The following is a 288,358-nucleotide window of genomic DNA, read 5'->3' as shown; positions in this document are numbered from 1 at the left end:
CTCAGTTGGTCCACTTTTCACAGAAGCATCAAATGACACGTCAAAATACAATTTTTAATATGAACATGCTCGAAGCTTGAAGCAGAAATTCTGGGTTATCTGTTATCTGACTGGGATTTTAGGTTTTGTAAAGCCAGCTAACATGAAGAAAGCAAGGCTGTGTTAAACCTGCTTTGTAGCGCAACCCTCAGATGTCCGAATCAACATTTCTTAGTATTTAGTTCATTTTTCAGCAAAGTTCCAGCTGACATTGTAAGGCAGTGTTTAAGCATTCCACAGTGAATTGCACTGCCCCTATTAATATGCAGGTTCAACAGTTTGGAAAAAAGTGCGATTAGCCATTAGAGAAAGAGTTTCACTGTGAATACACTGCTCGAATTAGCAGCACAACAATCTCAAGTTTAAATCAAGTTTAAACAAATATTAGCAAAAAAATCACCAGCAGTACCAAACATCTTGGGTGAAATATTGTGCGCATACCTGAACACTCGAACACACACACACACACAGATGGTGAATTATTAATATATACACCCTGAATCGCATACGTTGTTGGATTCATCAGTGATGTGAAGACCCAGTAGACTTCCATCTGTGCTGCAGCCTGATGCTTTTACATGTTGCAGGAAAGTCTAAACTCTGGATCTGGAAAAGTCCTCACTCTTTCTTCACTGGGACGCTGATGATCACAGTGCTATGGCAGTCCATGCCCTGGAACACTCACCGAGATATAATTTTGTCCTCATGAGAAAATGTTATCACACATTATCATATACTGTCAATTAACTTTAAATTAGGCTTATCATCAATTAATTTAGCTGCTAACTAACGCAAACAATTCACAACCACAGTCATTTACTTTGTAAAATAAGGTTTCCAGAGCTGCACCAGACTGACTTGTAGCATCCTCCTTCAAGCTTTTGTCCTCTTGATCGTTCTTAATAGGAGTGTCGTTGTCCTTTGCTTTCAAGTTTTCCCCTAGCAAAAAGCCCGTAATTACGTGTATGACTGCTGTGTCGATAAGATTACTGTCTTTATCTAGGAGGAACAAAAATATACCAGCAGTTAGTTTTGCGGGGAAATTATTTTATTTATTAGTGGATTGTGCACGGCTCACCGTAAAACTAGAACAAACCCGTTTTCAGATTATTTAATAAGAGCAACCTGGAGTCACATCTTTTACTTTGTTGTTTGTATTTTTTCTCAGCCAGCAACAATGGGAAAACATTAATGACTGAGGGTGCTGAAGAATGATTTCATTAAAACAGAGACATGTGCGCACACACAAATGCACCGCCACTGTGTCCTCAAAACCTGAGAGACATCGCACATGAAAGGTGCTCGACATCAGAGGGAGTCAAATTGGCCTTGGCTGGGAGGATTGGTCCAATCAACCTCCAACCGTATAATTAGTAATTAGATTGGGATTAGAGTCAACTCTGAGTGGTGGAGCGTGGCCAATTCAAATCAGCATATGAAATGTGATTAAATTAATAAGAGAAAAATTGAAATATTAATGTCCTCTTTTTCCTCTGGGTCTCAGTTTGATTGGTTTGAACTTTGGTTAATTATGGACTCACGTAGAGTAAAAACATTGTGGACTATTTCTTATTAAAGTTTGTTTTAGTGCTGCAAATTAACATACCCTCAAAATTCAACATCCAAATAGGCCCATGCGCTAATCGTGTTTTAATTAAAAATGACACCACAAAACACAAAGCAGTCGATGACAATGCAAAAATATTATTTTGACTTTTATGGATTGTCATTTAGTTGTGTTTATCATTGGTTTGTTTGTGTGATAAAGGGGCACACACATCCTGAATGTGACTCTTCGGTTTTTCTTTTCTGGTCCTTTCTGTGTCTCTTTCTGCTCGTGTGTGTTACATGCAGGGCCAGATTTGTCAGCACGCTTTGAATATCAAGGGGAAATCTTTTGTTAAGAAAGGTTAATAACATAAAAAATTGCAATACACAAACAAATAAATACCAAGCTCACTTATCTGAAAAGAATATGAAGTTGCCCAACCAGTTCAAAAACCCATCTCAAGCACAAGAAAATCTCTCACCAGCTGATTATTTGGAGGAAGCAGCACAGTGAAACTGGAGCCCCTGAGGGTCTGTCCTTCCTTGAGACTGTCTAACTGGCCTTACCTTGAATGTTCGCACTTCAGTTTCCTGAAGTTTTTTTTTCTTCCTGAGTGGAGGAGGTCAGGGTAGATTTCATGGTCTAACAGCCGTGGAAATAGGAGTCGGTGGCGCTGCGCAAATAGACGTGGCGATTTGGATTTAAGTAGCTGCAGATAATTTACAATCAGCTCCTTTTCACTCCTCCGGTAACAATTGTGTCAAGAGAGTGACCATTTGTGTCAAAAGTTTCCTGCATGATTAGTGCTTAGGCATTAAAAGGATTAATTCTTAACAATAAGCCTGTCATTATGATCTGGATTTTTTAAAAAGATTTAATAAGCATGGCGATCAAAAGGGTTCTTAGGGAAGGGTGACAACCATTCATTTAGTACGGACCTCCTTACCTATTAAGATCTCATTTAAAATTTGTCCGAATTCCATTATTTAAACTTACACTGTTCACTTTAGTGTGCCAAGGACAAATGCATTTGAGACAGTTTCTTTGGGAACTTCGAAGATGTATCCTCAATTTTCCAGAGTAAAGAGGTTTACTAATTCATCCCATGACTCGCAGATTCATTATATATGGATGTAAACCTGTGTGAAGCGTTGTGGCATGAGTTTTTGAGCATGTATAAAAGATTTCACTCCAACAAGCCATGTAAGAAGGCAAGATGTTAAATATTGAAGAGGCAGCAAAGCTCTGGTGCAGGTGTTTTGTGTTGTTTTATCTTGTGTTGCATTGTAGTAATAGGGAAACGCCAGGTGTGTTTTACAGAAATCTATCATCTTTAATACTTTCATGTTAGGATAGGCAAATAGGAAAAGAAGGAGAGAGAGAGCAATGGTGGCAAACAGAGAGAGACTGAGACGATTCCATGTTGTGAAAATGTGCGAGTAATTGTTTTCCCTGTTTGTCTCCTCTGGTTGGCATCTGGACAAGCTTCCTCACCCAGGATACCTACATTACCTGGCTAACCTCCAACCACAAACAACTCAAATAAAATTTAGAAAACAAAGAGGAGCTTTTATCATGTTTTAAATTACTGGATTTTAAAATTCATTACTTTAGTGTCTTTTTTCAGCAATCTCATCAGTGTCATTTGCAAAAAAAAAAAAATATCAGTCACATGGCAGGAACTTAAAGTGGACGCGGTCAAGACGAGCATCACAGTGGAGATGAAACATCACTTAAGTGCCTTTGAGTGTGTTTTGGTTGTCGGAGCCAGAAAGCAGTTTCACATACTAATCATTTACTTTCAAACACAACCATCTCTAGGGTTTAAAGAGAATGGACCCAAAAAGAGAAAATATCCCATAAGCGACAGTCTGGCCAGAGGAGAATCGCCAGACTGCTTCTAGCTGATGGGAAGTGAAAAGTAACAGGTATAATCACTGGTTACAACCAAAGGATGTAGAAGAGCATCTTTGAATACAAAACACACTGAACATTAAATAATCTCACCAATACTGGATAATAGAAGATTGGAAAAGCATTACTTGGTCTGATGAGTCTCGAATCTTCTGGTGCAACATTCGGATGGTAAGGTCAGAATTTAGTGCGAACAGCATGAAAGCAGGGATCCATCCTCTCTTGTTTCAACAGTTCAAGCTGCTGGTGGTGTAATCATGAGGGGGAAAGGCTCTTGCCACATTTTATTTAAACATGAGGGCATACCTGAGAATTGTTGCTGACCGTGTCCATAGCCTAACATCTTCCGATTGCATGCTTTAGGCAGGATAGCACACAAAAGCCAAATAATCTCAAGCTGGTTTCTTTAACGTGACAGTCAGTTCACTGTACTCAAATGGCCTCTAAGGTCACCAGCTCTCAGTCCAATGGAGCACCCAACCTTTGGGTGTGGTGAAATGGGAGCTTCAGCTCCTGGATGTGCTGCCAACAAATCTGCAGCAACTGTGTGATGCTATCATGTCGCTGTGGACCAAAATCTGTGAAGAACGTTTCCAACTGTTTCTCAGTTTGCAACGTAGAAGTTAATAATATGCAATATGTAATAAACCTATAACGACTAGAGGGACCTTTTCTTAATTCATCATGTCTAATTTTGATGCTTTAGATATGTCTTGCCAAAAACACTTCTTGATGCATTCTTAGTCCAAGCACATTTTTTATTCATGTTTAAAGATGGCCATTATGTAAAATCATTATCATTTTTTTTTTCCACAAAATTGTGACTTTCAAATTCAAATGCAATGAGCTTTTCCCCCAAAACACTTATTTCCATCAGGCACTCATCAGTTATTCAAAACAACAACAGAAAAAAGTACTTTATGATTTTTCTTTTTAAACATATGAAATTTCAGTGCTTTCGGTGGCTTGATCACAATATCAGAAGATGCATGTCATTTTCATTTAAAAAGATAAGAGCATTTTTGCCGGCCCGTTTTACACTACATTTATTGAAAGAGAATGATTCTTGGCAGAGGCATCTATTATGTTTTATTAATAGATGCATGTACTAAAGAAGGAGGGGTAGAAAAACTCGCGCGCACCGCTTGTGGGACGTGATCACTCAGTGCATTAAAATGTATGATACAAGGGAGCTAGTGAGACGGTTTTCTGTGTGGAGAAAAAGATGAATAAATATTGAAACATCTTTATAAAATATTAACGACAACACAAACAATGTAAGTAACTAAGGGATTTAGGAGTGGCCAAAGAGTCCAGTGGGGATAAATTTTCAAGTGCAGCAAAGAGTACGCAGTCTTTTAGACTTTTTTACTGAGCGGGAATAGAAGCAATTTTCTGAAGCATCTCAGACGAACTGCTTCGCAGCATGAGAAAATAAATATTTCTTTGAGATCACAGGTTTCCCCTCAGAGAGGCCCGTGTCTTTAATGCATCACTGGGAGACAGGGGGGAGGTGGGGGAAAAAAAGCAGTTGTGTATAAAATATGATGACTCCTGGGATGTTTGATTTATGATGGGTGCAGCTTTTTGATGCAATATTTACCTAAAAGAGTGCTTGTAAGAAGAGGGACTTTTTTTCCTGATGGACAGCTAGCGTGGTTATCAATGGTCTCATTGTTGAATCGATAAAGTTTCCATCTGTGTCCTGGATTTGCTTTGTTATCCTGTCACTTGCCATTGTAGTTAATATGCAGTGTGTGTGTTTGTGTGTGTGTGTGTATGTCTTAAGATGGTGCAGCTCCTTGCTCCCTGAAAAATAAATACCAAAGATTTTTAAATGTAGCATCTGTCCAAGTTCCTGTTATCAAGTTTGCACTGTTTGTGGCATCAGTTTGGGCAAATTTCTTCACAGCCATTTGGTTAAACTTTAAATTTCCAGTAATGCGTTTTTTCTCCCCTCGTGCTGATTTGCAACTAGCTCATGAAAATACACATAATATGTAAAAGAAACAGAAGACAGTGGTGTAAAAAACAAACTCACTGCTGAGCAAATAACTTATCAATAAACAGGCTGTGTTGCTGAAGATTGCCTCAAAAATGTTAAAGTGAAATAAAAAAATCTTAGCCATACACTCTGCGGCTGACTGCCATGTACTTTCGATGTTTTATTCAACCTGTTATTAGTGGTGCGTCAGTACTTTCTCTACTCAGAACATCCGTTTTCATATTTTTTTACTTCTGCAATTTGATGGCAGCGTAGTGCTTTGTGAACACGAGAGAGAGAGTCTGTCAAAAAAAAAAAAACACACTTTTTCTTATATGTATACATTATATATGTATATAGTTGTACAATGGTGGACCCTCATTACACACGGCCAAAGTTTCTGGTAATGAAGTTAGTGAATGTACAAGTAAAAGGAACAAAACTCATGCTTCAGACTTCTCTAAAAGTTCCACTTCAATCATTTTTTGCTACTCTTGGCTCTGCCAAGAGTCTGGTTATCCTTATTGTGGTTATTTCAGTCACACAGTTCTGGCACAGCATCCCACCCATGATGGACAAACAATCATAACAAAGGCTTACAGAGAGATATCCATAAAGGGAGAGGCAAAAAAGTTGCCTATTTTTACACAGTGCATTAACTCCGGGATTAGGGTTAGGCTGAGTTTATGGTAAACTTTGATAGAGTAAATTGTGACTCATGCAAAGCTACTCTAGCAGAATAAACAGTGGAGCTTAGGATAAGAGCAATAGTTAACCTTTGAGTTCAGTTTAAATCTATATGTGGATGTGCAGACAAACCCCGGCAGCTCTTTCTGTGCTAATGGAATTTATTTTCATCAACATATATTGACATGGACATACGCTCTGGTTGAAAATGTTGAAAAATATGCTGTTTTTAACTTGGCTTAATGAATTTAAAAAGTAACTGAAAGAAGTGGAGTTCCTAATAAGATCTCCAATTAGTCTGAATGTATGCTGAAGAGACTTTGATCGTAGCATTCCTCAGGCCTCTGGAATGAAAAGTTGAATATTTCACATCATAAGCTCAGTCACAAAAAAATCTATTCCACTCTTAAAGCAATTTGCTCATTGCCCATTTCTTTGTCGCTGGCAGCTGGTCAGTACAGGACATCCAGGGCACTCACTGAGTAGGTAAATCTCCTGTATGATAAACCACAGCATACTTTTTTCCCATCACTTGTCATTTCAAAGACCTCATAGTACCTTCTCTCCCCAATAGAGCACTCTGCTCTCAGGTGGTTTACATGTGGTTCCTATGGATATTTAAAAGTAGAATGGGACAGCCTTCAGCTATCAGGCCCCCTCTTCAGTGGAACCAGCTTCCAGTTTGGATTCAGGAGACAGACACTATCTCTACTTTTAAGATTAGGCTTAAAACTTTCCTTTTTGATAAAGCGTGTAGTTAGTGCTATAACCCTAAGCCATCCTTTAGTTATGCTCCAATAGGCCTAGGCTGCTGGGGGCTTCCAATGATGCAGTGGGTGTTTCTAAGTGGTTTAGACACCACTATGGACTTAATCATTTATAAATAATAGCAAAGAAATGTAGCTTTCCTCCTCTCAGTGGAGGTGTGCATTTAATTGGCATTCTTTCGGCATCTATCATTGTAATTAGATAAAGTGGAAGGTAAATAAGATCACACTGTCCTATTAAGCAATATTGGTGTCTTCAAAATTCTTTAACATGGGCATATGTTGAAAAATGGTGCAGGAAGGCATTATGGAAACACAAAATTCAGAATGAAAACTGTTTCACGCATAAAAGACAAACGCACGCAAGACAACACACAACCCCCGCTCGCCCAGGTCACGTGTCCTTGTCCTGTCTCATTCCTTTCTGCCACCACAGTGAGAATTTTTTTATTCTCTACCAATCAAGCCTCCCTACAACCACCCCTGTGCCATTTAAGTACCAGGCCCTCAGGTGGGAGCCTGAGGGATGGAAAAGAAACGTGTCTGCGCGTCTCACGCGTAGGAGTCCACAGCTGCATGCCACGTCTGCTTCCCCTGCCTGTAGACATGCTGCCATTCATCGCCTCATTACCATGGAGGAGAGGAGGAGAGGATGGGTGAAGGTAGGCTGCACAGACTGTAATCAGCTCCCTGTTGCTGTTTTTCACGCACTGCATATCACATTTGAGATTCTGCATGCTCCATAGCCTCCAATAATAAAAGTTACCATAAGCTGACAAGTAAAACCAAAAAAACACGAGTGTTGTGAATCACAAAGTTTGAATAGGCAGGTAATGGAGATTCTGCCGATCTTTTATTAATGTGTTATTACAGTCAGCACTAAATATCTGTTACAGTATAACAAAATCATTGACATTCACTCTGATATGTTATGTAAGCTGTTCATGAAGAGAAAACACTTTTTCTACAGTCTGTACTGGTTATAATTATATTTAACCAGGCAGGCCACTCGGGATAACATTAGTTAACAGGAGGTAGCATAAGAATAATGCAGGCGTCAAAAAAACATCCCTATTTTAATTATGAGTTATCAAAGCAAGACACACACAACATTCGAAGCCATTTTGTTTATCAGTGACAGGATTTTGTTTAAATACAGTGTCTTAGATGGGTGTCAAAGCATACCAGCTTAGCAAATAATGTAACAAGATGGATTTTCATATCGTGGCGCCTCCTGTGTTTCAGCTCTATTTAAAGTTTGGCCATAAATTAAGCAGTAATGCATTATTCATGGCACCACTTCTACACTCTCCTGAGGGAGGAGGCTGGGGTGTTGTGCAAAGTGGGGATCTCTCTTCTCTCTCTCTCTCTCTCTCTTCCTCTCGTTCGTTTTCCGTGCCGCTCTCTCTCCTTGACAGCTGTCTACATTATCTCGCTAATGGTCTGAATCAATGAGTTGCTCTTACACTCGCACATGTCAAAGCCACAGAGCCGTACAGGTCTTTGACACAAAGTTAGCAGCAAATTAATGGTCTCTATGTAATGTGAAATTCAAACAAGCCGAACATTATTGTGGTCAAAACACATTTGATTGGATTTAAATGCTAGGAATCTCTCAACATTTGTTTTCCTTTTATTGTACTCGCGTTGGTTACGGATGCCAGTGGTAACGTAGCACCCTCCATTCAGGCAGCGTAACAAAGAAGTCATATTTCAAATTCATAGGACACTTCTCCCTAATTTACTTGCAAACTGAAGCAGGCTGCAAAACCAATTTGCTCTCAGACTCCTCGTTTTGCACAGCCACGTCCAACCAAGTGTGAGTGATAAACACAGAAATGAAAGGAGGCACGGTATAGAAAGAAAGATACAATATAAAGCGAAAATCGCAACGGTTTTCTCAGTGAGCACTGGAGAGCCAAATGTTGTAAATGCAGAGTTGTGAATGTAGCATGGTGTTCCTCTCAGTGGGTGAGAGGTGGATAGTGGACAGCACCAGGCTGCTTACTTGGGTCTACCATTGCTGAAAGGAGGGGGGGGCAAAAGTGTTGACAGCAATTTCACCACAGGGTAGGCACGCACACAGGGTGCCCCAGGTGCCCTGGCCTATACACAGTGTCTGATTGCAGTAAATTGTGGTGCTGTTTTTAGTACACAAACAAAACTTGCTCTGTGTGTGCGTTTGTGGAGAACGAAGGAGGGGCAGAGGAGCCTAATGGTGCACGTTAAAAGCTTAATGTGCATAATGCTAAGTTTCTAGTACATTTCTGAGTTAGTAAATACCGCCGGTAATGTGTGTTATTGTTGCTAAAATACTTTGAGATTTGAATGAGGTTGTCGGTACTGTGGGTGTGGTTTGAAATCTAAACTAAGAGAACATAATTGGTCCATACTGCAATATTCAGATATGTGGGAAATTTGAGGAGAAAGACAGAGCCACGTGCAGCTTCAGTTTCTTCATAAAAAACGAATCAAAATTCACTCCTTTGCTACAATCAAACTCTCTGCCTTTTAATCAGACCACAGCCTTTCACCAAAAACTATGACAACTTTAAAAAGTGATTACAGAAATGCATTGTGGGGAGGAGAAATGATGAAGCATGGCCGGTCTAATAAGCTGCGACATCTCATCTGAGATTCCCACTCCGTCTAAAAGTGCACTTACTTTCCAGAGAGAGAGTATTCTCGTCCTATCTCATCCATCTCGCTTATGCAAATGACTGTCTTAATTTGGTTAGGGCGTAGAGTCATGTGGGAGATAGAAGAAAGTACAATCTTGTTTACATTAATGGGTGATGTTTTCAGCCCGGTTAACCAATTCAGAGGCTCATTTAGTCATGCTGAAAGCAGGAGTGAGAAGACTAATAGAGCACGTTTGACCACAATCAAAAAAGCAACTTGTTTTTCAAAATTAAAGAGTCAAGCTCTAAACAGACATCTAAACAGCCCTACAATGTTTGAATTTTCATTTACCTATGTTGTATATGTTTTCCAACTGTGAAGAAGTAAAGTAGAAATCGTCCATTCTAAGCAATGAGCAAAAAAGATCAATAACAGTCTGTAACGTCGCTGTCTTCGCAGCTCGTTAAATGTCTTCCGTCACGTCTCACGTGCAGTATATGTGGCACAATGTGACCCCACTGCACAGATAACCATTGAGGTGTGAACAATTTCTCCACAGAAAGTAACAATAAATGTCTTTTGAGAACAAAGAGCTGAGGCATAACAATTACAGCTGTCACTGACCCTCCTGTGATAACCACACAGAGTAAGAGAGCACAGGAGAATAATTACAGCCAGCTGTATCCCAGCCAGTTTGCAGAGAATGTCCACTCCCTGTGATACATCAGTCTAATTTCTCTTGCTTTTTCTCAAACTTTTATAGAAAAAAGGGAGGGGGGAAAGTAGATGATTGATTTTGCCTTTTTTCACCGGCTCTAACACCACCTCTGGTCAAGGATAGGTGCCAGTCATTTTTCCATGTGATGCTATAATAACATGCTTTATAATAAAGCAACATACAGAGATAATTATGTTTGCCAGTCTTTTATAGATGAACATCATTCACACAGATCAAATTTGTGAGCTATGTATCAAATCATCTATCAAATGATGCTTCATCCAGTGAAATCCCAGAAAGCTGATACTGTTCATCTAGACGTTGCTTTTTCAATGGGAGAAAACGATGCTGATTAAATGATTTTTAAAATTCTTTGAAAAGCTAAAAATATAAATAAATATATTTAATATTCATGTTTCTATATTAAAGTAAACAGTGGAACATTGTGCAGATTTTCTGGGATTTCTTGGATTTCCTGTCACGTAAAAAGACTTTTTGTGATCACATGAAAAATTAAACATAACTTTATGCTTTAATAGCTAATAAGTGCAATTTGGCTAATAAATCAAATAATGACAACATTTTAAATCCTTTGTTTTAACATAGTTTGGTGCTTGTCTTTAGAACAGGTAGAATCCAGGCTTTCCAGGAAGTCCACTTCCTATTCCTCAATGCAGAAACTGCACAAGTTAAAACTGAAGTTCAAAATGAAAGTAAGCAAACTGAACATAAATGCCAATGGGCAATTATTATCCTTCCAGTGCCTGTGCAAGTCCTAACCTTTAACGCCACCACGACGCACCAACTCTCCCGTCCTCTCTCTGCAGCAATTTCCTTCGCCACTAGAGCCTGAGAGTAGAGTCACACCAGCACGCTCCACTGGGTCCTGTGAAAGGATGCCCAGTTGGTGTGAAAGGCTGCCTGAGGGTCCCAGTGCACATGTGTGTGGGTATGTGAGTGTGTGGGCAGGTAAGTGGACAGCCACTTTATTGGCTTGTAGTAATGCCAGCTTACTCGTGCACTCTGATGGGTGTGACATTCACCTCGCACGCCGCTGTGGCCATTCACTCATTCGCTCTCAAACAGCCACATGTTCAGTCAACCGTACAGAGGAAAACTCTTGGTTTGTGCTTCTCTCACAAATATTTAGATACTTTTGCAGACAAATACACATGCATGCGGGGTTTTTTTTTTTTAAATTCTTTACTTAGACTTGAGGACTTAATTTGCAGAATTAGGGTTAGGGTTATGTATTATGTATTTTAAACTGGTGGCAGCAGAGGGGGCACACTGATGCCAGGACTTCCACCTTCAATCCAAACAGTCTGTGAAAAAGAAAAGATATCTGGACATGAATATGCAGAACCGGCTGGCCATAAACCTGATTTTTGGTACTGGAAGCGTTCTGCTTTCTGTGCTCCTAGTTGCAATGCCTGTCAGATTGGAGCAGGCTTTTACTGCATGCAGGTAAGAGCAAAAGAAGCACCGCATTTTCTTAAATCCTTTTCTAAAGATTTAAAAACTAGAAACACTGGCTATTATCAAATACAAGTTTAAGTTTTTATTCAGTTTTTAACTTTGATTGATCAAAGGACACGACTGGAAGTCTGGGCTTAAATGTCAGCTGTCTCCACAGAGAGCTCGTAAATACTGACTGATCCTCAGAGGATCAGTCAGTATTTAGGGATAAATTTCCAAACTAGTGAACTATAAATGCAAGTTTTTAGTGTTAACAAGAGCAATGATATGCAACATGATGTGATAAATACAGCAAATGTAGTTTATGTACAATGTATGTTAATGTAGTAAAGCTCCAGTACTATACATACTTAGACACTGGTAGCTAACCATTACATCCCAAAATGTTAAACTTTGTTGTCTGCCAAAAAATGGGAAATTTTAGGCTAGTGGGTTGAATGTGATGTGTGCCTTATGTACAGTTTTCAAAAACTAACTCGAGGTACACACTTACACTTACACTCACACTGTACAGCACATGACGTGTGCCCACACACACACAAACACACACACAGAGAATCCCACCTTGCTGAACTTCTCGGTAAGTCATATTCTGATGCTGTGCTGTGTGTCATTTTAGCAGCCTAGAGGCAACGGCTGAACTCTTCTGATTCGATATGCAAAGAAAATACTTTTGGCAGAAAGAGCTGCAGTTTGGGACCAAGGTGTTGTTCAGTCTTATTCCTCACACAGACATATTCTTGTTATGCCTTCAGATTTCCTTCAAGCGTGCTGCTTTGGGCCATCAATGTACATATGAGCTGAAATTCATTCCTTGAAATTCCTCTTGGTTTCACCTCCCGCGGATGTTAAAATGCAAATGAGCAAAAGTTAGAGGAAATAAAGTGATAACGTGAAAAGCCAGAGATGATGGATAGTTGCTTTCATTAAAAAGTAAGTGTGATGGAGCCCTTTGACCAAGCTATTTCAACACATCAGTCATTATTGAGGGCTCATTTGTCAATTTTACATCAACACACGCTAACTGTTTTCTCGCTTCTCTATGTGTTGTATCAGCCCACGCAGCTCCTCGTAGCCTCGCAGTGTCTCTGTGTGAGCATTGGAGCCATCTGTTGGGGTAAACGTGTTGTCAGAAACAGCGAAAGTGAGATGACAGGGAAAAGACGCTCACCCCGAGGCACTTCCTCTGTCATCACTCCAAGAATCCCACTGTGCAGACCATGAACATTAACTTCCCAAAGCACTCTGGGTAATCACTTTCTGCCTCGCACTAGCCAAAACAAAGATTGCAGGGGATTTTCTGATGCACACAGTTGGCACATGGAGCAGGAACTGACAGTGAATGAACACTTCATTCAAGAATGTTTTATATAAACAGCAAGTGTTGAAAATCGGGGAGATGTGAAAAAGACAAAGCGACTTAATTTGGGGAGAGATCAGCATGGCAGATCTTTTGTTGATGCTCATGCTAATGAATGCTTACAATGAAACCATACCAAGCTCTAGTAAGTATTTACGTCCCTGCGGGGCGATATTTGACATCAAAAGGCAATCTGTAGCTCAATGCTAAGTGAGTGTATCAATGCTCTAATCCACTCAAAGTTTATTTTTCTTTTCTGATATAAAAACCAGCAGTATTGAATCATCTGCCACGGTACAGAACTGATGTATGAGTAAACTGACAGGCGGCTGCTGAGGGGATAAACAGGTAGAGAGACAGGAAAGAAAGACACCCTAACAAAGAGATTCACACACACACACACATCCAGCTCATTCAGCAGCACTGGCCAATTTATTTTCTTCAAACTCCACCTGGACGTGAGACAAATAGAGTCATCTGCTGGCCAGTGAGGTGACTATAATTTGTTTGCCTGCACGACTGTAATATTCGGTTTCTCTCCAGGTTAAAACGCAATTACTTCCTAGCAAACACGACTCGGCTAAATCGGCCACAAGGCCCAGTCCAGCCATCTGTTGCTTTCTTGTATCAGGATGTAAGCATGGCTGGAAAAAAGTGTCCCAATAAGACGTTCCACAGACGAGATTATCGGCCCTCGTCTAATGCATGTATACGCGTTTGTATGTCAGCAAACAACCACAAAGCATACAAAGCTCATAAACATGCCTGCCAAAATGTATGCACATACCAAACGCACACACAAGCGGACAAGCATACACATGCAGAGCAAAGCCTCGTGATTTAAAGTCTGCAATCTGGTAGAAAAAGGGAGCAGCTTAGATTTGCTTTCTGTGATAAGACTCGATACATATGGAATGTGTTTTTTCCAAACTCGGCTGGGTGCCCAATCACCTGAAAGTGTCTTCTCTTCAGTTTTTGCTTGTGCAAAACTGTGAACTTCAGCCGGAGAAATAACTTTCGAGCACCGATCTTCCACATCCACAAGAGCCTCTTGCGTCTGCCGATTGCCCTGCTTTCAGTTATTTTGTGTTCACACACCTCCAAAAAAGGCTCCAACATTTTTTTTCTATCATATCATTGAGGGGAAATTGAATTTTAAAGATGAGCACTGCGGTGTTGCTCAAATTAACCTTAACTGCTACGACCGAGAAGCTAAAAACATAATTTGTTCATTAGATTTGCAGTGTTGTTTTTAACGCCAAGAATCGGGAGAGAAACACCAGTGGGATGTTGTTAGGTTTTGTTATACATTTGGCACAGACATAAAGAGTCCTCACACTAACAGCAATCAGCCCCAGCACTTCCAGCCCTTTGTGTGTATAAACCAAGGCAAGAAATGGCCCCTTTCTCATCCCAAATTACACCTTCTTTGGGTGCAGCCCATAAAGAAATTAAATAAATACAATATGCAAAACCATGCCTAAGCTAATTAGCAGCAGGCTCCCTCACAATGAATGAAGAATACAATTAATCAGTGTGTGTGTGTGTGTGTGTGTGTGTGTGTGTGTGTGTGTGTGTGTGTGTGTGTGTGTTTAGGGGGTTGCCGATGAACATATTACTGATGCTCCCTTTGGTTTGGCCCTGCTAATCTTCAGCCCCATGTTTTTATTTGACAACATTGTTCTGTAAAATGTACATGCTCACAGTTTTGCATACACATAAAAAGAGGCAGTGTGGGTTTATTTTAAATGCCATTCTTACAATAGATAATGCATTAGGGAAAGTCTGCTATTTTTAATCGCATTTCCATCCCCCTCCCGACCCTGGTGGAGTAACATACCACTACTGTACGAGACAAGTCTGTTTGTTTTCACATCAATTTTTCAGCTCAGTTCAGTCGCAGCGTGTCCGCAGTTGGACCCTCACCAGATGCAAATCACAATGTAATGATGTGGGCCTATTAATAGATTAGATACAGTCTTGTCTGCTGCAATTTATTAAACATGATTACACATCTTGGCAGCAGTTCCAGCTCTGCTAACCAACCCTGGAATGAAACTTCACACAGTTTGAATCAATTAAGTCATCAGTTTGATTGTGTTTGTTTTTTTTTTTTGTTACAGATCTTTAATTAAAAGTCTTTGTTAATTTATAGAAAGCCCCAAAATAGCCAAGTCTCGTATTGTAGTTGTCACTGCACATGGCAGTAGCGTCTTTCATTGTTAAATGGTAAGAAAAAAATGCTGCTCAAGAAGTCATTCAAAATAAATATTAGCATAAGGCAATATTTTCAAAATCATTTAAAGAGCTTAATTACAAATATACACATGTTCGAATCTTAGTTATACCAATCAATTTTAGAAAAGGAAATTAAAAAGTAATACATCTCAAATCATGACGTTGCCAAAACTAATGCTGTCTGCTGGTAGTCCAAGTCTGGAAACTGACAGTGCATATGAACTGCATCAAAGCTTTCTGCAGTGGCAAAGTGCCACCCGTAACAAAGAGAGCCTTATGGCTAGGCCTGATCTAACATACAGCACCCCCCACCCTCCGAGCTGACCCCTGTCGGCCATCAGCACATCAGAGCAGAGGCAGACAGTGGACAGTGGAAATGCTGGACCTCATCTCACCTCTCAAAGAGCTTTGTGACCCTGTTGCTCCCAGCTGCATTCACGCCGCCTGACACCAAGTTCAAAGTAATTTCTTCTCAGTGTGTGTGTGTGTGTGTGTGTGTGTGTGTGTGTGTATGTGTGTGTGTGTGTGTGTGTGTGTGTGTTTGAGTCTGCTGTGTATGTGTAGGGTGAGAAGAGAGAGTAAATTAGGGGGTTTGCTCAGACTGTTGTGTTTGTGTGCTCATGGGGTTGTGTTCTTGTGCAATATCTGTGCACAAAAGCATGTTTTGAAAGACACACTGAAATACATATGCACCTATACAGTATATGTGTTTGTAAGTGTGTGTTATTATTACAGCCTCTGTTTAGCTGAGCCGAACAGCTGTCACAACAGTCTGGTCTCAGGCCAATCCTGCTCTTCTGAAAGGAAAATAGAAATATTGTCCTTTACAGCAAATCTGCTGCAGAAGAATGATATTTTACATATGCAGCGTACACTTGTTAAAAGGTTCGAGGACATTAATTTCTTCCTTTTTTGTAATCAAGTCAGCGTGACATGAACATTGCTCAGTTTTTTTTTAAATAAAGAAGTGCTTTTCAAAGAAAGTGAGAAAAAAATAACTTCCATATCTCCTTTTAGATTTGGGTTTCTTATCAGGAAAAAAACAAACGCCTTTCCCGTGTTGTGCGAGACAAGCCAGAGATAGAAGTGAAAGAAAACGAGTGGATGAGCAGATGTAGGTTGATGCACCTCAAAGGACTCGTCTTAACCCCATTCTCCCCCCGCCATTTATTTCAGCACAAAGACATTTTCTTCTGTCTACAAGACCCATTTAACACATGAGTGGCAGCGAGCTCGCGAGGGGGTGAAGGTTCATAAAATTGATGTACCTCAACATCAGCTGACCTTTGTCAGACTCTTCTGGCTGCTGATGCTTTCTCTGATACACGCAGCGAGTTTCCTCCAGCTCAACTGATTTTTCTTTTTTTTTTTTGGATCTAACATCATCGCTAATGCAGTTCAATTAAAGTCTCCCCATAAAGTGCCCCAATGAGAACCCATTTTGTGCATTCAAGAATTTTTCAGAGGTAACTGATCATATGTTTAAGGGGAGTAAGGCATCAGTTTCATAGCAGGAAAATCTGTATGGAGGTGTTTTCAAAGTGGATGCATTTCACAATGTAGATGAAGGCAAAGAGGCAGTCAAAAAAAAAGAAAACGGAGACACTATAAAAGCTTTGAAAAGCACTTCCAAAAGAATGCCAGGGTTAAATAATACTTGTCAGTATTGAGCAAGAGTAGAAAACGAAGATATATCGTCGAATCAATGCTGACAATGCCGAACACGATGGAATGAGATACTATTTCAGATAAAGTGCTGATTTCTGATTTCTGATCTCTGCAGTGCTTAGTCGGGGCACATTTTTGACACTTCCTACCAAAAGTATTAACTAACTGAAGCTAAAGCACCTCAGCTACAGTAGTACAGTTTGTATAAAAGATTTTATCGCATTTTCTTTCTTGTGTATTTCTGTCATTCTATTTTTTGATGCACGAATGCTTTTATTTGCCTTAAAAGTCAAATTTATTTAATTATTAACCCAGATTACTAGTTTCATTTAGAAACAACGGTAAACAAGATTAATTGCACTGACTGTCACCTTGAGTTGAATCATTTTCCTTTTGCCTATAATTCATTAAAGATGTAACTTAAGCGTGAGCTCATGCGAAAACTTTGACTGGAGCTGGAACTCACTAAATGTTTTAATGAATTGAAACAAAAACGAGCCAGCGGAGCGAGGACACGCTATCAACTACTGACTCGCCTGGCATTCTTTCACAGCCCACAATAAAACCCGAGACCTTCCATGTCATTGCCATGAAACTAAAGCTTTAATTTGTCATTGTGTGCAGTGCCAGAAAAACATGCCAGCCAAGGAAATAAATAAGACACAAATGAGTTCCTCTAAAAAGAGCCATGGCGTATAGAAGTGAGCAGAAGCAATTGACAAAACGGTTCTTAATAGGCTTTTCGACGGGGCTGACTGAAATGACGGCTAAATTTCTGCTACCACATCAATTAGTAAAACTTTTCTTTCTCTTGCCCTCTTTCAGCTCTGAAAAGGCTATGAAATTGCCACCGCCCGGCACAAAAAGAAAAGCCTTTTATTACGCTTGCCTTTCAAACAGGCTGTCGACAAAACAAGTTTTCTGCCTGCAGTAGTGAGCTATTTGGGACCTGAGAGGGAGGAAGACACAGCAGTCACAGCATTTTTCTGAAACAGCTTGAATTAAGCGTGGCAGCATTTGCATCAATGTGTCTTTTCCCCATATGGTGCTCTGAAGATAACCCATGAACCTACTTCCATCTGCAGAAGTCACACTGATAAGTTTTCTTTCTAATCAACCAGATGATTACATCACTTGCCATTGATGTGCGACTGAAATGTTAAACTTGTGTTTCGATTCAAACGCTTTAATTTAGTGCTGGTTTACTTATTCACGAGCAGTGTTGTGGAGTTTATAACACTCTGATATTGTTGCCTCACTGGTGCAGAATCTCTCATTTTAACCTCTGCTTCAGCATCCAGGCCATCCAGCACAGCTCTGGTTAATGCTAAAACAGGTGAAGCGGACATGTGTCCCACAGGCTTTGTGCCCTTGTGCCTCTCTATCACCGCCAGCTCAAAGACGGCAGAGAGCGCTGATGACATTAGACTACTGGGGCCACGACCAGCTGGCCACCAGCTCCGAGTGGCCCTCCCAGCCCCAGGACAAGCATGAAAGGGCCCCTCAGTCCTCCAGGGAGTGCTTAGAGTCTTGTCAAGCATTGTGGCCCTAATGGTCCCCCACAGCCACACTCAGTATTCATAGCTGGCCATTATACTCAAGCGAATCCAATCGCTTTGCCACGCCTGTTGGAGTCAAGAGGGAACGTTGCCTCCTGTTGAAACTATGGCACTGGGCAGAGCTCTCTCCCTCTCTCTCTCTCTCTCTCGGACATTGGTTTAGTTCACTCTGCGTCCTTCACCTCTTCTCTACTTCCTTTCTAATTTCAGAGCTCTTTTGTTTCCTGACTTCTCCCCCTGCCTTCTCTTTCTCTGCGGTCAGCTGCTGGACTGTATGGGGTTGACAGGACCCTCCAGGCTCACCAGTAGTCGCCACCTGTCCAGCTTCGAGAAGATGAAAGGTCAGACAAAGACACAGCAGACATCCATAAGTCTGGAAGGGAAAATAAGATCCTAAGAGGTTGCTCTGAGCGCCGAGCTAAATTGATTTTTCACACCATTTTTTCCTTTTTTTACAAGCTAGGGATCAGCTGTTTTGTATGTAAATTATGATTTGCATTGTTTTGTTTTGTTTTGTTTTATTTCTTTGTTTGTTTTTTGCATGACAGAAATGACACAGAGCCGAACGAGAGCAGTAACAGGATGCAACTATGTCGAGAGCTGTAAACTTTCATTGAGGCTGATTAAAAGCTCACAGCAGCATACATAACTAATTCCTTCCCAGGATCACACGCACCGCAACGCGTAGCTAACCCCTAATGTGCAGCAGTTCTTTAGTGTACAAACCACAAATCTTCAGTCTCAAAGTCACCCTATCAAAGCTGTTATCAGCCGAGCTGGGAGGCACTTTGATGTCCCAACTGTCTCTCAGGTGCACACGGGCCAATTAGTGTGAGTTCTCTTTGTGTAGAGGTTGTACACAAGTGACCTGATGCTTGATGTCACTGGGAGTTCAAAGGGCTGACAGAGTCAAAGAAAATCCCCGTGGGGCCTACATGAGTGAGAGTACAGCCTCTGCTATGCAAACACAGCAACTCCCCATCCCCCATCCCCCTCCCAAAGCCCCGGAGCTCCAGGCAGGGGAACAATATCACGTCGAGCCGGTGAATTTCTAATGCAGAAAGGAGGAGACATGTGCACGCACACACACCCTCACGAACACCAGAACACAAGCATTAAAGTACACACACCTACCTAAAAGACACACGCACACACAGAGATGAGGAGAAGACTTGGAGATTAATTCAGGTTTGTGTGCAGGGAGGCAGGTAAAGAGTGGATTGAAAGAGAGTTGAGAAAGATTTTGTCCATAGGGAGGAACGATAGGAGAGTCAGAAATACAGTTTGAAAAGTTGGGTAACTCATATCGATTGAACACATGGCTTCAGAGAGGGGAAACTTTTTATTATCTGTCTGTAGTGCGCCTTGTAGAACTGTGCTGCAGTAAAAGTCATTTAAGGCAGGAAATGTCCTAAATATCCTGAGTTCATAAAACTCGGAAGCTTTAGTTAGAAAGATTTGATCTATAACAAAGACCAAGGAGAACAGTTTATCTCATGAAACACCAGCAGACCTGCTAAATGGGTAACCATTAAAACAAAAATCCCTCTTCTGGGTGAGGACCCTGATTTTCAAAGAATCATCGCTGTTATTTCTGATTGTATTATTTTTTATTTTCTTCAGATTGTTGTCATGTGGGACTGCAGGCAATAAAGGTTCAAGAGTCTTCTTCGAGTTCTTTCTACTATTGCAGTCTCTGGGTTATATTCAAAACCAAAGTGGCTAATGAAAACTGTATTAGACTTTATAGACTGTATAGACTGTGCTTGCACAGTATAAGGGAAACACACTGGCCCGCCCAACCAGAGCTGATGATCTGATAGATCCAATGGGAAAATGTGGTGAAAATCCTCAATATTACAGAACAATATGACACAGTGATGCTAATATTATATTAGTGTGATATGGAATCATTCTTTCAAATCTTTTTAAGGAATCACATTAAGGCTTCTTTCTTTTTCTTTGAAGGAAGCTTTCTTAAATATGGCAAAATAGCTCTTGTGTTATGATTAGCATCGTTATGCTGCCTCGGGCTTGGCTTAAGACTTTGGGTTGTAAACAGAAACACTGCCTCTGAGCCCTGGATGCTTTCATATATAGATGCTTTAAACAGGCAGGGGAGGCCTAATCGCCTTTGCCTACACCCCAAAGCAGCTAAACTGTAAGTGGGTAAAGGTTCCAGTTTGTGTTAACTGTGGCTGTTCTATTCAGATGGCTTTTAGATCCACCAAGTGTCAGATCAAATGGTGATTGTTGGGACTGTTGAAACTGTTAATGGACAAAACTTCAGAACCACTAACTTGACCACTGGGACATCTGTTTTTCGGATCGTTCTGTCTTTTTTGAGTCCATCAGTTTTGATTATTTTACTTTCACACAGCGAAAAAGGTCAAGTGAGGCAAAGACCTAAAGGATTCTCACTAACTGCTTAGTGTGTTGAAACACTTCATTTGATTGCGTTTGCAGAAATCAGTAACAGAAGTGGGTGTTATTAAATCAAAATTGCTAGCACTTGCCCTCACATGCTGTTCAGATCAAATTTCACAATTTTGCTATTTGACAACAGTAAAAATAAAAAGCCCTAAATTTTATTTTATTAGTTTGAAATTTGAGGACTCTTCTTAAAATGACCCAAAATACACAAAAAATGATTGATTCTTTTTTTCATATATTATACTGTTGTACATGTGCTAAATTTTGTCACTGTGGTTGCTCTCGGTTTTATTTAACTTGTATGTATTCGGATGTTTTTTAGATCCATCAAGTGTCAGTCTCACTTGGACTCGATCAAATTCTTAAAACTGTGAAACCGTACATGCCATGTCTGTGTGTATTTTTTATGAGATACTAGTGACAGAGTTCGGGAGGACTGTCTGTGTTCCTGTAACATTTGTTCAGGTTCCCAAGTGCAGAGACATGCACCTGCTTGTCTTTGAAGGGTCGTGGGACAATCTTGAAATACCGAAATAGTAAAATAGCACAAGCGTGATCTTCTATGTTGCACATGAGGAACAAACGTCATACAGAGATTAATGAATGTGTTGACAAAGACATGAGATGTGTCATGGTCTGTGTGAGCAGCTGGGTGTGGCCTATATGGATCCCTGCCTCCTGTACCATCCTCTCACCCGGGCAGCGCACCTGGAGTTAATTCATGGCAATCAATGGAGGGTATTTATAGTCAGCTTGACCATCGCCTCACTGCCAGTTTGTCAACCCACCTAAGTTGGTAACAGGCTTGCTCTCTAGCTTGAGATCCAAGTTCTTGTATGCTTACCTTGTCTTTTTTGCTCCTAGCTCCACTGGCCCACTACGCCACGAGACCACCACTAAGATTCAGGTCACAAACCCTCACAGGATTTTCAGCCACACTCCAGGGAGTATCACCAACCGCACTAACCTGCCTGCCCTTCTGCCATCACCACCCACGCGGGTCCTGGAATACTCAGGTCAGACCTTCTTAACACTCCTCTGCCAGTCACTCGGACCTCCGCTTCCCCCTCCAAGCCTCAGCCTCCTCCTGCCCAAGTAAGCCACTCCATCTCAGTATCCACGACAACCTCTGGCCCAATCCATGCACCCACTAACACCACCTCTCTCTCTTTCTCTAGTGCTCCCGGCGAGCACCACGCCACCAGTCACCGCTTATGTCATGTACCTCGGGCTACCACTCTACAATTCTCTAACTAGTATTATATTGTTTATCGAGATACGCCAAGGTTCTAGGTTTTGTTTCTCCTTGTCAATCCTGTGTCATTGTAAATAAAAGCTTCTTTGGTTCAACAGTTCTGCCTCCTCACTTCTATCCCGCACTTGAGTCCAGTTCTGATACAGACCTCTGCCCCCCTTGACAGAGATGTATGTGAGGTAAACAGAGTGTTTGAAGTGGACAGAATAAAGACTACTTATGCATTCTAAATAGATCTGTAATTCAAAATTTCATATAAATACTTAGTATGAGGGAATCCTTGGCCCAGGTCAAAACTGACCCAATAACATAGTGTGAACATAAGAAAATTGAGCAGTATGTGAGGGTAAATAAGGAAGGGTTAATAAAAAGATTGGTCAGCCGATGGGTTATTTGGTAACAAAGAGCTGCATACAGTGACATACTAGTATGTAGTAGGAGTACCTAAAGGAAATTCATTAGTTATTGTTTTTCAAAACATACAAAAATAAAATTACAATGGCTTAAAGACTGTATTTCAGCAAATACAGCCCCTCTTTTTGTCTCCACATGGACTGTCAATATGCAACCAAACCTGGTCAGATGTGATTGGTCAGTAGAACTCAGCCTACAAATAGATTGCATATGTAAACCAAAAAGCCTCTGATATCACAGATATAAAGTAAACCTTCACAGAGATTCTTGGTAGTTAATTATACATGTGTTGTTGTGTGAACAAAAGCATTTCATCTGCCTCAAAAAATATATACTGCTCAATTTTTCACCTACGTTGAGGTGCAGCCAAGTTAGTTTTCTTATGAGACATCAAGCTGTACTCTTGTTTATATCCCTCATCCAACCAAAACAAGTGTACATGTATGCGTCTACGTGCACATTTTTAGAGGGTTGTAGCAATCCCAGTACCGAAAATACTGAAATCGGAGTGCCAACAACACACCCAAAGACAGGAACACACAGACTCACTCTCAAGCAGGATGTGAAAACAAACAAACACACATACTAACAGAGACACACTTCATGTTCCCTCTCAGTAGTATGGATAGGAAGTTGCCCCCCTGTAGCATTACCTGCAGCCAAGTCAGAGGGCACCATTAAAATTCAACATGCTTTCGCGAGCCCCCCCATGACCCAGGAAATGTTTAGCATTCTGCTCACACACTAAACACCAACAGCTAGAGCTCACACAAAACCTCCACATCTTCTAGCTTGCTCTCTGAACAGAAAAATATTGTGAATTCCAGTCTAAGTGCATTTGTTTAATATAAAAAGAGATATTTTTGCTGTTAGCTAAAGGAATTTGTATTGTGCTAAGGGAAAAAAAAATCTTTCTGTTTACATCTGTCTCTTTCTCATCTTTTCCTTCGGAGGTTCAAGGACGTTGCACTCCGTGACAGCACGGAGAAAAACTACCACGCCATGCCTCAACATTTTTTTCTCCTGTTATTAAGTGTCCTATTTCATAAAACATTTCTCTACCTTCTGCAATGAAGCGAGGGAAATAAATAACAAGGCAGGAAAAGCATGTGGGGGGAAGTGACACAAAGGTTTACAGCAATTGTTGTGATTCCCCAGAGACTGAAGGAAGAAGAAGAAAACACTGGAGCTAGAGAAGGAGCCGGACAGAGCTGAGGAGAGACAGGTTAGCCAAACCAGGCGGCGTACAGAGTGCAAGGGGGCTTGAGCTGATTATGTGAATAAGTTTGATTTGAATTTAAATTATGTTAATACAGAAAATATGAATAAACCACAAAAATGTAAAGGCTTTTTTGTTGTTTTGGAGACAGAGTTTAGGAAAAACTGATTTTAAAAAATACTTAATGGATAACTTGGATTTTATGTAGTAATCCCAGCCCAGCTAAGCCAGATGCTAACTGTTTATGTGATTAGACAGCTTGGCCAGATTAGCTTCCTGACTCTGAATTTTAACCTCCTGGATGTTGAAAAAACCGTGGTTACCATTACACAAGGCCAATGTTAACTCAGGTGTTTAAAAGAGAGACTTTACAGCTCACTGTTGGTGACGAGGTCGAAGAAATGTTCGTGTCTCTAAAACAACCAAAAATTGAACTTTGTGTTTGCTCAGCTGATTTTCCTCTGGTCATCCTGTTAGCAAACATCTTTTGGGGCATTTTATTGAAGCTGCTTCAAACTGCATACAGTTCCTGCAAATATGCAAACTGCTTTGCAACCCAGTCTCATTTGTTTTGTTGCATTTCTGACTCCAACCTTTATGTTTTTTGACAACGAGTCACTGCCCCAACGAGTGGCTGCTCCTCTTGTGTTGTGCCTTTGTGTGGAACAATGGGTAGGTCCCAGAACAGAGTCATGCAGCCAAATATAAAATTACCGCAGAAGGAATAATGATACTAAAAATCTTTAAAGTGGTCATAAAATACTTGAAAGTCACAAATCACAAAAAGAAGTTGTGCATTTTAATCATGTTAAGGTACTGTAATTATTTCCGGCATGTAAAAACTATTAAAACTCACCTGTGGTAGAGCAGAAATGAGAAGGAAGTAAGAGCAATAAGTGCATAGGTAACAAAGGAAAACCATAGTGGAGGAGAGAACACACCGAGATAACTCCCTGCTGCAAACAATTAAGGAACTTAATGTCCATTTACCAGCAAAGAAATAGAACATTTGAAGGGCTATTATGTGAGAAATCAATGACCTCGATGATGAAAAAAAATGTCACACGAATAAATCACTGCAGTTTATTTGCCTTGTGTTTTCTGCTAACAGGAAATACCTGTAAAATATCCTGACATAAGTGACACAGATGTAGCTCAATGTATCAGAGAAGATGCTTTTCTCACAGCTTTCCTGTGTGTGTGTTTATTTCTAGAAAAAATTGTAAATTTTGCTCCATATTTAAATTATTTTTCTTTTTTAACTGTTTTTGGATGTCTCCTCAATTACATGTTGTTTTGACAGTTTCTTTACATACACGTGTATGTGCAGGTGTAGATTTCACTCTCTTTAAAATATTTATTTCTGCCCATAACTGGAAATGTATTTGATTCTTAGTAAACACACATTCATATCTCTGCAGCTATTTATCGAGGGTGCCAAGCAGATGCAGCATTGCAAAGAATTCATTCTGTCTGGCAGGAAAAAAGGAGGGAGAGGAGGCACTCATGAAGATTTCAGCAGACCTCTGTATCTTTGAAATAGTTCTTTTCAAAAGCAGCATAGCATGTATCCATACATATTTCATCTCTATTGCTCTGTGCATGCTCAGAGAGGCAATGGGAATTATTTATGTGGTCCAAGAAGAGAGGGAGATAAAGGAAAAGGGAGAGAAAGAGAGGAAGAAGGAGACAGACAGGTCCGACACCATTCAAAAGAAACCTCATCGCACGTTACGCGGGGCAGAAGCCAAAGAGATACGTGCTCAACTAATTAAACATCTAAATGAAGTCATTAAGTCTGTGGCCTTTTTTATCCAACTGCCTCTGGTTAAAAATAATTAAATCTCCCCTAAGTTGCGCTCTGGTGCTCTCTCTCTCTTTGCTTCTTTAGCCTCCACACCTTTCTGCAGCTTTGTTTCGTAATACAACTAAAAAGACGTTGGCAACGAGCCCAAAAACACACTGCTGCATGCTGCTCACCTCATACTGCGGGCGATTTGCGTGCCATGCTGGCACTCGTATAAACAATCACGCGGTTTGATGCTGCGTGGTCTTTACTCAGCTCAGGGAGACGCTCTTGCAGGCCACTCACGATGTGTCATTAAAAAGTGCACAGGCCAGCTCTGGGAGAGGTGGTGGAGAGGATTCATTTAATCGTGCGCCGGGTTTGCATGTGCTTTGGATGTTTGTTGAGTCCTTGTATGTGTGTTGTGTGGCGAATGCGTGCATCATCTGCTGACTTCTACGTGACTTGTCAAACCTGTGACTCTGCAACGGTGGTTCTGGATGGGGAGAGAATAGCATAGCATAGCATAAATATATATGTTTATCCGTTTCTTTCATTCCCGTTTCACCTGGCCTCATTATAGCCCGATGCATCTATTCTCTGCATCACAATAATCTCCATAGTTTCCATGTTTTGCTTAGAAGTCCAGCTGAACTAATTATTTCTTCTTCATACAGTTTTTTTAAAGTCAAATAAATATTCTGAAGTGGGAATCGACTCGCTGAAGGATGTTCAATTTGCCAATACCAAAGAGCCGAATCACTGCGCGCCTCACAGCCATGACATTAACTTACTGAGTGGTAGAGAATGAGACAAAAGGATAAGGATGTGTGTCTTAAGTGGGTGGGTGGGGGTAGGTGGTGGTGGTGGGGGGAGGCATATTTGTCAATTAGTATGCAAATTCATGCGGGTGCCTCCCTCAGATATCCAATCAGGCTGTCATCTCAGCAGGGGGTGTGATTATGAAGTCCCTATGAAGTGTGGCTCTTGGGCTGCTATGCAAAATAAAGGACAGGGGCAAGCCAGAGACAGGCTTACACACTGTTTGGATGACCGCTCATTGTTTGGGGGTTCACATCAGAGATGAGCGTGCATGTGTAATCTTTGTATCATGACTGATGCAACCTATGTACATGCTTTGAACTTAACCAATTTGAAGATTTGTCTTTGCTTTAAAGTCTCTTGAAAAGCATGCACCGTTTAAAGGCGTTATTGTTTACCTTGAATGAAGCACCTTCTTAAATTCCATTCATATGCACGAACACGCTCGAAAATACACCCTTTTCTTTACTATATAAGAAAAAAGGAGCTGCAGCATCTTTCTTTCTTCGACCTTCTCTTTATCACTTCCTCCTCCTCTCCATTTCTTCTTTTGTCACTGTGTATCACTTTGCCTTGAATCATTTGTGGGCATACCTGCATCAGATGTACACACTTCCTGCGTGTTTGTGCGTGCATCACGGCTGTCACCGCTCACTCTGCCTGTCAATGTGGGGGGAAATGGCTTGTGAGAGATTAAAGCTTTGTCTTGTCATAATGAAAGGTTAGAGCTGCACAGAGATCTGAGTCCAATGAAATGAGAGGGACAATACAGACAGAGAGACAGGCTGAGGGGAGAGAGAGAGGGAGAAAAGGAAGAAATAACAGGGGCGGTGGAAAATGAAGATCAGAGGCACTCAAGCATCACCCTGGTGGAGTCTCGCCATTTTTCTCCATGAAGTCAATCAGGCGAACGACAGACTGCCACTGACAAATGTTGCCTCAGAGTTCTCTTTCTCTGTCTTTTCCCCTCTGCCGTTGTTAAACCCACAGATGAAGACGCGAAAACTGCTATCCAGCTAACTCAACTGGATAGATGGGCAGAAATGGCAATTACAGAAAGAAAATAAAGTCCATGTCCACAGAGCAGGGAGCTTTCACCTGTTTTAATCGTGTCCTTCAGAGCATCTTTATATTTTGAAATTAATGTAAAATATTTTATCTTTAAATTCTTTTAATATGCACCTCACCTGCTTGCATGTTATGTTATGTTATGTTATGTTATGCATTTTTTGGCATTCTTTATCACTCTGCCAATTTATTATGTGAACCCTCTAATAGTATACCACAGCTCCCCCTAGTGGAAGGGACAGATCCAGTCAACCATGAAGAAGACTGGCTCTTTTCCTGAGTTACCCAACAACTGACTGTAATAATGCTGATCACCTTTACTTTTTTAAAGTGTGAATCAGCAATTCTATAATTGTATAATTGATTTTCTTTTTGTTTCCTTTTTGTTTTAATTCAATATTATATGTTTCAAAAAGTTGCAAAGCTTAGCTGCAAACAACATGAATCATGAGGGCTTGTGATTACAAAATAGTTGACTTTTATGAGCATGCTCATGAGTGCTATCCACGCTTCTCAGCTTTGACTGTGACAGTGTTAACAGCAGTACCCTTCACTCACAAAGTGGTGTACACAAGCTTTTCAAGGGCTAGAGTGGCAAATCCAAAAAGGGCACCTCTTCTTTGCACGTGGTTCAGTTTTGCCCTGAGGGGTGACACCAAAGTGGTGCTTGAGCTGACTTTTGGGACAAGCAGAAGGGCACTTCAACTGATCAGAGGGACACTTGGATAAACAGGGGCAAGAGGGATGGATAACCAGAGAGAGAGGAGTCTCCCTGTGACACTCAGCCAGCCCTTCCACTGTGACATGGGGGCAAATCAAAGAGCAGCAGCAGGGCACAGTTATTTTCAGTTTTAATAAACATTTTTGAAAATAGATATAGACACTCTGATGATTTGTGCCAAAAGTGACGGCTAGAGTCTACTTCACACATTACTGTTACACACACAGCATTTTTTTTCCCATTATGTGTCTACTGTTATGGGGAAATGTTTGTGTGATGGCAGCCTTGACTGCAATGTATGACTTATTGTGCTTTCATATATATATATGAATTTAAGGTTGTTGTATTTTTAAACCTTTGACCTTGTGTAGCACATGTTTTCAGAGTCACTAAAGGTCTAAAGGATACAGACTTCTCCTTCCATCATAAGCTGTTAGAAAGGAAATTTAAGATTCAAGAACAGCTGAAGGGCAAAATGCCATTCATCATCTTTCCACAATAGCCAGAAGATGATATCCCCGACAGTGCCTGAGACTAAGACCAGTGTTGGGGAGGTTACTTTTAAAATGTATTCCATTACAGAATACAGAATACATGCCCCAAAATGTATTCTGTAACGTATTCCGTTACGTTACTCAATGAGAGTAACGTATTCTGAATACTTTGGATTACTTAATATATTATCATGCTGTTTACAACTACATGAATGTACTATTGCTGTGATTTATTACTGTTACTGAAGGTCCGCGGCTCCGAACCGTAGTAAAGGGACCTCTGGCTAATACGTCGGGTTCCATGTCGGGCTCGTAGCCGAAAACTAGCTTTACTTTGTTGTGTGGGTCAACTTTGCTTGCGAGAGACGTTGAAAGGCTGCTCCAACGGAACTTATTGAAAACACAACACAGTCGAGTCTTAATAGCTTACTTACACCTGGGCTCGTCGGGCACTCTTCTTGGCTGCAGTGGTTATTATTATATTTACATGCTTCCAGCTCCCGTTTTTGCTCGACAATAACTCGTGCTTTTCCTTTTTCTCCCTCTCACAGACACATAACGGGTATGGCAGTCCATTCTCCCTGCAGCACGGACTACACTGCCCATGATGCTACATTCTTTAGAGCTATACCTGTAGCATTCTGCCTGTTAGCTTAGCACAACAACAACAACAAAAAGGCCTCTCTCACCCAGGAAACACGCAGAGAGAGAGCGTTACCCTGTAACCATGGCAACCGCAACGTTGCCACCTGGAACAACAGAACGTAGCTGTCAAACAAAACCAAAACAGGCCTGACCCGCGACAATATCAAACAGGAAAGTACCGCCATGTAATCCATTTATTTCAACAAAGTAACTGTATTCTGAATACCACCTTTTTAAACGGTAACTGTAACGGAATACAGTTACTCATATTTTGTATTTTAAATACGTAACGGCGGTACATGTATTCCGTTACTCCCCAACACTGACTAAGACACATACATACATGTACATGCATGCACGCACAAACTCGTGTAAGCATGCATACATGTATACACATCTACAGACTACCACCGGTCTTCCACAGAGGAGAAGAGAAACAATGTGTCCCAGAAAAGCCGAAAAGATACCTCATGTCCCAAAATGCCTCAGGCTCTGTACCAAGAAGTGAGCATTTCCAGACCTCTGGCTGGATCCTGCTGTGCTTCTGGGCACTCGGTACCCAAAACAAGGCTGTTGCAAACACAAACAAATGAACTGTGGCAACTGAATTACACACAAGTGACTAATTTCGTCCCCTTTGCTCAGTTCATTTGGATTAAAATCAACTGGAATCAAAGAGCGTCATTCAGTGTGAAAATATGTTTATCTTGTCAGTGCATGCCACTAAAACCTATGGGTCACTTTAAAAGCAGGTATTAAAGCCCCTTTCCACCCAGTTAAAAATCTTTGTTTTGGGTGTAGAAAGCAGCATTTGAGACATCCTCTTGCTGCCATTACTCCTTCAAGTGTTTTTTTTTCCTTTTCCTTTTATTCTTAGTGCAAATTGGCCTTCACAGTGTCAGTTTAGCAACACGGGAACCCAAACAAGCTTGTATAATGCATTGGCCACCACTGGCACCGTGGCTAGCTTGTGCAGCTAAAAAGAGAAAAAGCTGGCTGTTGTCTCTTCTATTCTGCTCTGCACTGGCATTACTATTTTACAAGCAAGTAGGCTCATTACAGAACCATATGCTTGGTAACGATGAAAGCTGTGGGTGCATCCCTTGTATAAGCTGGGATGCTTAAATTATTAAATACACCGCCGAGGTTTGATTCAGATGTGGCAGGCAGCCCAGTTCTCTCCTACACACACACTCACACAAACACACAGAAATGAATAAAGGCACAGGGAAAAACTTCAAACACCTTTCCTGTGCATTTAGTGTAATGAACAATGCCTTAATTGAGATTGGCTAATTACCCAATTTCAAGATAATTAATATGATCCTAATTAGCATATGTAAATGGGACGTTGCATAATTGAGAATCCCTGTTTTGAATTAGATGGCTCTAAAGTGAACCCGCATGTGAAAAGGTACAAAGCAGCTATTAAGAGTTTGATGCCGCATTAAAACAGGCCATCATTCAACGTGCACTGATGAAATGCTCAGCTTCACGCAGATGTTCAGAAACATTATGGAATGTCGTTGATTATTGTTGATATGTTTTTGGGACATTGCTAATTAGAAGTCATTGCCTACTTATCACTTTTGTGCCACTACTTAAGCAGGAATGAAAACAATCTTGGAGCTGGAAATTGGCGTTCATGTGCAAAACTGGCGGCGTGCACATTCAGCACCGAGCTCATCTGCGCCCTTGGAGCTTTGTCAGCAGAAGCGTTCCTGCAGCCAAGACGTTCTCAGCAAGATCCTATAGTTATTATTACGGAAAATGCATATTTGGCTGCGCGCGTTGCTAATCAATTAATGCAAATGCTGCTAGTTAAAAATGAACATTCTTGTCAGTGTCTTCACATGTGTGAAATATTGACAAACTGCCATCCTGTGCCTGCTATTAAAGGATATTGCACACAAATAGGTGAGGCATGTTTGAAGCTCTGTCTCCCTCAAAGGCTACGAAAACAGTGAAGCTGTACACGTGTTTAATCTACTTAGTCCGATACATAAGGCATGCTTTTTATTTATAATTTTGTTACGTTTTATGTATCATTAGGTTATTCATTAAAAGTGCTTGTTTGTTTAGTATACGTGCAAAAGTCTCACATGCAGCGAGGAAAAGCTGATGCAGCTTTGTCTTCCTACAGTTTGGGCCTGATGTCGCCTAACGACGTGGGTTGTCTGACCCCTCAGTGGTGGAATGACATGTTGTCCTTGGTGTGAGATAATATTGATCTGGTAGCAAGTGGCAGTTGACTGAGCAGGCCTGGGGGGCGAGCAGTAATGGGAGGGCCAGAGGGTGTAAGGGGGCAACCGAGCACCTGGCTCACCCAGCTGGTAGAGAGGCTCCTTAGGCATACAGAGGACCCTGGCTGGCTGGCCCGCTGGCTGGCTGGCTGACACCCACGCTAAGCCACACACACAAACACATACACACATATAGACAGATAATACACATAGCACAGACAGAAATGCACATACTCCTTTCTTCTGTCTATCTCTCTCTGGCTCTCAGTCACTCATACACTCCAGGCCCTGTCCAGACTTGTGGCATCAGTGCTGTCAGGACACAGGCCTCCACGTTGGATTCAATCAGCAGCATTGTCAGTCAATGGCACTTGTGCACACATGCACACAGAGACACAAAGACACACGCACGCTAACATACACACTCAGGCAGCGGCTGCTTTCCGCCTTGGCAGAAGGGGAGCATGTTGTCCTTCCAGTGTGATTTCCTCCTTTTCCCTCCCGCCTGCCATCTCTGTTCCCTCTGCCCTGTCAGCTTTGCCCCTCTCCTTGTCAGCGGCCATATGGCTACCCCCCTCGCCCCTCTGTGTGATCCCCTAGACTCCTTCCCCATGCCTCATCCCCCTGTTGGATCTTCACTGACAGCTCTAAATGCACCACTCACCCTCAAGATCATTGGACTTACAAAGCAGGAACAACACTATAACCGCTGAAAGCATTCAGTTTGTTCAGGTTTACAGATGATCCAGAGGTTTTCTTCATTGATATTCTTCTGCTAAACATATGTTAAATCAAGATTTTGGCCACTGTTTTGTAGATAATGACAAATACTGAATAAGAGCTGAATGATGTTAGATTAACTAAAGCTACCAGGAACATTGACCAAAGAATATCCTCTGTTGTCTGCTGCTAGCATCAACCTCTTTAGGACTTGTTGGGTCTCTCTGGGACTCATTTTCACAGGGAGCTGTGGGTGAATGTCTCTGTGTAAGATGGAAAATCAAACTGTGATGGAATGCCATAGCCCACACCATAATAAACACTGTGACAGGGTCTTTCTGAACGCTCACACGGTTGTGGGACAGAGAAAGAGACAGACGAAGAGCAGCAGGGACTGCCAGTGTCACTGCTGCCGGCCAACAGATCTGCCATCAAGTCTAGGGGCTGTAAAAATGTGATTGCTAAAGGCTAATGTCAAACATTATGTTGAGCTGTCATCTGCTATTAGAGTGGATTATTGCCACCGTCTTGACTCCAAGAAGGACCCAGTGAAAGGAAAGGATAGCAAAGAAATGATGGGAGAGCATGATGGAGAGCACACAAAAGGTCCTCCTGACAGCAAAATAGTCAAAGAGTGGAGAGCAAAATACATTTTTTATGTCTAGATGTCCTTCAGACATTCAAAATGTCTAAACAATGAGGAAGTTTCATGCAACCCAAGTGGTGACAGGCTGAAGACTGCAGCACATAAACTTTAAACTGCAGTGATCAGCGCTCATGGCTGAAGGCACTGCGCTCTTAATAACTGTCATAGTCTATCAGACCAAGACTGAGTGATTGCTGGTAACAAGATCCTTAAGTCCTAATAGCCTCCAACTAGTCTCAGCCCTCAATGAAGTTGAAAATGTAATTTGAGAAAAAATTTGAAATGTGGAGGTTACAATTGGTTTTTCAAGACAAACCGCCACGGTCGCTTTACCCTCTGAGTTAGTGAAGTCGTACCTCAGTCACACAAAAAGAGTTTCATTGTACAAAATGAAATGGCTGTTACTGGACAGATGGACAGGGTTATCCATAGTTCCAGTCTCGTGCAATAAAGAGAATTTATGTTGCATCACAAGACGGCCAATTAATTTGTTTCATTAAATCGTCAACACAAGGCATTTTGGTGAGGGTCAACAACTATAAGCTCCACATTTCAACTTTTTTCTTGAAATTTTGAAATTTTATTCTCAAATTGATCAATGATATTTATTTTCTTAATATGGGCCTGATGCTCCTTCATCGATAGAATATATCATTTTCAATTTGTTACCTTTACCTTTGGTACCTCAATTACTGTAAAACTGTTAAGCAGTTATGATAAGCTTTCACTTAAAATTTCCAGGGAAACCACTACCTATCCTACTTTTGTGCTTAGACTTGATTTATGCTGTGTAATATTGTTGTGTCACCACTATTGCACTACAGTGCTGCTGCTGTCGCCATGTAGCAATAGATTGACACTTTGAATTAAGCAGTCTGTCATCAATAGCAGCTCATTGGAAAAGAAGGATAGGAATCTGCCTCCATTTCATTTGCAAAACTAAATTCTACCACCTACAACTCTGTTCAGTATTTTTTTAATATAAATCTCATCATAATATCATAATAGTATAACATAGATATTATTATTGCAAATGTCCTTGAAATATTGTGATGTAATTCATATCGCCCAACCCTAATGCACATCCAGGATGTTAATCTCCTGTTCTGCGACATCCCCAAGGTGCTGTAGAGGTCATATGGGTACAGACAACTCAATGTCATGTTCAAGAAACCAGTTTGAGATAATCTGTGACATGACACATTATCCTGCTCTCTATTCCAATATCAGAAGATGGTTACACTGTGGTCATAAAGGGAAGGATATGGTCAGCAGCAGTGCTCATGTAGTCTGTGGTTTTTAAATGATGTTAAATTGGTAGCTATGAATGTACCGATTATTGATGCAAAACACAGGCCTGTATGCACTGCTGTTACATCAGTGTTAACTAAGTTATTATTTTTTCAACCTTGAAGCTCCTTGAGGAGAAATAAAAGGGGAGCGCTGCATGTTAAGGAGTGCGATTTAACGATTTACATATATTAGATAGGTTACGTGAATCTTTCCTTCAATTTCATCAACGATGCAAAACTGCGCAAGTGGAGCCAATTACACGACCTAATTTGAAAAATCTATCATCCTTGAAATAGTCTTTAATGTAGCCATATAGTTCGATCGATTGCGGTGAAACCCTAAGAAGAACAAGTTTTAATTGAATCCCGTTTACTGTTCTGATGATCGTCTTAAAGTTGCCAGCAAAGCACTTCTCTTCCTTCATGACCAGCTGCCCGTACGTCATTATCGCCATCACATTCCAGGAGCAGCTAATACATAAAAAGTAAATCTACTAAAGGTCTAGTTCTTGAAGTTAATCAGCTATGTTCACTGTGCTCAGGAGGGCCAAGCCCAAAGGGATTTTAGGGGCACTAAATCTGGCATGGTGCTGGAACAAAATGAAGCCGGAGCATCAATCACATCAGCATACACACATGTGACTGTACACATATACACACAGCCTGGAGGGAGGAAAATGGGAAGCTTCAAGCCGGAGAAGTAATGATTATTAATAATGGCAGCTGCCCATTAGGACAGTAAAGCAAGTCGTGTACACACATGCAACACAAACCCCAGTACGCACAAATACATACATGTAGCACCCTGTCATCTGTCAAATCACATTTGATTATCTTGACATACGCGCACACATACACACTTTCATGTTGTTGACATCTGCAACTTGGTGTGCACAGACAGAGAGGAGCTCAAAGGCATCACGGAGTGTACTGTGGAGTCTTCCACCCCAACTGTTTCTGATAGGTATGTTAATGGGTCACATATGTGTGTGACAAATGAACTTTGAAGTGACACAAACAAACGATAACACGGATGATGGTGGAGGTGTAGACCGTCATCGTAACTGATAGCATGTCTGTCATTGTATGTGTTTGCGTCACTGTTGTACATAATCTGTAACAAGGAAGCAGCTGGCTCCAACTAATTTCTAGACTGAAATATTAATATCGAAAGACCTTTTTTTAAAAAAAAAAAAAAAAGTTTAATATAAAAGCAAATGGTTTGTGTACAGCAATAAAACTCCAATCTTTTCTATACTTTTTGCCACTCAGTATATAAAAAAGAGGCATTTCTTGTTCATCTGGTACTTCAGCTCTCATAAGCTCATAAGCATGAGCTCATAAATGTCACGGATAAAATACACAATTGATCGAGTTGACTGCGTGGTTGATGTAATGTCCAGCCTGGGAGGTTTAAGTATTTTACAACACTGAGGTGTGAACAAAGAACGTAGAGTTGGAAGTGCAGTGTTTCAGTGCTGTAGCACATCTGAATAATGTTCCCCGTACAGTGAGCTATAAAAACCAGTGGCTATATCTTAAAAGCGCGCTCACACGATTTATGCATTATTGGTTTATACTGTATAGATGGCTGCACATTCTCAATTGCTGCATTGCTTTGTTGCTGAGAAGAAAAACTGCCTACAGTGCATATGTTGTAATAGTATGTTGCAATCTCGTCTAAAAACAGAATTCAATTAACGTAAAACCCGTTTCAGTCTCACGTGCTAACTAATAAAGCTGCACAAACGTATCCTTGATATACCTTTTGGTGCTGTTTTTGTACACTAAACTCAGCTTTTCCATTAATAACTAATGAACTGTGCACAGCTACACTAACTCCTTGCTACAGCACATTTGCATACAGCAAGCCATGCATAGCAGGCACAGTTTCCTTCCCCTGCTTTGTCGAGTGTAGTCGTGTGTGCCTTCAAGCTCATTAACTGGAACAATAGCCATGCTGGCGAATACAACAAATGACTGCAGGATTTACTGTGAAACAATTAAATATTCTGAAGCAACGTACCCCTTGTAAAGCAAAGACACACATCTTGTATCTAAGTTGAACTTGAACATGAACACAGTATTATAGCCCTCACTAAGATCATATGATCTATGCGGGGAAATCAATCAATGATCTTCAGTCTGGTTTTCCTACAAGTTGAATGAGCTTGCCATATTTTTAAACTTCTTCCTGCAGCAAGCACATAATTTTACACACTCATCAGAAAAAAAAGCCCAACTTTTTCTATTCAACCAAACTTGAATCCAAGAGCTCCATCAAAGATAGCACTTGGAGCAAGGCTTAAGGCTATTCTATCGGTTTCACAACGCCTAGCACTTTCCCATTGAACAGAAGCTGCTCTGAGATAAAGCCTGTTAAATATTGTGTTATATCACATCTCACTGGGTTTGAATTATAGATGATTTTCTTGACGGCCAAAAGGTTCAGTTCCGTCTTTGAGTCTGATATCATCAAACAAAAAAGCTCTGAAATAAAAGAAGATGAACGGGAAATAAAGAGGGCTGCAGAAAGAATGTCTCCCACACCATTTGTCCTCAGTGTGACTGCATTTGTTCTTTTGTCATCCTGTGGGTATGAGGGAGTGATGTTCCCTGTAGACAGCTGATACTGACCTTGTACAAGGAAATCAGACTTGGAGAGAGAGAGAGTACAGAGAGCGCAGGTGAACGAAAGAGAGACAGTGACAGAAGAAGGGAATAAATATGTGTGTGTGTGTGTGTTTGTTTGTGTGTCTGCAGATGTGTACAGTAGGTGCCTGTTTGCCTGTCTTGTCTGTGACAAGCGTCTGGTATGACTGTAACTCTGTGTATATGTGTGATGGGAACTTGCCGCGTTTGTGTGTACGGTCCTCCGTGCCTGTGCGTGTATGTGTGAATGTGAGACAGAAATGAAAGGCAGGAGTCCCATCTGTTGTGGTGTAATGACTGTGCTATTTGGAGGCAGGAAAGGTTTGGTGTGGGAGCAGCTGGTACCTCGCCCGGTGACCTTTTAGCATTCCTCCTCTCACCATCTGACAGATGTGTCAACTCGATTATTTCAAAAGGCCCTGAATAAATAAGCGATTGTGAGAGAGCGCCGCCTGCTAACCCAAAGAGTCGCCCAAACGTAGTCTCCACACACACGTAGGTACAAGCGGATGCAACGAGAAATATGCCCACGAGCACGCAAACACACGTGCAAAGGCAAACGGTCAACACCAGCACATGCACAGCAAACAGCACAATCAAATTTGCCTCGGCTGAACAAAGTAAATGATCACAGAGGTGAGGGGGACGCGTCACCCCTGTTGTTGCATCGCTTGTTTCCTACTTCGCTCGCTCTCCTCCCCGCTCCCTTTCTTTTCCTATCATCCGCTAAATAGCTGTTGAGTCGCTGGTATGAGGCTTGGTAAAAGGGGTACAATGGGGGTGAATTGAATGCCATTGTGGTTCAGGTGCCCTTGGAGCACCGCTATTAGCTGACTATGGGTGGAGGAAGGGGGGGGGGTAGGGCTGGGTGGTGGGGAGCCTCAGGTGTTGCTGGGAGGCTGCCGATGGACTCTCATTCCCTGGTGGAACCACCAGCGGACGGAAGGGAATGGGAGTCTGTTGTGCATACCGCATGTGTGTGTGCGTGTGTGTGAGTGTGTATCTCAGTGTGTATAAAGGGGCGGGGGGCTAATTGACTCACTGAGTGATTGGGGGACTGTGAAGAGGCGACCGCAATCAGACCTGCCCTGATAGAGTTTGATGCCTCCCTAAATAGTTTTCAAATGGAGGAGCAGGTGCTGTTTTTCCAAAGCAATCCCCACTGCCCGCGTGTATAAGAGAGGAGAGCGTGTGCGGTCTTGGTTGTGTGTTCGAGCGTGTCAGTACATGTGCACCAGAAAGACTGTATCCAGGTAATTGTGTGGGGTTTTGTGTCATTATGACTATTTTTTTATTAGACTAATAGGAGAGAGAGAGCGATCACAATTTGTACAATATGTGCATTGTTCCATTTATCTATTTCGTCTGCACTGAGGTTGCCCCTACTTTTATATCTGACATCACACGTTTCACACTTCAGAATATCAAAAACAGACTGAATGAAAAGACAGAGCTCCAAATGCACAAAAAGGTAAAAGATGACAAAAGAAACCGAATTTATGTGAGGGAGCGGTGAGAGAATACAAAGGAGGGGATAAATCCCACAAGGGAGCCTGGGTTACCTCAGAATTCAATTTTGGCGGGTAAAATTGGAGAAAAGCCCTTCATTTTGTCTACTCCTCTGTGTTAAGAATGACTTGTGCTGAAAATCCTCTAATGCTCTTGTGCCAAGCCCCAGGGATTTTAACCGGCCTTGGACCATCCATCTCTCAGCAAGTGTGAAATGGCCTACATCAAATCATGTCCAGTCCTCTTGATTTCACCCAGTGGATCCAAACTTGTTTGGGCTGGTTATTGGGATGTCATGCTTTGAGATGTGTAAAGGCAGACGTGGCACAGTCCATTCTCTCCCTGTTTTATTGCCTTGTTTTACATCAACTCCATATGACATGCTTTGAATAACCCACCAAGTGCTTAGGAAAATGGATTATTCAGACAGAATTTATAACACTTCTGGCACGGGAGTAAAGACATGTGGGAGTGCTCGAAACATATGCAACAGAAAACTGACGAGAATGGATTTGCATTTTTTAAAAAGCCAGTTTGTAGCTTTTTTTTCCATCAGTCCAAACTAATATCAACACAGCTTAGCACGGATGCAGAATTAACACTGGGGCTTTTGCCTGCTGGGTCAAGACCACGCACAAAATCTGTGGTCGTTCCTGGACTCCTGTCTCTGTGCCTCTGTCAGCACAGCAAGTACTCCCCATCTATCATCTCCATTGATCTACAATAATGACAGATGGTCGTTATGGGTGGGGAAGACAGATTGCCTTCAGCACAGCGTGGCTTCACAGGCAGGTTTAGGCAGCACAGACTGTGTGTGTGTCTGTGTGCGTGCACACTTATGTATGTACACTCGATGCACTGGAATATCTGATATCTTATTTTGTCTTATAAACAAAGGCTTAAGTCCATTTGCTTAGCACAGAAACTTTAACCATCCAGGGAGGAGCTGTTGCTCCATAATAAATTAATGTTTAATATGCCACAGAAGTTGAAGAAAATATCATCAAACGTAAGCATCCTCCACAAATTTCTATAATAATGCACACGTGCAGGTATTTCTTTGCATGTCATTCCTATTAGTATCTAAAATGTTTACTGAATTATCAACAGCGAACATCTGTCAGAGTTGGGGGGTGAAAAAAAGGAATTCTGTGTTTTTTAGACACCTAAAATCCCATTAGAGAATCTGGGTCACTAACCCATTCACTCATGTAATGCGCCCAGACACTATCCAGATGCGTAGCATGTGGAAGGAAACAGGGATGCTTACTTTCCCCTATGATGTTTAGCTGAATTGTTGCATATTATGCATTTTGTATGGGGAAGCAGAGACAGATGCATCTTTACTACTGTTTCATGAGCAGTGTGAGTGTTACGATTGACTTTTTTCTTTCGTTCTTTGGACTTAACCTTTCCTCAAAACACTGGCAGCTCTGACAAATTCTCAAATTCTGATCTTCACTGTCAAAATTCGATAACTGAATCAAGACACAAGATTTGCAAAATATGAATTTGTTTTAATTTTTTAATAATTATAATGACAAAAATATGTGTAATTAATGTTTATAACCAAGCAGGAATTAATTCCAGTTATCTATATTTATTTTTTCAATCACAATAAATAATAGAATACCCTTGTTTATGTAATTTGCTAAGTAATTACACACATTTATTTGCAATTTGTTATGACAAATTTGACATGGTTTTAATTGGGTGATTAATCTGTCAATCATCTTAAGTGATTTTGTTGCTGTTGCTAACACTAAAAGTTGCAATTCAAAATTTCTTGCTTTGTCTAAAAGATGTAAGTAACTAAAATAGATTTTATTTTATGTTATTATTTATTATCACCCCAAGACCTTTTGGAAAGGCCAACCTTCTGAGCACGCTCCAGGAACGCAGCAAGACCTTAGTAGTGAGGTCGGAGACCGAGGGCACATACCGAAGAGAAAGGGAGATTTTGTTTTTGTAGTGTAGTAGTATTGCTGCAGATTTAAGTCATTTACCTATATTGTTCCTAATCAAGGGCCTTTCCTATGAATATTTAAGCATTCGATGGTGTTCGTAGTGTGATACAGACTTTACGGTTCGTGATAATTAATGATGACACTTTACTCTGTTGTTGTGTTTAAAAGCTTTCGTTTCTGCTGAAAATAAAGCTCCTAAAAATAAGTCATCATCTCCAGTGTTTGATACAAACACAACATCTGTATAATCTGAGACTCCACCTGTATAATCAGACGCCACCTACAATGGATCATCCTGAGGTAATCCATGAGCTCCATGTCTTCTCGGATGCCTCTGAGAAAGCTTAAAGGTCTGTAGCGTACCTGCGCTTACTAGATCTTACTGGCCATGTACACCTCTCCTTCTTCCTAGCAAGATCCTGAGTTGCCCTACGGAAACAACATGCCTTGAACTCTGCCACTTCAATGTACTTGTGGATAGCAAAGTGGCAGAGATTCAGGAACTGACAAACCTGAAGGCATGGTGATATGTTGATTCCACCAGAAACCCTGCTGATGACCTCATACAAGCAAAGACTCTGAAAGTTTTACTTGGAGCCAGCCACTGGACACAGGGTCCACACTTTCTCGTACAGCATGAATGGTCATCCAGCCCATCTGAGCCAGTCTGCAATTATGAGGTAAAGCTAAAGAAATCCACTTTTTGTGGAAGGATAACATCACTAGCTCCTGGCACAAACGGAAGCAAGTACAACAGTTGGCAGGAATTAGAAGAAGCAATAGCTAAGGAACTTCATGAGGCAGAAGATCTGACTGGTCAACCTCGAGGTAGTACCTATAAAGAGGCAGATTTTGAGGCAATGAGGAGGGTCCAGATGGATAGTTTTCAAGAGGATTATTGGAATTTTAAGCATTTAAAGACTGGCCAACCAGTTCAGTGTGCAAGCCAATTACTGTGCCTGAGTTTGACAACTCCAGTATGCTTATCCATGTTGTAGGTTAAGACACAGTGAAGATCCTGACCTTGATACATTGCACACTATTGTCCTGGATCCCAACCACCAGAACACTAGACTCCTCATAAAGGACTATGACTTCTGGCTTTATCACTCTGGACCAGTGTTGGGTAAGTTACTTTAAAATAGTAACTTAGTTACATTACTAGTTACTTCTATCAAAAGTAACTCAGTTACTTCAAGTTACTCGTTACTTTCAAAGTAACTAGTTACTAGGGAAAGTAACTAGTTACTAGTTACTAACTCAGAATTCTCTTGTTAATGTGTTGCTTCCATAACTTTGCCAGTCTTCTAGCTTGCTTACTTGCCACAAGTGCACTGTGCCACCTACCAATAGAAAGGAAAAGATAATGTGCATATTTCCACGAGAGAATGCCATGATTCTAGCCTACGTCACAGCGTCATGTGTGCCTTTTACATCCAACACAAAAACTGCAGTCGTGGTGCTTTGATTGTACTCAGAACTCGGAAATTCTGCCTTCTGAATAGGAAGATGTAGGTAACACCAGACTGCAGATGAGCTGCATACAGAGCTGGACTGGGACAGAAAATTGGCACGGGCATTTTGACTTGAGACTGACCCGCCATTATAGGAAAAATCATAAAGCCTTTGAATGAAAACAAACGCTGTTGTGACAGTGATGTTCACTGTTTTGATGGTATATATGCACCAATCTATCAATCGTTTGTTGTAAGATTCAGATAATTATTTTTTAAAAGCTAGACATTTTAAATGAGAATAAGAAAGAAAAGTATTTCCTTGTGCCCCCCTCTCCCTGTTAATGCCCTACCTGGCCCCCCTGGCAAAACTTTGCTAGACCCGCCCCTGCACAGTTACCAGCTGTTAGCTACTTAGAAAAGGATCCTGGGGTTATTTGTCTCTCAGAAACAGTTCATAACTTCCCTTCAACTCATTCATGTCACCTAAAAGGTAAACCTGTTTCTCCATCACCTGTTCAGCTCTGATGATTCAGTAAGGACATCTCCTGGTTTCATCTTCATGTTTCCCTCTCACCAGATAACCAAACCGACATCATGACCAGCAGCTTTTTTGCAGCTGTGGCTCCAGCAAACATCAGCTGATACTAGAAATTAATATTAAATAAATTCTAACAACGGCTGCTCAAGCTTAAACGTGCTGCTGTTGTTTAGCGCGACATCGGCTGGTTTCCTCTTTCTGGCGCAAAGTGGGCGATAAACAAACAAGAGAGCCGATCAGCTGATCATTGATCAGTTTTCATGATTGAAGTAGAAACAGGAGAGGGAGGGGAATGAAAGAAGAAGAGGCAGCTGTGCAGCAAAGACAAAGAATAACTCCAGCTTTGTGTCTTTTTCATTGTAGCTGAATTACGGGACAAACTGTTCCTTTTCGCCTCAATAAGAAACGCGTAATATTTTCTCTGAATACCAGACGGGACGGTTGGCAACTCTAATAACTTATGAACAAAATAAAGTTCAACATCATTAACTTCATAGCACCCACCCAGCTGTATAGAAACTCCGTCATGCTAGCTAGTACGCAGTACGGAAAAAGTCAGAATAACGAAAATAAACTCCACCTAAACTTGGTTTATATCTGACCCAGATAGACTGCAGGTCATAACTTCTTACCTGAAGTTCAGTTCACACTTGGACCGGCGGCCGCCTCGGGTCTCTTTTCCTTCTGCGTCCCCTTTCCCTCATCCACCTGCTGCCTCCACCACTTGCTAATGTTACAGAATCTGTGGAAGCTCCACGATAGCCACCACACGAAGTAACGAGTATCTAAATCCCAGTAACGACTAACGCGTTCCTGATTTTGGCATAATAACTAGTTACCGTGCTCGTTACCACAATAATAACGTAGTTACTGTAACGCGTTACTTAATAACGCGTTAGTCCCAACACTGCTCTGGACCAATAGTGCCTAGCCCTAGAAAAGTCCTAAGGACTGTCCAAATTGAAACTGAGGCCATCCTGAATTCCAAACCACTATGATATGTCTCAGCAGACTTTGCAGACCATGATCCTGTGACACCCAATTCCTTGGTGATGGGGCGACCAGATGGCTCACTACCCCAAGTTGTGCATCCCAAATCTCCTGAGCAAAAGAAGATGGAGACAATTACAGGTGCTTGCTGACAGATTCTGGGCAGCCTTTATAAAAATCTACTTGCTTGGACTGCAAACCGGGGGAAAGTGGAAAAATTCCTTACCAGACATCAAAGTCAGGATGGCAGTGATACTGGTTGACCCTCAGTTACCTCGGTCTTTATGGAAGATTGGTAAAGTGACCAAGATATTTCCAGGGCCTGATTGACAGGTCAGAACAACTGAGGTACAGATAAACAACCGCATGTATACAAGACCTTTCACCACTTAATAGTGCTCCCAGAGATGACAGATCAAGAATACAACAGCAGGACATATTGTAAGTCTGCCTTTCTAATGAGCAAATTTGGAACCGAATTTGGGGACGGCTGTGTTGGAAAGACCAACCTTCTGAGCATGCTCCAGGCATGCAGCAACAGCTTATTAGTGAGGTCAGATGTTGAGGGCGAATGCCACTTATCAGTTCTATATTGTGTGTAAAAATCGTAGCTAGCTCGATGACCCGTTTTTGGAGGGAGCATGTAGTGGCATGTCAATCCCACTATTGGCCTGTGTAGCCACTAGACTGCTGGATTATATTTGAATACAAATGCCCTAATTATTATAGGGCCGGGCAATTTGGTTTAAAGATAATCCTGTAAAAAAGTACTGATTTAAGAACTGTTGACAGCTGTTTAAGTAACTTAGGATCTAATATAGTCATATTTATCTGTATATTATTTTTGTTAATGTGAGTTTTACTTTCTTGTTCATTCACTCACAGTCTCATTCCTACTGTTGTTATGGTGCTATGTTACTATTATGGAGCATGAATACATCCTCAGAATGCATTTTGGTGGGCTGCTGTGTTTTCTACCTGACAAGACAGGAAGACACCCTATAGGTGGTGGTGGAGGGGGTGCTGTTGTTGTTGTTGTTTATTTTTGTTTTTTCCCTTGTCATTTTTAAAAATAGCATGAATTTTTTTCTACTCTTGCATCATGACTACTGGACATTGTTTTAAAAAGCAGTCGTAGGACATTGGCTGTTGTAGTGTAAATATTAACTGAATAAAAACAGTACAGCAACGAAGTACCATTGCACAAGCTCAGATACTGCTGAAGGCACAGTTGTTCATTAGAAGTTTATTTGTTCGAAGGAGTCTTTATCTACACCTTATCACAGAGGCAATTAAAACAGTGTTGTGTTTCAGGTCACACAACTGCCGAACTTCTTCTTCTGTTTATTAACTGCAAACCTTAACAGTCGTTCTATCTACAGCTCAGTATGATTTATTCATAAGTCTATGGATCTGCATAGAGCCGTGTCTGTGTAGCAGTCGAGCTTGAAGAGGTCGATAAGTGGTCGATGAGTATTGTGCTTATAGGGGGATTATTCATCATTCTTTTGACTGTTCATCCACCATTATGTCAGTGGACATCAATACTGGACTTAAGTTACCATTCTTATTGCAGTGAAGACGGTATGTGAGTTGTCATTATTTTGGTAGTTATTTGATACATTAGCAGGTTTTTTCTGGTCACAAGGTTGGCCAAATCAATAACTCTGTCCTATGGGAACATAGAGGGGTCCGTACAAAGGAAACCACATTCATATTTAAGTTCAAATATCAGTCGAGATGTCATTTAATGTAACACACCTCAGGGATTCGCAAATTATAGTTCATCATTTACGCGAATGGAAGCCTGATCAATCATGTGTCTAATATTAAAAACGTATTACAAAACATGGGTGCAGGGATTACGATCTGGGAGAGTACTTATTTACAAGATCTTCTTTGAAATGCTTTTTAATGCTTTTTATTGTTCTTTTGGTCTTTTAATACTGGAAAGGAAGAAATTCTTATTATATCAGGAGGAACCTGATACAAAGTTCAATGATAGAAGCAAAGCTTGTGCTTTATTTAACTTAACTAACAGCTGGATTTAGGTTTGTTAAAATGGGACCTAGTTATGTTAACCTTGCTGTTGAGTACGGCAAGAATAACATCTATAATTTAAAATAGTTATTGGAGGCATGGTGGGGTTTAAATCGCAGCACTGTCCCATTCCAAACTATTGTGAACTTAAAAGCCTCTACCCTCACTATGTCCCAAAGGTCTCAGCAGCGAGTGGGGGGCTCTGTGGGTCTGGCACCAGCTCCATGATTTAGATGAGCCCATAAAAATTCTAAATGGAGATGGGAGGCTAGTTGCTTAATTGACCTTTATTGGGATTTCTGCTTCATTTGAAGACTGGATATTAAATTAACATGATAATTCAGGCCCAACGTGTTAATGCCACTATTGACCCCCCTCCTCACCCTCCACATTTTAATATCACCCTGTAACTTTTATGGCTTCCATTGATTTAACGCTGCTTTTTATTAACTGGCTTTAATTTTCCATATTGGCACACACTCACACAAAGAAGGTTTTATTCCAGTTGAGCGGTGCACTGTTACAGGAGCGAAGCTTTATGGGGCCATTTCTATTAAAAAACCTCCTCTATTCTTACTGTGACATATATAAGCTGTAACATGGAGATGAGATCTTATATGTATAGGAAGTGGGACAGTAGCTGTAAAGCTCACGGCTTTCAGTGGAACAGTTCAATTATTATATTGTGACAAAGTGTTTTACATAAACATCGCCAGGATTATGGTGCATAATAAAATTATTATTCATAAGCCATAAATTACCAGTTTCATTGTGTAGTTAAAAAAATAACACCAGCTAATACTAGCACTATATATATATATATATATATATATATATATAAAATATTAGCTTTTTTTCTGTAACGAATGGTATCAAGGGACCCAAATCCACAGGGGTATGGTGAAAACATTTACTGAGTTGATTTGATATTAAACTTTAAATAACATAGCCAATCATTACTACCTTATACACCCAATCATCACTCTAAATGACAAAGGTCAAAGCCTCTGCTCAAATTCAGATAGATAGAGAGATGGATGAAGAATTTGGTTGGCTTTAATGGAGGAAGCAGAGAGAGCGCTACTGTCCCCTTGTGGCAACAATGTGAACTTTGTAAAGCTGATGTCAGATTGTCAGCATCTACAGGCAGGTAGGGTTTTTAAAAAAGTGTGGAAAATGATACTTCGGAATAGTGTTGGTCAAAAACTGTCATAGCGGCGATGATGGGAATCCTGCTGATGTCTGATTCGTTTGCCGAGGCAGCACTCGAGTTTGAGGCAGAACAACACTGGAACGCCGTCCACACATTCCATCTGAGATTGTTGCAGCCTGTGCGTGAGTGTTCAAATGAGCACAAGCTAGTTTATTACATGCACCGATCCTACAAATAATGCTCCCTAATATAACAGCGCTACTCGTAATCCTGAAGGCTGAACTGCTTAATTTAACTTGAAACAGTTTCATCAAAGTAAGTCATTCAGCTGGTATGGGGTATTTTGGAGAATGCTGTGTTTGGTGCTGTTAACATGTGTTCTGATTATTTTGTTCAACCCAAGCAAAAATGATGGAATAATGTCCTTCTTGGATGATCCAGTAAAAGACTGTGTGTGTGTGTGTGTGTGTGTGTGTGTGTGTGTGTGTGTGTGTGTGTGTGTGTGTGTGTACGATAGTGTTTAAGAGCCAGAGAGAGTGAGAGAGCACTTAAACTAGAGATGGGACAACGCTACACAAATACACACCAGGCAAATAGGGACACACACTGCCAGTCTCACAAAAAGCCAATAACGCACCAGCACATTAGAGGCGAATTGCTTCCCGTATGCAGCCCCTTTTCCCCTCTCCTAAGTGGATGCATTATCATTTTGTCTGTCGCAAAAAAAAAAAAAAAGAGAGGAGCCAAAGAATATGAATATGCGTTTACATCTGTCTTCCATTAATATGCATGCCTGAATCCACATCTCAACACAAAGCCAATTTTCTGGCCATCTGTGGGATGGCTGGTGGAGGTAATGAATATTCTTTATGAATATGTTTTATTTTGCATGGTGGCGATACATCATGAGCATGCCGTTATCTCTGCCTGCTCTCTCTCTGTCCCTCTTGCTCATTCTCTGCCTCTCTGAGGTGCTGGGAACCTTCACTGCTCAACTTGATGAGTTTAATTAGACTGTAAAGAGGAGGGATGGATGGATGGATTGCTGGACAGATGGAGGAAAGGCTGGATGGAGGAAGTGAAAAAAATATCTTTTACTGCACAGACTCCCTCTCTCTCTCTCTTTCTCTAATCGGAGCCTTAATAAGCCACACACCTGCTCTGAATGGTGATGCTGGAGAGAGAAATACGGTTGAAGCTAATAGCTATCATGACTTCTGCAATAACTAGTCTGCACTCCTGATGTTCATTTAATTACCAAAGTAAGTTATGACTGAGATACACCTCACTGAATACTCATTGTCTTTGTTAGGATTTCTGTTTGGTTGTGCACAAAAAAGTTTCCTTCAAAACTTTCTCAGATTTTGGAGGCTGTGGGTTTGATATAAATATTGAATTATTGAATACTTCTGGTACATACACTATTTTAGGTCCCTTTCTGGCTTATTACTCTTGTAGCTCCTTATAATAACCGATTTGTTAAACTGCCCTTAACATTACTTTAGCATTTTTTTCCATAGTACTGACAATGGGTGTCAATGTAAACATATCACCACAAACCACTGTCCTAACTACGAGAACTACCCAACATCTTTCTTTAAGTATTTAAGGATGTAGACGTCTTTGCTGTGTTTGTCTTATCCTACAGATGGGTATTCTTTATAGACAGAAGTGCCTATAAAGAAGCATGCTTTATTATTGTTTGTTAATCTGTAAAAATGTAAATAATATAGTGGTTACAACTGTAGGGGAGAGCGGGGTAAGTTGCCACACTTTTCACACTGACTAACTTTTACTGAGCACCATACATCACAACGTAATAAATGTTTCACCAAATGAAAGAAGGAAGTCTCAGGCACATATGATGTATTCATTACATTTTCATAGCTTATCTCATTACGGAGTTGTAGACTGTTGAATGGAGAATGTGCACTTGTGACAATTTGCCCCATCAGCAGGTAAGTTGTCACACTAGATTATCTTAAAATAAGAACACAAATACTTAATTGTGATTATTGATTTTAATTGTTAAATTCAAACCAAAACTGGAAATTTGAACAATTATGCCAAGAGAATTTGAAAAAAAACAACAATTATTTCAATCCAATACACATTTTAATCAAAACATTAAGTAGAAAGAAAACTTTAGTTTGAACTTTAAACTCAAATGTTCTCTGGCTTGCACATAAATCCATCATAACTGAATGGAATGCTGCAAATAACTTGTTTTACTTAACATGTTTATCCTCTGAACAAAACAGATGCCCTATTTCTGATTAATCAGACTCAACTTCAGAGTCACAATTCTGGCACACATAAATTGCCTGGCCTGAGGTGCAAGCATCATGGGCCCATTTGTTGCATTTTACGCATTTTACCCAGGTCTCTTTTGGACGACTGTTTGAAAATGGCTCCACACAGACAAGGCAGAAGCACTCTTCATCATCTGGCATGATGGCTCTTGAATTATTTTTCTTCTTTTATCTGCGTTGTTCTTCATAGGTCCAGATGTTTTCCCCCCTCGCGTCCCTCTCTTTTGAAACAGCTTTTTGCTAGATTCAGTCTTATTCTTTTCTTTTTCTAGTTGCTGCTTCACTGGCGTGTCGGTTAGAATTGCTGATTTGCGTCGTTTTCTTCCTTTGCTGGATGGTTTTCGGCGGCCAGCTTTTGGATATGGCCGGATGTCCTCTGGAGTTGGTAGTCCACTGTCAGTAATTGCAGTGCTGGGTAAGGGTGAGCTCGTGATAGAGATGGTGCTGGAGCTTGGCAGTGCAGAGGTAGTGCTGGGGCCTGGCAGGTCAGAGTTGGTGCTGGGGCCTGGCAGTGCAGAGTTGGTGCTGGGGCCTGGCAGGGCAGGGTCCGGAATAGGGCGATCTGTGACGTAGGATGGTGCAAACTCGGCTTCCAGAAATACATTTCTGTTGTAAGGTTGAATCCCAGCCACCCTAAAACCAGCCTGAATGTTCAATGGGGTTGCAGCCAGAGGATATGCAATTGCCACAATCCCAGGAATGTCATAAATAGACATTGTCTTCCCAGGGTTGTTCCTCATCCAGGCATCACACGTGCTGTTGATGTGCCTCTTTAGTGGCCCGTAGACAGACCTGTCTAATGGTTGGAGCCGATGTGAGCAGTGGGGTGGGAATGACAGCATGATTATGCCATTTTCTTTGGCATAATTGAGTCCATCAATGGACAGATGAGACTCGTGGTTGTCCAAAAGGAGTAAACAGGGCTTCTCCTTTGAACACTTTGTATGTTCATTGAAATGTTGCAGGAAGTCAACAAAGTGTGTGTCTTTCATCCATCCAGAGGAATTTGCCCCTCCTTTGCTTCCGGGTGGCCCGTTGATCAGGAAATGGTCACGGAAGTGGACACGCGGGAAAATAAAGTATGGAGGTAAACTATTCGCTATGGCTGAGACAGCACAGGCCAGTGTGACAAGGGTTCCCCTTTCAGCAGAGGTCAATGACCCTACTTGTTTGAATCCACGTCTGGCCAACACTTTGTCTGGTTTATGTACAGTGGTGACCCCAGTTTCATCAACATTCCAAATGTCTCCTGGTCCAAACTCATATTTGCATAACACTTTCAGTTGTTGCATAACAGTTGTCAAAGAAAGCATTGACATTCTCTCTGTTGAAGCTACTTGCCCTGGCAAGGCTAGTTGCTTCTGGCTTTCTCAGTGACAATGTTGTATGCCGCTTTAAAAAGCCTGTAAACCACTCTTTGCTGGCCTTTTCTTTTTTCTGCCCACAAAGGCACAAACTTCAGTTCGTGTGCCACAGCAAACTGGTAGGCAAGCTTTCTGACCTCACTTGGTGACAGACCAAAATAAATGTCAGCTGACCTAGTAATATACTCAACAAGCTGCTTTTCCAAATCAGGGGAAAAAATCTTCCTTGGCGTTGTATAACCAACCATTGTTGTTGGCATGGCTGTCTGACTTTCAGTTTCTTCTCTGGTAATCTTTTGACAATACCGAGTTAGAGTACGGTAATTTATGTCAAAATCCTTTGCTGTACTTCTGATTGATTTGTTCTGCATCTTTACCTGCCTGACTGCCTTTAACATAATGTCAGGTGGTGTTCTGCCACGCTCTGTCTTTCGTTGATAATTTCGAACCATCTTCCTTTCTTCCTTCCTTCCTTAATTCCTGCCTCTCCTTCCTTTCTTCAAAAACCTTATTACAAATACAAATGAATTACAATATCACAATTTTTTGGAGCATTTATTTGTACTGGGGCAAGTTGTCACATGTGACGACTTGCCCCAAAGTTAATGAGACAACTTGCCCCAAACTGACATTTATGCTAATTTTGGCTAAATGTCAGGGTTAGCTCAACATAGCACATCAGCTGAAGTATCAAAAGACACGTTAATGTCTCCTCTATTCTGTGTAAAATAATAATTTGTAACATCTATACCTAACAAAGTTGTACTGAAGAAAATGTAAAGTGATTTATTTTTCCTTTTAGGTCAAAAAAATTAAAAAGATGTGCTCACCTCAGATTAGAGTAGTCTTGACCACATGTGAACAGGAGGTTGACTATAGAAGAAGAAGTCACACAAAGTGGCTATTTCATTTTTGAGATAGAGCCTCTAGTGTTGGAGTTATGAACAGTGTGACAACTTACCCGTGTGACAACTTACCCCGCTCTCCCCTACTATGATTACTAGGAGCAGCGATAACTGACATACCAGTGCAGTACCTTGTATTTTTAAATGCTAACCCAACACTGTTTTTGATACTAATTGGGCACGTAGATTTTTAGCACACCCAGTTAAGAAATAAGGATAGGGAGGTAGAGTGTAGAATATATCAGCCTGTAGGCACCTTTATACGTCGCATCGATGATTTAGACATCAGTGACAGTATTACTGTAGCCTGCATGTCTCTGGGGCCTTGGCACAGTCCATTGGCTGGTAGTGTCCTTTAATGATTTATGATTGAACTTAGCCCGTGAACTCCCCAGAGGATCCCCGAGAGCGAGAGGCACAGGGAGTGACCAGTTTTATGGCAGGACTGGGAATCAATTATGCTAATGGAGGCTAATGAATGCACTTGAGGGAACTGCTCCCGCACTCAAGGGCCATTTTTTTTCATTTGCATATTGATGGCAGAAGGACAGTGGCCACTTTCATCCGGCTCTGATGAAGGACTGCTGAAATGGTTCTGCGTGTGTTCCCTTTACTCTTCCTTGGTTCTCTTTTCTCTGACCGTTTGCTCTCTTTAATAAAAATGGTTTAGGACTACACAATCGTTTCCCCCACAACACAGAAATACACACAACACACAACTGTGCTCTCAACCAAGCCTCTCCCGTCTTTTTCAGTAGTCTGAAGTCATTTTCAATTAGGGCCATTTTGTGGTCAGTCACTGATGAGTCCTGGAAGTGCTCCAGTTTTGCCCCAGTGGACCCTGATAGACACCGTATACAGTAGTTTAACATGCATTAAGTCATCTGTTTGCAAAGATAGACATCTGGCTATACTCTCTCTCACTCCACTAAAATGCATTAAGGTAAATAACGCCGGACCATGAGCGAAATCACTATGTCTGATGCATCTCAGTCGAGTAAAGAAGGCAATGAATATGAAATGTGTTATGAATAAGTTATGCGGTTGCGCTGACCCAGCAAAAAAGGACTGGTTGTGAAATTAAGGCTTTTTCAATATGCAGAAGTGTTGGCTTCCTTATTCACTGAGATAACGAAAGTGAGCTGTTAATTAACTGTTTAAAGGAATAGTTTGCAATTGCCAAATTCTCTTATTGGTTTTTTAAGCCAAGAATTGGAGATGAGAAGGGCCGTACCATTCTCGTGTGTTTGTTAAACAGCACAGTGTGGATGTTTTTTCCTATAGCTCCTGAAAAGCTTCAAAATGTGGCTGATGTACACAATAAATTTCTCATTAAAAAAGGTCCTCATTTGAAAACTAGTATCAAAGTAAAACCCTCACAACTTGTCATTGCAACTCTTGTGTTTTTACATGGTTTAATTAAAGGAGCACATGTTGTGTTAATTCACATCATAAAAAACAAAGTGAACATTTTCCCCACTAAAGCTTCATGTAGTATTTTTCCATTCAACGAGAACGCAAAAAGGTAAATCTTTTAAAATGCTTTATGCATTGCGTTAGAGGCAGTTTAAGTTTACTGTTGTCATCTTCCAAAAACAACATCTTGATTGCTGGCTAACAGAGCTTTGATGCTCTTTCAGCTTTACAGCTATCATACAGGAGAACAGTGCAGTGAGTCAAGTGCAAGTATAAATAGTTATGTTCATGCTACAATTTATATTATAGTTTATATTTATAATATAATATGTTTATAGTTCAAACAACTAATGACCAGTTCAATTCCATTTCAACAGAAAACCACAACAATCAAACTATCCCTTTAAGGAAGCACTTGGCAACAGTGGGAAGGAAAAACTCTAGCCATCACCCGCGACCTGTTGGCGGTAAATGGAGGGAGACTGGATGTAAGACACGCTGCAGAAAAGAGCCGGTGTTTTAAATATAAATCTGGTTTAAAATTGGTCAGCCAACCCACAAACAAAAGTTAATGATGACCTTCCTTTAGCAGCCTGTCAACATAGTCCTGTACCGTGGGAACCCTGAACATAAGTGCTCAGGAGATGTGACTAAATAACATCCAGTAATAAAAAACAGTGGGTATTTATTTTCAATCTACTTCAAGAAAGGACAGAAAAACACTTTATTAACAGAGTCGTGGACTATTACACCTGAGGAAGATAAAGTTTTGGGCTGACAAATAACTGAAACTTCCATGAGTGATGCTATCACTCTGTGGAATAGGCAGAGGCAGACAGGCAGTGTTGGAGGCTCCCACTAATTTGATCTGGTGACATTTTCTTCTCCAGCTCCTCAGGGGGAAAAGAGCAGCAGAGACAGAGCGAGGGAGTTAGAAATGGAGGTGCTTGGAGAGAGAGTAAGAGAGCGATAAAGAGGGAGAGAGGGAGCGAGAGAGTGATGGCGAAGGAGACACTAATGAACACAGACAACAAAGACCCTAACCTGAGCTCCAAGCCCCTGGAGACACAGAGAGGTTTTTCATTGGGTCAATAAAAGCACTGGACCGTGTCTGCGTTGGCTTGCCCTTCAAGCACCCGCTTAACTACTGAGGGAGACTTTTGTTCAAGGTTGCAGGAGTTAAAGGGAGTATCACTGAATTTCATATCTGAAAATTGCAGACAGTGTTGATCATAGTCTGTTGTGTGCAGAAAGATCTGCGACATCTTGTTTGAGTGAAACCAAAGCGCACAGGGGATGTGTTACAGTCACTATGTCACTAGATTTTAATTCAAAGCTATGGTTCTGCTGTAATAAAGTTTAGTTAGATGCAAAATCTCAATCAAACAAGGCAATCATATACTGATAAATACAGAACCTCTGATTTGTTTTTTTAAATTTAGACTCACTCAAAGGGAGCTTTTAATTGCATCAGAGAATAAATCAATTCTTAATTTAAGGACTATCTCAAAGTTAAACAATAAATAACTGACACCAAGGTATATGAAGAAAGGATGACTGTATTTCCCACTGGATATTTCAGAGTTAATTTCTGCAAGAGAGCAGCGCGGTGTCCCTTTGCCAAATTGGAGGAACGTGGCAGTTAGAGGAAGGAGAGAGAGGTTAGCCAAAATCAGCATGATGAGTTATTGACTCTTGGCTAGTAATTTCATTTTATGCACCAAGTGGCATACAAGATATCACACTGTTCATAATCCTCAGCGTCCCTGAACACACACGCGTGCCTCCCACTGACTCCTTCTTGTTATTAAAGGGGAATCTAAAGCCGTATGTCTTCCTCCAGTGTTGGAGGAGAGCCTCGAGTCTGGTGTCTTCACACCAGGACTCACACCTGAAGGGAAAGTGCAAACATGCACACGCACATGCACAAAAACACTGGGGGATATATACTTAGTTGCCCTACGAAGTCCCCCCACGTCTGACATATGTCACTCCCAATCTGTTCAGCAGGCCACACATATCTCTAGTGGGGTACTGGCACAGCGGCACAGAGGGCTGCAGAGGGAAAAGGCTGGGCAGAGGGAAAAACAGAAAGAGCTGAAGACTGAACAAGAGGGCACAGGGGGACGGAGACAGCAAGAAAGTGAGAAGAGAGCATGAAAGAGGCAGAGAGAGCTGCTGCTAGTGGTTGCCACCCTTTCCGTGCTAATTGGTAGTCTGGAAACAACACCATCTGTTCTTTAAGAAAGTCAGATGCACAATATAAAAATATGCCACCACTCCTGAATACATTTACAAGCAGCCAAGGCAAATAACTCAACAGCCCCGGGCTTCTTTCAACACAAAGATCCTGTAGGACACAAGCTAGACAGGCATCTGTTATACTTGTTATAATGTTTAGGGATGTTAAATCTAGTCCTGGGTTCCTGCCAGGGAGTGCTGAATAATGTAAATATATGATGGTGGAGATAGATTGAGAAGAGGTCGGCAGAATATTTTTTATGTATGAAGTAGGAAAGGAGAAGGAATAATTCAGAGTCCACCTGTAACCATGCAGATTGCCATTTGCATCCTAGGAAAAGGCACAAATGGAAGTGGGGTGCCATCATGTGGATGAGTAATGCAGTTACACTTAAAAGAAGGAGAAGAAATGCTGCTTTATGTGTACCACCTAATTATCAAATAATAAAGAGAGGAAAAAAGTGGCTGTAGATGTAGACTACCAACACTTCAGAAGTGATATTCATAAAATGAGATCTGACTTTCATCTGAATATAGTTATGGGCTAATGCTTGAATTATGCTTCAGCAACAAATCTACATCTTAACGTATGACGTTAACTGAAACTTCTTTTAACCCTACACCATAACCTTCTACATAACCTGATGTGCACTTCTCGAGAACTGTAACTACACATCTCGACAACGGAGTGACTTGAACGGTGTGGAAGGTTGTAGTGTGGGGAAAAAAGGAGTTTGGTTACGATGTAAGTTCAGACATGTTTTCCCCCAGAAGTCTAAATCAAGCTTAAGCGGATAAAATAATCACCTATAATTTTTATGCCTTTGTTTCGCACAGCGCTCATGGTGAAAATGAAACAACTCTTCAAATTAATAAGTCCAGATCCTCCTGCAATTAGCAGTTTATAGACTTGTACAGGAATTATTCCTACAATCAAGTCTGAACCGAACAGTCTTCTTTAGGTCACGCCACAGCAGTGCATCAGCTGCCCTTCCAAGGACTTCTTGACACAGTTTTGAGTTTGTTGTTCAGACCCTGAGGTGGCCAGTCGATCCAGATCATGGTGCTTTTCAATGCTGCTTTGCATTTCAATGCTGCTTTGCATTTTGGGTTAAATATTTAAATAGAGCTTTTAGCACATTGTTGGTATTTCTGAAGGTGTTTTCTTTGAATCTCTGGTTCACATCACGAAATCTTGATGACATGCATGATGTGGGTCCAGAAATCTGAAGTCCTTGGCGTTTCGCTGAGTTGATTGAGTGCACCTTTTCCAATCTCATCTTCGTACCCAAAACAGCTGACTGCATAGCTTTGTAGAAAATTAATTAACATAGATGTTCACAAACCGGGACTGTGTACAGAAAAGGTACATGTGTGGTTTAACCTGGTTGTGTTTATTGATGACTGTGACCTTACGTGACATTCAGACCACATTATATGAGAAATAAATCCTAGTGAGTCAAACTTCTTGATCCAGTGGAATTACAAAGATTATTGCTGAACAAGCCAAAAAAACTCCACAGCTCCCCTTAATGTCCACATCCACACACCTAGTAACAATCACACTGATTCACACTAATCACTCTCACACACAACAGTTGGAATTATAGGAATGGATAAACATGGGGGGGGGGGGGGGGGGGGGTCCTGATGATAGTGAAACAAGCTTGCTGATGCTGTTCAATGTTCAAAAATAATCCTTATATGTGGGAGTAAAAGCAATGCTAATGCTCTTTTTTTTACTGCACAAAAGAAATGGGTTTAAATGTTCATTAGACCGATTTAAAAAAAAATAATCCAGATGCTAGAAACCATCAATCTTAGAATGGGAAGGTTCTATGAGATGCATTTAACAAAAAAATTAATCTATACCAACATCAGCTGTATTGGGGAGGATAAACTGGGTTCTCTTGGGATTCCAGGCACACAGCTCAATGCAATGACCGCGTTTTACATCTCCAATCTGTTACAGTGGGATCTCCCCTGCTTCAATCCCATGGATGATTAAGCGTGATAATTAAGGTTTTTGGACATTTTCCACAGAGGAGCAGACGTGGCAGCTGGTGACATTCATGCATTCCCACACACAGAGGAGGGAATTACAATGAGGCCTCCATTCATTTCAGTGATCACAAAGTCTGCTCTTGGCACCAGTTCAAAAATAGTCAAGCTGTTGTTGAAAATGACTATTTGTGGCCCTTTTTGTTGCAATGTACCTTAATCTATTTGGGAAACCGATGGAGAGCAGCCAAATGTTTGGATTTTAGAGGAAGGAATTTGGCACTGTTAACACAAAGAAAAGAAATACTATTATTGCAATACTATTAATATTTGTAATAGTACAGCACAATATTACATATATTAATGAGATTGAAAAGCTGCTTTTTGTTAGCACCAGTCCATGTTGCTGTATGAGAACGCGGGGAATAAATTACCAAGCATACACAAACATTAGGTTTTCAAGTTCATCAAAACTATGTGAAAAATACTAAAGTGAAACAGGTGGATATTTTAAAAAGTCATGGTTATGATGACAAGGTATTCATACAAAAAAGGCATCATTGTTGTTTTAATAAGAGGCCTTTGTCTCAGTTAGACACTGCATTATACAGATATGTGTTATGTATTATGTATTATACAGTCTTGAAGCATTCAAACCTTATGAGTCAGAGACAGCAGAATTTAGGCTGTGTAAGAAAGGTGCATTATAATAAATAAATAAATAAATAAATACCCTCTGATATCTGGTTCAAAAAAAGACTGACACTGAGAACACTTAAGGAAATCCTTTCCTGCTGTTCTTTATAAAACACAACTCCCTACATCAACTCCCTTTTTTATGACAGGCGAACACACATGTCAGGATGCAGCACACATTTCCGCGTCATTCCTTTGTGCTGTTGTTTCTTAATCTAGTATAATAGTGTAATTATTATTGGTTAATGTTATTTGCACTGCTGTTTACTAAAATGTCTTTTTTGTACAATATTATTTTTCAGTAACTTTTTTTCATCATTTTATCAGTTTTGTATATAGAATTTTGCGCCATCTCACATTATAATCGTGTGTGTCTATGGTACTTTTAACAGTGTTGCCTCTGTTTGTCTGTTTGTCTGTTTGTCTATCTATCTATCTATCTATCTATCTATCTATCTATCTATCTATCTATCTATCTATCTATCTATCTATGTCATCCCTGTAATAGATAGAGTAGATTATTACATTAGACATTATTGCATACCTGTCCATCTTCCGTCATCTTGAGAAGCTGTAGCTGTAAAGAAAAAGCAACTTTTTCTGTGGCTTCAAAGAAAAGGAAAGAAATAAAAAAGAGAGACAAAGATGGAGCGCTTACAGCTATAACGACTCCATCTCCCAGGATTCCTTTTTGCACTCCTAAAGCGGAAACGCTGGAGGGACTCCATGGAAACGGCCCACTGGCGTGCTTGCCTGATAGAAAAGAGCGTTCATTGATAGCTAGCTAACGTAAAATCAGAGATTCTATCAACACGGATCTACCCGAACATATTTCACACCGTGTGCCTGCAATGATGATGAGCCGTACGCCTGACGCGAGCGCGAGGTAAGAAAGATCCCACCCATCAAACACATCCCGTGTTATTTAGTGGGGAGAGTTAACGTTAGCATTAACAAAATAATCGGACGTACTGTGTATGCATAAAGGTAGGCTAGCAGTTAACTAGTTAACCTGTGTCGTCACGCTTCTCATCGATAAACTGCACTCATAACGAGTTATTTGTTCGTCGGTTAAGCCATAGTTAGTGATGCTATATAGCTGTAGAGTCACTATTCACTGAACGGGCATGTGTTTATAATAATAATAAAACAGCGCACTTACTAGTTTAGCTGTTTTATTGCATGCAGCTGGTCGAGTGACCGTATAACCAAAGAGTAATGGAGCGAAGGATAACAAGCCAGGATGCATCGCATCTACAGGATGTTTTGTATGGATTGCTACTTGCATTTAGATGAAACAGCAATAAGTAATTTTCACAGGCCTTGTGCAAAATAGACGTTTATCGTTTTCCCTACTCAAATATATGAAACCGTTTATAAAATTATGTTTCATTACTGCTGTTGACGTTCTCCTTTATCCTTTCCAGGGATAACCAGACAAGGAGGATCCAAGAGAACATCACCAATGTGGAGAAACATTTTGGACAGATGTGCCAACTCTTTGCTGCCTATGTCAGTAAGACAGCCAAGGTACGAGACAAGGCAGACCTTCTGGTCCGGGAAATTAGCCTGTATGCAGACACCGAAACACCAAGCCTTAAGAGGGGGATGAAGCAGTATGCTGACCATCTGGCCAAGATTCAAGATTATCGTCAAGCTCAGGTGGACCTCCTTGAATCCTTACCTTCAATCATTATTTCGTGTTCATATCCATAATTTAAATATTGGGTAGAAGAGAAACTAATGCAGAGCTGGTCTTGCAGGTGGAACGACTTGAATCTAAAATCATAGAGCCATTAAAAAGCTATGGAGCTGTAGTGAAACGGAAAAGGGTAAGTTTTACTGCAGCCTGCTGCCATGTTGACACTGATTTGAACCACACATCCATCCAATCAGGTGCGCTGGAGCCTATTCCAGGTGTCATAAAGCAGGATTTGGAGTACAACCTGGACAGGTAATCAGGTTGTCACAGGGTCAACAGGGATTTTAGTGAATTTTTTTCAGTGCCTTGTTGTGACTTTTTCTGTCAGATATTTTTGTGTTAAAATCCAAAATTTTACACACAAATTCATAACTAAATTTGTGAAATTTTGCAATGGTGTCGCTAAATGAATAATTCAATTCAATTTTATTTATATAGCACCAAATCACAACAACAGTCGCCTCAAGGTGCTTTATATTGTACAGTAGATCCTAAAATAATAGATACAGAGAAAAACCTAACAATCTTATGACCCCCTATGAGCATGCACTTTGGCAACAGTGGGAAGGAAAAACTCCCTTTTAACAGGAAGAAACCTCCAGCAGAACCAGGCTCAGGGAGGGGCAGCCATCTGCTGCGACCAATTGGGGTGAGAGAAGGAAGACAGGATAAAGACATGCTGTGGAAGAGAGACTAAGAGAAGAGGGAGAACAGAGATTAATAGCAGGTACGATTCAATGCAGAGAGGTCTATTAACACATAGTGAGTGAGAAAGGTGACTGGAAAGGAAAAACTTTCCAGTCACCTTGCATCATGGGAGTCCCCCAGCAGCCTACATCTATTGCAGCATAACTAAGGGAGGATTCAGGGTCACCTGGTCCAGCCCTAACTATATGCTTTAGCAAAAAGGAATGTTTTAAGCCTAATCTTAAAAGTAGAGATAGTGTCTGTCTCCCGAATCCAAAAGGGAAGCTGGTTCCACAGAAGAGGGGCCTGAAAACTGAAGGCTCTCCCTCCCATTCTACTTTTAAATACTCTAGGAACAACAAGTAGGCCTGGATGAAGGAGCCTAGGGGGCAGTGAGGGATGCAGAGCAATTTGCTGTTGGTGTCATTACTATGGCAAAGGCACATGAGGGCAGTATTGTCTTAATGATAACATATCGCTACCTGTACAAGCCACTTTGACCCATTGCCAGCACTCTTCTCTGCTAACCACTAAGTATATCAAGAAGACATCCTGTGGTATTTCACAGACGCCGCACTACTGTCCAAATTGTCTTAAGTAAATGTTTGCCTTGTTTGGCTTTTGTGTGTGTGTGTGTGTGTGTGTGTGTGTGTGTGTGTGTGTGTGTGTGTGTGTGTGTGTGTGTGTGTGTGTGTGTGTGTGTGTCTGCTCTTGCATGCATTCATTCATTTTAATTTTAAAAAAAATGTGTCCTCTCCTTCAATATGTTTAACGGCTAAAGTCACAGAGCAATTAAAAACCTATGCTTGACAGTACAGTTAAAGATAAACCAAAAACTTGCACAACAGGATCTACTGGAGATCCTGATCCTCACTGATGCACACCAAATTCTTATATGTTAAGTCATGTTTAGCAAACTGTGCATTACATGCTACCACTATTAATTCTTTTGATAACTTCTGGGAATTTGTGTATCTATGCAGGAGGATCTGAAGACTACTCAGAGTGCCAGAGACAGAGAAGCCAAACAGATGGCTCAGCTCGAGAGGACCAGGCAGAGAAACCCCTCAGACAGGCAGATCATTGTATCCTTGACTTGTTTCTCTTGAGTTCTTTAAATCTTTCTCTGATACCAGATTGACAAAAAGGCTTCAGTGTTACAACAGCCATCTGTATAAATAATCAAACGAATGCCTGCTAATATCAATTCAATTCTTCGTTAGTTATAGACATCTACTTAGAGCTGTTTGAAATGTTTGTTGTGCCAAGTTTGGACAGTTTAAGCTTATATTTCTTAAGTTTCCTTGACTGAGCTTTCAGTCTCAGGTGCGTCCCATGTAATATGTGTTTTCATCAGTGGTAATGTATGAATAGAAATATGAAAAACATTCCAGAAACAAACTCACAAGCACAGTGTAAATTCTTTACAAGAGCTTAAAGCAGTTGGACACTGCACCTGACTTATATTAGTCTGTTATGTTTTGAGTTGAGTTTTATATGTATATATATTATTTTTGCCGTTAGGCTGAGAGTGAACTCCAGAGAGCCACCATGGATGCCACACGGACCACGAAGCAGCTCGAGGAGACCATCGATGAGTTTGAGAGGCAGAAGATCCAAGACATCAAGGTTTACTTTCTGTGCACCTCAGATTATTAAGTACTGGCTTCAAACTTGCATTAAAGCATTCACACTTGAGAATTTTAAAGAAAACATATTTAATTAGTAAAAAGTTGGAACCGTTAAAATGCAATAGGAATGAGTAACTTATAAGAAAGACCGAATGACAACGGACCCGACCTCTATGTAGTACAGCTAATGTTATTTTAAACTATAAATAATAAACCTAAATACATACGTTTACAGTTTAAACAACTGAATTATGAAAAAATATGATTTTGAGCTGTGTTTAACACGGTCGCTAATAGAGGAAAGGAAGCAACATTCAACATTTTGTTACAGGTCAGATACTTAAATCCTTATATTAAATTCAGTTATGATAGCTTTTAATTGTAAACATAGAAATTAGGATGGGAATGATTGAACGGGCAAGCAGTACTTGGCTACAGAGTAACAAATGGCCACATCTGCCGTTCACAGCAACTACTTGCAGACTTTTATGTCGATCGTGGTTCTTTGGACGTAGCATGGAAATATCTGGAAAGATTTCCCTGTTGCAACCATGTTTCACCCTCAGTTAATGGTGTAGAATTGTAGAGGCGTGCCACTGGTGTGTATGTATGTGTATGTGTAACATACGTATGAACGAGCAATCATTGCATTTGATTTACGAGCGTTAAAAACTGACGTACGTTCATGAACCGATCTCGATCATGAAGTTTTTATACATAATTTTTTCATTTATTTTTGTGTGTTTTTATATTTAAGTGCACAGAAAAAGTGCACATTTTATTTAAAGTAAATATTTTAATAAATGACCATATATATAGTACAAATCTTGGTTTAATTAATATTGAACTAGTGTTGTATCATTATGGGATGATGATGATGATGATGACAGTTTGGTTTGGATAACTCTGGTGAAAGGAAGATTATTATAATTATTGCTGTCTGCAGTAATTTATATTTCAAAGATTTGCTTTGACTTTGTAACCATGCCTACATGACCTAACATGCACATACAGCCCAACATGCACAAGAACAATGTCAGAGGTGGGGAAAAGCAGAAGTAACAGTCGTGCAGGGCCTGTTGCAATATGGCTAGCATGTGTGCGGCGACTTTGGACAACCAAACAGCCCTACGTAGCATTTACTGTGATATGTAGAAAGATATCAGCTGATTTTGTGGACTGTCTGGACTGATCCTGTGCTCTGTCTGCTGTCACAGTGCACTGGTCTGTCTGGTCCATATTGAAATATTCAGTATTTGATATTCGTGTCTTCTCTGACTGTAGAAAATCTTTTGTGAGTTTGTGACAGTGGAAATGTCATTCCACGCCAAGGCTTTGGAGGTGTACACCCTGGCCTACCAAAGCATTCAAAGTGTGGACGAGGAGGAGGACTTGGAGGTAAGTTGATGCTCTGCTCAACAGTGGCCTTGGCCTTAGCCAAATGGACATACTGAGGTTAAAAATGTACATAAATGCATATACATCGTCAGGTTATTTTAATACATCGGTAATAACACGGTCTTATGCACCCATCTTTCTTTGAGTCATTGCTCGTACATGCACACACCCTTTAATTTACGTCAGCGTTTGAAGTAACCTGCATTGAATTCTACACAATTCATTCAGTCATGCTAACTGGGTTGCTTGTGTTTACAATTTAATGAGAGGTTTGCTGTACTATTTTTAAGAGAGAAAGCACGTCCTGAAAAAACAAAGGATCAGTGATGTTCGTCGAGCAACGTTCCTCCTGCAGTTGCCCTTGTGTTATTTTCCTCCACCCCTCGCTATCTCATCTGTGTGTTTTTGCACTGAATCATTTGCCTTCCATTCATATGGAAGCAAAACTCCTCATCGAGACAAGGCTGTTTTTCAGTGACTCATAGTACAAAGCATGGGAGATTGAATCATCTGAAACGGGCACAATGACAGGCATGTAGATAATCCTGATCGAGAACCATGGCTGAATTTGTTTTCTACACACTGAAAGCCACTGGGGTGGTTTCAGCAGTAGTTTGTTGTGTTTGCTATGAAAATAATAGTTTTGGAGCTGGTTTAAGGATATGTGTGACATTAACAGACTGTCATTGCTGTCGGTGACTTTTGTTGTAGAGTATTTTTACTTTCTCTATCTGTTTGTGTGTTTTTATCCGAGTCCCTGCTTTTAATGCATCTGTAAATAAAATACCCTGAATTTAACCTATATGACCTTATTGTACTGTTTGCTATGCCCCGTGGGCTTGCGTACAGGTGCTGCTTTCATTCAGTTTTGTCTCTATAGAAAAGTACCTCTTTTCAGCCCCTCTTACTGTCTCTGGCAGGTGTTCAGGAGTTCTCTCCACCCCCCCGACTACCAGTCACGCTTAGACATAGTGCGAGCTAATTCCAAAACTTCCCTCGATCGGACCGGGTCCTTCCTGCACTCAACAGGGACATTACAGGTAAGATACAGTCAGTGATTAAAAGCTCCAATACAGAGACAAGAATTCCCCAACAGGTGTCTGTAATGCTATTCCTTTTCACCTTTGGCTTTGAGTGTTGCACAAGTTTCATTGCGATGATAAAATTCAAAATTCCCTTCTTCCTGTTGTGAGCTCAGAAGTCTTTCTCATACCAATAGTGCTTGATAACAGTGAGTCTTATCAGTAGTTGCAATGATCATGCGTGGAATCACCCTGGCCATCAATCGGTGTTGTTTTTTTGTTACCCATGACATTGCATCCAAGGAACATCATGCATTTCCTCCTGCATTCAGTTTTACCCCAGGATCTTAACAGTGACACCGCACTGTTTTGTGATTTTATTTTATTTTTTATATATATAGTTGCATTCTAGACTACAATTTCTCACTAATTGACAAAAGAGAATTTTATATTTTTAATTAACTGTTTTCCGTGGGTCTCATGGAGTCTGTTGAAATGTAGTGTCTACACTGTAGACTCTACAGTATCTACAGATGCCCATATTGGAACTTGCAGATACAGATTGCTGTACGCAGCTGTCACTAGAATATGCCTCAGATATGTGTTGCGTCACATCTTGAGATCATACTTTGGCTTCGCTGATTAGGTTTGATTTTTATCTGAGAGAAATTGCAATCACTGCTAAACAGAAACGACATTTGCAGTCAGGAAAAAGAGAGGATTTACGACCCTGTTTGCATTAAGGATGAAGCCAGAATGGAAAGTTGAAAGTAGAGCATGTTATTGCACATGGAGAAAGTGTCCTCATTCTTACATGAATACCGTTCACACAATAAGGAAGGTACTTTTGCTTCCTGGAGCCAGACTTTCTTATAATTTTTACAGTGGTCTTGAGCAGTAGTTCTCCAGACTTTATGGTTTTGATGTTTTTTATTTGGACATTGGCTACTTTTTCACTCATTTGCAGTGCAATGTGGATTTTTTTTAAAGGCATCCAACATTAAGAAAAGAGCTTTGAATGTCCTTCAAGAAGCCTGAAGAACTATTCCTGAAAACTACTTAAAGGCATAAAGGCATACAAAAAAGTTAGAATAAAGATGCCAGATATTGACTTTCAAGCTTGTTAAAACTGTACAAATTCTGTTTTTGATTTATGTAAAAGGTAAAGACACAGGGAAGTGTTGGCACGTTTAAAAACAATCGTACATTTGCACATATATGAAAATATGTGTGTACATATATCTATGTTTGCTTATGTTTCATCTATGTAAGCAAATTACAAAGAAATAATGGGTAACCCAAAACTTACACAGTACTGTATAAATACATAAGTCAACCCTCATGAGAAGTTAATGTGAGGAATGTGGTCTCAGCGCACTTTGCGGTGTGTTTACACCTACCCTTCATTGTTTCTACTAATAACCGCGACTGAAGAAACAAAACAAAAAAAAATGATTCCTTGGAAGTTGAGCTTAATGATTACCTGCCAAGCTTTTTAGTTGCATTGACTGTTTATTTGTTGTCACAGCAACAAAGAGCTGGTAGTCGTCAGACGAGAAAAGAGGAGGAGGAGGAAGAGGAGGATGAAGATGAATCTGAAGAGGATGTTGACGAGGATGAAGACGACACAGATGATGAAAATTAAATACTCAAATTGTTTGGTTTTGATTTTATGATAACAGAAAGATCAAAAGGCAATTTATAAATAAAAAGCAGCCTCATTGCCAAAACCACATCACACATCTGCTCTGAGCAGTATTGCAGTGGTAGTGTTGTAGCGCCGTGATGCTTTGTAAGAGATCTACAATTTGTAATCCAGGCTCCTGTTGTCTTAGCTAGACTTTTATATAACACAGAATAAAATGTGCATTATTGGTCGCTTGCATTTAAGAATAAAAATATATTTTTATGCTTTGCATTGTTTCGGTGAATCAGTTTTTCTATAATAAGCGTACCCTCGCTCCCTCTGCATAAAAATGTCGACAGAGAGGTTGATTGTTATTTTAGAAATTGTTTGGCGAGTGAATCAGTCTAAGTGACAGTAGTTACGTGACGACTGCAGTTAAAAGTGACTCATCTCTTCCACAGACATGCAAAAATGGTAGAAATGAGTTCGGGAACATTTTGCACTGCACTGCACTGTCTGTGTTCATCTGAAAAAAAAAAACCTCTGTGTATGTGCATTATGTGTAATTTGAGATGTGCCTCTCTGTATATGGCACTTCATGAAGCCAATTATGTGCATGTGGGTTACATTATGTGTTGTCTGCCACTGTGTCGGCTGATGGCCGTCCTGCATGAGTCACTCAACACATTTTATGTTCCTCATCTGCCAGTGTCATGATGAATTCTTTTCTGCCTTTGGTTTTATGCACACAAACACATATCGTACATCTGTACCATTCTCTGTTCAACACACATGATATGTGCACACTTTGACACTTTCTTTTTTTTTAATAAGTACAAGGGCGACCAAAAGCAACAGCAACACTTATTTTCTCGGCGACGGAGATAAAAGCTGCGTAGGTGGCGTGTCATGAGCTCTCCGCGTAACAGCACCCTAATGCATATAAAGGTTAATGTGAGTGGCATTGCAAACATGGCCACGCTAACAACGCACTCACGTACCAGTTCAACTTCGGTGTACTGTGGATCTGAATGGCCTGCGTTGCATGAGTCATCGTCTATAAAATGTGTGTTTGTGTGAGGGAGTGAGTCAGAAAGCTTTTCCAATCGCAGATAAACCTAAAGGCTCCACTCCCTGATCGCAGCATAAGAAGGGACAAGGATTTGTGCGAGAAAAGAGCCTGAAAGGAACATGAGGAGTCATGCGCTTTAAGCAGAAAAACAGGGTCTGGCCATTTTCGGTCTAGAGTCAAAGGTACACAAGTAGGCAAGAGTTGGTTATGAGTCACTATCTTAAAACAAAGGTTGAATAACAAACACGGCGAGCAATTCAAACAAGATGCAAAGAGAAAGGAGGAGGGCTGTGGGGTGAAAGAAGGACAGTTGAAAGAGGTCAGTCACACCTCCTGGTCCTTATTGACTCTGACTCATTGCCCCTCAGCACCGAGCCACAGCTATCAAATTTAACACCCACATCACATGTCAATTGCTGCATGGCTCATTGCAGTTACTTTCACATTCTGCGTCTTTCGTTTGAGCTTCATGTCAAAGTTCCCAGAAACCTTCCCATGTTCCACAGGTATTTCTTGTTTCAGCATCAAATTGTTACACATTCGTCAGATGTTTGCCATACTCAACATTAATTTCATTCTTTCAGTGTGCACAAAAAAAAATGATCAATCAAAGAAAAAAATTATTGAAAAAATCCTGCTTCTTCCAATTTTTGAAAAAGCTGAGCCACTCCTAAACACCACTAGAGGGTGATGTTTAAAAGTTTTGTTACCTGCGCTGTTCACCTCAGAAAACTGATATGGAGACACTGTGTTCTTTTTGAGCTTGTGGGTAGCTGTGGTGTATGGATTTAGCTTCAGGCATCACATATGCATTTCTTAGCCTGCAAAGCCTAGCTTTTAGCATTCATACAACATTTTACAGCATGTATTACTTAACTGTGTCCCAACACTGTCAATGACTCAATCATTCTGGCCTCCACCTTGTTTGGGATTAACAGGTTTTGCAAAAAATAATAAAAGGCCGATCCTCGATGGAGTCTACCAGTGCATTTATACGTAATGTGATTTAGTCTTTCTAGCATGCACTGACATTAAAAACAACCACAAAACAGGTGGGAATTCACTTTTTCACCTCAGAAGGCTAACACAGTTTGACAGCTGAGCTGCAACCCTTTCTGAATTTTCCTTTTCCTGAAGCTTTGCACGTTCAGGAATGTGCAAATGTACACAGCGTATAGGGGAAAGATTCATGGGTCAAATCTAATAGAGTCAGTATTTATGGCGCAGAAGTCTAGGGCTGCGTCTCCTATAGATCAAGCGCACAAAGAGCTAAGGATTCCCTCCTCTCTCCTTCTGACTCATCTGCAGTCATCCCCAGTGATGAGTGTGCCTCGCTCTGTCAGTGCTCGAGTGTATTTGAAGTGCAAAAGCCACAAAAGTGAGTGCTTTATTTGTGTATGTGCCAACATAGCTCCGAGATCTCAATTGTGTCGCAATATTTTAATAGAGCAGGTAATTTACATGTCTGTGTCTCGTGTGTGTGCGAGCATCTATAGAAGTGCATGTAAATGCACACGAATGTGTGCTGCACAGCCCTACAGTACAGTTGTTTAGAATATTAAATACAGTGCCGTGCTGGCGGCTGCTATAAAATCAAGAGGCAGCATAGCCGAAGTGTGACTCACACACTGACTCACTGACAGCACTGCCATGGCGTGTGTATGTCTCGGTGCATGTGTGTGTATGTGTGAGAAAGAGTGCGTCTCACACTAAGTGGTTTCTCTGGCAGACCTGCTGTGTGTTGCTGCTGTTCGAAGAAGTCTAAATCTTGCCACATTTGCTGGATCTCACACCAGCATGCAATGCTGTGTGTCTATATTTGTTTTGGTTTTTCTATAAGAGAATATTTGTTACATGTAGAAAAGTCAGAGGATCCACAAACTATACTGAGTACCAGTAAATTCAGCCTTCGCACGGGCATTGCGAGTTAATTCACTGAAAACAGCCATGCAGAGAGAGGTAAACTCGCTCAAGTGTTTATGATCCACAACATTTACAATTTGTTTATTCTCATTTAGGCCCAATCAGAGCTGAGTTAGATAACCCAGTGGAATAGATTCAGGTACACACCTGGGGACAAAGGGGACAAACTTACTGAAGAACTAAAAAAGTGCATAAATGCCAAGAGATGAATAATTTATCTATATTAATACAGGAGGAAGCTCGTGTTTGTGAAAAGGCTGTCATGATAGGTTTTAAGACTTGTTTGCAGAGAAAAATTGCACGAGCTGCAATGATTATTATTCTCAGTTGTGTTAATTAGGGTTCCACTGACTCAAACGTGACAGGTATTTTTGTTCATCAGATAAAAAAAAGCAAAGCACATAGATTTCTCTTAAATGAGGAAATAGACTCGTTGCTATTAGTGCACACTGACTGAATATGCTTACAAGTGTAGTCGACCCCCCTAAAAAGGCTCCTGAGGAGACCAGAAAACCTTGAAAAGTCCTTCCAGTTATTTTTCACCTGTGATGCACCGCTTGTGTTTGAAAAACTTTTTAAAAATGTAATTTAAAGGAACTTTTTGTGCTTATTGAATCCCCCTCCCCCCACAGCTACATAGATTTGTTGTGCCTTTTTATGTATCTAAGCAAGTTTTCATGGGAAACAGGAGCACTGTATGCGTGCTTTCAGTCATGTCGTGTTTCCACTGTGAGACCAGACTTCAAGGTGCTCCCAAATGCCTTGTTTACATGTATACAGAAGGAGCTCATCCTCCTATTTCCCTGATTTATACACCAACATGAAAGGCAGTGAACTTGTTGTCAAGGGCAGTAACTCATAACAGTTATTGTACAGTATCTGCCGCGTATTCCGGGATTGCAGGTAAAACTCTAAATCACTGTGCTCAACACGAGGGGTATAGTAATGTAAGCTTCTGTTGGTATGTGTCAACTCTGGTGCAGAATATTATTTGACGGCAATAAAGTCAGCGTGACTTCTCGTTTGCTTTCAGATGCCTGATAGCAGCGTCATTTGGTTATTCCCGCTATGCATTGTTTGCAAAAGAATAAGGGGGAAGTGGGAAACCTGGTATTTATGTCCATGTGAGTGCGTTTTTTTCTATAGACCAAACAAAAAGTAAAATGTACGAAAAAGGCCAACCATGCTTGCGGAAAGGATTGCTTATCCTGTTAAGAGTTTGATTTAAACTGAGATTAGAAGATTTAAGGTTACTTTCCAAGTAAATATTAGACATGGAATTAATTAAGTCTAATATTAAATATTCTTTGATATACAGTGCAACAATAGAAAGATGTGGTGAAACGAAGTGCCTTAGATACGAGTGCATAACACAGCTGTTAAGTCATGTTTGCTAAACGGCTTCAGATACTCGCGTGTATCTGCTGGACCTGATATCCAGGTTTGGCTTCTTACTCTACCTACTAATCTATTTAACCCTGTAGCTGTGTAGATGTTGAAATCATCCGCTTTTAAAGGAAGAGAAAAAACGGGAAATTAATAAGCACACTGTACACAATGTAGAAAAACTGCATTCTATGCTGATGTGTTACTGGGAACTGCTGCTAACATCTTGGTGCCAAATACCACATGGCCCTTCAAAGGTCTTTTAGAGGTCACACTAAAAGACCACCATGGTAGGCAATGGTGGTCTTTGTTTATGGTCATTATTGTTATTTGTTTCTCGTTTTGCGCTAAGGTCTAAAATTCCCCAGAATAATGAAGAATTTGGTCAACAATCAAAATTTGAAAGATGCAAACCACAATCACATTTCCTGCACCCTCCTTATATAAGCATGGGACTCATACAGGTCGTAAACATGAACAAAGTTATCAGGCTTATTTTGCCTAGTAGCAAAAACTGTCACCTATGGATAAACTTTGTCACATTAAATAAAAAATGTGGATTATCAGTATATATTTTGTAAGACAGATAAGAAATTTAGTAAAGAGTAAAATGATCAGAAGCAATGGATGTTACTTTGACTTACAATGACAGAAGTGAGCAACTTCTTTCTCTACAGTTTATGCACTGCACAGGCTGCTTTTTCCAGGCACAGCAGCAAGGCAGACCTTGACATGGCTCTGCATAAGAGCTTTAGCCTTGGCGTGTAGCGCTGTGTGTAGGTCTGTGTGTGCATTCAAAATTCTCTGTGTCTGCCTTGTTGTTCTGTCCCGTGCCTATCATCAGCCAGCAGCCTCATATCTGTGGATCCTTGTAAGCCATTTTACTGTTTCTATGTCATAAGTTGCATTTTGCATTTACACCAAGAAGCAAACCTGATACAAAAATGCCAATGGGTCAAGATGAAAATCATGATAGCATCCATCTTTACAGGCTTTAAGCAGCCAAACTGTTTAAGTGAAGAACTGCGGGTGTGTATATGTCACATGGTCCATCCAGCATCAGATTTTTTATAAAGTGTATAGCTAGCTACACTGGCTGCTTACAGCTTAGAAAGCCAGTTATCCATCTTTCATGCTTATTTAGTGTGCTACGGTTCACTTATTACATGAAATTAGCCCAAGGTATGGTGATGGACAGATGGTTCACAAGGCTGACTTGCCAAAATGTTTCTGTCAAAAATTTCTAAGTCAGGCAATTCCCTCAAAGATTCCGCATATATTTTAGTCACACCTGGATAAAGTCCCAAATGATTATTTTAGATTTAGCTCAAAATTATACCTCGTTACATGTATGACAATGGCTTAGCCCAATACTTTTTTCCATATAGTATAATCAATACTATATTTGCACAACTAAAATAAAATGTTGCTATTTGTGTCTAGAAGGAGGTGGAACTATCTTGCAAGCTTCCTGTGGGTTAATTCTAATTGACCAATTGCAATTCTAATATAGTGGGATTAATAGAGGTGAAAAGACTCTCTGTAGATGGCTGGTTTCTGTATATCAGACCAGCTTCTGAAAGAAAAACTAAGAATACAAAGCACTACAGAAACTCCAAACGATATATAACATTAGTGTTGTTGTATTTTTCCCTCTTTTTAAACAGGGCTTGAACCTGGCACACTTTTCAAGTCTCACGTACGGTATAATTTGCAAGAATGTGTGAAGTGGCTAAACGTGCACAGAGCGTCATAAGGAGTGGAAAAATATTAGTCTACATTGCTCAACAAAGACAGCTTTCTCCTTCCACATTTTAAAAAATCTGAACACAGCGTTTCCCCTTAATGCTCGTGCTGCCCATGCCCCCGCCCTCTCACTCTCCCTAAGTAGAAAAGTAAAGTGAAACTAAAGACAGAATGTGACATGAGAAGCTGTCAGGCCTAGCTCGGGTCAACAGCAGGGGGTCAAAGCTACAGAGTCATTGAGAGAAGTGTTAAGCGTCTCTCAGGGACACTTTGTTACATGACATCATGGTGAAAAGGGAGGATGAGCTGTTTGCATGTTTGCGCATACATTTACAATTTTTACAAGGGTGAGAAGAGTCCATCAGGCAAGCTAGTCCGTCCTCGTGTAGACTTTACTGACCTCCTCACGATCCTTCGCTGATTATTACACAACATGTCAAAACAGAGACAGGAAGCCAGCTACAGCAGTGCAACCTGTCTTTTAAAAACAGTCAAATAGAAAATGCAGCAGCAGCATCACACAATAAGAAAGAGAGGAGAAGTCACGCACAGACTCTCAGACCCAAGAGGACATTTATAGAAGAAAAAAAATGTGTGAACATATAAACAAATGCTTTCACCTACACACACACACACATATAAATAGAGACACAAAAGTGGCTATGAAACAGCCTGGGAACAGCTAGTCCACTAATGAGGTCTATCCCATGAGGATTTAGTACAGCACAGAGGAATGCAGGCTCATGACTGACCTGCCCTGTCACACACACACACACACACACACACACACACACACACACACACACACACACACTCAGATGGAGGAACTTTACTGTCCGAGAGCTACCCTCTTACACATGAATGAGAAGTGGTAAAGGGTATCCAAGACTAGGGTACTTATAATCTGGTTGGTAGTGTGCTGGAAACAAACATAACAAGCACACTGGGGAATTTGACACTAATTTGAGACGAGAGCAGCGCGGGCAGGGAAAAAAGGGGGGAACGGGCTAAGAAAACAGAATGAGAAGAGAGAATAAATAAACAAGGGCACAGACGGGTCAGAGAGACACAGAGAGAGGGACACTGAGTTATGAGGATATGAATCTCAGAGTTTTATTTGCACTTAACATTTGTTCTCAGGACTGGCTCGTGATGTGGATGTGAGAGCCAAAATGAGTGAATTTACTAGAACAGATCTGGTGTCTGAAGCAGACAGACCCCCATCACTGGTGGCCCGCTGACGATGCCTGCTGCTAGCTGAGAGACAGACAGCATGGCTGTCCATCTCCGTCAGAACTCTCTCACATAACAAACCAATGTGTTCTCCACTAGTGAAAGTACAACTTTGAGATAAATAACTTTATAAACTAAGTTTGTTTTGAACAAGCGTTACAGTATATGAACCGTGTGGCATAAAAGCAAACAATCTCTACTGTGTTCAAATTATGCTGAAGAAACTCTGATGCTCTGATAAAAAAAAAATTAAATAAAAACATTCATCTGAAACGCTAAGATCAACTTTAATGGATTTACAATTTAAGATGTTTGCGCCACACTACAAAATTATTGTGCCTTCTCTTACAATAAACAATGAGCTGCTCCCCAAAATTTATGATAATTTGAGCATTTCATGATAACTAGTAATGATAATCAGCACAGGCATTATTTTTAGGTTTGGATATGTAGCCTGTGCCTTTGTTTATTCTCACATGATAAGATACGTCTTTTCACACCTTCCCGGCCCATGTTTGCTGCGATAATGACGAACGGGATGAGAACGTTTTGTTCTCCCAACACTTGTCGCTCATTTGTTCATTGTTTACACTTCAACAATTAATGCGGATATTTTTTAGAGCTTGTGAGACGATAGTAAAAGATCTTGAGAATGCATTTCAACTTACTTTTTGCACTCCACACGGGCTGTTTATGTGCACCTGGCAAAAGCCCACTCGAACGAGATGGGTCAATGCTGCTCAGACTACCAGTATCAAAAATTATACCCTTTGCTTCTGAATTTCAAATTAAAATAGTTACAGTAATGTGTTACTGTAATCAGATCACATTTTTCAGTAATGGAGTAATGTAAGGCATTCCTGTGCCAAATTCAACAATCACATTAGAGTTACATTTATGTCCTTGCTTGCATTACGAAATTCTTAGATTATCTGCTTTATGGGTGGATAGAAAGGCAAGAAAAAACATACCTTTGTCTTCCTGCACACTTGTGTTCCTGAGCAGGGAGGAGAAAAATGCTGGACCGGTCAACAACATTTGAGGAGTGGAATGGTTACTGGTTGGTTATCAGTTAACTGTGATCTGCAGTTAATTATTTAACTTAGCTCATTAATATCAGAAGAAATTAAATTATTAAAAAAGAAGAAATCAAATGACAAATCAAAATGTTGTAGGTTGAAGCTACAGCTTATGTAACACCTCCCCCTGAAACATAAAAAAACACTTAAGTATGAATGAACTGCATCTTTAACATCTGGCTTAAATATAGAATCACGACTGAAGAAGAAAGAAAAGATAGACATGAAAGCCGTGTCCAGGACAGAAAGAACTGCATTTTACTGCTACCACAACATCATCTTTGTAAGCATCTGCACAGTCAGCAGGCTAACAAAATTAGCCAAGAACCCAGAGTGATGTTAAAGCTGAAGGTATGCAGAACCCAGTCCAGTAGCCAGAATTGGATCTTCAAGAGGTAACAAAGGCAATGATGATCAGTCATGTGTGTACTCATTAAGATTTGTGTTAGTGTGTAAATTTAAGTTGTTAACTGGTAATTATGTAGCAATCCATTTCTGGCCATGTTACAGAGTAATGCACAAGTAATGTAGCCTAATGACTAGGTTAACAAAATATTTTCTCCAGGGAATAATTAAGGAATATAATGCAATTTACAGGGCACGACAAAAAGAATCATCCAGTTTCAAAGTGTTTTTATTCCTCAGCCGTTCGTTAGAAAGAGGGGATTTGTTCGTTTTACAGGGTCCTGGTAAGTAGCATAATTACACTAGTGGCTGCAGTGACTTTGAACATGCTCACAAAGTATGAGATATGTTGTGCGTCCAGAAGGGGAAACATATATTGAGCAGCATGTTTTAAAATTTACCACAAGTTTGTATGTCTGTTACTTTAAAGAAATATAGCTTTTTGAAAGTGGATGATTCTATCACTACTTTGTGATACATTGTGTGAAACATTACGTTTATTAAGTAAAGACCCAAACACAGATGATAAAATATTAAATAGCAATAGTAATATGCAGAAAACATAGTTTCCTATTTTTCATTATGGACATCTTAGTTCCACATGTTGTGACAGACAACGCTTTCTATTTAATGCTAAAGATAAAGTACTTTCTGCATAGCAGTGACCTGAATTTTGTGGGTATTCTGACAGATTTTGACCTGATAACAATGTTTAAGGATGGAAGAGTTTATAATCGCCATGAAAGAAACTTGACTATGTTTAATGTCATGAAAATCCTTTTAATACTTCACAAATTTCTCTTACAACCACAAATGGTTATCTTGCAGTGCCTATAGGGGATATTTCAAAGGAATGACCAAAGTCATTATGATTCATCACAGGCTCATGAGCTGTCTCCACAGTGGCAATACATCCAGCAGACATGTTTTACTGTGGAAGTTATATTTCTTGAGAGAAGGCTCTCTGATTACTGTTCAAATATTTTTTCAACACCAAAAGGATCTCAACAAAGTCACTAATGGATTCATTCTATAGTCACCATAATTTCCTTTTTAAATGGAATTAAAATGCAACAGCTATTGAGAAATCTTAGTGTAAACTCAAGCTGTGGCCAATGAGACCAACTCTATAACTGAGCTGTGGAGTTGCATTACGAGTGTGTGTCTGTCCAGTGCAATGGTCTGGTTATTGTTCATTATTACAGGTTTCATTAATGCTATATAGCATTGTTCGTGTGCTGACAGTACCCTAGAAATGACTGCATTTTACTAATGTGTACACATCCCCTGAAATAAACACTGGGCCACTGCTAATCGTCCATGTGTCAGCCATGCGTAATACCATGTCACAGCCCCCATGCATCCTGAATGCCTTCCAGGTCTTTGTTTTGGAAAATGTGGCAGAGGTTGCCATGGAGTCTGTGTTTGATCTTTTGTAATTAACCGAGTCCATTGATTGCACAACGCTTTGCCCTGGCTCATCTCCGTCAGCGGGCAGCCCCGGATATCTTGTTGAACACCACAATAACCACCGTTTATGCAGTCACCTACCCGCAGTGATTTGCCCTTACATGGCCTAACAGCGACGAAAGGAGCACAGGAAGTGGAGGGGAGGTAGGGAAATAAGGATAATTTGAGTATTTAGCAAAACTGAGGTTTACTGTTTAAGACATATTTTGATTCCGAGCTTTGTTAAGTGATTACTGTTGATTACTCTGGTGATTACTTTGTTTGTGATGGTGCAAGTTGTTACAAACCACATATTGACTCACAGTCAATCATTCAATTTTAAGATGATAAAAATAAATAAATTCTTTTATTAAAAAAAACTTGTTTTGTTTCTGCTTTTTTGGTTTGTTTGTTTTTGGGGAGGGTGGCTGGCTTGCTGCTAATTTGACCTGCTTGTCATCAACCAAACTATAGACCTGCTATTATACATTCAAAATGAAAACCTTACACTAAACTGCACATACAGGTGTTGAATTACTGAGGATTTGTCATTATGGTTTTGTCCCCTTGTAGATATGACTCAAATTCCTCTGAAAGGCAGTCACTATATCCACAGTTTCATGCTGAGGAAGCTCTAAAAGGTGACCACATCCCTCTGTTGGTTATTGTCCCTCAGTGGTTCAGTCACTGTGTCATGATGAATGTCTGTCACACAGGCTGGTTTCAGTCAATTAGCCCAGCCTCACAACCCCAGAAGTGGCAATCTTGTGCTCACATCGCCCATCAGGGCCGACCTTCACATGAGGGACTGAGCTTCACCGCACTATGGGCAAGCCCTGGGGTGGGGAAACTGCCTACTCTGGCCAGGGACAGGACAGTGTGAGAGGTAAAAGGATGGATACGAGGATGAGCTTGTAATTACTAGAGAAAGCACTGATTTTGTTTTGTTTTTTGGACCTTAAAAATGTGTGAAATTAAAGGCAGTAGCTAAATTAGATTCTTTACCTGTTTTAGTACTACACATGATGTTGTTTTGTTATGTTTGTTTGCTCATTTGTTTGGGTTTTTTTGCTAATTTTATCTGACTGACGTGAGAAGAGTCTTTTTTCTTCATGAACATGATCTTATGATCTTAATCGGGTAATTGTCTCCAGGGGATTTCCAGTGAAATGAATTTCTCCTTTTCCTGGGCTTGGTCTTTGAAAGTGTTTGCAGAATGGCGCAATAACCCCACAGCCGAGTTTATATCATAACCACAATTAATGCCATTACATGGAACCTGATGTAGACATGCTAGACTTCATGATTTGTGTCTGGACTTTCCCAAAGCTGCGGTGAAAACAAACTTTTTATTTCTTGCTTAGTAATCCTAGGTCACTGAGGGTATATCCCTTGAAGCGAAAAGTAGGAGTGGCTCAATGAATCTGAAGGCTGGAAATAAAATATGTAACAGCAGACCACCCATCATAAAGCCACGGTACAAAAATGAAAAATTCACCAGATTTTTACCAATTCACATTTCAGGATGAACTGCGGTTTATATGCTGGAGGAGATTGTTGTGATCTATAAGCCAAATAATGCTAAGATCATGCAGTGTTATACAGTTTACAAGCTTTGACGATCATTAAGCAGGGGCGTGTTATGAAACTAAGGGCTGCTTGTGTTAGAGTCCACTAAAAGCATTGGAATATGTGCGAGCAGCCTCGCTGCAGTAAAATGAGGTGTTTCTAATTTGAGGGCAGTTAAATTGAACTAAATGGAAAAGCAATTCTGAAATGCAGTAAATTGCCTTGCATGAATTTCCAAAAACTGTTTACTGCATTTTTCTCTGTGCGAGAGTGTGTGTGAAGTTTTAAAGCGCTGGCTGCTGCACAGTTGTGCAACTGCGGCCCATTTGCCCAAAGCAAATAGCAACATTCTAAGAAAGAGGAAAGGGGGGTTGTGCATTGCAAATGTTCTTTTTTTTGCATGTTTTTCCTTTCCATTTTCCACTAATGTCATTTGCGTTTAATCTGCAGGGTTTGCACAATTTTCTGTTTCACTTGACATTGAGCAACACATTGATAAAGATCACAAACAGTTGTGGTACTCCTTTCAAAAATACCTCCCTGAAATGCGCAAGGGCCTGGATCTGAATCATGTGTAGTGCCTTTTTAATAGCGTTTTAATCATAGTGTACAGTGACAGTCTATCAGCGGTTCTCGAGATTTTTTGAAGAGGTCATCTGGTTTGCACAAATGCATTACTAAATAGGTGTTGGCTCAACTTGTAAGAGCCTGTAAGTCTGCTTGCATTCCTGCATAACCACGGTTTGCTGGTGAAAGTTTAATGTGGTGTACTCACTGAATGGAAACTAATCCAAATGCCATTTGATAAAATATTGTGCAAAATATCGACCTGTACACAATAATACGTAATGCACTGAAAATGAAATGAACTTGAATCTATAAAAAGGAACCTTAAAGCAGTCCATCTAGATGTAGGTATAAATCTAAATTAGATTGGCTTCATCCGTCAGTAAAAATGAACCTCAAAACAACAGGAAAGCGGAACACCTGTGTTGAAAGTCAAATATGAAGAATGATGAAACAGATGTTTCAGCAACAAGGTAACCCTGTCAACACTGAACTAACCAATACCATTTGTGTATACATGTGTGTTTGTGTGCCCTTGTGGAGGGGTAATATCCGCTCTGCCTTCCTGGTAAACCTTTGTTTACTGTCAGCTCCGCAGTCAGAGCGATTTTACCAGAAGTCTAAAGCCACAGGAGGAGGTGCACAAATGGGATCACCAGTAGGGGAACTACTGAGGCTCTGATTTCAGATCACTTTTTCAATTTCCACTCCTGATGTAAAAAAAAACAAAACAAAAAAAAACATACTGCAAGTTTATTTAGTTCGAGACGTGACTTTTTTTGCCCTGTGCCACTGTAACTGAGTCGTTTCACCAATGGGAATCCTGTGTTTACTGACCACACAAACAGCACTCAGTGCCTGGTACCAAGATTGCTTACAGTCACTAAGCATACATATGTCAGCCTATTAGTCAGTGCACTTCCCCATGTGGTGGCATACGGATGTCTGCTCCTCCCAATATCAGGATGTTAAGTCAGTCATCTGTTCAGTGGTTCTCCTCTGCCCAGTCTAATGCTGGTGGAAAATCATCCTGTTTTACTGTCACATGTTCTTAATTGCTGTCCTGTGGCAACAAATATGGGCAGCTTCAAGGGGGAATGAGTGCAGAAATGAGAAATGGTGGTTTGGCAGTGTAATTATAGAATCTGACTGCTGTTTTTTCTGAGCGCCTTGCACGAGATAAGACTCGTGAACAGTATTTTATGAGGAATCCTTTTATGTTTCTTTTATTCTCCCAGCTGCAGATATCACACACTGCTGTGCAAAAGTCTTGAGCCACACCTTGCTTTTTAAAATATTTTTTCTTCAAATCTTATTTTTTGGTTTATTAAGCCACTTAACACTCACCTATGAATTGATCATAACAAAAAATAACACCTTACTCAAAGGGCTGAACGACTGTTGTCTGTATTCAGGCACTTTGCTGCTAGATGCATGTTGCAAAAACTTTCCATTTCTGTAGTTGAATCTGTGAAAAATGGAAAAGATCACACAGTTTGACAGCCAGTAGATTCTATTTTTGCACAGATAAGGGGATTCCCCATGCAATATTAGCTGAAAACCTGATGTGTAGTGAGTTCTTCAAAAAAGGGAGGGAACTGAGCATAAAAGAAGAAGCAATAACTATCTATAGCAGATGAACATTATCTGGAAGTCATGTCCTTAAGAAATAGAAAAGAAATTCCAGCAAAGACCTGACACCGCATTTTAGAGATGTATCTGGCTCTTCGGCTGATCCAGCTACTGTATACTGAAACCTCATCAGAATTGGTCTCAGTGGGAGACTTACTGTCAATAAGCCATTCTTATGGAAGTGAAACATGGAGAAATGCCAAATTACCTAAGAACTGGACTCCGTGGACAACATGTCTTTTCGGGAGTGATTGTCATGGCTACTGGACGGACTCACGCGCAGACAGTTCTTTCTTAGAAAACAAAAGGAGATTTATTTACAACAGGGATCACCTCAGTGCTATATATATGTACAGTGAGTTGGGAGGGGGGTCCAGGGCTCCAGGGAGAGAAGGGGGGGGGGGGAGGATCCACACACACGCTTCCTCTTCCACACAGTCACCGCCACAGCTCCTCCGCACACACGCACTCCTCTTCAGCCGCACTCGCTCCAAAACTCCACACACGCTGCCACCGTGATTTGGTCCAGAAGAGGGATATCTACACACAAAAGTTAACGTTAGTTCCACAGCAAAATACATGCAGGGGATTCTTTTGATAATGCCGAGAGCACGAACTCAGCAGGTTCAACGTTTCCAGCGGTGAGCTGCTCTGTGCCACTGCCTTAAATAGCAGCTTGGGAAATCAGCCAGATCAACAGCAGGTGGACACAATCACACAGGTGCGTGGGCCAAGAGCGAGAGCCCGTAACGAGCTCCACTCAGGCAGACAGGAGGAGGAGAGACAAAGAAAACAAAAACAAAAACGAACAACAACAACAAAACCTGTAGCCAGCGTGAGCCAACCAGAGAGACACGGGGACCGTGACAGTGATGAATCCAAATTTCCATCCAGCGGGCTGGAGCCTATCCTAGCTGTCCTAGCTGTCCTAACTTTCACAGACCTGGACAAGTCACCAATTTCTTCCAATTTCAACACTGAAAAAGTGTGAGATCATGATGATAGAGAACAGAACAAAGGACAGCCAACATCCAAAGAAGAGCTTTGGATGTCCTTCAGGAAGACTGAAGAACTATTCCTAAATCCTGTGCTGAAGAAACTGCAAGAAAGCATGTCTAATAGAGTTCATGCTGTGCTGCAAGAAAAGGGTGGTTATTTCAGCCTCATCAGTGTACAAACTGTTTTTGCCTTCATTGCTAGATCTCACTGTGCTTCTTTCCCATTAGCAAAATATAAAATACCATAAAATAAGGGGTGACTCAAAACTTTTGCCCAGTAATTTTAAGAATCTACAAGAATCTAAATCATTATTATGTTAAAAAAAAATGTTGAGCCTGCTCAGGAATGCCATTATTCAGTCATGTTTTGTGGCAACGCAGTGAAGAGGCGGGTGGTTGTGCATATTTAGGCACATATCTGTATGCCTCTAATTGTTTACAATATGACCTTTTCTTGACTTTAATAAACTGCCTCCACTTTCATGGTATGCTAATTGCAAGTAGCTCATCTCAACTCTGCGTTGCCCACCACATTTTCAGTTTATCAACATATGATGCAACATGTTTCATATGTACTCCATTCCAACACCAAAACCCAAGGTCGCATTTTAATTGGCTGCAGTGTAGCTCTGATACTCTCATGTTCCTAGTAATGATGGGTTTCCGAGCTGAGCGAATTTGTAACCACCCTCTTGTCACTTGAGTCATCGCGCCCTGTGCAGTCCTTTGTCTGCTAGCCTGTACAAGGCATAACCAACAGACAGCAGAGCTTTTGAAATGCAGCAAATTTGAAATGTAAAAATGTTCCCTTTTTTTGTGTTTGATTAATGCCGCAGACCACACACTGTGTGGGGGAGCTGTGGAATTTTTTTTTTTCCCTTAATAAGCACGTTTCAGGTCAAAACAGGCTGTTTTCTTTTCATACATATTCATGTTGCAGTGTCTGTGAAAACAGGCATGTCTGAATCATCATAGCACATCACAAGGCAAATGTGTGTGGATGGTTACTTCAAAGTGAATGTCATTTACTTCCCAACAGAAAATCACTGAAAATTATATTCATTATCTGACTCTAACAAGCTTTCGGTTTTCCAGTTCTTCATTACACTGCTGTGTGAAATCATTCCTTTTGGTTTTTTTATGCACAGTTCAAACAAATCTGTAGCTCGAAACTTTTTCAGAACAGACACTTCATTGTCCACGTAGCTGAGTTAAAACTTCCCCATGAATAAAACAAGGTTTAGTCATAAATTCATGCATTTCAACAATAAGAGCGTCTGCTGTGCGCACAGACTGAGGCACGCCATAGAGAGAACGTTTTTTATCTTTCTCCAGCAATGCTTCTGCCATGACTCTTGGACAATAAAGGAAGCACTGGAAAGTACACACATTACACATTCCACTTTCACTTTGAGATATCTTATCTTGACAAATGTCTTTACAAACATGTTTCTGACTGCTCAAGCCTATATTAGGCATTGAATGCTGTCCTGTATACAGCAGATGAGACAAAGACACCAATCTTAAATACCTGGTACGCCACATTAAACAACAGATTAACACAGATGACCCACAGAACTGCTGAGTTATCACTGCAGGAGCTTCAAGACTTCTACAGAGTCCACATGTTAAAGCTTTCCTGACTGTAATATTTGTCTCATTCTCACCGCAATCCCTGCTGTTTTTGGATTAACTGTATTTTTCACTTTTTAAGTAGCAGTATAACTGTTGTCAAAATGTTTCTCTCGGTTATTTGTAGAGTGCTGTGTTGATGTTACATTAGATAACACCAGTCAGGAACTGAGGAAGAATATATATAGAGAGGGAGAGACAAATTTGGGTCCACTGTGTCTTAACATACACTGATACTTTAAATTCAGCTGTTTTCAGTCATATTGCCACAGGTGAGTAAATTCATCATCTAGCCATGCAGTCTAACTTTACAAACAATGCTGTAAATGATGTAAATGGAGTGTGGTGCTGTAATTCGGTTTGTCAAATTTCTTCCCTCCCTTAGAATCCACAATCAGCTGTAAGTGGTGGTGCTGCAAAGTGGAAGTGTTCAGGAGCCACAGCAAGTCGCCCACGAAGTGGCAGACTACACAAAGTTACAGAACAGGGTCACCCGTGCTGCATTTTTAGTATTTTATTTGTTTATACAGCAGAGATGACACACAGTAATATTTAAACAAAATACAGCTGATGAAATATGCATGGGGCTTCTAGCCACAGCTAATTAGCAGATCTGAGGTGCAGTGTGTAAAAGTCACCACTGCATAATAACCCAATAACTTCTGGACCTCCTCTGGCATTAACACCAGGACAAAAACTTTTCACTGGAGCTTCACGACGTGGGTTTCCGTGGCTGAACAGCTCCCATGGGTGTAATGTGTAGGTGGCCCAGTACTTTTCTTTATGAATAGGTTTCAGGCAAAGAGTAGGTGACCTGCTCTACATCATGACAAGTCACAGTCAGCCTCCTTTGTTAGGTCCTTTCATGTACATATAGGTAAAATCTTCTGAAGTCAGAAGACTTTCCAGTGCACCAACATGTGTCAAAATAATAAAATGAAACCATCTGCTTTGGTCTATAATTGGCATTCCTCATGTACAAATAAAGAAACACCAAAGATGAATAATTAAAATAAGGAACAGCTGCAATGATTATAATCATCACCAGTTGTTATTCCCCTTTTAAAGTATAGCACAACATATTTGCTTGTATAATAATATAATCAAATATACCATTTGTAGTTGATTTAACATTCATGACTAAGTTTAAATATGCACTTTTAATATCTGTATATAAATATATTTCCTATACAAAGGTCTCTAACTTCACCCCCAAAAAACCTTACACCGTTTAAATGTGATCTCTTTTTGTATCTTTGCATCACTTACACTGCTCCTGCTGTTTGTAGGAAGCTCCCTGAAAGTCCCAATATGCAGTCCCACATGCATGTGTGCAAGTCTTCAATTTTAGGTATGAGGACACAGTCATGGGAAGACAAATTCTTAGTAAATAGCTCAGGTGATGAGGGACGATAGAGCTGGGTTGGTGAACACGCATTTTCAGTGCACTGTGAGTGTACAGTGGCACATGCTGACACTCAGGTTCTTTTCACCACATGTATTCCCTCAGACTTATTATACAGGATATTGTAGTGGAACCCCACAGTGGCAGTCTGAACCTCTGTGCTCCGGTCACATTCCAGACATAATCTGTCACCATTGGCTTTGAACAGCTTCAGCTTTTTCTACTCGAAGCTGCTGTTTGGTCTCTGAGTCGTAGCTGAACACTTCACTTCTTGACACCGGTGATGATTTGTGGCACGTTGGGTAAGTTTGACACAGACGTCAGTGTTTGCTCGGTGTGGACGTTTGAGGCCTGTGGTAAAAACGCAATGCCAGCACTTCCATGACCTCTGTCTCCAGAGGTGACCTTGGAGGGCTTAGGGACCAAATTTAAATAACATAACTAATTTAGTTTTTGTTTTTGTGGCTGGAGTTACAGAACTTAAGAGTTGCGCAGCGTCTTCTCTCTTTTTTTGGCAGTTTAAAACAACTGTCAGACTAGTAACATATCACTGACCATCCAGTTTTAATAAATTGAGTGAAAAATTACTGTACATATTTATTGTAACATAAAACTGCTGTGCTGCTGACTCTGGAGGCAGATGTGTGCATCTGATCTGTGGCTGCATGGAACATTACATCCCATCAATCATTTAGTGATGTAAACATCCCCTGAGCATAACACATTTCCAAATGCCCTTCACAGAACGAGCTAACGGAAGGAGGAGAGACAAGAGAGAATAAATGCAGGAGGAAGAGAGAAGACAGATGATAACCAGAGGACGGTCAAGAGATGGAGTGAAAAACAGAGAGACATTGAGTCAGAATTAAATATCCTGACTGAGGAGTGTACAGGGATTTGCCGAGTATCCTGCTCTCCCCGTGAGAGGATTTGTTTGGGCTGGACAGGATACATGAGGGTACATCTGGACAGATTCAGCTCAGATCTCACTTCCCGTGTTGTGTGGGATTGTGGGTCATTTCCTTTAGGGACAGTTGATTTCCAAACTTCATCATGAGTCACTGTATGTGGCTGTAAATGTATAAGCTGATTTGTTATTTTCTAAGCGTATAAAACCTTGAGCATCCTAATAGTCATTAGTAATATAATTGAGCTCAGTAAATTAATTACTCTTATCTGCTCAAACACAGCAGTAAAACAATCATGCAGGTTATACATTGTCATAGTGAAGACTATATCACCAAACTGTCCATAACAGTGATACGCTTGAGGCCTAGATTTGATTTTCTGTTTATTAAGTGATTATTGAAAGTGTTCCAAGTGTAGCCTAGTAAAATGAACTGATTCACAAAATTGTTATTTTTGTAAGTTTAATGGTCTAATATTGAGCTTTATTGAGCTTTTATAACTGCATGATGTGACCATTGAAAGACGACCTGTCCAGGATGTAAAGCGCCTTTTACAGGTATTACTTGTGTAATTACTTGTGTTTTATTATTATTTGTGACGTTGTGCTGTCAACATTCAGACCTGTGTTACAGGCATTTTTTAACCACTTGTAGGTGCGGATTTACCTTTCAACTAGATCGCCATCGAAATGCTAGGTGCAATTCCATTAATGGCCACTTGATGCTGGCGAGTGAGTCCCCAGTAACTTCAAGACCCAACCTCAGCTGCCATATTAATAGATTCACTGAATGGTACAAAACAAAAGTTTTGGTCTCTTTAGCTAATTATATCCTTCATTACAACTGTACAGAGGCTAAATGTTTTTATACTCCAGGCATTTTCATTTTATTGAGGCTTAAAGTCACCCCTGTGTGTGAACACAGCAGCTGTAGCCGGGCGTTGTCTGCCAGACCTCACCTTGGACTGGGCCTCTTGATCTTGTAAGTGCTCTTCGTGCTTTTTGTAGCATTTTAATTACATTTGTAATACAGCTCAGTGAAGCTCTAGCATTTTATTCATCTGTTGCTAAGCACTAATTGGACAGGTGATTCCCAAAAGAAAAAAAAAGAATATAAATAAACAACTTGAGGTAGCCAACAATGAAGCTTCAAAATGCGGCTTCACAATCTAATGGCTATGTCAACGTTGTTAAGTCCATCTTTTATGTACAGTCTATGATCAACACTTCAGACTGGCAGCCAAGTAAAGAATATAATTCACATAGTTCAAAATCAGGTGTGCTGACTTCCTTTTGACCTCTAAAACTGGTTTAAAAAACAAGGGCCTGTTTACACTCACATCGCACAGGTTGCAAACATCCTAACTCTTTACCGTTGACTAATTTAGAATGGCGAAACACAAAACACAGTAACATTGTTGCAATGACAGCTGGATGTCATCATAACAACGTTGTTGAAATCAAATAAGATACAAAATGTAGACAACTGGAAATATAGTTTAAAACCCTCCAGGCGCCATCGTAGTTCTTTGTTTATTTATTTTATTGTGAAAAGAATTTATTGTGTGCGTTACATAAATCCATAACGTTGTCGAGGGAGCTTCACTATATGACTGCTGTTTGAGTCTGAGTTGACTTGCACAGGACTGGACACGTCAAAGTGCTTGTAAAACTTGAGAGAATGAGGTGAGCGTTACACGAGCTGTGCCTGTGGAGGTAAGATCAGACGATCATGGTGGTCCATTTTACAATCGGTGTCATTCTTTTATCACAAGTTTTGAGCAGGCAAGAAGGCGTTACATATCTTTTCTCGTATATTTATGTCTGAAGCACCTGGAAATTACAAGAAGAATGTAGTTTGTCCTTTAGTGTTTTGTTCCTTCTCCTCAGTCCGGCTGTTTCCAGTTACCTTTCAACCGGTGAATAATATTTACGCCTGAAAAAGACGAGGATAACTTTCCATCTCCGACAATGTTCCAGGAGCATCTGGCTTGTGTTAGAGGAACTTCATTGTGTGTGCATGTGTGTGTGTGTGTGTTGAGAATGATAATCCTAAGAGAAGTGTATTGTTTCACTGTCTGCCTTCTCCCACAGGGGAAGTCAGCTGCAGTGAGTTGCACATGCATACAAACCACAAACTATCCCAACCAAAATAGCAGAGAAACACCACATTTACACACACAATGGACCTCCCCAGTCTGTGTACTGTACGTGTAGGAAGGAGATTCTTGCTGTGCTTCCCCTTTTTTCATGAATTCATATTCACAACCACACACATACGGAGCATTCAATGGAAAATTTGTCATTGATACATGCAGCATGCCACTACAGTCTGTGTGAATGTGTATATTTTTCCTGCTTGTACCAGGAAGTTGGCCCTGATCTTCCCCTCATCGGGTCAGTGAACCTTTTGTGTTTTAAACCCAAGCACTGACTATGAGTCACCTCATAGTATCACATTTATGAGTGAGTAAGGATTCTTGTTGATATCATTCAAACAAACAGAAAGTTTAGTGATGCCGCTGACCTGAACTTCATGACGTGTTTTTAACTGCTTTCTGTAACAAGTGATATTTTCATTGACCTCTGACTATTAAAAAAGCAACAAATCAAGGTTACATTTCTAAGGTCATAATAAGACCTTGAAAATGGCATGATGTTGCATGTGAATATGCAGAATCGGTAGGAAAGGAGCTTTCCGGGTTTTGTTTGTGGTATATTTGGTACTATTGACACAATTATTTTGTGCAAGCATTGGTTACACACAATCAGTCCATGACAGGATGTATACTAGTAAAACTAAGTTGAAGTTTTAGGTGCCTACTAGCATTTTCAAATGTGTTGCGTCTCTAAATGGGTGAAAAATGAACCTAAGTGCCTGAAGCCTGCGTTCTATTTAATGGCCAGTAGGAGGCAACAGCACAGACACACACAAAAAAGTTTGATTGTGTGGAAATCTATGAGAAAATGATCTTTTGATTTCCTTGATCTGTGACCTCAGTAAACACTTCCCTGAGAAGTTTATGTTACCAGATGAAGGTGTCAAGTCTTATTCATGATAAAATGATGCTTGTTTGTTTTTTTCTTAAATTAAGCTCCAAAAGCAGGAAAATGTGGGAAAACTTTGAGGGGCCTGCTTTTTAATTAACAAGTTGCATATATGTGAGTACGCAGCTTTTTTTCATTCAGATCCACCTGTCATCTTTCCAGCTGTTTCAAAACACCAAGGTGGCAATGGTAAAAATGGTAGTCAATCGGTAATCTACCAGTAGGTACCGACTCTGGAGCAGGAAGTCCTCAACCAAATATCTCCTGAAGTAGCCCTAAAATATAGGCCCCTGCCCCAAAGACTAAGACAGCACACTAGACGCTCCCAAGCTTTTACAATACTAGTTAAAATTACAGGAGCTAGCAGGTTAATTAGTTTTAAAAAAGAGAAAAATAAGGGAGGCTTTTTATCTCTTTTCTCTGCTTTGTGCTTTAAGTTGACGAGCTGCTGGAGACATCTTCATATTTACTGCACAAACACGAGGATGGTATGTTATTTTACACAGATAACTCCCGGGCGAATAGATGACTAAACCTGTTTCCAGAGATGCCACAATGTTGTTTTAAGCATCTTGAAAGATTCCTTAGAACACAGTTCAAGTGAACATTCATTTACAAGCTGAAAAAAAAAATATTGATTTCATTCCAGCATTTTTCCCTTTGGGTTTTTTTGTTTGTTTGTTTTTTGTGCATGTGTGTAATCATCTCTTGTTCTTTCCAGTGATGGCATGGAAACCTGTCATAGCCATTGCTTCTAAGTAACTGTTATTGTGAAGAAGCTCAGACAGCATGATGAACATCAGCCCACCAAAGAAATCTTCTGCTGTTCATTGCTGCTTCAGATTATCAGCCCTGAAGGACTGCTAACACTGTCTACCCTCTGGATTTGTAAGGAGTAATTAGCATTGATAAATATTCATCGCAGATGTGAAATGATTTGTTTCATAATCTTCTTTGAGCTGTTTGATTTTATTTGATTAAATGGTTAGCTTGAGTGATAGCTTCAGCAGAATTTGAGCAGCTAGGTGAAGAGATCCCCGAGAAGCAGCTCTCTTTCCCTCCACCTTCTCTCCACGCCATGAAAACTTCACCCTTTATTTCCAGGCAAACCTCCATGCAGGTTTGAGCTGTTCTCTTAGATATACAGCCAGGCGCGGTAAAGAATAATAACATGTCAAAGACGCTCACACCACCACAGACCACAGAAAATGGAACACGCCTCAGGGTGGATAAACGCTTCAAGATTTCTCGCACTTCTCTTGAATTTAATAAGTGCCCCAAACCCCCTGCCTACTGCTCAGGATCAGAGGACAAAAAGAGGAGAGAAAGAAAACAGTACTGAGACACTATTTTCATGTTGACCTTGCTAGAAGATAGCAGTACAGTTTTGTTATTTCAGCTACTATGAAATATATCCCATGGCTGCTTGACACCGATGTAAAAACTTAAATTGCATTTGTGGGGTTTTTGTTTGATTTTTTGTTCCTGGTGAATCTTCTGGGACATGGAAAGTAAAAAGAAAGATTTGCTCAGATGGAAAATCACACAGTTGTTTGTGCTGATGTTGATTAGAAAATCAATTCCCAGGAATTCCCAGCCCAGCAGAACTAATATGGCTTTAATCTATTGCTTGGTGTACTACAGGGATTACAGTGGTGCTGCAGGACCAGGATTTAGTCTTGAAGTTATGTGCATGTCAATTTGCAAATGCATCACAGGAATGTGGTAGCTGCTTATTGCCAGTAAATACCTTCACTTACCTGAAGTAATTATATAATGCAGGTACAGTGATCTTAAAAAGAGCTTTTGGTTTTATTTTAAATTAAATTTTAAGACAAGATTCTTGTACCCCTTCTTTTCTTGCAGCTGTTGGCTTACTTTGTGATCTGTTAAAATAACTTTTGCTAAACCCTCACAAATCTCTTGTTCAGTTTGTTACACCGCTGCTCAACCAGGATTTAAAAGGACCAGATCAACCTAACCCCTTCAGAATTCACCCTGAGGGAAAATGACATAACACTAAACACTGAGGGAAAATCAACACTAAACACTGAGTCACAGCCTGGTAACTTGCCTAACACCTAAGCCCTGTCTCAACACTGCGGCGCAAACAAGCACAGCTCCTCTTCAGCTCGCTGAGCCACGAATAGAACATTTCTGTCCTAATTTGCGCGATGGCCCTGTCACGACTACATTCACCGAGTGCCCCATGCAGCCTGTTTTTGTTGCAAGCTTGAAAGGCAAAAATGAACTCGTGAACCAAACACCAGTATCAGAAATGGGACACTTGCTGTTTCGAAGCACTAAAGCCCAAAATTGGTTTTGCACTCTCACTGATGCACAGACTGAAGCACATTTTCAGACTGCAGTGCAAAGTAGTTGCAGATCCCATTCACAACATACTGTTTATTTCTGTAGTATTCTTTCTAGCTCGCACGACACGCACAAACCTCGGGGCTGTTAAAGCGGCAAGGCATGACAGATCACGCTGCCTCTCCATTATTACGTCGTGTTACGATTAATAATGTATGTTTCCTGACACCTTAATTACCTCCGCCCACACCCTATACACACACACGCACAAACACACACACACGCACACACCAACCTTCAGTCAGCACGGGCTCTGTTAACATTAACGCGCACGCTCTTTCCCTGTGAAGCGAGCACATCAACAGCACCCATGATGAACAGTGGATGAGCTGCCTGAAGTATCTGCAGCTGTCTGTCCCTGAACACACACTGCAGGACATGCTGCTCACTCGGCTGTCACGCATCCATAGTGATCCCATCACACTGACTCAGTGCTCAGTGCAATGAAGACAAAACCTGTTTCCTGCAGGTCTAACTGACTGGGTTAAATTTGGTGCAGTGAATCACCATTCAACAGAACCTGTATGACTATAATCTCAATGGGGCCTCTTGACCTAGAGGCTGAGATCTGTAGAAAAAGGTTATGTCATGGAAATGTGTACGATGTTGGCATTTAACCAGTCTGACACGCTTCAGTTTAGAGAGTTGAAAGAAAACTTTGTTAATTCTGCATTAATTGCATTTAAAATTGTAGTGATGACTCAGTTCCTGGAGCTCTGTATTAAGGTTGAGTCTTAATTTTTCCTGTTCCTGGTTTTACATCATGAAAATATGAAGAGCCATCAGCCTAAGAGGCGATCATATCAGACTGGATTGTGCTTTCATCCTTCAACAATTTTGTAGCCTTTACTTCCACAGTGTTAGATCATGGTTTTGTCCTGGAGACCAGTTACTCACTGGTTGAGTATTTCTTCATTAGTTGGCAGGTGGCTGCTTTCAGTTGCTAGGTAAAAACTGTTCACAAAGAGAAAGCTGTGGTGTCTGTCAGATTGCGCCATGGTCCAACTTTGGTATGCTGACTTGCTTGCAAACACCAACTAACTAATACTGGAGCAGTAGTGAAACTGTGAACACTGTCAGCCATCTGCTAACAACAGCCAGCAACCACTGAGCAACCAGTGAGATCATATATACTATTCCCTAGCAACCAAATGCAGCTAGGGGTTCGCCAACAGGTCTCTCGGCATGTGTAACTGAGGCCTTTTGCCTGTTTTCATGTTTTTGCAATAGATAGATAGATAGATAGATAGATAGATAGATAGATAGATAGATAGATAGATAGATAGATAGATAGATAGATAGATAGATAGATAGATAGATAGATAGATAGATAGATAGATAGATAGATAGATAGATAGATAGATAGATAGATAGATAGATAATGATGTAAAATGTCATAATATACAAATTCATTCACCTCTCAAGTATAGGGAGTTGTCCATACCCAGGGGCACAAGAACCATACTCCTCTCTCTTCTGTTCTTACATACCATCCATTTTATGTCATTCATTCATACATAGAACAGCATGTTCTACCCAGACAATTTAACCTCACCTGGATCTACTAAACTGACCCTTTATGTAGTGATTTTCTGCTAGAGAAATCTTGATTTGCATGCAGTAGACTAAAGAACCCTAAAAACCAGCTCAATTGACTCTGTTTTATCCCCCCCCCCCCCCCGCCCCCATTCTGTGTTCACTTCAATTCAGTTCAGTCCAATTAATTTTATCTATCTAGTGCCAAATCACAACAACATACACCTCAATGTGCTTTATATTGTAAAGCAAAAACCATACAATAATACAGAAAAAACCCATCATATGACCTTCTATGAACAAGCGACAGTGGGAAGGAAAAACTCCCAGGAAGAAACCTCCAGCTGAACCAGGCCCTGGGAGGGAAATCCCAGAGCCAGCATCTCCAACCGGTCGCACCAGACGTCTGCTGTGACTGGTTAGGGGTGAGGGCAGGGAGACAGGACAAAGCACGCTGTGGAAGAGAGCCAGAGATTAATAGTAACTAATGATTAAATGCAGAGAGGTGCAGTATAACTATGGGAGCATTCAGGGTCACCTGGCCCAGCCTTAGCTGTAGTTAGTTTTAAGCCTAATCCTAAAAATAGCAAGAGTGTCTGTCTATGTCAAAGGAGCTTGCAAAGAAAAGCGTCTGGACTTCTTTAAGTTGCTTGAAGATGTTCCTCTAATTGCCGATTGCGATTAGAGGATCATCAGGGGGTCCTTTTGTCCCTCTGTGGGGGGAAACTCCCACTAGGTTTAAATCTGGGACTCCCAACCATTTGACCTCAGAACTGAAGAAGCTTCTCGGATGAGAGGTGAAACGTCTTCAAGCAACTTAAAGAAGTCCAGACGCTTTTCTTTGCAAGCTCCTTTGACTACGATGACCTGGATGACTGAGAACCTTCACAGACATAGTGTCTGTCTATGTAATCCAAACAGCAGGGAGCTGGTTCCACAGAAGAGGGGCCTGAAAGCTGAAGGCTCTGCCTCCCATTTTACTGTTAAATACCCTACAGGTAAACCAGCTGCCGGTGAGCAAAGTGCTCCACTGGGAGGATGTGGTACTATGAGGTCTTTAAGATAAGATGGGGCCTTATTTAAGACCATGTATGTGAGGACAAGGATTATAAATTTGATTCTGGACTTAACAAGATCCAAAGTGTTGTAAGTTTGGAGTCATCCCACTAGAGTGCAAATTTCTAGGGAGGTTATCCACATTGCTAAAGTGTGTGGGCTGATGGATATCTAAAGCGGAGATTATTTCAGACTATTTAATTCAATTCAATTCAATTTTATTTATATAGCACCAAATCACAACAAAAGTCACCTCAAGGCGCTTCATAGATACAGAAAAAACCCCAACAATCATATGACCCCCTATGAGCAAGCACTTTGGCAACAGTGGGAAGGAAAAACTCCCTTTTAACGGGAAGAAACCTCCGGCAGAACCAGGCTCAGGGAGGGGCGGCCGTCTGCTGCGACCGGTTGGGGTGAGAGAGAAGGAAGACAGGATAAAAGACATGCTGTGGAAGAGAGACAGAGGTTAATAACAGATATGATTCAATGCAGGGAGGTCTATTAACACATAGTGAGTGAGAAAGGTGACTGGAAAGGAAAAACTCAATGCATCATGGGAATCCCTGGCAGCCTACGTCTATTGCAGCATAACTAAGGATAATCCAAACTGTAAGCTGGTTCCACAGAAGAGGGGCCTGAAAACTGAAGGCTCTCCCTCCCATTCTACTTTTAAATACTCTAGGAACAACAAGTAGGCCTGCAGAGCAAGAGCAAAGTGCTCTAATAGGGTGATATGGTACTACAAGATCATTAAGATAAGATGGGGCCAGATTATTTAAGACCTTGTATGTGAGGAGCAGGATTTTGAATTCAATTCTGGATTTAACAGGAAGCCAATGAAGGGAAGCCAAAACAGGAGAAATATGCTCTCTCTTTCTAGTCCCTGTCAGTACTCTTGCTGCAGCATTTTGGATTAGCTGAAGGCTTTTCAGGGAGTTTTTTGGACATCCTGATAATAATGAATTGCAGTAGTCCAGCCTGGAAGTAATAAATGCATGAACTAGTTTTTCAGCGTCACTCTGAGACAGGATATTTCTAACTTTAGAGATATTGCGCAAATGGAAGAACGCAGTCTTACATATTTGTTTAATATGTGCGTTGAAGGACATATCCTGGTCAAAAATGACTCCAAGGTTCCTCACAGTGTTACTGGGGGCCAAGGTAATGCCATCCAGAGTAAGAATCTGGTTATATTTCTAAGATTTTCAGCGCCGAGTACAATAACCTCAGTTTTATCTGAGTCTGCTGCATAAAGTTACATAAAGTCTGCTGACTTTATGCAAGTCCGCAGAGTCTATTTTTGAGAGCCATGGTTCACATCAGGAATAGCAAACTCCAAATGTCCATTTTCTGTCTGCGTTTTTTATGAACATGAACATAAATATAACCAACACCTCCAATCCTGTGTCACTGGCTAGATGAAAATCTCTGACAGTTGCCAGGCTTTTTTTCCTTCTCCTCTTCCTCCTCCTTCTGCTCCTTTATGACTGTTTGAATCATGCGTTCAATATAGAGAAGAAACATAAAAAGGGAATGCTTTCATTCATCGTGTTATTTATAAATATAGATGAACGACTGACCATGAAATGCTGAAATCGCTGAGGAGCCTCAGATGCTCATGATAATATTTTAGCCTGGCTGACTGCATGGTGCACTCCTTAAGTGTACTGTTCACCTTATCTGATATGTAACCGGTAGTGCTACCAAGAAAAAAACAAAACACATGGTTTGTAAACTGTTGCAGACTACTGTCCGCTGGTCACTTTTCATTTTCTGCAGCTTGAGTACATATATACATGAATATGTGTACGTGTGTTATATATTAGCAGAATTTTGCTGTACACATACGAAGAATAATGTCTACACCTCTTCTTCCACCTCTGTAATAAAAGCCTAATTTGCAGCCTGCACATGCAAGTTTAAAAAAAAGACTTTATAAGACATTTTATAATTTACAGTAACAACAATATTAAGTAATAACATTTTGGCGCTTCCACATTTGGTTATTTGAGTGAGCAGATCAGGTCTCGTGCAAGTTCTGAATGAACTGTTTCAGGCTTTGTTCCGGATGTTTCTTGAGATTTAATTTGCCCCAGTTGGCTCTACAATCTCCCCTTAATTAGCAAGCTGTACCGCCACAATTCACTGGGGACGCCTATGGATCCATTCCTTTGAAAGACTCGAGTGCCAGTTTCACTAGCATCATGTGTACTCCTTTATGATGACATTCTGCCATTGAAACTCAAATACAAACTTCATGAATGTTAACCCACATTTTCAACATCCTTTAAAACTGATGAAATGCCAAGAAACGCGGGGCCTAATTTTCAGCAGCCACACAGTCTGCAGTTAATGGAGCAATGCTCGGCTTTCATCTCTCTCCCGTGAGTTGTAGCGCAATCATATCATTAAAGGCTCTGCGTTAGGTAATTTGTGGAGTGACAGGTTGTTGTAGCCTGCTGAATGGTAAGTGCGTTTGTATACTCCCAGACACTTTTGTCTTTTCCTCCTGAATGGTAAGCGCGTATGCGTACACACAAACAAACACTTTTGTCTCTCCCTCCTGCTCCTCGCTTCCTCTTTCTCCCGTTGGCCTGGCCCTCGTACAAGCAGTGTGTTCCAATGCATGGGAAATAATTGGCCATCCCTTTCATCATAGGATTATAAGAATAAATCTCCTTTTGGAGCAGAGAAGTGCTAACAGTCATTGAAATCCTGTTACATGGGGTATTATCCTGCAATTAATTGCTTTTTCCAAACGCTAAGCTCCTCTCTCCCCCTCGTGTTCACACACTTTGATAAATTCACCACTGGTTGACTCACTCTGGAAAGAGGTTTGGGGTTAAGGGACTTGTAGAGGGGATTGCTAACAAATACAAATCTTTTTTTTTTTTCTGTAAATCTGTCTCACTCGTTCACTTGAAGTGTCATTAATGATGATCCAGCCTCTTATGTTTTGGCTGGAGGATGTGCTTTGCACCCTCGGTTATTGAAATGAAAAGAGACTTGAGGATTTGCTCGCTTATGAATATAATTTTGTGCAGGTATGTTAAAAGCGAGCTCCGTTTTTGAACAAAAGCCACGGCTTATCTTTCATCACGCCGCACAGAGGAGATTAGTGAGGGTTGACACTTTCATGTGCCATCTTCTGAGGTGGTGTTTGTAAAAGAATATTTTTAACACGGCCGATTTAATAAATCAAAGCGAGTGACACCATGGGGGAAAGGGTACGAGTGGGAACACTAAGGAAGGACAAGTGAAGAAAATAAGAGGCATTTACATGTTTTTAGCTACAGTCTCTATGGTCTACCAGTGGGGCAGGCCACCTCAATCGTTGATGCAACCATAAAAAAAATCTTAATGGCTCTGCTGATCCCCTTAACTTTTCTCACCTCAGTCAATCACAGTGTAAAGCCGCTGTGACTTTATGGTAACACAGAGGCCAAAGGTCAAAGCAACTGGAGTGATAATTTTGACTGATCTGTAATCGGTCGCTTCTACTTCCCTACCTCTTTTTCCTTTTTCCTCAACTGAGCGGACAAATGATGCGATTCACTTCTTGTTTCCTTTCGCTGTGTTTTCTCATTCCACTGACAGTGACATCATGGACTCGGCCTGTCTGAGCAAAGGCTACTTGTGCAACCTCAATGATGGGCCGGTGACAGTATGGTGACATATGTGTTTTGCGGCTACAGCACACACACACACATGCATACACAACTGTCATTCACTTCCCATTAACAACAGGAAACCCCTTGAGTCATCCTGGAGTGGAACTCTGAGAGTAAGACGAGCTATTTCAGTGAAATCATGTGTTGAAGAGTGACTGATAAACACAGAGTTGTGAAATTTTTGTTCTTGGGACCTGAAGGGAAGTGAGCTGGTCTTTTCAAATGAAATTCTGCTGATGTAGGGCTGAAGGGGGGTGCCTGATACATGTGAGTTTTCCAGTTAAATTGCATTATTGCACCAAAAAAGGATAACTGCGCTGTTTCGCTTTGAATTTAGTGGGTTACAGTGGGTGAACGTAATTCCCATTTTCTCACACAGTGCACTTCTTTCATCTTCAAAGTCATTTTAGCCTCTTATGTGTAAGATCTTAGGATGTTTAAGCTATTTTGTGTTTGTCTTGTGTGCTTATTAGTGCTGCTTATATAGTCACAATAGAAATTAATCAGCTAGTTACACCAGCCTGCTTTCAACTAGAAGCATGTGTTTATTGTGTTAGTAGAGGCTGGGTTACAAAGTTACTCATAAGGATTTTTAAACACCAATGCATGAGTTATCTTCTCAACCAGGTGAACTAGTTAATGGAAAAGGCTCAGAGGCCAATTAGCTGGTTAATAAACTTAATTAATTAAAAAAATTAATTAAAAATAATCCAAGAAAATCACTCAGTACCTGAACCATACAAGGCAGAATGGATTAATGTTTCAGGTTGTTCACTCCTACTTCTGACTCTACCATCTGCATGTTGCATTGGACCAGGTAATGCATTTCCAATCTTCTGTTGTCCACTTTAGGTGAGCCTGTGTGAATTATAGGCTGGTCATTTTCTTCTGACCTCTGATATTAACAAGACATTTTCATTCAGAGAACAGCTGCTTAGTGGCCTTTTTCGTACCATTCCCTGTAAACCCTAGAGTTGGCTGTGTGGGAAAATCCCAGTAGTTCAGCAGTTTTTGAAATACCCAGGCACCAGCAATCTCACTTATACTCACTTTCTTCCTCATTCTGGTGCTCAGCTTGAACTTCATCAGGTTGTCTTGACCGTGTCTGAATACTTAAATGAATTGAGTTACTGCCAAGTGATTGGCTGATTAGATATTTTCATTAACGAGCAGCTGCCAAGGTGTACCTAATTAAGTGGCAGGTCAGTGTACATATAGAATATAAATATATTTCACTGCATTCAAAAGCTACAAAGTTGTTGGGGTTTTTTGTCCAAAAGGCTTCACACATCCTCAGTCACATCAAGAACATCTTTACGATTACAAATTGATCAGCAGTCAAGACAAGAGCCTATAGTGGGCCATGATTCGGTCCACAGGCCATATGTTGATAAGTGATGGCCTACATGGTCACCAGATCTCAAACTGGTTAAACCAGAAAAAACTGTAGACCAACCATGCTATAGCTAGTGTATCTACCCATCATGAGCCTGTGTGAATTATAGGCTGGTCATTTTCTTCTGACCATTTACCATGGTAACAATGGTAATGACAGGCTCTTAATATTATAAAATATACAAAGAAAAAACATTTAAAGGAACTTCCTGCCTTCTGAACCACAATAAAGATGACAAAGCATGTAGGTTTGCTTTGCCAATCATTCATTTACAAGAACTGTCAGCCACAAAAGACATATTAACATTAGATAGCACTTCGTGTGAACGCTCTGTGGACAGCAGATGAAGGATTTAATTTTTCAGCTTAACTTTACAGCTTCTCAGAAGACCTTTGGGGAAGTCTTTGTGCTGAGTATGTGCAAATATGACACCTCCCCTCTGTGAGAACAAATGTTTTCAATCACAGGGGAACAATGTGTAGGGGTGTGTTCCAATGTAAAAACAATTAATGCTAGAAAACCTGAGGTGAAAATATTGTAAAAATTAAAAGGATGCATGAAACCTAACCTGGGATTGAATAGCACAAATATCTGTGCTGCCAAGGAGCCAGTGAGTCTAAGCTAACCTACCATGTCTCAGCCCAAAAGATCAAAGAAAACGTGATGGACAGATTGGGATAACTAACAAGGACGGCAGAAATGTTTGGCCAGACTACAGTCTGGAGTCCTTCCACGTGAAACAATCTCCATCTCAGCTCCTGGTTTGATTGATTGTCCTTGAGGTCAGTCTAGGTTGTAAAAATATAGAGCATATTCAGTAGGAATGATTATTGCGGATTGATGGCTAATTTTGGTTGGGACCTCAACACTCGAGTTCATGCAGTTCGCAATCTGGGAGCTTATGTGAGAATATACACTAGAAAAAAGGAGTACTGCATGCTTTTAGACCATTTTTTGTTGTTTTAGAGGCAGAATTTTTATCTTGACAGGATAGAAAGGCAATATTTTTTATTATAAGCATGCAGTTTAAAATCCATTGGCCCACTTCTATCTCCCACACTCTAATTCAGCATTCATAGCAAACTGTCAGCTGGCCAGAGAAACAATGGTAATGGCAGACAACCAGACAGTTGGAGAAAACAAATTCTACTTTGCAAATGTCATAAAAGAAAACAGGCTGCGTGATACCAACAGTGGAAATGATGGGCTTGTGAAAAGACTCATATAATGTCCCTACTTCCTTCTGCTTCTTCCAGATTTACAAGAATAGGATCCAAGTTCAGCTGTAATTATACTTAACTGATATCATGAAGTTTGTGAAGCTGTTACTTTGATCAGCTTTCCTTTGCTGCAGAAGATTTTTTGGGGGGGAGGAGTTTAAGATTTGCGGTGCAGTCACTAAAATCATTTGACTAATACTTAACAATGATAATAATTTTAACAATGTTAGCAAATAAATGCATACTACCAACAACAGATGTAAAAAAAAAAATTAAAAATTAAAAGTGAAAGTTTCACATTTGGGTCAGTTTGAGTCTCAAAATGTCAAACTTTACAGTTGAAATAAACATGCTGGGAAAAAAAAGGTTTGGGGCTTTACACTAGATAAATATGCATAGAAGATTCAAAATATTTTTAAATCGTAAAGCTTTGCAAAAAGCGGTGTATCACTTTTTAAGGGGGTGCTTATCCAGTCACTAGCTGTTTGCTAGCCTGCTAGCTTGACTGATCTGGAGCTCCCATTTTTTCACTGTCGGGATGCTTTTGGAGCAGTTTTCATGCAATTAACTGAAAAGGATGTGAGTAGTTTTGTGTCAAGTTTAGTAACAATGCTTCGGTGAATGTTCAGTCGAAGTTTGTTTGTTTCTCTGCAATGCATGAATGGACTCTACGGGTGCACCTGGCTAACCAAGTATGTGTTTGCTTGTCAGACATGGCCAAACATGCTCACATCTGTCTCCAAAAAAAACTAATAAAAAAGATTAATGCTAAATTACTTAACTGAACTCAACAAACGTGCGATAACGGGATAATTTCTGTGGTGTTACCATCAAGATAGCTAACAGATGTTTCTCCATCAATTGCATGAAGTCAGGTTATGTCAATAGACGCTAGCATTCACTGGTGCAGTCGGTAACACACAGCGCAGAGGTTCTTCATTCAGATCCTGGCTGCGGGGCCTTTCTGTGTGGAGTTTGCATGCCGTCCTTGTGTTAGTGTAGGTTACCTCCGGGTATTCTGGTTTCCTCCCACAGTCCGGAGAAATACATGTTAGGTCAACTGGTGATTCTAATTTGGCTATAGATGCGAGTAAAGTGCAGTGTGTAACTCTTTTTTGGGTCAAAAAAAGAAAGAAAAAACAGTTCTAAATAAAAATAAATCTTTAATCTTTTTTTTTTAACATATTACAAAACTAAACTAAACTTAAAAAAAACACACATGAAAGAAGCATTCTCACTGTTTAGTCATCATGTTTAACACAGAAACTGATAACATGTGGAAGATTTAACAGTTTTTTTTAATTATTATAAAGCATCTAAAGTATCAACAGAAAGAGGTAGCCTAAAGCAGGCTGAGCTGGTTCTGGTGACTAAACATCTAACTTGAGTTACTGTCTCACATCTGCAGCTCTGTTAATTGCATGTGTCTGTGTACGTTGGTAAAACTGAGCATGAATGAAAAGTAACCCACAGTGATGCCTGGATGTCAGCCAGATCAGACTTGAACTATTCTCAGAGCAGATCAATTCCCACTCTCTTTATTGCTGCCAGTGGTGAGTGACTCAGCTAATTATAACAAGGAAGATCATGCCCTGAATACTGTTTTCACTTCTAGCTCACTGGCTACTCAGTAACACTCCTACTCAGGCACCGTATACATGCACATACCCACACACACCATCAGGCACACACTGGCTGACCGGCTATATATACTGCTACAACCTGCTGTTCGGCAATAAAATCTATATTGTGTAGTTCACAGCCCACATATCTTGATGTGACTTTGCGTGATGTGATTCCAGCGTGAACTCTCAGTTACACTGATACAAAATGTGACCTTACATGCGCACACAACCTTTCTTTAATCACAGCCAACAAAAATAAGTCCGCTTTTCCAGTATCCTCCTAAACACCGTGTCACGCACAAACAGACTCCAAACACACATAATCACTTTGATGTCAGATAACAATAAACCTTCAGTACCTCTGCCTCCCATTCCCACAGTGACTGCTCATCCTGTTTGTTCGACATCTTAAAAAAAGAAAGAGGGAAGGCAGAGAGAGAGGAAACCTGCTCAGCATCATGACAAAGACACTTGCTCACAGAGACACGCATGCATCAATCAGTTGAGTGAGTCACCTTTTTCGTAGGACGACCACTGCGCAAAGAAAGAATGCAAGGCCTAAAAATAACAGGCATCATTCCTATGGAATCTGCAGCTCATCCATGTTTGGACAGCCTGCAGAAACAGATTTGCATGACCTTTTTGAATCAAGCTGTGCCCAACCGCTGTGACCCGGTTAAGTGTGTGACATGTTGTGGAAGGAACCGTGTTAGAGATGTGAAAAGAAACGACTGGGAACGGCCTGCTTCTGATTGGCAGGATTGGCCGCACTAAAGAGGTTTGACGGTGCACACAGGCCAGCTGGTGCTCTGTGTTTTCAGTGAATGCTCAGTGAGCCTCTGCTGCAGCCACTGTGCTCATTCAACATAAAGCAGTGGAAAAAGAGAACTCTTGCGCAACACGCACATGGTCATGCGTGTGTACACACCCCGACAAACGCACACAAACATGCACATTTATAATTGCCCAACACGACTCGTCTCAGCGCTCATCACAGGAATGTTTTTCAAACTATATCCTGCACTTCACCCTTGAATTCTTGACGGTCCATCGTTCGCTTGATTTTTTTTTTTTCAATATCATTGCATAATTCTCATAAAGGATTGCACAGCATTTGGCTCCTTTGGTAGGGGTGCTTGATGTACAAGTGGTTTCACCTTAGCCCGGCTGCTATGATGTTGTTTACAGAGCCAAGCTGGCATATTTTTCTGTGAGTTCTTATAGCCCAACAAAACTACAGCTTTACGGGGGTGAGTTATATCCACAGACCCAGCATGGGAAAATATCATGGTGTTGTTAAAGCCAGAGTTCAAGCTAGCACACTGAAGCTTTTTGTATGGGCTGGTTCACACCTGAAGCCCAGCGTTTAGAGAGCAAACAGTTCCGGTGCCACGCAGAGGTCTGTGGAGAAAATGTTACAACTGGCAGTAAAGGGCAATAAGAGCCGAACACTAAGGAACAACTGAGTCAGACAAGGTACTTCAAGGATTGTTAATTATTGCCTAAAACATGTGCATGCTTGATGAGGCAGCTGATAAGTAACAGATGATTTCTTCACTCCTCTCATCAGCTCCTCAAGTTCCTTTGGTATCAGCAAAAAAAAAAACTCTTATGGGGGAATTTGAAGATTCATGACACACTGGTTAGGAAAAATAAATAAATAATGTTTGAAGCATATGCTCACGCAGTCGTCTGAGAAAGCTAATACAGTGGGTAGTGTCATCAGAGCCGCGCTGAGCAGGATTGCTCAATGGTTGTGTCACCAGGAGGCTGGACTGGTCGGGCGGAGTGTTTGAGCTCAGAGCTCAACATCACTGGAGCTCACGCACTCTCAGCCACTCTTTGAGTGTGAGGCGGTCTCTCTTTCTCTCTGTGTCCTCTCTCTTTTTTCTCTCTCTCTTCTCTCTCTCTAACAAACACTGACTCTGGGCTATGAGGGATCGGATTTTTTTTCCTCTCACCAAAAGTACACAGACCTCAGAAGCCACGAGCACTCATTCTACAGAAGGACGTCGATTTGGATTATTACCAAAAATCCGCTGAAGTTTCTTTTATGTGTCACCAGTGCTGAGTCTTCTACGGAGAAATGGAGAGCACAGTTTGTAGCTTATTTTAACCGTCAAAGGGAGCATCTAAAAGCAGACGGAACGGACCTCGCTTCTTTTTTTTTCTTTTTCTTTTTTTTGCTTTCATGGTGAATCGGCCTATCAGGATGAACTTGCAGTGGAGCAGCCGGGCACCTTGCATCCGCGCGGGGAGACTCGCGCACAAGCGGCTTGATTCAGACGATCAGCCGCCGGCCAAATGCGCCCGGCTGAGCGCCGAGGCTGGGGACACGCAGGGACTCCTCGGCACCTCTCCCGGATCCCCGGTCAGCCCCGGCTTAACCCCTGTCCCACCGACTCACCAGGGACCGTCCAGCATAGGATCGTATCTACTTCTACCTCTGGCGGACCGGGAATGCATGCACAGCGCGATGAACACCGATACTGGCAATGAGCTACTGTGTAAGGTATGCGCAATCCAGTCATTGTGCAATTTCTTTGAATGAAGGATGTTTCAAGACATCCCATTGCCCAATACCCTGTCTGACATGTCATCCGTGTTTGGCTGACTTTTTCACCAGATGTCATTCTCACGCGAAATGTGTCACGATTTCCGTAATAAAAGTCTGACTTCATTGTATTTTTTTTTTTTATTATTTTTTTAAATGTCTGAACCTGATAAGGCTCCTTTCATTTTTACACGTCGTGAAAGAGCAGCCAAACCCTGGGTTGCCTGTTTTGTATTGTGGAAATTCAGCCTATCATACTGAAGCCCACCAATCCTTGGCACCGGTGCTTCGCACTGTGTCTGTCAACTGGGCTCATTTGCATACACGTCACCGCAGTACGCCACGCTGTGACACACAAAAATGCAAACATGTGAGGCAAAAAAGGCTCTCGTGATAAGGATCTTTCCCGATAAGGACAGGGTCCTCCACTGTTCCAGATCCCTGTTTATTTTGCATGATAGACCTGCAGGCGTTTGGCTTTGTTGATTAATAAAGTTAATCGCTTCACGCTTTGATGATTCATTTGTCACGCGCTTGCAAAAGCAATGTATTGAGCTGGAATCAAAGCATATCCCAAGCCTTTTTTATGTCGCTGCCAAATTTTCATGGTTGTTTACTTAGATTATCATTAAGAACACACTGACCTATTGCCTCGTCCTCCTCACACTCACTCTCTCTCTTCTCCTCCTTACCCATCTTTCTAATTTCCATCCTGCATCCCCCCTTTTCCTCCCATCTTTCTTCCAGGTCTTTGATATGGGGGTATACCAGGAAAAGATCAGAGCCTATGGTATTCTACCAGCACACAAGAATGTGGCCGGCATCAGGGACATCATCCTCGGTGAGCGCAAGGCCTACGTGTTCCTGGATAAAGACTTTGGGGACATGCACACTTTGGTAAAGAGCTGTCGCCGACTAGACGAGGGACATGCCTGCAGGCTCTTCCGTCAGGTGGCCCTGGCCGTAGCCCACTGCCACCAGGCAGGCATTGTGCTGGGTGACCTGAAATTACGCAAGTTTGTCTTCACTGATGACAAAAGGTGAGGATTTAAAGTCCTGCTGCAGCGTCTGATTCACCTGTCACGATTCTCAAATTGCTCTCAGTCCTTAACACTGATCTCAGCTATACAGATTTATTTGAATGCTCTCAAACGTCTAGTGTAGTGGCACATGCCAGTGAGAACACAGAGCGAAGACAGCAGCAGCTGATACACACACAGGCCATGTGTGCAGATATCAATGTGGGCACAGATAGAGTAGGAGGTTCTGTACTTGTGGAGGCAGACTGCTTAGCTTCCCAGATTTTCGCCCTCTCTGTCTGTCTCCCTATTTCACTCTCGATGTGTCTCTTTGTATGCAGTGTTGTGTGTTTGTTTTGCATGCTTGTGCACAGGCAAGCATGTGTGAATGTGGTGGGTGGTAGTTTGGCAAAGCTGCGAGACGAGGCTGCTGAATGAGAAAATCATACCTTCTGTGGTCTATATCTTAGAATGCATTTATTACTCATCATTTATTAATAAATTACATCATAGCAATGCTGCAGGATAACTGGCGTGTCCAGCAAGATTTCATTCACTTACATCCATGAAGTAGTATGCTTTGAACCTGCTCCCACACACACACACACCTACACACACACATCTAAATGCCTGCATCTCCCAGTGCCAGATATAGTTCAGGAAGATACACAAAATCCATGCTTGCAAAACTGTTTGTCGCCTCTTTGCCCTTGCGTCACTCTCTTTTCTGTAAGCGTCCACTGATCCCCTCCACCCCCCCAATCCGGCTCTCCAAAGGGCCTTTTTCATGGAGACTTTTGAACAGTAACATTCTTCAGTCATGACCTCTGGGTTAGCTGGGTTACAGTCGATGAATGAGAGCAGACAGCCAGTGAGAGAAGTTGAAGTTAGTTGCGTCCCTCTGATAGCTATATGGCTGCAGAGCGATGAGTCACTGTGTATATGGGCAGAGGGGAAGAGGGGAGGGAGGGGGGTGTTGCACAGCTTTTTTCTTTTTTTCTTTGTGCGTGTGCATGTGTCCGTCCATGCATGTTCGCGCATTCAGAGCTGTAAAGCTGTGGTCCATTGCGAGTTCAAGTGGCTTGTTGCTGGCAATTCAGTATTTTGTCAGCGGAGCGACGGCACTGCAACATTAATGTTGGTAGGCTGACCTGCTCGACCCGTGAAGATGTGTGGTGACGGCATCTTTTTTTTCTCATGCAGACTTCTCTGTGCACTTTTTGTGGTAACATTTCAAAGCGCCACTACAAAAAAAAAAAAAAAAACTAAAAAGCATCCTGTCGTGACTTTAAAAAAAAAACCTGCAGGCTTTGCTGATAACACTAAACGGCTCTGTGACATAATGGAATTTGGCGGTATTCGTTTCCAGAAAATCAGCTTTGTTCACCCTGAGATCACCTCTTTTGCTCTTTTGTCCAAACACAGACAGACAACAACTTAAGACTCACTGAGCTCTTACGATTCTGCATGACCTCATATATTCCGTCATCCATTCCTCCAAAATTCACAATCAGGCATCTTTCAAACCCCAGCGCACAAGCCGTGATGCAATGTCCTGGCCAACAATGCAGCGGCCGAGCCAGCGACAGAGAAAGTCACAACATTTTGACAAATGCTAGCTGCATTCGCACACACACTCGCACACACACACACAGACATACACAGTGCAGTTGGGAGAGCCAGTTTAGGAAAGGTGACTAGCACTCTGAAGCATGCAGAGCTTCACAGTCAGGCCAGCCTTCCCGTGCGTCACTGATGTGGCAACAGCCATTTGAGGGTAATTATGGGATGGCTGGCGCCGCAAGTGTGGGACCCAGGTGCAGATAGCCTCAGCTCGAGAAAGAGAGAGAGAGCGAGAGAGAGAGGAGGAGGAGGAGGAGAGGAGATATGTACTCTCAACAGTAGGATGAGTCATTCTCTCCACCCCTCTAACTCTCTCTGTTCTGTTTCCTTTTCTGTATCCATCTCCTTTCTCCTCTCCTGACATATCTCCTCCACTATCTCGCTGTTTAAATATCATTTGCTTTTCCGTCTTGGTCCTTCTGGCTGTCACTCTTTTCATCCTGTCTCCGTGGCTTTTTCTTTGTCTGCAGTCAGTCCATCTGACATCTCAAGTGTCTCACTGGGGCGAACCCCCGAGACTGAGATACAACAGAACTCTTTATGTGCGCTTCACTTGATGAAATCCCCTCCAGTCATTATACACAAATTAAATTAGAACTAAAAACAGTCTGTATCTGCTGCTGTAAAAAAGAAAAAAAAAAGTAGAAAAATGCATTTTCCCATTTCCATGGGCAATTTTTTTGCCCATGGAAATGGCAAAAGTTTCCCATCAAATGTTCTATCTTTGCGCAAGAGAGTTTCAGTGGTGAGTACCTCATCCTGAAAAAAAATGTGCTCTCACAGTCTTAGTTGCTCTGCTGCAGGACTAAATGTACGTCCTGTCATTAACTTGGCTAAATATAGCATTGTGTGTGTGAGAGTAAAGGAGGAGGAGGGGGGGTGTTGGTGTAGTGTATTTATGTGTGTTTATATGACTATGTGAGTGCCAGGAAGTCATTGGAAATTTGCTTAGGCAGCTCTGCTTCTTAAACGGGAATCACAGTGGCGCACTTGGGTCGTAGTAAGTTCACTTCTGTGTGTGTGTAAAACTGTCTGTCCATCTGTCTGTTGCACAGATTAGAGCTAGAGGAAGGAAACACACTGTACTTATCCTGCTTTACAGTAAAATTAAAGCCCTCTCTTGTGGTTATTTGGCTCAAACATACATATATTGACATTTTGTGCCATTGAAGTCCATTCCAGATATCTTGACCTTTGTTTTTACTTGCTTTACAGGACGCAGGTGAGACTAGAAAGCCTTGAGGACTGCCGCGTCCTGGAAGACCCCAAGGATGACTCTATGTCAGACACCCACGGCTGCCCTGCCTACGTCAGCCCAGAGATCCTCAGCGGTTCCACGCCTTACTCCGGCAAGATGGCCGACATGTGGAGCCTCGGGGTCATGCTGTACACCATGCTGGTTGGCCGCTACCCCTTCCACGACCCGGACCCGGCCACACTTTTTTCCAAAATTCGCAGAGGCCAGTGCTGTTTGCCTGAAGGTTTGTCTCCCAAGGCCAAGTGTCTGCTCCAGAGCCTGCTGAGGAAAGAACCCTCTGAGAGACTCACAGCAACTGAGCTGCTCGCTCACCCGTGGTTCCACGTGCCGCCATCGTCCCGGGAAGCGGCGCTGGGTGACCAGGAAGTAAGCTCGGCCGAACAAACGGTGCCATCCTTTGATGCGGAAGAGGACGACGACCTCTTCTGCTGACGGATTCGATTTGAGTCTGACTGAGGGACCAAAATAAACTATGAGGGATTCATTGTTGTTTTGTTTTTGTTTTTTTGTTGTTGTTTTTTACATTGGCACTTTTTAGAAACCCATTTGTGTACTGTTGTGTGTACATACACCCTCAAGCTTTCTACAAAATCTTACTGTACTGTATTTTGTTGTCGTATACATGTTACTCGCTAAGGGCATTGTTCACAATGATCACTCATTGTGTTTCTGTATGTGTGATTTGGAAATTATTTGGTGCTAGAAGAATTAACCATGACAGAAATAAGCCAGATCGTGTTTTTTAAAAAAAAAATCTCCACAGGCTTCTCCGAGCGTGTCACGGGAATTTAATACCCAGTCGGAGAGAAGTCACTGATGTTTGTTCTCAGCGTGAACTCATGAGGCTACATAAAGCATTAGCTGAATCTTGAGCGGGAGGCGAGGAGACCAGGATGTTGTTCCTCTCACTCTCTGACCAGACTGCAGGCTTCACCAGCTGACTCACCGATCAGCTCGAGGACCGCCAAGCACGAGCTTGACGTCTTGAAGCAGACAGTGACATAAAGTGAGAAAGATGGATAGCAGAGGACTGATGTGTCATCCTCAGCGGGACACTACAAAGGTGTCTCACTGCCAATCTGGCACTGTCTCTGCGAATGGAGCGCATTTACAAATTTCACACCACGCACAGAAGGTTGAGACAGGCAGGGTGTTACTGGTGTAAGACTGGCAGAAAAATGGTAAGAGCTCGTCACACACACACGATGCTGACACACAGTCCTTGTTAATGGCTAACAGAGAAAAGTACATCTCGGTCATTTTATCATTTAGAACTGTTAAGACTGTTTAACATTTATGGCACAAGCTCAAAGCTGAATATCTTGCCTAAAGGTTGAATCTGAACACAAATATGAGCATCAGTCCATCCAGCATGTCTGAAATCTGCATATGTGCAATTGCCATCAGCTAAAACCCAACACTAATGCTTCTGGTTTACCTACCTAAATGCTGGGAGCAACTCTGGTTTTAAACACTTGGCCACATGAATCGGCAGCATCAGAGATTACTGAATAATTCCTGAACCCGATGGCATCAGTGGGATTTCAATCAAAGACAAAAAAGGGAAAACAACCACCGATGCAATCAAAAAAAAAAATCTGCATTTGTTCATGAAATGTGCCAAATATGCACTTAAATTAGAAACCGACGCATTGCAGAAAAATGAAGACTTTCCCAGCTGAGCAGTCGAGCCTGTTTTGTTCATTTCTGTCGGAACATTATGTGAACCTGTTTTGCTTTAACAAAAGCCGAGTTGTGTGCTGAGTGTTGTGCCCGTATCACTGTGTTTCATAAACTGAATGACTCTGAATCAGTCGCAGTCAGGCGATATTTGATGTTGGTTGTCTGTTGATGACTCAACACTTGAGCGTGTCTGCAGAGAATGGTGATGACCTTGGCTGGAAGAATCTGTTCAGACTGTTTCACCTCTTTAGTGGTACTTTTTTATTATTTTTAATCTCCCCCCTTTCCTTTCTTCTTGTTTTGAAAGCTACGGATCCATGGAGACTAGTCTTCATAGTTGGTGACATTTTGTACCACGCTCTAAGATACACTATGTTCGTTTGTGAAAAGCATATAGAGAGTTTCAGCCACATTCAAGCTATTATAGCCAGCTGTTTTGCTCTGGTACAATTTATTGACAATGGTACTAAATCTGGCACATCAGAGAAGCGTTGTGCATTCATTTTTCTTTCTTTTTAGTCACGCAGTAGGCTGATAGAGCATCTCGCGGTTCTTTCTTTCTTTCATCTGCTCGCGAAGACCAGATGGAAGGAGACTCGTGACAATCGCAATTGTCCTTCACAGCAAAATTAATTTAAGAGGTTAACGATATTGTTTCTGTTTCATACATGTAGAGTGAGTCACGCCTTCATGTGACATGTAAACTGACACGGGTGCACAATCTTCATAATGCACTGTGAATTATGTATTTGTGACACAACCTAGAGGCTATTTTTAGTCCGGATAGGTTACACACAAGAGTTATATTCATTGTATAAAATATGTAAATATGTATATTTGAAATATGTGTGGAGTTGTTGAATAAAGATCACATTTTTCATATTCTCACAGCATGTTATTATTTATCACTGCCACTTGTCTTTCACACACACAGCCATGCAAACGCCTTCCCGGCTCTGATGCGCGCCTCAGAGGTTTTCCTGGAAGAATTCTCTCAGCACCGCTCTTCATCACCGTCAGGGAGAACAATGCGATTTCCCTCAGCGCTTTCAATTTCATTTTTGCAAGAGAAAAGAACCAAGGAAAAAGAAAACTGCCTCTCCCGCTTTCTCCATCTCTGCCTCTAGCCGTTTACTCTTCTCTGACCTTTGTGTAATGTAACATTTAACTCCTCAAACACACAAATGTCAATAGTGGGTCAGTGTTTCTTTCCTGGAACACACAAGGGGGAGCATAAGCGCTGCTCTCGTTCTCTTTTTCTCCAGCTTCAGCAGTAACCAGGGGAACTCGAGATCATCCCATCAAACAGTGAACAACAGCACTATTTGAAGTCAAATACTTACATGCTTTCATATCCAATCCTTGTTTGCCTGTGAATCATTTGACCTATAAGAGCTTGGCATATCTCCACCCTCTGTGTGTTATGACTACCTTAGGCATGGCTGGCCGGGGCTTGCGTAAGCGTTGTTCGTGTGTGCGTGCTCATGTGCATACCTGCCTGCATGTCTGTGTGTGTGTGTGTGTGTGTGTGTGTGTGTGCGTGCGTGTGTGTGTGTGTGTGTGTGTGTGTTTGTGTGTGTGTGTGTGTGTGTGAGAGAGAGAGAGAGAGAGAGCGAGAGAGAGAGAGAGAGAGAGAGCAAAAGAGTCAGATTAAGTATCAACAGGGTAACTGGAGTGTCTCAGCTGCTGGGAAGCTGCCAAACGATTGCTTAACACATCAGAGCCGGGCTCCTCCAGGAATGACAACAGGGCCCCTGAAAAGTAGGCTAGTAGAAGGTCAAGTAATGAATATCTGGAGACGTGTGTTGGGGGACTGTGTGTTTGAGAGGGAATTTGATTGTGTGTAGCAAGCGAAAACCTCTGGGGCTTAAAAATTAAGCCAACGCGGAAGTGCCGAGTGCACTTCCTGCAAAGGCTACCTCAGGTTAGCTCCAAAAGAGATTACATCCCTGTAGACTGCCATGCTACAACATCCCTTTTACAGCATTAAAAGGCATGTTTACAGTCTGGTGCAAACATAGACGTATAAAAGATGGACGTAGCTACCATGATGTCATCCTCTGCTGTCTAAAATTCCATTTTGAAGCCTTGACGTAAGCGTTTCTTTTGCGTAGTCATTTGCAAAAGACATATGTGACTGACAAGTAAACTAAACAATGAGTATTTAGTTTACAGGTAAACCTCCAAGTATGACCAAGATGCACTAAATAGACTTTGTTTTTTTTTTGATTCAGTGTGACCTAAAACGAGTGTCTGAGCCCATAAACCCATCAGCAAAGTGTTTACAGAGGTTAAAACTGAAAGCTGTTTTCCCTTAGACTTCTATGAAAGTGGAAGTCTTTTTGGAGCCACAGCTTTTGTTATCTGTTGGCCTTAATGCAGGTTTGAGGGAGTTCTAACTTAATTGTAATGACCCATAAAATTCATTCTTGTTTTCTTCTGTCTATGAGTACAAAGGATTGCATACCGGTAAGGCTTAGAGCAATGCTGATTGACAGCTAGGGTTGAATGGCAGGATGTGCCAACACAGGGAGCTGTAGCCAGTGGCTACAATGTCAATGTCAACCATTGTCAAGAACATGTCAAAATAACAAGTGACGATATGACCCCGATTATATAAAATGTTGCTTAATCAGAAGCTCACAGTCTGACGTCTAAAAGGAAAATAAAGGCATATTCCTTATAATGCATAACAAAAATCTTTGTTTTCTGTATGCACTTCCATACAAAGACAATGAATTCCTGAAAATCTCCACCCTGGAAAGAGTTTTAGAAAAGGTCAATTTTCAGTGACCTAACAAGCCGTTTGCATGTTGCCAAAACACTAAAATGCATAGAAAAAGCTACGTTTACCAAAATACCCATACAGGTGTGGACAGAGCTTGGATTTTCCTAAGGTTAAAAGTTAGGGTTGTGGCTACTTTGACAGGTGTAGCAATTGTCTGCAGGACATCAGCGCCATTGATTCAAACTCCAGAACTGGATTGGTAACTCCAGTTCGGTTGTCAGTGTCTTTTGGAGCACTTTAATAGATTTCTCTGTTAATATAGCTTCAATTATGGTGGGTGGAATTTTTATATTTTATTAGCATATTGTCTAATTAACAGCATCTGTGGCTGAACAACAGAGATTTCTCATGTCATGTTACGTGACCATCACGTGAGAGTTGTCCACTATATTGAAAGGGATACAACTAACAGATGCCAGGGAAAAATTTGTTTTTCCTGACTGGTTACTAGAAGAAACTAGTGTCAATGAGAGTGTTCCACCAAAAACGACTTCTTTGGTTGCTAGCAGACCGAAGCTGTTACTGGTAGTTTGTATGGAAGACACATCTTGTCTTCAAATGCTACTAGCTCCGAGCCGCGCGATTCGAAATGTACAATGTTCACCTTCAAAATGAAAGTTGTGCCTCAACGCAGCAACCACCACACTTCAAAACATGTAACTTTGTGTTACACTTTTCATAAACTATACATAGTTTGGTCTGGTTGCTAGCTCTGGTTGCTAGCTCTGATTACTAGCGAGCTGCTAGCAAACTGTTAATGTCAAAACCACCCATACCAGTCTCTGCAAAAATCTCAGACTGTAAATTATTGGTGTATGTTAACTGTTCAGTTGGGACCCTGCTTATGTTACCCTAGTACCTTCGTGTCAGACAATCATTAGTTTCACTTTTAACAATGATTGTCTGATCTAAGAAGGCAAGAAGGCTATTTAGTGCATTTATTGAAATTAAAGTCATGGTTAACAAAAGTTTTTGTGGTAAATATTTACTTAAGGTGAGGTGTTTTGAAAAGGCACACTGTGTGTCTGTGTGAGATCATCCTGCCACAAGTGTAAACTTTATCCTTCCTTTTATCCGGGATCATTAAAGTTTCCCAACCACCTAAATGTAAACAGCAGACTTCACAAACTTCCCCAGAGCATTATAGCTGTCCTTGTTGGATATTACACTCACCAGGGCATTATCAGATACTCCCTTGATTATCTATGATGTCATTTCATAAAATAAAAATGACAACAGGGTAATTTATAGTATTTCAGTGGATTTTTAGAAATGATTTTAAGGTTTGTAAAATACATAAATGACAGAATAGCCTTTTCCAACATTATCTTTCATTTAAAAACTATGTGCTTTGTTTTTCCATGTAGCTCATATGGGAAAAGGGTGTAATTTAGGAGTCATTCTGATCTCCTTATTACAAAAATGCCATATGAGGAAGTGAAACGGCATATCTGAAATATAACAGTAAAGCACCTGCTCTGATGATAAAAGTGTTATGCCTCTTCCTGGAACTTGTTGGCTCGGTTGACCACTCCGGTGATGCAATGGAAAATAGCCTCCTCTGTTTAAATGACTCGTTGACCTGCTTTATTTCATAATACGAATCCCCAGAGGAATGCGGGGCATTGTGTTGACGTCGTTCGGGAAGGAATGCTTTTAATAAGGCTGGTATTTTCGCCTTTTCATCTTAGATCACAAAGGCATACCTGGAATTTATGTGACAAGACAAAGCTGTGATCTCTGCTGCGATCTTGTGGAGAAACTGTAAACTGCAGCTTTGCGTCAGACCATCTCTGCTCAGTAACCAGCTGAGTATTTCCTGCATTTTATGACACTGTTGGGTACTTACTTACACAATAAGACATATTAGACTGACAATTTATTAGCATCACTATTCCAAATTTGATAAATAATATAAACAATTTCAAAAACAATTGTATGCTAATTGTATGTGTTCATGATTCATGTTGTTACTTAGCAGACATACACATCTAATGTTAATATTAATAATATTAATACTAATTAACATAATAAATAATAATGAATAATATTACTAAAAGATTAGTATTGATCATTTATTTATTCAAGGACACCACAGATTATGTAAAATGTATGACTTCACTTAAATCTTGCCTTTTAAATACAGAACTGACAAAAATGAATAAGAACTCTGTTCATAATAAGTACATTTTAAAGCATTAAACCCAATCATTCTCATTCGTTATCTGCTTTTCTCTTGTTTATAATATAAGCGGATCGAAGCTGAAGGACCAAAAGTCTCAAGCCACAACAAGGCATCAATTTGTCCACAATTCACAACAATCACTGCTCCCTCTACAGTGTTGCTTACAGTTAATAAATAAATAAATACATGAATAAATTTACACCCAAAATGTTAACTTTAAGTAGCTTGATTACATGGAAATTTTCCATGTCATTAAGTTACAAAATGCAAAACATTACATTTAATGGAATCTGGTCAAATGACATTTACTGGATTGGTATACATTCAGTTTATACCGAGCATTTTTCCGTAATGATTAATTGTTTAAATAAATAAACCTCTGATTTTATATATTTCTGTTGCATTTTATTCAAAATTATTGCTTCATATGTATTTTATCAGAGCAAAAGAACTGTTTTGGTGCAAAATTTAAATTAAAATTCATTAAACACAGTGATCACCTAATGGGTCTTCTCTGTAGAATAATGGAAAGGTCAAGGGCACATTTAACATTGTTCTGAGCCAGGTTAGGGCCAGCCAAGATCTAGGGTCAAACCTTTGTTAGATTAAGATTCTTCATGTTGATTCCAACCTGTCTCCATATTTATCATGCACAGTATGAGGATTTTACCAAGTGATGTGATGGTTTAAAATGTCACTTTGCTGCACAACTTGCACATGTTAGTTGTGTTGCTGGAGGGAGTGGTCATATTAGCTGGTTCCCACATTAGGAGGGCATGTTTGGGGCCTTCCCGTCACCATTGCGCTAACATTACAGTCACTGCTATGGCATGCTGATGTGTTTCATGCTTTTTATGGACTTTGTTTACAACTGACCATGTACTCATAAAACTCCTGAACTGTATTTGGTGTTGCAGGAGATTAATTTGTCCTTGATTTGATTGTGGTTTTCTGACAAGAAAACTTTCTTTCTGTGCCTTACACATTACAGTAACCTGTGTACTGTGATGGATCATGAGCTGAATGGGCTACTAAATCATTGATGTTGTGGTTTTATTGCTTTGTTTGAGCAAAATGAGACACTGTAAATCATCAAAACTGAAACTTGGGACTGTTTTCTGACCAGACCATAAATCTTTAGATTTATGTTTATTGTTCATGTTTCTAGCATTGTTTTCCCCATCTTATGCATCTTATGCACTCTTACTTGTACATATAAGCCTGTTTACTTGACATGAATCTTATTTATTCCCGTTATTGGGGCATTGCTGTCTCATCCTTGCATGCTACCATCATGAATGGTAAGAAATCAGCTGCAGAAATGTGGTTGTCACACACAAAATGGCAACCACCTCTTAAAAACACTGCTCCATAGCTGCTGGTGGTCAAAAGTACAGCAGGGTAATCACAAGAATAATCAGCAAATTAATCAACAGCGACAAAACTCGTTACCCTTGGAAGTAAATTCATTTTTACAAGAAAACATGGAAAAGTGTAATTATCTTTTTCTGACAGCATGAACCTCCACTGGAGGTAAATGGAAGTGTTTGGGTGTTGTAAAACATGGAGGAGCAGGATCAGGGAACATCTTTCTGATGAGGTTATGCCCCCTGGGAGCGTGTGTTATGATCATGATTGTTTTCCATTCAGAATGAAACACATAAAAACATTAATAGGACATTAAAATATGCTGATGACATGGCAGTAGGAGGTCCGGTTTACACGATTGTTTTTATTGTGGCTGATCTACAAAAATAAATCAGTTCAAGTATCATGAATCTATCTCTCCTAATGATCAACAAGCTTGTTGTGAACTGTGTGAACCTGTTCTACTTTTCCTCATTATCTGTCATATATGCACTCCAGTGGCACATGCTCCTACTGAACATGGCCAAAGTTCAAAAAATGAAATCAGTGTATGTGCAAATAATAATAAAAGTTCAGGCTTCAGACAGCCAATCAGAAAAAAGCTGGCTTAAAGGGAGGGTGAGTTACAGTGTGCTGTTTGCACCAATTTCCAATATAAGACTTATATGCACCAAAATGAGTTTGATTTTAGTATGAAGTCATACATCTCTACAATAGTGATGGGCAAGGTTAGGTGTTCCTGAACTGCCTGCAAATTAACATGATACATAGTCAAAGGAGCTTGCAAAGAAAAGCGTCTGGACTTCTTTAAGTTGCTTGAAAGAAGTCTAGACGCTTTTCTTTGCAAGCTCCTTTGACTACGATGACCTGGATAACTGAGAACCTTCACAGACAACATGATACATACACTCATCAGACTCATCATTAGGTACACTTGTTCAACCTCTTCCAGCTGCTCTCCTCCTGAGATTATTTTCTCTTCCTGGCAGCAGTTTTAAGCAAATATATAAACTGCAACACTATGGAGCCACTAACTGTTCAACTCCTCATTTCGACAAATATATAATCAGCCAATCACATGGCAGCAGCTCAGCGCATTTAGGCATGTAGACCTGGTCAAGACAATCTAGTGAAGCTCAAACTGAGCATCAAAATGAAGAAGAAAGGTGATTTAAGTGACTTTGAACATGGCGCAGTTGTCGATGCCAGACAGGTTGGTCAGAGTATTTCAGAAACTGTTGCTCTGCTTGGATTTTCCTACACAAACATCTCTAGAATTCATAGAGATTGGTCAGAAAAAGAGAAAATATCCAGTGAGCTGCAGTACTCTGGACAAAAATACCTTCCCTGATAGATCGACTTTGACATGTGGTGGAAAATCATAGATGTCCTACCGATAAATCTGTGTGGTGCTCAGTACCTCAAACATATCAATATTTGAGATATTTATATATAAAACATTATTGAATCTGAATAATTCAGGCAGTTTTGAAGGGAAAAGGTGTCCAACCCAATACTAATGAAATATAACTAATGAAGTGGCCGATGAGTACTACATATCAGTAGTCAGATGTAAATTCATTATTATCAGGATGTCCAAAAAACTCACTGAAAAGCCTTCAGTTAATCCAAAATGCTGCAGCAAGAGTACTGACAGGGACTAGAAAGAGAGAGCATATTTCTCCTGTTTTGGCTTCCCTTCATTGGCTTCCTGTTAAATCCAGAATTGAATTCAAAATCCTGCTCCTCACATACAAGGTCTTAAATAATCAGGCCCCATCTTATCTTAATGACCTTGTAGTACCATATCACCCTATTAGAGCACTTCGCTCCCGCTCTGCAGGCCTACTTGTTGTTCCTAGAGTATTTAAAAGTAGAATGGGAGGGAGAGCCTTCAGTTTTCAGGCCCCTCTTCTGTGGAACCAGCTTCCAGTTTGGATTCGGGAGACAGACACTATCTCTACTTTTAAGATTAGGCTTAAAACTTTCCTTTTTGCTAAAGCATATAGTTAGGGCTGGACCAGGTGACCCTGAATCCTCCCTTAGTTATGCTGCAATAGATGTAGGCTGCCGGGGATTCCCATGATGCATTGAGTTTTTCCTTTCCAGTCACCTTTCTCACTCACTATGTGTTAATAGACCTCTCTGTATTGAATCATATCTGTTATTAATCTCTGTCTCTCTTCCACAGCATGTCTTTTATCCTGTCTTCCTTCTCTCACCCCAACCGGTCGCAGCAGATGGCCGCCCCTCCCTGAGCCTGGTTCTGCCGGAGGTTTCTTCCTGTTAAAAGGGAGTTTTTCCTTCCCACTGTCGCCAAAGTGCTTGCTCATAGGGGGTCATATGATTGTTGGGCTTTTCTCTGTATCTATGAAGCGCCTTGAGGCGACATTTGTTGTGATTTGGCGCTACATAAATAAAATTGAATTGAATTGAATTAAAGACAGATAAGAACAGTATAAACTTGTTTTCATTGTAATCTTTTATTTCTATACAATGTTACAAATTATCTGCAGGTTAAGTGAGTATGGACTTTGGCTTAACTGATATTGGGGTTATGTTGTTACTCGGAATGAAGCACTGCGCACTATGCAGTGCAAACAGACATCAGGAATTTACAACGCAGATAACAGCTTGAGCTTGATGATAACAGATCGTTCCACTGGGAACAATAGTTAATTACATTTTTCTTTATCTCCCTGTAGTTTGCATTCTTCAAAACCACAGTTTAGATAAACTGTTGATTGTTGTAGCACTAACACCCTATATATGGGGAGTTGTTATTTAGCAGCAGAAAGTTTTAAAGAGATTATTAAGCTGTAGGTCTTGAGGCAGAAATATGTGTTTTAAAAAAAGAAAGAACGAAAGAATGAAAAAAGAAAAGAAAAAAGAGGGAGAGAGACATTTATTAACCAAAAATAATGAGAGCAATGAAAATTGCCCTAGGAAGCAAAACTAAATACAAGGAAACTTAAACAAAACTTCAGGGAAGCGCAGTCTCACTGCTCTCTCAGTGTCTATATGCATGCCCTAGATGTAAGAATATATATATGCACTGTGCATCCATATGTTTGCAGAATGTCACATGGTTATGTGCACTTGCTCACTGCTCTGAACCAAATCATGGGGTTTTCCCATGATGCACTAAGTGTTTATTCCTTTTTCATTCACCTCTTTATACTCTCTGTGTTTATACACCACTGTGATTTAGTTATTATTAACCTCTGGCTCTCTTCCAGTGTTTCTTTTGTCTCTCCCCCCCCCCCCCCTCCTTTGTGGCAGATGGCCGCCCCTCCCTGAGTGTGGTTCTGCCAGAGGTTTCTTCTTGTTAAAAGGGAGTTTTTCCTTCCCACTGTTGCCAAGTGCTTGCTCATAGAGGGGCAGCATTTTTGTAGGCTCTTTACCTTACACTATAAAACACCTTGTGGTGACTGTTTACCTTGATGCTTTAGAAACAACATTTAATTGAAGTTATTTGAATTAATTAAAAGCTGATATTCAGAATCACAGGTGATCCACAAATAACGGACAGAAGTTAAAATATTGAGCTCAGTCTAATTCACAGATAAGCTCATACATCAGAATAACTACAAAAAGTCATTCAGTGCTCAGCGATCACTCACTCCACTGATAATATTTAGAAACAACATGTTGTGAGAAGAGGACAGAGTCAAAATCCTTTTATAATCTTAAAAACCAAATTTGAAACATTATTCACTTTAATGCTGTGTCATTACAGTGAAAAGGCAAACATAATGTTAATGTTACATTAAGCATAGTTTACTAGGGATTAGAACCGGTTGGAACATTTCATATGTCAATTACAGTCAAATTCCAGAAGAGGGTGGTGTTTTCATGTATCTGCCACATTGTCCCCTTTGGCTGCAGGAGTGTTAAGTTAGGATTGAGGTAAACAGCAATGTTAATGTTATAAAGAAAAACATTTCATTATGAATGAACATGTAAGTGTGCTGAAATCTACCAAACAGATGCATTTCTAATTTCCCACCACGATCATGAAACATCATGAAACAAGATCCGATCTGTGTTTTAGGGGGGTCTTGATGCACAGCAGACCAGAACTGTTTGGTTGCTAAAGTGATCAAGTCTGAATCAGTAATGTTCAATGTGTCATCACATTAGTCATAAGGATGAAAAAACTCTTAAATTATTTACAGTGGCACCTTAAAGGCTTCTTCTCCTGCGCACACCGCGGTTATTATCTTGAGAGCATCTGCATGTTATTTCGCAGTTTCATTAGCATTTGTTCCTCTTAGCCATAAAGAAGATTACTAAGTGTCACATGAACCTAATTTATGCTTCAAATACTGGCAGTGTATGATGAGTTCTTTCCAATAATCTTCTTTGAGTTCACGCCAGAGAAGCGTGCTTGAATTAAAATGGTGGGCAAAGGGTTCAACTTCTAACAGCTGTGGAGTCATTTGGAGTCAGTTTCCATGTTTCATATAAAAGCGCAGCATTCTTTAGGTTCATACAGGCATATATGCTCTCATCCAAGGGGCTTCTCCAGTTCTGGCAGTGGGGGCAGTACCCTTGGAGGTGGTCCTGACTCACATTTATCATGTGAGTCATCATAAGCCAGGCCACGACAAGGTGTTTAATAGGCGTGCCATAGCTGGGGTCAACGTGAGCTATTGAGGTCACCTGAGGCAAGGTGTCAGTAGGGACTGCAACACCTGGGAAGGCCAGACTGCATTATATAGCTGGTGTCATAAGCCACCGCCTCTCTTCAGCTGTGGTCATTCACAGTGGATGTTGTTGCCTCATTTACCCCTCTCTCAACCATCAGTCTTCTTGGCTGTTTACATAGGAGAAACCAAAAAGGAGCCCAGTAATGACCAACGCTTCATGTAAAGACTGATTAATAATGGGACGAAGACCTCAAGGACCACCTCCAAGGCTCCCACTGAGGGTTTAAATACCTGGAACTCTGAGATTTGTTTTAGAACTACAGAAGAAACTTCTTCACAAACCCAAACAAGTCCAACTGCCTTCTTTCTAAGAACTCAAAAATAGCTGGCGTTGTTTGCCTTAACTAAAGCAACATTCTTCATCTACTGCTATTTTCCTCCAGTTGTGCTGCTCTTTGTCTTTCTTACATCGTGAGACACTGGTGAACCTCCCTTTTCCATTAGACCACATGTGTCTCTTGCAGTGCAGAAAACAGAAAGAAAGAAAGGTTTAATTCAAGCTGCCAAGCATACAGTGCATGCTCTACATCCCACAAACACTCATCATTGCATCCATTTATCTCTAAAAGCTGCAGCACAATAGGAAATAGGCTCTATGTCATTTCAGGCATGGAATCCACTGTATGTTTCCCGTGCAGTTTCCTAGAAATGTGTTATTCCACCGCCAGCTCTGTGCACTCAGGCTGTGGTGTTGACACTGACATCACTGACTCATACGAGGTGCACCTGAGCATTCGTGTCATTCATGAAACCCTGCTGACACAAAGCTCTGAATAATTCTTTGTTTTTAATGCTGACATGCTGCACTTACATTTCCAATCCTGATTATTTCTGGTCAAAGTTACGATGGCCTCGGGTTCCCCCAGCATGTACTGAGTTGAAGACTATTGTTATTTTATGCGCTCTAAAAGACGTTGGAGAAACACAGGTGCAAAACCAAAATCAAAGTGTGGAAAGCAAATTGTCCCTTTATTCTCTGACTCCCTTCGAGATGCATCGCGTTTTTCAAGAGTGACAGGAACTTCAGCAAGAGGCCTCGAAACCTCTACAAATAACAGACAGAAAAGAACAAAACAACAAAGTGAAACAAGATGTTCAGCTACCTCTTTAATCCTCGAGTACAGTGGTGTCTTTGTCTTGTTGGAGATACTGAAATGAAGGGGTGCGCCGCTGTCATCCTGCAGAGTGTTTTTACTCAGAATCGCCCTCTCATGCATGTCACTCATGCTTCAAAGGGCACGTGGTATCTTGTGCTTTCAGGGCTGCCTTGTTTAGAAGCCACAGTGTCAACCACCCAATACCTGACTTTTTATTTTCCCCCTGCAGACCCAAGAGCTTGAACACATTCACCGCCATAGACCCGCATCTGTGAGGAGAATAGAAATTAAGCAACTTTGTGTTTTTCATCATTCATGGCATAAAATGTAATCTGGAAGGAGTTGATTATTTCTTATTGAAAGGTACAAAACAGCTTCCAAAATGTGAAAGAATATAAATGAGAAATTAAACACTGAACAGTAAGAAACTTCTCGAGGATTAAAAATATGTCCATTAAAATAAGTAAGCAGTTCTCCTTGAAGCCCTGATATGTTGTTTTGTGTGTTGCATGAAGTTGTGTGTTGGACAAGCTGCTTCATTCCCACCCCCATGTAAAAAGAAAAATCGATAAATCAGCAGTTTCCCAACTAATGTGAGAGGAAAAAACATTGCACCGACCAAAGGAATTAGCTCAAAATGAAACAAAGAGCACAGTGTAGGGGGATTGGCCCGGGCCACACGGCCCCGTGTTAGCTGAATGAGTATACTGTGGCTGTAGCTGCAGCCTTTCATGTCACTGGGCTTTGTAATAACTCTTGTTCTCTAAAAATGCCCATTAGCCAACTTGCTGCTCATTTCATTTCCAGGATTAGAAGTGGAGCACATAGGTCCCTTTGTACTTTGGAGGAAAAACACAGATCAGCTGTACACAGCAGCGGCATTAACCTCTCCCCTGCTCCTGTACTTACACCCTAAACTGCACGCTTGAGAGGACAGTAGCGAAATAAGAGGTCGGAAGTACATTTAGAGGAACTGGAGTATCTATCAACTTTATACTATTACACTAATAAGCAGCTACATTTCAGAGGATTGCACTGCTGTAATTCCAGAAATATAGAGTTAAATTACGTCTGTGTTGCCATATGGCTAATTTGAATCCAATTTAAATGTAAATGTAAATGTTAATGGAATGATGATCATCAGTTAAAAGAAAAATCCAGTAATAAAATTAATATATTTGCAATTTTTTTTAAAAGAGAAAGGGATTCCGAGCATACTACTTTTCTATAGAAAGTATAAATTACTTATATTTGCACACAATGACAGAATTATTTCAGAAACAAATTAAAAACTAGCAAGTTTCAATATTATTAGCCCCATTTTATTGAGCCATAGCACAACCACTGCTGTGCAATGATGCATTTTAACTTTGTGATGCTCTGGCCTTGTAAAACAAGTTAAAACTGAGGGTTATCTACCAGTTTACACACAGTATAAAACTTCAGCGAGGGTTTGAGCTGTCACTCAAGAAAGCATCGTGCTGAAAACAAAAGAAGTCAGTTTAGACTTAAGAAAAAGAATTATTAATGCTCACAAAGCAGGAGATGGATATACAAAGTTATCGCTGCATTCCCAAGTGTCAACTGGAGTGAGGAGTATCATCAGAGAATACCACACAATAAACTGGTTAGAGATGTGGCCAAAGACCCCAGAACCACTGCCAAGAATCGACTGGATAACTTGATAGCATCACTGGAACACTGAACAGGATTGGACTGCGAGGTTGCAGACTGAGGAAAACTGCTTCAATCTAGATGTATGTATGGTAAGGACAACCTGGAGAAAGATTATGTATACTGTAACTGTTTCTGTTGCCTTTTGCTGTAATCTGCTTTGCCACCTTGTGTGAAGCACTTTGATGGACACTGTCCTTTTTAAATGTGCTATAGAAATAAATATTGATTGACTGATTGATACTGATTCATAAATATTTTGTGTTATTATTCCTGTGGGGATACTTCAGTGTGTCTGGAACTGGAATCTCGTCAAGACGGAAACAATTGTGAAGAAAGAAGGAAATGTGAAGACTTCAACCAGCCAGTTGAAAAACTGGGTCTGAGTCATCTCTTTGTCTTCCAGCACAACAGCGATTCAAAACATACGTCACTCCTGGTGAAAAACTACTTCCAGAAAACCAAAGTGAACGTGAGTTCACATGACATGAGTGGGCTGCATAATGCCCTGACATGAATCCCAATTAAAATCTGTGGGATGAACAAAGACAAAGCTAAATGTCAGATTACCATCAAATCGGGAGAAGCTTGAGAGATCATCAAATAGACGGGGATTGCTCAGGAGACGTGTGTAAACAACTAGCATCAATAAAACTACCATGCTTAGAAAAGTTGAGCTAAAAATTCATTTGTCATATCCTTTTTGCGTCATTATGGCAAACAATTGCTTTTTCAATCAGCAGACACATAGCATTTATCATTTACTTGGATATCAATCAAACACTTACTCTCTTTTAGCTTTGTGTTTACCAAACCATGCACAACAATGCAGAAAATCTCTCTTCAGATGCTTCGCCAGCTTGCAGCCAGCTGTCTGCCTGTCGTTTGGTGCCAAACAGGTAAGGCACTGCAGGTTTTTAACACTTTTTTGACTTTTTCACTGAAAACACGTTTCTTGCTGCATATAAAAGCCACAAGAGTCATGAAGGAAGTTGAACTGAGACTTGAGCAACTAAGTAAGAATGAAACTTGCACACTTGAATTTACTGTGCAGAAATGTGGAGCATAAAATCGGCCCTTAAAAACAATAATAAAAAAAAAAAAAAACAGTCAGCCATACAAGGATTGTGGAATTAAAAAAGAAGGAGTGATATTTTGTTACACCATGAGTAGCTTTAGGGTTATTAAGCATGAACTGAAAGCTTGTTGTATAGCAGTTGTAGGCTTTAGTGGTGTGTGAGTGGTGAAGATTACGTTTTTGAGCAGTATGTTATATGTGAAAAACTGCATGATAACAGAGTTGTATTAAAAAAAGAAGACATGCACTTTTTACTTCTAATGTTATTATTAATTTAACAAAAATGCAGAAGTGTGTAGCAGTAAGTGCACCTCGTGATTCAGCAGCTTGCAAAACCACCATTAGCAGCAATAACTTTAAGTAATCCTTTTCTGAATCACTTTATCAGTCTTTCAGAGCATTGTGAAGAAATTCCTTCAAGCTCAGCGTTTTTAAGGTCCCGCTACAGCATTTCAATCAGGTTGAGGTCTGGACTTTGACTGGCTCGTTGCAATATTTTGAATCTTTTGTTTTTCAGTCATTCTGTAGTACGTTTTCTGCTGTGCTTGGAATTGTTTTTCTGTTTGGGCCAAGCTTTAGCTGTCAAAGAGATGGTATACAGAGGAGTTCTCTCAGTGATTCTAAGACTCTCAGGCCCTGTGATTACGCAGCAAGCCCAAGTATGCTGTGTTTAATTTTCACTAAACGTGGTGCTGTACATTATTACCAGACATGTATACTTTGTCTAATCTGGCCAAAGGTTCTGATGCTGCTCTGCCATTTTCTTCTGAAGACGCTGTCTCTTGGCAACCCTTCAGTCCTTTTTGCAGTTTCTCTGATGCACAGTCTGACTTTAGGGTAAATTTCCCGGGGCATTCACTCCTGGAAAGAATGGAAACTATTTTCAGTGTTTTCCAATTGTGAATAATCATTCTCACTGCAGAATAATGGACTTCTAATTGTTTGGAAAAGGCAATATAACCCTTCCCAAACTTGATAGGCAGCAGCAATTACTTCATTTTACTAAAATCACTGCTGATGTCCTTCCTCCTTGGCATTGTGTTAACACACATTTGAATGCTCCAAACCAGCAAACTGGCAAAACTTCAAGATCCAAGTCTTGCCACTTGGCAGCCATCATGGCAATGCTAATGTTTTTTTTGGCTGACCCCCCCCCCCCCCCCCCCCCGTTTTTTTCTTTCTTTTTTTTTACTTTTCTCAGCATCATTAAGTATATTGGTTTGCCAACAGCACAAACAGGCCCAACAATACTGTAGCATGGGCATGCACTGCAGTAATGATTTGGTATGCCTGCCAGCACACAGCTGAAAGTGTTATCAACCTCAAAGGTTCAATGCGCTTCATGTTTCCAGGTTTCATTGTTGATGGGTAGAGCGGGGCAGGTGCTATCAAAAGCATTTAGGAATTCTCCTTTATTTTTCTGCTTGGGATTCTTTGAGTGCCACGGCTCTCTCATATAATTTGCCTGATGGGAATTTATTGGAAGGTTAAAATACACACATTTCTTGACCTTTATTCAGGATTGTCCTTTAATCCAGTAGTTGTTCCATAATCAGTGGGTGGATAGCTTGGAGAAAGTGAAAACATTTAATTGAGTGATAATATTGTTCACATTCTGTGATTAGTTCCATTGCCGGGGGAGACTGCAGGCCACATACAGTGCCTGAACTGTGCCAAAAGGGGGGAGAAGGAGAAGGAACCAATCCACATACTTGCACGATGGCCTACATCTCCGTTTCTCCATTTATTCTGAGCTCCTACGCGAGGTAATCTTTCACTCCTTTGCATAGCACAAAGACTTAGCTGGAGATAAGCTGCACGCCGCAGCATGAAAATAATATGAAACACTGCATGCTTGAAAAAAAAAGTTTGAGAGATTTTAGAAGATGTAGACGAGCTTATACACATTCAGGTATGCAGGATCGAACATAAAGAGAAAATATGTATGCATACATTACTTTTAAATGTAGCAGCACTATGACTTGGGCTGTAAAATAAAAGCTTCGGGTAAATTCAGCGTTGGAACATGTGGGTGGTACATGGTTGATGGGATCCTGTGGTTCATTTACTCACTTCTTTTTGCACATAACAGGTAGCTGCTACATTCATGAATCAGCAGGTGATGGATGGAGAGGCACTTTAAAGCACTCAAAGGCTGGAGGAATGATGGACACATGAAGAGAAAAGCGAGACAGGAGTCGAGAGGAAGACGGCAGAGCGTTAGGAGGGAGACAAAGGGAAGGAATGGAGCGGCGGGATGTGAGAGAAAATAAAGCAAGACTGAAGATGGAAAAGGAGAGGGAGAATAATAGAACAGCAAGAAGTCAAGAAGGGGTGTTGCAGCAAGCTGGGAGCGCAGTTTGCATGGCTCCACTCTATGGGGGACTTTAATTACTTTTCAGCGTCACTGCTTCTCCTGGTCATGAGCTACATGCTCCGATCACCAGCCTCTGATTATCAAGCCTTTGTGAGGGCCTCCACCCGCTGTCAGGCTGTAATTACGTTTGCGCTGGAGAGCGTCTCAGCATGTCAGAAAGCTTACAAAGCCATTATCCAAGTGCTCTCTTTTTCCACAGGCGTGAACTCCTCTGTGCCGAGGAACTCAAAGGTGAAGGCCTTTACATACATCGAGTGTGTTAAATGTTATTTGCAGATTTTTCTTTTTTTTTAAGGGGAATTACTTCAGTTTCCATCTGTTAGCACAGTGTTGAGGTTAAAGAAAGTACGTTTTCAAGGCTAACTTTGAAAGAGTAGAGTAAAAATGGGAACTGATTGCGAGAATAAGTGAGATGATTCATAATGAGACTGCATCATTGTGAAACTCTTAACTATGCTCAGTCACTCTTCTAACAAAGGGAACTGCTGCCTCACGCAACCACCTTTCTTCACTGTGTAGTTTAAAAAATGCCTTAAATATAAGAATAAAGTCATTTCAAACACACCTGTCCCGTGGTCACGATGTGTGGATACATTTGCAGAAGGCCTTGATCGGTCCAACACACTACACTGTGATTCACCAACTTTCCTCTCTTATCACCATTTACACATTTTTTAACTTTATTTTTATTTGCGCGCTTAGACTTTTCTCGTTTCTGTCCTCATTCAAGCATGCTGTTTTTCATCCTCCAGCTATACTCAATGAAGTGTAACACCTACTGCACTTAGTACTGTCTTTAGAGTTTGAAGTAGAAAAAAAAGCTGTTTTCATTTTGTTGCACCTCTGCAATGCATTTAAAAAAGTCAGCCTTCCTCTACTCCAGGATTGTCTGAAACATAAAGTGAGAATTCAGGAAGCGTTTTATGTTTCAATCAGTGAGTTAATGGCATTGTTTTGTTATGTGGCATACCCCAAGTATCAGCAGCAGGTCCTATTTAATTTGCTGTGAAAAGGCGTCTAATGCACTGTGATATATTTCAGAACATGCATCTGTAATCTACGCTGAAAACGCACAACTATGTTTCTCCTTAAACTGGGGGAGCACATAAACCTCTCTTTTATTCTTGTTCGTGACCTCATTACTCAAATTGGGGTATAACCACAGACTGTATATAAAAGATGGATGGGCTTCGGGCAACATCACCTCTTGCTTTGTGGACTCTGAAGTCTCAACGGTAGCTTTAAGGCCACCTAGATGTTGACTTTTTGTAGCCAAATTTTGCCATATTTGAATGTGAAGGTGTTACATTGCAGTACGGTGAAAAACAAAGCACACGTCTCTTCAGGTCTACGGTTTTTATATATCAGGACATAATAAAACAATGCATAGCAGGCCTGAAAATTGGGTAAATGCAGCCTCAGATAAACAGCAGCATGACATATTACACCATGAAATCATTTTTTAAACAGCAATTAAGGTAAAACGCAGGGGAAGTAACAGCCAGGTGCTGAAACTCAAACCCACTTGGTTAATACATCATCACCAAGTGTGAGCACGTCTATAAAAACAGAAGTTTTGATCATTTGTTGGCCTGGAGCATTCGGGCGTGTTAACACAAAGCCAATGAGAAAAGTCATCCACAGTGATCTTAGAGAATCATCTGGGGAAAAGGTCAGTTTAAATTCACAGTGTATCCCTGTCATATAAACAAACACCATCCAGATGTATGAATATAAAAAACTAAATCCACCCACACACATCCATTTTCTTGACTGATTATCCAATGCAGAGTCATGGGGGTGGCACTGGAGCTGCTCCAGTGGTCACTGGGCTAGTGCTGTGGTAGACCCTGGACAGGTCACCACTCTACAGTAAACATAATATACTCACTGTACGGTTATTATGAAGGGGGAAACTATCCTCAGAGGTCCTAACTTATTTTGTACCAAGCTGTACACGTGCCTTGAAATGCTATGAAGTTGGGCGAATTCACATGCGAGTCTACTGAGTCTGACTCACTTAAGTAGCAACTGGAGGAACTGCAGGAGGTTTAATTTTTCAACCTAAGAGGTTGATACTTGACTGTAACCCATGAGCCTTCTTCTAATTTCCGACAAAGAGATAAACCTTGCTCGACACCTCACAAGTGTGCTGTTACCTGCACTTGTCTGAAGGGCACACCTCTCTCAGCCATGTCATAAATCTGCACAGGGTCTCTGAGCCCCGTCCTTACCTTACAGTCCAGGGTCTGCATGCAGAGGAAAATTAAAAGTGCCGGACACTGCGCTCCATCCCACCAAAGTCAAAACGTTTAAGCTTGTGGCTCTTCTCAAGATTAGACAGATATGCATTATTTAAACTAAAGTTACATCACGTGACTCACTGAACTTACTGTGAAAGGAAAACACAATGCCACAGTTCACTTTTAATACTTTTATGCCAATTGTATTCACTTCAGGTCAGATTAAACCAGTTCAGAAACTGATAGACAAATGATGACAACATCTACATTTAATTCTAAAGGCCGAAAGCCCTTCCTATGAGACAAAGCTGTGACATACCTTTAATTAAACAAGTTATGACACTGGCATGGTTTAGGACAGCGTGTCTTTTAAGTTCAGTCACTGGCACATTATAAATCCCAAATGCCAGTCTCTTTACAGGAGATTTAAAGTGGAGAAATGAACTTAAGTCTCACAGCGGACCTTGAGGTAATTTTACCACTGAGCACACACCGCTGTGAGGATTAAAAGGTGCAGGTCTGAGAGCCATACAAGCTAGGCTGTATGCGGAGAACAAAACCTGGCAACCCAGACAAAAACTGTGTCAGTGTTCAAGACGAAACAAAACAATGCAGTAAAACAGCCCACGTCACAAAACACATTATGACCCTAGAGAATTATTTTAAATAAAATATTTATAAGCGTTAGAAATGTCACAGTTGTGGTTATGGCATCCTGCAATGGGGATTACAGCACAGGGTGGGTTCAGATTGTTAAGATGCGCATTTTTTATGGATTACATGTGGAAAAAGAAATTAAAGAATTTCTGCAGCAGGTGCAGAGAGGAAATAAGTATCTTAAGGCTCTGTGTCAATACAGCAGGAAGAGGCGCTTTGTTTCCGCAATTGCATATTTGAACAGCAATTCACTAAAACAGACCAGTCTGTAACACATTACATGATGATATTCATCTGAGATTATATCTACCTAATTTTAATACCTCCTAAGGGCTTGATGATTTTTATTAGGTCCTGACACCTTAGAATTGATAACACGTTGGATACTGACAGACCCTTACTCAGACATTAGACATGGATCTATGCTCTCGCACAGCACACTGACATTAAACTTCTCACATTTGCTTCTTGCCTTGTGGTTGGTGAGCTGTATTATCTGCACTTGACAGTTTTAAACCCAGTAACATGTGCAGTGCCTCCCCGACAAAGGTTAGTCTGCTTTGCTGACTCACTGTTTTGTTCAAAACGAGCATACAAATAAGGAAATGACGAAAAACTTCTACCTAGCGTTTCACCATCACTGTCATATTAGACCAAGACCATAATCTAAAAGTTCCTAAAATGTTTAGTAAAAATGAAATAAAGAGGTAGTAGGGGTTACAATTTTCTCTCATTTTGAACCAAGAGATAAAGTAACTGTCTTCGTTAATGCCAGTGTCCTCGCCAAGTTTCAGCTCACCACTTATCAAATCTCCTTTGGCCAGTAGTCCAACTTTCAGCTGAGTGTCACTGTCTTCTAAAATATCCTGCTAATCGTGAAGGAAACAGACAAAGGGGGCAGGAACATAGCTTCCTTGGCACAGTTAACACAGGAGATTTAGAAGGAAGACGGTTAACTAGCTCCCTGATTTCCACTACTTGGCTCAGCTGTCTGTTCGTAAAGCCTGACTGGAACTACTGCTTATGTGAAGCTCTGTATCCTGGCAACCATAGAAATGGCCAGGAGATGTGATTGGGACTTATCTCTGGCCTGAAGCTAAAACATCTCCGGGGGTGATTTCTAAGGCACAAATATGTCACATTTCAAACCACCTCTTCAGTCAAACACGTCGATTGTTAAGAGCAGTAAAACTCCAGGCCTGGAGTTCCTTTAAATACGCTTCATTACACCCACAATTTACATAGCAAGTAATATCTTCTCTGGGTGGCAGATATACTAAAGACTCCTCGTATGAACTGTTTTCTGGTTTGTTTTTTCTTTTCCCATCAAGAGCGAAGTGTTTCAGCCACCTTTGGTTGCTCTCATGCGTGATAGTGGCCACGTGCCTCTTTGTCGTGTTCAGCTTGTGTGCTTGCGTCTCAGCAAAGGCAACCATCAGAGGAGGCTGCGCTCCCCGATCAAAGCTCCCTGACACATGGCAAGATTTTTGTCAAGCTTCTCTTATAAGGCGGCAATGCTACCAATTACCTTCGTCCAGCCAGCCAGCCATCTCGACAGTCTGACAGATGACTTTGACCTCAGCAAACACAGAAGGCTTCTTGTGGTTGACACATGCGGAGGTTGATGGGTTGCAGCGCGGGTATGGAGGATGTGAAACTTATTCTCACACCGAATCCAGTACAGTACAAGCCTCCAGGCAGGCAGGCAAGGACAGGTGACTTACCTTGATGCCGGTTCCGTTCGACCCCCTAGAACAAATGCACCCCCTATGTAGTCTTTTCACAAACACACACAAATACACACATGTGACATATTCCCTCGAATGATAGGGTTCATAACCTTCTTCCTGCTGAGGCTTGAGAGCTCGCCCATACTGTAACAGTATGGGCGAGCCGTGAGCCATGAAGTCTCCTGTGGGAAGAAGTGTTGAATGTGACGACTGCCTCGAGGTAGAAATGTCAATGTGAGGGCAATATTAACAAAGTTCATTCATAGAGCTACCCTTAGCAAAAACACACTGCAAACCACCTCACATAAAGCTGAAATAAAAACCAAATTGCATCAATAAAATGCTCAACACCAACAAAGAAAACAATAGCAGGACGTTTCCTTCTGACGGACTGTTTAGCTCTGGCTCCCTTGTGTTTTTTGATGAAGTGCTTACCCACTCATTGTGCTTCAATGACTGGCTAACAGTTAAGATTTTAATCTCCATTCCACTAAAAAGCACCAGTATTCACTTGACTGTGTATCTTGTATGAACTGTGAGTTTTGGAAAGCATATGCCCCAAATCCTGACTCCTAACATTGTTATTAACACTTCCTCTGATGGCACATGCTGTTAAAACACCCTCGTGTTAATCAGAATAAGGCTCTCCAGCGTTACGCTCCCCATGCAAAGACTTTATCCTTTGTTTTTTGTTGCTGCTGTTATTATCATAATCAACCCTCTTGCAGCAGTGGAATTTCCTCTTCTTTGGCTGACCCACCACCGGGCAGAGTGATGAAAATGCACCTCATGAGGGTGAGCTCATTATTCTGAGCTTTAACCACACTGTGAATACAAAAACAGAGTGAACTTACCTGGGTAGGAAACATCATGCCCAATAAATAACAAAAGAGAATTATTTATGAAGAGGAGGGGTGGTTTGGTTTTGTTCTAGCTCTTTCCAGTTAATGACTATGTGTTCACTGCCACACTTCTTAAAATCTGCATCAGACTGGATGCTTAAACATCTAAAATTAGCTAAATATTTTCAGCAATTAGCAGGATTACTGTGTGTTAAATATTTGGCTCTAATTTTCTTTTTTCTTGAGCTGCACAGATGAATAAAGAAAACAATGCAGTCATAGCTCACTAACATTTTACAATGATTGTCTTTAAATACTTCTAACTTGAAGTTGTAGCTCATAAAATATTTTCATAAAATGTTATATCAGCAGGGACCTGTGGATAGCAATTAAAGCCTGATGCTCACTAGTGTTCTCCATCATGCTGGCCTTGGGTTAGTATTGTGTTTCAAGGTTAGAATTTGAAAGTGGCAACACCTGCAGCACAGGAGGTGCACCACATGGTGAGTACCTGACACACACCTTTTCACTAATATGCTTCAGGAGGCAGAGCAGGACAGCCATAAATTGGAAGGTCAGCGGTTCAATTCTGCCTCCTCCAGTCAGCATCTCAACGTGTTTTTTGGGCAAAATACTGGAGATTAAAGGGATTAAAGTGGTCAAAGAGATACAAAAGCATGGTGTAAATTTTCATTTACCATCCTTGACTCAGTTTAGATTAGTTTAGGAAAAGTATATATATATTATATTTTGGTGTTTTCCCTGCCTTAGGTTATCATAAACCTAGATGGTAAACCTCATGTTTTTAGCTTTTGTGTGCACATTGCTCTCACAGAGCTAGCCGCCATATTTAACGTGATACAACCTCCTGGAAACTGTTGCCTCTGAAACTGGATTAAAAGAAAGCACTGCACCAAAAGCAAAAGCCTCCTTCTGTTTTGCCTACAGTTTTTCATGTTTGTCTACAAATACTTGCTGGCCAAGCGGTAGCACAACTTGCGACGCGAACAGGAAATGAAGAGAGTTCACTTTCAAAGTTAAAGTTGTGTCTCAGAACTGCAGCCAACGTGTTTCGAAAAGTGAAGCTTTTGTTTTGAAAGCAAATCCCACTTTAACCCTTTAGAGCCAAGCGTATGTACATGATACATGTTTTTGTGAGTTTTTGAGTCGTCCACATCATCAGCGTGACTTTTTTACCCTCAAAAAAATGATATAAATTGCATGACACATTTTTAATGACTAAATTGCAAAAATATGGCAAATGTAGAAAATGTGATACAAATTAAAACTCATATATGCAGATTAAAATGTGATTTATTTTTTATATATTTTGTCTAAAGGTTCAACAAACACTCCATTGTCAAAACATGGCAGTCATGTTAATGACATATGGTTTGTGGTCATGTGTCCGCAAAATGTCAGTAGTTTTTACTTGCATTTCTGTATGCAGCAATAAACAGTTTTCACTTGAGCTCATTGAAGCTCATTCAAGCAAATTTAACATACCCAGGATATTTTTGCTTTGCCTGCAATCCAGCTGAGCTGTTACACAAAGGCAGTTATTAGCTCAATAAGTGATACAAAGGTTTTCCAACATAACAATAAGTGTGTTCACATGAAAGGGGTCACATTGGTCCATATGGCTAATCACAAAGATGTACAGACCCACTGGCAACAGAAAAGCTGATTCTGTAATTATAAAACTGTTTTACTAGGAAAACATGAAGAGGGTTAAACAGAAAATCTGGACTGAATGCAACACAGCTGCTGCAGACACATCAGTATAAATATGATCGCCCTATAAAAAAAACTGAATTATTTAAAAATTTCTTGCAGCCTGAAAAAAGCAGGAATAAAATTGCTTATAATAATTTATATTTGGCACCAAATTATGCTGTTTAGTGCAAGACATAAACTTTAGACCCTCTAAAACTTTAGCTCATCCTAATTTCCATGTATTGAGGTCTAAGAGATCTTCCTTAGGTGGTGATTGGTTTCATACATGTTGAGCTCTTGCCTTCAAGTGATTGTTGTTGTGGCACAATATAAATAAGCTGAACTGAACTGAATTGTTAAATGTTTAACATAAGTTACAGTGATGATGTATCTCAGTTAGATTCCAACCACCTTCATAATACTGTAAAGTGTAGAAGTGAATTCATATGTCATTTGATACATAGAGATGTGTTTATGATGTAATAATATGTACATTTCCATTTATATTTACATCAGGGGTCTCCAACTTCAGGCCTCGACGATCACACCTGATCCAAAGTAAAAAAAAACTGAACTGTGGTTATTCTTAAAGCCCTTTGATAGAGTTATTATCAACAATAATCTTGATTCAGAGAGCTGATGTAGCTCTGTGGTTTTCAAACAAGAACAACATCTAATTTTGAAGCAACGTTTATAACAGCAGAGGTCAGCTGTGGGTTTGACAGCCTGTTGTTAAAAAAAAAACATTCAACATTCAAAACATATAAGTAGGTTATGGCCTGGAAATGAAATACGTACAATTATTTTAGACTTACATGATTTGCCACCTGCCAGTTATCCAGATTGTTTTTGCTGATGGAGATTTAAAAAAAAAAAAAAAAAAGGAAACACTGAAGCACCCTTCTTTAGTATTTAGAGAATCTGACTAGCTCTTATTACGGTCGCTTCACTCGGTTAGGAAGCTTTCTAAACAAATCTGACGACACTAACACAGCCTTACTCCAGTCGTGTTATTCACCTGTTTGCAGATGAAACTAATTAGTTGTGAGCTGTTCCAACAGGTGTTTATTATTTATTTTTATTCATTTATTTGCCCTTGTTGTCCTTTTCTGAAATGTTTAGTTGAAGTTAAAATCCATACAAACATATTTCAGTTGTTGTCCTTTAATAATTAGTTTTTCTTTCCTTTTTTTCATATCACTGCATCCTGTATTTATTTCCACTTTACATGCTGTCACAAGATTGTAATTTGAAGTATATATATAAAGTAATAAATATATCCACCTGAAGTAAAATAACTTTTCCAAAGTGACATTTCTGAAAATAGTGACGCAGAATTAGAGCCATGATAAAGGTCAGAGTTCACCCTCACACATTGGAGAGGTGACTCAGCCAGCTGTTATCCTTGCATTTGACACTCTTGGCATCTGGAAGCCACAAATTTATGCAAATGAGCAGCAATTAGTTTGTGGATGCTCATTTGGCCTAATGTACTCCCCAGACACGACTAGAGATCAAAGACGAGATAGCCGAGGGATTTCCAGGATAGGCTAAAATTTCATGAATACTGATATGTCGTGTAACATCCTGGCTGACCTCCCTGCAGTCAGAATTCTGCAGAATTATGTACCATACCAGAGGAGTCAATTTTCTCTTTTGGCAAAGCTGTTAGTGACAGCACCTCAACCGCCTGTGGAATCATTAGCAGAGGAAGCTCACCATACTGACACTATCTGAACAAATAGCCTCTCAGAAGAGACAGGTAAGCCAAAGCCTCAGACCCTGTGGAGAGAAATGTGAGTGGCTACCTCCTGAATGCTGATTAAGTCACAGAGGAGGGCATCCAAGTCCCAGCTGAATATCAACGATAAAATTAAAATGTCCCCCTTTCTTCAGTTTTCTCCTCGTTTTCCCTGAACCCCTGACCTCAGCTGTTGAAGTGAAAAATGAACAACAACCTAAGATCAGATTCTGAGAGTGATCGATTGCTATTCCGCTCCCATTTCACAATGAAAATGATAATGACACACACTTGGAGCAACACCTTGGTCCCCAGATCTCCAGGCAGATGGCATGTGGCAGTTAGAGCATGTCCTCAGCTGCGTGCAGCTGCCCAGCAGAGAGAGGCTGTCGCTCAACCATCTACTCGTCCCCTACACTCTGTTGGCCATCAAAATTATATGACCAATATGCTCCCTTTCAGCGGAGGCTCGGGAGAACATGCCATTATGGCCCGTTTACATGATGTGCTCCATCCAATATAACAGAAAGTGTGAATGTTTTGAGTTTATTTAGGCCATAAACCTTAAAAAACACCAGATCGAAGTGGAACAGACTCATTAAGAGCGTGTATTTTCCTTCATATTCATAATTGAATCCTTTCATGCAAACTTGCATCTCTGAAAAGGGCCAAAAATCAGCTGATGGAACCGAAAAGATTGAGCAAAGTCGGAAAATGACTTTTTTTTTTTTTCTTTTTGCTCGAAAATAAGTGCAAGCAGATGACAGTCAAGACGCCCATACATTCATAATTAATGTGAAAATTGGCATTTTGGTGCAGTGCAATTTTCTGTGCTTTCAAGAGCATCGCACTTTGAACAAGTAATTACTCAGGCAGCTTCGTGAAAGTTGCTGTTAATTTGTTTGTTGAGCGAAAGCTGCAGACACACGAGGAGGAGAGACAGAATTCAAACCAATTTTGGAGTACCGCTTTACTGCCTGCTACTCCTTTTTCTTGTCAGCCTTCTTGTCCTTTAAACAGCCTCTCAAGACATTAAAACAGACTAATTATTTTAGACAGTGGCACTCCTGTGGCCTGGAGGGATCCAGCCCGATGCGGTCTGCATGGAGACTGTCACATAATGAGGTCGGGATGCAGGCAGGGGAGCAGACCTGTTAGACACATGCACACCGATGGCAACACAATCTTTTCAGTGTTTGCAGAGCATTTCGTGATAACACCTAATCTTTGATTCTATGTAACGTGCTCATCTTTGTTGAAAATGCATTAGACCCTTACAGTAGTTTATCTAATGTTGTGTTTCTCTTGTTTTGCTGGTGCTGGGGGGGCGTCTGTCAACTGCTGAAGTTTTATCATTTCATGGTGTGATGACAGGAAATATTTACTCTGAATTTGAGTTGTTATTTCAGTTTGATTCATTTGATTTGAGTTATTTTAGATGGTGTGACAGCTCAGACAGGCTCCATCCCTCCAACAACCCTGAGCTGGGTGGTTGGATGATGTTAAGTTCAAGCAAGTGTTAAATAAAATGCTTTGTTTCTGCATAGTTAGTTATTTTGTCTGTTTGCTGGTCCCGTGTTACAGTTCCTCTTTGTGCTCTGTTTGTTTATTCCATTTTCTGGCACTTTAATTTGGTCTTGTTTAAAGATTTGCTGTGTTGCGTTTGTGCGTTACTTTATCATCCAGCCTGATGCAGCTTCTGTTTATTTCACGTCTTATAATCTGGCATTTTTATACAGTGCCTGTCTTCCTCCCGCCTGATCAGCACACATTCCATGTTCGTATTAGATCTTTGATAAATATAGTCCACTCTCTGGGCTGTTTAAAGCAATGTGGAGTTTGAATCTTCTCTTCATGCTTCCTCCAGTTTCTTTCCACATGCATGCATGTTAACTGTTTGGTTATCTGCCTTGTTAGCCCTGTGATGGATCAATGATCTGCCCCGTGTCCACTGGGATAGGCTCCAGTACCCACTACTCCCACAACCCCATTTGGATAGTTGGAAAAAGCAAGACGGAAAATGAATACATGTTTAACTATGAAAACAAACTGCTAGCTAATGGCAGAATTATTTTTGATGACTTGATTTTTCTAGTTAATGGATATTGAATGGTGACAACGGCAACTGCAAAGCAGTTAAACCTTAAATATGAAGCTAGTGCCAGATTAAATAAAGTTAGCATCCAGATGTTTAGATATGCCTCTCCAATTAAACTTTGTCATCATTCGTAGATGAAATAAAAGCATAAAGTATTCATTTGTGTAATTTGTTGAGGTATGTTTGTTCCTCCCTTTGAAAGCTGCCTGTATATGCAGCTGTTTAAACAGATAAAGGAGCAATAAAGAAGAAATGTTAGGCTACCACATCCTTTGACTCACAGAGCCTGCCCTTGTGTCCTCCAATTTAGCGGCTTAATGGTGCGTTAACACCACAGAGAAAGGACTGTTTGGTTACAGTGTGCAAATTTGCGTTTGGTTTCCAAACCTCACATCTCACAGTGAAGTGACTTTGAGAACAAAGTATTGTTCTGCAAGGTAAGCTAGTCTTCTGGTGTACAGTAAACTGTAGTGAGACACGACATGCGACACATCAGGCCGTTAAACACCGCGGATCGTTTTACTCAAAGGAGTCAAGCTTTAACGAACCTGTTTGCCGAAAGATTTCTGTGAACAAGAGTTTAATAATTGTGTTTACTTAGCTGATGCAAATTGTCCTGGCTCCTGTTGGGGGACATTAAAAACAATGCAATTAATTTGACTTTAGTACCCCCAGTAAACACAAGGCCCTCTCCTCCCAAAATGACCAGTTCAAAGAGCCACTGCCAGCAAGCGTTGCCATGGGAAAGACCAGTATAACGGCGGCTATAAACAAAGCACACACAGACAATGAAGCCACCTGTCTCTTCTGCATCTTAGCCCGCTCGGCTGAGCCTCTCATGTGTGGATCTCAAGCAAAAGACTTCCGCTTCAGGCAACGCTTTGGGAGAAATGCTCTGGCAGCCTTCCCGGTAAAGGGATACGTGCAAACTTAGTGAGATAAGCACAAAGTGAGTCCAACAAAGCGTGTTCTGTCATGTCATGATTGCAAGACTTTAAATTTTAAAAGAACAATTCTTGGAATGAAATCATGTGCCATGAAAAATACAGAACTCAGTGTAGTTTTGCTGCTTCTTCGTGACTTTCTTGGTCTCATCCGACCATAAACTGTCTAGATAACAGATGCTGTCATTGTGATGTCATGTGCTGATTAGCGCTGATTAGCCCTCTAGAAGTCTCACGACTCAGCAGTAATCTTGAAAGGATAACCTGGGTGGTTAAGGCTAGAAAAGTTAGCTGACTTTAGCAGTTACACTTGCTGTTGTGAAAATTTCCCATAAATTCCACTTTAAGGTGATGTGAGGGCCAGCCTCTGTTTTATGCCCCCTGTCAGTCATTGCAGACAAGCAGCTGTCTGCTAATTAGTCTGGCCATGCCCTAAATAATGCATAATTCGCAATTAAGTTCTGGAAAAATGGACCAAAATGTTTTTTTATACCATTCTATAAGCATATTTCTTTCTTCTTTGCTGTGAAAATTGGTATTTTAACAACTGGAAGGAGCCCCGTCCCGTGGCAGACTGAGTCTACCCTGCCTCTCGCCACGCGACAGAAACAGTCCAACGGATCTTTTGGGAAAACAAGAAAAACCACATGATAGTGGTTTTTCCACTACAAGTTCAAAGACAGCATAGCAATGGGCAGGCACAAAACAGGAGACTTCAAATCTGATTGGCTAACGGGAACAGGTATGACAGTTCAAACACGGGTGGTACTAATAAGTGCAGAGCAGACGTTTAAAAGCAGACAGGTGGACAGGAATAAGGAACAAATTAAAACAGGAAAGTAAACAAGAAGTATCTTAAAACCCTTTCAAAATAAAATACATCAAATATCGCAAAAAAACGCATCAGGCTAGACAACACAACAAGTCAAACCACTGATGCTCACCCTGCTTTCTTCTACATTTATGCTACTGTCACTCTCTATGTTCGCTTTTGCTATTATCCACTAATTGCTGCTCCATATTGGCTGCTCTTCAGCAAAGGTCACACAGTCTTGCTTTCAAATGAACGTTGGATCCATCTCAGAATGACCGCCTCATAAAATCCTCATTATTCAACACACCAGTAATCAGTCATTGTGATTTGCTGCATTGCGTTCTACTTGATTTTAGCCTGATTAGTCATTTCTCATTTCGGTCGTCTTTCAACTATGACATCACGCTGTAATCCTTGTCTTGGAGGCACTGGGAAATTTTCCTGGAATCACTCAAAAGACAGAGAGTGGTGGCTGTGTTGCACCCGTGGCTGTGTTATTCACTATCAAAAAAGGCAGGCGCAATCAACAAAAGCCTTTCCCAGCATCCCCTCCCGTTTGTCTAGACAGGTCACGCCACAAAAACAACAGGGCTCGAATATTAAAACGTTCACATTCCTTTAGTGCTCACAAACTTTTTAATCAACTTTTGGGGGGGGGGGGGAATGAAACCGCGGCGGCCCTCAGTGTGGGGGCAGTTTGTTGATCTTTTTCGTTTATTTTCTCATTTCTAGTAAAAGCTGTGTGTTCGTGCGCCCTTGTAAATCTGTATGTTGCTGTCCTGAAGTGGATTAAACAAGGTTGTTTATTTGAGGACACTGATCTGCAGATAGTTTCACTGCTGTAAAAAGATACATTTTAATGGAAGCAAGTGAACTTGTTACTTTTTTGTTGCTTGATAAGAACAAAAAAAAAAGCAGGAATTCAAAAAGCTATTATGTGCTGTAGATGATAATTTTGTTTTTGTACTCTAGTGTTATCATCATAGAAGTAGTTGAGCGTCACTTTCTTATAAAGCCTTGGATGAAAAGATTCTTACTTATGCTACATTAAGCTACATAAAAAAAAGACACGGGGGTGTGGATGGGGGGTTAGATTGGCTCTTCCCAGTCCCCAGATGTCAGTCTACTCCTTTAAATGAGATGTTTTGCCTGAAAACAGTGAGCGTAATGAATATTTGCCCTCGGGCCTTTGGTTATAGACTTTAAAGGAGTACATTGCAGTGCCTCATAATCCAAAACCAAGGACAATGATCTTACCATCCATAACATTAAACAAGTGCTGCGAGTGTCTAACATCGCCATAAAAGTAACGAGCAGCAGTTGCATTGCAAAATGAGATATTTATGTGGGAAATGTGAAATATTTTACAATGAGCATTTTACTGATAGATGCTTTTTCAGTATCCAGGTGGTAATTCATGCTTTCCGAAGCATATATGTTGTTGCACAGTGGTATAAATGGGCTGACAAAGGTGTTCCACTAAAAGAAAGAAAGACATACTTACACAGTCTCATCCTTGAGTTCAAAGCTTTCTTGATCTATTTATGAGGAAAATAATCTTGTTAGTAACTCTTTAAGTGTCTTTAAATGAAAGTTAATCATCCCCCTTTTTTAATCTGTGTTCTCACAAAAGGAGTAAAGAAGCCTCCATGTGAGCCTCACTAAGAAGGACTTAAAGGGGAACTGATCTTCTGATGTATGCTGATGTTAGACATGGCAAAGTGTCACAGTATGTGGAAGAAATGTCCATGAGCTAAAAGCTTCAGACTGCTCTAAACAGTAGTGTCGGTTGGAGTTTTTTCTACTCTTGATTCTGTATAGTGTCAGTGAGAGTGGATATCCAGCTCTGGCTGTCAGCAGAGCAGCCCCACCTGACCTGGTTTAAAAACCTTTTGTTTGTGCGGGGTAGCCAATCAGGGAGGGAGGCCTTTTTTGTCCCCCAGATAGATGAACTGAGTCACACTAAGGTCCAATATGATGAATAAGTATTATTCTGAACTGTGACTCATGCAAAGCAACTCTAAAAGAGTTCAAGAATAAAATATGGAGCTGGGAATAAGTATAAGATTTGTCTTTTGGGCTGTTAACGTGTTTATGTGAGTTCAACTGATCTCAACAACTCATCAGCATCCTGTTGAAACAAAGCCTACACAGCAGTGGGAGCAGGCAGAGCTGCTAGCACTGACAGTTCTAATTGGGTTGCCTTGGCAATATCCGAACTTTCACATCCCATCAGGTGAAAGGACGGAGGAGACCGTTAACTCTGGATGACTTCTGCTTCCCTGTAAGAGCAGTCGGTCTGTCCTTTCATCTACCATAAGAAGAAGAAGCCAGATGAAAATAACACACACTTGGTGATGAGAGTAAAGGTTCCACATTGGCTACCAGGAACATCACAGGAACACCGGAGTAACTAGTTTACAATATACTGGCTCACATGTTGCTTAAGAACATAATTTTTTGAAAATGGAATCTTTATATAACTTTTTGACCATTTTTTTATTAATTAAATATTCATTTGCATATCTGAGTTTGTGTTCTGCTATTTATTTAGGTTTTTCAGGATTTTTCGTGTCCACAGTGAGGCCACAATCTAGGAATTTTCTCCTTTTCAGGGGTCATGAGCTAAAAACCTCAGCCGACTCTAAATGAACCATCTTCAAACCTCAGTGAGGAAACAAACTAAAAGTACTCATAGATAAAAACAGGGTCTCAACTGTCTCTCAGTCATTTTTGAGTTCATGTCTTGTAATATTGACCTAATCTGTCTGCAGTGCCACTCACATCGAGGCTGTACGATCATTTTCACATGAGAGGATATTAGCTCTTTGCAGCCACGGCAGTAACATCTGCGCAGATGCACTCCTGTCTTTTTAAACGACTCCTGGCTCACTACAAAAGTGTCTAATATACTCTGGAAAGACTGAGCTCAACAAGACTCCAAGGATGGTTTACCGTGTCCTAATTTGATTAGAGTGCTGCAAAGAATGTGAAAGCAACCTCTGGGAAAATGAAACACAAAGTAGCTTTAAGAGCCCAGATATCTCTCACAGTGGTGAACCACGTGAACCAAGCTATTTTAGCATGTTAGTTCCTCTGATAGGTTTGACAGGATGTCACATTTAAGTACAAGTTAAAAACATCAGAAAGCCGTGGTTTCAGTTTTACTGTATACTTGACATGTCAATGCAACCTGCAGTCATTTTGCATTTCAGTTGAAGTAAATGAAATGTGAAGGACATGAGGTGTAGGTATTTGTTAGAAGTCCCCCAGTAGTCTTAATTTTTGCGGGTGAAGTAAAAATCTATTTATGCGACGCCTTTCTTTTTAGTGCTCAGATTGCAATCTATATATAAGACACTCTGATGAATATTTGCCTTGCAGCAACATCTGAGTTCTTTCAGGAATAATGAACTGCACAAATAAATTAATATGTTCAAAACAGTTTGGAGTAATTGTTTGTTATGCACAGGCTTCAAGAGAAAACTGCACAATGCAGACTACTAAAATTCTAACTACTTACGCTTATCACTGCCATCAGTGAGGAACAATGTGCAGTCTTTCTGCCGATGTAAAGCTGTATCATCCCACTGGGGCTTTTAAAAACTCAATAATCGTGTTCCATCATGTTCTTAAGAGCTTCAGTGGAAACGGTTTACTGTCTGGAACACTGCAAAACTGAAAAGTGGGTTTATATGCAAAAACCAATGTAGCTTTTTGCATGATGGTCCTTTTGCCACCTGCTATTTGTTTGGAGTGCTAGTTAAATAGGAAAGTGGACAGATGGTCTAAAAAACACTGTAAACACTCGTTGTAGTTTGAGGAGGAGGGATTCTTCATTCTGTGAGAAGTTTTTCATCCAAACTTTCCTCCAGTTTGTTCACTGGTCCAAATCTTCACCTTATGACCTGTTGCTTCTAGCTGAATACAGTGCATATCTCACTTCTGCAAGCAGGAACACAGGCAGGGCGTTAGGGTCACCTGAACAAATATTGCTTAAGGCGCTTTTTGTTAATTATTAATTCTGATCTACTTCTGGCTCCCTCTCTGGCTCCTGGAATCATCTCAGATTGTGGTTCTGTGTTTTTTCAGAGTTGATTAATGCAGGCATTTTACCTTCTGATAGTCTAAACCAGGAGAGAGCAGATTATCCAAGCTGCTTAGGTTACTATGGTGACACCTCTAATAAAGGTGAGCCCAGATGAAATGCAAAGCTACCTCATAACAACCGGTAAATCATGCACATTTCCACTAAAGAGCACAGATTTCAGCTTGTGCCTTTAAAACCGTGTGGTCAAATCAAAGTTGGAACTTCATGTTGTACTGAATGCCACTTTAAACCAGCAGTTTAACCTATAAACCCATCAGGGAACGGTTTTCCAAAATCACAAATCAAGTAGGCAGTACATTTGTTTTCGCCTTAGACTTCTATATAGCTGGGTTTGTTTTTACAGTCAGACCATAGAGTGTAAAAGATGAACATAGCATCCAGGTCTGAAAAATGAAGCCAATGCAAAAGTGCCAAAAACCTTCATCAGTTTTAGTCAACAGGGATGTTTCATCAGTTTTTTTGTTTGTTTGTTTTTTTTAAAAAAAACTTCTGTTCCTGTAGGAAAACTGTGTCCGGCTGAGCCCTCCTGCAATTGAGTCACTCATTTTGAGACATACAAAATAGAACTTTGATTGATATTTTTACTGGCCAAAACACAACCTGGTCACTGGTGGTGTGACAGTGATATGGGACAAAAAGGCCTGACTTACAGACTCTGGTCTAATTCATCCCAAAGGTGTTCTATGGGGTTGAGGTCAGGACTCTGTGCAGGCCAGTCAAGTTCTTCCATATCAAATTCACTCATCCATGTCTTTATGGACATTGCTTTGTGCACTGGGGTACAGTTATGCTGGAACAGGAACCCCACACCAACAGGATCCCCCCCCCCTCCACCAAACTTTACACTTGGCAGAATGCCATCAGACAAATATCGTTCTCATGGCAACTGTCAAACTCAGACTCGTCCATCAGATTGCCAGAAGGAGAAGCATGATTCATCACTCCAGAGAACACGTCTCCACCGCTCTAGAGTCCAGTAGCAATGTGCTTTATACCACTGCACTGGCTTTGCGTCACGCTTGGTAACGTAAGGCTTGGATGCAGCGGCTCAGCCATGGAAACACATTCCATGAAGCTCTCTACACACTGTTGTTGAGCTAATCTGAAAGCCACATGGATTTTGGAGGCCTGTAGTAAATGATTCTGCAGAAGGTTGGTGACCTCTGCCCACTATGCACCTCAGCATCCACTGACCCCAGTCTCTAATTTTACATTAACTACCACTTGTGGCTGAGTTGCTGTCGTTTCCAATCGCTTCGCCTTTGTTGTAATACCACTTACTGTAGTAGCAAGTGTGTAGTTAAAACTGCACTTGTTGCACAGGTGGTATCCTGTTATATTTTTGTCATGCAGCACTGATAAAAATAATCAACTTCATTTTAAACATATATTTCCACTCTGTGTGCTAGATCGCTAGATTGATGTGGCTTTAGTTTCCTGTATTTTTTGCAGCAGTGTTGCATTCCCCTTTTTATGTGATCACAGCGTCACAGCCTGAAACCAAAAGCCTAACTTAAGAAAGTTAAGAACCACAGATTTTGTCAAACCAGCTAAGGTAAAGAAAGCCTGGCTGTTTACAACTTCCTTTATCTTATACCTCTGGTGATTCTGAGAACAAGAAGAGAGGATTAGCCAGAATATGCTCATTGGTTAATGACTTGTAATTGACAAGTGATTAGCCAGTAAGTGTGCAGTTTCATACTCAGACCTGTCCCTCGCTCTTAACATCAACCTTCAGAACACAAAAGGTGTTGATGACAAAACTCTTCTCCAAAGCTTCACAGCAGGACCTCATTAACCAGTGAGGTCCTGCTGGGGTATGTGCATTCATGTTTGATTTTTAATACTGTCTATGATCCAGAGTAATCACCCCCTGCTGGCCATTTTTTTAAAAATACAAGTTTCAGGCACTTCTACATGGACTTTACTTTTGAGAACCAGCATGTACATCCATCTTTTATGGACAGGCAATCAACAATTAAGAAAATGTATCATATGCAATGATGCACTGAATCCATATTGTGTTTCTCTTACTCTAATAATCAAACATAGGAGCACAGACAACAAGACTCATTTCAAAAAGAGACAACGATTCATGGTTTACTTAAACTTCGGGTACAGATAACAAAGACAAGCTCCACAACATTTTCTTCAGATGTGCTGGAGTGAGGATTACCCTTAAGGGCAGAATGAACACTGCTTGTATTCAGCGAGCAGCTCTCACACTGCTGTCTGGGTGAAATGAGATGAAGTTGAACCACACGAGTAACAAGACACACTATAAATAGAGAAAAAAAAAACTGCTGTACTTACAGAGTCATGACAGTTTAAGTCAGATGTGTAAAGCTTTTTATAAAACTATACATTCTGTGATTGGAGAGGCTTTTGGGAGGGGATGCAAATCAGGCTATTCAATTTATCTTAGATAGCTGAATTTATATTTGCTAAGGCCATATGGCAACAGAGGATGTTGAAGATTGTGGCGTTAAGGCAGTAGCATCGATGAACTAATAAAAAAAAAAATGATGGACCAAAAATCCACAGCTGGACTGACAATATTCAGGTAGGAATTATGACATCTGTGCTTTAACAGAAAACAAAGATATGGATGTTTGCTACAGGCTGGAGGAGAACAGTGTAACCGATTGTGTTCGGTAAAGGCTACTCTACACTATTTTGAAGAGCACAAATAAGCGGATATCATTCAGCTCCCGGCTCGCTTTTGATCTCCTCCATCCTGCTGTAATGAGCGGCCAGCTCCCGAAGCACGGCTGTCCTGCCCAGGTGATCGTTCCTCCTCTTCTCCATGATCATGTCCTCCAAACTCTGAAACTCCAGCACGTGCGGCTGTTTGCCCGTCATGAATATTTTCAACCTGTAGGGCTGCTTGCCTATGCGTATCTCCCCACCCATTTTGAACTCCCTCTTGCCGAACCTGCACCAGGCTGCAAAACACTCAGAGTTTCTCCAGCTCAGCTCCCGGTCCTTTAATCCCACCTGCTCCATCGCGTTCTGCACCACCATGTCCTGACCCAGAGCTTTGAATTTGTACAGCTCGTTAACAATCCGACACCTCCTCCCTTGACTCGCATCGGTCAGAAAGCTGTTCTTTACCTCGGCTCTGTGCAGGTGCACCACCTGGAAGTCTCCCACATACACCGCCCAGTGCGGGTACTGACCCGTAGCCACAAACTCCACCAGATCACCTGGTTTGCATTTGTTTAGCAGATTCTCTGGGGAGTAAACTTCCAGGTTCACCGACTTTGCGCTCTTCTCGTAAATGCATTCGTCTCTGTTGTAGACGGCGCATTCCACCTCGTCGCGCTGGTCGTACTGTTTCTCTTCCTGATTCGGGTCTTTATCGGAGCAGTCTACCGCGCAGCCGTCCTCCAGCTCGTCGTCGTCGTTGGAAAATATGTAAGAGACGCCGATCCGCGGACCGTCCTCGGCGTCCACGCCGTTGGGGTCCACTGTGGGAACTTCTGCGTAACTTAAATGCGACAGCCTGTCCATCTGGTTCCCCATGCCGCTGCTCACCTGGTAGCAGCTTGTGTAATGTGATCTGATGCCGAAGGCTGTTACCGGTCGCCAAACATCCCAACCATCTGCCACAAAAAGGCTAAAAAACTTCCTTCGCCCTGCCCTCAGACAGGGTTTTGTCCAAATTACGCATAAGAGTAACTCCGTTTACCGAATGCACCGATAACCACTCGGTGCCCCATCAACAAGTGGAGTTGGGAGGAAAAGACAAACTGCTTACAGATTCGGCGAGGACAAATATCCCTCAGGTGTAGCCTCACCTCCTGTTTCTCTGCGTAAAGTTACGTCCGCCCTCTGTCGCAAAAGAAACGATGAAAGCAAAATCCTCCACAGACACAACGACAGAGCGACGTGTTTGCCTACATACGTAGATATAAGCAGCTCAGGAACTGAGCAGCGTACCACACCGGGTGACTCGGCATCAGCAGGGACTCTCTCCAGCTACACGCAGCGCCGCTTTTAAAGCGGAAGTGCGCGTAATTTTCACCACCGCATCTTTAATATCCGCTCCTGCTCTCTAATGAGCAGTTTCGTTCACTCGGATTCTCAGTTCATGCTCAGACTGACTCATTAAACTGTAAAAACAAAATACACAAACATTTTATTCTGTTAGTTGTTTGCAGTCAGATTGATCTACTTTGAGTCTGTTGGTTATTGTAAATATAGTTTTGGAACTGAGGGTATATTTGTGAGAACAAACAGACTAATTTTATGATTACTTTTTAGTGCTCTGGTAATTACTGGTAATTACTGCAGGCACACTGTCATGGTCTTAACATGTATGTAAGTGTTTGTGATGTTCTTTGATTTGTGGTGTGTATTGGAATGAAAGCAAATCAGTTAGTCAATCAAACTAGATCCTGGAATGATGAATCTATAGATAAGTGACTGATGCCTTGGTACAAATTATCACTGTCCTATAAGGGGACAGTGGAGTGGGGTGTGGGGGCGGGGTTCTAACATCTGGAGATATTTTTACAGTTTTGACCACCTCTCTGTCCTTGAATGAGCTGAAGCTGCCAAGTACTTTGCCTGCAATCTCCTGGAGGGACCATAATATTTCCATTATGTTTGTACTGGCTCGTAGAATGCCTGGAGGTGCTCGGTTATGGACTATTTTCTCACCACTGTATCCCTCCGTCGAAGGGAATATGCTCCCCGAAATGGCACACACTGCTACTGCTGCTGCAGCAACCTCTGTGTGACAACACCTGTATGTGAAACGGCTTGAGGAACAGGACAGGTGCTGAGGGCTGCGAGCAAACTTGCAGTTTAAAGGAAACAAATGTTACATTATGAAGACGAGAGAGAGAGAAACTTTGCAGGGTGAATGACCCTGAGTGTGACCTCAGTATAGTTTCAGTGTCATTCTGTCCTTGGTGACTACAAATGCAGAGTCACCTATTACAGATTTCTGCAGTTTAAGCAGGTAGAAAGGTCTCATTTAAGGACTCAACAGATTAGCAAGGAGACCTTTGGGCAGCACTCCTCCAGACTATCAGGTTAATTAAGAGACTGACCTGTCGTAGAGCTGCAGAGGATCACATTCAGTTATTTCCCCATAACCCCCGAGTAATCCAGGATGAATATTTTTCCAGGTTAGTAAGACTGTGGCAGGGTCACAAAGTGCATCTGTAATGCAGATTTCCAGGTCACAACAGTGCCACTGACCGTTAGCACTCCAGATATGGATACAGCACTGTATGTAACTGTAATTCCACTTTTAGAGTTACATCAGCACATTTTTTCCTAGTTGAACAAATGTAATTAATCTAATCAGGCACAAGAGTTTGTAGACTTGTGACATTTGTGGCCCCCAGATGCTCCCAATGCTCCACTGGAGTATGAGGGTGTGCATGTGTGTCATTGTTTGACCCGATACTGATGCAGCTTGATTCAAAGATCATCTCCTTCTGATTTCTCTTGAAATGACATAAAAATGACAAAGCAGCAGACTGCTGCGTGTAAGAGGTTGGTGTAATTTCACCATTCACAAGCGTTTCATCCACTTCGGCTCAAGTTTGTGCTCATTGTGTGAATAAGCACAATTTTTTTCTGGGCTTTTGTGTGCAGCTGTGTGTGCACATGTTTTACTTTCCTCTTATTTCACTCTGATGCCCTGCAGCAGCCTCAGTCTGACACTGCATATGATAGGAGTCAAAAAAATAACATGCAGAATGAATTCAGCAGATGTATTACACCTTTAGAGGATGAGGTTTTATATCAACGCAGGCTGAAGGTGTTGGGAAAGAAATAGACTGTTAGAGTGGTGACATGCAGCCTATTTGACCGCTTCTTGGTGCTTCTTATCCTCCGGTGGCGTGACCCAGTTTACGCCCCCGGTGCCCCCTGGAAACACTCTGTAATTTGTGGTGCTGGGAAATTACTGGAGCAGGGAGGCCTGGGAGACACACTCAATTAGACAGGGCTCCACCTGTCCGATGGGGACACAGCCAGCCTCAGACTGACACCTTAATCTCCCCCCCACCCCCCACCCCAAAATTGCAGGCTTTTCATAGCTTTTTCAAAGGCTGCACAAGCAGGTATTCAACAATGCGTTTTTCAGCTCAGTGTCCGTTAAAATCTATGAGGATAGTTGAATATGTGTATACTTGAGGCAGATGGACAGAGCATCCGGACCGCTGCGTCTTGCACACCATCTGTTCCACCTGGCTTGGAAAACATCTAATGGCCTACTATGGTGTAATGTGATTGGCCACAAGTCAGAGGCTGTGGGCGGTGGAATCAGTGATTCAAAACCTTCAAAAGTGTACGAGAAATAAAATACACCACTGCAGGATATTTTAATGGAGAGGGGGGAGGAGAGAGTTTGATCTTATTACATATTTATTTATATTTTCAGATACTTTTTACATATTTATCTGTAATAGTATGTAACCGGAGACGAGGCAAGATGGAGAAAAGGATAAAGGAAGGGCATGGTGAAGGAATGTCACTTTCTTCTTCTTTTTTTGTAACCAATGTAATTACAAGATCATGTTTAAATCTGTCAAATATCCACAGTCCCATTAAACAAGCTACAACAAAGAGTTCCTAAAATACCTGCTGACATATAAAACTAGCATTTTAAACACTGCGGTGGATGTATATCTAGGGGAGGAAGGGGGTAGGGGGGTGTATCTGGGACGACTGAGTAACTGCAAGTAGATAACAAACAGGCAGGACTGGGAGGAGACTCTTACTGTGAAAGGTAGGCGTGTATTAAAACACACCCGTGACGTGTACAATACTCACGCAACATACTCACAATGGTTTCTACAGTCATCATGCTTCAAAAGGTCCTTGTGACAGTTGTTTTTTCCCCTATTTTAGCATCACGGTATCAGAAACTACCACAAGTGGGTCAAAAACAGAATGTAGATTCCTTAAAAAAAAAAAAAAAAAATGGAGAGAGAGCTCAACAAACTGGGTTTCCATTTTAAACGCAATAAAAAAAAAAGTACTCTATATTCTCAGAGCAACACTGAAAAAATTCACGATAGGCTTCAGACACTTTTTGGGCCATCACATCTCTGAGATGCTGGGCAAAGCATTAGCATTTCCATCCCTTGGGTCTGCAACAGCCTTCACAACAAAGTTGCCTTCTCTCTAGACTACAAACCCCCTTATTTTTTTTCAAAACATGGTGTAAACAGAATCCCCTGGAGAGTGAGCAAGGCTGGCCAAGAGTGCACTGCACAAAAGCTGATCCACAGAGAGGCAGAGAGAGATAGCTGGCAAGCGACAGTGGCAACAGCCCTGGGTCGAACACACAGAGCTAACTGTTCCCATTCTTTTCAGCTTGGTTCAGTTTGATTCATTTTGTCAAATTCTTGATAATGGCTGGCAGGTTTTTTTGATCTGACGTTGGTAATTTTTATTAGTTAGACACACTACATCAAATGCATATTAACAATTAAAAAAAAAAAAGAAACTTGTGAGATTTTAAAAAAAAACAACCTCCCAAAAAAGGAAATAAAAAAAATCAGGAGATATGATCCCAGACCTGGTAGTTTTTGATTGGCTGAAAATAATAAGGCAACACCAAAATAAAAGAACAGAAAAAGGAGTAAAAAGAAAATAAATCATTATAAAGAAATAAGGTCTTTGGTGTTCTCTAATGGATTAAAAAAAAAAAACGCAGTTTCTAAGATGCCTGGTATGACACTTTCCTTTTGGTGAGCTCTAAAATCACGTGCACACTACAAATGAGCCAACATTAAAAAAAAAAAATAATTACATGATGTTACTTCGTCCACAGGTTTGAAGAAATCCTGCACAGTGCAAATAATAAATGCCCCAAATATTGATTACAAGTAAAGAGGAAAGATTTTTTTTGTGCAATAGTATCATGCATTAGATCACTTAACATGAGACAATACAGGGAGGCAGCGGGGTCTTATCAACCTGGTTAAAGTCCAAAGAATTGGTCCTAGAATATGCATATTGTCAAATGATTCCTGAAGAAGTCTGTTCAACACTTTAATGTTTATTTTATAGGTCTTTTTTTTTTTTTTTTTTTTTTTTTTAGAACATCTATGCAATATTAACCATTTTACACTCTGCTCTCAAGGGTCACAAAACATCCATCGACTGAAGGGGTGGGGGTGGGGTGGAGTCAGTGGGAAAACAGCGCATTTGTTTCCAGTTAGATGGTCTTCCAGGTTAAATGATGTTTACCTGCATCGCTGTGATATAGTGTGATAATAGCACCACTCCAACAGATAACACTGCCTTGCTACGAATACGAGGAATCACAGAGGGGAGGGAAGGAGGACAGCAAAGAGGGTTGGTACTAGTGTCGATGATTCCTCATACAGTAGGTGAATGACAAAGTGCTGACGGGGCCAATTATCCTATGACTGGATACTGATGGACAAGAAGGCGGGGCTTACGAATAAGGGCGTTTCCTTGTGACTGGATTTAAAGATGCAGGGCTGGAACCACGAACAGGAATTTCCACAGTGAGACGTGACGCTGCGAAAAGACATTAGCCCCCTTTGTTGGGACGCTGTTTCCTCGTTCCTAAATCTGGAAGTTTTGCTGATGCTTTATGTCAGTTGGTCTTTCTGCAGGGCTGAGATGTCTAGAGGAGGAGGGGCGCGCCCGCTCCATTCCTTCAGCTGCCCGTCCTTGAAGAGGAGGTTGAGGGCGGGCAGGGGGACACCGGACTCTGGCGGGGGCTGGCTGAGAGGGTTGGACACGCCGCTGTCCAGGTCAGAGGGCTGGCTGCCATCCTGCCAACACAGGGTCAAAGGTGACAGATCAGAACAACAGGCAGCGATGTGAAGGGCAGGGATATATTTTTATAGGAGGAAAAAAGCCAGCAGAAGGGTTCCTGTGTGATTCATGAAACAGCCCACCATTTCAACCAGCGAATACTGCTGCCATGTCCTTTCGCTTAATCATGTTACCTTTGTGCTGCAACACCCTGATTCAGCTCTGATTACTTCACTTATTTTTTCCTTTGTCCCAATATGTGTCTTTTCTTTCTTTCTTGCACTAAATGTTCACCCAGCTCCACTTCCTGTTTTGCATTGTAATATTCATGTCTTTAATTGATCACTAAAATTAAATAAACACCAACTTAAAGTGGACCCATTATGCAGTTCCTTATTTTCTGTCACATATGTACTGTTACGATGTTGGATGCTCCTGTTATACTTGGCAAAAGCTTCAACTAATGAGGTCAGCGCATGTGTAAGTAATTGCAGAGGGCTGAAAGCAGAGCTTACAGACTGCTTAAACTGAACCCTTCCTTAGTTGCACTGCAATCAGTCTGCATTCAGTTTCTTCTTCACTCACCTTTTTCACTCCCTGTGCATTTGTATGCCATTTTTATATGTCATTAACTTTTATCTCCTCTTTTATCGTGTTTGTTTTGTCCTCGTCTCTAAGCTCTGCTCTTTCTCTTTTCTTTCCCCTCTGACCTAATTTTAAAATATTTTCTCAAACAATGCTTAAATATTAACATTAATTATGCTAAAACAACATATTTATATTTTTACCACATTGTACTTTCCTGTTATTATCCTCTTTCTGTCTCATAAGGACCACGTGGCTCGTGTCTTGACTGGACATTTGAATGGATTATCAGTCTGGGACGCTTTTTAGATACAAACTGAGGCGATCTGAATCGGTTTAAACAGTTTATCAAAATAAATGGATAAATTATTGTCAACCTGACATTTGCTCTTTTCATTGGCCAAGACTTTTACTTTTGAGCAGGATTTCTTAAGCAGACACCTGAAGAAACTGCAAAGTGATTTTACCTGGAATGACTGAACGAAGCTCAACACCTTGAGTGACAGTTTTCGGCTCGAGTGGAGTAGCTCTTGAAGGCTGAAACAACAACAAATCTTTAGTCAAGCATCAACACACGTCAAAGCTCCTGTCACAGTTTTTATGTAAACGTTAAGCTTTAGAGGATGCTGCCTGATTTTGGTTTTTACCTCTCGTTGCTGCAGAGCTTGTGTGAAGCAATCTTTCGACACACTTTGCGGTTGAGTTCAGAGCTGAAGAGGGGCATGCCAAAACACAGTTCAAGAGGGACCCACTCGTCTTCAGATGAAAGGGCTGAGGGGGGAAAAAAGAGATTGGCAAGGGAAAGATGGACACAAATTACAACATAAGACACTGACAAGAGCGTTTGGTGTTGAATTTAGCATGGAGCCTCTGTCACACTTTAGCTTTAGCTCTTAGATTCTTCCCAAACACTTTCAACTAACAAACATCTGATTAAATACTACTGGAGATATTCTAATTAAAAATAACACACACTTACTGTCTGTCTTTCCTTTGCCTTCACCGTTGTTCTCCTCTGTCACAAGCTCAAAGGACTCAGTGCTGCCATTAGTGTCCAAGCCTCCACCTAGATGGGTGTCTCCTGGAAGAGAAGTGATATAATCTAAGTCACAGTTAAAGCTTTTGAGTGTTGTTTGTGGGTAAATGGTAAGAGCTAGAATAAAGCCTATAAGACCTTCAACTGAGAAGCTTTTTTAAAATCATTTCTTGCCATTCGCTGGATTTACATTGGAAATTCATCTGTTAAAAATCAGACCTGCAGTGTTGTATCTTTAACTTGGCGCGTTAAATGAGATTTGTGATCATTTACATCAAGATTCAATCAGCTGATCTGAAGGTAAAGGCTAAAAGTGTTCGATCCGTGTGCATTAGCAAAGACAATCACAATAAAAGAAACAATTCCGCAGACAAACGGCATAATTAAACTGGACTGTGAGCGATATTTATCCAATCTGCACCATTAGTGCTATTATGGCCATCGCAGGTAAGGGCGCCACTGCTAGTTCAACCCGGCATGCTTTCCATCCAGCACCCTCACATGCACAGCCGTAAAAAAAAAAAATTGCACATGCGAGCTCTTGTTACCTCTGCACTCAGTGCTGTCGCTGGGCCTGCGGCGGTGCCTGTTGTTGGAGTTGAGCATGGTGATGTAGCCACACTGGTGCTCCAGATCCACATGCTCCTTCAGCTTCTGCAGGGCCTTGTGCACGCACATGTTGGAGTAGGAGAACTCTGCACAGAAGGCACACAACAAACACAGTGGGATCGTGTTAAACACCAAACGGGGCAAAGCTCACACGATGCAAAGATACGACCACAATTTATGTGCTGCATGAGGCTGTTATGGACTGTGTTTATTCATTTGGCCAGTTACATTTGTTCAGTAAGCACATTAGGAGGATGAGACTTAAATGGTACTTTTAAGCAAATGCACAAAGAGAGGGACTTTACAGGATTCAAAATCTAACAGTGTTTGATGAGTTAAAACCCTCAAAGCTGAAAACAGTGAATGTTTGAGTCAGCAGAGAAAAGATCACAGTTTGAAGGTATGCTTGTAATTTATGCACACCCTGCCAGTGAAAGTATACCAATGCTGATATATCATCGGTGTATAATACAGTATAACAGTATTATCGGTTAGCAATTTAAGGCTGTAAACCAAGGACACATTGCTACACTTTACCTAATCTCTCTGTAATGTTAGGAAGTACGAACATGCAAATAGAAAGACGTGAATACGTTTTCTTTTTATATAATAATTTAATGTTCACTGACAGCCCTTTTAAGCTACATTCAGAGTCACCTTTAAAGAGGACATCAGTAGTAGAGAGACCATCCTTTACATTTAAAAGTAGCCTCTCAGGGTTGTTCTGTTATCTGATTCAGATTCCCTCTATGCATCTTACACCACAGGTTTTCTGGCTATGAGTCATCGAGTCCACCAAAAGCAAACTGAAGACTTTATACATTTCCTCTTCCTTTGGAACACATGAACCCAAGGCCAGATTAGGAGCACGAAAAATGAGCAGATGGAAAAAGCCATATTTCACAACATCAATAAAAACTTAAAATGGCCTGAGGTTTCTATTGTGTTAAAATCTATTTTTGAAATGTTTATATCTTATTAAAATATGCTGAATTGTAGGACAAGGTTCTATTCTGTACCATGAATAGCTATAGGAAATCAAATACAGAGTCTGAGAGGCCTCCTAATCTCCAATCTGTGGGTTTGGGTTTTCCGTTTCTGGAGAGAACAGTAGCGTGTCAAGAATACTATTGTGAAGCAAAAAAATCATGGTTTCATATTTTCTTATGAGAAAAACCCCTTTCTCCTGTTATTTCACTATCACCTCTCATTCTTTGACAGCCACAGCTTTCTATGCATAGGTACACTTACGGTTCGCCGATGTTTAGCAGTGTTTTTAAAACAGTTTGATTTATTCAAGCACAGACATCTTTAAATCAAAAAGAAAAAGAAAAAGCTTTGATTTCTGTAAAATAAGACAACAAAGATTCAGCATGTGAGACAGTCGCGCCTCTGTGCAAAGTCAGTCTCCAAAGGTCCATTTTAAGCCAAGAAAATGTCACTTTTTTAACATTTTGTCTGACTCAGTAAAACAGGACTCTTCATTATGGTTAAATGCAGGTTGGCTATTTGAAAGTTGCTATATCAAAACAATAGTTTATGCACAGACAGATTTTTACCTCCCTTCAGATCCTCCTCATCAAAAGGGAATGGGATGTGCACCATTTCTCCATGCCCATGCATACCATGACCCTGTGGATTACATGCACATGTAGTTTAAATTACAATCAGTGCACATTTATACACAAACACAGCAAGAGTTGGTACAAAACGTACAAAAATGTCATCAGACAGCATTAAATGAATATTAAGTTAAATAATCTGGTATTAAAGGCAATATTTTATCCTCTCAACTTAGAGGTTTAAGACAACAACATAGAAAAATCAGCCTCATCTGTGTGAGTTTACCTGGATGAGAACAGCAGAGTGTGTAAGGGCATCGTTAAGCATTGTCAGCACGTTGGACGTAGGGACCACTCCAGGGTCGTGACCCCAGGAAGTTATCAATAACCTGTCATAGACCTGAAGAGAGAGAAATGGTTCAAGGGATTCAGCAATGAATAACTTCACTCATCATCAGATCTTTCCAAGGCAGCTTTCAACAAACTGGACAAAAAATAACAATATTAAGAAAAACACATTTTATTTAACATAAAGCTTTATAAATCATAATAAATTCTAATAAATGATAGTAGATGTGTAAAAGTGGAGATAGGTTTGCAATTTTACACTTCTTTTTGCCCCATAATAGCTTTATTGTTTATGTAAATGTAAATACAGGTTTCTACATGCAGGACAGCATCATAGTTGAACCATCTACCAGTTTTTGTTTAATTTAGAAGATTGAAAAACAAAAAAGAATAAGAGGAAACACGATTTTCTTCTAGTTCAACTGTCATGCCATCTTGTCAACCTCCCACTAGGTCAATATTAGCCGGCTGCTGATTTTACATGCCAAGGATTTTGTTTGGCTCTCTCAAACTGAGAGAGAGCTTTTAGAATAAATTAAGGTGTTATTCTCATGTCTCTGGTTAATTATTTTCACTCCATAAGTGACTTATGGACTGAAATTGTTTAAATGTGTAAGTTCCTCCACTGCCATGAGAAGGCAGAGCGAACAAACAACCGACTCCACAGTGAAGAGCACAGTTCCTCCACCCTTCGCTCTTCAGTGACAATGTCAAGCTGGCCCAGTCTCTACTTTGATCAACAGACTCACACACAGGGCTCAACACCAAACAACACTTCAGACTTTGCAGTCTGTGTCACTTCATCAGCTTCTCTTTTCATTACGGAGGAATTCTGCCCGACTCTTCTTTACAACGTTGTTTCAGTTCATTGAGATTTACGGATATTTATTTATGCACAGCTCTTTTAAGGTCCTAAATTTCAATCAGCTTGAGATCTGGACTTTAACTGGGTCATTGCAGCACATTGATTATTTTCTTTTTCAGTCATTTTGTTGTAGATTCCCTGCTGCACTTTGGAACATTGTCCTGTTACATGACCCAATTTCAGCCAAGCTTTAGCTGTCAGACAGATAGTCTCACATCTGACTCTGGAATAGTTTGCTACAGAGGAGTTTAAATACTGTACTCTCCCCGAAGGGCTATGGCACTGGAGGATTCAGGTTAACACACTCCAGAATGCTTCAGACCAGCAAGCTGCCAAAACTTCAGCTTTTATGAATACACTCACACTTGCTGATGATCAGTTAATCAAGTGCATTTGATTAGCAGCACCTGGCTACAACTTACACTCTTATCACCTGTGAAAGCAGTAAGAGTGTACTCAGTTTTTCACAGGACTGTGAGATCGTTTTAAGGCAAAAATCCCTTAAAAAGTTTTCTTATTTACCCCTGCAAGCCTCTACTCCATATGTTATCCCAGCGTGAGATGACCTGGTTCTGCTATGGAAACTCTCTGTCCTTCCACAGTCAATTTGAAATTCCCAAAAATTCAAAAATTGCTTTCACATGATTCTCATTACATGTTAAGTGTTAGCCCTGCAACAGACTGTCAACCTGCTGGCTGGCTGGCTGGCTGGAGCTGTGACATTTCTACTTTCTTACCTTTCCTAGTTAGCTTTTGCCTTAAAACTAGGTCATTAGTGTCACAATGACCCAATGAAAATATTTTGCATGTTTTCTGAACCTATTGAAACACCAACAAATTAAGTGACATGTAGATAAAAGGTGCAAAAATACATGCATGCAAGCTATGGTCTAATAGATCCATTTGTGTGACATTACACATCTTCCCCCGAGAATCTACTGTATCAAGTCATCATTAGGTCCTTGTCTCACAATCCCAGTGCTATTAAAACAAATCCCACGACCAGCAGGAAGCCATTGAAGAGGAAAATGCAGGTTTACAGTAAGATATGACCAAGGTCTACGAGAGTCTTTGTTTAGAAAAGAGCTAGCCAGCGTTCTGATTACCCGTCCTTCCGACTCACTGAAGGTCAAAGATTTGAGAGGGTAGGTTTTAAAAGATAAGTGAAAATGTGACTCAGCCAACTGCTGGTCCAACACAGTACTGCTGTTTTTTAATCTGACTAGACCGTGTCTCCACGCCTCTGACTTGCACACCTGATTAATCATTAGTTTGGACAAACCTGGAAAATGTCCGGCAGCTTGCGGAGCCTGGAGCCTTTGGAGAGCAGCAAAGACGGCGGGCCTTGGCCAGTCACATGATACAGGTACAGCTTGAACCAGATGGAGCTCACCTCAGGGATGGCTGGGCCAATGTGCTACAAGGAGAAACAAATACACACACGCACTCATACATAAGTTTACAGAAGCAGAACTAACGCATGCACACTGGGCAGTTTTCCCATCTCATTCCTCGCATAAACTCACACTTCACATCAACCTAAAAAATAACACAGGCGCATGACAATAATTGCGTCCGTGTTGTTCTTCTGTCTGAGGGGAAACTGAAGCTGCTATTAGAGACGTGAGAAGAAAACAAAGACAAGAATTTGGTAAATTCCACTTCACTGAGTCGCAGCAGTGTTAGAATAAGCAGCAGCGTGAATGGCACAACAAGAGTTTAACTTCTTTCCCTCTGTCTCTCTGAGCTCAGCTAGAAAGCTGGAGTGTGGCCAGGCAGAGGAATTACTGGTGAGCCTCGCCTCCTTTCCTTCCCTTTTCTCTGTGTGTAGCCTTGTTGTTGGGGCAACTGCAGGCTGAGCACTCGGAGCACACACACAATCACAAATCAATCCCGAGCGCATGAGTGTGTACACTACAAGAGAAGGCAAACACAACCAAACGGACAAACTCATTAACTGTCAGCTAGAACACAAACACACACACATAAACGCACTCAACATGTACCCAAACATCCCAGCATGCCAAATAGCAGCCCTTCTGCTCTCCTTCCTTCCAGGCATCATACCTGAGGGGTGCAGCTGCTGATGGGTCTGATCTCGTTGCTGAGCGGTGCCATCGAGACCAGCAGCTTGTAGTTCTTGTTGAGGACGCGGCTGCAGGTGGCCTGGTCTAGACCCAGCAGGCTCTCACAGCGCAACATGTCCAAGGGGAAACCTAGTGAGAGGAAAAACATGAGAAAATCCTGACTTACTTCCTAAACAGGCTAATGCAAATGTTTATGCGCATTAAATTTGTAGTGTTGTCTCAGGATAGAGTATTTCTTAACGCCACAGCAAAAAATTTGCACTCCACTGAACTGTTATGGTGAACTGGGAGCTTTGTTCCAACCATGTCCTGTCATCATGCACTGTGGGTAGTGACTAAAATAATGGGATTACAGATATAAATGAGCAAAATAAGAGTTGGCCTTGTAGGGTAGCTGGGCTCAGCTGTATAGATAGGGTGATGAGCTTGGAAAGCATGGAGCAGAGGCCATCTGATTAGGATGCCTCCTGACTGTTCTTCTTTGGAGATTTTCCAGGTGCATCCAGCTGGGCTGAGATCTGGAGTTTTTTATAATAATTATAATAATTATTTCTAAGTGTGGATGCTTTAGACAATAATGTGGTTGATGATTGAACAATTCAATTCAATTCAATTCAATTTTATTTATATAGCGCCAAATCACAACAAAAGTCGCCTCAAGGCGCTTCATAGCAGAACAGAACAAAGATTTTTTTTCTTGCTTAAGTTTTCAAAGGATATTTTTGGCATCCTTGTATTTAAAATCCTTGTATCTTGCAGTGGAACCTATTGAATCTAAGAAATGTCTGTGATATTAAAAGGTAAAAGACATGAGGGCTGGTTTAGCTGACTAGGTGAGCAGACGATCCATGTGCCATAAGACCCCCTGAGCCACGGTCGGGGCGACCCGACCAGTAGGCGGTAGGGGATAGGGTAAAGTGCCTGACCTCAGGGGGTTGGGAAGCGTATCTGTAACCGGAAGGTCGCCGGTTCGATCCCCGATCCCCTGGTCGTTGTGTCCTTGGGCAAGACACTTTACCCTACCGCCCTACTGGTGTTGGCCAGAGGGGCCGATGCCGCAATATGGCAGCCTCGCTTCTGTCAGTCTGCCCCAGTGGCTACAACCGTAGCTTGCCTCCACCAGTGTGTGAATGCGAGAGTGAATGGATAGTAGCATTGTAAAGCGCTGTGGGTGCCTTGAAAAGTGCTATATAAATCCAATCCATTATTATTGTATTTGTATAGCGCTTTACTAGTCCATAAGGACTCCAAAGCGCTTTACACATTCACACACTGGTGATGGCGAGCTACATTGTAGCCACAGCCACCCTGGGGCGCACTGACAGAGGTGAGGCTGCCGGACACTAGCGCCACCGGGCCCTCTGACCACCACCAGTAGGCAACGGGTGAAGTGTCTTGCCCAAAGACACAACGACCGAGACTGTCGGAGCCGGGGCTCGAACCGGCAACCTTCCGATTACAAGGTGAATTCCCAACTCTTTAGCCACGATCGGGTGAAAGATAAATAATTTCAAAGATGCATAAAGTGACTTATATTTAATTAACAAAACGGGGATTAATAATCTACAAGATTTGCAAATGTTCATTCTGACAGTGTCAATTGTTTCTGAGTGTTTTGTTGTAAAAAGTGATTTACCGCCATAATAACTCTCATCATTAACTACACCTGTAACATGGAAAATGGCACGCACACTTCAACTTTCTATTCTAATCATTCTAATACAGTTATGAATGGCTGGTCCAATAATAAAATAAAATAAAATAAAAAGTGTAACGGCAACCTTCGGTCCTTCTTTGCCGTTTCTGCAGGATGTAAAGTTTCTGACTCGTGCTGTTGTTAACTAGCTCGGATGCCTTCCGGTAGCAAAAACGAGGCGAAGGAAAAAAGGGGCAAAACATTTATTTTCCTTATAAACCGAAATGTACAAAACAAATGCCTCTGGTGGGAGCTTTCCTTTATGATACAACAAAAAATAACATTAAAACGGCGACGGTCAAAAAACTGTTGCTCCACATCCTGCTCGCTTAGCTAACCTTTTACCCACACCCCTCCGCATGCGGGCCAAATACACACCCCCTTAACGACACTTATCAACACTTTACAACAACAGACTAACAAAGCAGGATTAATTTATGGAGCACAGCCGATTACATTAAAACATAAAATGATCAAGATTATAATAGAAACTTAAAGATCTTGACAAATACTTAAATATGGCATGGACTTGGCTCCAACAAAAAGTCTCCTCTGACTTTACCAAATGTTTTTTTTTCTTTGCTTGACAAATTTCCTTCACTTCCCAAATTAACAATGATCATTAGACTCTTTGGGGGATTAGTTTAGCTTCAGCCAGCAGGCTCTTACTGCTCTCACTCCTCAGCTGAGCAGCAGCAGCATGAGGAGCACACAAAGATAAGACAATCAGAAAGGAGGCACACAGCCAAACCAAACAAACAGCATCTGGTGGTGCAATGGAAGCTACACAGAAACTCAGAGGCTTGCTTTGTCGATGCTGGAGGACATACTCTCTTCTGCTCCCTCTAGAGACACAAGCTGAACAATACAGGTTTACTCTGTGTACATAGTTGCCCTTGTCTTCAGTATTTTCTGTGAGCATATTTAAGAGACAGCAGTGAAGGCCAAAAGAGACAATAGTGACAGATGCCAGCCAAAAGCAGCACAACCTGCAACTTCTTCTTTGTTGAAAAAAAATAAGTAATCATGTATTGATTTTCTGAGATCACAGAACAAGTTGCTGAATGGAAGACATTTACCATTTTCTATAACTGCAGTCACAGCAGCTCAGAGTACTTTCTTAGGTAACAGAGTCGGGATAAAAACATGAACTCCTGATCAGCTGAAAACAGACCACCAGACCCACTGATGCACTTCATAGCTAAAAGTTGTACTGTGTCACATTAAAAGGGAGCTTATTATAATTACTTCAAGCTCAGTGCTTTTGTTTTTAGACCCTATTATGACAGTGTAACTTTAATATTTGACATTAAAAATAATCATTGTTTATTTTATAACGGTGCAGCTCAGCTCATTTTATCTGAAAAAAGCTGCTTAGCTCTTCTTCCTGTAAACCATCTTTGTGGCTGACACTTGTAAACAGAAGGTTTGAGAGGATTAGCCAATTACAGCCAGAGCTGTGTGTCTGAGACCTGATCCCTGAGATGACCACATTAGGGTCATCTCGCTCTTCTATCCCATTATTATGATTTAAGAGTAAAGAAAAAAACACTGTGTGAAACCAAATATTTAAAGCAGGCTGAATCCTGAGATTCTGGCTCACAATGATTATGAGCATCCACCACTATAATTATAACAGTAATTTTATGGATGTAACTGTAGCTGTAGATAAGGTCATCTAATAATCAGAGTTTTGGTGTTTCAGTTCATGCATGCCAAAAGCAAAGATACTGATCAAGTTTCTCTCCATGATACTGAAACAACAAAATCAACATATTATACTAGGGCTGGGCCATATCATACCATTCACGGTAATACCAGTATAATGTTGGGCAACGATAAGAAAATGAAATATCGCGATAGAATATGGGTAAAACGGGCATGCGCAGTGCCTTTGTTTACATACGCACATGGCGGAAAAAGCATGGCGGAGACGGGGAATGAGGAGAGCGAAAGTGGATTGTTGAATGAAACGGATGAACCAGAATTGGTTTGTTAAAATGCTGCAACTTCAGTGGTGTGGAACTGGTTTAGCTTTCGTCCGTCAGATACACAACAAAGCACTATTTTTAGTAGCGCATGCTAGCGGGCCGTCGTTATTATCGTGTTTTTTGCAAAATACGGCACACTTAAAATCAATCCTTTGATTTTTCTGAAAATCGACAGTGCCTCTTATAATCCCGTCTGCCTTATGTATGAATTCTGGTTGTGTTTACTGACCTCGAAACTATTTTATGTGGTACACGGCGCTCAAAAATCTGTCAAATGTGTCAGTACGACTTTGCTAAGCTAAGCCGCACCGCTTGATGGATTGTCGAAGCATTACGGCTATATTAGGCAGGAGCCTCGCGGAGTGATACGTACTGTGCTTCAACATAATATTACCGTATTGTGTGTGTATAACCTCTTTTTAAGTTTTGTGGATATTATACATAGGGATGGGTATTGATACGATTTTCATGATTCTGATTCCATTTTCGATTCTGTTTAACAATTCGATTCTTTATCGATTCTTGTTTTTAAAAAAGGAGAACACTAAGGTCGATTAGCTTAGAACTTTGTTTTATATCTTCTCTTTGAACAAGATAGAAATTTAGGAGTAACATGGCCTTACAAACCCAACAGTGAGGTCTTAAGAGATCCACAGCCTACGGCTCTTCAATGGGGTGTCACAGGGTCCCCGGGGAAAAAATATTGTGAATGTAAAATAATAAAATAAATATTCTTCTGTAGCAATAACAAAGTATAACATAAATTATTCAGTAGCAATTACACAAGAATATCCAGTAATGTCCCTGCCTACAATTAAACACATTCACTTACTGAAAATCTGAGGCATCTGCTGTGGCAAATGGGTACAAGCCTTTTACCACAAACTTAGTCACTGCTCGGTGACATTCGTCTATCCTGGCCTGAAAGGAGACGCTAACGGTAGACTGCAGCGAGAACTGCCAGCATCTGAGCCAGACTCTGTCTGTCTCTCTCATCATGGTCATCTAAATGCACAGTAATGGCAGGTTTTGTAATAAGGCAGATCGCGCTAACATAATATGCACTGTTAGTTGATTAATTACCTGCTGCATTAACGGGAGAGGACGTGCAAACGTTACCGCTCCTGCTGGGTGAAGATTCACGAGTCCGGAGTGGAATTAAAAACATGACATTCATTTAAGGTCATCGTGTGTTTTGTGAGCAAATGCTTTTGCATATTCGTAGTGTTTCCTCCCTTAAATGAAATATCTACTTTGCAAGTATTGCAAGTTGCCCTGTTGTCATCCGTTCTCGTAAAGTATAATCAAACTTTTGAGCGTTTGAGCCGCTTAGGCGCCGTGTTTCCTGCCAGGTAAATGACGCTCCGCAACGTGGTGACGTCATTCGGGCGACTGGAATCGATAAGGGAATCGTTTGCAAAAATGGCAAACAATTCCAAGGAATTGAAACAGTGGGAACCGGTTCTCAACAAGAACCGGTTTTCGATACCCATCCCTAATTATACATGGTTATGCTGAGGATATGTCGGCCAGTTTCCAGTGGAAATGCCTTTTGGTTAAAGTGTCAGCAAGGATTTGCATTTGCACGGTAAAATTTTTATATAGCTTTAATGCACATAAAAAACAGCTGCTTGTTTAAGTGAAAATACATTGATGGGGTTTTTTGCACTAACAAAGTTGTGGAGTTGTAAAGTAATTTGTCTAGCGTCAATTATATCGACAGTTATATCGTTATCGCAAATTTTCAAATGTATATCATTATAAATATTTTTGGTCATATTGCCCTGCTCTATATTATAAATAGTAACTCATTTAGCTCACAATCGACCACAGTTCATAGGTAATTGTCCTTAAAATAACAAAAGTGACCTTGCCTTTGAGCACACTTCTGGATGAAGACCCATTGAATGATCACTGTATACAATTTTTACTAAAAATCTGACCAACACTGTAAGACGGGTAGCCAGTCTTGTAAACTGGGGATGGACGGGTGACTGGTAACAGACCCCGTGTCCTCGTCAAAGTCCTCATTTGAAAATAAAGGCGGTGTAACTGCATAATTACCTATGTTTGGAATATCAGGTCCCTGGTCCTGAGTGAGTTCTTTGTTGTAGCGCAAGAAGAGAATGGTGTTTTTCAGGGTCAGAGCATGGTCAAAGTAACGCTGAGCCTCGCCCTCTGCTGTGCTCTCCACCTGAGAGAAACAGAAATGAGTGGAGAAGTTCCAACTCAGAGTTTGTGTGACTGTATTCAGATGTCTGCATGTAGTGTTTGATGTCTGTACATACATGTGTATTTGTTGCACCTAGTTAGCATCCTCTCAATTCAAGCTAAGGTTTTGATGAGAGATTTTCTGAAAACGAGAAAGAAATTCTGATTTCTGGTCTCACCTTCTCCAGCTCAGCCAGGAAGCTGTCGAGAGTCTCATCCGACAGTTTGCCCACTTCAAACATGGTCACAGCATGACTCTTCAGGTTCTGATAGCATGACAACAGAAAACGATTAGATCAACAGTAAACATCCAATTTTTTACAAGATAAGTTTTGTTTTTTGTTTTTTATATGACTAACAGCAGTGATAATGATACAAACATAGTTTGAGGTACCTAATTGCTCCAGATTTTGCTACTCAGAAATTTAGACACAGAGATTTTATTTTTCCAAAATAAAAAAAAAGTACATTCATATTATAGTTCAGACTGAGGCAAATATCCCTCTGCACCATTCAGCGAGCAGCAGAACTCACATGCATGAGCAACACTGCATTGATGAATATTTTCCCTCTGAGAGATCACAGCACAGCCACTGTCTTTATCTTATGATTGTTACCCCACCCTACCCCACTTCCACTGACGCAAAGCCTTCACGTCCACACTCTTTCACTTACCGGCGATAAGTTGCCCATCATCAGGAAGGCTGTAAGGGTCGAGTCAAAAAGGAAGGCGATCCTCTTGGTGGGTGCAGCTGGGATGCTCAGGCTGCTAACGCTACCTGTGTCTGCTACAGAGACATAAAAATATGCTGTACCACTCATGCATACTGCAGCAAGTCTAACAGCACAGCTACATGCGAGTTATTCTTTTAAAACTCACGAAATAAACTAGTGTTTTTATGATTAACTGCATTTAGAAGATGAAAACGAAAGCCTCTCTCTATCAAACAGGCCTGATTTACATGGAGATGTGATTGATCAACAGTCACTTATATGACAATATCCACTAAAGCAAATTTAACAGTGCCACCTTAACATGTAAAACAAAGTTTAAATATGAGAATGTTTTAGAGAAACACCTATTAATGTGAGAATGAGTTTCAGAAACATGACTGAGCTTTCTTAGGGATTAATTAACACTGCTGCTTCAAACTTCTGAAGTAGCAATCATAAAGTGCTCCGTGTGCGCACATCAGCATTTGCATACACTGCAGAATATGCCTGTGTGTGTGTGCATGTGTATACAGACCTTGGTCTTCCAGGCTAGTGGTGTCTGTATCTGTGGCTGAGGAGCCTCCCTCCATTACAGGACTGCCCTGCTCCCAGGACAGCAGCATCTTCTGGGGGTCCATAGTGCTCCTACAACAGTACATAACAGTACACAGTACATAAAGGACACTGTCACCACACCCTAGTAGTTCATCATGTCCTAAAGCTGGGGAAATTAAAACTCATTAAACATTGATGGCATTGAATGTTTATAAGAATAACGTTGGTGTGTGGCGGTTTCTGGAGTCTCAAATGCTCGAAGCTTCAATTAAAATGTTGGTTTTTCGTGCGCTCAACTGTGTAAATGTAAAAATGTATTTCAACAAATTGCACTACACTGAGGTTTCAGATGGTGTTTCGCTGACTGACCGATGACAACACATACTTGAGCCTGTTAACAGATGGGGCGTTCTTCCAGGTGGGGTGGAGCTGGTCTGAGCTGAACACCTGACCTTTCTTCACGGCGAAGCCGAGGCGACAGTACATGGACACTGCGTTCTGATAAAACACAGGAGAAGCACACGCAAATGATGTTTGATCCCACAAATAACATATCTGACACCATATGTACACTTATCAGCCACTTTATTAGGTACACCTGTTTAACTGCTCCCAGTCACATGGCAGACACGTAACGCATGTATGGAAAAACGTTTCCTGGTTTAATGAGCCTCGATTTCTGCTGTAACATTCAGATGGTAGGGTGAGAATTTGGTGTAAACAACATGAAAGCATGGATCCATCCTGCTTTGTAAGGGTTCAGGCTGGTGGCGATGATGTAATTGTGTAAGGGAGACTTTGTCTCTCACTTTGGATGCTTTAGACCCACTAAGCATTATTTAAACACCACACATCTGATTATTGATGCTAACCATGCAAGACCCTTTACTGCCATTAAGGCTGTTCTGAAAGCAAAAGAAGTCCAACCAAGTGCTGGGAAAGTGTATCTAAAGAAGTGGTTGTTGAGTGTGATAGTGATACAACAGAGAGAGATGCAATAATAAGGTAAGAAAAGAAGAAAAGTGGGTTACAGATTTTGCTCTAAAATGTCTTGAGACCGTCACCAGAAAATTTGTTTTTTTTTATCTCTCTCTTCTGGGAAACATTTCTTCCCGCATGTGTGATGGTGCAATCTCTGATGACGACATCACCCTTAGCTTTACCGCTGACATTTTTCTGACTAAATTTTCTTTTCTAGTACAGAAATCCACCCTGCAGTAGTAAGTGTAACTCAACAACTACGCTGTCTAGATTCAGGCAGTTATATCCATACAAATTACAAACTTTTAAAGAGTTTATTAGCAAGATATTTTAATTTAGACCTTATTTAACATTTTAAGCTAAACAGTAAATTAAAATTCCTGAAAAAAACAACTGTATTGTCAAAAAAAAAGTCAACCGTTTCAGTGCAAAGATGGACAAATGTCATAAAAACGTGTAGCCCAAGAAAACCAACCCCCTCAGTTTGAATGGCTTTAAGAGGATTTGAAATTACATTGTCAAATTATACTGTAAGCAGAGATGCCTTGTGAGAGTCTCCAAGTGACTAAAAGCAATCTGAATAGTCTTTTGGATGATGCTCTTAGGGAGAAAAAAAAGCAATTACTGGCTGCTGACTCAACTGGTCTCAAAAACTGAAGAAAAAAGAAAGGTAGTACAGCTGTACTGTACAGCTGTCTGGCCTTTTCATTATTTCCTCCACTTCTACAGTCATCAACTCGCCATGCTGTTAACTCTTTTACTCAGACATGAGCATAGTGAGCTTGATTGCTTTTCACACCTTTACACCCGAGAGGTGCAGGCTGAGGTCAACTAGTCATCCTCTTATCATATCAAAAGAGGCCCTGGGAGGAAGTTTCTTTCAAATGACTTAGGCCATGAAGTGATTATTGCACAGGAGGAAAGTTCAAACTCAAGTCAGGATGGGAAAAGTTTCTGCACAATGGAGACCTCTCAGACATCTCAATCATCTCAGAAGCTACAGGCCTTCTGCTGGAGACTCGCTTTAAATCGCTGCCTTCAACCACTTCTCCTAAGTGCTGCTTTTCAGTTGCACCAATGAGATGGGACCAAGTGATGATGGAGTGCAGCTCTCCACACAGAAGGTCATAACACTGTGGCAGAATTTAGGTCCGTGCCTGATAGAAAGTGAATAGGAAACTGGGGGAGGGGGGGGGGGGGGTCAAACTAGAGCAGCAATTCAACAGGAATGATGCTGCTCAGCCCCTCTGGTGGAGTCATGGGTCATGATGGATCTAATCGTGGCACTCAGATACACGTCTGCGTGAGTGTGTATCCAAACCGAAACGGCCAAATTGTGCTGAAATGTCTCCTCACTTGGCTACATATTATCAAAGCTTTTCCCCCCCTCAGAGTTAGTCTCTGAAATGCCAAGAAAACACAAATCCGATGTGATAGCTGCTTATCAGACAAAATGCCATCACCCAAATTTCACAACGTCACATCCTTGAAAAGCAAATTCCTATTTTTTTGAAACATATTTTTCAAAACAAGCTGCTCCCTTTCTTTCATTTAGTCTAAACGCTGCTCTGCCATGTGTCTTTGCAGACAAAGAGAAGCGAGAAGTACGTTTAACAAATCTCTTCTAAAGCAACAGTGGAAGCGCAGAAAATCACTTCTGCATTTTTCTGTGAAAATTTTGAAAGACATATTTCTCAGATCTACCGTTTCCCCATTTCTCTTCTGAAAAACTGCACTTCAGTTACAGTATGATGAGCAGATGCCTACCTTCACTAAGTCCAAGTCGATCTCCAACACATTTGCCAGCTGGGAAGCGCAGAGGGAGGCAGGATCAGGAGACACAAACAAAGTGTTTGGTTGAAATGTTGATCAATAAACAGACACACACACTCTCTTACTATGATCGCAGCAGCCAGAGGATAATGAAACACATTTCTAAAGCCTACCTCTGCTACGTTTGTTTGCTCATCGATGGACACAAAGATTTTGTACAGAAGCGTTTCAAAGTAATCACCCTGGACCCGGTTCATGACAAACCCTTCCAGTGGGGGCACTGAAAGACACAAACAGTAACCAACAACTGTTCACCAACTCTTCAAACACAGAACTGTTTCCGTTCCCTTCTTTTTAAATACACTACAGTACTGTGCAAACGTGTGGACTGACCTCCTCATTTCCCACATTGACCCCACACTGCTTCAACAATGTTGAGATCCGAGCTCTGGGAAGGCCAATCCATGCCTGATTGTGTTTCCCAATGTGTGTTTTTCTATGCAGCTATGAATTTACTTGACTGACACTGTCATACTGAAAAATAAAGCTTTTGTCAATCAGATGTTTTCTAGACGGAATTGCGTGGTGGATTAAAATCTGATTTATAATTCCATCAATTTACCACGACAGAGCCTCCACCGTGTTTTAAGCCCTCGCTGATTTGAGCATCACAGACCTGTTGCCACTGATTTTCAGTCCAGTTCTTGTGTAATTTGACAAACCTCAGCCTTTCCTCCTATTTGACAGCTATCCTTCCACTGAGACCATTTCTGATGAGGCTTCAGTGAGCAGTAGATTTATCAACTGAAATGCCATCTATCAGGTCCTGTGTCAGGTCTTTGCTGGATTTTTCCTATTTCTTGAAGACATGGCTTGAAGATATTGTTTGTCTCGTGCTGGGATATGCCAGGTTTTCAGCTAATAGTTGTTTGGGAATCATCTTGTTGGTGCAAAAACACACAAACTGTGTCATGTTTGACATTTTTCATTTTTCGACAATAGAAATGGGAACGAAAGAAGTGTTTTTGGGACAGGCCGACAGTAACAAAATAACAAAAGATACAATTTAAAATTAGCTCTTCGCTCAGCAGCCTGGTATGTGTAGACACATATTTGAGTTAGATGCTTTTTTTGTGCTTGAATGATTCACAGATCAGGTGTTAAATGGCTTAACAAACAAATGCATTCTGCTGAAAATGGTCAGTTACAAGGACTGGAGTAAAAATAAGTAAAAAAGCTGCCAATGTCCAAAAGAAAAACTTTTGCCAGAGAGCCTTGAGAATTGTTTCTTAAAAATCACTTGAAAAATTATAAGAAAATCTGGTTTCTTTAAGGAAAACATAAAGAAACTCAGGTTAACTTGAAACTTTTGCACAGTACTGTGTCTGTAATACTCTTATAACACGTGATTTCAGATTTAGACAGCAAACTTTCTTAGCCAAATAAAATAGAATAGGGATGTTTAAACACACACACACACGTACCTGAGATGCAGCTATCATCAGATATGGGAACATCTAAGTAGATGAATCCCCGGTTGTACAAGCCTACAGCAGAGAAAAAACAGTATAAAATACTCTCTTTGTATATTTGCTGTTGCTATTTCCATGTGGAAACTAATATTATGACAGAACCTGTGCAGTTACTGCTTCATCAGAGTAGAATAATAGTATGCTGGAAAAACGTCAACCCAATAAAAATCTCATCAGAATATCTACACATATTCAGATTGCAAAGTGTCTCAGTGCATTTTATTCTATTTGTTGCCACTCAGCTACCAGCACTCCTGTGTAGAGGTTCATCACACTCAAACTGATCTCTAATTAACGTCTAAGTTGCAATAACACAACCTTCATCCCTGTGTTTCACCTCCAAAAATCAGTCCAACACACTGAGGTAAGACTGAATCTGTTCTTACTATAAACAACTAACAAGATTTAAACATTTGCCACCTAATTTATGGTTGAGCACGAGCAAATAGAACTGAGTATTTTGCTCACTTAAGACCACGTTGTACTCCATGGATCCTGCCAGCTGAGGACCAGAATCTATCATCTTATCAATGGCTTTCTTCTCAGCGGGAGAACAGATCTGCAAGTAGATCCAGTAAACAGATGACATTAACACACACCTGTACCACAGAAATATGCTTCAAAAAAGGGTTTTAAAAAAAAGCACACATGGTAATCCATCTATATATTATGTGTTGATTTCTGTTTCTTCATTTTTTTTGTGGAAAAAAAGAATTGTTAGAAGAATTTGCTCATTTATTTTTTAGGTTGAAAACAAAAACATTACACCGGTAATTCTTCACCGTCTTCACTACACTCATTTCATGTTGTTCCTTCTTCTCTTCATGTGTATGTTATCCTTCCTATGGCAAATAAACATCTAAACAGACAGAATTACGCTAAACTTCCAACATGAGGATCCAAGCTTTCTCATCCTCCCTACCTATGTTCACCCAGGTTTCTTTGGACTGTCTGTACCTTAAACCACATCGCTGTATGTATTCTGTACAGCTGTAAAGAGCTTGAGGCAAATATGTGATTTTTGACACTGAGCTTCCTATGAAAAAATGACAGGGTCTTATTGTACATTATTTAATTGAAACAAATCAAGAAGAAAAGAGTCAAATTTCTGTCGCACCCTTATGTCATCCTCGGTGATGTAGCCTGTCTGTGCCACCCACCACGGCTCCACGGAGATCTCGACTGGTTTGGCCGGCAGTAGGTCCCGTGCTGTTTTCCTGCGGAAAAATTTCTAAAGGTGGAGACAAAGATTATTAAAGAGGGCTCAGCAATTAGTAGGTGAAATGAGAAAAGTTAAAGATATTAATATTCTAACTACAAAGATGGACAAACTAAAGAAATATCCACTTGCACCCATATGTACAAATTGTTAAGATCATCTGTGAAGATGATTTTATACTTTAAATTGCAGATTGGAAGACGATAGTATTAAGAATATGAGTTTTAAAAGCATTTGAACATCACCCATTAAATACATTCTGTACCACTCTTATGACTCATTTTCAGGCCATTTTTACACCTATAGTTTGATTTTGTTTAACTTGTAGCTTTTTCTTGTGGTCTGGCTTCATTTGATTTCATTTCACAGAGCCAGTATGTGTCACTACAAACCATGTGTGACTGTTTAGTCTGCTTATTGATTAGACATGTCTGGAGCAATCAAAGTAAATAAAGCAAAAAGGAGAATTTACTTTAATTCAAGTTGCTAGTCCGTACTGACTTTACTAACCATCTATGGTACACTGTCGGGCCCTAGATTGCAAAGTATACCTGGCTTCATTCAGCTTAAACAGACTAAAAAAAGCACAGGTGTAATAAAACACATTAAAATACATATTAATGACATCTTACTTTGGAGGACCTGCACTGGTTCATCAGGTCGATGTACTGGTTTCTCCCTATGCCAAGTAGCCTTAGACCTGTGGGATGGTTGGAAACATGAGCCAGTCAACTTATCACAGGTGTATAAAATCAAGTCTGCCTTTACCAAAGATTGTGAAGGAATGAGTTTCCCAAAAGAGTTTACTAAATTTAAACGTGGTACTTTTATTATTGGATTTGCAACAAGTCCCTTTCTGAAATTTATTCCCCCCTAAATATTTAACAGGTGTTATAAGTGGTATTATTGTAACGTGGAAGTTTTTAGGAACAAGAGTGCAGAGGCACATGGTGCATAAAAGTCACCAACGCTCTCCTGAATCAGTAACTGCAGTTTCAAACCTCCTCTGACATTAAAATCAGCACAATAACCGTGCACCAGGAGCTTCCTGGCATGGATCTCCATGGCTGAGCAGCTCCTGTCGGTGTAATGTGTAGGAGGCTCAGTACTTTTGTCCAGTCTAACCTGGCTGCAATGATCCTGCAATATTCAGTCTGGCTTCTTGTAATTACAGATTGACCTAAGAAGTTCGTCAAGAAGGAAAGTTTGAGAATCGGTTCCTTTTTAGTGTTTTTCCAACTTCTTTCAATAAAAGTTATTTCAATAAAAAAAAAACCTCATGAGGTTTGTTCAAAGTTTGTGCAAGTCCAAACAAATCCCAAACAAGTCCCACACACCTTCTCCAATACAATTGCCTGACACACACACACACACACACAGGCACACACACAATCCATCCCCCAACCGGCAGACAGAGATAACAAGAGTAAGCGTGTGCATGCATATTTATTTCTAATCAAACGAACACATTTTTTCTGAATCTGAGGAAATCTGGGCCATGTAGCAAAAAGTTTCATGTTACACTAAAATATTCAAATTTGTCTAAAACTCCCACCTCGTCCCCTCCCCTCCCCTGTGCTGCGCTGGGTTGCAGGGGGCAGAGTAAAACGTGCAGGGACAGGTGCCAACGCAAACAGGAACGAGTAAGATCGCAGAATCCTACACTTGCACCCTGCTGCTACACCAAGACACAGACACAACACACAAACATCCACCCACGTAAAATTGTCTCTCACACACTCTCACTGCCTCTCCATCCTCCCACTTCTGCATGACACACTTCCAGACTTCCTCCAGAGAGATTAGTGGAGTGAGGCCCCTCCGAGTACGGCTACGATTGCCTGCTGGCGGCCTTCTGCTTCCACAGCATGAAGGTCCTGCACTGCCAGGACTCAGCCACTCACTAGTCAACACCAAAGCCCATTTCAGCTGACAACTAAAAGTCAACCAGTGCACGTGACTTTTAACTAATTTTAATCAGGCTCCACAGTCATTTCCCAGAAACGCGGGTCCTCACAAATGAGGCCATTTTTTAGGGGGAAAAGCAATTTTTATTATAATTAAATGGCATTTACACCAGCCAATTAAAACCCATGGCAATGCTCTGGTTTGGTTATGGAAACACAAAGCAATTATTTAGGTTTGTTATTGAATTTAATAAGCGGGTTACAAAAGCATTCCTGTAATAAAACAACAAACCCACAGCAGGGTTTGGGCTTTGAGAGAATTAACAGCAGTTTTACTAAGAAGCCTTAAACCTCCAATATTCATGAACCAAAACACACTAAAAACACTTTGAATAATGAGTCGAGAAAACTGTACAGAGACAAACAACATGTGCTACTCATGCCTAAAAGCCAGGGTGCCAATCTTCATCTTTATCATCAGCTTTTCAAAAGCCAGATTTTCTGAGAAACATTTTTGACACGTTGCTTTAATTTATCTTTCAAATGTGATGTGTTACACAAGCTGTCTCCCCTAAATAGAAAAAAAGAAGTAGAAATTAAGTAAAATAAACTGCCAATTATTTCTGCTTGGTGTGAAAAATGACAGAAAATAAAAATGTATTCAGTTTTTAATTAATAAAAAGGGGGGGGGGATCAGGACATGCTGAAATGCCGAAACAAATGAATGTTTGCCAGAAGAAATTACTTACACGACTAACTTAATATCAAAATAGCTGCTGAATAACTTTATTTCAATCATCTTAGAAATTAGTGAGAGATCAGTTTTGATACAGGTAACACGAGTACAAAGGAAGTGATAGGCATCAAGAATAACACAGAAAAGCCACGCAACCAAAAAAGATCTGTAAAGCGGTTTGAAGGGCCTCTCCAGTGAGCTCCTGACTCTTGTTCTCACCCCTAATCTTCCTAAACTCTGGATCCTTTAATAACCATTCAATAACAAAAATAAACAATCAATAAGAAAAAAAAATTAACAAGAACTGGGAAAGTTGGGGAGCCAGAGACAGTCAAGCCATTTTAAAAGCGTAGAAGAGAAGAAAAATAACTCACAGTCAGCTGCAGTAAAGTTGGGCAAGGAGTCGTAACTCTTCTCACTGTTCATAATATCCTGGAGGTGGAAAGAAAAAAAGAGGAGAAATGAGAAAAAAAGAAGAATTAAACTAATTTTGTTCTCCCCTTTCTATGTCCCCTGTCTCTGATTAATAACAGGATTAGCAGATCTGAGCAGCCGTGCTAATTTCGACTCCAAGTTTTCATTAAGTGCTTACGACGGATTATCAGAACATGACATAGCCTTTGGCAATTTAGTGGTCAAAATTAAAGCTCAGTCAAGTTTGGTTTAGCGTGCAGCAGAAAGTGGGTGAAACCCCCTCTCAGTGAGCTGAAAAATAAATGCTGTTCCTTTATGTGTATTTATAGGTTAGGTAAAAGAACATTAGCCACATCTGTCCTATGAAATGGGAAGTACACTAAATGTGGAACAATCGAATGTGACAGTTAGTATCTGCACGCAGAGTTGTGGTAATGGAAATACATCTGAGAGCAGGCTGTATAAAGGAATTACACCAACTATGTAGTCAGCCACAAAATTGAAGTAATTAAATTACAAATGCATTATTTTCCATCTACAGTCCCGTGAACACAAGGGCTCAGTCTTCGCAATCTAAATGAAAATGCCAAAAGTCAAGGAGAACCCTTCTCCCTGACAGACCGACTCTCTCTGCTTTATCAGTGAGTGTGAGCTGTCATGCAGGCAAAGCTCAGACTGACTGCAGAGCAAACAGCAAAGATTTTTCCCGGGTGTGTTTGCCCTGGGATCAATCCTGTGCATGGCCCTGAGCTGGTAGACGAGGCTTTACTAGACACTGACTGACACCTAGTGCCTGACTGATGCCAGATCTGGGGAACATAAAAAACATAGCATATTCTTCCCTAAAGCTACACAATGTCTTATGACGTCCTTAATCTTACCTTTTAGGTTAAAAATGAACCAACACACAATCATTCTAGCCAGTGACAATACACCCATTTATCCTTTATGCAGGGTGACCATAACAATCCAGCACATCTACTCAGGTGTACCAAACAATGCCGTATACTTGTACTATTCATGCAACAAAAGCACATTGAACTAAACAGCTGGGAGCTGTGAAAAGCTCAGATTCCTCTACTTGTATTGGTCTTTTGGATTCCTTGTTTTGTCCCTGCAGTTCCTGCACTCATTCCCAGGGATGCCAAAAACTGAAGACATTGTTCATTTTAAATGAACAGAGACTGCATGTTTCCAGTCAATTAGAAAACCTTTGCCGTTGAACAATAAGTATGTCTGCTCTGTTCCTCTGGGTTTACCTGCCCCATTGTTCTAAAACCAACGGGAAGTGACAGAACGACAGATGTTGTGAAGAGGCTGTTCACAGAGATTATGATAATGGGAGCAAAGTTAATGCTCTGGTATTGCACTCTTCAACGCAGCATGAGTTGCTTACCTCCATGATTCCTATGTAATACGAGAACGGGGTGACTCGTAGCCCTTTGACCATGATGTCAGACAGGTGGTAGGGGTACAGCATCAGGTGGTCCCGGCTGTACTTCAGAAGCTCCTCATAATATTTGCGCTCATCCTTCCTCACGTGGCGCACTGCTCAGAAAACAAACAGCAGTCAGAGTGTACATACAGAAACAATCTCTCTACATCAACACCACAACTAAAGTGATTCGATGTAATACATAATGCACTTTATTATACAGGTACATACACATGTTTAGCCACTGTATGATTTTCAGTTGTATATTACCTTTTCAGGACAAATATGAAGGATAATCCTATGATCAACACCAAAAGCAGAACAAAACATGGACAGAGCTAATAAGACATCACCCACAGGTGAGTGAAGTCCCATTTGTAACCCGTGTGCTTACTGTTTTTGCTGTAACTTTTTTTGAAACCTGACATAATGAGTGAAAGTTGGTTCTAAATGGGAACCAGAGGACACTGCATGCTCACTCGCTAACTGACAAGCAGGATCCAATAGCCGTGGCCTGGTTTATCCTCCTAATTATCACCATAATTTACAAAATAAACTTTGTGTTTTGCTGAATTTGCTTTGAAAGCAGAGAGTGGGATTACAGTTCCATCAGAGAAGTGTTTACTGAGGTCACAGAGCCATGAAGCGTAGTGCTGTTTTCCCATAGACTTTTATGAAATCAGAAGTCTTACTGCAATGATAAAATAGCTTTGGGGTATGTTTCTCTGCAAGGTGAGAAAGTTTTTGCCCATCATCAAGCACTCTCTGGTGGGGTTATATTTATCCCGCCACAAACCGCTGTCTGTCTTTTAATCTAACACTCAAACATCATGTAGCTCACCCTGTATGTTTACCACTGCTGTGTGTGTGAGGGGGGATAATATTGCTCACCTAGGTTATTGCGGAATCGCAGCTGGTTGCGGATGCTGTACAGGAGCACTTGCTTCTCATACTCGCGCTGAGAGTTCCCCAAACTCTGCAGAGAAAGGAAAATGCCCGGGTGAGACCACATTAATGTGTCAGGGAATGAAACCAAACAGGGCCTCTTTTAAACCTCCTGTTCTCCAACTGTCTGTGAAATATTTTTCCATGCTGGAATATTTCCTGCTATTAGATGTGATGTCATATGTGTTGAGAAACGTGTGAAACCATATTAACTGCAAAGATGCAATGAGGGATTTGAATTTGACACAGGCTAAGAGGTAGGCAATAAAGCAAGAAGCATCGTCTTGTGCTTGATTTTGGTAGCACATACCTACAGCATACTTCTAGTTACTTACAAGGCCAATACACCGATTGGTATTGGACCAATAATGACCTTAAGCAGATCAGATATCAGCAATGACCTGTCTGATCCTCAATGGACAGTTTATGTGTCATGATGTAATCCACAGGTTTTAGAGCCACGGTAGCCCCTGGATTCATGATAACACACATAAAAAATGAGAAGAGATATTTTAAATTAAAGGAAAATTAACAATGGAATTGGGGCATAAGCTTAATATTGTATCTAAAGCTGTTATGAGCGAGAGAAAACTTGTTATATTGTGCACATCAGGCCAGATGTGTACACCAGGGGCCCCTGGAGTCTCACTGTTTCTGATGAGTAATCCAACTTTTCAGAGGGTGTATGAGGATGCAGCAGCTCAAACTGCTCACCCACCCACCTCCTCTTCACCGAGACATGTTGGCACAAGAAGAGAAGGGGGGGGGGGTCGTGCATTTTACTGACTAACTGTAACAGCACATTTCAATAGCATTAAATGCACCAGGCACAAATACGTAAAAGCCGTATCTGCAGGTGACATACACGCTCTAAAATCATGTGTTGCCCCCACCCCCACCCAATCAAAAAACTGTCATGTGATGCCAGTATGGCTTCAGTAGCTGGAGTGTAATGATGGTCAGTTATGGCTCCGGCTGGATGGTGAAGCCCTGCAGAGGACGGGGAGCGAGCAGTGCGACACTGACAGCTGCCGGTATGACAGAGAGCAGCCCCGGTGACATTGACAGGTTCCCCTTGCGGTGTCCCCCCTCTCTCCGTGCCCACAGGAAACGTTAAAAGTCGGTACCTGTTTGACGTTAGCTGGGAGTTTGTTCCACGGGTAATTCTGCCTGATGTGAAATTCCACGTCCGTGTTCATCGCTAGCTAGCTAGCTGGCTACAAGTAGAATTCCTCGAGACGATTGGAAACGGGCTCTCGGGAAAGTCCACGGTGACCTCGCCCCCCCCGGACACCCAGCAACCAAGCGAAGGGACCCCCGGTTTGAGGAGATTTTTTTTCTCCAGCGGTTATTTTCCTTCACAATAAACCGTAACTTCCTTGTTGTATTTTCGAAAGAGCCGTTCGTCACGCTCGTGGCTACTTTCGTCACTTCCTGTTGAGGAGTGACCGTGGACCTGAATGGAGCAGGAGAGAGCGGAGTTTCAAATGAGAGATGACGTTAGCGCCGTCCAAATCAATGGTTTATCTTAAAGTGCGATTATTACTGCATTATTTTTAGTATTTTTAGCACATGTGGAGCATTTTCCACCCCCACGGCAGCCTGTTTTATTCCTAAAGAAGACGTGAAGCCAGAAAGTCAGGGGCGGTCTGACTGACTGGATGGGCCACTTTGACTGGGGGGGATGCATAACATAACTTGTTTTAATAGGTCTCATTTGAGATCATGCTCTAAAGATAGCCTCACAAGCTGATGAGGACCTTCTTAGTTCCACAGAGACAATAATAACCAAATAATTAACATGGGCTTTGTTGTTACTTCAGTAACATGTGTTAAAAATTTCATGACTAAACAGAAAAAATCAGCTGAGAGGCACAATGATATTTTTGGATGGGCCTCCATCCCCCAAAGCCTGTCCACATCACTGATGATGCAGAAAAGATATTCTTTTGTTTGAGGGAAAGGTCTAAGGAATAGTCTAAACCTGCAGGGCTCTGCATGTTTTTGGAATCCTGCTCAAACTGGAGTAAATATTATATATGTCTGTAGGCTATGAGCATATTTTTCACACTCACACTGTGAGTATTTGCATTTAGTGTGGGTCAAAATATTGATACAGCAGTATCTTATTATTGCTTCCACTTTATTAGCTGGGGGTGGGGTTGGGGGGTCAAAAGAGGTTATTATTTAACTGAGACATTACTGAAATATAAAAATTATGATAATACACACAAACTTAGGTATTTTGATGTAGTATATAATGATACTATTGGTGTTGATAAATGGTCTGGTACATGTATGTTTATATTATTTCTAACCAATTTCAGTACTCATAACACTTTTTTCTACAAGTCTCCCGTGTGTATCTAACATTCAGATTCACAGACTGTCGGCAAAATGTTGTCATAGTATCATTGTCCCACTTATGACCAACTCTAGCTTCACAGAAAGACAATACAATAAAACACAGTGCAATACTTGCATGATTGTCAGGTTTGCATGTGCACAACTCTGGATTGATGTGGGTTTAACTACACAGTCATCTTTAAGACAGGGCATTATAATTAGCTTAAGTAGCTGGAAATGCTGCCATCGTTTTCCTGTCAGACATAAAAGTGCAACGCCAAAATGATCTGTTAAAACACTTCTATCACCTGAGCTAATTTTTGGAAAAGAATTTCATTCATTTTTTAGGTCCCCCAATCTGTCTTTCTCTCATTTTCACACCATAAAAAAGCCTTTAGTGTGATAATATACCTTCTGTTCCAGTAGGTCTGTTATCCTATCTTTATTCTGGTCAGAAAATATATACAGTATATTTCAATATTTCAGTGAGTGGTTAATGTGATCATTGTTCAGCAGTGGAAACAAAAGCAAAATTCAGGTTTGAAGCCGGTATGATTAACTAAAAATAGAAAATCATAAATCTGTCCCTGCACCTTGACCTGGAGTTTTTACAAGTTGTTTTTTGTTTGATTTGCAGTTTTGTTCTTACAGGAATCCGACGTGTAAGCATGAAACTATCACTTAGTGACTGGTGACTCAGTGTAAGATTTCACTGCAACACTAAAGTGGCTTCTGCTCTTGGGTCATGATATCTGGCTTGCTGACAGCTCACTTTCTTGCAGCTATGTCATTCAATCTGCCTGCATGTAACTTCAGTTCCCTGTCATATGCCGCTAAGCAAACATGACAGTAATTCATCTGCCTGGCAGACAACCGGCATAACTCCATGGAGTGCAGAAAGGGGCTGCAGATTGAGAATCCTCATGACATTATAGCTCACAGATAATATAAGGAAAAGAAGGTTTGAATGTCTTTTTAAAGTCACATAAGACTGATTTGAAAAAATATCACAAAAGGCTCAATCTGATCTCTGAAGGAAAGGAAATCTTTGCACCCTATTTCTGTAACAGTGTTCCCCAGCCTTCTCTGGTGTGTGATCTCTTAAAATAAAGCGTTGTCTACTTGTGAAACACCTCATCTAAGGCTACAGTATGATATAAAAGCTGTGAAAACACACATTGTTTCTAAACTAGAAGCATAGAGGTGGAAGAATAGTGTTTCTTTTTTTTAAATTAAATATACATTTTTAAAAATATACTGTTAAAGTTCTTCATAGTCTCAAGGCTTTAATGTGCAGGGGTTAAAGTGGGATTTAACAGCAAGGGGAAGCCTAATTATGATCTGCTGTAGCCATGCAACAGCAAACAATGACTCACCTTAAAATAAATACCAAACCTGATTACTACTGTGAGCTGCAGAGGACATTTTTGCTTTGTGAACAGCGATCAGACCTTCTGTAACCCTGAGCTTTTCTCCTCTGCTTGTGTTTAATGTAAATAATAAAAAAGGAAAGGAAACAAACTGTCAACTTTATTTACATTTCAAACCATCTGACATGATGTCGTCTAACGGCAGCAGCAGCTTGTTTTATTAAGTAATGTCTAATAATACATTTTTTAAATTTCTTACAACAGCTATTCTTTATGTACTGATCATGTAATTCCTCTAGAGACAGTACTTATTATTGTAAGACTCATTCACACTCTGAGTACACACAGGGGAGTCACAAAAAGTGATTAACTAATAAACTGCTTGTAATTTTATGAGCCTCACAGTTAACTCTCCACCTGCTAATGCACTGAGGTCCAGGCCTCAACTTTCAGAGTCACCGATTGCTATCAACAAAACATTTCTCTGTAATGTATTCTGTCCTTTTAAATTTGCATGTATTTTTGAAACTAGTACATGCTCATGCTAGTAGGTTTTGGTCCGTTTGTGTTGTTTTTAAAGTGATATACTTTATCACAACGAGAGAAGTTTTTTTAAAAATAGACTGGCAGATGTTTATGTACTAAAAATGAGTGACCGTAGCCCGTTGCTAGGTGATTGCCAGGCATGTAGTTTAGCTTTTGTGGACGTAAGTGATGTACTGTCATGAAATAAAAAAGTAAAAAGAACGGTTTCATAAGGTGCTACAGGTGCACAAATGCTACAAAACAGGTAGCCTGCATTTTTTATGCATCATTTTATACATAATTAAACTTTTGTGAATAGAAATTAAATGTTACTGATGCGAAATAAAAATTATCTGATGCTTTTATAAGCTCTTAGAGATGCATAACTGTTAATAATAGGTCATTTTGGCCAGTTGCTATGTGGTTGTCAGACAACATAATGACATCATTACACATAATTCAGCCCTTTTGGATAGAAATTAGACGTTACTGATGCAAAATAAAAATTATGTGACACTTTTATAAGGTGTTATAGGTGCATAAATGCCAGTAATGGGTCATTTTAGCCATCATGTTGCCAAGCTAAGTGGTTGCTTGGCAACATGATGACATCATGATATCTGATATAAATGTGGACCTCCATGGGCCTAAAATGTACCTGTGTGCCACGTTTGGTTGCTCAACTCTTAAAGGTATGGCAAATACTTGTTGATGATTTGACACACACAGTGCAACGAGTTAACTGTCAAACGGGTGATTAATAGCAACAGTGGTCACGTCCAGTTGTGCACGTTCACGGACACAAACAGAAACACCACCACACCTTGAAAACTGAGCCCAGTTCTTACAGCTGTTTCTCCTGATCAAAGTGGCCCATCAGCACCGTTCTATATTTGACTACATCCTGGGTTACACACATGAGGAAGGGGAGGAGGAGGAGGGATGAACTTGGACGGCACTAGAAGACGGACAAGGGTTAGCAGCTCGGGACACTTTGATGAAAGACCAGCCTGGGTGGGAACAATGCCTGAGTCAGGACCCTGTGATGGTTCCCCTTCCTGCAGCTATTGTAAACACTCCCTCCACTGGACCCTGGCTGAGTTGTTAAGCTGGCAGCTGGGTACCAAACAGCGCTGTGTCACATGAGAGGCCCGGCTGGAGTCACAGTGGCCCAGGATACTATTCTTAGCTGTAGGAATGTACACAGTGGCCTCATGGCAATCTCCACAGCGCCCAACTGGAAACCCTTCCCTGAGTCACTACCCATTTTCTCTCTGGGTAATGCTTAAACTGTCTTTCATTTGGAATTAATCCTTTTTTTCTGTCAAGACTGACGACTTTGGATAATATTGGTCCTCCGAGGACAGGAGGTAAGGGCTGAGCTAATCACAGATACTGCTGATGAACTGGAATCATCTTGTTCACACAGATGTTTGTCTCAAACTCCTCAGTTTAACTCCAGTTTTATTATTAAATCTTCAAATGTGAAATGTCTTTTGTATTAGCATAACTCTTAGTTAAGAATCTATATTTTCTGGTTAAAACGTTTCCTCTTGTTTATTGGGCATTTAAAGGAGTGCATTTTATTACATTTCTTTATTTAGACTGGAAATGTTTCTCAAAAATATAATGCCATGGTATAAATTGTCTGTTAAAAGTGTAATAATTTAAGCTGCATACATGATTAATTCATCACCATCACCACTGTTGACTAAGTGATTAAGGTGCAGATGGATTATTTTTAAATTCAGATGCAGTTTATCATGAAAGGTTCAGCAGCTCCACCAGCAGCTCTTGTTTGAAGTCTGAGTTAAAACTCCCAGTTGTGAAATGCCACTCACAGCTATTGGCATTTAATAATATACAATAATGATTAGTGGTCTAAATATATCAGACAGGCTGGGCCATGTAAGTGGGAGTAAATCGGTAGCTGGCATGGAGATGATTTGAAGACTTAATGTTGCTAATAGCCCAATGAAATTCATGCTCTTTGAACAATAGGATCACCACAAACCCTCCAGCCAGAGAGGGACGCACTGGGACTAAGAGAGAAAACATGACATATAGAAAAAATAACAAGAGAGACTGTGAGGCCAGTCCAGAGAGAGATGGGTTGCAGAGACAAACACAGATGGTCCGCTGATACAGTTCTGTTTATGTTAGTGATGATGGGCAGCTTGATTACTGAAATAAGCCCTAATGGCACACGAATCCTGTGAGATCATTTAGACAGGATTTGGAACAGAAATCTGTGTCAGTCATTCACATTAAAGACAGCTGCTACGTGGGAGGTTTGAGAGTTTGAGAGGAGACGAATAAGTGAAAGGCTTCGTTATGAACCAGATCATACGGTTTTCGAAGCATGCATGATTAAGTTGTTGCAACTACAAATTTATTAAAATCACACTTGTGAATCGGTGCACTTTGTGGAGCTCATGAATAAAGAATATTAGAGAGGAGGATGGATGGAGAACGGTTAGTAAATCAGGAAGGAGAGGATTAGGAAGGAGAAAATGAGGGCAGCTATCATGGTCCTGGAGAGTGAGAGGATGACTGAGCAATGGAGAAGAAGTGTGCTGGTACTGATTTTAAAGAACAAGGGTTACAGAGGGATGAAGCTGATGAGACGGACTATGAAGATAGAGGAAAGACTTGTTGGAGCTAGGATAAGAAGAGAGGTGAGGATCAGTGAGCAGCAGTATGGCTTCATGCTGAGAAAGAGCTCTACAGATGTGAAGCAGAGGTGTAGAGGTCGGAAGGAGTTGCACTGCGTCTTTGTGGAGCTAGAGAAAGCATATGAAAGGAGCAGCAGACATGTATGAGGTCACCAGCGACACGTATGGTAGGAGTGAATGATGGTTTCAAGGTGGGGGTGGGATCAGGGATTGATATTGTGTTTCCTTTCTCGCTTGCAGTGGTGTTGGACAGGTTGACAGATGAGGTCAGTTCATGAGCTATGATGTTTTCAGATGACATTGTGATGTGTAGTGAGAGGAGGGAGCAGGTGGAAGAGAGCCTTTGTGACAGAAGAGTGAAGTTAAGGTTTACAAGATGGTAGTGAGACCTGCTGTGATGTTTAATGTGGAAATGGTGGCACAAACAAAAAGACAGGAGGCTGGGCTGAAGGTGGCAGGGTAAAGATGTCAATACTTTCACTGGGACTGACCAGAAATCAGAGGGACAGCTCAGGTAGAGCAGTTTAGAGACAAAGCTAGAGGTTCAAGGCTGAGATGGTTTGGACATGTGCAGAAGAGGGACATTGGATATATTAGGAATACATGAGGAAAAGAGGAAAAACAAAAATGTTTGATGGATGTAGTGATGGACATGGTTAGTGTGACAGAGGAGGATGGTACACAGAGAGTAAGATGCAAGCAAATTTTAAAAAATGTGGTCGTCACTAATATTTATGTAGATCATCACATCACACATCATCAGCATACTCGCTCATCCACTTTCTCCCACTGGAAAACAAAAATACGACATCAGTCACAAAATGATTCCTGCTTTGTCATCCCTTGTGCAGAATGGCCACCAGACCACAAGATGTTTTCTCTTTCAAAGATGCTGAACTTCCCTCTCACCTGCTCGCAACGCTCAACGTCCTCCGGCAGGAGCGCATCCTGACGGACGTCCTGCTCTGCACTGAACACCAGGAGATCCCCTGCCACAGGAACGTCCTGGTGTCCAGCAGCCCATACTTCCGCGCCATGTTCTGCAGTAACTTTCTGGAGAGCAGCCAGGCCCGCGTGAATCTGAAGGGAATCTCTTCAAATGTGCTCATTGGCATTGTGGACTATGTTTATACGGGCTGCATCACCATCACCATGGACATTGTGCTCCCACTCATGCAGGCAGCTTCCATGCTTCATTACGGAAGCCTCTTTGAAGCCTGCTCTGTGTTCCTCCAGGAGCAGCTGAGCCCGGAAAACTGCCTGAGCATGATCCGACTGTCTGAGATACTTCACTGTGAGAGCTTGAAGGAGAGGGCCAAGGAGATGGCTGTGAGGTCCTTCTCTGACGTGGCCGCTACAGAAGATTTCTGTGAGTTGTCTCTCCCGGAGCTCATGTGTTACCTAGAAGACGACCGACTTTGTGCTGAGGAGGAACAAGTGTTTGAGACCCTGCTAGCGTGGATCCACCATGACCCGTTCTCACGGAGGGGCGCAATCCACGATCTCTTCAAGAAAGTCCGTCTGCGCTACATCCACCCAACTTACCTCTTCCAGTTCATTGCCAATGATCCACTGGTGCAGAGCTCCAGCCTTTGCACTGAGATAATCGAGTCAGTCCGTCGCCTTATGCTTACAGTCAGCGCCAAGTGCAGCCGTGAGCTGAAGCCTCTGTGGACCACACCGAGACGTTATACCTGCAGAGAAACGCTGGTGGTAGTTGGAGGACGCAAAAACAACGAACAGACTTCAAGGGAAGCGTTACTCTATGACGAAAGGACTCAGCGTTGGCAGTGGTTGGCCAAGCTCCCCTTGCGCCTCTACAAAGCTGCGTATGTGTGCATTCACAGTATCCTCTACGTCCTCGGCGGGCTCAGCCTCTGCATGGCATCAGGCGACAGCTCGGTCAGCGCTACAGTTTACACACTCTCTCTCAAAACCAACCAGTGGAGGACTGCCGAGCCCATGCTGGAGCCACGATATGCCCATCAAAGCGTCTCATGCCTGCACTTTATTTTTGTGTTAGGAGGCATCGGTGTAGATAAGCGCATCTCTCAGTCAGTAGAGAGGTATAACAGTATGTTTAACCAGTGGGAGGCCATGGCACCCATGCCCACAGCCGTGCTTCATCCAGCTGTTGCAGCCAGTGATCAGAAGATCTATGTTTTTGGAGGGGAGGACGCCATGCAGAACCCAGTCAGGCTGATTCAGGTAAGGAAGGTTTCAGTCAAAGTTAGCATTCAGTGAAGAACAGCCTGCGATGCTCAGGAAATCCAAAAAGGCTGATTGATGGTGTTTGTGCTGTTGCACAGGTGTATCACATCGCTCGCAATCTGTGGTCCAAATTAGAGACAAGGACTGTGAAAAATGTTTGTGCTCCTGCCGCCGTCATAGACGACAAGATCTATATCATAGGAGGTAAGGACGAATTTTTACTTTTAAAAAACTGAGAAAAAAATGTAGTTCTCAGCAGCTGTTTTACGCTGGTATAATATAGTTTGACTCATATTTCGACATGCTTGGTCGACTTTGGGATTTGTTGACTATATGTAATTTACAATGACTTACCAACCATTTAATCTCCAGGGTACACCACGCGAATGATTGCCTACGACACCAAAGCCAACAAATTCTTCAAGTGTGAGAACCTGAAGGAGCGACGAATGCACCACAGTGCTACAGTGATCAACGGCAAGATCTACGTCACCGGTGGACGCATCCTGAATGGCCACGACGTCATCGAGGACTCGGACTGCTTCGAGTGCTATGACCCAAAAACAGACGTTTGGACCTCTAAAGGTTCTCTGCCGTACAAGCTGTTCGACCACGGCTCTCTCCCGCTAGTCTGCGTTTCCAACAGACCCAACCCACCATGACCCACCATCTAATCACCGCTTGCTCCTTTTTATTGTAATCTCCACCTGCCCTTTGCCATTATTTATTGGCTTCTAACAGAAATGGGAAACCATATCAGAGTGACACCATTCTTCCACGCAGCTCAGTAAAGTGGCATTTAAGGTCGGGCTGACTTTCATCTGCATCAGAGAAGAAGAGCTCAGCTGGCATGCAGAGGTGTCATTTCTAAGCATCTGGGGAGGAAGTGAACCGAGAACCCCAGAAATGATGAGAGGCAGCTACTCGGACACGTATGTAATCCAATCAGCTCTTTAAAAGCTGTTTCCGCAGATGGATACACTTGTATAAAGCAAACTAAATGTGTTAATACTGTATTTTCCAAGATATTTGAACACAGCCTGTCACTCTGCAGGGCAGCTGCACTTAACTCTTGACAAAACTGAAACTGGTTAAATAATTTGCACTTTATAGGTCAAAAAATAATACATTCCTTCTTGACCCTGATGTGTATCAGAGGGAACTGATTAATGAGAATAAGGGCTACTGCAAAGTTGTACTTGCTCTGATGTTTGGTGAAGTTTTGCAAAGAAGAACTTTTTTTTTCACCTGTGGCAACTTTATTCCAGTCTTGGGGGGTTGATTTTCAGTTAAAACCCAACAGAGCTTGTTCTGTTTTTAAGATGTCTGCTTAAAACATGGCAGAACCAGTATGCAAAGATGTGACGTTTTGGATTAGTCCAAGATCTGTGAGCAAATATTTCAATGGTGGTTTACATTCATATTTCACTGTGCATGCAAATCTCATTAGATAAAGACAAACTGTGGCCTGCTGTGAGCGGCCATGAGTAAAAAATGTTGTTAGAGATACTTTTTGTGTGTTTACAGGCTACATCAGACTGCAGGGGCAACCTAAAGGTGATCTGGCATAATCACACCAACTGATCTGGAATTATTTTTTTTATTCATTTGGGAAATCATAGTCATACAGAAAGAAATCCTTACCTGTCAAGACTTTGATTGCCATTACATCCCTCTGTGTCCTGCAGCCCTCTTGTCCCTCATGGAGCATGCATTCAGTGTTTTGCTCCAGCCCTTGGTAACTCCATTATTGGATAATTTGTGGTATACATCTTAATGTTTGAGACTTTCTCACGAATCAACTGAACAATGCATTGCTGCTACTTGCACATTAAGAGACTTCCTCTTTATTTTTGTATGCGGTATTACTTGTACGATGTGCATAAATGTTGTGTTTATGTACTAAAGAGAGAGTCAAACCTCTTATTTGTTGCATTGATTCTTTCTGCACATGAAAACAGATCAGCTGTGGCAAAATCGCATCTTAGTTCAGCTTATCGGTCTTCATTTTGAGCAGGTTCGTAATTTGCCTGGAGACTAGCTGAGTCACGACCCCCTCGTGCATGAGGGAACACCATTAATGCAGAAACATGTTCTGGTTGTCAGCTGACACATTTTCTCTCCGGTCATCATTAAACACCAGTGCAAAACCCATTAAAATATTGGGATGTTCCTGGAATGTAGTGAATGCATTTCTTTATGTGAGTGTCAACCTCTTGACCCTTCAGGGCGCATTCTCCTCATGCAGAGCGTCTGGTATGAGAAGCTCCACATGAAGGCTTCATATCCGGTTACCACTGCCCCCCTGAGAGGCTCACTGTTTGCAAGGTATATGGCCTACTTAAAACTAGCCCTCCAGCAAAGCTGACCTTAGGGGAAGAGATTTGGGATCAGATTTCACTCTTACGCTTTAATGCTTGTCCATTAGTGTTAGTGGAAATGCTGAAACTTGCCTACAAGCACTAACCAAATGGGAATTTCATCACTGTCTCTGAGTTAAATGGCTCCTTGTTAGCCTGGTCCCTCTAAATGCCTCTCTGTAACCCTGTGTGAATGCATTCAACAACTCGTGCTTGCAAAATGAGCTTAATGTCTAAACTCAAAATGTTGAATCCACCAACGCGGTGACTTTTCTGATTATGTCACCGGCAGTCACATGCTCGGCTCAGTCAAACAGAGCAGAATGTAAGAAAGCCCAGTGAAACCTTCCACTGAGCTGCTGCTCACACAGCCTTCTCAGATTGTTTACAGACTCTGTGTTTGCTCAATACCTTTCCATAGAAACCAGTGTGTGAGGGTCACCCTTAAGGGAGGCTGTGGCCTGGGCAGGTTATTTTCAGTATCTGTTACTAACCCATTAAGGGGTAGCATATCATTGCCTATTCTGTGTGTCTCCATAAACACACACAGTGACTGCAGCAAGAAGAATTATATACATTTATATATATGACTGACATGCTTCATGTAAAAACCATCATTGAAGTCACTGAAGTGCAGACTTTCAGCTTTAGTTAAATGGGTTTAACAAATGTATTGTATTAACAGTTCCCCATTTTCAGAGTCTCAGAATTAATAGATTAAACTAACATAATTTTAATTATAAGGATTGTTTTAAATATTTTTACTCCCTCAAGTCTGCAGTCCGTGAACTCCACCAGATGTGCTGCATTTCTTGCCTTGACATCCTCTGCCTCTTCACTTTAGCCACCGTCTATCTGCATTCAGTCACTAAAAAGCCGCTTTCCTGAGAGGAGCTCCGGTGAGTGATTTGAACATTGAAGAACATGTTGTGGTTTGCCATTTACTTTGGGTTGCTATTAATTTGAGAAGCTTTGTCCAGTTAGTTTTGCGGCATTTGTCTAAATCTGAGCAGAGAGTATAGCTCTGTACACTTCATAATTTGTCCAGCTGCTTCAATCAGCAGTCATATTATGTATACCCAGTGGCGGTCGCAGCGGTAGCCCATGCCATAAAATTACCTCGACCAGGTGTAGTATGCATGAGCGGTTTCTCTCCTTCTCCATACTTTTCTCTTCCCATTATCCAACTTCATCTTGGTTTCACCGGTCCAAAGAATTTGTTTCTAGGACCGTGCAGGATGTTTTCTAGCAAATCTGGACTTCCTGTTCTTGAGTGTAATCAGTGGTTTGCTCCTCAAGAGTGTTCTTGACTCGGTCAGATGTTATTTGCGTTTCTTAACCATGAAAATAATTCTGTCATCATCTACTTCAGTCTTCTTACATGGCCATACAATGTTGAATGCATTCCTGTGATGGCAAAATTCTGAAATTTTGCCATCACTTTGATGCATCCCAGCATCTCATTGGACTTCATTTTTCAGTTAAATATATTCAAAGTGAGTTCAACATTTGTTATCAGTCAATTGTTCAATTAATTTTAAGCTTCTGAAAATGGATGACGATACAAATGGTATAGAAAAACGTATGGATCTGTCTGCAATACAGATCCTTTACCACCTGATGTCCTCGTGTCTGCAGGCTGATGGAGAGGAAACACATTTCATTTTTATTTTGCCTCTATCGCCCTCTGCTGCCTAACACAGGTTTGCACAGTGCTCTGTAAGCCTGCAGGCATATAAGGCGGAATTCTGTAACAGGGCAACAGAGTCAGACTTAAGAATCATGATGATTTTATTAGAATTTCCTTGATAAACAAAAACAAACAAAAAAAAGCACAGTACAGCATGCACACATTCCTTTACAGATCTCTAAAATAAAACTTATCAGATGGACTATTTCATTGGAACATGGCATCATCGTTGAACAGCCTGGTTAAGATTTGTGTTCATTTTGTAACAAATTTTTTTACCCCCAAACACACACTTTGAACACATGTGTGAGACTGTGTGATTTGAAAAGGCTAAAATATTGGTAAAGGATGACAGTCCTATACTTAAAGTGCCTACATTCAATTCAGTGGTGTGTTTCTAGTGGATTCAGTAATTAGTCCTTCCTGTGAAGCAGCCAGAAGTCGCTCAAACACATTTTCATTCATGAGGAACTCTGGGAAAAATGGCACTATGAACCCCCAAGAGGTGAAAAAAACCAAACATTATAAATCATAATCATTTAAGACATAAATGAACAAAAATAAACAATAAATTGATCCAGTAAAAGTGCTATTTGTGATTTAGAAGGGTATAACACTGAGAAATTTATAAACTATACAAGAACAGAAATAAAACTTTATTATATTGACAGAAACATAATAACATTAATAATAATAACAATAGTAATAATAATAATAATAATAATCAACAACTTTTTCCAATAAAGAAACTCTTGAGGCAGAAATCCTAAAACGTGGTAAAATTATACTTTGTTACAGATTTATATTAAATCAAATTTTGGAACAGTTAAGATATACAACATGTACAAACTCACGAACCCAACACGTCTGTGCTTCTATTGCCAGCCTGAATGGTGAGAAACCAAACCTTATGCACAGTAGGTCCGTAACTACAAAAGGCATTCAGAGAAAGAAATTACATTTTGGCACCAGGCACAGAATTGATTATACATTTAATTAAATACTAAAACCCACCCAGAAAAATAACCAGGCTATTTTTAACCCCTCAACGTGCTGTATCAGCCACATGAGATCATAGCAAATATACATTTAAACTGGCTTTTAAAAAAAAAAAAGAAAAAAAAGAAGAAGAAGAGATGTAACTTTTGGCATAAGTGTTGCTGGAAGAATCAGAGGGGCAGGGGACTGGCAGACATCTACCCCAGCAGACCTGACGGGAGGATCTACAGTGCATTTCTGTCAAAAGACAATCGTTTGTTCTTCCTGAGTGCTAGACGTAAACAGGATCTGGAAAACCTACTATGATTGGGCCTTTGAACTATTTACACGATACCACTGCACCTTTTGGCTTTCTGTGCCATTCGCTCCCACTCACCCTTACCCCGGTTCATGATGGTGACATCAGCAGCTCTTTTTATCTTCGATAACGTCAGCCACATGCAGAAGCTCGGCTGCCCTCTGTGACCCACATTGCAGCATCCTCTCAGCCAATCTGAGAGGATGAAGTATCAGAAACTTTACTAGCTTTAGCTTGGAATGGACTGGCCACATGGTCACTTCTTACTTTGCAAAACTCCACTTTATGTACACACATCACTGTGGGAGGGTTTTTTTTGTTTGTTTGTTTTAGAGTTTTGTTGTTTTTTTTGTTGTTGTTGTAGTTTTTTTTTTTTTTTTTTTAATTGAATGACAAAGCTTAACTTAAAGTGCACCGACCAGTCCGATGTTCTACAACTCATTGATGGTTCGCTCCGAAGGCCTGAAGTTGACAGAGCTGGACGACGACATGTAGAACGACTGGGTTCTGCGATTGAGGCGGGCCCGCTTGGTGGCCACGCACAGGCTGCGCCTGCTGGAAGTGATGATCTCTGTGATGAACTTCTTGCAGTCCACACAGACCTCCATGGTGACCCAGTCCTCAGTGAGCTCCTTGGGCAGCTCTAGCTCATCCTGCGACCGCCCGTCTTTGCTGATGCTGTGCTTGGACAACCTGAACAGAGACAACTGAGTGAATATCTGTGCACACACAAGAAAGCAGTCGCAGCCACAACATGATAATGCCGCCGATTATTAAGTCACCTTCTGCGCAGACTGTGCCGGGTGTGCGCAGACCCAAACGGCTGCTTGTTTGGCTCAGCTGGGGCAGATGTGCCTGTGTCTTCTTTAACCACAGCACTGGGACCCAGAGAGTAGATAGGCAGTGTGGAATAGGGCTTAGACGGCAGCCGCATCTGAGGCAAAGAGATACAAAACAACTGAACTAAAAAGGCTCAGGTAGGTCTTAAAGAATGAGTGTCAAATACTAAACTGATGTTTCAAGTAGGAGTTGACAGTCTCGTACCTTTTTCGAGCACTGGGAACACACAGGTCTGAAGATAAAGAATAAAAAACGGATAAGCTGGAAATTCGTGAAAACCACTTCACTGATTTTGTACTGCACTCCTGTCAAACTGTCAGTTAAAGCTTAAAACAGAAACTACTGCAGCAGAGCCAGAGAGACGAGCTCCTACAGTAGATAGTTTGGTTTCTTTAGTCTCCACTCAGACTTCTGTGATCCAAACTTATTTTCATTCACTTCAGATTTTTTTTTAAATTGAAAATCTCAACTATACTGCAGAAAGCACTTTAAATAACGTACGCGTTTGAAGAAAAACAATGAAAAATGTAGAACTACTCATATGATTTATCAACTAATGAAATACCAGCCAGAATGTGCTGGGCATGTGGCTGTTTGATATGAGGCCAATTGGGTATGTTTGGTACGTAAACAGGAAAACTATAAATTTGGAAATCAGTGTCAAATACAGACTTTGTTTAAATGTTGGAGTCTCCCTCTTTAAGTTGAGCTGTCCTTTTAACAGCGATTCAAATTACCTTTTGCAGAACTGGCAGGTGTAGGACCAGGTGAAGATGGAGAACCTTTTAATCCTGCAAGAAAAGCAAAGCTGGACAGGGGAGGACAAAAATTGAGGTGAGGAAGGTGCACTAGTGTTTCAAAATCAATGTGACAAAATATCAGTTTAAGAGAAAACCATAAGTTTACAGGTGGTTTTGTACCTTTCCTTTCTTGAGAGCGTTGTAGACTTCTTTGTATTGCTGAAACTTCTCCAGCTCGGCCTTGACGAGGACCTGCCTGATGTGCATCACCTCTTCCACCGTCAGAGCCAAACACTCCGCCGGATAACAGAACTCCTCCTGCGGGGGAACATGCATCACATCATCAAACCATGCTCACAAACACACAGACAGTGATGTGTTTGACAAACCCAAACAAAAATGCCCCACTGCACACCACATCACCTAAACATGCAACGAGATGTGAGAATGGAAGTTTCACACCGCCGCTGTGAAAATAAATGCAGAACCTCCATGTGATGCAACACAACACCTCCCATGCTGGAACCACAACTCTTGGATTTCTTTACTTTAATCCAGATTTGCTTTATTCTCTGTCAAAAACATGTTTTGAGCTCCTGTTATTCACCAGATGTTTCCAAGGAAACAATCTGTAAGAGGATCCCCCATCATGGTGCCAGCTGAGCTCTCATCTGGAGTTTTACAAAAGAAGTCCACAGGGGTGAAAATGTCTCAGGGAGCACTTCTACTGATCATCATCATTTACTGGGACTGAGTGTTTGTATAAGATCTGGCCTCATATATAATCTTCCCTGAGTTATTTTCAGTACGCCACAGATGTTGCATTCACTCAAGCAGTTACAACACAAGGTCCCATTCATCTAAAAAACAAGCCGATTGAATTAGACGCCATTCAGGATGGTTTCCCCACGCAGTGCTTGATATAATTTGATATTTTGCAGTAGTGGCGACATACCGAGCCCTGAGCGCCACTGCCGGCATCCACCTGACCAGCAGACAAAGGGAACAGGATATTTAAACAGAAGCAAGACCTTATATTCCAACGAGCTAATCATACACAGTACGCTCAGTAAAATTTAATACAAGAACTGCATGAAGCCATTAGGTGGTCTGTCAGTTACATCATCAGCTTACAGCCAACGTTGTTACCAAGCATAAAATCTAATAAAAAGATATACAAAACAACCTATGGATTACATCATCACATTCAAACGTGCATGAGCACATAGGATTAATTAATTTTTAACAAATATATCTGGCTTGACATTTCATTTTTGATCTCAATGTACCCCTCAAAAGGAAGGCTGTTCACTGACATTGCAGCTTTCCTTTCACTCCATTAAAATCCTTTCACACATCCGCTGCCCACCTGAACTTCACCCAATCAGGTGTCCTCACATAGACCTCGGTCTCTGCCAAATCCTAGTACAAAGCTTGTGTGCTGCCTCTTGCGCACACTATACGGCCAGCTCCCTCAACTAAACCACACAGAGTACATCTAGCAATAAAAAACAGCTTTGAAGAAGACGGATACAGTGATTTAGGCTGCATCTTCCAACCTTGATGGCATTCCTTTAAATCACTTTCTCCCTTGCGTGCATGCATGCATTCCTTAGTACTAATTGTTAGGATTAGTGGACATTGCAAATAAATAAATAAATCGACAAACAGGAAATTGACCTAGTTACCTTGCCACTGGGATCCGTCATTAGCTGCAGCATTTGAAAATAAGAAATAATTTAAAGTGAGTCTTTGGAAGAAGATGGTTAATCAGAGTAAACATGTAAATGAGATATAACAGGAGTACGAGAAAGGGAGGGGATGCAACAAAGACCTGACTGTTGTACATTAACTAAAGAGCTTCAGCTTCTTATATGAATGAAGTTTGAGAGGGTGTTTTAAACCAGGGAAAAGCTGCACAGGCAGAAATCCCTCCCGCCAACTTCTGATGCACACTCAGTCATTTTGTTCTGGAAACAGGTCTGAAATAAGACAAACTGCTTAACTCAGAAAGAGAAACGAGGGTTACCCCTAGCAGGCATCTGAGGGAGAAAGAGTTAACATCCTAGTATTAATGAACAGTAACTTTTTATTCCAACTTTTAAAAGTGACTCATTAAAGATGCCTTAGATTAATCTCGTCACTGTTTGTTGTTTCTACTGTCAACTGGACAGATCTTAATGGAAACAACAGAATCAGCAACATTTGTCACTAGTTATGAAAGATTATGGAAAGGATTACGGATCGAAGATTTAAAATATGAAGTTCTCTCTGTGAAAGCTTTCTAATTCTTGACATGCATCACTACAGACTTGATGCAAGACTACAGAAGTAGAGTCTGGCTTAATTAGAAGCTCTGGGTTTGGCAGTGTTGAAAAAAGAAAAAAAAAAAAAAAAAGAAATACATAAATAGTGAGAATAAACCAACTTGACCTAAATCCTTTTCATACAGCGCTGTCCTGTGCTTTCAATTAGATCCATCAACTTCACTAGAATCATAGGACCACGCTCAGAGTCAGAGAAAACCAGTGACCTCACTGCAAACCAATGGCCGGTCACAGGACAGGAGTAAATTCAACAGACGTATGGTACGTCTGGTGCTGTTAATCGATGTAACCACAATCATTCGTTTTGATGAGCGAGGCTGATATTTCATCCAACTGACTGCATATTTCCAACTGGTGGGTCATGAACTGCATTCAGAAATGCTTCAGAGTATCTGCTTTTATATTTACTTTTTTTTAAAATCATTTAGATGATAAAGATCTGTCATAAACAGAGAGTCCAATAGAAATAGCCTCCACAAGGTAACGTACCAAAGACTTCGAGCTCTGTCTGGATGGTGGTAAGAAAGGCCTGACGCTGGTAGGGGACTCCTTTTCGATAGAGTGCCGCCTCTGTGAAGATTGTCGCTTGTCTGGCTGTGGGGTGGCGGAGACAGGCAGGAACTTTGGAGGAGCTGGAGACATGGGGCACAAATATGCATGAAAAAGTCTGCCAGAGAGGGAACATTTAATTTGTGTAATACACTATGTTCAAAAGTTAATACCCTTCGTGGCTGCGACGGAGTCAGGAGATGTGTCTTCTATCAAAGACGTAGACATGCTGGAGCTGCTCCGTGTGGTTTCCTCCTGTCATCCAGGAAACGACATATTAGCAATTCATCGAAAATTCATAACTACCACAATCAAGTTTGTGTGCCTATTATTAACGTGTCATTAATAATTGTGAGAGCTTGCTGCTAAATCAGAACGTCACTTTAACTATATTATACCAATATTGTGAAATAAGATTCTTTTAGACATAATGATGCTCTGAGCTCGAGAAGCCATCACATACATATCTATTTTTTAAAAATATTTGTTTTATACTGTTTATTAGAAATTCTCCTTTTTAATTTTGTGCATGAAAAAGTTAAGATGGTTTGTTTTCTTTCTTTGCGCCAAATGGGACTGTGTATAATTTTGTTGCTCTTTTGGCATAATAACCAAGATTCTGATGAAGTCACATGACACGCATGATCAGTCGCAATCAATCATAAGAGTCAGACATCTTACATCGGAATCTGAGCCGTCCAGCTCCGCCAGCGTGGGCGCTTTGAGCACCCTCTTTCTCTGGCTAAGCGCCTGCCCGCCGCCCTGATTTGGTCCTGCTGTGCTGCTGGACAGTGAATGGGTGCTGCAGGTCAACTTCCTCCGAGCATCAGGAGTGTCTGTGGGTCAAACACAGTCAATTAAAGCGGGAAGATACAGCGTCCAACATAATAAACAGAGACACTGTTACAGATGTCACGTGTACACATGAACCACACATCACGAGTCAACTTCTTCAGTAGCTGGTATTAAAGACTTCTTTACAGTGTTATGACAGGACACCACAGAGGCAGAATTGAGGAAGATAAACCTCAGCCACATGCCAACGGTTCAGATTTTCTCCTCAATTTCCCCGCACTCATTTTCACAACACTCCTGCTTTGTCACACAGACTCCAAAGTTGCCACGACACGCCGGTCCGTGTGTGCTTTACCTGAGCTGCGGAACAAGTCCTGAGGAGTGCTGATGCTTTTCCCTGCACCTGCAGATGAATTAAGGGAATACAACCTTCAGTCGAAGCTCACACAGACGTTAACAAACACCAGACTAGAACCACGGGGAGGACTCGACAGCGACAAGCATCTGTCAGAGCAGAGGGCCTGTACAATGAAGCAGCATTTGCGGGCTTAGCGAGGTAACTCTAGGGGGGGTGGGTCCAAGAAGATCTGGAAGGCTGCCCTGTAGTTTTAATAAATTTGTGTTCTTTACTTGAGCCTTTAACACCACCTGGGTTGCAGCTGGAAGAATAAACTTAAGACAGCCTTACCCAAGAGTAAATCTCAGGGACACATTAATCCAGTGGGTCTCAGAGTGTGGGCCATGAAGAATAAGGAGGTTGAGATTCACAATTTATATCTATCTATCTCCCTCCATATATATGTGTCTATCTATCTATGCGAGAAGTATGCAGCTCTATGTAAATTAAACCACCTGTAGCTGGAATCAGAAAACCTGGGTTGACTTGGAGACGTGAAAACCTGCGGCTGACAGCGCTTTGCGTGATCACAGTTGTAGCCCGCTTCATAGTACAGACCCCGGGTGTGAATTAACAGGACGCTGTGCGATAGTGGTCTATATTAAAGCTTAAACACATTGTGCATAAACTAGAAAGCACAGAGGGAGAGGCGTATGAAGGGAAGTGCGGGGGAGGAAGCAGGGAAAGACAACGAGTGCAGCCACAGTGCTAAAAGCTATTCTCGTACATAATTTGGATCATGGTCACCTCATGAACTGTAACGCTACATTCGAACCGTCATCTCCAATTCTCAACCATTTATCTAAGGGGTTAGGCTGCTGACAGCAGCGTTACATAATTCTTTCACTTTTCACATTGAGAGGGAGGATTAGGATGACCAGCAGGGGAGGCAAGCCGTAGAGAGAGTGACGATTTGTAATCTCACTTTACTGGCTCTGGCCCAATTGCCATCTCATAACAGCTATACCACAGACAGCCTCTGTGACTAGCATCTCCCCTAAAATATATGCCCTCCCTCTCTGGAGTTTGTACGTTTATTGTGTCCACAGGCTGCCCGTAAAAATCACCCCAGCAACAGAACATTACCAACACAGTTTCACGCATCCTAAGATTAAGGTGCACTGTGCTGACCCATCTTTCCTCTCACCTTCAGAAAGTGTCTTTATAATAAACAGCCAGTAAGTGACAGCAGTGTGTCATAAATGCACTTGTACAACACAAGCATGAAGTATGTGGGGTGTGTTTAAATCAGGGAGAACAAGAATCTAAGTCCTAAAAAATAGTCTAGAATAAAACACTTGCACAACAATAGGATAGAACATAACAGGTGACATGAACTTTACCTGATGAGTCAAAGCTGTGAGACATGCTAAGGGGTCGCATGACTGACAGATATGCCCATATTTGGGAGGGAAAAAAAAGAAAAGAAAGGAAGCAAAATAGAAAACAAAGAAAATGTTATAATGGACGATGATGTCAGAATCATCCCAGTTTAACACTTCCATGCGTTCACAACGGCTCCATAATCTCAGATTTTCATAAACAGTTTAACAGAATTGCCCCATATGTACGATTATGCAACAACTCAACATTAGTTTACTGAAGCCACTTACAAACTACCAAAGGGATTGGTCTATGAACTGCACAGAACACTGGATGGTAAAGAGTGCGGTTTCTTTTAGCTTTAATTGAAACCATGTTCAGCTGTCCATGTATAACCATTATATACTAAAAGAGGATTACGACCTATGTACTGCTCACTTCAAAAAGGCACTGGCATTACATAATGAGTAAGGTCACAAGCAGAGACCTGGGCATCTTTGGGCAACTGCAGTAACAGCTATACTAAACACATGAAGGCTCACAGCTGCAGTCAGCATGATCCTTGTTTAAACACTGACACCTTTAATAAAGCAAGGAGATCGATGCAGGAAGCAGGCTGTTAGAGTACTCATGATGGCTGCAATTAAGAATGATTAATTCATGGATAATGTTTTATGTCCTGGGTGGATGGGTTAGGTTCACTGAAAGCTGTCATGCAGAAAGTTAAGAACAACGCTCCCCCAGAGAAATTTCTTCTAAAGATCAATACATTTGCGTGTGAGTCGGAGCAGTGCGAGTTCGTGCTTATATGTCAGGCCATAAGTAGAATCATTTCTGAGCGTGGGTTTGTGTCGGTCGTCATCTCACCCAGGCGGTTTCTGCGGATCATGTCGGGTGAAACCGGCCTCAGCTTCCTTTCCGCTTTTATGTCCTCCAGCAGTCGCTCGTGAAGGCTCCGGGGACGCGGAGGGTGTGGTTTGAGTTTGCGAGCAGAGACCTGTCGTGACAGAGGAGTGCGTACTTGATTACCAAGATTTTCCTCTCACACCTCTGGTCTGAAAGAGTGCGTGATGACGTCTTTCAGCTATTCTCTCAGTCAAAATTAATCATTCAGCTAAAAGCAATGATAGACTTGCATGTGTCAACATTCACACTAAGCCCTCCGGCATCTGTAGCATCGTGTATGGCAGAGTACTGGTAAGTGACAACTAAATATTGATGTCACGGACTTCAGCGTTTTCACAGCTGTGCTGAATATAGACGAAAGTTGTCACGTCACTGTCAAAGTTCAATTTTACTGTACTGAAAGTGGAGTACATGAGGTATACTTAAATACTATACATGACAAATGCTAGAAAGGACCAAGCATTTTTTTTAAGTAAATTTAGGATTCAATAATTAAACTGATGTCATTAAAACGTCAAATCTAGTATATAATAGAAGATTTGTTTGCTTTTTTAAATGCAACATTAATATGTCTGCTTTATTTTGCTTCTATATCTGTCATTTTATTTACTTACTTGTTTATTTTGCTCACAAAAGTTTTTTTCCCTAAACAAAGCTATATATCCATTTAAAAAACATAATTACTTTATCATGGATGCAGCTTAAACGAGCTATAATTTAAAGTGTGTTTTGAGCATACTACAATTGGTACTTTTGGTTGACTGGCTAATGGCTAAAGCCCATTAAGGGATCACTAGAGAACTAAGATCAAATCCAACTTAAGAGACAGGCAGTGGGCGCCCTGGCAACCAGGACCACTAAAATGGGAAAACTGCAGAAAAATGAGCTTTATGGCTTTGCAACCAATTTTCCCTAGCGACCGTGAACAACCACTCACCAACTGCTTTCCTGTTGACCAGTGGTTGCCTGGTTACTGACTGGTTTCAAGTTTTGTGTGACCGAGAGCTAATCAAGCAACAAATAAACAGGACATATTTTCAGATTAATGCCAAAATTTGTTTAAGATAATACATTTTAAAGTGTGTATATATATATTTATCAAATACAATATTATTGTGTGTAATTGCAAATTAATGAATTTATGCATTTTTATTGATTTTGAGCCTCCATACTAATTACTGGCACCGTGTTCTGCACGACTCACAGGGTTGAGAGGAGGTCGTGACCTGATGAATTCCAGAATGACCTCATGTGCGCTCTTCTTTAACCGTGGAGGAATGTCCCCATTTACCTGGGAGAAGACATTAAAAATAACATGAAGACGTGATTTAAAAAAAAAAAAAAAAAAAAAAAAAAAAAAAAAGGAAGGTCACGCTACAGAACAAAAACATCGCTGGTCTTTGAACTACACAGAGGACGAAAACAAAAAAACTCCAAACACCCTCACCATGACTTTTCGCAGCTTGTAACGTTTTGAACGGATGTCGTCCATCAACATCTCGTAGGGTGTGAGCTGGTACTCTATGGGTAGTGGGTTGTACTGGCGCTCCTGGACCTTCTTCAACTTTACACCATGTCTTAGATCTCTCATCACCTGTACCCAGAAACGTGCCTGATTGGAATACAAGCGGCACGGTTAGTGATGCACTTATGCATTTGCAATGCCTTTCACTGGTCCGGCCCACTCAAGATCAAAGTAGGCTGCATGTGGCTCATGATGTACAATGAGTTTGACATTTCTGCCTCAAAGTGATACTTGATGCACCAAGTAGATCTTCTTACCCAGTCTGCATTTTGCAGCTCATTGAGGTCTTTAGCAGGTTCTTCCTGAGTCTCCCCTTCCATCTTCCGAAGGTTCTAGGCAAGATAGCAAAATGGGATAACATGGAATGTTAGCGAGAAACAAATGAGACAGAAAATGAGCAAAGTGATGGTAGTGAACTTGTGCCCAACTCTCTCCCAGACAAATATTAGGTTAAGGTCCTAGGCATATTGCCCATAATGTCATGGCAGCCTGTTTAATTAATCAATAAATGTGGATTCACATGACCAGGCGGATCCTTCTCATCTTGAAATCGAATTTATGCCAGAAGGAACAAAAGCCCAAAAAAGGTCAATGAACAACTAATGACTGCCATTAATATGTGACTGCTGAATCTGTTATGCAGAACTGTTCTGGGTGACCTACTTCAGTTGTGATACTGCTCAAGATAAACCTCATTCCTGACATGTCCAATACATTCAATCTTTTTTCTGTGCTGGTTAATCTCAATTTAAAAATGACAAATTACCATGACACCAGAGTTTTAGATCAAAGAAAGAAGTCCTTAAGGGGAAAAAAATATTGTTATGTAATATTTTAACCTCCGACTCCTACTGTTCCGACATCTGTCTTTCAGTGAAAGTGATATGAAAGTTGCATATGTATCTCCCACCTTCACTTCCCTGGGGTCGTTCCTGTTTTGAACGATGATAACATTTAGTGAGTCAGTGATGCCGTTTTCAATACATTTACATTTGTTTCTAGTCTGGCTGGCTCCCAAGAGAAGAATGCTGTTCACAATCTTGTTAGAGAAAAGTCCGAAACGGTGAGAGAAACTAAAAGAAAAACTGATCATTCCCTAATTTGTAAGCATGTGTGAGGTACAGTGTATGGTTGCTTATTAGCAATCATCCAGAGGCCTTTAAGGCTACAGCCAGTCCTCTATACACCAGTGGTCTGATGCAATCCTGTAAGCTCTTTAAATTGCTGTAATAAAGTTAAACTTGATTCTATAACCACACCGTCTTACATAAGACTGTTTGCATGAATCATGCCTGCTACAGAAGCTAGTGTTTACAGTACATATTGTACAGCAAACCTACCATTTCTGGCTTTGCTACATGGTCTCCTTAAACTTATTTCTCTTAAGATCCCACCTCAGCCTTTCAATCTGGTCTGTGCCACTGCAGCATCTTGACTCGTTTTCAGCCATTTTTTTTTTAGATTTGCTGATTTTCTTGGGATCACTGTCCAGTTTCAGCAAAGCTTTAGCTGCCAGGCAGATGGCCTCACATTTGACTCCAGAATACTTTGGTACACAGAGGAGTTCATGGTCAACGCAATGTCTGCAAAGTGCCCAGATGGCTGCAAAACAAGCCCAAACAGTCACCCTTCCACTTCAGTGCTTTATCGTTGGTATTAGTCGTTTGCGCTCATATGATGTGTTATATTTATAAAGCTGCATCTAAACAAAACACAAGACTGTTTGAACAACATACCTTCGGACAGATGAGACAAAGTGAAGAAGTTTGTCTACATTTGGAGAAAAATTGTGCAGACATGATCTTTTTAGAGCGTAGAGGCTTTCTGTGACAACCCTTCCAAACAGGCCATACTTGTTCAGTCTTTTTTGCTAATTGCACTGCACTAAGGTTTAAGGTTGAACATACCACCTGAGGCCTGTAAACTCTGAGACATAGCTCTTGGGCCTTTTGCATTTTTTCTGAGCAATGCACTCTGAACTTTGAGTGAAGATCATGTCATTGTATTAACACTCATACCAGAAACTGGCAAAACCTCTTTTCCCCCCCCCACCCTTTTCCTTTTTTAATATATAGGGCTGCTAAGACTTGCTGATGATCAGTTAATCAAAAGCATTTGATTAGCAGCACCTGCCTTCTGCTACTTAACTTCTTAATATGGAAGCAGTAAGGACGTATTTAGTTATTCAACTGAGAATCGTTTTTCCCCCTCATGACTGTAAAAAAATAATTTATATTACTCTAAATAAAATCACAAGAAATTTGCCTTTAAGTGAGATGGGAGCTAAAACAGTTTAAAGGCTGCTCATTGACCTTGACTGAGTTTAATTATAAAAGTTCAAATTCACATAGCAGTTATCTAAAAAGAAAAAGGAAAAACAGCACAAGTGGGTATTCCACCCTAATAATTCTCAGCTACTCCAGTAAAAACATCCCGCTTACACAACTGTTCCTGTTAGGTTGAGCACAGCTACTTGAGAGAGGATGCCAGAACGCGTCCATTCAGAATTAAGTTGTGCCAAGCACTCGAGCTCATGGCTAGCCTAACAAGAGGGTCATCCAGGGACACCCACCGCCTCAGTCAATCTGTACTATAATCACTTCGTGGACTGTTGTTGTTTCTGCTTCTGGGCACCACTCTGGGATTTTCTTGCCCCAGCAATAAGTCCGTTGGCCGAATAGATCCCTATTCCAGCAGTTTAAGCAAACAGATGTACCAAACCAGAGTGGTAAAACAGTTAGAAGAGAGTTTGGTCCTTTATTACAGTCTGTTCTGTCCATCAGTTTTTCTTAGCGCTCATGTTTATAATATGAGAAATTTGTGACGTGCCCTCTTAGTTCTTGAGTGACTTACATAAGAGTTCACCCAACTTTGGAAATGTAGCGATAACATTTAAAATAGGTAAGTGCAGAAGACTGTCGCACTCATCTGCACTTAAATTAGCAATAAATTCATAATGTCACACATCAAAAGTTCATACCTCCTTGGCACTCCTGATCTTCTCCAAGAAAGTGCGCAGTTCTCTGCTCTCAGCGTACAGAGCCCGGCACACAGCCTGGTAATGGTTGGGGGCATCTGATGGACTGGGTAGGTGGGAAGAACATAGCTGTAGAGGCAAAGAATGCAATGTATTACATATACTGGTGCTTATGGAATAAACAATCAATAAAGCTGCTTTATATCTGTGTGTAGATTGAAGCACACATTTGTCAGTACTCCAAATTACACACAAACCTTTATGTACATTTGTAAATCGTCTTTATGCTTGTGGATCATACACTTTGTACACTTTTGTAACCCTATTGAGACTAATTTAACTCCAATCTGGACCAAAGTGGGCATTTTAATTCTCAAAGTCATGCCTCATGCGTGGCTAAAGACATCGTGTGATGTTGGGGAACTTGACAAAAATAACACTAAACCTGCTTGACCAGCTGGAACAACACTGCCTGACAATCACTGGTTGCGCACCATTTAAAGCTCCGACCTGCGTGGTATCTGAGTCCAATTGTTGTGACAATAAGAGTTACCTGGAGGAGTTATGCATGCGCTGTCAAATAATCTCCAAAAAAACAATAGGGAACCAGATGGATGGCATATTTTCATTTTCAGGTAAAGGGCTTGGCAAGCTGAAAAAAATGTGTGACTCCGCAAACAGACGCCTTCTTGTCATGATGGGAAAATAACAGGCGATATGACACATGAGAAGTGAGAGTTAAACATTCTTAAAATATCACCGCAGCTGTCGTTTCCATTGTTTCTACTGATAACAATTCTCTGTGGAAACATGCAAAAAAAATGTTTATATGGAAAAACCAAGTGAAACTGCAAAATAACAGTCGAACTTCTGGAAATCACAAAGTGCGCAAACATAAGAATATGGAGTTATATTTGATGTTAAACTCAGGGCTTCATTTGATGAGCCATAATTGGCGTATTTGTGGCTGGATCCAAACCCCTAACTGACACTTTCAGTAGAACAATACCAGCTCATGTAGCCTCCGCTCACTCCATTGTACAAGAGCAATGAGGAAACCCATTCGGCACTTTAACATTTAAATATTTCTGTCTAAGTAGGATGCCAGCTAGCAGGTCCTGTCATACTGTACCAGCTTCACGTTTCGCTGGAACTTCAAAGTGACATACCTCTGTTTGTCAGAAGAGAATAAAACTGGATGTAGACGTGCCAGATCTGTCTGCAGCCATGCCATAATGACTTTACACTGAACAGAGTGATTGCTGGAGGAGTAAGCGCTTAGGGAAGACCTGATATTTGTGTTCCACATCAGTTTTATAAGGCTTTATAACAGGCTGTGAAATTTTCTAACCCCATTCCCCTAATACCAGTGTGTTTACAGGGCTATAATTACCCATCTTATTCAGAAGCTACTTGGGGAATTTACAGTGTGACAGCTTCTATCAGGGGAATACGTTTGTGCTGGGGTGATTACATGCGGCTGCACTGCTTTCTTAATAAGCCAGCTGTAAAAATGTGGCAAGCACACAAACTATATGGCAGTTTATTCCACACAAAACAGAAAGCCACACATTTCATATGCCTGCGATAGCTTTGCTTCATTTCAATTTGCTCTGCCATTTCAATCCATTATGGACCAAGTGATCAGACTGATGAAGCTCTACAGCAGAAACACTGCAGTTAATTATTAGAGTTATTAGAAGCAGTGTGTGTTGAGAACAGATTTATGTACTCAAGGAATCTGGCAGACAAACTAAGCTCTCATTGCAAACCGTTTACATGTGTATCTTAATAAAATAAAACCCTACCACGATGATGTCTCGATAGCTCTGGATGCTACTGATTGTACTGCTGGAGCCATCGGACACGAGGTCCCCTTCCTCCTCTTCTTCGCATTCATCCTCTTCTTCTGTGGCCTCGTAGCCCTCGTCGGGACAAGGGTCACTCTCCGTTTCCTCCGTGTTGGTCATCATGTCGATGAGGCGCTCCAGCGGCGGGCTGAGCTCGCGCTCTTCGTTTTCTTTGAGGCCATAGTCTAGAGCTTTGTAGATCATGACACCCAGTGAGTCAATAACCTAAAAGGAAGAGGTTGTGGGTTATTATTTTGTACAGGTCACCAAGTTGATTTTACATTTTGTAGCTTTAGGCACTCAAGGGCTTGAACAACAGATACAAGTACAACTGTTTGTTTCAGAATGTAAGTGTGGACTTTAATTATTGTGAGGATGACTTCTAAAGGTGCACACACTGACAACTTCCATCATCTCCTAAACTGGAACACCAAGAAGAATATCAGTCTTTAGCACATAGGTTTGCTTACTTTTTCTAGCACGCAATGTGAGTCATTACTCATTGTGTTAAAGGCATGAACAGTACAACTTTTATGCATTTGATAAGTCAAATTGTGTTTTGAATAGTTATGATGAAAAGATTTCCACATATGAATGCTTCATAATGTCACGCGAGTCTCAGTCGGACATGTTTCCTGACAATAGAAAATGTTCTGCAGAGCATCAAGGAGGCAACAACCATGACTTCTGCTCACTGTGTGAATTCTCTGGATAAACACCTCCTTTGTTCTTACATGGCTCAATCGGATGTTACTCCGACGTGAGTGACATAGCAGCTCATGTGTCTCACAATCATCACAATTCACATGTAATGTGTGAAGTACAGAAAGAAAAGGATACGTTTTCTTGTCACTAGTTAGCGGTATTGTGCACACTAATAATTAAAATTCACTGAGACCAACAACAATGACCTTGACTGTGACTATGATCACAATTTGGGTGATCATTGCATTTAAGTTTGGTTAAATTCTGACCAATACTGCAGAAGCAGGAGCGAACTGTGGACAGACAACTTCAGCTTGATGAAATCAGACCACATTTAATGAGTAATCACGTCGGTCACTCCACAAACTTCCTTTATACTGTATTCAGTGTCATATGTCCTCAGTATCAATTCAATTCAATTTCAATTTTATTTATTTATATAGCGCCAAATCACAACAAAAGTCGCCTCAAGGCGCTTCATAGATACAGAGAAAAACCCAACAATCATATGACCCCCTATGAGCAAGCACTTTGGCGACAGTGGGAAGGAAAAACTCCCTTTTAACAGGAAGAAACCTCCGGCAGAACCAGGCTCAGGGAGGGGCGGCCATCTGCTGCGACCGGTTGGGGTGTGAGAAGGAAGACAGGATAAAAGACATGCTGTGGAAGAGAGACAGAGGTTAATAACAGATATGATTCAATACAGAGAGGTCTGTTAATACATAGTGAGCGAGAAAGGTGACTGGAAAGGAAAAACTCAATGCATCATGGGAATCCCCCGGCAGCCTACATCTATTGCAGCATAACTAAGGGAGGATTCAGGGTCACCTGGTCCAGCCCTAACTATATGCTTTAGCAAAAAGGAAAGTTTTAAGCCTAATCTTAAAAGTAGAGATAGTGTCTGTCTCCCAAATCCAAACTGGAAGCTGGTTCCACAGAAGAGGGGCCTGAAAACTGAAGGCTCTCCCTCCCATTCTACTTTTAAATACTCTAGGAACAACAAGTAGGCCTGCAGAGCAAGAGTGAAGTGCTCTAATAGGGTGATATGGTACTACAAGGTCATTAAGATAAGATGGGGCCTGATTATTTAAAACCTTGTATGTGAGGAGCAGGATTTTGAATTCAATTCTGGATTTAACAGGAAGCCAATGAAGGGAAGCCAAAACAGGAGAAATATGCTCTCTCTTTCTAGTCCCTGTCAGTACTCTTGCTGCAGCATTTTGGATTAGCTGAAGGCTTTTCAGTGAGTTTTTTGGACATCCTGATAATAATGAATTGCAGTAGTCCAGCCTGGAAGTAATAAATGCATGAACTAGTTTTTCAGCGTCACTCTGAGACAGGATATTTCTAATTTTAGAGATGTTGCGCAAATGGAAGAACATATTTTTTTATTTATATTTTTAAACAAATATCTTACATATTTGTTTAATATGTGCGTTGAAGGACATATCCTGGTCAAAAATAACTCCAAGGTTCCTCACAGTGTTACTGGAGGCCAAGGTAATGCCATCCAGAGTAAGAATCTGGTTAGATACCATATTTCTAAGCTTTTCAGCGCCGAGTACAATGACCTCAGTTTTATCTGAGTTAAGAAGCAGAAAGTTAGTGGCCATCCAAGTCTTTATGTCTTTAAGACATTCCTGCAGTTTAACTAACTGGTGTGTGTTATCTGGCTTCATGGACAGATAGAGCTGGGTGTCATCTGCATAGCAGTGAAAATGTATGCTATGTCTTCTAATGATGCTGCCTAGGGGAAGCATGTATAATGTAAACAGAATTGGTCCTAGCACTGAACCCTGTGGAACTCCATAATTAACCTCAGTGTGTGAAGAGGACTCTCCATTTACATGCACAAATTGGGGTCTATTAGATAGATATGATACAAACCACTGCAGTGCAATACCTGTAATACCTACAGCATGTTGTAATCGCTCTAATAGGATATTATGGTCAACAGTATCGAATGCTGCACTAAGGTCAAGAAGGACAAGCACAGAGATGAGTCCACTGTCAGAGGCCATAAGAAGATCATTTGTAACCTTCACTAAAGCCGTTTCTGTGCTGTGATGAACTCTGAAACCTGACTGAAACTCTTCGAATAAACCATTCCTCTGCAGATGATCTGTTAGCTGTTTGACAACTACTCTTTCAAGGATTTTTGATATGAAAGGAAGGTTGGAGATTGGCCTATAATTAGCTAAGACTGCTGGGTCTAGAGATGGCTTTTTGAGTAAAGGTTTAACTGCAGCCACCTTGAAGGCCTGTGGTACATAGCCGATTAGAGATAGGTTGATCATATATAAGATCGAAGAATTAATCAATGGCAGGACTTCTTTGAGCAGTTTTGTAGGAATGGGGTCTAAAAGACACGTTGATGGTTTGGAGGAAGTAATTATTGAAGTTAACTCAGAAAGATCGATTGGAGAAAAAGAGTCTAACTTAACATCAATGGTACTAAGAGTAGCTGTAGATAATATTACATCTGTGGGATGATTATTGGTAATTTTTTCTCTAATGATAAAAATTTTATTTGTGAAGAAGTTCATGAAGTCATCACTAGTTAATGTTAAAGGGATGGTTGGCTCAAAAGAGCTCTGACTTTTTGTCAGCCTGGCTACAGTGCTGAAGAGAAACCTGGGGTTGTTCTTATTTTCTTCAATCAGTGATGAGTAGTAAGCTGTTCTGGCTTTGCGGAGGGCTTTCTTATAAAGCAACAAACTATTTTTCCAGGCTAAATGATGATCCTCTAAATTTGTGACACGCCATTTCCTCTCCAGATTACGAGTCATCTGCTTTAGGGTACGTGTTTGAGAATTATACCACGGGGTCAGGTACTTCTGATTAGAGACCTTAGTTTTCACTGGAGCTACAGTATCCAGAGTCGTACGTAGTGAGGAGGTGAAATTATTAACAAGATAATCGACCTCTGCTGGGGTAGCGTTCAGATAGCTGCTCTGCTCTGTGTTGGTACAGGGCATTGACGATGATAACAGTGGCTGGATTATATTCTTAAACTTAGTTACAGCGCTTTCAGAAAGACATCTACTTTGATAAAGTCCACTCTCCACTGCTGCGTAATCAATTATTGTAAATGTAAATGTTATCAAGAAATGATCAGACAGGAGAGGGTTTTCAGGAAACACTGTTAAATGTTCAGTTTCTATGCCATATGTTAAAACAAGATCTAGAGTGTGATTAAAGTGGTGGGTGGGTTCTTTTACATTTTGAGAGAAACCAATTGAGTCTAACAACAGATTAAATGCCATGTTGAGGCTGTCATTTTTAGCATCTACATGGATGTTAAAATCACCCACAATAATTATTTTATCTGAGCTCAGAACTAAATTAGATATAAAGTCTGAGAAATCAGACAGAAACTCTGTGTAAGGCCCAGGTGGACGATAGATGATAACAAGTAAGACTGGTTTCTGAGTTTCACAGCTGGGGTGGACAATGTTAAGCATCAGGCTTTCAAATGAATTAAAAGTCTGTCTTGGTCTTTCATTAATTAATAGACTGGTGTGAAAAATTGCTGCCACACCGCCCCCTCGACCTGTGCTTCGAGATTTCTGGTAGTTAGAATGACTCGGGGGTGTTGATTTATTTAAACTAACATAATCATCCTGCTGCAACCAGGTTTCTGTAAGGCAGAGTAAATCAATTTGTTGATCAATTATTAAGTCATGTACTAACAGAGACTTGGAGGAGAGAGACCTAATATTTAATAATCCACATTTCACCGTTTTACTCTTTGGTTCAGATGTGGATACTGTATTGTTCTTTCTTTGTAAATGTTTAAGTTGTTTGTTGCTGGTTTTTAGTTTGTTTTTTGTCTTTTTGGAAGCTGACACAGTCTCTATGGAGATGGGTTTTTGGGGTATCGTATTTGCAGAAAGCAAATGCAGTAATACTCTGCTGTAAGTCTTCACTGTATTGGTTCAAATCGGTGGCTCTTCTTAGCTCGAGGGGTAAAAACATTTCTTTCCCGTCTGCTGAAATCTGTTTACTCCAAGTTAACTATGCCGACATTATGTTCTTTCCAGCTGACAGACGACATTCAGCTTTTTGTCTCCTCCAGCTCATGCTCCGCTATAATTAAAAGCACACCAGCACATCCTCATGGAACAAGCCTCATTTCACAGTACCCTTGCCTTACTCAGATAAACAACCGTATCTACAACAAACCTCAGTTCACCTGAACGGAGGACAGTTCACGTCTTCAAAGTGATGAGTAAAAAGGCCACAGTGTAGCCGACTGAAACTTAATAATTACCATAATCCATGAGATGATTTCATTTCATCACTGCCTTTTCTCATTAGTAGGACATGACCTACATTTTTGTTTTCTTCCCTGATGTTTCAAACAACTATCAGATCACACAAAACTGCTAGTTTTACATCAGCGCACTTAGTTCACCGATCTAACCCTCGGTCTGAGGTCAACAAGTGTCGGAAGTATTGGACAGTCGACCTGAAACAACCTTGGAAACGTCAGATATCGTTATGACCGGGCCAAATGATTTCAATCAGAGCGCAGTGAGAGTGAAGACATTTAGCAAAGTACCCACAAAAATTAAAATACTATTCTGCATGTGGACATCCTTTGATACTCAAAGGCTAAGAATACAGAGCACTTCACCTGAAGTTTCAGCAGCAAGCACAAAAATCGACTTCAGTAAATTTTGCCATTTGCTGTAACTTCTGTGTTTATTTTGTTTGCCACTTGTCACCATAGCCATTAAATAAATGCTCTGTCATTACTGCACTGCATATTCTATTTCCAGATGTGTATTGTTGAAAGAGGGAGGCGTCCCAAACAAACCAGACCGTTGCTGTGAGTGAAGCTAGTTCTGATGGGCATGGCTGAATATGCGCTGGTTTGGTGCCAAAAACAGCACTGCGCACGTCTTTGGAGTCTGGGAGAGTACTACATGGAAGAGAAGGGTGTGGAGTGCACACGTTTAGGTATGTTAAGGTCAACAAGGCGAATAGAAACTAATTTAATCAGACCGACTACTAAAATAACTGACACTGAGAAAACCACGCAGTTCTAGAGTGTGGGATTTTACTTGGATACTGTACGATCCTTTTTCACAGTTGTGACAATGTACTTGCACATTGTAGCTTAAATGTTTGTTTGTTTTTTGTTTCGTTTACACTTTACAGACACCGCTTTGCAGTATTTGTATAGTCCAAAAGCCAAAACGGGTTTGGTAACATATCTGAGGAATCACAGGGTCAGACAAAAAATTCTGAACCCATGATCATGGTGAAAGATCGAGTTCTGAATGGGCATCAGTTTCAGTTAATTCAACGCATTGGGATTTTAGAAACTGTATATAATTAATTTCCAATTTTATCAAACAAAAACTAATCTCTGACCAACAATGCCCGGCCCAGCCATCTTATCTTCACAGCCAGCTATGCGTGCCATTGCAGCACCCAGAGGAGCAGCAGCATGGCTCTGACCTGCTTTTATTAGCGACAGCCAGGTAACGACCGTGTTTGCACTAGCTTCGTCCACGTTTGTCAGCATTATGAAGTTGAGATACAATTACAGCACGTCGGTACAGCCGGACGAACATAAGCAGTAACAGCCCACTTATAAAAAGCAAGCTATTCTGCTTTAAAAATCACCTGAGCTCTGTTGGACCCCATGTGTGACAACAGAAAGAACCATGTGATCATAATGTCATGAGCATTAGTCCTCAACATATCTGCGTGGAGTCACAATACATCACTGTAAATTTTATCGATTTTTCATCATTTTCATTACTTAAGTGTATGATATTTTGGAATATTATGAAATTGAATAAGATCACCGACTTAATGAAAATATTTTCATAGATATAATTAAATCGGTAAGCTACTGTGTGCAACTCAATATTTTCTTATTATTTTATAATGGCTTTTTCTGACCTGAGCACCTGCTCTTCAAAGTCTCTGTGCACAGATATGCATATTGGATTATAACCAATAATACAATTTGTTTGCCTATTAAAGATAGTGTTACATCGTTATCATTCCTCAATCATCTGTGTGCAGTTGATAATCCTGTTCCCAGGCTAAAACAAATATCCTATTCCTTAGTGTCTTATTATGTAACCTTTTAATCCATCTGTAGTACAACATGCACTGTAGTGGGCAGGGAAACTAGGAAATTCAGGAGTGACAGTCTGCACATGGGGATCTCATTCACAGGCAAAAGGGATCATCAGCTTTATACTGCACCACGTATACATAAGAAACCTCATGTATTCATGTCCAGGCTAAGCAGTCTCACTATACTACATGTCCAGTTAAGGAACATTTTCTGTAGTGGTGGGTCAAGAGTACGTTTAGCCAACAGTTGCTGTTTGAATCAAATTTTCTAATCAAACACAAAATTAGTTTCAGTGATTGTCCAGTGGTTCAACAGCAACCAGCACAGTAAGGATCACTGTTTAATACAATAATTAAGCACCAAGTACAATAATCACGATAATTTGGATTAATTTTGCCACATATGGTTCATAGATAAATATAAATGGCAATAAATCACACTTATGTATATACCAACCTGCAGCTTACATGCTTGATGCTTTCAACTGTATCAAAGTTTGCTTCTTAATTTTATCTTATTAGATATTTATGTGAATTTTGTCATACTTAAGTATGACATTTAGAGTTATAGCCTTAAACATGTATTAAGACATCACATTGACCTTAGCACTGATCACCAAAAACTAAACAGTTTGTGTTTCAGTCCAAGTGAAGTGAAGGCCTGTGCCAAATCTGAAGAAATTCTCTAAACATCTTCAAGAGATACTGAACTCACATGAATGATATCAACCCAAAAATATCAGCAGCCACGGCTGTTGGCTGTGCAGATGTGTATAAATCTGTAGAAGCTGCATAAAGAACAGTTCAAAGAGTTCGGTTAACTGTACTCTAAATTGTCAGCAGGTGTGAATGTAAGCATGAATGGTTTTGGATTAGCCCTGTAATAGATTGGCAATGTGAACAGGGCGTATCTCGCCTCTCACCCTATGACTGCTCACAGACTCCGACTGGAGTTAAGGTTACCAGACCCCAACTGGTAACCTTAACTCGAAGGGAGCTGAAGCCAAAGACGACGGATGGAAGAATCAGTGTTCAGTGGGAACGGGCCACAGGTCCACCAACACAGCAGCTAAATAATTCTGTTCAGCGACATATGGAGAAAGTTCCTTTGAGTTCAAGTCAGAAGGAACGGGGAAAAGGCATCTTAAGTATCAAAAGCCAGACTTATTGAAAAGAAAACAGGAGAGGAAATAAGGAAAATACAGATTGTGGTGAGTGTAACTGAAAACAGTCACATCTGAAGACTTGTGATTCAGAGGATTGAGGCAGTGAGGTGGAGGAAGAGGAAGCATGTGGGTAAACAGCTGTGAAAGGCAGCCAGGAAAATCACTGCTGGGGTTTAAGCTACGGGATAAGTGTGGTAGCAAACTACTAGGTGAATAAGGCTCCAAGTAAATTCCCAAGCAGCCACAGCAGGTAACACGGGATATAACCAGTGTTTAAAAATGCCTAGTAGGAAATGCAGCAGGATGAGTCATCTGGGTGCCGAAGAAAAAGAAAATCATAACACAGAATGAATTCAGCTTGAGCTCTGTGACAGGCTTTCTCAGAAAGTTTACAAGCATCCTCAAGATTGTGAATCACCAATCCACTCAAAATAGAGTGCACTTTCCCACAACCTCCACAAAGAAAGATAGTAACCATCTGCATTACATCACTGCATGGGGAAGGTTTTTTAACAATGAGGGATTTTACATAGAGAATCTACTTCCCTGTGCCAGAGGCATTATCTTAAGAATCTGTGACAAAATACAAAAATAATTCCTCATTCATGAATAACCTTTGTCCACCTCACAGATTTCATGTTCACTCTTGAACCAAAAAGGCAGATCACACTTTTTTTTTTTGTCTCAACAGCTAGGGAGGAGTGTGTGCGCGCATATATTTGCTTGGAAAAGTCATTAATCTGTCATACAACTAACCTTGGTTGTCTGATGCTTAAATAAACCACAGAGCACCCCCCCCCCCTTCCCTGTATGAGGTTTATATATATATATATATATATATATATATATATATATATATATATATATATATATATATATATATATATATATATATATATATATATATATATATATATATATATATATATATATATATATATATATACACACACACACACACCCACACCCCAGTTTAGGCTCTGTGCTATGCTACTACCTGAAACATTTACATAATAATACACCCTTAAACAAAGAACACTTTGCCATATTCCTTCATTTCCTTGTTAGACCTACTTCCTTAAAGCCAGTATGTTCCAACCACAAGCAAAGCACGCTAAATGTTCTGTTGGTTGCAAAAGCAAACAAATTCTTCAAGCACTCAAGCAATTTGAGGACAGAGAAGCTAAATAATTAGCATGTTCTTATACATCTAATGTGGCTTATGCTACCACTGGATCTGCTACCAGCTTGAATGATGAATTTTAATCCTAAGGGATAACTGGAAGGCTATTTGAAACCAATAAAAAGGCTTGGGTGTCAGCGACTTTAAAAATTTGCTGATGGCGCACATGTTAACATGTAAAAATGGTCTGGATGCAAGCTAATTTGGCACAATATTTTAATGCAGTGCAGTTTCCAGAATCTCATCTCAGTGTGATTCTAGTTCAGACATTCACAGTTCAAAGCCTACACCTACAAAAATCAGTGTTTCTTTTCCCAAATATAAGCATTTTTGGTGAGGTTTTGTCATTTTTACTTACTCAAATTCACCAAAATTAGCCTGGAAAATACACAGCCTATTGTTAGGCAAGCAAATACAGACTTTTTGTTTAACTGGACCAATAGAGTTTATGCATATAGTGAGCCTCCAAAGGACTATTTTAAGCCAGGAAACACCATGACCATGTAACCAGCTTTGCCATATTTTCATTGAACCAGCTAAGCAGACTAGGTTTAGGATGTTAAAGAGGGAGTTTTAGTGTTTTACCAACATTAAAGCACAGAAACCTATTCTGCAAAGTGTAGTTTAATGTGGGTTTTTGAGCAAAACAGAACTCTTCCTACTACTGTATGTTTTATGTGTAGCCAATTCAAATTTTCACTATTTTAAATAGATCGCAAAAAACTCAACTGTTTACATTCTCTTGTATAGTTGTAGTTCTTGTAGCTGTATAAGCTGAAAAGCAGTATAAGAAGTGCAACCAAGATGGAGGGAAAAAGCATCGGTGAGTCAGCGCTTACGCAGATGTGCAAAGAATGAGTCGTTTGTGCTGAAGAGCAGCACATCCTCACACGAGCAAAGCAGAAAGAAGTCAGGCTCATGTGCTGCTGAGACCTCTACCCAATTTATGCAGAATTTACAACTAGTCTGATCATTAAACATAGTACTAGTCAAATAATCCTCAAGGTAAGGTTCAAGGTACAGGTGAGTAAACTCAAAGTTTCACTAGTGATTCTAAACATGCAGGTTGTCGCCGGCCAATGAAATAACTGGTGGGCCTTGCTTTAATTCAAGGTGGCGGGTCAAATCCCGTCGCCTATCACTTTGGGTTCTTAATAAGATCTGGTTGTATCTTTCAATCTATCTTGGCACTCACCTCGTGCATATACCAAACTGCACAAACTTAAAGGCACAATTTCAGCAACCTGAAGTCTTCTTTATATTCTTTGACAACAGACTGTCAGCATTTTAAAAACGACCTAGCAGGAGTCATGAACGGGACCACAGCTTAAGAAACTTGCTGAGCTTAAAAACATTTCAACTATAGCAAAAGCTCAAGTCTAATATTGTCGTCATCATTTCCACATCACACAAGAGGAAACGTCCAAGTCACAAAGGCCAATTTGAGGTTTTTGGTTCATCTTTAAACTGAAAATGTAGTTTGCAATTTGTAGATTTTATCATGGCTAATTTCAGCACCAGGCTCTATGATGCACATGAACTACATGATCTTTTTTGACTCAGCCATAACTTGCTATATTCGGATCTATAAAACATGTTAGGTGATACTTGTAGAAGCATGTGCAAGAACAGCTTTCTGTGGACAGAACTGCCTGTACGAAGCCTCTATGTGACCTAGAACATTTCTTTTTATAAGATCTCCATTTCTTTTTTTAATCAAATTAAAGCATATCAATAAACTGCATGTCTGGCCCTTGATGTGGCCATTAATGAAATGAAATTTGCTTATTGAGGTTTTGCAGACACGTAACCACATGATGTTAACTTGTCCACCATCTTGGAAAAATGACAATCATGGTGACAATGTAAGATCGGGCAAATAAAGTCCCATCTGGCAGCCACTGGGCATGAGGGGAGAAATTAGGATTTCCTGACCAGTTGCAAGTAGTTGCATGATTTTTAAATGACCAGTCACTCAGGCCTATGAAGGTCAGTTCATGACCATCTGTCAGTCACCTGTCGTGAGGGAAGAATGTGCATTACTGATTTGGAGAAAAAAGAAAAATCCCTCCTTGTGATTGCTTTGGTCACTACTATAGTCAGTAATGCAGTTGTAATTTGCATGAAAGTGATGGACGTGTCTACAAACACTGTCCAGCTACTCTCCAAGCTGTAGTGGAACCGGAAATGGAGACAGTTTCCCTTTTGCAGACTACACCAACTATCCGAACAGATTCCTGGAGCAGAGGTAACACAATCGTACAGCCCTGGGTATCACTGCGGTCTTTAGAGTTCACAAAGGCGTCAGATAAGCCGCCTTCAGCATTTGCTGCAGCAGTAGAGTGAAGCCACCACAACACAGACAGTTACATAACCAAAGTTAAACCGTGAGGTCTTCCACTGCAGGAGCGGATGCTCAGCCTCCTCCGGTCTGAAGCATCACCTTCCCATTTTAGAGTGGGACAGAAGACGGAGCTTCTTTGCGTCTTCAGGTCAAACTCAGCTGAGTTTGCATTCATCAGTGAAGTCAACTGGAAAACGCTGAACCCTGAGAACAGTCGGCTCTGATGTTACGTATGATCATTTCCACTTCGATGGGAAACTGGCATAAAAGCAGACACTGAAAATGCAGGATAACATTTTTGAAAGAAAAAAAGGCACACAGAGATAAAAACTACACATGAGCTGAGACTGAATACATCACACAAAGAATCAGCTTTTAATCAAACAGCTTCAAGCCAATGGCAGTGTGTGGATAGACCTACAGAGTTTAAAGGCTGCAGTGAAATACACTAATCACCAGCTGGAAAAGTCCTCCCACTGAGTTTGACCTAAATGCTGTCAGAATCCCTAAAGTAGCTCTAAACACCACACAAATCTGACAGACAGCTTCTATGGCACAGCAGAAAAACAGCTCCTCTTGTTCCAAAAACCACAAAGAGCTAAAGATCTGATAACTTTATAGACTTGACAGACCAAAAATATTAATCTCTCAAGCCTGGCTGGACCACATAAAAAAGAAACAATAAAAATAAATACTGAGCAAGAGCTTCTTCAGTGTTAGATATAAATAGAAAACCTTGACCAGAATAGCACTAAATGCTAAACAGATCCCTGCGGTTTAGTTTCTGTGTGAATTTTCTTCTATAGGCAGAAATGTAACCTCGGGGACTGTAATGCCAGCCGCTTTAAAAGAAAAGCAGTCAGCATCCCCCCCCCAAAAAATCAATTGATCAATTTGAATAAAAGCAGGGTGCAACATAATGAGGTCACTGGTACATGTTGGGCATACAGGGATCCAACTGAGACTCACCCCGGGGGACTGTGACTGAATTCAAAAGCTGCGTCTACAAAAAAGCATGCAGAAAACAGATCAGAACAATCCTCGGCCGTGCCTGAGATCTACATAAAGAAAACCCTGTTTCTTCCACAAATGTGCACTCTTTCGTCAAAGCTGACATAACTGAAGAGCAGTCTCTGCAGGGACAAGGCTTATAACCTCTAGTGACTCACATAAGGGTGATGGGAGAAACATCCAGCCCCTGCGCTTACAGAACCCTCATAGCAGCACCTGCTTAACCCGCTACAGAGTGGAAGTCACTACTGCACGATGCTGAAATGCAAATATATGCAATTTCTACCCAATCTGAGAAGCTTAATCTACAAAACACAACATGATGGTCCCCACATGGACTTTAAACTGATCTTTAAGGGTATAATGTTTTAAGCAGTAAAAAAACAGACCTAAAGACAGGTTGCATTAACTCCAATTTGCTGAGAATCCCTAAAGCTAAACCTCAGCCCACTACAATCTATATTAATTCCAAGGGTTTACTTCAAACATTATACTGGAAAACTAATCATTTTGGCCCCAAAGTGCAGATCTGGCAACCTGGGGACCTTGTAATAGGATACTACCAGTAATCTCACCTTAATCTTCAGATTAGGACAAACTAGGTTAAGCTTGTCCTGTAGGCTACAACAGAAGGTGCACAGTACAACTCAAACATTTTTTCCTAATATGCCACCGTTTTTAATGTCAAGAAAAGATTATTTGTTTCTCTAGCACTACTGATGATTACCTATTACACCCATTTTTACTGGTTGTAAAGCAGGTGTTAACAAACTAGTGATTGGCTCCAAAAACTAGAAGCAGAGGTAAGAGAGAGGGGTAGTGGCTGACTCACTTCCACAAGCGACTGAGACACAACAAAAACATGTAAAGTCGAGAATTAGGAGCACAGGAATTAGGCCATAAACACCTTTGCACCTTTTGTGTGCAAGGGATATAAATCAATTTTCCCAAATTATCCGAAGGCAGATTGGTCAGGGGAAAACAATGGGATGAATTTACAGTTCTAATTAATGTCAGAAGACTTTACATTATTAAATTAAGCTGAAACGCACTGTTACCAGCTCTTAGAGGCAGGCAGTTACAGCAGTGATCGGATCACTAGTTGAGCATGCCAGCCCGTCCAGACAGACAGTGCTAACATGCTTATGCTCAGCAGGTTTAGTTTAAAGCATTTACACGTATTGGCTATACTGACGTATTGGCTATACTGACGTATTGGCTATACTGACGTATTGGCTATACTGACGTATTGGCTATACTGACGTATTGGCTATACTGACGTATTGGCTATACTGACGTATTGGCTATACTGACGTATTGGCTATACTGACGTATTGGCTATACTGACGTATTGGCTATACTGACGTATTGGCTATACTGACGTATTGGCTATACTGACGTATTGGCTATACTGACGTATTGGCTATACTGACGTATTGGCTATACTGACGTATTGGCTATACTGACGTATTGGCTATACTGACGTATTGGCTATACTGACGTATTGGCTATACTGACGTATTGGCTATACTGACGTATTGGCTATACTGACGTATTGGCTATACTGACGTATTGGCTATACTGACGTATTGGCTATACTGACGTATTGGCTATACTGACGTATTGGCTATACTGACGTATTGGCTATACTGACGTATTGGCTATACTGACGTATTGGCTATACTGACGTATTGGCTATACTGACGTATTGGCTATACTGACGTATTGGCTATACTGACGTATTGGCTATACTGATAGACAGATAGATAGATGCTACCCACTGAAATTAAATGTCTTTATAAAGTTTTCTGACAACACTATTATCATTCCCAGTTAAAGTGGGAACTCCATTTTACTTTTGTGTTTTCACCCTTTTAGCGTCTGGCATTGGCTATTTCTGCAAGAGCTAGGTTCTCATGCAAATCGCCAATTAAAAAGAAATGACAAAAATACAATTTCTAAATTTAGATTTGAAAATATTTAAACTTCAGAGTGCTTCTAAAGGAAAAGTCAGATGATTGGTCCACATAAAAGCAGTGATTTTAAAAAATAAATTCCAGCTCTAATAAAACACATCAACGCTGTCACCATCACGTGGGAAAACTGAGCTCTGCCCAGGTGACAGGTAATTCCTCCAAAGCGCAAAACCCAGGGTGGAGACATGTTTTCAGTCTGTCAGCAGGATTACACAAAAACAAACAACTGGAGTTTCATGAAACCTGGTGGGGAAGTGGAGCATATCCACAGACACAACAAACGAAACTTGGGCGTCAATTTCCTTGATGGATTGGATAGAAGAATTAATTTCCACTTGCAAGATGCAGACGGGAATTTTTTTAAAGAGCAAAACCAATTTGCATGATACCTGAGCAGAAATCTTTTTTTCCCCTCCTTTTTCCCCCTGAAGAGATTGCCATCACTCTTTAAAAAAATAAATAAATAAATAAAATGTAAAAAAAATCAGACAAGAGCCTTTGGGATTTGCAGAAGATTCTCTCCGAGTGCTCTTTTGGTTACATTTGTGCATAAGCTGATAAATACAGTTTTAAAGCCTTAAACCACACTTCCCTCAGTGGAACTTTCACGCTTTGAAAAACTTGGTAACAATAACCATTATGCAAGATATTATCACCACCAAAAAAAAACAAAAAACAAAAATAACACACCCTCTTCCCAGCTTATTTGTAGAAACCAATCATGCAATGGCAGATGCATGAACTTGCAAAGAAAACCAACCCAGGTTAAGCATTTTCACTTCTAACCAAGCTGCCACAGGTCGGGTTCAGCCCTGAGATAATCAGTGTTGACCATCAGCTGATGAAGAGAAATCCTATTTCAAACTTGGCCATGCAGGGACAGCTGCATACTGTGCATGCCTGAGATCACGTGAACAAAGACAAACATAAACTGCTCAGACCTGATGGACCAATTACACAAAGTATCCTCTCTGTACACATAATGAAGACTTCTCCTCCCAACATTATACAGCACATAGTGCTGGACAAACACACACTGGGCACATGTCCTTTTAACGTGGTTTTGGCGATGAGAGCTAAAAATAAACTGATGAACAACAACATTCGGTGAACAACAACAGAGCTGCTCTTTTTAAGTGCAGCACAAACAATAACTGCAGAACAAAGTAAAGAGCGCTATTTGTATTGCGCTCTTACCCACTTGCTCAGGTTTAAGCGCATCACAGGTCTGGCTGGGATGTGCTCCCCACCCCATATTTCTCCTAGTCTGTAAAGTGAAAACGGACTAACGCTTAATATCTGCTTGCACTCACAAGACATGAGGGAATGTTTTTGTGCAGGGCCAGAGTGAGCAACGCTGCACCACAGCTGCCACACCAGCCCATTTGTAGCGTTCCTTCTAAGTAATGGGAGCAGTGATGGTCAGACTAATGGCAACAGATTGTGAAATTGTTTTGTCTGCGTTGAAGCAAACTAATAGTCTTCCTGTGAAATGAAAAGACTGTAAACATTTAATTCAAACATTTAAGTAATGTCCAAATGTTCTGCTGGAATCACTGAAAGGAAAAAAACTGTTCAAAACTGATTACTGGCTTTCTCTACCACAGTGTGTCTTTTGTCCCATCTTCCCCTCCTCACCCCACCAACTGGTCAAAGCGGATGACTGACCCTCCCTGCCTCAGCTGGAGGTTTGGTCCTGCTAAAAGGGAGTTTTTCCTTCCCACTGTTGCCAAGTCCTTGCTTACTGGGGGTCGTGTGATTGTTGGGGTTTCTCTCTTTTACCGTAGGGTCTTTACCTTTCAGTATAAAGCACCATGTAGTGATTGCTGTTATGAGTCAGTGCTTCTGCTTTACCTATAAATTGAATTAAATTGAATTGAATGTGAACTCACCTCTAATGACGTAGGGGCCGACTGGTATTTATCTGTAATGACAGCAGAAAGGAGAGTTATTCACTCATACAATGAGGATGTCACTTATTGTGCAAGTAGCTGCCTGTAACAATCACCAAGTCAAACACACCCTCTTAATCATTTATGGGAATCCACTGTACAAATCATCCAAAGGCGCCTCGAAGCGAGGAAAACTTCACACGGTGTTACAAAGTAAAATGAAGGTTAGAAGAAGCGAGCAAGATTACTCAACGGCACTGAAGATGATTGTAAAAAGTTATGTTTTCCTCTCAAGTCACGGCACGCTGCTCGCACATCGCCTGAGGCAGACAGATGTCAAAACCAGCCACTGGGGGCTGCTTGTAGTAGTATTTTCATTCAAACATCAAAACGTTGCTCTCATTCTCTCGCTATTGTTTCCATGGATACATTGCTTAAAATGGAAAGAAAGAATAAAAGAAATCAATACCTCAGGTTTATGACCTTTCGATAAATACCTGCATAAAAGGTGAAATGTTACCAATTATTGTTTTTTTAAAATTAAAAAAAAAATGACTACACTTTATCTTTCATGTTTTGGGGGGAAAAAGAAAAAAAAAAAAAAAAGCAAATCAGGGTCTCCACATCTCTTCAGGCAATTATTTTTCCACCCAGCACTGCCTCAAGATCTCCACAAAGCATCCTAAAAATCAATAGAAATAAGCAGTTCCTTTGTATCCAGAAGAAAAATATAACAATAAATCGGATTTTTAATGCCAACAGCATAAAAATTACTTTAAGTTTAGAAAAAGACTGCAGTTTGTGTTTAAACATGTCTGTTCATAATATCCATCTTACATGATGGATATTATAATGCTCGAAATATCCAGTGTATTAAAATATATCTCCAAAACATCCTGACCCAACATCTAATTTTTCTCCTTTTCAATACAATTTCAGCATGTTGTGTTACCAAAATAAGTCAGTATATGAATTTCATATTCATATTTCATATTCCCATAGTTTCGCGATGTGGAAAATAACAGCCAATGCGGGAGAGTTCGGGATTAGGATGTGGTTTGGGTTACAGTAATGGGGTCAGGGTTCGGTGTGTGTCGCGATGGTCGCAAAACTATGACATCACGATAATGTGACATTAATTATGATGATCTGGGAACAACACCAACACAGGGATGTTGATACAGGGGTTATTTTCAGCCTGTGCAACAACTCTGTTGAGGGTACTACTGCTCCAAATGACCTATAACCACCGGTAAGAATGAGGCAATAGTTTAAAGTACAGAATGAAAGAGCAACAGTCCAGACTGTAAAATTAGGTCATCGCATATAAATGAAAAACTTTGGCCAGAGATGCAATCATTCTGCGTACTAACACTGGTGCCATTTAGGCTTCAACTCATAAACTATTCAAATGAAATTAGACTTCCTGCTCAAGGACACATCCATGAAAAACATTTGTTTCATAGTGTGCAACAACTCTGTTGCAGGCCACTAAATAACAGCCAACAATTACTCATGAATACTCATTCGGGAAACACTGGATCCTCTGTTTGTCCCAGCAGAGGAGCGGTGGCTCAGCCAGGACCCTTGCAGGCCAAGTAAATCTCAGCGGACATATTTAGAGGAGTGTAGTGTCAGCCTGACTATTCTGTTCATTCAAATAGCCTCTGTGCTGCTGAAAGGCATTCGCGGCTTTCACAGAGAGACACGATAATTAATCTGCCAAGTCTTTACCCATGACTACCAGCTAGTCAAATAAATTTAGAAGGAAAAGAAGCTCCTGCTGGTATGGATCACTGAAATCAGGGTAAACGTCTCGTCTGATGCAGCATTCAGGAGAGGAGGCAAAGGTATTCTTTCCCATGCTCCATGTGAACTGATCTGACTGCAGCATGTTCATCACGCCTCGATTCACTGCAAAATAAGCCAAGACTTGGTGCTGCTTATTAGTCTGATTCTGTTTGCTGTGCGTCACGAAAATAAACACTTCTTCACTTGCTGAGATGTCTTGATAACCACCCACAGCAGCAGTCAAAATCTTAATATAGGCCAATATCACTAGAGGGGTTGAGGAGCTTATTGATGGTGGTCTGGGAGCTGGCCAAATCATGCCACCTTGTCACTGACTCATGCAGGCCATATGCAGGTTGCATAAGCCCTGATTTTATGCCGGTGTGGTACACTAGCCGCTCAGCTGCTGGATGCTTAATAGGTCTCACATCTCTCTCATCACCAGGCCTAATAGGAATCAGGACAGGGCCAAGCTGTCCCAAAAATACTCCAGCCACCAGCGAGGAGGAGCAGCAGCAGAGGACTCTCCCCATAATCTCGAACTGATGTGCACTCTGAAAGTCAGTGCATCTAATCAACACATTTGTTCCATTTTTGGTGGTGCAAAGATGCTAAGCGGCACCGAGTGAATCTGTTTATTCTGAGAGCCGGAGTCACAGGAAGACAATATTACTGGTTAGTCTAGACAAGGCAGAGCTGGACAGAGGGGTCAACTCAAAACAGGGGGATGGAAAAAATAAGAAAGGTTCAAATAGGCTCCCCACATAATGTGGCTGCGCAGAAAGACACACCCAATCTCATCTCTGAAATATTAATGGAATGCAGTTAAAGACATTACACACCTTTCTCCACACCTGAGCGGCTGTACAAGACTAAGCCTTTCTCCTGTGTATAGAGATATACTACAGTTTCATCTGTAGTTTCAGTACACAGAGACCTGCTGGCTTCTAATATGTTTTTCTGGTCTGGGTCTTATAGAAGTCGACCGTTTTCATCTTAGACATCTACTCTCACTTTAGATCCATCTTATCTTAAAGACCTCATTGTATCGTATCAACCAAACAGATCGTGTCACTCCCAGACTGCTGGTTTACTTATTATTCCCAGGATATTTAAAAGTAAAATTTTGACGATCCTCCCTTAGTTACACTGCAATAGGCCTAGATTGCTGGGGGCTTCCCATGATGCACTGAGTGTTTCTTTTTTACCATGTTTATACACCTCTCTGCATTACTTATTATTAACCTCTGACTCTCTTACAGTGTCTTCTCCCTTCACCCCAAACCGGCCATCCCGCCTGGTTTCTTCCTGTTAAACGTTTGGGTTTCCCCCCCACTTTCGCCAAGCACTTGCTCATAGTGGGGGGGTCATCTGACTGTTGGGGTTTTCTCTGTATTATTTTAAGGTCTTCACCCTACAATGTAAAGCATCTTGAGGCGATTACTGCTGTGATTTGATGCCATATAAATAAATCTGAATTGAATTAAACATAACTTGCTTTCCTATCTGTACAGCCAAAAAAGTCTATTTACTACCCAAAAATATCTGTATAGAAAATGAGCCTGTATTAAAGAGTTCAAGTATCCTCTAAATCGTATGACGGAAACAAAAACAGAGTGGATATAGAGGATGTATACAGTCAACATGTGTTCACAAACTTCCATCCAGCTAGATTTAAATTGCGTGTAACCTCTCAGCCTACACCTGGCACCTTGCTGTTGAATGGATTCTGCCTCCTGGCCCCAGATTTGCCCTCAATTCACCCCAAAATGTCACAACAAAGAGCAGCTATGACTCATCTGTCTCCGGCCTCGTGCTTGTAGGGAGTGTTTTGTTTCACCGCAGTCTGGCACCGAAAAAGGTGCTCTGCAATTTGAACAGGTCACGTGATTTGTGTTTGCTGACTAACTGACCGCTGTACTCCAGGGGAGAGTGGCTGTTAGGCAGCCCTGCTCACAAACCAGTCTAAACCGAGCTTTAATATGAATCATGTTTGTGATGTAAATATCAGTCGCTGCGCTGTTATGAGAACAAACCCGCAACGTAAATAATTCATCACACAAGCTTTCGTGGTCTTCCCCCCCAGCAGCTATGCGGTGATCTATGATTATTAACAGGCGCCTGTAAACAAAATCGCCACATGGCTAAAAGCAGGCAGCTACAACAACATGGCCTCTTCGTAGGGATGCTCCATTCGTTTGGCCTGTCAGGGATGTGGAGGAAAATGCTTTTTGTTGTTGTTGTTGACGGCTGCCTGTTCAAAGCCAGTCTCCCTCGTTTAACCTGTGCAGTTACTCATAGCACACAAAGCTAAAGCGGACACCTGCCCGGTCTTGGTTGGTTGGTTGGTTTAGTTACCTGCGCTGTCTTCAAAGTGCAGTTTGACAGTCCCGTCTCTCCCGAGCCTCACATTCCCGGGTCCCTCAATCCTTCTCGGGTGCTCGGCTGATGAGACAACGGCAGACTTGGAGCTTCTCCTCCGGTGTTTCTGCGCTAAAGTCCGACAACACTGGTAACACACTGCCCATGCCTGCTCCTCGTTTATCGGCTGGCTGTACAAAGCCAGGATTTCTTCTAAAGAGAGCTCCTCGGCTCCGTCGCTGCAGTCCATGTTCACGTCTCCGATGCTCAAATCGGCGGCGAAATTCCGGAGAACGGTGGGCGAAGTCACCATCCCGTCCTCAGTCCCCGGTCGCTTGGCCATCCTCAAATCATTTTTGCCCACATAACGTAAAGGGGAAAACGAACAGATTTGTCAGGTAACGTCCCAGAGCTGCCCAGCTACATGATAAGATGTAGCCTCCTCCGTCAGCCAGGTGTTATCTGTACCGTCACCGCGGCCGTGGAGCGCCAACGGTTCACAGCGAGCCACAGCCAACCGAGAACGTGATCCGCGCGGTCCTAAAGCCTGAACGTTTAACTACCAATTAACATCAACAACATGCCAAAACCCCTGTCTTTTATAACTCACAGAACTTCCGGTGTGTAATCAAGGGTCATATTTTTTGATCAAAAACATAAATTAATAAATTATCATTTAAATTATATAAAAAACTAACAAATATATTTTATTTAAAAAAATACTTAGCATACAGTACAAGTCGACACACCTGATTTGGGCTTTTGTTTTAAAAAGGTGTGTCACAAAGGTCAACAAATCATGTGGTGGACTGTACTTACTCCTATAACTATTTTTCAAGGAAAAATTGGAATTGGGTGCAGATATTTCTTGAAACATTTGCAAACATACTTGGAAGTACAGGATTTCAGTCAAAAACAGAGTTTGTGCAATTCTAACCAGTTTCAAAGTCAATATTCAGTGTGGCTGCCTTTAGTCTTCAACACAGCTTGAACTTGACTGATGGTGTGCTATTGTGTGTTTTTCAATCCATGTGTTTGGGGTCATTGTCATTCAGAAAAATGAAGCCACTATCAATTAGATTCTTTCTAGATGGTACTGCAAAGTAGATCAAAATCTGGTGGAAATTTCACTGTATTCTCAGTGTTTTACCCCTGTCCTGACCTCCTCCGTATATACTGACAATCTTAACCAACATTTCACATTTGGATTCATCACTCCACAAGACCTTTTGTCACTGATTTTGAGTTCAGTTCTTATGTAATTTGGCATGCCTCAGCCTTCAGTTCCTGTTTCCCTTCCTTATGAAGAACTTATTTATTTACCATTACCAATGATGGACCAGCTGACACAGGCACAAAAAGGCCACCAAAAAAAAATGAAAGAAAAAGAAACAACAGCAAAAAAAACAATTCACACAAAACACATTCCTCTGAAAATGGTCAAGTACAAGGACTGGATTAAAAATAATTGAATAAGCACCCAATGTCAAAAGAAAACATTTGAAAGACCTTCAGATCACCTAGAGAACTATTGATCACCACCACTTTAAAAATAAAATTAAAATGAAGTCCCACTGCTTGGAAGCAAAGTACAAAGAAACTCATGACGGAAAACTGTTTTATAAAATGATTTGCTCACTCATCAGAGATTGTCAGAGTTGGCTACATAATGCTTGGGCAAAACTAATTAATTATTCTCTTAAAGGTAAAGAGACCATTACACATAATTACAATTAAGCCAATTTTACATTGGGAAATGTAGTCAGTAACGCTTTTGAAACTTTATCTTATAATTGAAACAGTTTATAGCTCAGTCCAAAACGGATGCTTTTCCAGTCTAATCACAATAGGAAACAGAAAAGGTTGATTTCTTTTAATTCGTGTAATGAGAAATAAATGCTCAGATCACTTGTTTCCCCCCTGGATTTCATACATTACAAAGCCAGCAAATATTTTAATGCAAAGAAGAAAAAAGTAATTTTGAAACATACACGTTGAGGTTTGTTTTGCCATCACAAATATGGCGCGGTCTGTACACATTTCATCACATCATCTAAGTAAAGTCATTAAAAACTCTTGACAAGCGACCATTATCACATGCACACCATTTTAATTCAGATTCTTAAATTTATTTATATGACCAACAGATTGTCCTTCATACAATCATGTGAAGCCGACAGCCTCCGATAAGTCAGCGCTTTTCTTAATGTGGTTGTTACCACTTTCAAACCTCTTTGTGTTTAGATATTAAGACCTCAGCTGATCAACTACGCCATCTGCTGGTCATATGATCTAATTTGCCAGATGCCCCATCCTGAAAATCCTCCTGAGTATGCTTGTATTTACATATGTTGGATAGGCTTTTTTTTTTTTAATTGATTTTTTTTTTTTAATGGCTTGCTATTGATCAAGTTTGGGCAGAGACTTTGATTAAATTAACATAGCACCGATCTATACATGCAGACCGGTATTAAGCCAAAAAAATTTACATGTTACAATACTAAATATAAAGTGTGCATTTTACAACGTAACAGAGAATAAAGTAGAAGTATTGAACACAACAGTATAAAGCAAACTTTCAAAATCAAACTCTGAAAGAGAACACAACAGCACTTTGAATCAGGATTAATTGTAGGCACATGCGGATGTGTTTGTATGTCTTGCGAAAGGCTGGAAAAGGCAGTCTTTAGCCTTCGAGCTTCACGCCTCCAAGTCTCAGCTTCTAAACAGCACTTCTGGTTCTTTTAAATGAAAATTACTTACAGCATTGACTGAGGTTAAACAGCATCGGTATTAGTTCCCATACTACTGATAATCATTCACAACAAAAGGAGTATACTTGCACAAAGAACTGAAGCAAATTCTTAGGAAGGCCTCACACAGAACACACTGCTTGTAATTATCATGTGCATATGGGACAATCTGCTCTTTTTTTCTTTTCTTCTTTTTTGTTGTTTTTTTTTCTTCACACTGGCTGAACACAGTGACACATTCCCTGACTGGCACCATAAGCATGGGAGAGAAGCATGGTGTAAAGTGTGAACATTGCTCGTTACCCACTCTCTTCTTCGCACATGCATTTGCAATGGCACAACGAAGATGCAGCATCCACAGGTCTTTGGATGGAGACGTTTGCAGGTGCTTGTGTTGTAAATCACTGCAAACAACAGCCAGGATCTTGCAAAAAAAAATAGAAAATAAAAATAAATAAATAAAATCAGCCACGCACGTCTTCAAATCTCCATCTTGTTTTCTGGAGAGGCACTCGCATCTACATCCGTCTTCCTCCTTGTGGAGGTTCATCTTTCGTCAGAGGCGTTTTCAGGTTCTGGATCGTCACTGCTGTTGGCGCTTATCGGCTGCCCATCCTTAGACAAAGCGCTGGCCTCCTTTGATGACCTCCTTTTGGAGTCACGAGTAGATTGCTGTGAAAAGATTTGGAATGCCACTTCATTTAAATGTCACCGCACTAGACAAACAGCGAGTGGGCAAAGATGGCCAATTGAGAGGTGAGTCACTGAGGTTCTTCCATGTGTGGAAGGTTAAATTATTAATACATATTTTATTTTTTAACTGTCATTTAGAAAAACTGAAATATAATTGGTAAGATAAAATAATTTTTCAGATCTTTTTTTAAAGCTTATTTCAGTTTTTAAAACAACAAAAATATTTTCAATTTAAACCTCACAAAAAAGAGTTTCTGTTATTACTTTTCCTTTTTAAAAAGATAAACTCACCAATCACTTTATTAGGTACACTTTGCTAGTACCCCGTTCAGAACGGTCGTAATTCTTCAAGGCACAGATTCAACAAGTTGCTGAAAACATTCCTCGGAGGATTTTGGTCAATACTGACACGACAGGATCACGCAGCTGCTGCAGATTTGTCTGCTTCACCTCCATGATGTGAATTTCTAGTTCCACCACATCCCAAAGCTGCTCTATTGGATTAAAATCTGCAGACTCTGGAGGTCATTTGAATACACTGAACTCATTGTCTTCTTCAAGAAACCAGTTTGAGATCATCTGAGCTTTGTGACGTGATATGTTATAAGAAGCCATCAGAAGATGGGTAAACTGTGGTCATAAAAAGATGGGCATGGTCAGCAACAATACTTGGGTGGGCTATGACATTTAAACAATGGTCTGTTGGTACTGTGGGTTCACAGTGTGCCAAGAAAATATCCCCCACACCATGGTGCCTAAACTTTTGATACAAGGCAAGATGGATCCATACCTTCATGTTGACAACAATTACGTCATAATTAATGTCGCCTATATCACCTTGCTTCTCCATTCTGGTGCTCAGTTTGAACTTCAGCAGGCCGCCTTGACTATGTCTACATGTCTGAATTCATTAAGTTACTGCCATGTGATTGGCTGATTTGTTGCATTAATGAGCAGCTGAACAGGTGTGCTTAATAAAGTGGCCAGTGAGTGTAAATGATAATGGAGGGATGTTAATTTTATACCTGACGAAGGTCAGATGAACTGACATTTTGTAACATAATGAATGAGCAGTAAGTGAGACAGTATGTGTGAACTATATTTAAGTGTCTTTACAAAATTTCCCACAGCAAAAACAGCACGATTAGCTCAAAGAGTTTCTGGTGTGTACTATAAACAAATGCAAAAAATCTCACTAGAATAAGTTAAATCAGAAATATTAGGAATATCTTACATTTTTTAAATAACTGTTATTAATAAATGTTGAATCTGACTGTGAAGAAACAATGAAATGGCATATCATACTGTTTAATTATTTGCTTATAGCTGTCTTGTAAATCAGCTATGAACATTATTGTTATGTAAAATTGCAAACAATGCTGTGAGGAACTTGCATAAATGGCATGTGGATGGCTCGAGCTGATTAAGCTTCTCTAGCTGCGCTCTATGTAAACATGTTAAAAGCTAATGATGAATATAGTTACACTTTAATGACGATGAGGTGATTTTGCAGGTTTGGTATGTGGCATTACTGGTGGTGCTCAAATCCTGCTCATGACCATGTGTGCAAAGATGTTTTAGGACTCACACATGCCAGTACCTGCTACCAGTGACACCTACATCACTAAAAGAGCGTCTGGGTCTCCTCTGGTGGTTGGAGCTGCTGGTGGTGAGGGCCTGCTTCCCACACTGGGTGCCCGTGTTCACCATCCTCTTCTCCCTTATGTTGGCTTCCAGAGGTTTACCTACAGGGCAGTGGTTAGTGTTTGAAATGTGGCACTCTTTCAAACATGAAAACAAGATAGCAGAGATGGCTGCGATGGCTGTGTCAGCTCGGTCAAGTTGTGGTGTGAGTGGTTTGTTTAGCTTGTGGCTGCACCCTGTCAGCATATATGGCACCTAAAGAGAATGCATTTGGATTTGCATCTTAATGGAAGATCTTTCTCTTCATTATTTTAGAGATGACGGAGGCTCTTACTGTTTGCTACTGGAAGAGGGGTCTCTACATCCGTGTTAGTAAGCCATGTCGATTCTGTTTCTCTTGTCCAGCTTTCATGGTACCTCGGCTCGATGATCGCGTCCGCCCTACTCCCTCCACAACCCATCGAGATAATCATCCACGGCAGGTGTAGCTGAGGCTGACGCGGGCTTAAACACGGCTCGCTTTGTCTCACAGCATCCGCAGCATCTCCTCCCTGGCTCTCTACTAAAGCTCCATCCGTGTTTCCATCATCAGTCGGCGGCTCTGAAGCTGCTGCTCTTCTCAAACAGCAGTGCCAGCTGACCAGCACGAGCTACCTGCGTCACCCGGAGAGGGCGGAGCTTAAAGTGGCTCCTGATTGGCCACGAGGGAAATCAACAGCTGCTATTGTCAGCATCATCACTACGGCCAGCATCCTCATCATCAACGTGGATACGTGTGTGCCAAACGAAACTGCTCTTTCTGTGTTTAATGAAATTTATCGAGTTAAATCTTTACGATCAACAACAAAACGTGGATGCCAGTTTTTATATTTAATAAGGCGCCAATAAATGACTTTTTATAGGGGGATCTGCATTTGATAATAATGAAGCTTTAAATGGCTTAAAATACTTTATGATCAGAGTAAACATGCCCACAAAATATGCGTGTGTGGATGGATAGCTGTGTTTGGTAACAGAAAATGAATAATATGCTCCTTCTTATTAAGAAACACTGAATATGTAGAGTAGGTATTTTGTAAAAGACACAAAAAAGATGAGAAAAAACAAACATGTGAACCATTATGAGCTTGATGTGCATCTTTGTGTAAAAACACGTGCATATACATGCACAAAGAGAAAATAAGATGCACTTTGGAATAAGCATGTACGACAAAACCTCACACCCTCCTGATATCCCTCAGCATTGTCACTGGAATCAATTTGCATTCATTTATCTTTGTTTTGCATCTCTTTGAAGAGTCTGGTCATTTTGCACATGGTTGTTTTTGTCTCTGATTAGTGTATGTTTTATCTTTAAGATACACTAACAAAAAGTGTATCTTGTATCAACAGTAACCTTAAAATGATCCTTGTAGTACCTAAAACCACATCTTTATTTCAGAGAGATGTTATTTCCTCATAAATCATCACACCCCTTAACAACTTAGCCTTTATCTTTTTTCCCCCATTACTTTATTGAGCAGATTTACACAGCATAAAAAGCCAAAGTCAAGGATGTTTCATAGAGTATTTAATTTCACATTTATTTAAATATGTGTTTTAATTTATAGATATACTGTCAATACAGTATTTGCACATATACACATTATTCATTGTTTTCAAACAGCTTGATATACAGAAATCACAGGAGCATAAGATCAGCGAACATATTGCTTCTTTGTACTGTAAAATGACCAGTTTCAGTGTTTCACAGGTTTTAGCTTGAGAAGCAGAAACAACTGTCAACATCTACTTACAAACAGGCATTCCTTACAGGGAGCTATAAACACGTCACTTTTAAAAAACTGAACAAACATATTTACTGATTTTGGAGGCTTGAAATAAATACTGTAGTTAACACGCACACTGATTTAATTATTTATTTATTTTTATTCCCACTTACCCCACATATACCTTTCATGTTAATTTTAACAAGTAGGGTATAGAAGTAGTGACAGTAAAAACACTGTATTTTACATAGCATTTGAAGCAATGAGGGAATACCAACTATTGAGATGGAGGAAGCTGTTTACTTAAGTAGTGTGGTACAAACAGAAAAAGACAACAAAAAAGTTAGCTCTCATTTAAGTATGTTGGAACATAAGTTGTGATTAGAGACCAGTTTACCTCTAAAACAGATCCTAAGTATAATCGCTAATCAGCACTCTGATTCCTAACAACTTATAAGGGAGGAGGCCCAGGAATGTACCAGGAACATAAAACACAGGAAAGGAAGGAAGAACCCAAAAAAAGTAAAAATAATTTAAGGTTTGTGGATGTGAAAGTGTCACATCAGAACACTCCTGCACGTGATGATAATGTATCTAGACCTTGAAATCCAGCAGGTTGCAGTCGATCTTGTAGTAAACATAGGGGTAGTACTCTTGCTGGCTCAAGTTCAGCCCTGGGATGTCCATGGAGGCCTGAAGGCAGAGAACAGTAATTATAAGAGAATGTGACAATACATTATCATTCTCTCTGGAAAAATATTTTTTCCTCACTTAAATAAAGCTACAACCAACAGATTGTTATTTATATTAATTGAAGGATGTAAAAAAAAAAAAAAAAAAAAGGGGAGGTGGATGATTCCCAAGGAGATACACCCCGTGCAGCACGTACTCCAGGGTTTAGTCCGGCTTTGTTCGAAGGCGAAAAAAAAAAAAAAAAAAAAATCTGTGCCTAAGTTTAATTATTACAATATGCTGTCCATGTGTCTTGTGGCCCAGCAGGCATCTCTAGAACTGAAAAATGAAAAAAACAAAACAAAACAAAACACAAAAAAACCCTGCAGTTCCTCTAGTGACCACTTAAGGGTGCCCTTGTAAGTGAGTCAGTCTCCATCCTATTTTAAAAAAAACAATAATAATTCCCATGTTACTTGGACAAAAAACATTTGTCTCCATTGCCCAATTTTCCCATTCATGATTCATGATTCACTCACCCACCCAATGCCTCAGTCACATAGTCCTAAAGACCAATCAGCAACCCTTTGTCCCTTGGCCAGTTGTTGCCGGCATTTACTTTGAAACCAGTTAACTAGTACTAATGAATGCATCATGCAGGCCTAGAGACCGGTCAGTGATCAGTCAGTTATCTCTCCTCCACCACGCAACCGAAGGCCGCTGGGAAAAATGTGCATTCCCCAACCAGTTGGCAAGTAGTTGCTGCAGTCACCTGCAGCTAGCATGGAAGCATGGATGCTCTTTTCTACTCTACGCGATCACTCAAAAGTGCTTTACGCAACACATCTCATTTACCTACTCACATGCACATTCAAACTGGGATGAATGAATTGGGTTTTAGTACCTTACCCAACGATATTTTGGCTTGTAGACTGGAGTAGCCCGGGATCAAACTACCAACCTTAAGATTAGTAGCTGACCTGCTCTACCTCCTTTAGCCACTCCAAAAACAACTGTGACAGAAACTGGAAATGGAAACCAGTCACCTTCAAAGGCTGCAGTGCTAAGGCACAACTTTTACTCTGAAGATGAACAAATGGTTGCCAGGGGGTCATGAACTGGCCTCTAGGCCAGTCTGAGTGAGGTCAAAATTGCATTTTTAGGTGTCCACAAACAAACTGGTGACCTCATGGTGGCTGCATTCATCCTTTATACAGTCTGTGTTTTTAGTATAAAGGTCATTTAGACTCGAGGTCATAATCTGTGGTGGATTCTTACTTTACTGTATAACACAGTCCTCAGATTACATCATTTAACACTGCCAAAAAAAAACCAAAAAAAAAAACCAAAACAGGTAAGTAATGAACAAATGTGCTGCTGAGACTCACGTCAATGATTGCAGCACTGCTGTCCAGGTGCTTGTACAGGTCGTACAGCACCTCTCTGAGTTTCTTCATGTTCTTCTTGTTGGGCTGAAGCAGCATAGCCTGGAAGTTGACTGGCAGCCCATATCTATGAAATACAAGGTAACCATGAATTCGAGAGCCTGATGGTAAAGGATGCACACCTTTACATTAATAAATTCATAATCTCCTGCAAGACAACTCACCTGAGCACCGACTCCACAAACACGCGTAGAGCTTTTATGTGAATCCACGCGATGAAGGCCTCACTGAAATTCACCTTCAGCCATCGTACCAAAGGGCCCTAGATTGAATGCAACAACATATCATCAATTTTTTACCATTCTTAAAAGTAAGGGTGATAAATACCACAGCAATATGAAAATGAAACAGCATGCTTACTTTCTGATTACTAGTTAACTATAACTATAAACAGCAGTTGCAAAAGGATGTACAGATGTACTACAAAAGCAATTCTTTCTGTACAGAGCGAGCTCCACTAACTACACACATTGTTACTGAAGTAAGCAGCAGGCATACAAACTGTTTCTTCTTGTCAGTGGACAAGCGTGTCATCTCTTCTTTGTCTGCCTTCATCTCCTCCTCATTGTACTGGAAGTCCCGCACTGTAAACCTGAGCCAGGCCACACAGCAGAGAGATGGCTATCAGCTTTCACAGAAATGAGTATAATCAAGCACACACACACACACACACACACACACACACACACACACACACACACACACACACACACACACACAAAATATGTTTCGCACACACAGTCGTGCACAACCACAGCCTACTTCAATCCTCATGAGCCACTTATCTATTTATGGAGCATTTATAACTAAAGGAAACATTTGTCATTCAGAGAAAACACAAAGCTGGATTGGCTGGAGTGTATCAAGTGCAACACGCAACATAAGCTTTAGACATTAACTCTGAAAAGCTCATATTCTTTTGAGTAAACAGAAGTGGATTAGTTTACTTGTTTTCTCTAGCCTTGTGTTTGAAGTCATCTACAGCTTTCCTGAAGAGGGTGACACTGAACAGACCGCTGTCGCTGTCTTCAAACAGCAGCCTGGAGATGAGGACAGAATGCACAAGAGGTGTGGGAAAATAAATATCAATACAGCAGAGTATTTGTGTTTGTGGAGCAACAATGCAACCACACAGAGATTCAATACATTTATATTTGATCATAAAATAAACATTATGTAATATAATAAAAATACATTTCAAATGCAAATCAAACTTTTTAGTATAAAAATAATACATTTCAATAAAACAACATTTTTACGTTTATTTTATTTAACAGTAATTTACTTTCTTCAGCTGCCGACTTTTGCAACTTTGCAAATTGGACTGTTTAAAATACCTGTAATAGTACAACAGTCCACACGTGTTTGCACTCAGTTAAGTTGGACTACACTTTAATAAAAACAGTTCAGTTTGTCAGAAAATAAAAATGACTGAAGAAGAAAAATACAGAAATTCATGTTAAACCAGACACTGAGAAGGTTGGGAAAAACTGATACACTTTGGCTTGTCTTACCACCATGCCAGTTTAGAGGAGTTAAAAAAACAGAACTGGTGATACCTGTTAAGTTGGATTTACTATAACTATAATTATACTATAAAGTGAAACATCCCTCACTGGTGACCATAGAAATCAACACTGGAGAATATTTTCAGCTAAGAATAAACTCTGTTTAATCAAACTATGCAAACTGTCTTCCTGCTGAGACAGCTCCAGATTTGGATCATCAGGATGTTGAGGTCACATTTGCCCAGAAAGTCTAAACACAATGTCCTAAATCACCTGGCCGTGTTGACACAGGGTCAATTGCCTTCTACAGGTCAACCACGTAATGTCTTCTATTCTAATACGGGTCAAATAATTTTTTACAGTTCACACGTGAAGTGGTTCCAGTTTTAATCAGAGTCAAGCACAAAGTTAAACTCAGAAGAAGACACAGGAAGTAAAAATTCTGGTCTACCTCAACTGTTATCATAATAACATGGAACAGCCATGTGCAATTCATGACATGCACAAATATATCTAAAAGCAGACCTTTCTTGTACCTTTTGTATTTAGCAGTGTCTAGAGAGGACTTACTTGGTGGAGCGTGGTACGACCATTTCAGCCAGCGTTTCGTATGTCTTCTGCCAGTCAGCGTAGCTCGTCCTGATGAGGGTGGAAATGAGAAAATAACATCTTTGACTTTTATTTTATTTTGATAAAAAACATTCTCAGACCAAAATTAATAATTGAACCTTTTCCACAGCCAAATTCTGTACAGTTATGAAATTACTTGCTCATAAATTAATGATCACAAAACGTCTTCACACTGTCTACAACCCAGATTCCAAAAACGTTGGAGCCCTGTGTAAAATATAAATAAAAACCTTATGCAATTATTACGCAAATCTCATAAACCCCACGATTTACAGTAGGACATGCAAAACATCAAATGTTTACAATGACAAAATGGACAATTTAATTAAAATATAAGCTAATTTTCAGGTTGATGGCATCAAAGCATCTCAAAAAAAGGCAACAAACGGCTGGAAAATTAAATGCAAGTGGTGGTTAAAAGAAACTGTTTTCTCAACATACAATTGTGAAGACTTTCTTTAAACATATCACCTGCAATACATAATATCAACAATGACTGAAAGAAGAGAAATCTCTGTGTGCAAGGAAAAAGGTTGAAAATCAGTATTGGATGCACGTGATCTTCAGTGTCTCAGGCAGCACTGCATTAAAAACATGCGATTCTGTCATTAAAATAACTGCGTGGGCTCAGGAACCCTTCCAGAAATCACCATCTGTGAAAACAGTTTATTGCGCCATCTACAAATGCAAAGACTCCACACGTGAACATGGTTAGTGTTGTTTCTCGGCACTGCTTTATATATAGGAGAGTGACCTCTCAACCTCTGAGGATCTTTGAGCCTCTCTATGCAGGTTTCCGCCAGCTGCTGATTGGTCCCTATCAACATCTGGTATTTCAAAAAATAAAATAACATAAAAAATCCTACTTCCAGCAGCACTTTCCTAGCAGAAATGGCAGTAGCAGCGTTCTGGTCCTGTCCTCGGCCTCCAAACCTTTGATAGTTTTGTGCATGTTTTTTGTGTAGACACATTAGTTCTGCTAGACCCTCTGACTGTTAGCTGGTGTTTATATTTTGTATATCGCTTAACTCACTCACTGTGTGTGTATCACTAAAGCAGAAGGGCTGAACTCCCTCTTCGTTTCTGGCTTGTTAGTGAATTGAGTTTAGCACACTCTTTGTTTGGTTTTGCTTCATGTAGGGATTAGGTAGCAGTGTTCCTTAAAAGGTTTTATTTGTTGTTTTGGCCTCAGTTCACCTTAAACTTTTTTTGCTCTGAGTTATGGGTATATTGGCCTTGCAAAACATGGACGCAATATCCTTTGACATGCCTCCTTGTCAAGGTCATGCGACACAGTAGTTAGGTTTTTTTGTCTTTTTTTAGACATGGCCTTGTTTTTGACACTTGTTGGCATCAAATTCAAAATGACTTATTTTATATTAAAATGGTACATTTTCATAGTTTAAGCATTTGATGTTTTCTGTGTTCTACTGTGAATAAAATGTGGAAATTATGAGATTTACAAATCATTGCATTCTGTTTTTATTCACATTTTACACAGCGTCCCAACATTTTCGGAACTGGGATTGTACCATGAATACAAGCGCTCAAGAAATAAGTATTCACAAGACACACACACTGCATGCAATGATGCTGGTGCACTTACTTTGGGACGACCACCAGCATGGTAATCAGGTACTCTGAGTCCAGCACAAAGTCCTCTTTCTTCACTATGTCAGCCAGACTTCTGGTCATCAAGCTCCCCCTAGAAGAAAGACACATGCATATACTCAGAGCACATGAAAACAGAGAAGATGTTGAATAAAGTTACATACAATCAGTATTGTTAACATTATTAAAGCTATGCTGAAAAGGAAGATGTTTTCACATTATGCTCGGGCAACAACCTAAAACATTGTTTTACTCTACAGTGATGAGAAAAAAAAAATCCTATACATGTGACAAAAATGCACATACATACAAATTTTCAGTGCAACTCTAAATCCAGCTTTTTAAAAAAAAAATATATATATATATATATAGATATATAGATATATATCTATATATATATATAGAGAGAGAGAGAGAGAGAGAGTCCATGTGTAAAAGCTCGTAATGCAGAGCACCCAATTCCACAATATCAATGAAACACAATGAATGAAAAAAAAAGCATGGTTTTTGTTTTTGTTGTTAACTTTCACTTAACCAAAAGTGACTCTTGTGAGATGAATAATCTCTTTTGCATGAGCGCGCTGGGCCAACATAGGCCCATATTTATGCAGGGGTGCGCTGTGGTCTGAGGGACACACATTTCATTACGAGGCTCAGTGCAGATGACTATGTGCCCTTTAACCCTTTAAGACCTACCATAGAACCAAGTCAGCCAGAGCTTATATTATATTTTTACATGCTGTGGAGCCATTTTTGGGAGCATTTCAAGTTGCTATACATCAATACAACCATTACAGTCTAAATTTTAATAATATGTCTGCATTAAGTGCATAGTAATTATATAAATTGCAAAAAAGTGCAATAAACTACAAAAAAATTGAAAATCGTTTTTGTTTTTCAACATATATGTCTAGTTAGAGAAATTTAAGAGGCTTATCCCTCAAAACTGTAAATACAAAAAAGTTGCACAAAATAGTTTCCCACCACAGGAAATTTATTTTGAGTGTCTTCATAGTTTTATTTTTGAAATACACCAATTTTTATATACTGCAGGAAAAACGAAAATAAATATTATAGTGCAAATTTGCAAAAAAGCAGCATATGCATCAAAATAAACTATTTCCAGCAGTGCAATATGAATCCTAAGCATCCCAGAAACCACACAGAAAGTCATAAAGTCAAAGATAACTTTTAAAAACACCAGTATAGGCTCATGAGGCTATATGGTAAAAAACTACATTTCCACAAAATGATGTCACTTTCGGTTTCAGGCAGGTCATGGCGGACATGCGATAGTTCGCGCTGATGGACGTAGGAAGTGTTATGAACAGCTGATCGGATCGGCAAAGCCTGTTTCTGGAATATTATGTTTTTGTTGCTGCAAGTGCTTGTTATGCAGTTTTTGCAAAGCTGTATGTGGAAGGAAACTGTGACCGAAGACAAGCTGATGGCATAAGATGTAAGTACAACTCCTCCGGTTTCATATGCAAAAAAAATTATTGCGCTAGCTTACGTGGTTGCAGAGCTACCGGGATTTAAAAATAGTTATGCAACACAGAGCGTGCCCGCTCCGATCGGTTTTAAAGGGTTAAATTCCTTGTAATCACACACAACTCTTCAACCATGCACAGATGGACTCCAAGCAGACTTGAAACAAGTACAACAACAACAGCTACTCGTCCACCGCGTCCACAAACGTCTGTGCTAATGACGGCTGTTTTACTCACGCATTCTTCCTCTCCAGATTCTGCAGGTTTCCCTTTAGATTGTTGTAAGCCGAAGCTCTGGCCTTCAGGTCGTTGTCTATCTGAGTCACTTGCTAGAAAACCAAGCAGGTATGGGTGAATACATCATCGCTGATCAGTGCAGCTGGAAAAATCTGATATAGTCAGTGTACACTGGGACAATTTATGTCTTAATACAATAGATGAAATCTCAACTCATCAACCAGGACTTCAGCAACCAAAACTTAGACAAAACAACAAATTTATCATAGGGATATACAACACAAGGCATTAATAATTAATTTACTAAGAGTTGATTATACCTTGGAAATGATCTCCGAGATGTTTTTCAGAGACTGTTTGATCGGATATTTCGCCATATCCCACTGAAATCTGGTGACATAGGTGACCAGGTCAACTGTATCAAGTAGAAACAAGATCAAAGACATCAGCATCAATCTCCATTTCCATATACTTTAATAGCTGTAAAGCAAATAGACTTGTTTTTCTGAGAAACTGCCTGATTATGTAAGCAGAGGTTACCTCCATTGGCCAACAGGTTCTCCTGGACTTTGTCTCGGCTGTCCTCCAGAACATCGGCCATGTACTGAGCAACCTTCTTTACCACACTGCATCCGATTTCAGGATGAGTAGTGAATAGAAAACGAGCAGAGAGAGCAGAAAAACTAAACAGCAATTAGCATGATTCTATCTAAATGTTCCTTTCACTCTTTATAAAACTGAGCTCCCAACTCTTCCGCTGCCTGACAAACACATTACACAAAACTCTGTCATGTTTCAGTAAACTTTACCTTTCCACAAAAGTGTCTAGTTTAGCCAGCTCATCTGACAGGCCCACTAAGACATCCAGAGTCCCAACCTGTTAGAGGTAGACGAGAAAACATAAGCAAAAAGGCAAAAAAGGCCACGCTGGTGTCCACCTATGCATTCCTCACTGAGGCCTTAGCCACAGAGGACTGCTGTGTTTTGGGGGGTTTTCACCTTGAGGTCAGGGATGTTGAACTTGTTGTTAGTGGAGAGGTTGTTGGTGCGCGTAGTGGCCACCATCAGCTTGTCCCAGGTCTGCTGGCAGGTCTTCTCCCCGGGAGCCGAGATCAACCAGAATTCTGTCATGGCTGCTGGCAGGAATTTTGTCCCCCGTGCCGCTGATGTAAGGAAGTTACTGAAGGTGAAATAACAAGATTTAATTTTTTCATGTTATGTTTTCGATTTAGTGAATGGGCAGCACTACCAGAAATGCTCCAGTAAAATCCTAATCTGATAATATAATAATACTTATCTAATGCTTTGGAGGCAGGTTATTCATTTTGCATCTTTACTTAATTAACATATGAATGCATGGCTTTTACCTTTTACTTTTACCTTTAGACCAGACCTGGGCAATGTACAGCCCGAAGGCCATATCCAAGCCATTGGTTTTTCCTGATTGGCCCATTTGAGGTTGGTGGGAAATTAGAATTAAAATATAAATAAGTATACAGTCAGTAATCAGTCTCAAAACACTCTTTGATAAATTCCTCACCATAAGCTGTAATGAGATAATAGCTTACAATTTTTTCTGATTTTGTGGGGATACGCAATACAAATTTGCTGCCTTTATTTTGAAGTTGACTGCTACTTCTTTTTTAATGTACATAGTTATGTTTATGCAAGCATAAATGTAAATGTTGCTTTGGAACCAACATTTATGAGAAATGTGAGTTTGCTAGTACTGAAAGATGAGTGTAGAGTTTTTAATAAGACATGGACTGAAGTCAGAGGTAAAGCTGTGTGTTTAGTTTGTGGAGAGCAAATTGTTGTTTAAGGATTACAGTCTAAATCGCAATTATGAGACTAAACACACTGAAAAATACAAGAACTTGACTGATGCATAGCGGGGACGGACGTCTGACATTTAGCCAACAAAGCTGTAAAAGCAACAAGCAACAAGCTCATCCAGGAAGTGAAGACCAGCTGTGTGATTTCCCACAAAAATCGCAAAAACACAAGTTATCCAGCTTCTGATGGAGTTTACTAGAGTGTGTGGAAGACAGCTGAACTAATGTGCCTTGAGAAAAAAAGAAAGATTTGAGAATATAACCCTCTCCAGGTGAACCAGAACAAGATGGTTCGAGCATATTGCTGGAAATCTGGAGCTTCAGTTAAAAATACGAAGCGGACAATTTTAACTTTTTGTCCGCAACACAGCCCAATTATTCATCTTTGCACACAGGATAGCCAAAGGGTTTGAGATTACAAAGGAGTTAGCAGCTATGTGCACAATGAAAAGTAAATGTATTGTCTTTTATATAATGCTTCCCCACTTTACTTGAGCGCTCTATACATGCCTCATTCACACAAGCCCTTTTTCCTAAATGGTTCCTATCTGACATTCACACTCTGATGAATGCATCAGAGAGAAGCTCGGGGTTTGGTATCTTGCTAAAGCATGCAGACTGGAGCAGTCAGAGATCAAACATCCAGCTTTCTGATTATTAGAACACCTGGTCTAACTCCTGAGCTACAGCCACCTAGTGTTGTGCAGTCTTTGCTAAAAACGAACCATGTTGTTGATGTTGTAACTAAAATTGTTCAAATGCATGCTCAATCATCCAGGTAAGAAAATCCCAAAAAGTTGATTCTGTTTTTCTGGACGTACAGTTAGCTTCTTGATTCACTACAGGCAGAGCACTTTAAGTCAGTATCACTGCTGGATCTGTATTCTTCTCTCAAAGTTAAGGAGGCCCGCTCAGAAGATGTGAGCAAACATTATCGGTATAAAGTTTAAGAAATACAGATCAAATACAAAAGATCAAATTAATAACTCTAATTAATTAATTAAAAACTGTGTTCTCACATCTTTTGATTAAGAAAAATCTCAATGCTTTCCGATCACTTTGGATTAGACAGACACACGTCAAACTAACACTGAATGAGTCATGTAAAATTCCTCTTTCTTCCTCTTTTGACTCTTATTTCGTTCTGAATCTTGAACTTCCTCATTATTTCCCACTGGTTTTAAAGAGTCACACAGACATACAGAACTGGCTGATTTCATCACAGCTACACAGGAGAAACAGACAAGTCTCCATGTCTGCTGACTGACTGTCATATGATCAACTTCTTGTTGATGCAGACCGCTAAATAGCGACCCTCCTCTTGATTAAACACACAGAACGCCACATGAATAGAAACCGCCGCTCTTTAATTTGTGACTCGGTATCAGGGAAAGGAAAGAAGAAGAAAAAAATCAGTGACAGCAGAATAAACCTGTTTCATGCAGTGTTAGCTTGCTGCAGCTGCTGCCAGCAGCTTGTTTATCAGTGTAGCCTCACGGTGTCACGACGTCACTAACCGAAGCACCGCGGTACTCACCGACGCGTTTAACGGCTTCAGCGCGCAGTCCACTCGGTATATTTCAGCCAAACACAGGCAGTTTCCTGCACATAGCGCAGATGACAGCGGGTTTTAGACACACGGGGCTCCTTCAACAGAGCATCTCACTCAAAGTCAGCTGATCAGAGGAGGAAATCTGCGCGCGCGCAAATGGCTGCCGTCACGTGATCAACTCCTCGTGAGATTGAGTGGAACATGTCTTAAGCAGGTTGTACTAGGAACAAGGAGACTTAAGCATAAAGTATAATTCATTAAAAGTAAAATTTACCTTATATTTAAAAAATACTTATCAAACTAATACTGAGCAAATAGTTGATGGTAATAAATAAATGGTAAAAGAGATCAACCTAATGGGGAAGTGGGAGAAAATTGCTAAAGTAACAGATACATTATACTAAGCTACTTAAAGTAAGAGGTGAGAGTGCGAGTCATAAATGTTTTTCGTGTGTGCGTGCGTGTGCGTGTGTGTGTAAGATATTAAAAACAAAAACGGAAAGAAAACAGATGAAGGTCAAAAACTCTACTGGGAACTTTTGGTTGGAAAAGAGGGTAAAGCTTATATTTATTTTTATTCACATATTACACAGACTGTGTACTCACCTAGCAGCCATGCGCCCGGGCTATTTTCAAGTATCATTAAAGTTACAGTATGTAAAATCTCACCATTAGATGTCAGTAGATTGGAGTCAGTTGAATTCACTTTTCTTGTCCCTCCTAATTCAAGTCCTTGAACGGAGCTACAGTGGGTAAGTAGCTCTGCTAAATCAGGTAATTCCAAAATGCCGTTCAAAATATCTTTGTTTAATCTCTTTAATTGCTTTTTGGAAAAGTTTTTACGTTGGTCAACAGAATAAAAAACATTGTACACTGTTTGGGCTAACTTTTCATAATGTGGGACATCAGTACTGAATTTTGAAAACGGAATTTTATGCTTTTAGTTGTTTTTAGCAACCAAAAATATTCTGACAATATAATTATTATGATACTGAGAAGACAAATCGTCAAAGATGTGTTGTCAGATAAAGGTGGAGGTGTGGCTGTCCTTGTTCCCTTTCTGTAGCAGAACTTCAGAAAGCTGACTCAATTCATCTGACCAGCTCTTGTCTGAGGTTTAGACCAGAAAGAATATAATTATGATCATGAACCTGAAGTAAGATCCTCCAAGACACCAGGGAACCACTCCCAGCTGTGGGTTCACCTCCTCCTGCTGAACTCAAAGAGCAGCAAACAACCAGTCCGGAGACATTTTACATTACACAATTTTTGGAGTGTATTTGACAGTTTTTATTCTCGACTGTGATACAACAACAACATTTCAATGGAAGCAAGTAGAGGAATCTACAAACCCATCAGGGTATGTGACAGTTTTTGCTTGTACTGCATTTCAACAAATTGAAGAATTTGATGTAGTTTTTAAGCTGACAAACTGAGAATCGACTTAAGTAGCCATAAGGAACTTCTTATTTCTTTGACAGGTGTTGTTCAATACACCCATTTATAACATGGCTGTGAAGATCTGCTGGTATCTTCCAGGCTACAGGGCTCAGGTAAGACCCACAGTTGACATAAAATATCAGGTAATATCTGAGGACCTGAGAGTGGTGTTGATGAAATGGCTCCTTTTATTTTTAGATTGCAACGATGATGGAGTTTCTTAGACTTCAGCAGGGGAATCAAATCCCATCACACATCACTATTGGAAATCTGAGAGGTGGAGAAGAGCAAAGAGACACTCAGAGAGCAGTGAGTTACACTGATACCTACAGACCATCCCCGTCACACCTGACAGTCTGTTTGTGTTAAAGTGTAGATGCAGAGAGAAAACCTCTGTTTTGTTTTCTTTTGAAGGCTTTGAGAGTTTGAACTTGAGGATTTTGACTAAAAAGAAGCCAAACCTCTACTGAAACTGGTGAGACTAGAAAACTCACAAGACTTGTAGTAATTTGGAGATTTGTTTTTTTCATTATTTTCACATAATATCTAAACAAAACTGCACTGTAAATATGTTTTCTGTTTCAGGTATGGGTAGTGAACATTATTAATAAAATGAGGGACATAGAGTTTCAAGCCTGGATGCTCCTTAAATTTCCAGAGGCCATGCCTCCTAAATTTCAGTGAGTTACATCTGACATACGTTTGTTAACGGTCCAGCTACAGTGTTTCAGTATTTCTGTGATGCTTTAAATATGTTTAAAAGATCCTTCTTTTAACTTTTTAACTTGAACTTATTCTACAGAACACCTAAACTCCTCAACGTGGTCAGAAATTACATTGAAATCCTTAAAGAGAAGAAGCAGGAGCATTGCTCCAAACTGCTCACTGCACAGGAAGTGGTAATAGGGGTAGTTCTTAGAATGCTGCACGGCTTCTGGGAGCGTCCTCCTCCCCCTCCTCCCCCTCCTTGATCCCTTTGGATCGAGTCTCCAAAACTATCACATCAATAGAAACCCAGGCCATCTTCTCCCGTGGCATCAGAAATGACATGGTCCAGACAATCCTGACAGAAATCAAAAAGAAAAATCCTTTAAAAGTTCTACTCAACAATATTGCAAACTTTGTACTAGTTCTGCTCACTACAATTGCTAATGTAGCGAAGAACCATATCATCATCATCACCTTTATTTATAAAACACTTTAAAACAACCACAGCTGACACAAAGTGCTGTACATAGGAACTATATAATAAAAGTACATAAGATATAAATAAAAGAAAAAGTAAAATAATTAATTAAATAACTAATTTCATTACAAGAGAAACTAAGTCTCACTGAGGTTAAAAGCCAAAGAATAAAAGTGGGTTTTAAGACGTGATTTAAAAGTGGACAGTGAAGGGGCCTCACTAACGTGCACTTGCAAATTATTCCAGCACAGATCTAGAGCGAGAGAGTGGGCTGGAAAGCCTGCAGTGAAATACTGTATAAAGTCCTTGTACAAATAAACGTTGTGCAGGAAACTGTCTGCTGGTACAGGTCCTTGTTGCACGAGGATATACTAACTAAACAACAGCTTCGTTCTAGTCAAGTTTCTCTCTAAATCAAGCATAACTAGGTCTTATTTATTCTTTACACCTGTACACTTGAGCTTTATTCAGTACAGCTGAGCTATGACATACTGCCACAGATCTCTTTTAAAGCCATTTTGACAACAAATTGTGTTTGAATAAAAGTGTTTCCTGTAGCCTTATGATGGCACTGTACCTGAATAAAAGTAACAATTTTCTCATAGGGTTAATAACATGTCTACCAACTATTTCGTGTCCAAATAACTGCTGAGAGTTACTTCAAAAGGGTTATTTAGTAGCAGGTTATTTTGTTTACATAAAAATCAGTCACTGTGTATATTTAACACTTAAAATTCGATGTGATGCCATTATCCTGCCTATGCCTAGCAACATAAAAAGGTCCAAAAAGGTTAAGTATGCAGTGTACTGTATAGAGATAGAGGTTACTGACAAATGACCAATGCCTGAAGATTGCTGTCTCATAGATATTCAGTGCCACCTAAAGGCAGTAACTGACAAGTAAGACAGCACAGAAGTTACATGATTACATCTTACCACAAGAGGTCGGTACAGAAAGGAAGAAACTGAACTTTTAAATCACAAATACATTAATGTGGTGGACACAAATTATGAAGGTTAAGGCATAAAAAGGTACAGCATAAAAAGGTAAGCAAGGTAAACAGGTTGAAATTATTATTTTTTTCTTTTTCTGCACACAGTCCAGTAAAGACTGTATACTTTTCCTCTGCTCTAAATGTGTGTTTTTCAGGCTTGATGCTTCTTTTTTGTTCTGCACTTACAGAGATTGTTGCCTTGGAAAATCCCAGTAGAGTTCCTGAAATACTCAAATCAGCCCATTTTACAGCCGCAGCGATGCCACGTTCAAAGTCACTTAAATCACCTTTTCTTCTCACCATTCTGATGCTCAATTTAAACTTCGGTGGGTGATCTTGACCTTGTCTACGTGCCTAAATGCACTGATTTCCAGCCATGTGACTGGCTGATTAGATATTTGTGTTAATGAGCAGTTGAGCAAGTGTACCTAACACAGTGTCCAGTGAGTGCATTTTAGTCATCGGGCCCTTTAAAATGTGATACTGCCATTTCTGTCTTAATATTTCTAGTAACATTACTTAAACTGCAGTGAGCACATGAAACATCCCTGCAGATTTCTTACTGAAGTCTTCACACAATGGAAAGTGTGTTAACTTTGAAAATATTTGTTAGTTATGGTGGTAAATTGAATTTATTTGCTACAAACAGTGACTAAATCTAATTTACTCCTGACCCCATGGGCCCCAATATGAAACTTGAAGCACATACTTTTATACTTCGGTTGATGGTTTTCTTGTCCAAATTGCCCAAATAGACTTTGAAGTTTCAGATTAAGCTTTAGAGTAATTTTTCAGAAGTACAGTAATTTGTTTAGCTGTTTCTGCAATATGTGCAAAACAGTTGAAAACACCGGTCAGACGAGGGTCATAAATAGAATCACTGCAGTGCTTCCAGATGGGACTTTCCATGTTGTTTGGTTAAGCATTTCTGGGTCATGCTGTTTTGTGAACATTGTGTCTACTGCAGCGTCATAAAGCGAAGATAAGCGCTCTAGGACCTCCACGCTGTTTACAAACACACGGGTGAAGACGTGCAACACGTTGGTTGGGTGCAACAGAAAGTCATACGACTAAAGTGCCCGCAGGCTGTGTTTCCGCACTTATCTTTGCAGTGTTCCAGTGCTTTAGCGTCATACTGAACTGTGTGTTTGTTGAAATTAATTTTACATCCCTTTTAAGCTGAAATTATCGCAGCTAAAATAAGGCTATGAGAGACCGTGACAGATCTTGAGGATCAAAGAACAGAACATTCTGAAAAACTCTCACATCTTATTTCATCACGTGACGAAAGCCCCAATACCAAAACGTGTACAACTGAAACGGGGAGCATGTTTTGTTTGCATGTCTTGTGTTCTCAGTGTCATAAAAGTGTGAGTCACCAAGCAAAACTTTAGGAAAAGACTCAGGTGGCTACCTAAAGACAGGGCAGGTTGAGTGGGTATGACTTAATTAGATACCCTTTTAATCAAGTTTAACAAGTGCGGGCCTTATTCCCATGCATACATTCTCTAATGTTTGGCCTCAGGTGCACGTTCAGCTTCAGGTAACCCATAGTTAGATTTATTCTGAAGTGGGGATTCATCCATCTTTACATGCACACTGTCAATACAGCCACAACAGACAACAATTAATACAAAATAATACAAAATAGTGAAAAAAACTGACTAAACATAACTTGGACTTGATAATATATTATTCAGCTGTGGTTCACCATTCAGCCTGTTAGTTTCTTTTCTTTACAGATAAGTATTTAAACCACTACACCAAAGAAAAAGATCAAACAAATTGGAATTGGTTACAGGCAGAAATGCTGCAATTAACAGAAATCCAAAGCACACTATTATACTATTATACTATTGTAAATTTAATGTGCTTTGTTTTGTCACCATTGACTTTCATAAAGATAGCAAATAATCTGAAGGTATTTGCCAACAGGTGCAAAGAATCCACAGTGATGGCATATTTACTGCATATTGTTTTTTAATGTACTTTGGAAATTGAACAGCATGGCTATAAGTATAATTTATATTTGCATTAATATGTTTATAAATAATTCCACTTTGAATTCCGACTAATAGTCGGACATCTCCTGCCTTGTCCGTGTGATTTTTATATGCAAAGACGGTTGCTTACATTTTACAGTGCATTTGTGTTTAGTCGTAATGGTAATAATACCAGAAGCTTTCTCTTTGGCTAAACAGAATACTGGAAGATAATCAGTAAATGAAAACCACAGATATAAGAGTATACACTCTGCACAGATAGCTATTTTCATCTGGTCTGTGTGTTTTTTTCCACTAATGTGGTAAAAACTTGCTGTGGTAATATTCAGGTATTTTGTTCCTTTTTCTCACAAGTTTGATGCAGACAGCAGACCCTTACTGGCACAGTCACAGAGCGTTTAAATACTGCATTCAACAGAAATCAAGAAAATGTGTTATTTTAATCTGTTGTGTTCATTGTTCATTCACAGCGAACTGCTGAGCTAAACACAAAGCAGGTGCAAAGTTTCAGCCACGCCTGAGCAATACTATTTATCTCTGGAAATTACACAGATGCTGATAGCTGATATCTTTTGACAAATGTGACATTTAAAAAACAATTACTGCTTTCTAGAAAATGTTGTTTTCACATTCTGTTTATGATTTTACATAGCGTTTATGCCCTATACATAGTATTTTCCTAAATATATTTTCCTAAATATAAAATATAGCAGCTATAGCTCTGTAGCAACCACAAAAGTGCGTGTGAGCTGTTCCCTGACAAACGGAGCAGTTGTATTCTTGAGCTCATTTACTGGGTGGCCCTGTTTGGAAAGTTTATGGTTATGCAACCTGAAAAAACATCACAGATGTACTGCAGCCTGTATAATTTTCGGAAATGCGTATTTGGTATGCGCTCACGAATGCAGAGCGTTAATTGGTCGAACTGAACGTTCAAGCCACGCCCACGAGCCGTTGATTACCTTTTCCTCTTCCCCAGCCTCCTTTTCCAGTCTATCTCCACCCCACTCTCAGGCAGAGAAGACACTACTCGAGCGACGCGCGTTCTTCGCCTAAACATATGGCAAAAACAGCCGTCTTTCTTTCTTATATCATTGTGCCCACTACTCTTTAAAAATTCCGCCGAAAAAGAGAAGACGATTTTCCAAAACCTTCTGGCCGTTATCTCACGTAAGTACAGCGAAGTACTTCGATTGAGTTCTTTGGATTCAGCGGGCGGACGTAACATGGCGGGCTCGTCTTTCTGCCTTCTTGCTGCACATGACCGAGCCACATATTGAAATATGTGTTTTCCGGGTGTTTTCGTGTTCAGCTCAATGTATTAAGAAATTGTGACGCAGTCACGGCACCACTATGTAGCTTTTATTCGTTTATTGTGTCATTTAGCGGCTTGTTATTGAAATTCTAAGGACACCCAGCTCTAACGTAAGCTCCTTCCGTCGTCAGTTAGCGGTTCTGTCGTTTCCATGAACCTTTCAGCAGTGTGTTTTGTCACAATGGCGTTTCCTTTGAGCAATACAAATTTCTTTTAACTAGTCAAATGTAACGTATTACATCTGTTTGCTCTAGTTAGGGGTTATGCTTTGTCTGCGCATTGAAATAATACTCAATTTGTCAAGTTGTGACACTGTTGTGAGTACTACAGCGCATGCGCGTGTTTTATTTGGACGGCTATCGCGTAAGGAGTACCAGCAGCCATAAAAACACTAACGACAGGGGTAGTAGTTCAGTTACAGGCATTAAGTCGGGTGTAACTGAACCGATAAGGGTGTTGTGTCATTCAGGTTTTGACCCATGACAAATATTCAATAGATAAGACCTAAACATCAAAAGCAACAATTAGGATTGTTGAGCCTCCTTAACAACGCTGTGCTACATGTTTCCTGAAAGTGTCTTTCCTCTGGATCTATATCTAATACTGAGTGTGCTTGTACTCCAGGGCTCCCCTGTCTCTGCACAGGTGTATGAACGCTACCCAGAGGGCCTAGGGGCGGCTCTTTACCGGGAGCACTTTGACTTCAACGCTGAGCCACCTTGGGATCCTAGCTGATAAAGGGACAGGTCCATCTCCTGACTTGTCCATGTGAGTAGCTATGTGTGTCTTATACACAAAGATGTATGCCTTTTTTGTAGTGAAGGTGTGTGTGTGTGTGAGAGTGAATGACTAAATTCTGCACACAAAGCTGGTTTGTTTGTTTGTTTTAAAGGCCATAGTCATATATTCTTTTCTTCTTCTTTGTTTTTTTTTTTTTTACCTCTTCTCTCCAGTTTGTTGCATACCGGCAGGACCCATTGGCTCAGTCGTGACCCCCTGACTTGTTTATCTGCTCTTTATGATTGTCGGATTAACGGAATACGGTTGAGATGAAAGGACTCGCTGACCAACCCAGCTACATCATTGAACTACTGGAGGGAGGAGTGACTCTGGAAGATGTCATTGATGGACACATCTGTGAACAGGCTCTGGTCAGTTCAGCTTCTATAACACTCTCTTGAGGCTATCCCTGAATTCTATTTTGCATCAGTGAATTACTTAATCTGATGGGATTTGTAGTTATATATGTTTGATAAATTTGTTTACCTGCACCCTACCTTCTTTCTGATTTCTCAGGTGGAGAAAAGTGCTTTTGTGGTGGGTGATCTCGGTGCACTGATGCGACAGCATTTGTGCTGGCAGAGCCTGGTGCCACATGTGCAGCCCTACTACCCAGTCAAGTGCAACAGCAGCCCTGCGGTCATTGAGTTGCTGGCATCCTTGGGCCTGGGCTTCATTTGCGCCAACAAGGTAAGCTTTTCATGTAGTTTTGACTCAGTCAGTAATTATTTTTAAGCTGCAAAGTGCTTCATCCTCTTATGTAAGCACTTAATTTTTTTAAGGGCAATTACATTACAAGCATCATTGATTGGTAGTCAGCTGATGACTGTTATCCTTTCAACTTATGCAATGCATTTAGTACTGCTTTTGATTGTTTTAATGAGTGTGTGGTTTTATTTTTTATTTTGTTTATTTATTTTTTTGTGCATCCTATTACCTGCAGGCTGAAATGAGCCTGGTGCTGGATCATGGTGTACCACCGGAAAGCATCATCCTCTCAAGTGTGTTCAAGCAACTGGCACATATCAAGTATGCTGCCAAGAACAACATCCAGCATCTTGTGTGTGAAAATGAGGCAGAGTTGTCCAAGATTGCCCGTCTGCACCCTAATGCAAAGTAAATGAGCAAACTTTTTTTTTTTTAATAAATGCAAAGTCCAAAAGAAGATCCATGGTCTAATTTAAAATGCATCTGACTCCCCTCCCACCCCTTCCAGATTGCTGCTGCAGTTGACCACAGAGGCCCACGCGGCTGAGACCAGCATGACCTTCGGCTCCTCTCTAAAGAGCTGCCGACACCTGCTGGAAGCAGCCAAGGAGCTGGGAGTCGAGGTGGTGGGGGTAACCTTCCACATCCCCAGCTCCTGCCAGGACCTGCAACAGGCCTACACCCATGCACTGTCAGATGCCCGCTGTGTGTTTGACATGGGGGTGAGTGCTGTCCTAATTATGAAATCATAACTCTAGTAGTAGACATATATTAACTTGATACCCCCACCCCCCAGTATTCTGTCTTGAAATGACTATCTGATATGACAACTGTCTGTATCTGTATCTACTCAGGTGGAAGTGGGGTTTAACATGAACATCCTTGACATTGGTGGTGGATTTACTGGCTCGGAGTTTCAGCTGAAACAGGCAAGTAGTGAACTGAAGTGAGTCATTTAGAAATGCTTCAATCTTCTTTTTAACTGCTTTATTAGCAAGAAACATGAAGTTACAGGTTTCAGCTCCAAAAGCATTTATTCCTATGATCCAGTCCTTTGTTTTTGTCTTTTTGTTTTTTTAATCTGAAAATATCTGATCTGTCTGTTCATTGTCTGCAGGTTGAAACTGCAGTCAGGCCACTGCTGGATGCCTACTTCCCCCAGCTTTCTGGTGTGCAGGTCTTGGCCCGGCCGGGCAGCTTCTACGTGGCCTCCGCCTTCAGCCTGGCTGTCAACGTGATTGGCAAGAAGGTGGTGACTCGTCACTGGGACAGCCTAGCTCAAGGTGAGTTACTTTACTCTCTGAGGTTGTGATTATTTAATTAATTTTTCACACAATCAGAACCAAACTAGTTGAAGTAATTCTTGTTTTAGATTTCTAAAATGGTTATCTAATGTATTCACTCAGGTGAGAACAATGAGGATACTGAGTTCCTGTACTACATGAATGAGGGTGTTTATGGTCCATTTGGCCGCAAGCTGCTGGGAAACTCCATCCCTGCCCCGTCAGTACACAAGGTTAGTAGAGGAGATTAAACTCAATTCATGACTGAATAGATCATGTGATAGCAGCTCCAAGAAGATGTCAATTTATTTTTGAGAACTTGAGGAAGAAGTCTTGTTTTAGATTTTTATCATTGAACCGTAATAAGACACCACATTAGTTATTGTTTTTCCAGACTAAACCAATAACTGTATCCGTCTGATCTCACATCAGATGATATATGAAGAGCTATTGTGTTAGTGTACAGAAGCAGTGGATTACACTGATCAAGACCATGTTGCATTGTGGCCCCTTGAGCGTTCCCAATGACTAAATAATAGCTAACACTGTCCAAACAGAGAAACAAACATGGAAAACGCATGAGTCTGTGCTAATACTGCACGTTGTAGTGCTTTAAACAGCAGATGGTGTGTTAACTATACTTTTATTTTTTTTTTATATTATTATTTATTTTATTTTTTTCTTCCATAAGTGTTCCCTCCTTGAGTGCTAATTGCTCTTGGTAATGATCAGCCTCAGCTGGCCTCTTCCTCAGGTTTACTCTCCACTTTACATTTCCATTGTCCTGGAGAACAAAATCCTAGATAATCCAAAGCAACCTGATACATTTAGGGTTCAAATGTTTCCCCTTCTGGGCTTTGAGCAACTCATAATAAGAGCTGTGAAACTAAAACCATTAGGTAAAGGAACTAAGGCTGTATCTAACTGATTAATAATTTCAGCAGTCCAGGGTAAAATTCACGCACATGGTTACTGTTGTCTGTTTTTTTTTTTTTTGTTTGTTTTTTTTGCCCGTTTTGATGGGTTTTGTTTGCCCCACCCCCCCAGCGTGCATTGTGTGCTGAGGAGGCAATGTATGCCAGCAGCCTGTGGGGGCCCTCACTGGACCCCTTGGACCAGGTGGTGGAGCGCTGCCTGCTACCAGAGCTCAGTGTGGGAGACTGGCTTCTGTTCTCCAACATGGGGGTGTGCGGCCTAGAGGACCTAAGCTGCCTCTCCACTGCCCCCCCACTGCCCGTCTACTACACCATCTCCACCTCTGACTGGTGAGTACGTTGGTGTCTGCCACTCATGAAAATGTAGCAACGATACGAGACATTAAGAGAATTGATCGTCACACTGTTGTCCTCAGGTACGAAATGCAGGAGGCCGGCGTGACACTGGGTGGCGCCATGAAGAACTTCTCGTTTCTCCCGTACAGTCCCTAAGTACCCTCGGCCTCTGTCCCATATTTTATTGCACAGATCTGCCTTACCTCTGCTTTCACTGTGTGAGAGGAGAGGTCAGTGTGGTGTTTGGGATAAGGGGTTAAATGTGGTCAACATTCCAGCCGCTTTGGAAAACGGCAGTGTCCTGTAATTTCTTCCAGAATTTCACTTTTGTACCTCCAGCAATGACACACGGTTGGTTGTTTGATACCTCAGTTCAAATTTTTTCCTGGAAGATGATCCTAGTTTTGACTCTTTGCGACTTTAATCTGTTTGCTAAAAGAACTCTTGCCCAAGCTTTTATGACATTATGCAACAAAATGGATGACTCTTTGGAGATGGGACCCCCCCACCCCACCCCTACCCCCCCCCATATGTTTGGGGTGGTTTGTTTCCTAATTAAAATTCAGTTTACAAAATGTACAATTGATTTAGATCCATTGAATCACATGCTTTGTATTGATTACCTATCAATAGTTGTGTAGCTCCTGTGTCTGAGAGCAGTACATTTGGTCTGTAGGCAATTTTTGAAGTGTTTAAAAGAATCACTGCCACGTGAGGACTCTGCACCTCGGACTCCTCACTTGGCGCTGCTTAAATGAAATAATGACAATGATGTATTTTTCTGTATTGCAGTTCACTCAATGCATCTTGTTTTTGTTTTTAATATTTATTGGATTCAGATATAATTTGGGCAAATTTAAAGCTCCATCCTTGTGTGTTTATTGCCCAGGTATTAATGCAATGGCCCATTTAACAGTGTTTTCGTGATAAGTTATTGGGTTTTTGTTTGTTTTTTGTTTTTTAAATGATACATGGATTACGTGTGCTGTGATTTCAATTTGTGACCTCAGTGGTTTCCTTTTACTCGAAAGCCCTGATGGAATTACTGTAGGAGATTCCCTCTGTGCTGAACTGTAGCTTGGATCCAGGGACACTGTATTCAGTGCACTCCTTTCTCTCAGAGGTTAATCTGGTTTAAAAGGCACAAAATCTTATGTGGGTTAAAGGAAAAATACTGTGACACTTGTCGAGGGGATTGGACCTTGTTCACTAGCTCCTTTGCTGGCTCTGAAAACCAACAAAGGAAGGAGGGATTCTCTCTCTCTCTCTCCTTTTTTTTTTTTTTTTTTTTTTTTTCTTTTCCTTTTGACACATGCTCAAACACAAATGATTTGTATGTGTCAGATATGGATTTACATGTCTGTATCTTTAAAGTGAGAGATGCTAGTTGTACACAGACCTCTCTGGGGCAGTGCAAATGCTAAATAACATGACAGACCTTTCATGCCTCTGAAGTCGAGGGACTTCCTGCACAGTCTCCTCTACAGCTACATGTTCACTCATGTTAAAGATGACCTGAAGCATCGGTTTTTGCTTGGTTGTTTTTTAAATCAACTCTCGCCCCTGTGTGTCACGAGTGACTAATGTATTAATTTGCTTGTCTAAGGCACTAATGGACCATAGCCTGTTCTTTGACTGTACATTGTGCTCGTTAAAGTAATAAGTGATTAATTTAATATACATTTCTGACTGAAATCATTTCATCTGGTGTTTGTGTGGTTTTTGGCATTGGTGGGTGGAGGGGCTGGAAATACAACATTGTTCCTGTAGGCCAGCATAATTTGGAGCTTTAGCAATTTGTTGCATCCCACAGCTAGGGTTATTTTGAAGACAATGACTTTACTTGGATATACAGACTCTTTAAATCTGAAGAAAACTTAATACTACTACAACAGCCTAGTTATAGACAAACCTGGCCTTTAACTGATTCACAGATCTAGTGACATCACCTCATTTTAACACTGTAAAAACTACTAACACCTAACACAAATCTTGTGGTTAATAAAGTTAACAAAAATCTAATGCTAGTTAACAAAAGTAGACTTGAACTAAAAACTGAAATAAGTTGATGTTTTAAACAGCCAAGAATGTGCTGCACCAACCAGTATTATTCTTACATTTATTATATTTTTTTTAGTTATTGGTGTTTTTAAAAAAAAGAGTTTTTCTTTGTTTTGTTTTGTTTTGAAGCTAAAATATGTGGACTATTTGTCCAATGCAAGATGTGGGAAGTTGCGAATATTCATATGTCGTCACCCGGGTCTCAATCCAAGCCTTCTCTTGCTTGTGTTGATCAAATACTTTATTACTTTTCTGGTTAGTTTTTTTTCCCCTGGTGTTACTTCAGTTTGTTTGCTTGTTAATTAAAATTTAGGTTAAAATAGCATTAGTTTTGCAGTATTTACCAAATTAAAATGGGGTGATGTCATTGGACCTCTGCATCAATTAAAAGGCTCTCAAAAAGGGAAAAAGCTAAAATTTTGGCTGTTAATACTCATGGACCATGCCTAGTTACATTTTGTCCAACTAGAATTAACAGTTTTATTCATATTTTTAGTGGTCTGCGTATCCTAATAGTATGCTGGTAAAGTAATTTAGGTCTACTGAAGTTAGTTATGGATCCTAGCTTTCCCATTGCAGAAATGCTATCTTTTCGACAGTGCAAATATATTTGAGGGGAAGGGTAATAACCATTTGCTGGCTGTCCACTAGAAGCACTCCAGCAGTTTATCACACTGCATTGCATCTTTAGACAGAAAGAAGCTTTTAATCACCTGCTGCTGTGGGTCCTGTTATAATGAAAACTGACCCGCTTCCGGGATTTCATCCTAAACATTACAAAAATTACAGTTGAATACAGTTGAGTTCAACCTGTACAGTGTTGTGTTTCCACCATACATTGCAACATTTGTGTATGTGTTCAAGCAGTGTGGTTCATTTTCAGCACTTAGATCAAATTAAGAGCTGATCCTTCAGATCAGAATGCCAGTGCGGCCACAGCTGCGCTGAGAGTACACTGGATAAAATGGATAAACCCCTGCCCTCACTGTTTGTAAATTACCTTGCATGCCCTGTCAGTGAATGAGACACCCAGCTCGGACCTGTTAGTGTTCTCTGAAGCTTCCAGTAAGATCCATGACAATATACAAAACAGGGTGTAATTTTGATAATTACATATTTATAAGAAAGATGTTTTAAGTGCAGACCATAAGCAGCACTGGGGCACGAAGGAAATATGGATGTGTTTTGTGCAAAGTTATTTCCTCAGAATAAATACACTTCAGAGTGAATTAAAGCTGCTGAATTATTTCCTCGATGTTGCACATCAGAATCGAGTTAATCTGAGGGATGTATTTGTCTAACGGGGATCATTACAGCTCCTATCAAGTGTCTCATGTGCCTCAAGTGTTCATTAGAGAAGTGTTGCTTGCATTTTAATTGGTTTAAAAGATGAATAGATCAGCAGATGGATCATGCACAGTGCTTTCCATTGTGTTTGGAGTGTGTATTGATAAATTGGACATTGTGCTTGACAGCAGTGGATCTGATTGTAATAAAAAATCAATCAATAAAATCTTGCACCTAAATGATCTGCAGGGGGAAAATACACACAGCAGTGCAGAGAAAAATAGCTTAAATTCAAGGTTACCACAGACTCCATCGATCTGAAATTATATGCTTGAGCATCCACATCATCCACTCTTTGACTGCACAAATAGAGCAACTCTGAGTCTGATTGGACCATTGCTAATTGGTCTAAAGTGAACACCCTTTTGTTGGTATGAGCAAAGGAAATCGCAAAGAAAAAGAATAGAAATCTTTGTCTTCGCTAACTTTGGGTTGGAGACAATGCTAATCTAACTTAGCTGTTAGCCTTAGAGATACATACTGGAGTACAGTCATCAGTATGGCACTTCGTGTGTCCATTCTGTTTGCAGTATCTGACTTGGGTGTGAGCCTAAATCAGGCAATGCAAGTGTTGGTTATCAGGCCATTACAAAGAAGAGACTGTTGAAGAGACTATTGATTTGTTTATATTTCATCCAGTTTTTGCCTAAACTGACCTTGGTTGTTAAGGTTAGCATGCAGGCGACAGTCAGATAGGTGGTTAACGCAGCACTCAAGCTGTGCTTGAATTACCTGTAGGCGGGAAAAGGTGAAGGTAAAATTGTCAACCTGGAAATTGCTCTGATAAACTTTTACAGTTAGCTACAACTATGTATAAAATATATGTAACAAGGTTTCGCAGTTGGTATAAATTACCACATGATGGTAACTAGCCATTTTGTCAAGTTGTAACTGTAAAACACAATAAAAAATCCTAACACTTAATCTTTTGCTAGCCTAAAGACATCTAACCTACTCATTTCGCTTTCTCCCTCAATCAAAATGGTGGCTCAAAGTAATTGGGTACGGAAAGTAGCATGATATGACATCATACGCCAAAGACCACCCATTTAGCTCATTTTCTCGACACCTCATTGGTTGGGCTTGGGCATGTATCACGTGACTTGCTGCTGTGGGGGATGGGGGTCGCAGGAGCCACGCCCCCTACCTAGCTATTAGATGGGAATGGTAAATGTGGGCTCATCAGGTCAGATGTGGCATGAAATTCAGAAAGTGAACCACAGAGTGCGTCACCTGGGCAACCGGGAGCCGGGCTGAGGGTCCCAGTGAGAGAATAAAAAGTTATTCAGGTTTTAGCAGGCGAGCTCTCCCATTGGTCAGTTTGTGCTGTATGCAAATGAGACAACTACGTCAGATCCTGAACTTGAGCGCCATTTTTTCCTCAATAGGGGGGAAGAAAGGGACAAAAGCTGGACCAAAAAAGAAAAAAAATAACTTGTCTCCGGAGTGGGTTCGCAAACATCACGTTTCATATTTAAGCAGGGTGTTCGCAGAGCGGTGTGCACGGACAGCGAATGCCGCTCGGGGGAGCGTCTGCGCGCAGCACCGCCTGTAGACGCAGCTCACTGACACACACAGTTGCGGGCCGGTGGAAGTGGGAAAACCCTTAGCTCTGTCGGTGGTGGCACAGCGACAACTAACGTTAATCTACGCTGAAAATTGGACGAGGTAAATATGTGCGAGGAGGCTGTGGGCATCCTCGAGTAGGCGGATGCGCCCTCGCCGTCTTAGTCACCGGCTTGTTGCTGTCAGCGTGCCTCCCCGGGCTTTTTTAGGACTTCAGTGCGGCCAGCAGACACATTGTAGTGTTAGCATGGATGGCATGTGTGAGGGGGACAGGCTTTTAGTTTACAGGTGATCTAAATCTCGCACTTTTAACTGACTAAAAATAACTTTTTTGTAGTGCTCACTGGCGAACGGCTGGTGTTTTTGCACAGATGCTGAGAGTGATATCAGCTGATGCACACTAACATTTACGGCTTTTATTTGTGTTACCACAGAGCCTGTGCATACATTATACCCATATTCAGCCATGCTGTGATTCTCATCAATCAGTACTAAATACAGGCAGGTTGTCACTATGCTGCAGTGGATTATTTAACTACATCATTATTACCCCGTCCCTTATTCCATCTTCATTTACGGTTTATGTGTTTTATTTATTGGCATAATAGGGTTATAAATTATTGATGTAATACTGCATACATTACCTGACCACAGCTAACCTTCGTTATTCTGCCCAGTGTGTGCCATTTTCACCTTTTCACCATACTATTCACTTGTTTTGGGGCTACAGAAAATATTTTTACTAATTTAATGATGCTACAAGCAAAAAACAATGGTAACTTTGTAGGCTGGGAAATATGATGTATGTTTGCACTATAAATGCAATAAAAGCACATTTTGATAATTGTTTTATAATTAATAGAAGAGCACGAATGCTTTGTAACCAGTTGAAAACTTATTTTCCTTTATAAGGGCTTGTGAGGAATCATGTATCAGGTCCCAGTTGGAAATATCGAAAAGATCCGCAAAGCGAGGAAGGCAGTGAAGAGCATCTTGAGTGAGATCGGCCTGGAAGACTGTCAGAACCTGCTGAAGGTAGGTTTCTGTCGTGGAGAATAATCTGACAGATCTCTGGGCTTGAGTGTTGTTTACTCTGTTCTGCTCTAGTAACAGCAACTCAAGTAGAAAGAAAGCAGAACGTGCTGATTTTCAGAAATGCGTTAGCCCATGTTTGTTTGAAAATAACATAAAAGCATAACATACCTAATTAGTTTAATTGGTGACCGTTCAGCAACATGGCTAGGTATAAGAAGAAGTCTCTTCAAAAAGAATAGTGGCCCTCAGTGTAAAAACCGCAGCATTTCATCATCTACATTGTCGTAAAAATGTGGCGTCTTAAGGGTTTTGCGCTGGTTGTGGCTGCAATAGTTGCCCTAAGGAGGCCCGGGATCAGAGAGGACCGAGTGCTCAGTGGATTTTCTTCACTCATTGATTTATTAGAAATGCCAGAGACACAGGGGGGCGGCTCACAGCTGTTAGTGCCCTGCCAAGGCTTTGAGCCGAGGTTGGCAAACGTGTGGCTCCCGCTCCCTGCAGCTAAGACAAAAGAAAGAGAGAGGAGAAAAAAAAAGACTTTATTATGGAGTAGTTATTTTTCATTTTTAGTTCTTGTATTTGTGAGTAATGTTTTGCATTTTCCAGTTGTAAAAATGTTCTGCCTTTAAAAAGCAAAAAAATGAATCAGTTAAATCAGAGCCTACGCCACCTTAAGTTTTGCTGGACCTGGCATGGATGTAGAAAAATAAATGGGTTCAAAGTCCCTCCCACTGTTTGTTATGGACTCCAACCCAAAAGAGGAAACGTTTAAGAGGAAAGTGGAGAGTCTTACACTGTATTAGCAGATTCGGTGAGCTTGATCTGGATGACAAACTAGCAAAAAGAGAAAAATAAAACAAACAAGCACATAGCATTGCTGTTATATTTAGGGAGGGTCAAAATGTTTCTTTTGATGGTAAGGGTTGCCCACCTCTACTGTGTGAAGCTGGTAACCTCCAAATGTTGAGAGCTGAATCCTGCATTTTTCTGTTGTCAATATTTTAATGGAAGTTAAGGTGAAGTGTTAGTGGGACAGGCTCTGTTGTCGCTCATTACATGACACACACAGGACACACACCGATAATAAACAGTAGTTTGCGCACAGAGATTGGTGCACACAGCTCTCAAATTCCACTTTCACATATTTTGTTTATTTTCATTCTCTGTCAGTGATGGATAATACTTACATAATATACTGACGTCTCTGAAACAATACAGCTGTTAAAGTCGAGTAGATCTACGATGTGTCTGAATCTCAGTCTTATGTTGTCCTGATGTCTCTGAACGTGACTTGGGATTTTTCAGACCAAAAGAAGTCTAAGCATCTGCCTACTGCTGATTGTGTGTCATAGCACCTTCTTCACTTGTTATAAATTCTTGCAGCATCACATCAGCAGAGTTTGTGAGAGTTTCTTTAAACTGAGACTGATGTGCACATTTTTATGTGTGATACAGCTTCTGTAAACAATGATTTGTGGGTTTAATCAGACATCATATTTGCAGCTAGTTTGGCGAGCATGCGTAGTTCGTGCATTGCAATGTAAATTCAGTGAGGTTACAGAAACCGGCCAGGTGTGCAGTCATCCACACGGACCCGAGCGGACTTGCAGTTGCAGAAAATATACTCCCAGCTTTAGCTAGTACGCCCAGCTTGTTGTCTCGAATGTGCCCACGTTGGTATTGCAGTTCTACTTTGGAAAATCTGAATGTACCATATTCAAGTCTGTATACTTCACAAAAATGTGCAAAAAACCAACATGTTTGCAAGTGATCAAGAATATGAACAGTTGTTATTTTGTTTCCAGTGTTGTGGAAATTTGTCTGAATTAATAATATGTTAAAATCTAGATTTATCAATGACAGAACATCACTTCAGTGGGGACACGTACGTTACAGCTATAGTTTCATATCCTCTTCACATAAGGAAGTACTGTCAACACGCAACTAGGCTGACCTTGTTGCTTATCAGAGAGCCGAAACAAACGGCAGACAGTACAAAAGGTTTGGGTTACAGCATTTTTCAGAGAACTTCATGCTTATTTCTCTAAGATGATGCCAACCTACATTAGGTATATATTCCAACAGCATGACTCTGCAGTATGAGTTCAGGAGCTAAAATGGCCTGCCTGCGCTCCAGAAATGTCACCCACTGCAGAGATCTTGTACTTGTCATTGAAAAAGAGGTGGTAATATTGCATCAAGCAAGAATGAGGAAAATATGAAGCTGTTTGCCTCCTAAGTTCTCACATGTTTACAGGGTGTTGTGTAGTCCCAACTTCTCAAAATATTTTGCAAATGTTTTTTTAAAACCCAAACACTCATCCCATTCTGCTGCATCCACACAAACTCATCACTGATTCTGCTTTACAGCTTTACACTGTAAAGTGCAAATGGATCCAATCGTCATGATCTCACGTTTACATAAGAGTAGCACTCACAGGGAGACTGTATGATGCTTTGTTAAATACTAGACAAGTTGGCCATTTTTCACTGACTAGGCTAGACAGTTAAAAATCAAGATACTTTATTAACTATTAATTGCATCCATTATTGCAGTAACAGTTTACAAAACTAGCTTCAGCTGCTCCCTTGACACAAGGAATCATTTGTAATTCAGTAGCTCTGCTTGTCTCTGCTCTGACGATGGTGGTGCCTGGGCGTGACACAGTGGGACCACCTGATGAACATTAACATCCGAAAGCGGCTGGGCATTGCACCAATCATGGAGAAGAGCAAGGAGCGCGACTGCGATGGTATGGGCGTGTGGTCGGAAGTGACAAAAACTCGTTGCCAAGAACAGCACTGCGACTCGGCGACCAAGGGGCAGACCAAAAAGGTGATGGATGGACCGAATTAAAGACTATGTGAAGAAGATCGGCGCCAACCTGAACGATGCCCTTGACCATGTCAAATGGAGGTGGCTTTGCAGAACAGCGGACCCCGCAGAGCGGGAATAATGCTAGGAGGAAGAAAAAGAAGCTATTAGCCGTTTACTGTTAGCTTGCCAAGTCTGCAGCTTTTCCATCTTTATTTTTTTTTGGCTCCAGAGAAACACTTCTGTTATGTTTTGTGTTCTTTTGCAGCGTTTTTCTATTTGCTGGTGGTTTTTTTTGTTTGTTTGTTTGTTTGTTTTTAAGTTGCAGTGTGTTTGGCCCCTCAGGGCACCGTATCTTCTGACACAAACTCGGATATAATTTTTGGTTCCTGGTGTAATTCTATAAATTAGGTTTTAACTATTAAAAAGTAATGACAGCTGCTTTAGGACAGAGAAGCTCTTAAAGAGTTTTTAGGCCTCAGAAACTGCTGCAGCTGGTGGCAGTGGCCTGGCTGGAGGTGTCATGTTTTCAGGTTTCCGTCTGCCCATCGGTCCTATTCTTGTGAACACGATACCTCAGACATGTCTTCAGGGAACTGCCTCTAAAATGAGTTGAAAGGATTCGCTTGAACTCGAGAACAAACTTTGTAAAAAAGGTCTTTGAGGATGCAAATGAGCATGATTGGTCTGCTTGTAGATGAGGAAAAAGAGTTTGAGTTTTAACCTTAAAAACAAATCCGTTCATTTTGCTGTTTTTAGCAATTTGATGAGTAAAATATTTAAGTAATAAAAGCCTGCTTTAAAAAAATAAAAAAAGTCAGTTGAAAAAATATTTATATGACCATTCTTGTGGTTTTCCTCTGGAGGGAAGGCCAAAACCCTCTCAGTGAGAGGCCCTGAACCTACATTTCACACTTCAGATGCTCAGTTTGTGACAATGATCTTTATCACCTTAAACCTCGAGTGACTGTAAAGATTGTCTTTGTTGCTGGGAGGAAGATGTGTAGAACATGAGGCTTACAATCTGTCATAGCTGTTTTCTGTCTGCTTTTTTTTTTTTTTTTTTTTTTTTTAAAATAAATACAGTTAAATCTCTTTAAAGTCTGTATTACTTTGTTTTACATGAGATGCAGGCTGAAGTGAAGGGTTGGTGGTTGGGGACACCATATCTAGGTTATTCTGTTGTTGTCATGGCAACAGGTGGGGTTGGGTGATGTGGCCTGATAACTTTGAAGAGATGTCTGTGGTGTTGGGTAAGTGAGCAGGGTAATAATGAATTGGCATAAGTGCATTAGACTGAATTAACCTTCGCTAAACACAGCTGTAAATGGAAGTTGGTAAGCTGGAGTTTCACACAGTGCTTTTACTTTTATTTAAAATGTGTGTGTGTGTTCTGTGCAGGAAATAAATGAAAACTCTGAGAAAAACTCGGATGAAGATGATGCTTTTCAGGAAACTGAGTGGATGGATTTTGCGGAAGGATACTACAGCAGAATGCAAAAGAAGGTAAACCTGATATTTAAAAAAAAAAAAAAATTCTCATGCTGTGGATTCTTTAAAAGCACTTTTTTGCCTCCTCTTATGCTTTCATTGTCTTTTCTCCATCCTCAGTGGCCGTATCGGTCTCGATCTCTGTGCTGCAGCCTGTGCAAGTACTCTTCACAAAACATCTACAACTTCAGGAGCCATGTCTCCCGCTGCCACGGTTACGTCCAGTCCTTCTGTGCGCTGACACCCTGCTCACAGTGCGTCTTCATCGGCCACCCCAAGGTTGTGAAGAAGCACATGCTGTTCTTCCACGCCAAACTCCCTGTGTCAAACACCCAGATACCACTGCAGAGGGAAACATCTTTACCCACCCATCGTGGAAACGAGAGGTATCAGTGTCGAAGATGTGCGTTTCCCACCTCTTCTATCTTTGCAATGAAGAAGCACATTATTCTGAAGCACATGGAGAGTTTGGCAGAGCAGTACATCGGTTACAGGTTGCACCTTCAGGGGAATTCATCCGTCAAAGTGTATTGCTGCAAGATGTGCAAGGTGAACACTGGAACTCTAGACCAAATGTTGCATCACATGCTCATCGAGCCATCACATTATACAGTAAGCACACAAGTGCAGGTTCTGATTTATGAGAATAAGAACTACATTGTTAAACCGACTCCTAATGGGAATGGTTTGTTTGTGACATTCCCAAGTATTGCTCCCAAACCACAGCAACCTCAAATGCTCAATAGTAAATCTTTGGTCTTGCCAAGTAACGGCCAACCTGCTGGGACTGTAGTGACATTACAGCAAGTACAAGGGACTGCAAACAGTACCACTCTGATCTGTGCCCCTGGAACAAACCAAGCTTTCCTGCCACCTCAGGCCTCAGCGCTAGTGCAGCTAGCTAGTGCTGAGGCTAAAGGTTTGCTTCAGCCCGGTGCCACGATAGCCCTCCGAAGTGCTTTGCCCCAAGGACCGCCTATGGTCCAGCTTCCCACAGTTTCTAATCTTGCTCTAAAACAGGCGCCAGTGACCTTATCTCCCGCTTCAGCGCCTCCTTCAGCTCCTGCTCATGCACAACAGACCCCACAAGCGCAGCAGATCCTCCTTCCGTCGGGACTGCAGGCGAACGTAGCAGCTGGACCTGGGACTGTACCCAAGCCGGCTGCAGTTACACACAGTTTAGCAACAAACCAAATTGGCCTACAAGGTACTATGTTGACTTCACAGTCTCTGCTGAGTCACCTGATCCCGACTGGCAACAAGGTGAACGGCATGCCCACGTACACGTTTGCTCCCCTGCAAGTAGCAGTGCCAGTCTCTCACAGCACAAGTACTGCCCTCAAGTCAGTTGAACAAATAAATTCCACGCCACAAACTAAGAAATGGATAACCTGTCCCCTCTGCAATGAACTCTTCCCTTCCAATGTCTTTGACATGCACACCGAGGTCGCCCACCAGACAAAATCTTCCTCGTCCAAGTCAGAAAGTGTAGCTGCGCGAGCTGCATTCCTGAAAAAAATGCCTGACAAAACTGTGAAATGTCTAACCTGCAAAATTCTACTATCAGAAAAGAGCGTCTTCCAGCACCTGCTGCATGGCTTGAATTGTTTGTACTGCTCAGCCTTGTTCTTCTCAATCAAACAGCTCATCGAACATGTAAAGCAGCACAATCCTACGAGCAAGGCATACTGTGATTTCCTGAGGCAGAAGTACAGAGTCTACTCAAAGGGTGCTGGAGGGATCCTGTTCCCTTATTTTGACGTTCACACCTCTGCGCCAAGAGAGATCCTTGGTGACGCAGAGGTCAAGCTCGCCTTGGTCACAAGTTCCCTAGATCTGATTTTCTTTAAGTTGCAGCCCAGCAACCACCCGGAAATCTGCTCCGTACCCGTCAAAGTCAACAGCTCCTACTGTCCCTTTTGTGATGAAAAGTTTCAGCAGGAGTCAGACTACTTGCAGCACCTGAAACAGAAGCACTTTGTAGCACCCACTATCCACGCTATTCTCAAGACGGAGGCTTTCAAGTGCATATACTGCAACGGCGTGTACACAGGAAAGGTCACCCAGCAGGCTGTGATGCTCCACATTCAGCGATGTCGTTGTTCACCCAAGCCACAACAACCACCCACACCTGCTGCAGCACCCCAGCCGCCACCAAAACCAGCTCAGCAGGTCAATCAGGCTTCCGGTCTCTACTTCCTTCAAGTACCACAAGGGCTGACTATGAAACAGACATTGACTCCAGCTCGTGTGACTCCAGCTCGCGTGGCTCCAGCTCGGGTTGCTCCAGCTCGCTTGATTCCTATCGTGCGCCCCACAGAGCCTCCGGAAACCGAAGCAGAGCTGCAGTCGAAGAGGAGACTGGAAGCTGCGTGGCGGGAGGTCCTCGAGGCCAACAAACGAGAGCGAGAACAGAGGGCAGCCATGCGCAAGAAGCGAGAGCAAGAGAAGTTGTTGCCTCCACCAGAGCCTGAAGTTCAGAGCGACACGACGGTCAAGCTGCTGCTGGAACCCACCCCAACGGAGCGCCGCTGCAGCGAGGAGCGTAGAGACTTCATATCCAAATACTTCAACGTGAACCCGTACGCGACCAAAGCAGAGACCGAAGAGCTGTGCAAGAGGCTGTCTCTCACCAAGGCGGAGCTGGCGGCGCTCTTCAGCAAGAAACGCAGCAAGTGCATGAAGAGTCTCAAGAGGAACACTGCAGGCATCCTCCTCGGCTTCAACATGGCCGAACTGAGCAAACTCAAGCACAACCTGGTCATCCCGGAGCCGCAGCCTGCCGAATCAGCAGCTGACACGACAGAGGAGATGGAAAGCGGCGAAGACGCTCCAGAACCGATGGACGAAAGTGGAAATGAAAAAGTCACAGATGGGGAGCAGATGGAATGAGCTCAGAAGTGCGTGAAAGTGGAACCTGAGAAAGTGGAACCTGAAAAAGTGCAAAAAAATAAATAAAAAATAAAATAATGCATTTAAAAGAAGAAAATAAGCTCATTAATAATGACCACGTTTGTGTTAACAGTCATCTGAGAGGTTGATCATGCATTGTAAATGGATGATGTATAACCTTACATAGAAGCTTACCTGTAACAGAGGGTGGTTTATTAATGTAGCCTTCATTATTAGTGCTTCGTTTGACTTCAGTACATCATCAGTGGTCCATATTTTTCCACAGAAATGCAAAGCCTTGTGGGAAAGCAGGTCCAAGTGTATTGTCTGATACATTGCATTTAGCTAGATACGATATCTCTTTCCACAATGGTTTCAACTTAAGTGCTTCTGCCTCTTTTTGCTGCTTTTTGCAATCATTATTTTTGTTCATTTGTATTTGGTGCACACCACAACACAAACAAGCTGATCAAACCAAGTTTTCCCTTTTCATGTTTATTTGTTTGCTTTAACCGGTTCTCACCTTTGCCTTTTGATTTCTGCCACTGGATCTTTTAAGATTACCCACTCCACTTGTCCCTCAACATTTATACAGTTTAAGGAGATTACTATCTTTTTTTTTTTTTTTTTTCCTCGCCCAGCTCACCAGCTCATGTGGACCTACTGAGATGAATGCTCATCTCACAGTGTGGAAGTTAATCTTTTAAAGAATGTATAAGTGTTTTGAGTTCTGAACTTGCTGTTGGCCATGTTCCCCGCATGAGCCTTTGTTTTACTTTCAGATTAAATTATAATTTGTGCCATTGTGAAGTCTGCGCATTTCCTCAGATTTGAGGAAATTGCTCGGGAGATTCAGCAGAACCTAGAACGTGTTAGTGGGTGTTCCCCACATCGGTTTTCTGTTTTGTTTTCTATATACTTGTATTTTCTATAAGTCCAAGAGTATAAATATATTGAAATATTGGGAGGCGTTAAAATAAATACATTGTCCAAAGCCACTGTGGTGTAAACAAAATAACACGGTTTCCTTTTACACGAATGGTCCATTTTTATTTTCATTTTGTAATAAAAATGTAATTTTTAATTAAGCTGTGTTAAAGCATCCCAAAGTATGTTTTTATTTTCCTTTTTTCCTCTGTGTGTAATTATAAACTGCAGGCCCCTCTTTCTTTTCCTTTTCTCACAGAAGTGAACAAACTGGTTTAAAGTCATAATACAGGCAGTGCATTATGTGTAATAAAAGGCGGACAAGTGTAGAGTCTTAAGGGTGTGTCATCAGTGTTTAATATACCCCAGAGGAACACTGTGGTAACAAGTGTCTGCGCTGCATATTTTTAGTCTTTGAAATGAAACACATTTTTCAACACAATCTATTTGCTCAGCGGTGATTAAGATGTTGTTTGTGCTGGGCTCAGCCAAACGTCTCGTTATTAAATTGCATGCATTATTGAGTTCTGTCCACACAGTGGTGCCACTTTCATAACATGAGAGAGTTATTTGTGAAACAAAAAACATTTTTCCCTGTCCTGTTAATTATATCTTAGTCTCAATCTTGTTATATAATGGTAATCATTTATAATCATGTTTGAGGTTAAAAGGTCCATAATCTGGACTGTTTAATCTCCGGTTCATGATCGTTGGAATTTGGTCCAGGATCGAGGGGCCGCTGTAGTTGTTGGTTTGAATGGCCTCCAGGCTCTTCTTGTACTCTACGGGGAGTCCGTTCTGCTCTGCGCCCAGACACACCACCTTACGTGAGACACAGAGCATGATGCATACATGAGCAGATATTATGTTAAATATTACGTTTTCTTAAAAAAAAAAAGAAGAGAGAGAGTGTTGCATTGTGTTGCAATGTACAGTAGTTCTAACACTCCCTGGCCACTTTATTAGGTACACAAGTTCAGCTGCTAGTTAGTGCAAATCTCTAATCGCCCACCAATCTCATGGAAGCAACTCTGTGCTTTTACAGATGTAGACATGGTTGAAGATCAGAACAAGAAATATAAGTGATTTAAGTGACCCTGAACGTGTCGTGTTGGTGACAGATGGTCTGCTGATCTGGGATTTTCCCACATAAGCATCTCTACAGTTTACAGAGCATATTCTGCAAAAGAAGAAATTGAGACTGGGTGAAAATATCTTGTAGAGGTCAGAGGAGAATGAGGAAAATTAAACGTAATGAGTTGAACAACAGAATGCTGGGAAAACTGGCTTGGTCTGATCAGTCTGGAGTTCTGCTGCAGTGTTCAGATGGTAGGGTCAAAAATTAATGTAAAGAACATGAAAGCATGGATCCATCCACCCTTGTTTCAACAGTTCACGCTGGTACTAAGGGAGTGGGGGCTATTTTCTTTACACACTTTGGCCTCTACTGAGCATTGTGTAATGCTACAGCCTACCTGAGTATTGCTGCCTGAGTACGTCGCCTTTATAACCACACTGTAGCCATCTTCTGATGGCAGCTTCCAGTAGGATAAGACACCATGTCACAAAGCTCAAATCATGTGCACTCAAATGACATCCACAGTCACCAAATCTCAGTCCAGTAATGCACTTTTTGGATGTGCAGCTGACAAATGTGCAGCAACTGTCTGATGCTGTCATGTCAATATAGAGTAAAATCTCTGATGAATGTTTGCAGCACCTTGTTGAATCTGTGCTATGAATAATTAAAGCAGCTCTGAAGAAAAAAGGATGGTCCAACCTGGCACTAGTAAGGTGTACCTAATAAAGTGGTGGGTGAGTGTATCTTATTGCATTGCATACTCTAAGAATCAAGGTGTTTTCCTCGCACCTGTTTGTATTGAGGCGAGGGAGGACAGGCGTGGAAGTTGTTCATCTGATATGTCCTGCAGAGCACGGTCCCGTTATCAGTCTCCACTGAGACCTCCAGTGGAGAGTATACACCAGCATTCACTGCTTCCTGGCTAAAGAAGAACAAAAATGTAAAAAAACAAAACAGTTGGTTAAAAGTACACAAATTAACTCAGAAATGGACCAATAGCTGCGTGTTCATGTGTGGCTCTCACTCATCAAGGCTTGAGAGGTGTTCGTTGTTCAAAGTCCAGATGACCCCCCACACTTCTGCGCCTGGATACGACTCAATGGTTGCCACGCCACCGTGCCAAGCATTGTCTATGTGTTCTTTCCACAGGCCAAAGTTCAGTTTGTAGTCCTATACACACACACACAGAACAATGCCCAGTCATTATGTGGATATTTGCTACTTCTAATGCTCTTCATCTGAGTGGGAAACACTTTTCTTACCTTTAACATTATCTGCAGCTGGATACAAAGTAACAGCAATTCAACCAAGTCTCTTTGTTTTACTGTGATAATGTAAGAAGGGTGTTGTTTGTGATTTCAGCAGTGCCCCCCCCCCCCCCCCCCCCCCCGTGAGCTTGTTTTGCTGTTATACCAGAGTCAAACTGCAGTACACCCGAGTCCTGTTATTACAGCTGGCACATCAGAGGAGGAGGTAGAGCAGCAACCTTTATTGGGCCGATCTAAGATGCTAATGCAGGAGGGGGCTGACTCAGTTGTTTTCCATATCCTTCATTCCTTCAAGACTTTTGAGAAATAATAAATTGTCATTTAAACCGCTCGTTGACAAAGGAGGGTTGAAAATAACTAGTAAATATCTCCCTCTTGGTACAAACGTGGTTAATGTTTAAATTTGTTTTTGCTAGTTAATGATCTGACACACAAACAGGGGAGGTGCAACTCTCAGATGAACTCTGCTTCATCGGCAACCAGTCAAATCAATTATATAAACCACATTTAAAATTTTGGTATGATTTACGATAACTGTACTGTTTAATTTTCCATATAAACAAAAAGGAAGAAGGACTGCTACTGTTTACAGCTAAAGTATATAGTTTTTGATTTTATTATGAGCTCATCAGATTTCCTATAGTTTTGAATTTTCTAATTAATTTGAATTTTTATTCAGTTTAGTTTGGTTTTTTATTAGTTTCAGTGTCAGTTTTAGTCCTCCAGCATATGAAGGGCATGTGCTGGAGAAACAGAATAAAAACAGAACTTTTTAAAAGCAGTTGACTCACAGTCTTGTTGACATCCAAAGTCTCATCGGGCAAGGTGTGAATATAGATTTTTACCAAACTACAAACTACTCAAACTAGGGATATTATCCTCGATGCTCTCTGTATTATTACTTATTATTATTTTGTTTGTTTTCCAAGTTAAGCTTCAGTTTATTAATTTTTTCTACTTTTTATTATTGCTGAGCCAAAAAGTGATTTCCAATGTTTCTTTGTCTTTATTACATGTAATATTTTTGCTTATGTTGATAAATGCCCTTATGACTCAGCATTATTGTACATACTCTGTGTCCTACATTATAATCAATCTAGTTCTTTTTTATCACTTAAAATATCTTTATTAAGCTGTTATACTACAGTTATTGCAATTTCCGATTCCCTTGTGTCCATATCTCTTTAAAAAAAATGTAAAAAAGACTGGTTAAACTGATAAATTAAGGCTATATTAACGTCACACTGAAAAACACCTGATTGTACCTTCTACCTAATAATGACTCGATATCATTCGTGAAACATTTTGGACAGGTTATAGACGCACAAATCACTTTTTGGACGACACCTCTGGCTAAAATACCCGAGGCCCTGCTGCGTTCACGTTGCCAGGGAACGAAGGTGATGTCAAAATCACTACACTGTGTTCGCCTTGTAATCGGAAGGTTGCCGGTTCGAGCCCCGGCTCGGACAGTCTCAGTCGTTGTGTCCTTGGGCAAGACACTTCACCTACCGCCTACTGGTGTTGGCAAGAAGGGCCGATGGCGCAATATGGCAGCCTCGCTTCTATCAGTCTGGCTACAACTGTAGCTTGCCTCCACCAGAGTGTGAATGGGTGGATGACTGGGTGTGTAAAACTAGAGGGGACTAGTAAAAGCGCTATACAAATACAGGCCATTTACCATTTACAACCAAGCTAAAAATATGTTTATATTTAATGCAACCAAACAAGCCGCTTCAAATTATGAATCTCTCATAATTTTTAAATGTTACAAACTCGATACAAACATTGCCAATAGGTGGTTTACAGAAGCAATAATTAAGACTAAATACAATAATAATAAAGCTGTTTTTTATTGTACACACCTTCAGGCGACCGGTCTTATAAAATGTCGCCGACGGGTTAGCCAGCTGTAGTCTTTCTTTCAATAAGTTGCTTCCGAAGGCGAAATACAGGAAGAAACCAGCGGCTCCCGACATCTCCATCTTACTTCGTGTGGCTCGAGATCAAACGGGCACGAGGAACCTGTATGCTTCTTGCAACCAATGTTGGCGTACCGGAGGTGTCCGTTGCACCTGCTTGCCCGGTGGACCCGCGCAGAGAATTACGTACGTAATTACGTAATATATATTTTCATATCTCATACATAAACTCTATGTGCTTATGTTATATTATGAATGCATTATTCACGCGTTCTTTATTTATATTTTAGAGTCGTTTTATTACTTCCGGTTCAAGTAACCCCTCTTAGACACACAAACAACCACGCCACTATATTTAATGTTAATGCAGGTTTGTTATTGTCCATATTTAAGGGAGTTTTCTTTACGATGGGAAAATGTTTTATTCTGTTTCTTTAAGTTCCCCAAGAAGTATGATAAATGTTTTTTTATGATAAATTTGTTAATACTTTTAGCTAAATTTTTTATCCATAAATGTAAGTTTACTAACAAAACACCATATTTCTGTCATTTTTTAAGGATGTGGAAATGTACATTCAATCAATATCAGACTCCACCAACAAAAAGGCTCTCAAAACAATATATGTATGTGAATTTTTGCGTGTATTCTTATAATTGTTACCTTTTTCTTTTACCCCTGGCTTTTTGTGTTCATGTCCTCCCAGCCGGAGCTGCTGTGCAACCAACTAATGTGCGACTTAAGACTGTGACCGGTGATCTGGCCCCAATTAGAGGGAGGGGAGTGTTCCAGTTTAAGGTGGGGGACCTCAGTGTGCCTTATGCTGCCTGGGTGGCTGACGTGCAGGACGCCTGCATCCTTGGGCTGGATTTTTTGCGAGCCATTGGTGGTGTACTGGACTTAGGCAAAGGCTTCCTCGTACTCCCTGATGGGAAGAAGGTGCAGCTTATTCCTCCCCCGGTCTGCCCAGCATCTGCCGCGGCGTCCACCTCCACCTCGGAGACCCCTGCAGACCCGCCAGCAGAACAGCAAGCGGGAGAGGAGGAGACGCTCTCAGCAGTGAGGAGCATCTGGTCAAAGAACTGTGAGGGGCTGACTCCACAGCAGCAAGAGAGTCTATGGCAGGTACTAAGAGAGTTTAGTGACATTTTTGCCCTGAAAGAAAGTGATGTTGGCTTGACACACTTGGTAGAGCACGTCATTGAGACCGGGGATGCCCAGCCTATTAAAGTGCGCCCCCGCCGCCTGCCCCTGGCTCATCAGGAGGCTGCTGACAGAGAGTTGTGTGAAATGATGAAGGCGGGCATCATAGAGCCATCTGATAGCCCGTGGGCCTCCGCTGTGGTGATGGTGCCTAAGAAAAAAAGCCCAAGGATGCGTTTCTGTGTGGACTACAGACCACTCAACAAAGTGACAAAAAAGGACTCTTACCCCCTTCCCAGGATTGATGAGTCTCTCGATTTAGTAGCCGGATCCTCCTGGTTCTCCACCCTGGACCTGCGGAGTGGCTACTGGCAGGTGCCACTGTCCCCTGAATCCAGACCGAAGACAGCCTTCTGCACTAACAGGGGACTATGGCAGTTCAAAGTCCTGAGCTTTGGTCTTTGCAACGCTCCTGCTACCTTCGAGAGGCTTATGGACAGTGTGCTGGCTGGCGTCCCACGACAACGGTGTCTGGTCTACCTGGATGATCTTCTAGTACACGGGAGCTCCTTTGATGCTGCCCTGGATGCCCTGAGACAAGTGTTGGGGAGGGTGGCGGCTGCAGGCCTGAAGCTGCACCCCGACAAGTGCCACTTCATGAGGAGAGAGGTAGAGTTTCTGGGCCACAAGCTGGGTTATGAGGGCATCAGCACTTTGGAGGAAAAAATTCACACCATTACTGAGTGGCCCACACCAGCAGACCAGAAACAGCTCAAAAGCTTCCTAGGACTGGCGTCTTATTACAGGAGGTTTGTGAAGGGCTTTTCCTCTATAGCCGCACCACTCTTCCGCCTGCTGCAGAAGGACCGTGACTTCATCTGGACCCAGGACTGTCAGCAGGCATTCAACACCCTCCGCAGATCGCTGACAGAGTCCCCAGTCCTCGCCCCCCCTGACCCCACCCTGCCTTTTGTCCTGGACACTGACGCAAGTAATGTGGGGCTGGGAGCTGTGTTGTCGCAGGTTGGGCCGGAAGGTGAGAAGGTGGTGGCGTACTTCAGCTGGGTCCTGAACAGGAGTGAGCGGCGCTACTGTGTCACACGACGAGAGCTGCTGGCCGTGGTGGCAGGGGTGAGACACTTTAAGTACTACCTGTGTGGCACATCATTTGTTATCAGAACCGATCATGCCGCCCTCCAGTGGCTGATGTCTTTCAGGGAGCCAGAAGGACAGGTGGCTCGCTGGCTGGAGGAGCTCCAAGCCTTCAACTTCACTGTGGAGCACAGAGCAGGGACGCACCATTCTAACGCAGACGCCCTCTCTCGCCGCCCATGTGCTGCAGCTGGCTGCCGTTACTGTGAGAAGCGAGAGGAGATAGAGCGGGAACTCACAACAATAGACGGAGCAACACAGCTCGCCTGCAGGGCTCTTCTGGTGGTGGATGCAGCGGAGTGGAGGGCACGGCAGGAACAAGACACTGACCTGCTGCCAGTCCTGCAGTGGCTGGAGAGGGAGGAGCAACCCCTTTGGGATGAGGTCACTGGGTTTTCCGTCTGTACCAGGGGACTGTGGGCCAAGTTTGCAGCTCTCAGGCTGAAGGAGGGGGTGTTGGAGCGTGCCTGGAAGGATCCTGCCACAGGGGAGGAGAGGTGGCAGGTTGTGGTGCCAAGGTCGCTGAGGTCAGCTGTGCTGGAAGCCTGCCATGGGAGCACTGGCTCCGGCCACTTTGGGATCTCCAAGACCCTCCGCCGACTCCGCCAGGGCTACTACTGGGGTCAGCAGCGGAGGGATGTGGAGGACTTTTGCCGCAGCTGTGATGCATGTTCCTCACACAAAGGGCCACAGGACCAGTCCCGGGCTCAGCTTCAGCAGCAACCAGCAGGAGCTCCAATGGAGCGAGTAGCTGACAGAGGAAACCGCTTTGTCCTTGTGGCCATGGACTATTTTACCAAGTGGCCGGAAGCATATGCCATCCCAGATCAGGAGGCTGAGACTGTCACTGATGTATTAGTGGAGGGGATGTTCAGCTGCTTTGGAACAGCAGAGACCCTCCACAGTGACCAGGGGCGTAACTTTGAGTCCAAGGTATTTGCTGCCATGTGTGAACGCCTTGGGATTAAGAAGACCCGCACCACCCCACTTCACCCCCAAAGCGATGGACTGGTGGAAAGGTTTAACAGGACGCTGGCCCAGCAGCTAGCCATCCTTACCTCAGAACACCAACGGGACTGGGACTACCATCTTCCCCTTATCCTCATGGCCTACAGGTCGGCAGTGCAAGACTCCACCCAATGTACGCCTGCCCTGCTCATGTTAGGGAGAGAGCTGAGAACTCCTGCAGAGTTGGCTTTTGGGAAGCCCCCGGACGCGCCAGAGGCACCACCAGGCCGGGACTACGCAAGGAAGCTGCAGGACCGGCTGGATTCTGCACATTCCTACGCCCGGGAGCAGCTGGCGAAGGCAGGCCTGCGCCAAAAGAGGAATTATGACATCACCACTAAGGGGAGGCACTTCCGTGCTGGGGAGCTGGTGTGGGTCTACAGCCCAAAGAGAAAGAAAGGACGGTGTCCTAAACTGGATTGCAGCTGGGTGGGGCCCTGCAGCGTCCTGGAGCGAGTGGGGGAAGTTGTTTACAGGGTGCAGTTGCCTCCTAGAGGGAGGAAAGTGGCGCTGCACAGAGACCGGATGGCCCCCTATAGAGGGCAGTCCCTCCCCTCCTTCCCTGAGGGACGTGTACAGAGCTCCCATGACCCTGCACAGAGGGACCCCCGGCCAGAGCTGCGTTCCCCTCCCTTGGACCCTTCACCTCAAAGCCCCGAAGCTCCATGTACACCCCAGGGGCTCAGGAGGTCAAGGAGGGAACGCAGGTTACCACCCCGCCTCAGAGACTGTGTTGTTCCCTCGGGGACGAGGGAACAACAGTGTAACGGGGGGCAGTGTAACGATGGTTAAATGTTATTTTACAGTGACATGTTGGTTATCTCTGCACACTGTTGTTATTTCTTTAAGATACATGTTTGGTTGTGCTGCAGGAAAAAGGGAGTTAATGTGTGCAGGAAGGGGAGGGGGGTCCTTGTTGTTGCGTGACTGTGCGGGGCTGAAGTGAGGTGCGGTACGAGGGCACTCTCCCCGGAGTTAACGGCCCGTTTGCCTGTGTTACTGAATAAACGGACAAACTGAGATCCAAACGTCTGGTTCTTGTGAACGTTACAGTATGTTGTATACTCATTGTTTGTTAAATAAAGTTGAATATATATATATATATATATATATATATATATATATATATATATATATATAATGTTAATTAATTGCATTAATTATTTTATTAATAGAGATTGACAGACCACGTGACTTTCGCGCATTGCATGCCGGGAACTCGTGGCGAAACAATCCAAGTACCGCATCAAATGCATGCATTTGCAGCACCGCAAAACGTTCATCGCAATGTTTGTGTAACCTCTTACGTACAATTAGGTGTCTGGAAAACCGGTTTATCCTGAAATGGGTCAAAGGTCAACTATTATCCAATTTATTTATTTATTTTTTCACAGAAATGTACAACAATTATGGCAATCTCTACAAAGATTCGATTTTCCCAACATGAAATAGTATCAGAACAGGCTGAATTCCAACATATAGAAGATAGATAATGAACAGGAAGTACAAACAACAACAAATAAATAAATAAAAACAAACCCCACACAGAATAAAAGCAAACAAACAAACAAACAAACAAAACAAAACAAAAAACGTTATACCTTAGGGGTTTTCTAGCAGATCTAGTTCAATAATCACATGATTCAGAACCAGAGCTTGTTTTTTGTCCATAAATTTAACAGATGAGAGGAAGAGGCAGAGTTCTTTGTGAAAAGTAAATAAGGATGGCTTTGTTTTCAGAAAACAACATTTGTGAATGAAGAATCTGCCCATAATAATTATTACATTTAGAACATTTTCAAGCTTCTTTTCTTTTCTTAGACAACCAAAGATAATATCATTTTTAGAAAATTCAAGTAAGTTTGGAATCTTTGGAAAGAGCCAGTAGTGCACATCGTTCCACAGGGCTTTACAGCAGGCACGTGCAGAGGGGGGGGGGGGGGGGGGGGGAGGCTAGAGGGGCTTGAGCACCCGCCCCTTTCCTGATGGGTGCCCAAAGTGCCCTTTTGTTGAGGCAACTTTAAAAATAATAATAATAATAATATTTAACTATTAATCACAGTTTTGCTAAATAAAAGGATCTGGCTTGCATCAGTCACATGATCACATTTAACCAATGATCGCCCTTGATGGCAGAACGCGCTGGTTACGAGCCGGGAACGAGCTCACAAAGAGCACGCGCATTTTTTGCGGTCCGGAGCTGTATAAGAAACACAAGTTAACTCAGAGACACAGACTGATGCGACAAAACCAGTAAGTAGGTGTACAGCGTACACTGTAGTCTATAGCACACAGGAGTATTAGCTTATTATGTACACGTTGGTATGTTGAAACATACGAGGGTGCTGCGTGTGCAACAGCGTGACAAACATCACCTGTCCTTTTATTAACTGCACAAGTAGTGCTGGTCATAGCTGCTGGCAACCCGTGTAAGGCGGTCATGGGTCTGTAGCTCTGTCCACCGTTTTAGGGAACATATTTAGTTTTAAAGTAAGTTTCCGGGCTTTTCCTGCCTTTCTGGAGGGATTATATTTCACTAAAAACGATCTAATATGCATGTCCACATAATTATGCATTATTATAATTATAATATATTAAACACACGCTGTATTTTAAAGAACATACATTAAGAAGCAGATTATATTAGATTTATATTTTAAATAAGACAAAATTTGGTTTTTACAGCAGTAAAATTATTGTACCTCTACAGTTTAAAAATGTAATAAGCTTTGCCCCTGCACAGAGTGGATAGTGAAACAAATGGAATCATCATAAATACATTATTTTATATTTATTACTTCTCACTCCTCATTGCTTTATTATTGTAGCTCTAGTAATAAATAATAATGTAAGGATTCTGGATCAGCACCATGATGCCCATAGTATATACAGTATTCTGAAGAAGGTCTAAAATGTCACTGGGTGTGCGTGCATGTGTGCGTTTTATTTAAATGGATTTAAAAAAAAATATTACTCATGATATAACATTGTCCAGACATGCCTGGTAAGGACATGAGGAGGAAACAGTAGGAGCTGTGTGAGGCTACTAAAGGCAGTGCTATAACATTTTTCTGTCATCATTAAGTGCAAGAGTTGTTAGGTGTGGATAATTAAATTATAGTTTATTGCAATAGCAAGTTGTGTCTTGTTCTCAGATAGACAGCAAGTGGAGAGTGATATATGAAATAATGGGATGGAAGGAAGAAGAGAAGCAAAGAGTGATTCACAGGCAGAGCCTAAATTATTTCTCACAGTTTTTTGTTGCCTTATGGTTCCAAGCGCTGTCACCAATCTTTGCATTTTGTTATTATCTCATGACACTTGTTTAATCAGCTACCATCTCTCCTATGGACTTTTTAATGTCTACAGTCTCAGATCAACACAGCCCTGCCCTCCAGCACTATCCACAGCAACCCCTCTACAGCAACATTGTACCCATCAGGTAAAACATCAGCTACGTTTGCTTTGCCTTGTTGCCCATATTAGATTCTTGATGAATGTGTGTTGTTGTTATTCAGCCTGGTTCAATGTGCCCCTTTTTAACTTTGAGCACCCGTCCCTTTAAACCTCTCTGCAAGGCCCTGAATGTTGTTGTGTAGCAAGCAGGACAGACAGCGCACAATGTGCTTGGAAATAGCAGCCAATAAAGGTGTAGTTTATGTCTATGAACAGTGAACACCCGTGTGCACACCTCTGTGGATCAGCGTGCTTGTATTCAAAAGGTTTCCCCATGTAATGGTCTACTAGAGGATGTAGAGAGCCATAGCCCCGTCCCCCAGGGCATGAAGCAGGCATGGAGGAGATCCAGGTCCAGACATCCAGAGGCCCCAGAGTGCGAGAGCCCAAGGAGGACCACCGGAGGGGCATCGTGCCACCCTCCTGAGAAGAGCTGAGGAGAGCCCCAGATGAGGGGTCACCCTGGCCAACAACAGCTTGTATGTTAAAGTTTTCAGATGTCACAAAGTGCAACTTTTAGTGCTTATCTGATTTTGTCATCCACAGTCTATGACACCTCTCTGTTTTGTTTTTAGCTCAACTATGTTCTGGACATCAGCAGACCCAAAGATGAGCTGATTGTTGAAACGTCTTCTGGATGCCTCACGCGGGCAGATTTTTGGACACTGGGTTTAAACAAACAAATGGAATCGACTGTAAGTATTTTGTTTCTATGAATATGAAATAATAAAGTGTACATTCATTTTTTTTATTTTTTCTATTTCAGATTGGAAATGGCTGTTTTGAGCTTATCACTAAAATTGTTCAGTCAAAGGTACTGTATGTTGTATATGAGGATTGTCAAGCTTTAATTTAAAGAGTTGCTGTTTTAAATGTGCTGTTTTTACATTCTAGGGGATAAGCATTTACATAGAAAATCTGTATGTCACCCGGACTTGGCTTGCACCCTATGGCTGTGATCCATTGCAGTCCTTTCCTGTAAGTGTACCGTCCTTTAAAGAAACAAGCAAGTAATCAAAATGATTTTTTTTATAACTTTGGTGAGAGTTCATATACAGAATACTTAAAAATAAAATTCTGTTTCAGACTGATGCTCAGAGGATGGACATAGTTCTCCCTCTCTGGACACCTGGTCATTTCCAGTTGTAAGTCTTGTTTTTTGACACATACAAACTGTTAGAATTTTGCTGTGTCTGAGATGTATTCAAGCTTTTATGACGCAGTTTCAAAAGTCTTTGATTGTGATCGCTTGCAATGACATTGTTTTCAGGTTTGAAGTCATGGCTAACTGTCTCTTAGGTACTGAAGCCACCTAAAAGAGAAATCCTCTTTCTTGACCCATTATACACAAAGGCAGGATTTGGTGGCCAACAATATGTTTCACTTTTGAGGTCACATTTTTGGTTTGTTCCAGAGTTTTCAGGAACCTGTTCAGTGTTCCAGGTTAAGTGCATCCCAGATCATGTTCTGCTGATCTTGAGTGTTCACACATACAGTACACTCACGTGCTTTTTTTAAATAAACTATATCAGCATGATGCTTCAACATTTTATTCTATTTCTCATCTTCACATTCTGATCAAGTCAGTGATGGTGTCTTTAGATGAGTCAAAGGATCTTGCAAAGAAAAGCGTCTGGACTTCTTTAAGTTGCTTGAAGACGTTTCACCTCTCATCCGAGAAGCTTCTTCAGTTCTAAGGTCAAATGGTGGAGAGTCCCAGATTTAAACCTAGTGGGAGTATCCCCCCACAGAGGGACAAAAGGAACCCCTGATGATCCTCTAATTGCGTGAACCAAGGTGTGAAAGTGGGTGTGGGTCCCAATCAGCCAGGGTTTCAGGTGAGCTCTTTGTGAAACCTGGCCCCACCTTATCATGCGAATTCCTGAGTTCAGATGGCCCAGGATGTGATTGGGCGTAAACATGCTCAGACAAAAACTGGTTCACCTGAAAGACAAAACTGGTTTTGTTCCTCTCACAACATAACCTGTTGTGTTTTTGAGTGCTTCAAATTAATGATCATGATTTTAACAGAAAATTAACAAATTTCAGTACAAAAAAAACTTTATTCAACCTTGTAAATAAAGAAAAGTTTAACCTGAACCCCTGTCACACAGGTATCGTAATAATGCACTGGAGTCAAGTTTATCCTCTTAATGAGGAACATTTTTAATGTACAAAATAATGAAAAACACACTGAAATTCACAAACGGTTTCCTTTGAGCAAATTGTGGGAAAAAAAATAATTCCTGTACAAACAGTGGATGGTGAGATGCAGCTTTAAGGCCTTTGGATCATCTCCTTGGGCCACCCCGTCCTCTTCCTCTTCCTCTGCCACGTCCTCGTCCTCTGCCTCGCCCCCGTCCAGCCACTGAGGGGAGAGCAACAGATTTGTCACAAACATTCACCTACATTGTTGCTATGTTACTATAAACATAAGGCAGGCTGTTCTATGTGCAGCTTAAAAATCGAATCTGTGCTACCCTATTCAATTTAAATCTGAGCATTAATCCTGATTTACTTCTGGTTTTAGTAATGTTTAATATATTTAATAGAAAGTGTAAACACATTGCTTTGAACAGGAGTAAGATTTCTTTGAGCAGCAGCATCATCATTTCAGGGTCTCACATTGCAACTAAACACTGTAGCATGGCTCTAAAGTACAGTAAGAGGAGTAAATATGAAGAACAAAACCAGGAGAACCAGTTTTCTGTCACATGTTTAAAGATGCACATGTATGTTGTTTAGTGTGGTAAATGGAAGATATTAGAGACTGAATAAAGACCACATGTCTGTGGTGAGTATAAACTCAGCCATACTGACCGGTGTTTGGTGTTTAACCCCCAATAAATCCATCATCCTTTATAAGTTTATCAGTATCAACTTTGTGTCTGGTCATCTCGTGCTGTGAAGACAAACTCACACAAACCCTGCTGAAACTCACACCAGCAATAACTCAGCACAAATCAATTTCCATTTCTTAAGGTGACCGTATAACAGCCTGTATCTGACATTTTCTGGGCTTGATGCTCCTGTAACTACAGCAGGACAGAGTGCACAACAGGCCTGAGTACAAAAAGCCCTGTTAAAGATCACTTAGATACCACTATTTAAAACTGCATCAACTCTGAAAAACTTCCTATACACAAATTTAAAAAACACAGGCCCTGAAAATATAAACTTAATACTGCAGAAGTGAACAAATGTGATCACTGAAACAACCCTGAGCACCCAAGTGATTTCTAAGTGGGCTGTTTAACCACATGCTGATGTGGAAGAGACCAGGCAGAGGGACTAAAAAAATCTGATAGTACAATTTGCACTACACAGATTTTAAAAAGACGCAGAAAGAGCTGTGAGCAATTAAAAACCTGCTGGAAACAGGTTGTGGGTGAGTGAGAGCTTCAGACGTGACAGAGGACATCAGTGGAAATGCTTCTGAGGCATTTTATGTTATTGTTACGATAGATGCACCAGTCATTGCTCGCACCAACTGTGATGTCAGCGCAGCACTGTTTTCATTTATGCTCACACTTTAGATGCGCATGAATAGCTACAATGTGTTCCTATACAACAACTCAGGGGAAAAAACAAACAAAAAACAACACACAACAGCTTCAGCAGCGGTATGGAAGAACTGTAAACATCCAACACAGCAATCGTGCATAAGGCCGCTACGCTCCCACAGCCCTCGTTTGCTTTTCTGCACAAAGCTTCCAGATTTAGCTTTTCCAAAGGACATGAAAAGCTGCCGTACGGATACTAGTTCATGTGACGTGTGACCCTTTGTCCACATGAGACAAGCGCCATGCATGTAAAAGTGTTGGAAAGTGACATTTATAAACCAGCCTGTGGGTACAAAAAACAAGCCTTTAAAGACAACAAAAAGAGCCAGGTGCACAGCAAACACGTCCTCACCTGCTTCTCGCTTCTTGGACTTGATCTTTGGCTCAATGTCGACCAACAAGGTGTCCAACGGGAGGCTGTCCGGCAGGATAAAATAGCGGATGTTGTTGCCACGGATACTCAGCGACTCCAGCTGAGTGGGTTCCCGGTTTTTCAGGGTCATTTTCACCGCCTTCAGGTGGGTGTTCATGCTCACGTCGACACCTACGGAAAGGAAAGGAAAGAAAAATCTGAAAACTGAATACAGTAGATGGAAGTAAGACTCTGAGTGAGTCCAAATGAGTGTAGAAACATCTGTTCCCGACTGTTCTGACTTCCATCCTCCACCTGTGTGCTCTAGTGTGGACAACTACAACTAAACTCTACTATATGAACATCCTTTATTATTTTACCTGCAATGTAACTGCTGCCTTATTTTTTTTTTGCTCAGTTGGTCTGACAAGCAGATAAAGAAAAAAATGCAGTTGTAAGTCTTTCAGCTCAGATGCCCACTTTCTGTGTTCTGCACTGCATTTTTTTGTCAGCCGTTCTCACGTCCCTCATCACTGTACATCATACAAGCACTTGTCTAAAGTCTGTCTTTTGTCAAGTGGCTGTGAAGGAAGAAGGGAAGACTGTCATCACTGACACGGTTTAGACTAATGCTGAAATTATGGTTCAGACGTGGTGTGTTGGTTTTCCGTGGACAGCTCATCTACCTGCAGAGTGTCTTGTCAGATGGGGGACGTGTCAAAGAAGGGTGTCTGTGGACCACATGTGCTGATGATCAACCAGCCGACCGTGGAGAAGGGCGAAGTTATGACATAAACACCTGAAGTGTTAAAACTATGGAAAGTATAATCTCACACCCTACCGTCCCAGCACACACTGAGCTTCCCAGAGCACGCCTTCTTCCAACTGTTAGATACGTTTACAGAATCAACTGACTGCCTTTGCAAAATTGTATTTATATCATTCACACAAACCCTCGTTACAATCAGCACGATTATCAACACATTGTTTTGCTGACTCCTCTTCCACCACTAGATGTCAGTGAAACAAAGCTTTGAATGAATGAACCCACTTTCAAGTGGGTCAGTACTGGTTCTCTGCTTCATTTGCGCATAACTACTTTGTGTTTCTTCCATTCCTGGTGAACGCTGCTGTTACTTCCTTCCCTGTTCGAACCCACACAGCATCAGCTATGTTGACCACTGTACAGTCTGGATTATGGAGGGTTACACTGGAGCACATTTAATAGTGATAATGACATGATGTCACACAGTAAATCTTTCTAGGTCCTACAACATTTATGCTGTGTGTGGTGCAGTATGTGTTAATTACAGTGCAGTCATGTCCCAACATTTCATACGCAGTGCCAGCTGATAGAAACAAATAAAATATCTTTGATTACATCTCTTTACTGAGGTTAGATTTTTTTTCTGTGTTTTTCCACTTCCTCCTTTGACCATTCCCCCTCTTCCATTTTGATAATTTCTGCAATCTCCCTCCAGGAATTCACTGACATTTTTAAATCCTTATACTGATGCTATGATTATTCTTTTATTAAGAAATTAAAAGACAGCAGCAAAAAAGTACAATGCACAGGAGGACTTGATTGTGCTTTCCCACTGAAGTATCACTGGGACATTAAAGGGAATACACAAGCATATGAAGACTATGGAACAAACTTCACTTTTTATGATGCTCACTGTATTTACCAACAGAGGGAGCTGGGAAAGTTGCATTCAGCTAAAACCAGTTTATTGATCTTTAAAATTCTTAATTGCAAACCTGGGACCTGCATACTTCGTTTATATTTATATTTAAGTGAGCTATATATAAACATTTCCCAGCCTTTCCACGGGACTCTAGCTTTAGGAAGAATTGGGTGCTGGCTTGAAAATGAGCCTTACTGGCCACCGTTACATTAAAATTCTGAGCATTACTTTGAAACGCCGGAACTACAGCATTGTTAGTGGAATGAATTGGCTTAGAGTGGCAGCACAACTAATGAAAGCGGTTAAGGAGGTGAGCCCAAAACCTGTTTAATAAATCACCTCCAGCTGAGTCTTACCTGTGATGGTGCCGTGGACCTGAGTGCCGTTCTTCAGCTCGATGGTAACAGTCTCATGGCTGAGCTTCATCAAAAACCTGTGGGCATCGTGGAAGAAGATGAACATCTATGTTTGAGTTCAGCCTGGAAATGAACCAAAAACTAGCCTCAAGCTAGCTACTAGCTGCATAGCTTTCACCTGCAAAACAAAACCACCCCCGGAGTGAGACGACCTTATGAAAACCCGCCGAAACCCTCCAGAGTTAACCGCCATAACCAAAATAAATACTGGACTAGCTTTATGCTCCTGCTACTACACATTTAGGTAACGTTATTTCGTTCGCTGAGTAGCAGCTTAACTGAGGCCGGACCTGTGAGTCTGCTAACGTCCACGAACTAAAGTACTTTTAAAAATCGTCGATGCATGCAGCTAATTCCAACTACCGAGCATCAGAGTTAACACTACAGGTGTAGTTTAACTGTAAATGCGATCATTCTAACTCCGGACAGCCTCCATTCATTCGGCCCGACGCTTCCCGCTCATATCTTATCCTCCTCTTCTCCGCTTTCCATCTAAACCCATCCAGCCGCAGCGCCTTCACTTCATTATCCCACGTTCACTCGTTCGTTAAATGGCGCATTCCAGACTCCGCTTACCTCACTAGTTTCATGATGGTGATGGACTGTAGAGACAAATCCTCCACCAAAGAGAAAAATTGCAGCGATCGGGTGAAAACACACACAGGCCGCTGTGGTAACAATTACGTTTGACGCGCGCACTTACGACGTCATCAAAGGAGCGACGGCGATGAAGAAGAAGACACGCTGCACGACAACACTGCCGCCTACCGGTGGAAGAAAAAACAGCGTTTTGAACTTATGCCCCGAATCTAACAAATATTTGGATTTATTGAACTTTACAAAAGAAAATATTTAATAGAAGAAATGCGTATATACATTTTTATTGTAATATAATATATGTTGTCAAAGTGTCAACATTAGTAAACTATAACAACAGTAAAAACTTACTGTGTGTAAACTAAATAACAAATAATCAGAAAACGCTACAATATAGTGCAAACGTCTTGAGATATCCTTTATACTTTGCTAGGAAAATGGATCTTCTTGACAGACATCCTTCCAGTGAAAAAGATTTCTGATAAGACCGACCAGTAGGTGTATGAACTGAAGAGCCAGATGCATTCCTGAGGTGTAAATAAAAACTGAAAGACCTTCAGAAAGCCTCAAGAACAGAGATCAAGAAGTTTGGCTGCTTAAAAGCAAAATATAAAGAAAGCAAGGGGTGACTCAAGTTTTTTGCACAGTGCTGTGTCTTGTTTAAGTCTTTGGCAGTTTGGTCGTACTTAGTGAGGCTGAGATGCCGCATTGGATTTGTGCTGTAATAGCTGCATATCTAAAAATGTTCCTCCTGACAGATTACAGAAATAAATTGTGAAACTAATCAAACTGAACATTTTACACAATGAAAACAAATTAAAATAAAGAAAGCCTTCCCGAACCACAAATCAATTAAAAACAAAAAGTAATAAAAACAAATGAAAAAATCTAACACTTCTGTTCTCCTGAGGTGCAGCTGTATTAAGTTTTTCAAATAAATGCAGTCTAAACCTAAAGATAATGGGTTTACTTATCATTTCCATGTACATGCTAAGAGCTGTTGCGGATTTGACAGCAGCATGAAGTGAAAAGACATCAGTCTACCATGTACATTATAATAAATAGGAGACTAATCAGGGAACATGTTCCCTTTTCTTGCTGATGGAAGTTCAGAAATCAAAGCACTAAAACAAAAAAAATAAAAATGTCACTGCAGTGCACTTTCAGTTCTTTTTATTGAGAGTAAACTTTGCACTGACACTTTCATTTTTAGTTTTGGCCACACATCAAACCCTTTCTTTTGACCAGCTGGGAATGTATCAAGTATAATCTGTGAGAGTGCAATTTTAATCTCTTAAACTCTGAAGATGTCAGATGAGGGAGCATTAAATCATAAACACTAATGCAACCGCTTGCGCGACGCCATCAATGCCACACACACAAAAAAAGGGAATATTTAGCCGCTGTCCCTCCACAGCCCCACCACACATCCGACACTCGGCAGCATGTTTCTGCAAAACAAAGACGCAGCGTGTGCCCAAACACTGACGTGAATCCCCTCCATCCTCAGGGAGCGGAGCCTGAAATGTCACAACTGCCCTCACATCTCAGCAGGCTTTGTGCAATGCTATGAGCCAGCCACCTTCACAGTTCTCACTTTATCACTTCAGGTTTCAGAAAATGCTTAAAAATCAGTTTTAAGTGAGTCAGTTTGAGTTTTACAAAGGGTGTC

General features: G+C 41.0%; 13 protein-coding genes and 1 long non-coding RNA gene across 24 annotated transcripts; 6 read left to right on the top strand and 8 right to left on the bottom strand.

The window, feature by feature from the left end:
* Positions 1 to 58,276: 58,276 nt before the first annotated feature.
* Positions 58,277 to 65,939, top strand: cibar1 (CBY1 interacting BAR domain containing 1). The gene is made up of 9 exons (XM_085148980.1): positions 58,277 to 58,469; positions 59,011 to 59,245; positions 59,347 to 59,415; positions 60,956 to 61,057; positions 61,293 to 61,298; positions 61,497 to 61,601; positions 62,888 to 63,001; positions 63,922 to 64,041; positions 65,552 to 65,939. The coding sequence occupies exons 1-9, from the start codon at positions 58,435 to 58,437 to the stop codon at positions 65,666 to 65,668; spliced, it is 903 nt and encodes a 300-aa protein (XP_085005106.1). The 5' UTR covers positions 58,277 to 58,434; the 3' UTR covers positions 65,669 to 65,939.
* Positions 65,940 to 102,344: 36,405 nt separating this feature from the next.
* Positions 102,345 to 109,600, top strand: trib1 (tribbles pseudokinase 1). The gene is made up of 3 exons (XM_085148975.1): positions 102,345 to 103,093; positions 103,883 to 104,175; positions 106,993 to 109,600. The coding sequence occupies exons 1-3, from the start codon at positions 102,773 to 102,775 to the stop codon at positions 107,465 to 107,467; spliced, it is 1,089 nt and encodes a 362-aa protein (XP_085005101.1). The 5' UTR covers positions 102,345 to 102,772; the 3' UTR covers positions 107,468 to 109,600.
* A 33,776-nt stretch (positions 109,601 to 143,376) lies between these two features.
* Positions 143,377 to 146,907, bottom strand: lratd2a (LRAT domain containing 2a). Its single transcript, XM_085147759.1, has one exon. It carries the CDS (start codon positions 146,416 to 146,418, stop codon positions 145,594 to 145,596), a length of 825 nt encoding a protein of 274 aa, XP_085003885.1. The 5' UTR covers positions 146,419 to 146,907; the 3' UTR covers positions 143,377 to 145,593.
* Positions 146,908 to 149,829: 2,922 nt separating this feature from the next.
* On the bottom strand, positions 149,830 to 178,262 carry fam91a1 (family with sequence similarity 91 member A1). Of its 2 annotated transcripts, none has more exons than XM_085147746.1 (24): positions 177,982 to 178,262; positions 176,801 to 176,885; positions 175,871 to 176,022; positions 174,435 to 174,492; positions 172,050 to 172,117; positions 171,316 to 171,429; positions 170,667 to 170,757; positions 170,151 to 170,213; positions 168,840 to 168,946; positions 168,661 to 168,699; positions 166,298 to 166,410; positions 165,893 to 166,002; positions 165,319 to 165,428; positions 164,823 to 164,909; positions 164,497 to 164,626; positions 158,726 to 158,874; positions 157,941 to 158,075; positions 155,732 to 155,845; positions 155,443 to 155,515; positions 153,823 to 153,969; positions 153,218 to 153,319; positions 152,886 to 153,009; positions 152,706 to 152,775; positions 149,830 to 151,670 (listed from the first exon to the last, which is right to left on the bottom strand). In XM_085147746.1, the coding sequence occupies exons 1-24, from the start codon at positions 178,051 to 178,053 to the stop codon at positions 151,485 to 151,487; spliced, it is 2,499 nt and encodes an 832-aa protein (XP_085003872.1). In that variant the 5' UTR covers positions 178,054 to 178,262; the 3' UTR covers positions 149,830 to 151,484. The 2 variants fall into 2 exon arrangements, with proteins under 2 accessions (XP_085003872.1, XP_085003871.1); XM_085147745.1 differs by having other exon boundaries at positions 165,319 to 165,431; positions 177,982 to 178,261.
* Positions 178,263 to 178,447: 185 nt separating this feature from the next.
* On the top strand, positions 178,448 to 189,707 carry klhl38a (kelch-like family member 38a). Of its 2 annotated transcripts, XM_085147754.1 has the most exons (4): positions 178,448 to 182,465; positions 184,622 to 185,978; positions 186,080 to 186,185; positions 186,354 to 189,707. In XM_085147754.1, the coding sequence occupies exons 2-4, from the start codon at positions 184,623 to 184,625 to the stop codon at positions 186,641 to 186,643; spliced, it is 1,752 nt and encodes a 583-aa protein (XP_085003880.1). In that variant the 5' UTR covers positions 178,448 to 182,465; position 184,622; the 3' UTR covers positions 186,644 to 189,707. The 2 variants fall into 2 exon arrangements, with proteins under 2 accessions (XP_085003880.1, XP_085003881.1); XM_085147755.1 differs by lacking the exon at positions 178,448 to 182,465 and having other exon boundaries at positions 182,478 to 185,978.
* Positions 189,708 to 190,108: 401 nt separating this feature from the next.
* Positions 190,109 to 226,656, bottom strand: spire1a (spire-type actin nucleation factor 1a). Of its 7 annotated transcripts, XM_085147747.1 has the most exons (20): positions 226,086 to 226,656; positions 221,937 to 221,968; positions 205,516 to 205,782; positions 203,711 to 203,836; positions 200,988 to 201,062; positions 200,653 to 200,817; positions 200,410 to 200,496; positions 199,167 to 199,296; positions 198,320 to 198,361; positions 196,935 to 196,982; positions 196,466 to 196,620; positions 195,958 to 196,039; positions 195,725 to 195,867; positions 194,597 to 194,620; positions 193,864 to 193,893; positions 193,089 to 193,226; positions 192,906 to 192,976; positions 192,373 to 192,400; positions 192,111 to 192,262; positions 190,109 to 192,021 (listed from the first exon to the last, which is right to left on the bottom strand). In XM_085147747.1, the coding sequence occupies exons 1-20, from the start codon at positions 226,429 to 226,431 to the stop codon at positions 191,760 to 191,762; spliced, it is 2,403 nt and encodes an 800-aa protein (XP_085003873.1). In that variant the 5' UTR covers positions 226,432 to 226,656; the 3' UTR covers positions 190,109 to 191,759. The 7 variants fall into 7 exon arrangements, with proteins under 7 accessions (XP_085003873.1, XP_085003875.1, XP_085003874.1 ...); XM_085147749.1 differs by lacking the exon at positions 193,864 to 193,893; XM_085147748.1 differs by lacking the exon at positions 194,597 to 194,620.
* A 2,358-nt stretch (positions 226,657 to 229,014) lies between these two features.
* Positions 229,015 to 231,874, bottom strand: LOC146493306 (uncharacterized). The gene is made up of 3 exons (XM_085147762.1): positions 231,513 to 231,874; positions 231,155 to 231,279; positions 229,015 to 229,513 (listed from the first exon to the last, which is right to left on the bottom strand). Exons 1-3 carry the CDS (start codon positions 231,649 to 231,651, stop codon positions 229,388 to 229,390), a joined length of 390 nt encoding a protein of 129 aa, XP_085003888.1. The 5' UTR covers positions 231,652 to 231,874; the 3' UTR covers positions 229,015 to 229,387.
* Positions 231,875 to 232,733: 859 nt separating this feature from the next.
* atp6v1c1b (ATPase H+ transporting V1 subunit C1b) lies at positions 232,734 to 244,081 on the bottom strand. Its single transcript, XM_085147758.1, has 13 exons — positions 243,913 to 244,081; positions 241,540 to 241,720; positions 241,350 to 241,417; positions 241,081 to 241,166; positions 240,861 to 240,955; positions 240,541 to 240,632; positions 238,809 to 238,907; positions 237,143 to 237,211; positions 236,012 to 236,104; positions 235,563 to 235,656; positions 235,229 to 235,326; positions 235,008 to 235,131; positions 232,734 to 233,640 (listed from the first exon to the last, which is right to left on the bottom strand). Exons 2-13 carry the CDS (start codon positions 241,669 to 241,671, stop codon positions 233,542 to 233,544), a joined length of 1,149 nt encoding a protein of 382 aa, XP_085003884.1. The 5' UTR covers positions 241,672 to 241,720; positions 243,913 to 244,081; the 3' UTR covers positions 232,734 to 233,541.
* A 1,485-nt stretch (positions 244,082 to 245,566) lies between these two features.
* Positions 245,567 to 249,427, bottom strand: LOC146493304 (uncharacterized). Its single transcript, XR_014871812.1, has 2 exons — positions 246,254 to 249,427; positions 245,567 to 245,637 (listed from the first exon to the last, which is right to left on the bottom strand). It is a non-coding gene; the product is annotated as an uncharacterized LOC146493304 (long non-coding RNA).
* Positions 249,428 to 250,532: 1,105 nt separating this feature from the next.
* Positions 250,533 to 256,606, top strand: azin1b (antizyme inhibitor 1b). The gene is made up of 11 exons (XM_085147757.1): positions 250,533 to 250,721; positions 251,491 to 251,634; positions 251,820 to 252,017; positions 252,163 to 252,336; positions 252,590 to 252,762; positions 252,863 to 253,076; positions 253,209 to 253,283; positions 253,472 to 253,637; positions 253,761 to 253,870; positions 254,685 to 254,902; positions 254,989 to 256,606. The coding sequence occupies exons 3-11, from the start codon at positions 251,916 to 251,918 to the stop codon at positions 255,062 to 255,064; spliced, it is 1,308 nt and encodes a 435-aa protein (XP_085003883.1). The 5' UTR covers positions 250,533 to 250,721; positions 251,491 to 251,634; positions 251,820 to 251,915; the 3' UTR covers positions 255,065 to 256,606.
* Positions 255,847 to 273,533, bottom strand: ggcta (gamma-glutamylcyclotransferase a). Of its 2 annotated transcripts, XM_085147761.1 has the most exons (5): positions 273,417 to 273,533; positions 273,257 to 273,376; positions 271,148 to 271,293; positions 270,913 to 271,045; positions 269,370 to 269,864 (listed from the first exon to the last, which is right to left on the bottom strand). In XM_085147761.1, the coding sequence occupies exons 2-5, from the start codon at positions 273,374 to 273,376 to the stop codon at positions 269,685 to 269,687; spliced, it is 579 nt and encodes a 192-aa protein (XP_085003887.1). In that variant the 5' UTR covers positions 273,417 to 273,533; the 3' UTR covers positions 269,370 to 269,684. The 2 variants fall into 2 exon arrangements, with proteins under 2 accessions (XP_085003886.1, XP_085003887.1); XM_085147760.1 differs by lacking the exon at positions 273,417 to 273,533 and having other exon boundaries at positions 255,847 to 269,864; positions 273,257 to 273,410.
* Positions 260,797 to 269,725, top strand: adnp2b (ADNP homeobox 2b). The gene is made up of 3 exons (XM_085147744.1): positions 260,797 to 260,917; positions 265,134 to 265,238; positions 265,344 to 269,725. Exons 1-3 carry the CDS (start codon positions 260,810 to 260,812, stop codon positions 268,113 to 268,115), a joined length of 2,985 nt encoding a protein of 994 aa, XP_085003870.1. The 5' UTR covers positions 260,797 to 260,809; the 3' UTR covers positions 268,116 to 269,725.
* Positions 273,534 to 279,032: 5,499 nt separating the features above from the next.
* Positions 279,033 to 283,672, top strand: LOC146493300 (uncharacterized). Of its 2 annotated transcripts, XM_085149168.1 has the most exons (7): positions 279,034 to 280,056; positions 280,362 to 280,549; positions 280,646 to 280,765; positions 280,837 to 280,884; positions 280,965 to 281,048; positions 281,157 to 281,219; positions 281,370 to 283,672. In XM_085149168.1, the coding sequence occupies exons 2-6, from the start codon at positions 280,520 to 280,522 to the stop codon at positions 281,217 to 281,219; spliced, it is 345 nt and encodes a 114-aa protein (XP_085005294.1). In that variant the 5' UTR covers positions 279,034 to 280,056; positions 280,362 to 280,519; the 3' UTR covers positions 281,370 to 283,672. The 2 variants fall into 2 exon arrangements, with proteins under 2 accessions (XP_085005293.1, XP_085005294.1); XM_085149167.1 differs by having other exon boundaries at positions 279,033 to 280,056; positions 281,157 to 283,672.
* Positions 282,207 to 286,816, bottom strand: snrpd1 (small nuclear ribonucleoprotein D1 polypeptide). Its single transcript, XM_085149166.1, has 4 exons — positions 286,666 to 286,816; positions 286,030 to 286,106; positions 283,986 to 284,177; positions 282,207 to 282,438 (listed from the first exon to the last, which is right to left on the bottom strand). The coding sequence occupies exons 1-4, from the start codon at positions 286,677 to 286,679 to the stop codon at positions 282,362 to 282,364; spliced, it is 360 nt and encodes a 119-aa protein (XP_085005292.1). The 5' UTR covers positions 286,680 to 286,816; the 3' UTR covers positions 282,207 to 282,361.
* Positions 286,817 to 288,358: the final 1,542 nt, after the last annotated feature.

This window comes from Neolamprologus multifasciatus, chromosome 22 (genome assembly GCF_963576455.1).
Source record: "Neolamprologus multifasciatus chromosome 22, fNeoMul1.2, whole genome shotgun sequence".
Lineage (NCBI taxonomy): Eukaryota > Metazoa > Chordata > Actinopteri > Cichliformes > Cichlidae > Neolamprologus > Neolamprologus multifasciatus.
The sequence above is the reverse complement of the archived record's forward strand: the minus strand, read 5'-3'. Positions and strand labels throughout refer to the sequence as shown.

What these genes read in the sequence shown, in the direction of transcription:
- cibar1 (XM_085148980.1), top strand. Translation starts at nt 58,435, where the DNA reads ATGATGATGAGCCGTACGCCTGACGCGAGCGCGAG. An exon ending in ACGAGGAGGAGGACTTGGAG is followed by an intron (nt 63,002 to 63,921) that starts GTAAGTTGATGC and finishes TGTCTCTGGCAG; the next exon opens with GTGTTCAGGAGTTCTCTCCA. An exon ending in ACTCAACAGGGACATTACAG is followed by an intron (nt 64,042 to 65,551) that starts GTAAGATACAGT and finishes TTGTTGTCACAG; the next exon opens with CAACAAAGAGCTGGTAGTCG.
- trib1 (XM_085148975.1), top strand. Translation starts at nt 102,773, where the DNA reads ATGGTGAATCGGCCTATCAGGATGAACTTGCAGTGGAGCAGCCGGGCA. An exon ending in GCAATGAGCTACTGTGTAAG is followed by an intron (nt 103,094 to 103,882) that starts GTATGCGCAATC and finishes TCTTTCTTCCAG; the next exon opens with GTCTTTGATATGGGGGTATA. An exon ending in GTCTTCACTGATGACAAAAG is followed by an intron (nt 104,176 to 106,992) that starts GTGAGGATTTAA and finishes CTTGCTTTACAG; the next exon opens with GACGCAGGTGAGACTAGAAA.
- lratd2a (XM_085147759.1), bottom strand. Translation starts at nt 146,418, where the DNA reads ATGGGGAACCAGATGGACAGGCTGTCGCATTTAAGTTACGCAGAAGTT.
- fam91a1 (XM_085147745.1), bottom strand. Translation starts at nt 178,053, where the DNA reads ATGAACACGGACGTGGAATTTCACATCAGGCAGAATTACCCGTGGAAC. An exon ending in CACTAGCCTGGAAGACCAAG is followed by an intron (nt 165,432 to 165,892) that starts GTCTGTATACAC and finishes ATGTCTCTGTAG; the next exon opens with CAGACACAGGTAGCGTTAGC. An exon ending in CGACAGCACTGAGTGCAGAG is followed by an intron (nt 153,320 to 153,822) that starts GTAACAAGAGCT and finishes CTTCTCTTCCAG; the next exon opens with GAGACACCCATCTAGGTGGA.
- klhl38a (XM_085147754.1), top strand. Translation starts at nt 184,623, where the DNA reads ATGGCCACCAGACCACAAGATGTTTTCTCTTTCAAAGATGCTGAACTT. An exon ending in ACCCAGTCAGGCTGATTCAG is followed by an intron (nt 185,979 to 186,079) that starts GTAAGGAAGGTT and finishes GCTGTTGCACAG; the next exon opens with GTGTATCACATCGCTCGCAA. An exon ending in CAAGATCTATATCATAGGAG is followed by an intron (nt 186,186 to 186,353) that starts GTAAGGACGAAT and finishes TTTAATCTCCAG; the next exon opens with GGTACACCACGCGAATGATT.
- spire1a (XM_085147747.1), bottom strand. Translation starts at nt 226,431, where the DNA reads ATGGCCAAGCGACCGGGGACTGAGGACGGGATGGTGACTTCGCCCACC. An exon ending in CGGCCCCTACGTCATTAGAG is followed by an intron (nt 205,783 to 221,936) that starts GTGAGTTCACAT and finishes TCTTCCTTTTAG; the next exon opens with GTTATTGACTCACTGGGTGT. An exon ending in TGGACGGCTCAGATTCCGAT is followed by an intron (nt 196,040 to 196,465) that starts GTAAGATGTCTG and finishes CCTGGATGACAG; the next exon opens with GAGGAAACCACACGGAGCAG.
- LOC146493306 (XM_085147762.1), bottom strand. Translation starts at nt 231,651, where the DNA reads ATGATTATCTCGATGGGTTGTGGAGGGAGTAGGGCGGACGCGATCATC. An exon ending in CCCTCTTCCAGTAGCAAACA is followed by an intron (nt 231,280 to 231,512) that starts GTAAGAGCCTCC and finishes ACTGCCCTGTAG; the next exon opens with GTAAACCTCTGGAAGCCAAC. An exon ending in CCAGACGCTCTTTTAGTGAT is followed by an intron (nt 229,514 to 231,154) that starts GTAGGTGTCACT and finishes ATCTTTTCACAG; the next exon opens with CAATCTACTCGTGACTCCAA.
- atp6v1c1b (XM_085147758.1), bottom strand. Translation starts at nt 241,671, where the DNA reads ATGACAGAATTCTGGTTGATCTCGGCTCCCGGGGAGAAGACCTGCCAG. An exon ending in ATGCTGGTGGTCGTCCCAAA is followed by an intron (nt 237,212 to 238,808) that starts GTAAGTGCACCA and finishes CACCCTCATCAG; the next exon opens with GACGAGCTACGCTGACTGGC. An exon ending in CTGACAAGAAGAAACAGTTT is followed by an intron (nt 235,327 to 235,562) that starts GTATGCCTGCTG and finishes CATTCAATCTAG; the next exon opens with GGCCCTTTGGTACGATGGCT.
- azin1b (XM_085147757.1), top strand. Translation starts at nt 251,916, where the DNA reads ATGAAAGGACTCGCTGACCAACCCAGCTACATCATTGAACTACTGGAG. An exon ending in CGTCTGCACCCTAATGCAAA is followed by an intron (nt 252,763 to 252,862) that starts GTAAATGAGCAA and finishes CACCCCTTCCAG; the next exon opens with ATTGCTGCTGCAGTTGACCA. An exon ending in CTGGGACAGCCTAGCTCAAG is followed by an intron (nt 253,638 to 253,760) that starts GTGAGTTACTTT and finishes GTATTCACTCAG; the next exon opens with GTGAGAACAATGAGGATACT.
- adnp2b (XM_085147744.1), top strand. Translation starts at nt 260,810, where the DNA reads ATGTATCAGGTCCCAGTTGGAAATATCGAAAAGATCCGCAAAGCGAGG. An exon ending in ACTGTCAGAACCTGCTGAAG is followed by an intron (nt 260,918 to 265,133) that starts GTAGGTTTCTGT and finishes TGTTCTGTGCAG; the next exon opens with GAAATAAATGAAAACTCTGA. An exon ending in ACAGCAGAATGCAAAAGAAG is followed by an intron (nt 265,239 to 265,343) that starts GTAAACCTGATA and finishes CTCCATCCTCAG; the next exon opens with TGGCCGTATCGGTCTCGATC.
- ggcta (XM_085147761.1), bottom strand. Translation starts at nt 273,376, where the DNA reads ATGGAGATGTCGGGAGCCGCTGGTTTCTTCCTGTATTTCGCCTTCGGA. An exon ending in CACCTCTCAAGCCTTGATGA is followed by an intron (nt 271,046 to 271,147) that starts GTGAGAGCCACA and finishes GTTCTTCTTTAG; the next exon opens with CCAGGAAGCAGTGAATGCTG. An exon ending in CCTCGCCTCAATACAAACAG is followed by an intron (nt 269,865 to 270,912) that starts GTGCGAGGAAAA and finishes GTCTCACGTAAG; the next exon opens with GTGGTGTGTCTGGGCGCAGA.
- LOC146493300 (XM_085149167.1), top strand. Translation starts at nt 280,520, where the DNA reads ATGAGGGGTCACCCTGGCCAACAACAGCTT. An exon ending in ACAAACAAATGGAATCGACT is followed by an intron (nt 280,766 to 280,836) that starts GTAAGTATTTTG and finishes TTTCTATTTCAG; the next exon opens with ATTGGAAATGGCTGTTTTGA. An exon ending in CTAAAATTGTTCAGTCAAAG is followed by an intron (nt 280,885 to 280,964) that starts GTACTGTATGTT and finishes TTTACATTCTAG; the next exon opens with GGGATAAGCATTTACATAGA.
- snrpd1 (XM_085149166.1), bottom strand. An exon ending in GGTCCACGGCACCATCACAG is followed by an intron (nt 284,178 to 286,029) that starts GTAAGACTCAGC and finishes TCCTTTCCGTAG; the next exon opens with GTGTCGACGTGAGCATGAAC. An exon ending in GTCCAAGAAGCGAGAAGCAG is followed by an intron (nt 282,439 to 283,985) that starts GTGAGGACGTGT and finishes CTCTCCCCTCAG; the next exon opens with TGGCTGGACGGGGGCGAGGC.